This window comes from Pagrus pagrus, assembly GCF_965226575.1.
Source record: "Pagrus pagrus genome assembly, chromosome: 10".
Taxonomy (NCBI): Eukaryota; Metazoa; Chordata; class Actinopteri; order Spariformes; family Sparidae; genus Pagrus; species Pagrus pagrus.
In genome coordinates, this window is record NC_140194.1 from 3,590,114 (window position 1) to 3,834,097 (window position 243,984).

The following is a 243,984-nucleotide window of genomic DNA, read 5'->3' on the forward strand; positions in this document are numbered from 1 at the left end:
ACATTTCTCGTTTCTGAGCCCCCAACAGCCGAAACCGCTGCCCTTATCTTGACCTACTATCTGCTACAAGTGGTGCACTCTTCCTGACCTGCAACTGCTGAAACTGCCAGCCTCTCGGTTGACCTATACTGCAGATACTTTCGATGCCTTATAAGAAGTAAACACAGAAACTTAACCTTCTCTGTTCCTTGTCCCACAGCGGTAACTTCTGCATATCTCCTGTCCTGTTTACACTCTCACTTCTGCAGTGCCCCCTCTCCTCATGGCCTTTCTTTGAACCCTTTCTCTCTGTTATGCAAAGCTTAATACTTTTTAGCTATTGAGTTATATAATGGGCTTTAATGATTAGCTTATTTGGCTATATAATTAGCACACAAGAATATATTTATTTACAAGTGTCGCTGTTGTTGGCGCTGTTTCCTCACAGCATTAAGTTCCTGGGTTTGATTTTCCTGGTTACGACCCTTTTCTGCACCCTGTGGCTCCTCCGGCTTCCTCGCACAGTCCAAAGACGTGCAGATTAAGTTCACTGGTCGCTCATCCCACTGAGAATCTAAGTGAAAAAATCCTTGCATGTGAATGAAGTCTACCTTACGCAGGCCTCAGGCTAATAATACATGACCAAAAGATACTGATCTCCACTAATGGAGGTAAAACACACTGAACTCCTGCAGCCATGAGGTTTATAAAAGTGATGATAAGACTCAGACAAACAGTAATGATGATGGAGCAGCATCAGGCCTGGAGCCAGGATTTTAGAAACACTGAGGTCCTGAGTCCAAGTCCACCACCACCCCCCTGAAAAATGTGACCAGAAACCATTCATTAAGTCTCAGTTCTTTAATTATTTGGATTTTTACAAACATTTTATTTATTCCTTTAACTGTCTTGTTTAATTTTTGTCTCTGCCCTGCAAAACAAACAAAAACGGCTTGTATCATCGTGACAATGCATTCTCAGATAATCCAGCGGGGGTTTTCCAATCCGTTATTCAGACAAAGACCTAAACACACCCGTTCTGCTCATGCCAGCAATAATATGATGATGGGGAAATGATCAGTCCTTTATTTGTTTATTATAAGTCTAATGTATCGTGTAAAAAAAATACCAGAATCAGCCTGTAAAATACCCCTCAGTGCAATGCACACTGCCTCCTGGTTCCTAAAACACCCAATTTCCTAGAAAGAACTGGAGAGGAGACCACATCAGTGGTAGCTACAGCCATGGACAGCTTCCAGGAGTTCAATAAATGTTGCTTCAGCTGCGTTCTCACATGATGTGTGCAGTCTACTTCACACCAAACTAAACTTAGGGGTGCATGATGTAAGATTTTTTGTCAAATATTATAATATTATAATAAATATTATGTCTCTGAGATATCTGCAGAAGTTAGCATGCTAACTCTGTTGCTCCAAGATCATCGCAGGGACCGCTAGCTGCACGGCTAACTGATCGAATGAGCTAACGACAGCTACAGTTAGCAGCGAGAAGCGGCTACTCGGGTGACAAGCTGCTCACGATTCTTACATATTGCGCCTTTAAAGCCTTTGGGCTTAATTTCTCGATGTTTTGAGCGTGAACGATTATTAATGTTATTATTGTAGTGACTCTGACAAGATGTCAGCTCATCTTCATGTGGGTTTTTTGTTGTTTCTTTCACATAATGTGAATCGTTACATTTTTGTGATATTGATCGTAGATTCAAGAAATTATGTTGGATCGTGGAAACTTCATTTCCGGAGGAAGCTGGACTTTTGGAAATACCCCCCTCCTCCCATGGTCTCATCCAATCCTGACTCTTCCTCAACTTTGCTGACACGGGGTTTTTTCTAGGAACTCCCCTCCGTCTACCTTTGGATCACCGCCGTGCCCTGCTGTGCCCGGCACCAACAGCTGCTCCTCTGTATTTTTTTAAAACCAGGTGTTTTCCTCAGAATACATCATTAGCTTTCAGTAACTCTGGCCTTAGTTTTGTTTCATTTGATATATCCCGATTATGTTCAATTACTCCTTTTACTGCATTTTAAAAAAATAATAGGAGTGTTGTATATTTGGTTACACGATTTCACACTTTATGTTATCACAATACAGTGATTCAATCGATGGGTGCATATTCAATCAAATGGTGTAGAGTAATACATATTTCAACCATCCATGGTGATTTCTTCACACTATTATTACCAGTTATTATTAACCACCAACTACTTTACTGTGGTTACATTCGACAACAGCCTCCGTGTAGCACTTACTACAGATATAGCATGATCTGAACGACTGAGAAGCTTCACCAGCGTATAGAAACTTTTATTTTTTAAGCTTTGGAAAGAAAATGAGAGCTCAATTCAAGATTTATAAAAGATTATTAAACGTCTTGTATCTATTCCTGTGCTCTTGTATCAATCGAAAACACTGTCAAAGGGGAAAAGGTATACCTTATTGTGCACGTTTTGTACAATTGTCTTTATTAATGTTTGTCGAGCGTCTTTGTAACGTGATGTTTGTCTTGTTATCATGCAAACTACATTTTATTTTAGTTAAAGGATAATAACCAATACACTGGTTAAGGTGATAAATGACTAAAGGGCTTCAACTAGAGAAATATGCACATATAAGGTTCATAACTTTGAGTAACGTATTCAGTTTGTTTGTCAAATTAAATCCTGGACCGAGCGGGAGCAGTGGGCTTCTCTGCAGGAGTGTGACTGGATGCCTCGAGCAGAAAGCCAGTTGAGTTAAAAGGTGTTTAATCGAGATGTAACTCGTATCCAAAATCAATCAGTAATCAACAGGTATAAAGTTGAGGTAACAATAGAGTGTATGATCTGCTTTGTCATAAGATATTACACATCCTGCACCCTTTGAAGTCGGTTGTCATTTTGCATGTCTCAGGCAGTTGCGTCTGGGACAGCTGGGTTTGTTTCTAGATCAGCAATCTCTAGTGTCTCCATCGAGTCCTCGTCCAGAATTTTCTCTTGCCTCTGAATTGAGGTTGCTGATGATCCATCGAGTTACAGATTAAAATACATCCTACCGAGTGAAAACCCTATTGGAAGAAGAAACCCCTCCATACAACACACATCAGCAACTGTAGACCGATATCTTTACTGACAAAAAGAACCAGTAGAACAAACAGTAAAACAAACAGTTGTTCACAAGGACGACGACATCTTTGTCCTGTTCAGTGCGAGGGACCGGTAAGGGCCAGGATGTTTTCCAACCCCACCTTCCATAATCCCATACATACAGAGCAGCTCACATCAACCTCCTCAGTTATGTACAACAACTTAAAGATATCTTTTGTGACTGTAAGAGAACACTGAATGTAGAGTTTAAAAAAAAGTCGTAAAAAAATGTGTTTTTTATAAAAATATACATTTGAGATGCAAATATTGCATACGAATGTTCTTCATGTAAAAAAGAAATACAATTATAATAAAATATATACCAGAAATATATGGTTTAAAGACCCGTCTGCAAATAAAGTTTTGGCACATAAAAGCTGAGACATGAGGACATTATATCCGACTTGCAGCCATGTAAACAAATGAGCATTTTGTGTAGAAAACATGAATCGTAGACTGTAGTGGCTGTAGACTGGTACGAATAAATACTTACAAAACTGGCACAACTTCAATTCACTCCTTGAATATACAGTACAAAAGCAGGAAGACGATTCCTGTAAGAATCTTGAAGGGACTTTTTCCAAATGAATTATTTCCCAGAGTTTGGATAGTCTTTGATTTCATTGTTGGCACTAAAAGTTTATTCATCCGTCGGTGGCTGCGTCTTTTTCTTGTATTTCTTCTGAAACTCCTGGAAGAGGCTGGAGGTGTTGGGGACTGAAGGCGAAAGTAGAGGACACTACTTCTTCTCAGGATTTGGATACCATGTACCTACGGTGCAAACCAAATCATACCAATTAGGAAAAACTGTACTCACTGCCTACATGATGATAAAGAAATAAAGAAATTAAGAAAAATGTATACATGATTTAATTGTATTTCTTACCCACTGGCCTCATGACAGTCTTATTGGGGTTCTTGTCTTTGTCTTCATCAAGGGCAGGTTTACCTGAGAGGAAAAAAAAAAAAGGAGGCTTAGCTGAAATGTGACACTGAAAAAAAGACATTTCCAGCCCAGAGAAAAAAGCTGTTTTCTTCTGCTCACCACTGTAAACACTGCATTGATTGTGAGACGCAATTTTACAGATCATTATTTGAAGCGAGCCGGAGTTTCTGATCAACAGCAGACAGCCATCCTAAACGTGACAAATACTTTACAGAGAAGACTAGATGCTACACAGGCTACTAATACTTTATACCATTTATTAAGGGCATTGTGATTTAATTTGATTCGATTTATCTTTTTCAACACTGACTGCTCTGTTTTTATTGGACCATCACATTTGGATCAAGAAAGATCAGCAGCTCCTTGCTTTTATGGCCCGACAACTGTTGTTTATTTTTTTGAATTCTTCTTGAACAAGCAGGGGTACATAACATCAACAACCAAACTTAAATCGGTGGCTTCATGCAGGTTGGGGTTGGACAAAATTAGAGACAAAACTAAGATTTTTGTACTGCGTCCTTAATGCACAGTACGTCATTTCTGTCCTTACGGTTCTCAGTCAAGTCAAAACAAAAGACGTAGGCAGCACTGTTGTTGTTGTCTTCATTGTTAAACACCACTGCTGATGAAAATCTGTCCGCGTGATTCAAGCAGAAATGTTCACAGACGAGATCATGTTTTAAAGATTTATTCACTTTATGTTTAGTCTCGTTTGCCAACCTTTCTGGGTTTGAACATTGTTGGAAACATTTTGGACAATGCACGAACACAACTCAACAATATATACTACAAAAGGTCTAGTTGTTGTTGTGGAGAAGAGGTCTTTAAGAGATTAATTGTAGAAAATGCAGAGACTGCAGCTTATAAGTTTGAAAGAGTTTATTTACAGAGAAAAGAAAACTGTATGGGAGTTCCTCTTATTCAGAAGAAAAACAGGTTATGTGATCATAGGTAGATACTCATTCTGCTTACAGCCCAAATACAATGGGAGGAGGTCGCAAGCTCATGATGTGAATGTTGCATGACCCCCAAACAAACAGTCAATGCAAGCAAGGGCAAAAAACCTTGCAGTAATATGCCAGGGAAATTCCCTTACGATCCCCAAAAGCTTTTTCCAAGTCAATAATGGGCGATCATGCTTATGCTTGCATTGGTCATGTTATGTTATGTTCAATATGTACTTGATGTAGGTTGTCTGAAAAATGTTATAAATGTAATGTAAGCATGGCAAAACCAATCAAAGTCAGCAGTTGTCTGTGGTGTGCAGTTGTGTGTTATTAAATCATTATTAAATCTCAGTATTATGACTTACTTGGAACAGAGTCATCGGTTTCCTTTCTGTTGATGGATCCATCTTTGAAGTTGAAGGTCTTGGGTAACACGCTGAATCTCAGGACGTTGTTCTCCTGGAGAGGCCTGCCAGCTTGGCTTTCATTTTCAGTGTTACGTCTCTCTTGATCAGCAGGCTGTTTGAGTGTGCCCACGTACTTCCTCATCATCTCCTCTCCCCGTTGGAGTCTGGCAGGGAGAGACCTCCTCCTCTTCTTCAGACTCAAGCAGTTAGTACCATGGTTCGGATTCAAGATCCTCGTTTCAGAAGAAACTGGCGGCCTCTCTGTGGTGGTGGGGCCAATCGCTTTAGCTTTCTTGATACCAAACCCAGATGAAGTGGCAAAAGTACACTTCCATGTTTTCAGTTTGCTTTGGAGCCTCATTTGAGTTGGTGGTAGACTTCTTCTCCATTTTTCATGAATCCTCCATTTCACGGACTGTTCCCCTGTCGGGACAGTATCACTAAACTTTCTCTTCAAGGGACTGAGCTTCACAGAGATAAATTCTGGAGGCCTTGGTAGTCCATCAGGCACAGCCCCTGGAGATGAATTATATCTCTTTCTGCCCCCAATCACAACAGGCTTGTCTTGTGTTGCTGAGCCAAACAGTACCAATTGTACAGCTCTACCTTTTGAAGCTAAAGGCTCACTATCGGTCACATCAACCGAAATCTCCTTACAAGTTGAAGGCTCTGAAGGCTCTGAATCCAAATCATCAGGGGGTTTGCATTTGTTCGATTTCTTAAGGCATGGGAAAGGTCCATCATGACTGCTTTGTCTCTTGTGCTTTCTTTTAGCAATTTCAAGTGTACCGCTGAGGCTGAAAGCTGTTTGCATTGCCGCCGTCGCACTAATTTGAGTTTGTTCTTCTTCCGTTTCTAATGTTGACACTCCCACATCTGTAGATGTCAGCTGAGCCTGTCCACAATCCTCTTCAAGGTCTGATACCCGTCTAGAAATCTCACTTTCACTGCCAGGAGGATTGTCAATGTCTTTGTCACTACTGGCTGAAGTACATGACTGAGTACTTTCTTGTACACAATCCACTCCAGGGTCCAACTGTACTACAGTGTCACTGCTGGAGAGATCTCCATCTTTGTTTTCACTTAAAACTATGATGTTTTCAGCAAAGGGAAGGGCTTGACTGAGTTTATTGCATGGCTCAGACCGACTATATGTGATCATTTGACTCTTGATGTTCTCCCGGCCCTCGGCTTGATTTTCTCCTTCCTTGTCGAATTTGCTGTCAGACCAGTTCACACAAATGTCATCTTCCTTTTGTACCTCCATCTCTCCCTTATCGTGGGTTTTTTCAGCACAATCTTTAAGACTCTGCTCATTTATGCATTTGCATCCACTCAAAAGTGGGTCTGACCCCATAATTTTTTCCAACCACTTTGAAAGGCAGCAAACCTGTTCTATTGGACAACTGGACTTGTCCGCCGGTTCTGAGCCATTCAATGTGACATCTATAGCTTCCAGTGGTTCACCCTCCACAGAGCTATTCATGACACTCTCTGGCTGACTGTTTGTGTCCATACTTTGTGGCATCTTGCTTTGTGCTTGCTCAAAGATAAGTTTGGCCTGTTCTGGAGGCAAAACTTGGATTTCAAATGAGTAAAATGGGTCACTGGAATCATCACATTCTGTTTCATCAGGGGAGTCTGCTTGTGTTGAAGCGGCGCCGGGAGTGGAGGCTTCTCCCGAGTCAACTGGTTCAAGCTCTGTTTGAGACGAGACCTCGTCAGGCACCTCACTTGCCATTTCTGCAGGAATGGTTTTGACTGTCTCTACCTGATCTACCTGATCTGGCTCAGGCAGGTAAAGCTGATGCTTCAGAGACCACGGGAAGCCAAACTCTTTATCAATGTCATCTAGCTGCTCGCTGACATTCAACCATGAGGATTTGTAAGGTGGTCCTGAATAAACTTCATCATCTTCGAGGACATGGTATCCTATGAGTGTCTTCTTATCGCCCTGCTTTACTTGTGACAGTATGACAGAATCTGCTGTTACATGTTTGCTGAGGAATCCTGTGGTATCCGAGAGTAGGTTCTTGTACCAGCCTGTCCTGAGCCTACATGCCAAGTTTCTGATGGTACCATCCCAATACAGGTCTAATAATTTTATTCCAGTATTAACCAGTGTGGTGTTTTTACTGAGCTCCATCTGAGTTTTTTCATGATCAAGTATCAACTTCGATAACGCATCAATTGTCCATGGGTTTGCAGGGACTGAAGAAAGCAAAACAGCAACATCGTCCTCATCACCACTTTGGCTCGCTGTCACTTCAGAGGCAACTGATTGTTTGGCTGTCATTGCAACACACTGGTCTTCTTGCATGCCAGTAGCTGGTTCAGATCCTTTGTCATCTGCACATAACTGTTTTTGTGAGTCCTGATGCCCAACTGAATCTGAAGGTGATATATGATTTGGGTTACCGGGATAAGGATAAGTTCCTTCTCTCATATACAGTTCATTTTTGTTTTTTGCCACAGCTGGGGAGGTACATAACTTCTTAGGGTTACTTAAAGAATCAGCTGATGCGGTGTGCTCAGCCGATTGATTGATCATGTTAGAAGAGGTTTGCTTGCTGGCATCCTGGCAGCTTTCCTGTGACAACGGTTGCACAACAGCAACAGCTCTTGTGCATGTGCGACCGGGAGATGAGTGAATGGAGCCGTCGTTTGCCGTGATTGATGAGAGCTTTCCAAGAATTTCTAAGATTTCGTTTGGTGCAGATGATTCTGCCTGCTTTCTCTCAGGCAAATTCAGTAATTGAGATGTATTATGTAATGATCCAACAAGATTCCCTTTTGAGACCATGTTACTTTCAGCAAAAATTGCATTGGCTGCCCTACCTCCATTTGTCGGCCTGATCTCTCCACAGCCACCTGATGTTGCTGTGAAATAGACATTTGGTACAGAGCTTTGTTGTGGTGCATTCACGCTGTGCTGCATTCTTGACATGTTAGACAATGATAGTCCAGAATTTGAGTTATAACTGTTAGTGTTAGTGACAGTCTGTGTCACAGGTTGCATGTTTGGATTAGACTTCTGTGTGGACGACACGCGTAACTCATTCGCTATTTCTGCGATTATCTGGCGCGTGCGCATTTGATCTTGTGTAGCAGCAGCAGGATTAAAGGGAATCTCATTTGTTTTTGACAAGAAACGCTGACTCTCATAGTTCATGCTAATATGGCTTGAGTTGACATGAGTTTGGTGCATTTGGGCTTTCTGACTCATGCTGGAAACCTGCTCAAATGAGTTGGCAGTAATTATGTAGTTTCTGTCAGAGTGAGAGACAGCGTGATAAGGTGGTGGGGGGATGGAAGAGGAGAATCCATGCTGAGTGAGATTTTGTCTGAGATTCTGGTTGTGAGCAGTCTGCCTGTTGTGTGCACTGGCAGACACTGATGCGCTGGTGCAAACCATCTGTCCATGTTGAAGCGCCTGTTGGTTCCAACGTGCTGACATGTCTTGCTGAGGGTATGTAGCATTTGATTTCATCATGTTTTGTGGAATCTGGGTCATTGAACTGACAAATCCAGTGTTAGAATGAAAAACTTGCTGAGTGGCAACCTGAAGTCCATTAGTGACAAGAGGGTTTCCACTTTGCGCATTTGTAAATGAGTCTTGTAGATTGCCTGGTATCACTGCCACATAATAGTTGTCAGTCGCCCCTCCTGTTGGCAGCTGAGAAGAAACTGCCTGATGAGGAACTCCTGAGTTCTGCCAGTCTGAAGTCTGTCTTCCATCACGAAAGGTGGATTGAGCACTTTGTGGTGGTCGGAGACCTGTGCTTGAGGAGTTATTTGCCGTCCCAGCTTGCTGAATCCACATTGTGGGTGAGGTTAGCGGAGAAGCACCTTGTTGGGATTGAGAGGGTGGTCCGACCTGGTGGTACTGTCCATTCCTCCATGCAAAGGACTGCATTTTTGTCCTCCGTTAAGCCTTGTAGCAGGTCAAAGAGGTACCTTTCCTGAAAGAGGAATTTAAAAAGATAAAGCGTCATAAAACAAAAACGTATGCAGTGACAACATGTTTAGTGCATGCAGAAGAAACTGGATCCTGCTCCAACACAAAATGCTTCTTCAGAGTCTATCAGAGTCATAGAAAATGCTCAAGAAATCCACTGGAGTTGTGCAGAGTCTGTTGCAAAAGAGTTTATTGCCTCAAGAAACTCAAGCAGATTCCGAGACCAAACTGAAGTGGATTTCTCATGGCTCCTCGTTACTTGCTCTTGGAGATCTCGACTAGTCACCACCTATTTTCTGAAAACACTCCTACTGAGATGTCTTTCTATTGGTGTATTTTCTATCCTGGGGTTTCAGGGGTTGACATCAGGGGCTTGAGATCAGGTCTGCGCATGGTCTGAACTGCACGTGAGTACCCAGCTCCTGTGAGTTCAGAATTTACTGTGGGGTTTATTTGTTACTTAACTTCCCATTAAGGTCATCCTTGAGACTGGGTAGGACCCATTTCATAACCCAGAGACCATAGTTCTCTGTGTAAGACGTAAATGGGAGTCATTGCTACACCTTTAAGTGATGAAAAGAGCAAAATGTGGGCACGCCATGCTTAGTGAGCTTTGGACCTAATCCATACAAGCAGCATATGTGACAAAACATGGCCAGTCATAACACAAAAATTGCAGCCTGTTGCCAGGTTGTAAGTTTGAATATTTTGAATCAACAATGGCAAACACTTGACTCCTGTCCATTTCCATTCTAAGTGAGCGAAGAACACAAGAACATCAACAAACTGTTGACTATAAACTATTGATGCATCTGGTTGCACATACACACTCATACACCCACGGAGAAGCTTTCTCGCTGCTCCAGCTCAGTGTTGCCAGATCAGATTGACAGTGTCCGGCCCAACCACATCTTAGAACCCGCCCAATCCAATAAAAACCAGCCCAAACCACGAAGTTGACACCCGTGTAAACCCGTAAAATCAACACATGCAATAGAAAACACATGCAGAGCTTCATATCTGATAGATAAATGATAGATAAATATGGTTTTGCAAATTGCAACCAACAAGAGTGCAGTAAATCAACCATAGGCTACACAAATTGCAAAATGAACCTCTGGCATCCTAGCGCCAGGCCCAGATTAGTAATAATGCCAGCTGCACGTAAAAAGGTGCACTTTTAAGCCGTGTAGGCCTAATAAATTTCATAATTTACATCATAAATGACCTGTATGAGGACTACATGCAAAACAGTTAAAAACAAAACAAAATTATGCACATACATAGCGCCTCTCCCTCCCTCCCTCCCTCCCTCTCTTTTTCTCCTCGCTGCTTTCACACCTGTGGTGCTGAAAGACGCACAACGAGCTGGCCGTACAGCAGCTGATTGAGATTACGAACACACAAAACCACGAAAAACTAAACAAAAGTAGCCCAATTGGGCGGAAAACACTGGTCCAGCTAGGTCTAAGGATATTTGGCAAACACCCTGCATAAGTTACTCACAATTCTAGATCTTATATTTTTGCCTATTTCTCTTTATATTCCCCTTTACTGATTTTACACATTTAAACTATTATATCATTATTTTTTACCAGTGTATGGGACCAGGAACCAGGACCAGCTGATGGGTACTGGCACTTGGTAGTAGTCTTCAATGTAGGCTTGAATCAAGAATTAGGCTCGAAGAAGATGTACATTCTGGTACAAAGAAGTTTACTGGGTTCTACAAGGCAGCAACACCAACAAGCATTGAGTCGGTCCCAAGAGCGAGCTGAACTAGTCCCTTCTGCGCTCCTGCTTTTATGCTGGTGGAGGCCCGAAGAGTTTCCACCCATGTGGACCAATTCTAATGGTGGATGACATTGCTTTATTTGTCTATGGCCCCTTTTGTAGCACACCCAGCGCCTGACTCCATTAGCTTCGTACATTAGCCAAAAAAGTATAAGCCAGCTAGGCACTAGCACTCATCGGATGATGAATAGGCACTCTGCACTCAGTTTACATGGTTTTCTCTTCATACTCAGATTCAATCAGAATCCAATTTTATACAACATAATTCTTAAACTAAAATAAAGTAAAGTTTTCACAATTATAAGACAAACCTCACATTACAAAGATTCTGATAAACATGTGGTATACTTTTTCCCTGCGTCACAAGCCGTACAACTGAGGATTTAACAACACAAAACATTTCCCTTGAATTTCAAAGTGCAGAGTGTCAGCCAGGTGCAGGAACCACAGCTCACTGCACAGGTCACATGGCTTTTTTTAAATCAGCAGAAGGCTGTACAAGAGTTTATCCACAGTTCAACTCTAACAAACATGTTTCCGAGTGTTAGTTAACTGCCGATGGCCCAGGCACTTAATAGGTGGATACGTTATCAAACGTAACTAGAAAAATTTGTATTTCCTACGAAAATACAGTGTGAATGCTGAAAGCTGAAGTGATTTTGGAAATCTGCTGAATGTAGTACTGGAAAACACTTGCCTAATGCATAAAACTATGAGAATGAATGGTCAAGAATTTGCAGAAAAAGCAGAATTTTTCAAAGCTGAAAAGGCAGAAAAGGTGAAAAGGAATAGGCCGAATGGGTTGGAAAAGCTGAAGGTTTTGAAAGTTGAACAGTTTCTAAGGTGAATATTTTGATAGTTGAACAGTTTCTCTAGCTGAACATCAAGCTGAATATTTGAAAAGGTTGAAAAGTTGAAAAAGGTGAAAAGCTGAAATGGTCGAAGAGCTGAAAAGGTTGAAAAGCTGAAAAGTAATAGGTTGAAAGAGCTTAAAAAGCTGAATATTTTAAAAGATGAACAGTTTCTCTAGCTGAACATGAAACTGAACATTTTGATAGTTGAACGGTTTCTATAGCTGAACATAAAGCTGAATATTTGAAGAAGCTGAAAAGGTTGAAAAGCTGAAAGTAATAGGCTGAAAGAGCTTAAAAAGCTGAACAGTTTGATAGCTGAACGGTTTCTATAGCTGAACATAAAGCTGAATATTTGAAAAAGCTGAAGAGGTTGAAAAGCTGAATAGTTTGATATTTTAACAGTTTCTCTAGCTGAACATGAAACTGAACATTTTGATAGTTTAACGGTTTCTATAGCTGAACATAAAGCTGAATATTTGAAGAAGCTGAAAAGGTTGAAAAGCTGAAAGTAATAGGCTGAAAGAGCTTAAAAAGCTGAACAGTTTGATAGCTGAACGGTTTCTATAGCTGAATAAAAGCTGAATATTTTAAAAGTTGAACAGTTTCTCTAGCTGAACATGAAGCTGAATATTTTGATATTTTAACAGTTTCTCTAGCTGGACATGAAACTGAACATTTTGATAGTTGAACGGTTTCTATAGCTGAACATAAAGCTGAATATTTGAAAAAGCTGAACAGCTTGACAGCCAAACAGTTTCTGTAGCTGCACATATGCTGGAGCAGTAGCAGAATGAAATTTGAAAATGTCCCCATAAGAATGAATGGGAAAACACCTCCCAAACACCTGCAGGTTTAGAAAAAAGTGTAATGGTTATGGCCAAAATATGTATACAGTGAGTAACAGGAGACATTGCTGAACCCTGTGATGTGTTTTTTATTTCTGTAGAGTGAAAAATGAGGGCACAAGAGCGAGAGACAAAACCGGTACCGTCTGCTCCACTCCAGAGATTTAGGCTCAAAGTTAACACTGCGGCTTATGGGGGAGTTGCTGGAGTGCTTGTCACTCGAGGGCTTCTACAGTCAAAAGTTTAAGTCCTACATCTGAAATAAGACCATCATCTGAAAGCCAACAAGATTTCCTACATTTCTATGTATATATTGTCTATGTGAAGTAAAAGATGTGGGACCCAAATCAAGCTGAAGAGAGTTTTTTCTAAAGTTTTTGCAGCTGCTCTCCACTCTAGCGATGATGTCACCCACTCTAGCTCACGCAATACACACCCATTATAAACCCAGAAGACGAGCTAAAAATCCTTCAAACTAAAACTGTGATAATTTCAAAACCGTAAAAGATTTTCAAAAACTAAACACATGCCTAATAGTTCAAGGTCTTGTGATTATTTTAAAGTTGGAATGGTGTCTCTAGCTCAAAGTATGAGAGAGCAGAAGAGGTTGAAAGTGGATGAGTTTTGAAGAGGATTTGAAGATTTTCCCATTTGCTTCCATATTAATTTTTTTTTTGAAAAAGCTGAATATTTGAAAAAGTTGAAAAGCTAAAAAGCTGAAAATAAGAAGGCTGAAAGAGCATAAAAAGCTGAACATTTTGATAGTTGAACGGTTTCTATAGCTGAACGTATGCTGAAGTAGTAGCAGAATGAAATTTGAAAAAATCCCCATAAGGATGAATGGGAAAAAATTTTGGTTTTAGTTTTGAAAAAGCTGAATATTTGAAAAAGTTGAAAAGCTAAAAAGCTGAAAAGTACAAGGCTGAAAGAGCATAAATAGCTGAACATTTTGATAGTTGAACGGTTTCTATAGCTGAACGTATGCTGAAGATGTAGCAGAATGAAATTTGAGAAATTCCCCATAAGGATGAATGGGAAAAATTTGGCAGAAAAAGCTGAATATTTCCAAAAGTATGAAAGATAGAAAAATGAAAAATAGAGGCAGTAATGTCCTTAACGAGCTGAACATTTTGATGGTTGAATGGTTTCTGTAGCTCAAAATTTGAAAGAGTAGAAGAGAGCTGAAAAACGTACGGAAGCTGGAATAATAATAATAATAATAATAATAACTTTAATAAATTCCGGAAGAACAATAGTGTGAATGCTTTGGAGCATTCACACTAATGAGCGGCATGCTAACGCATTATTGGCCAGGAGTGAAGAGACCAAAAACAGTGGTGTGGTAAACATGTTTTTTTATTGAGGAGGAAAGTCTGTGATCCATCACTGAAGACTTAATGACCATCTGGGGAGGGATGCTTGCCCCCCCTGTCTTCTAAAGTGATATTAGTGACACATTTTCACACCAGTTTCATTATTTAACCATTTCGAGTGGGAATTCTGCCGTTTCATATCCCAACAGTGGCACTACTATTTAATTTATATTTTCTCACATGATGTGAGTTGACTTTTACTGGATATTAATTTACTCACCCACACAGCGGGCATGAAGGAGTAGAGGAAGTACACGGAGAGACAGTTGGTCGATGATTATTGTCAGAGGGGATTTTTAACCTCTTTGTCCCGTGAGACTCAAGTGTTAACTTAAAATTCTTGTCAGAGAAACATTAAGGGCTGCGCTGTCAAAGCTGTACAATTTTACATATGGAAATATTTCAGTCATTGTCTACCTCGGGCAAATTATAGTAAACAGTCGTTTTCAGACAGATTATTCGTTAAGAAAAATTAACTAAACCTCTTAAAAAGGAAGAGCAGGAAAGGCACGTTGCTGACATACAACACATTCAACACTAAACGCCTCCTGAAGAAATACATTAATGGAAAGCCCATAAAATGCATATTACCTCTTGGTCTGGAAGTGTCAGTCAAGACGTTGCCGTCATGTTCAATAACCCAAAACAATACTTACTCATAACTGTAGCATTACCACAAGACCGCATATGATTCACTCCAACCATCTCGACATCCGCCCCACGTCACTTCAACTTATATCAACATCTTATACACTTCAACCATTGCTGTGTCATACATAAACCCTCTTTCAGAGCACATATCCACTGAAGGGGCTTCAGGATGAACTCCATAACTAAGTTCCTTATGTTAACTCCCACACGCACAGTACAATACAAGAATACATCTACTCAAACCTTGCAACCACATGTCTGTCATAAGACAGAACTCATGTCTGAAGGTGTCTTGGAGGTGGAGCCCTGTTCGTTCCTATGAAAGCTGCTCAGTGGTGTTTTGAAGCTAAAAAAGCTTGACTTCCCAACTATGAAAGTAACCGGATTGCTGACCAAGCCGGCTAATTTCTGGTTCAGCGCTCGGCTAACTTAAAGGGGGATAAAATAATGTAATTGTGTGGCTCTTCTTAACTTTTTAAATGTTATCAGACCGAATGGCTCAAATTATGACAGTGAAACGAGTCATTTTGCAGAGGTTATGACACTATGATCCACCGTTTTACAGATGCTTCTTTCACAATGGGAATTGCCTGTGGGAATGTGGGAATTAGGGTCAACAGGCGATTTTTGGCAGGTTGACCTGTGTTTAAAAACCCTGTGAAGACCCGTTGATTTTGGTTGCATAGCGGGATAATGCTGCAGACCTAACCTGGTCCAGACGAGGTCATGCTGAGAGTTTCTACTTGAAATAAGCCTTTCACTAAGCAAGCTCCTTTTGGTAATAACATTGATAATCAAAAGTCATAAGTGATACATATTCTCAGCAGAGGAAATATGTTACATAGGATGAGCAAATTTCAGCTGAGGGAAAAGGAAAGGTGAACAGATCTAGTAGTCTGTGAGCAAACACTTTTCACACAAGCTCCCTTTTGGCTTTCAAAATGAACTCGGAGCAATAAGTCAGCATCAATCAGAGGTCAGGGCCCTCAGCCACCTCCCCAATGGGTGGAAAATTCACCCTGTGTGCAGAGGCTGAATCCTTCCTACAGCTACCCAGGAATCAGCTCTGCTTCTTTTTATTTTTATATTTTTTAATTTTTCAAGGTTAGAAATATGCTTGAATTATATTCCTTAAAAAATACTGAATTTATAACAAAATCTTGTGTTTAGTATTTTAATATTTGAAATTTAACAAAAATCACAATTATTAATCACAATTAATAATATAGCTGCTGCGCAGCGATGGGTCGGGTCCGGGCTATTATTGGCAAATTTAGGCAATTCTGAGTAACAAACAGGAGAATAGGAAGACAAGACAAGACAAGATTTGAAACCACTGTAAAAAATTCAATTATCAAGACAAAAATCTGAAAATACACATATTGCAGCATGGAGATGTTGGTAATTTTAAAAATGATTGATTTGCTCCATAAGTGAATAACTGGTGTTTAGCTATGTCATTATTGCATTGACTCCAATTGTTCACATGAAAGAAAAATTTAAAATGCTGTGAAAAATTTATTTTTTGAGGCTCAATTTTTGATAAACCTTTCGTCCATGGTCCAGTCCAAGCTATTTGGGTTTTTTTTTCATTTAGAGGCTTGCTGTGATGCCACCATCAGGACAATTGTCTTGTGACAACATGTCTTGTGTTTCATGTTGAGGACATCTGACATTTTGATCTGTCATCATCATCATCCTTGCTGGGTCTTGAACCCACAACCCCTGACATCAAGCACCAGCTCCTGACTCACTGAACTAATTGGCTGGAATTGGAATTAGGAATACGATTAGGAATTCACTCATTAGTGAAGAACTCCCATAACCCAAAGCAGCAAAGGTCTCCAGGACTGCCAGAGGGATTAAAGTGTAACCACAAATTGGACCAAGGACCCATCAGAGGGGAAATGAATCCGAAAGACAACGGAGTCCTCTTTCCAATTAAAGGATAACTACCGTTTTTTACAACCTGGACCTTATTTCCAGCTAAATATATGGTCATGTACTCACCCAGATAACTTTGGTGTCATTCGGCGTCGTTCGGACGAAATTAGATCCAGTGGAGCGCCGATATATCCATATAATGCGAGTAACGGGGCATCGACACACAGCCTCTATATAACGCATTATCTACCACGAAACTAGTTCATTTCACCAATATTTTGTTACGATATGCTAGCGCTATTCCCCTCTGAGTCCGGGCTCGTCTGTTGTCAACATCCGGGGTCTGTAGGTTGCCCTACTACCTCTGACCTGGAAGATGTCGTCTCTGAGCTGCGCGCGCACCCGCGACAGCCCAGCTTGTTTACCTGTAGCTGCTACTGCTAGTTTGACCCCGGATGTTGATAACGGACGAGCCCGGACTCAGAGGGGAATAGCACTAGCATATCGTAACAAAATATTGGTGAAATGAACTAGTTTCGTGGCAGATAATGCGTTATAGAGGCTGTGTGTCGCTGCCCCGTCACTCACATTATATGGATATATCGGCGCTACGCTGGATCTAATTTCGTCCGAATGACTTCAAATGACACCAAAGTTATCTGGGTGAGTAAATGACCATATATTTTGCTAGAAATAAGGTCCAGGTTGTAAAAAAACGGTAGTTATCCTTTAACTGACAACATGAACACAAAAAGAACCGAGTCCCTTTGTCTGTCGGTCCACTTTTTGGCTCCTATAAAGAGGACTGAGCTTGGATCCTTTAAGCAGGAGTATATGTGAAAGGTGGAAAATCAGACCCAGGTAGACTTAAAATGCTAAAATATGAAATAACTTCCTTGAGATTGGACAATGCATTATTCAAAGAGGTGATATGATGCTTTTTGGGTTGTTGCCCAAAGTCCATGCCAAAGGGAGTTACTCCCTCCCACAGAAAACACAGCTCCTGCACTGCCTGAAACGCCTGGTTTGGAGTCGAGCCTTTACGTCCTTAAAATTATGAGTCACTATGTAACAGGCATTATATAAATATATATTTATATATATGTTATAAAAATATATACAGTCGGGCTGCACGATATGGTCAAAAAGTGACACTGCGATTATTCTGACAGATATTGGCATTGCAATATATGATTATTATGGCTGATTATATTTTACATCACAATAATTTTCGATGGAAAACTAGTAAAATCGTGATGATGTGGTTTTTCTCCCGGTCTCTGCCAAACAAACATGTTTTATCACATGTGGAGAACGAGCTTTGCAGCCCAGAGCATCTCTGCAGCACGACGACATTTTATTAAAACACTGTTTTGTTACACATTTTGTATTTATAAAATAACTGCAGTTCTTGCGATTATCATGCGCTAAATTGTGCAGCCCTAGTTCAGGTATCGTCCCAGCTTACTGGACCGTAAGTTTGTCGGGACGTTTAATTAGCTTGCATAATTAACTCGAACTAACTGTGTTACCAATCACAGCTGTTTAGAAAGGAAAACAAACCCTCCTTCCTGGATTAGTGGGTCCGCTAATCCATGAAGGGATGACTAACTGGGCAGCCCTAATGTCCTGTTGCATTCACATGCACCATATGAGACCTCCTTAAAAACATTTTCAATAGACAAAAGACGCCACATTCCCAACCCTAATTATGCTGCCAACCCTAAGGGGTCCCCTCATAGTTTAAGGGCCCTTTGCCATCTTTGGGGTCAACCTCATTGTCCACATAAAGCTAAAGTTAAGCGTAATTAATTGTTCATGGCTCTGAGGATGCTTGAATACGTGAGTGTTCAGAGGCTGCAGGGAGCTTTCCTCCATTGTGGTCAGGGCTGTTTTCACTGTCAAAGAGCTGTGACTCATCTCAGTTACAGAGTCACTTTGTTTTTTGCTAGTTTGAGTTTTGTGCAAGCTGATAAAAAAGTAGAAAGTAAGCTGTAGACATTAACTGAACTAGGGGCTGCACAATTTAACACATAATAATCTGCAGTTTTATGATACACAACGGTGTTTTAATGAAATGCTGCAGAGATGCTCTGGTCTACACAGCTTGTTCTCCAGATGTGATAAAACACGTTTGTTTGGCAGAGACCTGGAGAAACACCACTTCAACATGACTGTACCAGTTGTTCAATGGCACTGATTAAAACTGAATCATCCTTAATAAGAAATCGTGAATTACATCTCAATTATCTGTCAAAAACAATCACAACATCGCTGTTCGCCCGTATCGTGCGGCAAAAAACTGAACACATAACCTTTAAAAGTCTCACGTTTTCCAACTAGTCGTGAGTTATAAGTTGTGAAAATGCTTCAGAGAGCGAAAACTGTGGAAATAAAGCAGTAAAACTCACTTTAACAGAGGCTGATGAGACTGTGCGCACCGCCCCGCAGCAGTCAGTTCAACCGCCGGCTAAAGAAAGTTAGCTAAAACAACTTACCGGGAGAATTAACGGTTGTTGTATCCGGAAGAAAACACACAGCTCCTCTTTCTTTTCCGGCGTGAATACATCCGTGTTAGCTCCGTTTTCAACCTGCCGTGACCAGGATAATCCCACCTCTGTCTCTCGGTGTGTAACAGCCGAGGAAACGGCACCGTCCGACCCGCAGCCTCGTCTCCGCTCTCTGCGGGCTCAGCGCCGCTCGCAGCCTCCTCTTCTTCTTCTTCGTCTTCTTCTTCTTCTTCTTCGGTGGTGGTGCTCTGCGCCTGCTGCGTGACGTCACCTGCAGGAGGAGGAGGAGGAGGAGGGTTGAGACTTCACTGCTGCGCCACAACAAGTCAAAGTCCTGCGTTTAAAAACATGTCGTGCACAGAAAGTGAACTGTGGGTTATTTCTCTCCATCTCGCCTTTCTTCTCCTTCTTTCTGTTCTCGTGCTGCTCGGTGCTTTCCAGCTCTGTGTGGAGGTTCAGAGGAGACCACTGCACTCCTCAGCTGCTGACCTCATCCACCAGGCACGCTTCATGTGCTGATCACTTTCATATGGAGGAGTTTGTGCAGGACACAGTGAGAGGAGGAGGTTTATTTTACATTCAAGAATGAAGTCATCAGCAACAATCTCTTCAAAGTCCCAATACTGACAACTCAGATTAAGATTAAGATTGGCTTTATTTATCCCACAACGGGGGAAATTCACTTACAACGGCTCGAGATGCAACGGTACAGGACAGAGAATCAGAAAAATATGCATTGATCTGCAGGAGTGCTCCTTCTTGCACAGTGGGTGTCAGAGCCTCACCCACCACCACACAGTCCAGAACAGAGCTGGCCCTCCTAACCCGTTTCTTTAGTCTCGTCCTGTCCCCGTCCGTGCTGCTACCTCCCCCAGCAGACCACTGCATAAAGGAGCGCTGGTGCCACCACAGTGTTGTAAAATGTTGGAAGTAATGTCCTCTGCACCCCAAAGGACCTCAGTCTCCTCAGCAGATGGAGGCGACTGCAGGTCATACGTTCATACTGAGCAGAGCTTGAAAGTGTTACAGCTTTCCCACCAATATTAGCAGGACTGCAAAGTTTTTTTTAAATGTGGGTCAACCCGCTAAAAATCTGTGTTGACCCCATTTCCGCTTCCCGCAGGAAGGGCAGCCCGTCTGTTACTTTTATCTGAAGCGTTACGTCATGGATGTTGAAAAATCACTTGGGGTTTAGCGTGTTCACCCGGGTCTGCCGAGCCGAGGTGATACAAACTTGAACTTTATAAAAAATATAGTTTGAAAAGGCCAGAAAAACCAGAGTGTAAAAGAACCAGGCAGCAGTGGAAAAAAATACCAGGCCCAAGAAAATACTGAACTCAGCAGTTGGTAAAGTCCCTGGAGGGTCGTTCAGCCTCTGAACTCACCCCGAGGCTCAGATTCTTGCTCAGTTTTTGCAGTAGCAAATGTAGAAATGTAGTTTTCCATAGCTGGCAGGGTCACAACTTTTGGTGTCCTGTAGTGGCAGATACTGACACATGGATTGTTGTTGGATTGTCTCCAGCTGTCCCTGACAAAGTAGATAAATTAAGGTATGTCTAATGTACCACTAAGTTTAGATCTGGTGCGGATGAAAGGGGAAGGCCAATGTCTAATGTAAGTTAATGAAAGCTAGTGTAAGCCTCTACACATCTGACAACTTTGAAAAAAAACAGAAGTGTTGCCGGAGGTCACCCATGGCCCAAGGAAGGGAGGGGCCAGGATGTGACGTCTGTAGGTTTTTTAAAAAACATAACCATGAATGGTTAAAGACACGGGCATGTTTGAAGCTCTGAGAATAATGGTGGCAAGGCCAGATTGATCATAATGAAAGGGGGACGGTCCAGGGGCGTGGAAAGCCACCTGGACCTAAAATATATAAGCTGAACGATCAGACAGTGTGTTTCAGTCTACCCTGGGGTAACTCAAGGTGTTTGTGACTCCAACTGTGAGTGTCCTTTACAGATAGTTAGTAAGTTCAGCATAAATCTAAGAAAAGGTAGTCGCCCACTACAGTTCAGATTGGTTCAGACAAACTCAAACAGTCTTCAGAGCTCAATGATGATTTCAAAAAGCAGGTACATTAAAATGAAGTGAGCTCCAGAGCTCATCTGAATCTAAAACTAACTAACTTATACTAAAGTAGGCCTCCAGTTGTTAAGTAACTATGCTGTTACAGTCCAACACTACAAGCTAAATCTCTGCTATATTCCTGTTACATCAACAGTGCAGTGATTGGTAAGAAAATGTCTCCTTTCATTCAAAGAGCAGTGTAAAACTGGAGATGGTTGGAAAGGTGCCACTTCAGCGTGAAGGCAGTGTTTTGATATTTAAATCAACCACACATCAGACAGGTCGCCAGCATTTATCACCTTCTTTGCACTAAAAGGATTTGTAGGGATTGTTTGTTCTGGCTCGTAAATGCCCTGCCCCCACAACACGGTAGTTTATCAATGCATTACCATACATACCCCTTCTCTGGCTAAAGGCCCAAAACAACCCAACTTACACCCACATCTGGGTCTATACATCAACACACCTGACAGTTATTACCTTTTGGGACTCAAAGCCAAGGATGAGACGGGGGGGGGGGGGTGGCTAACATAAGAAACACAACAAACAGGCATAACTCCTGACATCTGTCCAAACTGGCACCAGGATTATGTCCAAAACAACATTCCTGGCCTGACCGGTGATATAAAGAGTCTTAAAGGATGTCCCATGTGCAGTATTTTTACTACAAGTCTCTCTATTTTATTAATTAAAAACATTAAAAAGTGGGAATGCAAGAATGTGATTTTATTTCATGAATATTGATTGGCCGGCAAGCAGCTCGTGCGAGTCGTGAGTGTGAAACAACAACCTTTCTATGGATCGAAACGCTTTGACATGATTGTGGTTATAGTTAAAATTAAAAGTTTCCGAAGTGTTAGTGAATTATTATATATTTTACTTTATAAATGGCAGGAATGAGTTTTCAAATTCAGGACTTTGATCACAGTGTCAACAGTAGCACTGTCTTTCAGATCAAATTGTACTGTGACACGACACACATCAGAAACCACAGTCTGTCAATTTGTTTGCAGTCTGCACAGTGTGACTGTGGTTGTCTTGGAGGCGGCACCGTTCATCTCCACCGCTGCCCCCAAAACAACGCTTGACTGTGCAGACATCAGAGCGTGACCTCAGGTCAACTCGACCTCCTGGGTGAGCACAGTGTGAGATGTGTGGAGACACATCTATGACTGAACCTGTGAGACTAAACAGATGGAAATGCCTTTGACAGTGCATATATAAATACGTGATAACGTCTCGTAGATGCAGTGTTTTGATGCAAACACATATCACCACTGGGTTAAGTGTTATTTCATCTGGAAGATGAGGAAGTCTCAGAGATGCTGTCGTTTCTTCAGCCCTGTCCAAACACCTCTGGGTCTGAGGTGAGAAACATGTCTGCTGTCTGCTATCCTAATACAGTGTGTTCAGATTTAATCCCGAGTTACAGGAGATAAACCATGTAAATTGAGTGTAGAGTGCTGATCATCTCCTGTAGAGGAGAGCCTTTTCTCATCTGGGTCCTGAGAAGGGCCACAGACAAATAAAAATATGTCATCCACCATTAGAACCAATCCTCACCTCCAATAGATAGACTGTTCAGGCCTCTACCAGCATAACAGCACGAGCTTATTACACATCCTTAAACTCACATCTGGGTTTATCATTACTGGATGTCAGGCCGGTGGGGGTCTACAAACAAATGGCATTTATGGCATCCACCTACACACACACACACACACACGCAGGCACACACAATTCCTCTTTGTTGACTTATTGCGTTTGCAACAGAACGGTGTGTGTGTGTGAGAATAAGTGTGTATTATCTAATATAGTCCGTTGTCAGAGGTAGACATCCCAGTCTCAACATGCACATGCATGCAGTTAAGATTTTCACAGGAAAATTTATTTTTGCATTAATGTGGGACAAAAAACTGAAATGATTGACATGTAGCCTCAGTTTTAGCCATTTTCTGTGAATGAATCATAAATGAATGGTCAAAACATGTACTGCTCTGCACTAGTTGATTGAACATGCACCTATTAATTGAATTGATGATTAAACTACCGAATTGTGTTAACTCAAAGTGAAATATAACCACAAATGTACGAGTGAAATCATGTGACTAAATGTACCACATTTTGTATTAATGTTGTTAAAAGGGATGCGGTCAGCAGGGCAGCAGAACAGCAGAATCCTGGAGATTATTTCCTTTTTCACCGGTGACGTTTTGAAACTCTGTTTTGGACAAACAAAGATTAAGAAGTCGATACAAGACGGTACGAGTCAGCAGAGTGAGCAGGTCTGGGACTAATTGCTGAGTGACTTATTATTAACAGACAATACCTGTTAACCTCACAGACTGTGACGGGTCAAAGGTCAAGAGTGCTCTTGGAGGAATGGGGACACATGGTGAAAACAAATGCAGCCCTGAGCCATTTGTGAATCCTTTCACAAATAATTTAATAAGATAAATTGTATTATCTTTAACACTTTGGCAATATTGTTCACATAACCTTCATGCCAATGAAGCGTACTACATTTAAAATTAAAACTGACGGACAGGGGCGGAGAAAGAGTGCCAGCGTTTATATCAAGCAGCCGAACTGAGTGGCCTCCGAAACGCTTGTTTATTCAGAGTTTATCAAATGTTTGCGTTTGTTCATCGGCACTTTTTGTTTCATCTGTGTCCCCACTTTGTTCTCCTTGACTTCTGGTTTGACCTCAGTTTCGTGTTTTTCTTCGGTCTTTTTTCCTTGGGCTTTCCTTTGCCTTCCTTTTGTTGCTTGCATTTTGGATCTTGGACTGTGGAGACGAGCTCATGATTACAGCTTTTTAGTTTTTTTACCTTCCTGCCTCTGTGTGTCTTACGTTGGGGTCCCTTTTTGATACTTTCAACAATAAACTACCTCAAATGCTTCTTCCTGGTCGCCCATGGAGGAAGTCCCTGGCCTTCTTGTGAATTCTGCAAAAGTTGTACATTTACAACATGCAAATGTATTTCTTTGTGTAAATACATTGTGTTTGTTTCTCCCAGCAAGTAAAAGAGTTTATTTGCACATAGAGCGTGGAAGTGGGACGTTATCACCACCACCATGGCCACTCAAGACTCGAGTGAGTTGTAAAGCCAGGTGTGAATTGACGTAGCTGTTGACGTACGATTAGATCACCTAAGACGCATATTAAAGAAAGGCGTCAACAGACTCTCACTCTCTTCAAAGACCGGCATACAAGTCGACTTTTTGAAAGCTCTTCCCCAGGAAATAAGAGATGGTTGTAAAAGTGCCACTTGTAAAGTCGGAGCATTGTGCAAGCAGCACACTGAGCTCTCCCCCCACACCACTGGAGCATATCAATGCAAAGCAGATAAAAGCCACGACACCTCTTTCCTCTTCTGATGACTATTAAATGTGCAGCGACCAGTGAATCTGCAGTTCAAGTAATCCATTATTTAGTTCGATGTCTTTGCATCGTGATACTTCAACTTTCTCAACCTCAACTTAGTACAAAGTCTTTTAAACTGATCAGTTGCTTCATTTTGATGCAACTATTTCTATTTTCATTATGTTTTAACTTCAATGCTTTCATTACAATCATGTGTGAGGGAAATTCACAAATGTCCCTTATGTGAAACTTAACGAGTGTAGAAGACGTGTTAAGAGTGGAAACATTAGTGTCTATGATCTCCCATGGTTTATGTCATGTGACAGTTTTATGGTTTCAGAGCATTTGTGATCGAGGGCTGGAAAACCCAACACAGATAAGACAACAGACTCTCGTCCAAGGAGTTCATCCTGAAGAGTATTTGTGTGACCTTTCTGTGAAACCTCTCCTGTGTCTGTGTGTTCTGACGACGGTTGATATATGAAACATAAACTAGGGGATTCACGTGCATGTTAAATTTATGTTAACCTGTGGAGACAGTGGAGATGATGGGAGTGTTATTCTAAGTGGTCCAGATGTAACCTTGTGACCGCTACACTCCCTCTCTTCAGTCAACATCAGTGCACTGCTGATGTGTGACTCTTGCGAGCAATTAAGGAATTTTTAGCAATAAAGAAATATTGTGTCGAACTTGGCGTTTGACCAACTCTCATCTGCACTAGACAAGGACTAAGTACAATGTCCTTTATACTTGCATTTGTGTACGGCAGGAGTGTATGGATCTCAACTTTTCTGACAGTGATCATGATAAGTTCAGACTCCTCAGGTCATTTGCAAAATCACATCAGTCCGGGCAGTTGGGCAATAACAGGAAACACAATCTTTCTCACCAAACGGAAACCCAGATCTGAAATCTCAACATTTTTATGTTTCGCAAGTCGAAGATTGTCCCGGCAGTTTTGTAATCAAACTCCGACAATGGGGAACAAGATAAACATCTTTTACAGTATTGTCACACTTTTAATGCTCAGTGTATAACAGTCATTTTAAATTCACAATATAAACCAAACCATTTTTCACAGATGTTTTGTTTTGGCCTTTATTTGACAGAGTGAGGTAGAAGCGAGACGGACAAGAAATGGGGCGGAGAGAACAAAGGTCAGCAGCTGTGGCGAAACCAGTGACATTGTGGTTACACGGCGTGTTGCTGTAACCATCCAGCTAACAAGACGCTCCAACAACACCAGTTTAAGTTAGAGACAAGGGGAGGAGACAGATTTAAAAAGGCTCTTACAAAGAAAATTGTTCTGGATCCAGACACTGAGAGCTACCCAGTAGTTTGAACAGGGAACTAGAACAGAAAAAGTTACTTCTGGCATTTGAGAAATGACTAATTGATGTTTTTTCTGAGTGTATTGACATGTTGTTGTTGTACGTTTGTGATATTTTCCTGCTAAACATTCTCAGTCTTTTGATTTTAAGTGCTTAATTATGTGACTACCAACCTGCTCATGCTGATCATGTGACAATTTAACACCTGAATAGGCTGTCATGTGGTTATCTAGACTGATCATGTTACCGCTTACCTGCCTGCATTGATCCTGTGACCATGTGATCATGTGACTGTCTGCTAACCTATAAATGTAAGAGCCCAAAGGCGGCCATTTTTTTACTGCCCTGATGAAGGCCTTAATGGCTGAAATGTGCAGGCATGTTTTTACTGATGTTGTGATTCAACAGCCATGATTAATGAAAGGCTTTTTAGCTTATTACGCTCTTTAGTTTTCCATTTTCCATAACCGAGCAGCACTCCTTGCATACTGTTTTTTTAACTTTTTTAGGGACGTTGTTAAGCATTTTCTATAATCTTGACAGCTCAAGTGGTGAGGGAGACTCAGGAGATGTGATGCCTTACACTGAAGTGTTCAATGACGCCAGATCGAGGAGTAATGGCCCACCAGTACAAGTGTATACACTTCTATACATCTCCTGTTCACAGAGTATTTAACCCAAACGAAGGCTGTCCCTGATCATCTCCGAACCCCCTACGGGTTATGATTAATGGAGACATGCTCACCTATGACATGTTGAGATTGATAGAGTATACCGAGTTTGGTCTAAAGGGGAGCCGGTTCAGCTCGTCTGTGAGATACAGAGAAACCTAAAACCTGGAGGAACAGGAATGTAACCTTGGTTGGTAGGAGATGGCTCGCCTTAGCACACCAGCTGTCAACACGACGGTTCCTCCTCCAGTCTACGAATGAAAATATGGCTAAGGAGGGGAGAGGTACCTCAGTGTAACTCTACTGTCAGAGACAAACACATGTGCTAATCTAAAAGGGGAACAGAGAGTAAGATACAGACATGAACTGTGATGCTACTTTCATTTCCCTCCAATCAGTGTATAAAAAGTATAAAACGACAGATGTAAAGAGTTTGCAAAGCCTTGGTCCTGCAAACATGATGTGTGTTGCAGTTGAGTGCACGAAAATGATCAGCTCCTTTGTTTTTTATATATTATGTTACTGCTATAATTGGTGCTTTGTTGTTATGTTTGTTCTTCCTCAAACCTTTTTTTTCTTGATTTTAATCTACACGCTGCCAGAGTCGCCAACGCACCACAGCATGAGAAAGGCAAGAGAGAGGAGAGCAGTCCCCAGTAAGTCCCCGAGGGCCGTCAGGTAGGGTATTGAATAACTGTCTGGGTCTTTACTCCTCCGCCAAAGACAGTGGACCATGCAGTCGGCTATACACAGCAGGGAGAAGACCTAGAGGGCAGACATGCAGTGATTAGATTAGCTTTTTTTTTTTGTCTTGGAAATTCAAGGGCAGAAGCACACATTGCAGCGATGAAGCACGAGTCCAACTCACCTGGATCAGTGATGCGGCCAAGAAGGTGACGGTCAAGAGAGGACTGGGCAAAGTGTGGCCGCCTTTGATCAGGTGAATAGCGTGTAAGAAGACCAGCTGACCGGGGATGACCAGGAGAAGCAGAACCTGAGCAGATCGATGGTTCGGTCCTGCCATGACAAAGCCGAACATCAGGTGGAGTGTGTGTGTGTGTGTGTGTGTGTGTGTGTGTGTGTGTGTGTGTGTGTGTGTGTGTGTGTGTGTATTAGATTAACAGGCTGCCTGTATTTACATCTTTACCTGAACCAAAGAAAGTGCGACAAGGGTTGAAGCAGCTCCTGCGGTCTTCAGGAACCTCTCCAGGTGGGTAATACAAATGCAAATTAGTAGAAATACGACTAGACTGTATGGAGACGAGGTTTCCTCCAATACCTGAACGGGAGACAAAAGGTGTGGGCGGGGTCAAAAGTGACGTCATACTGACATGTGGTGCAAACAAAGAAGGTATCTGAATTTTAAAAAACAAACTCAAACGATACGGTGGTGACCACTGTGTTTGTGATCGGACCTGTGACACGTGTTGTCATGAGCTCACTGACCAAACACATGACAGACACATGACGCATCACTGTGGTTTCAGTCACGCGTCCGCGAGTCAGCTTATGTGACTGGACACCACAGCGTGACATCCGGGCTGTGCATTTTCGCACCTTGCGCACCGCCTACTGCTTGGTTAGCTTAGCTTCACCTGGGTGTAAAACAGCTACATTGGCTGTTCCACTTCAGCTGCAAATAGCGCTGTTGGTTGTGGACGACTGGGTGTTAAAAGCATCTGTTGAATGTTTTTATTTTCGTTCTGCATCTTCAAAAACAGACAAACAAACAAACAAACAAACAAACAAACAGCAGCTCCGGAAGAGGACGACTCACCATTTATGACTGGAGCATAAACTATGATGCCTGCCAGGTTTGGATCTGACACAGTCTTGTCCAGAATAAGTCCTCCGATACTAAAAAGGAAGAAAACCAAAACCATGTTTTTAGAAGCGCTGCACATTCTGCGGTACAACAACATATTAACAGACTCAATTTTTGAACAAAGCGGGATGCTTTAAACAGCTTCCTGTTGTAACTGAACCTGCTATCAAAATAATCAGAACTTGGATAAGTATGCAGCGTTTTTGTTAAATGGTTTGTTACCTCTGCAAGGAGGTTATCTTTTCACCTGTGTCTGTTCGGTTGGTTGGTTTGTGAGCAGGATTACACAAAAACTACTGAACGGATTTCCATGAAACTTGGATGGAGGGTGGGTACTGGTCCAGAATAGACCCCTTCCACTTTTGGTGTGGATCTTGATAAATTGACGGATCCAGTAATTTTTTTCCTCACCTCTTTGAACAATAGGGCATTTTTTCACCTTTTCGTTTTGGTTCTTGATTACTTCTTCGGGGGGGCAAGAGTTTAATCGTATACTGATCACACCTTTTATAATTTTCAGGAAAGATACTAGTGGTTAATGTACAAAAACTAAAGAAGGCAGGCGTTTGTACCAGGACCCAACTGGCCCATTCTGGCAGCAACCACTGAGGACAGCTCCCAGGATCCTTCAGGACCTCTCCCACGCTCTGTTCCCAGCGTTTGAGTGGCTCCCCTCAGGACGCCGGCTCCGCTTCCCAGGCTGCAGGACACAGAGGAGCCTTTGTTTCCAAGGCTGTTCAGCTCCTAAACTCCCATCCACCTCCCATCAATGCTACTTTGCACCTCATGTAAATACTGTAAATATCTTATTTAGTTTATTTAGTCTATTTTATTCTATCGGATATCGGCCTCTCCTCAGCTGAACCATATTTCTTAGTAATGAAACTGAGCTTTGTTTGTACCGTATAAGGAGTTGTTTTTTTAACCACATATTCATGCACTTCGTTTTGCAGGTGCAGATGACGACATTATCAGGAAACATATTAGACTGTAGAGCACTTACCAACACAGCCAGTCTATATCTCAGACAAACAGAAGTGACCACATCCTGTAAACAGTGAAACTCGGTACATACTCATACGTACTGAGTAGGTAGAGGAAGGGAAGAGGTCGGATTATTGCAGCTTGTCTTGGTAAAAGGAGCTGGACAGAGTACGCTAGGTGCCTTTCTGGTAAGAAAAATGCCACTGTGTGTATTGCAACATATTTAACTGCTTCTGTATCATTTGATTCGGAGAAAACGTTGGAATAAGAGGAAGTTATAATAGCAGGTCAGGGACCACTAGAGAATCAGCTTGAATGGGTGCCAGTAACAGAAAGAGCGCTAAGGCAGGAAAATAGACTAAACTAGTCCCAAACACTGTAGATGAGGGAGCACCAAGCATGTAATTCATGTTGATTCATAATGGACCAAGGTGCTGTGAACACCTGCAGATCTCAGCAGCAGAAACCTGAATGATGCCTCAGTATAAAGAAGTTTCAACACAGCGCTGAAGGAAATGTTAGAGGAGACTGAGATGGCAGATAAGGATGAGATGTATGGTTGTATGTCCAAGAGGAAGTAAGACAACATGCGCACCACTTACGGCAAACTGGAAGGCATAGAGGCGAAAACACAGGGAGGGACGGGAAACTCTTTGGACTCAGCTCCGGCACAAGGACAATCAACACCGCTCCATCAACACATGTGGACAACCAACAGCACAGGCCGGTCCACAACCGACTGCAGCTCAAGTTGATCCTCTGCACTATTATGTCAAAATTAGCTCGTATGTGCAGGTTTTTTTAAAACACTGTCTCCCTTCACATTGCCAAGAGAAGAGTTTGCCTCAGAGAGAGATCCTCAAGAAGACTAGATAGTAATGCTGAACAAAGAAACATCTAGAACAGCTTAACAGGTTACTCAGGTCACTCGTCTGAGCCTGTAAAGAGTAATACTTGTCACTGTGTGTTTATCTTCAAACCTCCATACATTGACAGAAATGTGAAACAGATGCAGCTTCATGCCAAGAAAGAAATACAATCCACAACAGATGATTTCATCCCATCAGTATCTTCTACTTCAGTTACTCTTTTAAACTCAGCGGGTCTCGAACAGCGTCGGAAAAGACACACACACACAGACACACAGACACAGACACACACACACACACACACACACACACACACACACACACACAGACAGACAGACAGACAGACAGACAGACAGACACACACACACACACACACACACACACACAGGAAAGGGATGTTTTGGTTACAGACTGAGTAATGTGCACGATAATCATGGCATGGAAAATATATAATCGTACTCATGAATCAGGTTAGAAATGTACAAAGATTCACTTGTGGACAACTGGGAGACAAAGTCTACTGTTTTGACAGCTCTGTTAAAACGACACATCTGGTTCAACAGAAAAGTGTTTTGAGGATGTTGAAAAAGTCATTGTGCAAGATGTCTGGATGTGCCTGAGATCCTGGAAGCGCTCCCATCAAAACTGGCGAATGGTCAAGTTGAGAAAAACAACTCCATATAAGGAAATCAAGTCTGAGAAACGAGAAACTCAAGACTCACAGGCATGACAAGGGGTGATGAAGAGGTTCAGTGACGCACACGGGGCGGTCTTAGGACCCTATATAAGACCGATACAGGCTCCTTCCTTCAGTTCCTCACACTGGTTTGTTGTATCTCTACGTAGTTTACAATAAACATACATTAGACCTGACTCTGCGCGCTGCTTAGACTGTTGTAGGTTACGAACCACTATTAATTGATATGTGGTCGTAGAGTATGGGCTTCCACATCGGCCAACCTGATGTGTGGAGTTTTGTCCAAGATCTGCGTTTGGTTCCTCTCGGATCCGGAGCCATTCACCAACGAGAGGAGAGCTCAGAGATTCATTTTCAAAAGTTACGGATTAAGAAGCAGATTCATTTTCACTCCCGTTTATCAACCTGACTCCAGCAGCGATCCACGGAGGTGACCTCCACTGTCGGGTGTTCACGTTCACGTTGACTGCTGACTGGAGCTGGACGGGAAATGTGCATTACAACATAACAAAGAGGGTCCGAGTAGCAGAGGAGCTACACAAATATGTCAAAGATGGTTTTCAGCTCACGACCAGGACCCCCACACTGAAGAAAACCATCAACTGGTGTTTCACTGCACACCCCCCACCCGCTCCAACTCTGACATCAAACAACCATCAGCACATAACAAGGCTCATCCAGGGCATTTAAATCATTGGGTTTATCATCGTTGGTAGCAGAATATCTTCAGATGAACCCATAATTTGACAGGCTAGGTCTGGGTCGGGCTTTGTGTTTAAACATGAAGGCCGGTTGGATCAACGACCCACAAGTTTCCCTGACAACTCTTAAACTCAGAGCTCACACGCGTCCTACAAGCCTGCAGCTCCCCTCCAGTTAGTTACAACTGAAGAAGCCTCTTGGAGGTGAAAGAAACTAAAACAAGTCCAGTTGCCTACGATACAGAACCTAGAATCTGACTGTCTGAATGATGCGCTCCATAAATAGCAGGAAACAGACAGCGCCTTTGACTTTAGAGCAGCTTTTTGTCGCTCTCTGCTGCCTCAAGATAGCAATCCACCATCAGCGTGCCTGACCACACCTCACTTTAAGACCGACACGCCTCCAGATCCATTTCTCATATTCGGGATTAGACTCGGGCTTCAAATGTTGCATTACAGTCGGGCTTATTGTCGGGTCGGGCCTCTACGTCATGAGCAGTTCATGGGCTTGCAGACTGCTAATCAGCACCACCTACACCTCTCGCTTCTTCCAAAAATTAGCATGTCTGAACACCTGAGCTGAAGCCGATGAGTACTATATGACAGTGGAGTGAATGCCCACTGTACCCAGTCACACTGAAAACAAAAGCCAGATGTTAGCAGGTGTTAATGGGTTTTTTTGAGACTGTGCTAACCAGCTCTTCATGCAAATATTCGAGCCCTAACACACCAACGTTGCAGCCACCGGTGAGCATCTGTGGCCCTAGCTGTTGCAGTGTGTCCCACATTGTTGCCACTAGTTGGCCCTTGTCTGGGCCAGTGAGAAACATCCATTTAATTGGTGATTCAACTAAATGAATTAGTGCACAAGAAGAGAATCAGAAAAGGAAAGTAAAGCCCCTCGGGCCTGAAGTAGTCACTGTAGTGACATGATTTCACCAATTTAATGCGGTTTCTGCTCATTTCTGTCCTCGGCCTCTTCACCTGTGTCAACTGCTGCTCACTGTACACTGTGGCTGTAGCAGCGAGCTGCTGTCTGCAGCCTCTGGAGACTCTGAAGAGGGTCTTTCACATTTTTCATTTCACCGTAGGTGAGGCTGAGATGAGGGGTCTTCACTTGGTTGCAGTGTACAACTATGCATATCTGTTTTATTCAAAAAAAGATAAGGATGAAACAGATCCTGGCAGTTACAGGCCCATCGCTCTACTGAACTAAGATCTGAAAATAATTGAGAACAGTATCAGCAAACCGGCTGGAAAAGCACACGACAACAAACACCTCACTTAACAAAGTCACAGAGCCTCCCTCGACTGTTCCCTGTTACCTGACACGCCTGTCGATTCGTGCCAGGATTCAGGTATTTTGGCACGTACTCCGACAGAATACACCAATCAGCTACAACATCAAAACCACTGATGCACACAGTAAATAACATTTATCATCCAGAACAAAACAATGATCTGCTGGGAAAAACAGGGGCCCTGTGAAGTAACACGTGTGTTATGTTTGTGCTAACTCATGCATAAAGGCCGTTCGGCACGTGTGATACAGACATCAAGATATCGAATACTGAACTTTGTACCCTGAAGGAACATGCCCACATCGGGACGGTCATCCAGGGTATATAAGGAGCGGGATCTGTGTATTAACCTCAGTTTGCTGTACTTTGTACTAAGTTACAGTAAATCTAAGAATTGCACCCGACTCTCTTTGACTTTTTAAGACCTGAATATTCACTGGCCTCATCTGAAGAGGTTTTTTCCACAACGTATATATCTGCGTTCACATTTGAGTAAAATTCGGTCTGATTTTTCACCACAACGACAAGGAATCATCATTTCAGCACCACAGAAAGCCAGAGTCTCTATTTTAGACTCTTTCCTAAATATGTGATGCCATATTTGATACATGAAAGGAGGCAGACAACATTACAAGAGCTGCCTCTTATCACTTTTTAGATTTTGTCCTTTTTTTTGGTCACAGAGAGAACAAACATGTTAAAAACTAATAAATCACTGACTTTATAAACCACCAAACCCACACTACTCATAAAATGTACAAAGTCCGAGCAGTCTGGTTACATGTGCGCGCTTTTTTGAAAAAGTCAGATAAGAGAAGGAGGTGAGTACCTGCTGATGACCATCGCTGTTATGATTGGTTCCCAGCCTGTGCGCAGCAGCAGGTTACTGGCCGGATGTTTTGAAGCGATGACGACCCAAAGAGGAATCAGGCACAGAAATAACAGATCCACCAGGTACAACACGTAGGAATACAGCTCTGTCAAGAGAAAGGGTCGTTATTTATACCTTCATTTACAGTCATGAAGTATGTACGGGTTCTGGTCCTAACTGATGTGTCAGTTTCAGGGTCACAAGTACCATCTGTTGGCCAACAGTGGGAATTACACCAGACCATCTTGCAGCCTTCATCTCTCTCTTACCCATGAAGGAGTAGAACCACTGACTGAAGCAAGCCAGCAAGGCAAGAGTGATGAGATCCCCGAAGCTGGCTGCCATCGGTGTGGCCACATTGTCCGGGTTGATTCCCAACCGATGGGAGCCGACTATCACTCCCACCATTATAATACCTGGACGGGGTTAAAGACAACGTAGTAATCTTAACCTATGAGGTGAGTCAGAAAGAACTGATGCACTCATGCTTACTTGAATGTAAATAGAGGTTTTGATTATGCAGAAAACAAAGGTGATGTAGCAGGAAAACGAAGCAGTCCCTGCCGAAAATCTAATTATGGGTTCATCTGAAGATATTCTGCTACCAACGATGATAAACCCAATGATTTAAATGCCCTAGATGAGCCTTGTTACAGTCCCTGTGTTCATACTTCACTTCCTACATTCATTTATATCATTGAGAGAAGCTCACTTAACAAAACGAGAAGAAAATGCATATAATGTTATATCATATTAAACTCCAGAGGTCATGGATGAAGCAGAGAGGGAGAGGCTGGGTTTGAACAGATGTAATGATGACACGTGATCACGATGTAAAGGTGAGTGGTTGGAGGTGACGGCAGGTCGTGTTGTTGTTACCCTGCAGCAGTGAAGCCATGAAGGCCGTAGAAACGCTGGCCGAACACAGCAGCACCACGTGATGAGGGGGCATCTTTCCTTCTGCCATCCAGCCCAGCAGAGTCGCCATCATAGAGGCCAACAGGCCGAGCACTGTGGCCTGCAGCTGCAAGATGAAGATGGTGTGAAGAAAGTGTCGGTGGAGTGCAATTAAATTTTGCAGGTAGTCAGGAAATGAGACACGATACCTGTTTGAGCGCCAGGTTCCCGACGATCAACATCCACTTTTCACTGGCAGGTTCCATTTTTCCTGCATTCACCTGACAATAACAGATATATAATAATATATAATATAATAATTAATATATTGGGCTTATATAGCACTTTTCTGAACGCTCAGAGATGATTAACAGACATTTGATCATTATATCCCCCCTTCGGCAGAGTGTCAGCTTTGTTGGACCATCTTTATGTTGTCCAGCAGAACACTGTCCTCCATGTTGGTCTGCTGCAGTGGTCTTCACGGGTCGGTGAGGAGTTTCACACGAGGACAGAAAACCCGTGATGCAATAAGGCAGAAATATAATTCTGAGAGAGGTCGTAGTTACCCTGACGATCAGTTTATTCATAAGTACGTCGACCACTTCGCCACACTCACTGCATTGTGTTAACTGTCATTTTATACTGTATGTAAAGTTGTAAACACGTCTCACTCACACCTCACGGTATTTCTTTTGTAAGAGGTCGCTTTGTGTGTGCGTCACGGTGTGTGTGTGACTGGATTACATGAGTCGTGTGTGTGTGTTTACGTGCGCACACTCACAGCCGTGGAGAGTCGAGAGGCCAGAGTCATTTCCAGGTTCCCCTTCATGCCCAACACTGCAGGGACCAGGATGAAGAGCTCTGTGATTTCCTGGAACACGTCCCAGTTCTGGTCCAAAACACACCAGAGAGACACCACAGAGGCCGAGTCACATTCAACACCACAAAACATCACAACGATTCAGCTTTATTTTGAAATGTGACGTACACTTAGATTAAAATCACCAACTTTGAAAGTCTAATTAGTTTTTGGTCGGTTTGTTTTTTAATTCCCAAGTTTCTCCTCTAACTGATCTCAGTACAGCAGAACCTCCATTCTGCGCCAACAGAATTTCCGGGCCGACTTTACCTGCGTCTTCCCTCTGCACCTGTTTCCACTCTTCATCTCTAGCTTGAAGGCATTTTGGAAATGACAACTAAACCACTTCATTGTTCCCTTTCCTCACCTGAACCACATCAAGCAGCATCCCGGCAGAGACTGTCCCGAACCCGGCCAGCAGAAATGGCACCAGGATCTGAAGCACCATGGAGCAGACTGTCTCAGCAGGTGCACCGGAGCCATCTGCACGCTTTGCTCTCATGGATCCACTGACCCCTGACGCACGATACAGTTTACTCGGGAGCAGAAAGTCCGTCTCGGTGTACTCCTGCGGCTCATGATGGATGCTGACGTCGAGTGGTGAAATATTCTCGTTAGAGCTTAAATGTTTTGGACCTCCAGAGGGTTGAGACGAGGACGGGTTGGATCTGTACTGTTGGCTGGTGCCTCTGCCCGCAAAGCCACTTGGGGACAGCTGCCCGTCTTGTGACTCTGGGACAACCATGGTGTGAAGTTGGGTTTTGGCAGGATGTTATCCCTGCTGCTCCAGTGGCACCGACACTGCAGTTGGCCTGAAAAGAAAACGAGCGGCAGCAAAAATGATTCGCTTTGAAAAGTATTCCCGAGTCTGACAACGAGACACAAATGAGTGGTTATAATTAGTAGCAGATAAAAGCAATAAAGAACTGATGAATGCAGAGCAGCATAACAATATCAGCAAAAGTTAAAGGTCAAAGTCTGCACCAACAGAAGCTCCTCTCTCCCACAGAAAACACTGCTCCTGAAACGCCTCGTCAGTCGTCACGGCTTTAATTCGGTGACTTTGTGACATCACTCTACGTCACCGTGTCACACGTTTGCTTGATTTATGCAAAGCAGCTAGTTCGATATGTAGAAATTAATTTAGCACAGCTGAGTTGTTGTTAGCTGTGCTGGCTCAGGCATGTGTGAGCTGACCAATGAGAGGAGACTGGGTATTAAAGGATAACTACCGTTTTTTACAACCTGGACCTTATTTCTGGCAAAATATATGGTCATTTACTCACCCAGATAACTTTGGTGTCATTCGGAGTCGTTCGGACGAAATTAGATCCAGTGTAGCGGCGATATATCCATATAATGGGAGAGACGGGGCAGCGACACACAGCCTCTATATAACGCATTATCTGCCACGAAACTAGTTAATTTCATCAATATTTTGTTATGAAATGCTAGCGCTATTCCCCTCTGAGTCCGGGCTCGTCCGTTATCAACATCCGGGGTCAAACTAGCAGTAGCAGCTACAGGTAAACAAGCCGCGCTGTTGCGGGTGCGCGCGCAGCGCAGAGACGACATCTTCCAGGTCAGAGGTAGTAGATCAGCCTACAGACCCCGGATGTTGACAATAGACGAGCCCGGACTCAGAGGCTAATAGCGCTAGCATTTCATAACAAAATATTGATGAAATGAACTAGTTTCGTGGCAGATAATGCGTTATATAGAGGCTGTGTGTCGCTGCCCCGTCTCTCCCATTATATGGATATATCGCCGCTACACTGGATCTAATTTCGTCCGAACGACGCCGAATGACACCAAAGTTATCTGGGTGAGTAAATGACCATATATTTTGCCAGAAATAAGGTCCAGGTTGTAAAAAACGGTAGTTATCCTTTAAGGAGGAGGGGTCTTAAAGAGACAGTATGAGAAAGCTGATGCGTTCTCTGAGCATTAAAGCATGTAAACCTGCTCTATCAGCAACGCAAGATAAAATCATGAGCCTGAAAATGAGCACCATATGCCTCCTTTAAGTGAAGAAGCTCTGAAGCGCCGAAGAGATACATATATGACTTATTTTACATCCATGAAAAATCAAGTGTGCGACTTTGCCATGTGTGTGCTCGGCTGTTGAATGAGGCTGCCTCAGAGTCATCTGATGGAACAGATTGCCTACATTATCATTCCTCATGCCGGATTCCCATCAGCAACACTGAGGCTGTGTTGTCTGACGGAGACAATGTGCTTCATTAGACATTCCTAAGAGATGACCAGGTAGTAAACAGCTGAGGTGGCAGAGCTGCAGGCGAGGGAGTGTACAAAATAAATAACATATCGAACACAATGCTGTTGAAAAGCTTGAAAAAATGGTAGCCAGTGTTTATATAAACTATAGTCTCACCTACAGTTTGGCAGATTAGTTTTATAGTCATGATAAAAAAGCTATTTCTAAAAATCAAACCCTGAAAATGGTCAGAATGCTTCACCGACCAAACTGTTAAACCCTTAAAGTGTTTTCTATAAAAAGTTCTGTACTGTTGGACCCACAGATCTGCAGATGTACCAGAGCATCTAAAGGAAAGTGTGGTACATCCAGCAAACACTGTATCATGAAGGATTTCTACAGTTCGACACGAATCATCTTCAACATCACGATCAGAGGACAAAAAAAGAACTTGAGAGAAAGTTTTAATTCTCATATCGAATTGATTTGTAACGCTCACTTTCTCTCGTTGTCTCAGTGTCTCTGCCCACACAGATCCCACAATAATCAATAGCCTGTTGTATATTTACATAGTTTGACAGTCTGAGCAACATTTAGTCTGCAGTTACGAGTAGAATAGCAAAAAAAAAATCCAAACATGTGCCTTACCCTCAGCGTGAAAGCATAGGAGAAGAAGAGGCATCTATTCTCACACTCCACTGCTGACCGTGACTCTCCCTCGTGGCTTCTGTCGTCCTCTGAATGGCGAGCTGAGTCTCCAGTGTGACATTTCCCTAACCTACCCCCTCCATCATCATCATGCATATTCAAGTACAGCAACAGCCTATAGCCTGTATGAGACAGACAGCGGGATACACACACATAGTTGACAGTCCTACGTGAAGTGCAGTCCAGTGCTGAGCCTGTGACTGCGTTACAATCCAGTTGTTTTGGTTGTTGCTTCACATGCAGTGTTTATTTGTACAGGGACAAGGAGCCTACATAGCTTGGGCCTTTTAACAAATATCTATCTGTCTGTAAATAAATATATGGAAGGGCAGGAAGCTGGAAGCCAGGCACCATGTGTTTATAAAAGGGTGTGGGTCTCTTTAATGAGACACACCTGAGGGAGCAGCTTGAGGCCAGCCCTCGTTAGCTACATGATGTTTGGTGAGGGACTGATTGGGAGTGATTGCTGGAGCACATCAGCCAACGACTAAGCTTCCAGTCACCTGCATGTCTGGGATTTAGGTAAAAAGACTGCAAAACACACTCCCAGAGGAGCCAACCACTGTTTTTCTCAGATTTTAGTGTGCTTTTACTTTACTTTTTGACCGGTCCATTTTCTGTGGGGCTGTCGTTGTAGAGTATTAGAGGGTAGAGTATCTTTCACGTGTGTGTTTCTGGCGTGGTTTAAGTCACCTTCGCTTGCTGTGCATTGGTCATTTTAGGGTGCAAACAGTTTTAAATTGTTGTGTGTACTGCCAGTTTTGCCCATAAGGTACCTACATGTTTTGTGACTCCACACCAACCCTTCTGGTAGTGCAGCTTAACCCTTTATCACTTATTTAATTTGTTTGTTGATCAGATTCCCTGGTTTTCTTCTTTTATTTTTGTTTTTTGTCAATAAAATCTGTATTTTTTTTATATAGCAGTCTCAAGTTCCAGTTTGTTCTAGGTCCTTTGTATTGAATAATTAACTTTTACATGAACTTTTGACACTTGCGTGCATTCATTACCAGAAAATTGGACTACATTTGATCTCCTTAATTAAAATCAAATACTTTAAAGCCTTTTACTCCACTAATATTCATGTAGGGGATCTCCCCTTGAAACAAAGTAACATTTCAACACAATATCTTCACTTTTACTCAAGTTAGACAAACTTTTTACTCAACAGTCTCAGCTTCCAGTGGCATCTCCTTCCGCACTCCATTTCCCATGAGCGCTAGCGACCATTCACAAAATCATGAGACCCATCATGGGACCGTGTTGGCCCACTTTCTAGCAGCGGTGTTTTGGTCCACCTCTGCGGGCAGTATGGCGGTAGAAACCCTCGCCCATGACTGGGAGTTTGACCGTTTTGACGACGGTTCACAAAGTGAGTACAGAAACAACAAGCGACGTGCTAAACTTCCCTAAACGTTAGCTGTCGGTGCTAGCAGCTAGCTTCCGCTGCTAGCAAGATGCTTTTACCTCTGGGTGCCGTCTATTTGCTGGCACGCAGCGACCGTTACGGTTGATTACAAACAAATGCTCATAATAGACACCTTTTAAAAAAAATTATTCTGCGTATTTATTCCTGTTTTTATCTGCTTTAAACGTCCAGCCAGTTGTCACGTAAAGAGTAGCTAGCGACAAGTGATAGCAAAGTTAGCTAACGTTATCGATGCTAGCAACAGACAGCTGGTCTGTTTGACAGCTTAACGACCACTGAGCAGTTCTGACAGTAGTTGATAGTTAAACAGTATAAACAGGACTATAAACCCAACTTCACTCCAGTAAAGCAAGCAGGAAGGGACAAAGGTAGTGCTGTTGTTGTGTTTGTGTTGATGTCAGATGTCCTGCAGTTAATATTTAACTTAAAATTAATTATTTTGTGTCGGATTCTGGCTATTAAAAGTCACATGTAGTGTTAAACCATGAGGAGACATTTTGCATTAAATAAATAAAAAGAAGTATCACTCTTAAAGGTGCAGTATGTAAGAATTGGCGGAAAAGGGGGCAGCTTGTCAACAAAGTAGCCTATACTGCTGTAGCTAGTTAGCTCAGTTAGCCATGCAGTTAGCGATCCTATGAGCTGAGGCTGCCAGGAGGAGCACCAGGCTTTGAAGCCAGTTTTTCTAGTGGCCAAAATGTGTAATCACATCGTCAAGTGATGCCCTAGAAGACTTTTCCCCCCATTTTAGGAGGAGGGTTTGACCACAGGTACAGTATGGAGGTGATTTACAGTCCATCCATTGACGATGGAGACATGGCGGGTTTAGGTGGGGTACAGAGACGCGTAACATAGGAGAGGGGTAAGAGGGAGGTTGGCATGAGTCGGCACAAACCTCCGGTGGCCTGATCTATGCTATCAGACATCCTCTCTTGAAGTACAAAATAGTAGGATGGGCCTGGGCTAGCTGGTTAGCATGCTAACTTCAGTAGGTATCTCTACAGTACAATAGATAAACGTCACTGACACAATGTCAACTCTGTAATCTATTTATTTATTCACACTCTGACATATTGCACCTTTAACTTCCAAAACAATGGGTTTGGTAACATCACTGTGTAACGACACATTGATGTGGATCGATATATCTATTCAACGATCCAATAGCATCAATGCAAAGTGAAAACAACGGTTCATATCGCAGCATTAGTCATGCTCAAATGTCTTGTTTAAATCCTCCACCCGACAGAAATACACACAGAGGTCCAACTGAAGAACTACAGCAAGTTTCTGGAGGAGTACACCTCCCAGCTGAGGGGCATCGAGGAGGCTCTGGATGACTCCATTGGAGATGTGTGGGACTTCACTCTGGACCCGATCGCCTTGAAGGTAACACACCACAAACCAGAAGCTGCACATCAACCTGAAAAGACCGACATTGTTGTTACACAACTTAAACTCCTTCTTAATACTTTCTACTCTTTTTGTTTGTAGCTTCTCCCATATGAGCAGTCTTCCCTATTGGAGTTAATTAAAACAGACAACAAGGTAAACAAACACAAAACTAAGAGTCTTTAATTATTATTTTCTTTTGTTGTTTTTTTTTGCTTTTTTGAAATTGACCATTATTTTGTGTTGTGTGCAGGTTTTGAACAAAGTCATCACAGTTTATGCTGCTCTGTGTAGTGAAGTGAAGAAGCTCAAGTACGAGGTAAGCATAGTGAAAACAATGTGTTCAGTTGCACTATGGTGAGGTTGGTGATATAGTGTGTCTCGTTGAGGTCTGACAAATGTCATGAACTAATTTACTTCCTTATAAAACATTTACAAAGCTGAACTTACTGGCATTGGTAGGATTGTTTATCCATCATGCAGATGAATAAAGCAGGTGACTACTCAGAGAAAAATAGCTCCATATCACTACTAGAGGTGTAAAACTCCTCGAGCCACGTCTCCTCAAACTTATGTTGATGTCAGTTGTTTGTGTTGTGCTGTGAGATACAAATTATGATTATGTGCCCTGAATTTATGTCTTTTTCAGGCGGAAACCAAGTTCTACAATGGCTTACTGTACTATGGAGAGGGAGGTAAAATGACGAAGATGTCTTAATTATTATTCTGGGTTTGTCCTGTTGGATACAAATAAGAGGTACGTTTGTGTTTCAGTGTCTGACACCAGTGTTGTTGAAGGAGAGTCCCAGATTCAGATGGGCAGATTCATCTCGTTCCTTCAGGTAGGCGATGAATCATTTCCGTCATAATTTGGTTTATTGAAATCTGGAAAACACTGAGAGTTTCTCTCCTTTTTCCTTTTAACAGGAGCTGTCCTGTTTTGTGTCAAGATGTTATGAAGTGGTGGTCAACATCGTCCATCAGCTGGCTGCCCTCTACAACAGCAACAAGTAAGATCCAGCAACTGAGTCAAGTAATGTTACAGTGAATCTACTGTTCTTGTTGGATCGGCTGAAACACCCTCAATGTCAAAAGAGCCTTTTATGCTTCACAACAAGTTACAGACTGAGTTTATTCGGGTTTTGCTCTGCGGTATAAACAAAATCATTTCTCTTCTCGTATCTTAGGGGTGCAACGAAAATCATCGAGTCCTCAGGTGTCCATTTCCAGGTGGGTCTTAAGATATTTTTTCTTTCTTATAAATGTCTCAAGTCTGTTTTCTCTCTAAATAACTAAATATGATTCACCGTTTCTGTTTCGCGTCCTGTCTGCAGATAGTGTATGAACACCTCGGGGAGCTGTTAGTGGTTCTGCTCACGCTCGATGAGATAATGGAAAATCATGGCGCACTGAAAGACCATTGGAAGATGTATAAAAGGTAAAGACACGCATGACTAGACTAGTGGGATAAAGGCAACAATTGCCAAAAAAGTCAATTTTTTTAATACAGAAGACAAAACTTACGTGGGCGACCATGAAGGAAACCCCTCAATGGTTTATAAAAGCCTAAAAAATATAAATAATTACTAAAAGAGTATTCTTGGAAAAGCAAGACATCAAAATGATGCACTGATATGTGGCCCAATTATTATTTTAGGACTGTTTTTATCCCAGTATTTAATAATGTCCCACAAAATAGTTTTTAACTCAAGTAAAGTTAACTTAATTTGCATTTTTTCATACATTGTCTGCATTTAAACCTAATTTTCTCTGCTTAAGCCTTTTTGTTTATGCTCAATTTCAAAAAATATGCTGTACTAGATAAATGTAAAGGCTCTAAAGTTTTCTATAATTGCATCCTCTGGTTGTAGGTTGTTGAAATCTGTGCACCATAACCCCGGGAAGTTTTCCATCCCTGAAGAGAAGCTGAAACCGTTCGAGAAGCTGCTGCTCAAGCTTGAGGGACAGCTGCTGGATGGCATGATACTGCAGGTGACTTCATTTCTTTCAGGCTTTTATTTTATTGTACAAATCATTTTTCTGGGGTTCAAGTGTTTACTACAACTGTTGTGTGACAGGCCTGTGTGGAGCAGAGATTCGATGAGCCTGGGGAAGGAGTGGCTGTCGCCAAGAACAGTGCCTTTGCCGAGGAGTTTGCCTCCAACATTCGCACCATCTTCACCAATATTGAGTCCAAAATTGGTCCGTTTCTCTTCTCAAGATGTGCCAGTTACACTTGTGACTGATCTTGACTGCAACTTTAATGTAATTTCTGTCTTTGCATCTGTTTTGTTGACAGGTGAACCTTCAGAGATTGACCAGAGAGATAAATATGCGGGCGTATGTGGTCTCTTTGTGCTTCACTTTCACATCTTTAGGAGCGTTGACAAGAAGTTCTACAAAGCCCTGCTCGACGTCTGTAAAAAGGTAGTTTAGTGTTCCTCGACCTGCACCTTTTCTTTCTCCTTTTCTCCTTTGCGGCGATGGAAACATGTTGCTCATGTGTGTTTGTGTCTACCCCTTCCTCTAGGTTCCAGCTGTCACTCTGACGTCGAACATCATCTGGTTTCCCGACACTTTCCTCACCACGAAGGTCCCAGCTGCAGCTAAACTGATGGATAAGAAGAGTGTTCAGGGCATCCGGGCTCACAGAGACACCTACCTGCAGCAAAGAGCTCAGACACTAACAAAGTCAGCGGCGCTAAAACATCTGTCACGTTCATGTTGTTTAAATCAGATGATGATATGTGAGAATCTGACTCTTTCTGTTGTCTCTTCTCTTCAGGGATGTTCAGTCCTACTACGTGTTTGTAACTTCCTGGATGATGAAGATGGAGTCCATCTTGTCCAAGGAGCACAAAAGTGACAAGCTGGCTGAAGACCTTAACAGCAGGTGTAATGTGTTTGTGCAGGTAAGGAATGACATTTGCATCTCGTGTCTACGATCACAGAGCAGCACATGAGACTACAAAGACCAGCTGATTCACATTCTTGCATTGATTATCCTCAAAAAAGAGACATTTCGTGATAAACTGACCAAACAAAAGACACTTCAACTTCTTCTCTCACCGTTCCCTCCGTGTTCCTCTTCCTCACAGGGCATCCTGTACGCATACAGCATCAGCACCATCATCAAAACCACCATGAACATGTACATGTCGATGCAGCGGCCCATGACCAAGACCTCTGTCAAAGCTCTGTGTCGACTGGTTGAGTTGCTCAAGGTGCGTGTTCGTGCTTTATGACTTTCTCCATGCTATTCACCAGGTCAAGGTAAAGTCATGTGACGCGTCTCTCTTCCCCCCTCCAGGCTGTGGAGCACACATTTCACAGGCGGTCGATGGTCGTAGCAGACTCTGTTTCTCACATCACTCAGCAGCTGCAGTCACAGGCCCTCAACAGCATCGGCATGGCCAAGGTACATATACACACACATGTTGATATTTTTGGAGGTCAAGCTTCATTTTCTGTGACGCTTTGTGGTTTTCTTTTTGAAGAAAAGAGTGATCTCTGACAAGAAATACAGCGAGCAGCGGCTGGATGTGCTGTCGTCTTTGGTGCTGGCAGAAAATGCTCTGAGTGGACCGAGCACCAAGGAGAGACGCCTGGTGGTGTCTCTGGCTCTGTGTGTCGGCACTCAGCTGGTACGTTGGGAGTTCAGTTCTGTTTCCTCTTTTATTTCATTTGATTCTCAGCTTGATATTTAAATCTCTCTCCGTCTCGTAGAAAACTTTCAAAGATGAGGAGCTGCTTCCACTGCAGCTCGTGCTGAAGAAGTTGGATCTGATTAGCGAGCTGAGTGAGAGGTGGGAGTTTTTGTTTTTTTCTTTCCAGTTTTTTTTTTTCTTTTGATCAATTTGAGCAAAATATCCTGTCAGTGCACGACACAATCCATCTGCCAAGAGCTGGCAAAGTGATGAACCCTGCAGGCAATAAGGAAAACTTCCAGACGTTTAGGCGTTGAGCAAGTGTGACGGACGGCTTTCAACAGCTTGTGCAGTGGAAAACCGGTGTTGTGCATTGATGCCATTGGCTCTTAGTCAACGAGCTTGAACAGAAGTTTTGAGAACAGGCTTAACATTTTATATCACCGATTCATTTAAATGATGACATCTCAAAAACCTGTTTATACACTTTTGGCACAAATCCTTGGGTTCACGTTCATGTGGCAGTTTGATGTTTTCTTTGACCTGCTTTAGACGATACTCAGCGACTGTTCTGCTTTATCCCTCAGGGTGAAGCTGCAGTGTGACTGTAGTTTTCTTTACTGGCACCGAGCTGTGTTTCCCATCTACCTGGATGATGTATACGACAATGCCGTGGACGCAGCACGAATACATGTAAGCAGGATCACAAAGCACTGCTTGTATGTTTTTATAAACTTGTGCACGAGGGGCAGTTTGAACTTAGATTGTTGAATTATATGACTGAAGATCCACAAACTGTTGTCTGTTTGTGTCTTCTTTGGTTTCACTTTTTTACTTGCTTGTATTAATTGGCTGTGTCTTTGTTTTATCTTCCTGGATGACACCTGTGATTGGACGGAGCAGTACATGTTCAGTGCACTTAGGGACAGCGTGCCCTCCATGTTGCACGCCAAACACATGGAGTCATGTGACCAGCTACTGGAGAGCTACGACAAGGAGATCATGGACGTGTTCAACGAGGTGAGAGCAGATAAAACAGAGCAGGCGAATTACATGAGTGAAGCAGAAAGAGTGTAGTGTGAACAACAGCATCCTTAACCTCCATGTTTCTGTTGAACATTTCTGACCCTTCCTCTCACTTCTTCCTGGCGTCTTAACTCTTGGCAGCACCTGCTGGACAAGCTGTGTAAGGAAATCGAGAAGGACCTGCGTCTCTCTGTTCACACCCACCTGAAGCTGGACGACAGGAACCCTTTCAAAGTCGGCATGAAGGACCTGGCCCACTTCTTCTCCCTCAAACCCATCCGATTCTTCAACCGCTTCATTCACATCAAAGGTGCTGGACGACTGTGCTCATGTACACACATACAATATTTTCATGTGTGTACTGTAATGCTGACACCTGCTGAGAAACTGTGAAATAGCGATGAGGCTGTAACTGACTTTGTCTCGTGTTTCACGTCCTCGCAGCCTATGTGACCCACTACCTGGATAAAACTTTCTACAACCTGACCACCGTCGCTCTGCACGACTGGGCCACCTACAGTGAGATGAGAAACCTCGCCACACAGCGCTACGGACTCACCATGACGGAGGCACACCTGCCCAGCCAGACCCTGGAGCAGGTCTGTGTGCTGACAGCTTACACTGATGAGACAGGTGAAGTTTTTAATTAAAGAAGTAAAAGTGATGACTGGTGTGTTCCCATCAGGGTTTGGACGTTCTGGAGATCATGAGGAACATTCACGTGTTCGTCTCACGCTACCTTTATAACCTCAACAACCAGGTAAGACTTGGATCTCCCGTATTCACCTTCTCTATTTTGAGTTGTCTGTGCTCAGGCTGCAACGGATGATGATTATTTTCTTTAACGATTCATCTGCAGATCATTTTTACGTTTAATCGTTGAGTCTATTAAATGTAAAAAGCTCTTGTCTGTGCATTATAGTGTTTTTTCTCTCCCGTAGATCTTCATAGAGAAGGCAAGTAACAACAAGCACTTGAACACCATCAACATCCGTCACATCGCCAACTCCATCCGCACCCACGGCACGGGCATCATGAACACCACGGTGAGTTTACACGGCAGGCGTGTTGTCCTTCTTTTTCCCTCACATCCAGGTGTATTTGAATGTTTTTTTGCCTCCTCACCTGTTACACATCTCCTCTCTTCTTTCTTCAGGTGAATTTCACCTACCAGTTCCTGCGGAAGAAGTTTTACATCTTCAGCCAGTTTATGTACGACGAACACATCAAGTCGAGACTCATCAAAGACATCCGCTTCTTCAGAGAGACAAAGGACCAGTCTGATCAGAAGGTGAGAACAGGCTCAGTGTCTGTGCAAATGTATTCAGTCATCTACAGCAGTTACACAGACGAAGCAGACTGGACAGATGATGAGTGTTTTAGTTTGGCTGTATGGTTTTAATGCCAGTTGAGCCCCAACTGGAGAGAGCTGGAAACTAGACTGAGTTGTTAACTGAAATGAACCTGCCAATGAGCAAGATTTCATATCTTTACAGGCACAGACTTTAATTATATCAGAGCTCGGGAACGAGTGCTTTTCTAGATTTTCTGTTCTTGTAACCAGCTGAGCCGTCTCATCCTCCTGTAATCACACCCTGAAGTTATCATAACGAAGCTCTCTGCCGGCTCTTCTTCAGCTGCACTCGTCTATGGTTTTTTTGTTGCAGTATCCATTCGAGCGAGCAGAAAAGTTTAACCGCGGCATCAGGAAGCTGGGCATCACTCCTGAAGGGCAGAGCTACCTGGACCAGTTCAGACAGCTCATCAGCCAGATCGGTGAGAAAAATCACCTGAATGGCGTTCACTTGTTTTTTGGCGTATAGGTGCAGGCAAACCTGGTAAACAAACCTTGTTTTTACCCTGTTTTCTTTTAGGCAACGCCATGGGTTATGTGCGCATGATCCGTTCTGGAGGCCTCCACTGTTGCAGCAGTGCGATCAGGTAATAAAAAGGACTGGTTCTGTTTATTTGTGCCGATATATCGGCTCATATTGGACGCATTAATGTTGTTTTATGTAAATATGAGATTAAATCTGATTTAACAGTATCCAGTGACATATTTTCTGTTGTGTCTCACCAGAATGTTTTTGTGTTGTCTCCAGGTTCGTCCCTGACCTGGAGGACATAGTGAACTTTGAGGAGCTTGTGAAAGAGGAGGGTCTGTCCGAGGAGACCCAGAGAGCTGCCAGGTACAGGAACTTAAAAACCTGCTCTTAATGTCTCGAGCCCAAAGTCCAGTTTTACTCCAGTTGATATTGAATTCTGTTACATTCTGTGTAATTCCATTTGTACACCTGCAGAGGGCACCACAGCTGGTAAAATGTAAATAAAACGTCACCTGTTGTTTACAATGGTTAGTTTAGAAATACTGTAGAGCTGCTAATAACAATGTTCATTCATTTGTAAAATAAATCTGTAATTTTCTGAAATAACTGGTTCATCTTCTGGTCTATAAAATGTCAGAAAATGGTGAAAAATATAAATCAGTGTTTCCTAAAACCCAAGATGACATCCTCAAATAATTGTTGCATCTGTAAAATATTATGGTCACGTTCAGCATCCTAGATTCAGTGTTGGGGGATCTGACCAGCAACTCCGCCGAGGGGACGGAGTACTTCAAGATGCTGGTGGCCGTGTTTGCACCGGAGTTTCGCAGTGCAAAGAACATGCACCTGAGGAACTTCTACATGATCGTACCTCCACTGGTCAGTAACCAGATGTTTTGTTCCCATGCTACTACCTGTAACACTCTCTTTCTCCTCTGTTTGTTAAACTTAACACTTGACACAACAAATCATCTCCCATAGACGGTGAATTTTGTGGAGCACTCCATCAGCTGCAAAGAGAAACTCAACAAGAAGAACAAAACTGGAGCTGCTTTCACGGACGATGGCTTCGCGATGGGTGAGTGGGCCGAAGTCATAAATACACACGACTGAATGCAGTGTGTTCTGAGTGACATCAGCTCAAGTTGTCTGTATCTCTCGTCTCTCAGGCGTGGCCTACATCCTGAAGCTGCTGGACCAGTATCTGGAGTTCGACTCTCTGCACTGGTTCCAGGCCGTCAGAGATAAGTACAAGAAAGAGATGAGCGCCGTGGTGAAGGAGCAGAACGTCCAGTCCGCCAGCCAGGACGAGAAGTTGCTGCAGACGATGAACCTCACTCAGAAGAGGCTGGACATCTACCTTCAGGTACAGTCTCTAAGAGGATCTACATAAAAAAACTGTATATCATATCTCTGTGTTAAGAATTGACTGAGTTATGACTCCAAGCAAGAGTGCAGAGTCGCAAATTGTGGCAGTCAGATGATCTGAAATGAAATACTTGTCTCCACTACAGGAGTTCGAGCTGCTCCACTTCTCATTAAGCAGCGCCCGGATCTTCTTCAGAGCCGACAAGACTGCAGCTGAGGAGACTCAGGAGAAGAAAGATAAAGGTGAGGTCATGTTGTGATGATTGATGGAGCCTTTTTAATTATGCAAAACCACCGGCACCCTATTTTACTGCCTTTTTGTAGATGATGTTTCATACATAGATAGAAAGATGGTGTCCTGATTAATGGAGACTGAGGTCTGTGTGTCCTCATCCTCCTTTTTAGATCTTCACATATAACTAAACTGCCATTTTGTCCACCAGAACAAGCTGCCAAAGCCGGAGGTCCTTCAGACGGCTCAACCCCCACTGAAGCCGCCTCGAAGTGACCGTCACTGTGAGACCACAGCCCTGAAGAGAAGACTACCTGCAGCTGACTGCACTGCAACATGTGTGAAGTTCTGGGATAAGAGACTGGAAACTGGACCAGAACAACTAACAATTGAAGGATATTGTTTTTTTTAACGTCCTGTGACAAAGTGATTGTCTTCGCTAGAGAAGGAGCGACTGCAGGAAGCGTCTCTTTCTGTTTCCTTTCTACAGAAAACATCGATGTAACATCCCACAGCTTTAAAAATGTTTGCCACATCTAATAGATTCAGCTTGAATTTGTAGCATTTATACGACTGCAGTTTGAAAAACGGTTCAGGTGGTGTGAGGTGAAAGCGAGTCCTTTTCCTTTGCCGCACTTCCTTTTGATACTTGTACATTCAGCGTGTGGATGGACTGGATTATTTTTCTATAGTAGAAGCCTCTGCTGATCAGAGACCTGCGCAATCAGTGAATACTTTGCATCTCTGTTTTGATTTGCGGCACCTTTTGTTGGTGTCCAATGTACTAATTGTTTGATTGTTCATGGCCTGTAATGGCAGCTATGTTCTTAATTGCCTCTGTAGATTATAGCACAGTGACGAGGACTTCTGAGAATGTTTTCAGTGTATAATCTTGTGTTCCTGTGCCACATTTTGTCCACTGCTATTTTTTTTGTTTTGTCCATTTTCTACATTGTATGAATTAAGGTGTGTACGTGCCTTTCTAAACTGTGCTGTGTTTTGATAGCCCGATTAATTAAGAAATAACACATCAAAACACACATTTTCTTCCGAGTGTCGCACAGGACAGACTTTCATTATGGAGATTTATCATTACATTTTTAATTTCCCCCAATTTTGTATCTATGAACATGTGGTACATGTGACAATGAGGCCGTAATTTGGTCGATTACATTCCATGAATTAACGTGCTTGAAGAGAAAGTTCTGTAAAGTCTCATAAGACTAATAAAACTTGCACTTTCAACAGAGTTTAGTGTCTAAGTTTGTACTGAAGCCTTCAGATTTAAAGTTAAGCTCCTGCAAAATATTTCACTTGTCTTTCTTGGCAATGCAGATTTTTATACACGGCATTAAACAAGTCACCGGAAGACAAGTTTAAGTTAATGCGGATGAATAAACGACAGACACACAGTGGTTCAGGAAAGCCTTTTTCTGCTTTAATACAAAGAAAAGAAGCTTTTAACTTCAGAAAATACAAGATTGGTCTGGATTTTTTTTTCTCCTCAAATTGTCATTTTTCCGTTTCCTATGAAATGCTGCTGCTCACTGCTGTTCAAACAGCACCGATTTGAAATGCATCCCTTCTTTAGCTTTGGACTCGAAACTTTGGGGGGGGTGGGATGATCTCCCCACCGTTTGTGTATCTTCTTTTTTTGGCTGAGAATCAGGCCTTTCCCTAAATGACATTTTTAACTTTGTTTTATTTTTGATTTAAGTGCCCGTAGTGCCATGTGACACCCTGTCCAGCAGATCCAGAAATGTCCTGTTACGTTCACATATTGCATCCATGCTCACCTCATAAAAACGAGGTACAAGGCAGGGCAAAATTTCTTCCAAAATAGATGTCATATATATATATATACATACATATATATATATATAGCAATCATATATACACATTCGTACATACATATACTAATTTATGTGATGCAAAGAAACAAAAAATGTACACATTTCTTACAAAATTGTAACAAAGACTGTAAAGTGTTTGTTTGCTCAGGAGCAACATCCTTTAGCTGTTAAGCTTCTTCGAGGATTCGTCCACATTTTGTGGAAAACCAAAGTCTTCTCCCAGATTTGTGTCCATGTTCGACCGGTACAGAACCACAGAGAGAGAGACGGACAGAGGGAGAGAGGCAGAGTATGAGACGGAAAACAGGTCGGTGGTGCAAATACAGAGGTTGGAATCGATGTGAATGGAAGGAAGAAAGAAAGAAATTTAAAAAAAGGGCGAGATGATGAAGGGATGCATGTGGAAAAGTTGCATGAACCCCCCTGACCCATAACAAAAAAATGGAAAAGGAAAAAATATTATCAGGGAGTGTTCACATAAAAAAATCACAAACAAATTTTGTGTTCTTTTATTACTAAATATAGTGCAACAATAAACATTGCATTTCTGTCACCCTTTTACTTGCGTCTGAGGATATCAACTTTTGCTTCCCCCGGCTTTTTATCTGTTCTCAACACTTGTGAATACGAGGCGTAACCTTTGTTCTGTCACTGTCCTACGCCACAAGGTCAGTCCTCCTTTCTGCAAGAAAACAGGCTTCAGATTCAGAGACGTAAACATAACACAGACCCTGCTCAAAACAAGAAAAAACAGGAGGAACTTAACGAATAAAAACAAAACAAGTGTTGGTGTTTTTGGGCAGCATGTAATTTTGGAAAGGCAGGGCAGTTTTGATGGTGGTGACCACCCCTGCAGTCAGATAGCCAAATCCTCCAGGAATAAAAACCAAGCTGTGTGGACCACAGCGCCCCTCCTGGACAGCAGTGTTGTGTGCAGGAACAGCTGCGGCCTTTGGACTGGTCGGGCCTTAGAAGGCCTGCTGGGCTGGGTTGTAGTTGAATGTTGTTGGCACGTGTGGCCTCTCCTCCAGCTTGTCATACTCCAGATGAAACTCCTTAGAGACGCAGACACAATATTAACACGATAGGCGAAGCTAGAATCCACAACAACAAGTCGTTAAAGCGCAACACTGATGCCGTTTCGGCAGATTATGAAAAGACAGACAAATTGTTACCTTGGCTACTTTCCTCCAGTTAAGACAATCAAAAAAGTAGTACGTTCCCCTCTCGTAGGCATTGGTCTTCAGTGTAGGCTCCATGCCAGGCGCCCTCGTTATCCAAACCCGCTCCTCTTTGTGGTACCTCCAGTCCCGGTTAAAGCTGGAGAGTGAAGTGACAAAAAGTTGAGCACAAAAAAAAAGGGGGAAGAAATCCAGCAACTGACTTGTGACCTCAAAAAAAAACACACAAATAGGTCAACACTGTCCACACAGAGAAGAAACATTTAGCAGTAAGTACTCACAGCTCTACTGCCGCCAGAAGCTGTAGCAGGTCTCCACCGTTCATGTAGTACAGGTAGAACAACAGGTCTTCACCATATCGAGCCAGTTTAATTGCAGCCAACTGGAGGCAGGACAGCAAAAAGAAACACATTAGTTGTGCACTTCTGAGGGTTAAAACCACTTATTGTGGCGCTGTGCTGAAGCTCATAATTACCTTGTCCCTTATGTGGATATTGGTTAAGTATTCAGAGGGAACATGGAAGTCTGAAAAAGGAAAGCACAAGTCGGTTAGCACAACACAAACCAGCATCTTATCTAGTGTAAGACTTGTGAAGAATAATGCACTTAAACACCACAAAAATCAGTCAGTTCACTGGTTACAGCACTCAGCCGCCTGCCGACAGGATGTGTCCAGTTGCAAAAACAAGCAACTGACAAACTCACATGGGAGTGCTACAGCTCTAAAACAACAGACAGCAGCAGATCTTATAGCCGATGATATACAACATGTAACATAGACGAGGAGGCTTCACCTGGTTCCCCCTCCTGCCTGTCAGCATTAAAACGTCTTCAGACTTTGCCAAATCTCAAAAGCTAATCATGACTGTCAAACAATCACTTAAATAAGATGATTAAAGAAAGATTAAAAAGCCGTCAAAACACAATTCACGCTCATGGCTTACCAATGTCTTGAGGTCGACATGGCGATGAGGCCCAAGGCGAGGCGAACTTGGGGTACAAGTTCCTGTCGGAAAAGAAAGTTGCAGTGAGTTATTTTAACCACTACGAACATTTGCTCGACTCAACTGGGCTAGAACGGCTGTCTTACTCTGGTGAGTTTAAGTTGAGTCCCAGTGTCGTGAGGTCACTTCCCAGCGCTAGATGGACCATCCCCGGATCCGTCTCCGCTGCCCGGATAAACGTCAACAGGCCAATCATGCCGAATTGGTCTGTCACCATTCCTGAGGGAATGTTCGTCACCCGACCTGCAGCAGTGGCAGCAGGATAATTCAGAGTTCAACACGCTGCAGAAAACTGTGCCGTGACGTACAGTTAATACTTACTGTCAATACATTACCTCCACATTTCTAAACCACATTGTGTGCACGCATTGGAGAGCAAACCAAGCCAATTATTTTTTAATCAAGTGATGGCCACAGACAGACTAATGGAAAGATGATGATGGTCTGTATCATACAGAACATATTCTTTTGGATTCCTCACTGTAGCCTATCCAATAATCATCTAACACCAAATGCTGGGTAGAGAGCCCAACTGCCTCACCCAAGTTGTGCGATTTAGAAGGGATGTCTCAGTGGAATTGGAGCGATACGATTGGCTGAGAGGTCTCACCATCGGGCAACACCTGGATGCCTTTCTTCTGGTTGTTGTTCTGTGCTGAGGCCGTCTTGTCTCCGGGGAACTTGGGCCCATCTGCGTTGGATGTGCTCTTGCTTGTGGAGTTCAAGTTCTGAGCACAAAGAAAAACAGTTTTAAAGCACAGAAAGATAAAAACATGGAAATGCATTATAAATTATTCTCTTTGATGTGTAACGTTAAGAAAAGGAAAACACAGACATCCTTCCAGATTGTGCTGGAGAGCCATCAGTGGCTCACACTTACAGTTTTGTTGTCATCGCTGTTCAACGTGGGGTCCTTATAGTTTGGGCCAGGCAGTGCAGGGAAGTCCTCGTTATGGATGGAGAAATCCTGTGTCTGTTCGGTCGATGGCTTGGTCACCATGCCAACTTGATGATGATGGTGAACACAGTGAAGTAGAGATTATAGTTCCCCAAAGTGTAATAAAAAACAAATCACAACAAATGGGCATCATAAGCATTTCATGCTCCTGTGGACAAAACAAAGCCTTGGCTTGTATTGTAAAAACCGAATCAAGAGACCTTTTCCTCTCCTAGGGGAAACTACTGCCTACTGCTCGTGTGAAAATAAGAAATCTTTGCGGGCCTAATGGCCTACCATAGGGAGCCCGTCCAGCCAGTGGGTTGAGCACCGGTGTTGGGTTTCCAGTCCCTTCTCTCCGACTCCTGTCTGCTAACGCAGGGAAGTCTGACAGATCCAGCCCCGTTACATTTTCACTCCCATCTGCAGCAACAGAAGGTTAGGAACTTGTAACGTGCAATGTCACCTTCAACGCAATGTATTTGTGTAATAACGTGGCCATTATTGATAATCTAATGAATGAATGAAAGTATGGCCCCTCAACTACGTCATGACTGTCGCCCAAAAACTAACGAGTACTACTCTCCGTCTGCTTCAGCAGACAAACATAAAGCGATACGACGGTTTTACTCTTTGCGCTTTTATTCAGAAATTAATTTTTACTTTCACCAACAAAATGCCCAGATCAGTTTACACTGATCCTCTTGCTTCGAGAAGACACTGGTCACTGCATTTCACAGTAAGCGAGGTCATCTCGTCATGATGACACTAACCCTAACTTAAACATTTTTGTGCAGCAAGGTGAGTTTATGAAACGCAACTCTCACTGTGGTATTTTGCATAATCACATTTTCACATTTTTTAGATCAGATTGCCCCACATTTTTATAATAATTATATTGTGTATAAAAAGAGAGTACATTTGAATAAAACACCCAAATTAATGATTAATTGGTATGCCCACCTGGCTCACCACACCAACCTGTGCCATTGAAGATGTTGCTTGATAATGAGTTGTTCATCCCAAAAGCCTGATTGCGGTTCATACCAAATCCTGACATGCTGCAGAGATTAAAAACAGAACCAAAACACAAGAAACACTTACTTCTGTTTTAAGACCTGTACAGGACACAAAGCAGCACATCTGTACCGACATGTGTCACACGAGTGAACACGTGTCTGTGTACCTGTTGATGGTGAAAGGCTGCCGTGCTGGTTGCTGTTTGGGCATACAGATGATACTGGGCGAGCTGCGGTTGGGGCTGCCCAGCCCCGAGCTGCCCATACTGTTGGTCCTGCCGCTCATTCCGATGCCTTGACCGACCTGAGAGTGATTCAGCATGTTCCTCGTGTTCATCGGTAATGTCCCCCTGTTAAAACATCATCAGCACCGATTTAGTGGACTCAAATTATATTATATTCATTATAAACCACACTCCTGTGCGTCTAAACCGAGTCTACAAACTCACGAACAAGTGAACTCCTTCGTACACACCTGCTTGGTGATGGAGGGGTGTGGAGGGACATGGTGGGGACCCCCGTCGTGGGGGTGATGTGACTGGGTAGCTGCGTGCCTTGCGTTAGATTTCGATTTAACTGAGGCGTATTATTCCCCATGCCCCTTACCGAGAAGCCGAGTGCACCTGCAGAAAGACATGGAAGAAAAACAAATACTGTCAGACAGCTCAGAGAAGACTCTTCTGCAAAATGTCCACAATTTAAACTTTAAGTAGCTCCGATTTTATCGGCAAGAGATCCTCATAAAAACCTGCATCGAGCACCAAATACGCAACAGTTGAGAAAACTACTTTGTGTGTGACTGCAGGGAAAATAAACACTTACTTTGTGGACCGTACAAACTCGCACCGAGCTGCGACAGCTGACCCGACGACGATGGCGAGGGAGATGAAAGCATCTAATAGAAAAACATTTGCAGACAGGACAGGGTAAGAAAACCAGGAAACACATCCGCTGACGATAACTGAAGGAAACGGGGAACAAACTCACGTCTTTGTCCGATCGATGTGGGAACATCGGCTGGTTGTAGTACATGCCTTCATCGGAGAAGTCGTTATCGACTACCTCGACGAACTCTACAAATTTCTTTCTAGCACCAAACATGCCTTTTGTCACCTGGAGAGAGGAAGAGAGAAAAGAGTCGTTGTTAAAGATGTGCAAGTTATTAAAAAGCAAAATCAGAACGAACACGAACACAATCTTATAGAGACATTCACATTTCTGAAGTGTTTGCACTGTTCCTCTTCCACATATCTCCATTTAACCACCTGATGTGTCACTTTAAGTAGTTTTATTATCACACAGCCATCAAGGTTCAACTATTTCTACCATAACTGACAGCATTTTATTTTCTTCATTCAGCATCTGCTCCTTCCAGCACTTCCCTGACATTACATAACCCTAATATTATCTCAACTTTTACACACGCACAGCACAATATTGTTCAATTAGTGGACCTTTAAATCAAACGAATCGTTATTTGATATCATTTCTCTGTAGTTCACTGACACACTTGGCTCGTTAGTCTCGCTGAAACAAAGTTTTAACAGTCTGTGCCAACTTTGCTGTGAAGTGCTCGCATATGGGGAAAGAAAATGTTGAACTTCCTTCTCGAAATAAACTCTTAAATCATCCACAACGTGTGGAAAACAAACCAGTGACAGCGGCGGCAGCAGTTAACGCTCCCCCTGTTCAACTCGGACTGGTGTTAGCAGGTCTCCAGCGCTGAACACTCACCTAATTAGACCCTGGTGAGGAAAAGCCACCAGCAGCAGCTTGCTAACATGCTAGTTAGCCTAGCAGCAAGCGGCTAAGTGCTTTGGAATCAATCCGCGTTAGCTTAGCTAGCTTAACGTCAGTTTGCGAGCGGGCTACCTGAGCAGAAAGCGAAGCACCACGAAGCTTTCAGCTCCGAAACACTTTGACTTCGCTACAAAGCAGCAGTCAGTGCGATTTGGGCCCTCTCTGCCTCCATATATCCACAGTCAGCTGTCCGTTTTGTCGCCTCAGTGTACGGGGAGCGTTTGGAGCAGCAGCAGTAGCAGCGACAGCCTGCTGGAGCTAACGGCTAATCACCCGCTCCGTGTCCAAACGGAGGAAAACGACGACATAAATATCTCATCCCGAAGCTCTACGTGTGCACAGAACCGAGCTCACGGGACGGGGAAAATAAGTAAATTATCCTCACCGCATTAATTTCCCTTCTCTTCGTTAGATCCAAGATGGCTGTGTGTATCCTGAATCGAAAGAGGGGATAGCCTTTACCCTCTGACCTCCCGACCTGCTGGTCACTTCCGTACACAACACTGAACATGTCACACACTGTTCATCCTCCAGCTGCTGCACAACACAACACACCACAACACCAGAGAGCCACAGAGACACAACAAGAAATATAATATCTACATTATTTTTTATTATCAGGGATCATAAACACTGTCAGCCTCCCACCTGTGATCAGAAGGTGTGATCATTACCTCAGAGGAAATGTGCATAACTCATTTAATTATTGTTTTAAGCTAAATAAGACATTCACAAAATGAAAGATGATTAAAAACACAGATTTAAAATAATATGTGACTCCTGTAGAAAATCAGAGATTGGAAAATGTACTTGTTTTATTAAGCAGACCTCTAAATTTTTATTTGTTTTTTGTGTATTTGAACAAAAAAAACAACAACTCAGCATTTCAACATGCATATTTGTTTCTTTTTGCAGCGTTTGATGACACTAAAGTGGAAATTAATGTCACAGGAAACTGAGCAGGACTCCAGTTCACTGTATATCAACTTGTTTGTAGCCTATGAAAGCTATTAAAAATGTATTTTTTTAAATATAATTAAATTCTTATTTTCCCCAAAATACACACACATTGGTAGTAATAATATATTTTTTCTTTTTTTTGTAAAAAAATTAGTAAAAGGGGAGGAAAAGTATAAAAATTAAAGCAACTGCGAGGAACGTTCAGTCTTTGTTGATTCTAGCGCCCCCTTTGGACAAAAGTGGTACTTCACCAGCGGCTGCTGTCGTAAAGGTGCATGCATTTGTTTTGTAAGCGAGTGACAGAGAGACCGCAGGGTGGATCGTGATGACGTAATGTTTTTATATGTGATTTTATATGTGATCGGACCCGAGCACAGGCGTTGTAGTCCAAAAAACATTTCTTGACCTTTCACAGCAAAACAGTGCTGCAGCATTCTCTTGAACAACAGACATTATGTTGACTTCTTTTAGAGAAGGCATATGATTTGTTTTGGGTTTTTCCCTCTTCTTTATTGTGTTATGAAGCATTTTTGTGCATGTAAAAGTTCTGCAAAGTGGAAAAGCCCAAAGTCGACACCAAAGGGAGTTACTCAGTCAGAAAACACTGCTCCTGCACAATATGAGAAAAACAATGTGTTTTTTGAAAATTAAGGTATGTAAATCTATTCTAATAGGACCCCCAAATAAAAGAAGCAACCTGAATATTAGCATCATATGACCTCTTTAAGAAAACATATAACAGCTCCATACAGCTCGTCCTGCTTATTCCAAGGCTCAAATTCATTTGAAAACGTGAATTACTTTTTAAAGCTGAAATCTTCACTGCGGCTGCTGAGCTAAAAGCATTGGGTCCTGCTTTGCTCTGATCTTGAGCTCCTGTTGAAGAGTGTGCTTACATGTTGCATATTCCTACATATATTTGTTTTTAATTAAAGTAACACACAGCAAATCTGGGGCCAGATGGTCTCCAAGCATGGGAAGTTGTGCACAGTGCACAGAAAGTGAGGGTTCACTGGAGCCCAGCAGCTTATTTATGCCCAGGTGCACCCTGGTAGGCCAGAACTGTGCCAGCTACATTCACGGCTGAACCCAAGCAGGCCTGTCATGGACCCCTTGTGATCTGGCAACCATATCTGGATCTTAATTTATTAGTGTATGTGGGCCGAGTGTAGCTGTGTGGCCCGTCACTTGGACAGACCGACTTTGCCATGTGGGAATCTGCTGTACTAGACTAAGCAAAGATATTACAGATGAGCTTCAAGGCCCATTCTTATCTTTGGAAACAGCAGCTACAATTCAAGGTCACAAGGTCCAACGTACGGGTTGTTTCCAAAGCTTTCAATAACATCTCATGGCCTTTCTCACCAGATGGAGCTGCTCAGTCGTCAATAGATGGTTTAGTGAGCCATCTCCATCAGGAAGAAGACCATGAGACGTGGTTTCTGCACCTTTGTTCCCAGCAGAGATGTTGAATTGTCGTAGCAGGAAAAGCAGGTGTAACTTCAGACATTGTTGGAGACACCTGCTCCAGTAATGACCCAGTTTTATTAAAATCTCTGCCACTAACGGGATCTATCGTGGCTCACATGGTTCTTTATCGTGGGCTGTATTGTTGGCTGTTTGAGGCCCCCAGGCTGCGAGTGGATAAGGAGAAGGACGAGTGCTAAAAACAGCCTGTCAGTGAGTGAAAACAGACAAGCGGCGAACCTGCTGATAAGAAAAATGAAATTCCTTCTCAGTTTTATCTGGTTGGAAAATAGTTTCTAATAAAGGTATGTGAGATAGCGCGGGTAAATCACACCTCGGGCAGGTGCGGTGACACGCCACTTGTTACAGCTCAGCACCTTCATTTGGAGGATTTGTGGCAACTGAAGTCTTTGCCTCATAGAGACCAGAAGGTTGATGTCCACCACACTTCAGTGCAACTCTATGTTCTTTCTGGGACTTCATGTAGCTTAATGTCTCTTCTCCCTGCAGAAACAAAACAGCCTACAATCGACGTCAGAGCAAAACACATACAAACTCCCTCTTTGGTCTCCATGTGAACGCTGACAAATTCTTGAAATTATTCCACAGCAGAGGCCCCACTCGTCCGGCCCGGTGGCACGGACCCAGAACTGCGTTCGGTCCGATTAAAACAGAATGTAAATGACCTTCGCTGCTCTTTCATCACAAAGCACTTCTTATGCTTACCCGTGGCACCCTGCCCCTTCCTGCCTCTCTCCCTCTCTCTCTCGCCTACCTCTGTCTTCTTGGAGTAAGAAGGGGGGAAAGTCATTAGGCACAAATGGGGAGGAGAGAGCAGCTCGTGGTTGCTATCGCCATGAAAGTCAGGGCAAAGCTCCGAGCCACTGAGAGACAGTGAGAGGACGGCACTGGGGAATATCTGCCCAGAGAGTACAATACGTTTTCAGCTCATTAAGTTGGATAAACACATCGCTTACTGTGGGAGATGCTGAGAGTCATGGACATCAGCAGGAAAACATGGGAAAGTAGGTGCTTTTCGATCATGATTGGGATCTTCATAATGCCTGTTGTGTGTTCTGTTGTGTTGTTGACCACTTGTGATGTTTAGTGTTATGAAAGAGCGTCAAAGTGGTTTACGAACTTGTTTTGTTTTCTCATATTGTCAAGATCAATAACTGCGGTGAAGGAGCATTAATGGGTTGCCATCAAAATTGACTTGGAGACGTCACCAGCCCACCTCAGTGCAAACCCCTGTCTGGCACTGAATTGATGTGGAGGACCGGTGGTGTGTCAGAGACCTCGAGCGAGATGGGGAACGCCATGCGAGGCGTCGTTGCCTTCATTCCCTCAGAGCGCTGCCAACGCTTCCTAGTGGGCGACCTGAAGGAGATGCCACTCGATCGGACCCTCGACCTGAGCAGCCGGCAGCTGCGTCGGCTGCCTGTGGCCGCCTGCGTCTTCGATGAGCTGGTGAAGCTCTACCTGAGTGACAACAACCTCAGCAGTTTACCTGCTGAGCTGCAGGGCCTAAAGAAGCTGCAGCTCCTGGCCCTTGACTTTAACTGCTTTGAAGAGCTCCCTGCAGCCGTCTGCAGATTGCCCCAGCTGAGCATCCTTTACCTGGGTAACAACAGGCTTTACAGCCTCCCCAGAGAGCTGAGTGATCTCAAGGAACTTACCACTCTGTGGCTGGAGACTAATTGCTTCACTGTTTTCCCTGCTGTGGTTTGCGAGCTCCCTAATCTCAAGACCCTGCACCTCGGTTATAACCTGATACAGAGTTTACCTAAAGAGCTTAGCAGGCTGGAGGAGCTGAGAAGTGTCTGGCTTGCAGGGAACCAGCTGGCAGAGTTCCCACCAGTGTTGCTGGAAATGCACTTTCTCGCCGTCATTGACGTGGATCGGAACAAAATACGCCGCTTCCCAGGCCTGTCTCACTTGCAGGGCTTGAAACTGGTCATATATGACCACAACCCCTGCGTGAACGCCCCGGTGGTGGGGGAGGGAGTCCGAAGAGTCGGGCGCTGGGCGGACTGCGCGGACGATGAAAAGGAGGACGAAGGGTCAAAAGCGGCGAGCGAGACCACAGCAGAGGTTACGGAAGCACACACCGAGGAGGAGCACAACATCTAGAGGTCAAGGAACAAAGTGACCTCCAGCTGTGGTGTGAGGCCAGCCGGGACAGGGTGACGTTCAAGTGGGACACTTAGAGTGGATCAGGCTGACGGCTCGTCCTTATATGGTTACGAAAAAATCATATGAGCTTTAAGAGCGTGGGCTGCGTGAAAAAAGGGAAATCTGAATCCTGAAAACAAAGTGTTGTTTGGTTATTTAATACCGAATGAAATGTTATTTCTAAAAACTCTGTATGTGCCCTTAAATGATCAGCAACAACAGTGACATGTTAAGCTTCTATTCATTTTCATCCACATTAGATTCTTGTGTTATTTATAAAGTTTTAATCTGTGGAACGAGACGTATTATTGATGATTTTATAAAATTGTACAGATTGTAGGAAAGCAGTGCTGGCGAGCGTGCGTTCCTGCTTGATTAGTGGTGTGTTTGCAGACAATCCATTCATGCTTTTCAGTTAAAATAACATTATGTAACTTTTTTCAGCTTAAAATAACAGCTTCAAAATCATGTTGATGGTTCAGAGTCTTGTAATAGGCTGAATGGTGTCTCTGTCACCTGGGATCTGTGTTTACGACAGTTGTGTTGCACTCAGAAAGTGTGGGAGGGGCGTTAAATCACACAAAATGCCAATTTCTACGTAATGTTCCTTTAAAGTGACTGTGCAGTTGGTTGCTGGGGCTTTTCTGTGGCTCGTGTAAGATCTTGTTCTCGAGGCTGATGTCAGCAGATGCAAAAACAAAAAACATTAAATCAGCAAAAAGGGAAATGATGCCAGCGCATCAGCCCAGAGTCTCTCAGCGCAGGACGACGAGAAAAAGAAAAAGGGACACGAAGTCTGAGATAGTATCTGTACCTTCTGAGGCTAAATCCAGTGAGGTTTTTAATACCAGTGATGGATGGTTTAAGTCAATTAGTGCACTCCTTATCCAGACCAATGCATAATTTATCTGATAGATTGGGGATGTGGCTTTGAATAAAGACCGCTAATGGGCCTTAATATCATCACCATGAGGCTCTAATCTGCCACAGATCCTAAGTGCAGCTTTTCCCAAATACTCAGTCGGCCACGGAAATGTTATGTAAACACGACTGAATGTCATCCGCGTCGTGACAGTTTGATTTCATTTTAGGCAATGCAGGAAAACCTGATTAAAAACATGCTGCGCACCAGACGTGATCCTGGAGATGAGATGATTTCAAACCGCATGAACACAACTCAGCTACAACAACGACTCTGTTGTGAGACTCTGTGAGCGAATAAAGACATTTTTCTTTCTGTCTTTCAAATCATATACAGTGTATGTCAAAAAACACCTGACTCCAACGACAGTGAGGAAAGTGTGAGGACATTTAGTATTCAAGTTGTTCTGAATTCGTCACATCTTCAGTAACTCTGTTCTAGTTTGATGCGTCACAAACACAACATGTGCGTTAACTGTCGTCATATACAGACATTTCACAGGGAATGCAGATTTTATGTCTGTCACTACTTGGCTACTGTTTGCAAACATGTAACAGGGAGTTTGTTTATCAATTGCACAGAAATATGAGTGTGTTTTTTTCTTTTCGCTCTACATTTCTTCACTAAACACACAGAAACTACACCGACCAAGTTCTTATCAACATGTTTAATATCACCTGTGATCAACTCTTTGTTTTGAATCCTTCATTAAATCAGAAAAGTTTAAAAAAGGAACGTACTACGAATGTAACGTAATCTGAAGTGTATGTGTGTGTGGTGTTTAGAAAAATAAATGTTTAATATCTTCTGTTTCCAACCACGAACATTTTGAGGAGATAGATCAGGTTTGTATTCGTCACTGTCTCGTTTCATACATAAATGTTGGAGATCTGTTTGTTTCTGGAAAAGGTTTTCTTGACTCATAAACTGAAATCTGAAATATTATGAGAGTAGAAGATTTGTATGACTTGTGTGTTTTAACTGGTAAAAGTTTAAACATTTATTTCCTCATCTACTTTTTCTGACATGGAGATTTGAGTCTTCAAACTTCATGTATAATTCACAACTAAAGGGACACTTTGTACTTTCTTTTTCTACTTTTACTGCAAGTGCCAAAATTAGCAGACGTGTGTACACACAAACATGTGAGTTGTTTCATTATTTATAATTATATCTTTATCATTATCTGACAGAGATGGCCTCCAGTTTTTTTAGGAAAGACAATAAAGAAAAAGACGTGAGTGCTGTGTGTTTATTTAATGTGTTAAATGCACAAATAACACATAACTTCAGAGACATTTACAGGGAATATTATGCATGACAAAGTCCAAGATGAGTGCTTTATGAGTTATAATCTTTGGTACATCAACACGTCCTTTCACCTGCTTAAACCAGAACCTCCCTTCAAGTGTAGCTTAAATAAACGAACCCTATAAACCAACAACTCCTTCATCACCTTCACTTTATTACCACAACCAGCATCAATTTCAAAAACAGTAACTTCGTTCATCCTTTTTATACTTTCTGCTGCTTTATGTTCAATATAAACATGTTGAGTTAACAGACGTATCAACAAACTGTTCTTGCTTCCATCTAAAACATTCTGGAGAGCACAATAAATACTATTTTTTTGACAACATTAAACTGTAAAGTACAAACTGCACTGTAACAGACAGTGAACCAAGCGTTCTGATGCAGCGAGCAGCGTTGAGATTTGAACTAAATGTGCCGCAGCAGTTAATCTGAGACAAGACGTCTTTAATGCAAAAAGAGATAAAGCATCAAATGTCTTCTGTCCCTTCAGGCCGGACCGATTATATATTCCTTTCAAGGAAGTTATTTAAAACAAAGACTCTATTTTAGAAACACTTTCCAAATCTAATTGCTCTGAGAAGCCTCTCAAGTAAAATCACGAGGATGGTTTATGTGGAGCCTCTAAGAGGGTGGGAAGCACTCTTGGAAATGCCAACTTTAACCAGAATAAAATATTGTTACGGTGCAGCTACGTTCAAAAACAGGCTCAGCTCTGAGAGGAGTGTCTGGATGTGTGTGTGTTCAACCATAGCCTGGCCGTGATTACACAACGTCAAGGCTGTAAAACAAAGGCAGGTTTTTATCTTTATCAAGGTGTGTTCAATTGTTGCAGGTGATGCCAGATTTCTGTGGAAAATACTGAGCTGGAATGTAGCACAGCCTGCTTCTGACATCATACACGTTTAGATAGCACAAACATAAGCTTCAAGAAGTGCTGTTTTCTTCAGAGCAAGGCAGAAAATGAGCAGACAGAAATGAGGTAACGTGTTCTCAACACAAACACAAGAAGCTGCAGTTAGTTCGCTAAAACAACACAAGTATTAGATTCTCATGCATCTATAATTTAGGCCGACTCAAACGGAGCGTGAGTCAGTGAGTATCTGCCAAATCACGTACATGATGACTGAGGCATGTGAGCATGTACGACAGGTACTTTAACGATGTGCAGCGGCCCGGTTCACAGGCTCATCCACGGTCCAGGTCTCTGTCGGAGCGTCGTCTCACCCTGCTGAGGCAGCTGGCCTCCGTCCAACACGTCAGAGCCTTCCGTCTCCTCGGGCCCTTTGGAGTCATGAGACCCGTCCTTCTTGGTATCCGGCACATCGGCCCCCGAGGCATCTGGGACTATGGAGGGCTTCTTTGACGGCGGCTCCACCGCCGTGCCATTTCCCGAGAAGTCAGATGCCTCGTTCACGGATCCGATCACTTGAGGAGCACTGAGGTCCTTCTGCGAGTTTTCCTTCTCCATGCGCTTGCGAGCCTCCTCTCTCCTCTGCTGGATGCGGGTGTTGTCTCCAATCATAACCCGGACTCTCACTTGATCCGGGGGCCAGATCCCACCCCATATGAACTGCAGGTAGCTGAACAGCACGATGACGCTGAGGAAGGCAAAGTTGGTGGCCACGCCGATCACTGCGGAGGTCAGGGGGAAGTTGTACAGAACGTATCTTATACCGGTGAAGTAAGCGTGGATGCGGAGCTGAGATGAGTAGATCTGCACTCTCTTGGAGTGGACCTGAATGACGGCACCGACTGTGGGCTGATAAGCATTCGTCTTGTAGTCTGAGAAGAGCTCCACCTCGATGAGCTGCTTCTGCTCAGACACCCCGGTGAGAAGGAAAGGAGAGAACAGGAAAGTACTGAGGGTCTGCAGGAGGCTGGACCGGTAGTGGAGCATCGTAGATCTTCCCACTGATGAGACGGTCTTCCCACCTTTGGTGTAACAGGACATCTTGACCATGAACATACCCAGCTGCTCATTCACAGGAGACTCTGGCATCTCCAGCTCCAAAGACACGCGATAAGGCTGCCCGTTAGCCATCACCTGGTCCCTCTCGTTCTTCATGAAGGAGATGTTGGCCGTGGGGAACGAGCAGAGTCCTGACTCCGAGGTGTCACAGTCAGTGGAGTAGTAGAAGTGCACAGGGGTGGAGAAGCTCACGGTGGGCATGTAGGAGTAGTAGAAGCTGCCATAGAGGAAGATGGACACCCAGAGGAGCAGAACCAGAACACACAGCAGGATGGCAGCCTGAAACAATGTGCGCCGGGCTTTGAGGAGGGTCACAGCTGCCACATCCTGCACCCAGTGCAGAACCGGTCCCACCGTGCGCCCCATCGTGTCTGATCCGGAACCCGCCGACCTTCTCCTGGTTCTGGTCCTGGTCTGGGCACTTGTTCCTCCTTGCAGACCCGTCGACTGCTGCCCCTGTGGTGGGTCCTCTTTATGTTCATCCATCAGTGGGTGTTTCCCCTCCGACGCTGTGGAGCTAATCGCTTATCTTCGCTCTCCCATGTTAAACTAAGCACAGACGCACTTAGCTACAGCGCCGGTTTAGCTTTTTAAGCTAGCTGCTGCTAGTTTAACGTCCGTGAGTTTAGTCCATAAGCTTCTCGACACTTTAAAATATCCCTCTTAAGGTTTAATTTTGATGTTTTCTACTGACTTGCTCCGAAGGTGTCTAAACTAAGCTCCTCAGCAACTTAGCTAGCTTGTTTTCCGGAAGCTGCTGCCGCTAAACACAACAACATGACCTCGTGAACCGGAAGTTGATCTCTTCTTTTGTGCCAGCTCGGAGGAGCCGCGACAACGACGCCAGCGAAGGGAGCAAGGAGGCCGTCAGCCCGACAGACATCCATGGGGAAGAAAACTCGCCTCACCGGAGGAGCAGTCGGTCGGAGAACGATCCTACAGCTCTCACCCCCCGGGCTTCGAAGTGGGGCTGCCGGGGAGCGGGAAGAAGCGCCCTCGGGATCTGACGGTAAGTGTTTTTTGTTTTTTTTTGTTGTTGGTTAGCTGAATGCTAATCACTCGCGGTGTGAAGAATGGGCCCATCCGGTTAAAACTGATTCGCTCAACAATAACGAAATTTAGCTGCCGAATTAGTTAACGTCTGGTGCAAATATACATCGTCATCGGGTAATTGCTAACTGAAGTGATAGCTCATGCTCGTTACGTGGTATTCATTTAGCAGATGGACCAGAAGCTATCGGCTAGCGTGCTAAGACAGCCGTTAGCAAGCTAGCGTTAGTAGCTAGCTAGTTGTTGGGAGCCTGCCAAAATAGGCTTATGGCAAATTGCTTGACCAGTTTATCCAAATGATATTAACCTACATTACGCAAATACTATTAAATACATTTGACTTGCTTTACCGCGGAGTATGAGAGGACAGGTGTCCGCCTGTGACCAGCCAGTGTGGGGATGCTAATGGCTAACGCTAACGTTGCAGCTAGCTTGCCTCAGAAACTGTTGAAGCATAACGGTCAGCTGACGTTTTTTGTTCGTTTGTTTTGCAGACGAACAGGAGGGTGAAGGCCACAGATTCGTAAGGGAAAGACACACAAACATGAAGACTTCCGCAGTGAAGGCCACAGGTAACATTAACTGTGTGTGTGTGTGTGTGTGTGTGTGTGTGTGTATGCTAGTGCATTCAAGGACAATAAACGCCATTAGACTGACCACAGCTGTTTGTTGTCTCCCCCTGTAGAGGGGTTATCTTTGCTTGGAGCCTACGAGGACAGTGATGATGAAGATGGAGACTCTCATAGTTCAACTGTAAAGTCTCAACTCAACCAGTCGAATGACATCGACAGCACACTGGCCAACTTCATGGCTGTGAGTATAATCTGCTGTATGTTTTGTGTGTGCGCAATGTAGACAAGAGACACACTTGTCATCACTGGTGTGAACAAGAACAACACAAGAGTAAAAGTCTTGAAGTTCAATCATTAAATCTTATCACAGCTACGGGATATCAAGTAAACCATCGTTGCTCACTACATCTTCGCCTTTCTTGCACTCAGGTGTGCATAAAAAGGTTTCTATTATCGGTCATTTCATCTCTTTTTACAGTAATGCAGTTGCAATATGATTCATGCTTAGTGGGAATGATCACTTTCGCATGACAATTTTTCATTTTCACTAAAAAAAACTATGAAATCTTGAAGATGTGACATTTGCTGAGGTTTGTACAACAAACATGTTTAATTAAATTGGGCATCTCTGAAGCCCTACATGATTTATTTTAATGCTGTTTTATCACACATTTGACTTCATTCAAAAAAACTGCCACTTCTGAGATTTGGACTTTGCACTTGGCCCAATTCAAATGAAATGTTATATGTAAAGATTGTACCTAGATCAGTCCACATACACTGCAAAACAAACAGGAGACTAAACAGCCTTGTTTTCATTAATAATTCACATTATTTATGGAAAGTAAACGGTTGCAAATGAGCTTTTAAAACAGGGTGGTTCATTCCTAGAAATAAAAACATGTTCTTGAAAGTAAGGAGAGAAAAAAGTTAAAAAAAACTCATGTTGCTGTTTTTACCCACCGCAGGAAATTGATGCCATCACCACTCAGCCAAGTTCAGATGATGCAGCATCTTGTCCTTCAGCACCGACGACTGACCCTCCCAGACCCGAGGCCCAGCAGCCAGCTGCCAGTGAAGGACCGAATCAACAAAGCTCAGAGTTTGAGTACAATACTCAGTACTCTCTAGCTGGAGGTAACTTTTATTTCTTCTTCTTTTTTGCAGGAAGAGAGAAATTGTGCATAGTACCACCTAAAATATGCCATCATTTGTTTTTAAGTATCTCGTATATGTGCTTTTATTTGCAGTGGGTGTAGAGATGGGGGACTGGCAGGAGGTCTGGGATGAGAACTCCGGCTGCTACTATTACTGGAACACTCTGTCCAACGAGGTGTCCTGGGAGCTGCCGCACTATCTGGCTGATCAGGTGCAAAGCCTGGGGCAGTACTCCAACAGGTAGGAGAGGAAGTATTTTGAATAACTTTCTGTTTTGAAGCCAGATAAAATCAGTGGACTTACATGATCTGATGTAGACCTGTTTTGGTCCTGCTGTCGTCTCCTGTGCAGAAATTCATCTGTGTATAATGTGCTTTTTGTGTTTTTCCTTGTAGCGCTAGTGTCAATGGCAACGGCACAGCACATGCAGGTTATCCCACCGAGGCAAACGCTGCACCTGCTGCAGCCCCTGCATCAGTGAAAGAGACCAAAGTGAAGGCAAGTTTAATTTAAGTACAACTCACATGTGTGTCAGTTTGATTCTGTGGCGTGTAAGCATCTTTATACTGAGTTTTAACATATTGCCTCATGTTTTGTCTGAAAGGAGGTGATTGAGAGTGTCGTAGGCCTCACAAGCGAAGAGGAGGAGCGCTGCGGAGTGGCTGCATCTCTGCTGGGTCCTCTGATCCCCTCTGAAGTGAAAGAAGCAGAAGAAAAATGGAGAAAACGACTGCTTAAAGGTGTGGATGAGCCTGAGAACAGTCCGGATTCTGATGGGGAAGGTTTTCGCCCTGCAGGATCCCCCTCTACCCCTCTGCGGGACCCCGACCTCGTCCCCGCTGTGCAGAAAGAGCTTGGCACCAAGAAGGAGTCAGGAGAAAACTCTGATGCTGAGGAGGGGACGGAGGAGGACACAATGGAGCTGGAACTGGCTCTGGAGAGGAAAAAGGTGAGGGTGAAGGAAACTTTGATTTCCTGGCAGGAATTGCCATCAAGCTGTTTTCTCATGCACAGCAGTGGTATTTCAAATGGCAATATGTATTGTCAGTGCGTCCTGGCTCTAACCTGTTGTCTGATTCTCAGGCTGAGCTACGAGCGCTGGAGGAAGGTGATGGCAGCGCAGGCGGCTCCAGTCCTTGCTCTGAGACGAGCCAAGAAGCCTCTGGTGCTCGCAGTGTTTTACCGAAGAAAAACCGGTGGAAGACTGCCTTCCCCAGTCTGCCCAGCCCCGACTCTAACAGCAGAGGCTCAGACTTGCCCGACAACGCAGAGACAGGTGAGTCGAAGGAATTACCCACGCCGTCGGAGAGGAAATACATTCAGAATACCACTTGCAAAAAAATTCCTGCAAACCTGATTGCCTCTCTTGTGTCTTGTAGCACCTGCTAAAGTCACCGAGGGTGTTGCAGAAGGAGAAGACAAGGAAACAGACGGTCATGAGGAGAAATCGGTTACAAAACCTGTCGTTAAAGAAGAGGTGGAAACTGCTGAGCTCAAAGTGGAAACGCCTGAGCTCAAGGTAACAACAGTGTTACTGTTACTGTTACTGACGTGATAATTGCTGCGGTCTCCTTTAAGACATGCCTTTGATGGTCTAAACGTATAGTTTCAGATTGGACAACTGGCAAACACCTTAACCAGCAAGATGGAGTTCCTGGGGATACACAAAAAGGCGATCTCAAACTTTCAGCTGCTTCTGCTACAAACTGAGGTGAGAGGTTCAGTTTCTCAGCAGTATTATCCAGATGCAGCTATCCCAGTGACTTTTAAAATATTTAACACTTAATTTTGTTTCATATGATTTCGCACAAAGCCATGTGGGTAGTACTTAATATTTAAAATTCTCATAATAATCCATCACAAGGTGTCATACTGGAGACTTAATGTAATTACTCTTCCATGGTCCTCCTCTGTCTTGTCGCTCCTCCATCTTTGTCATCTGCCTTTACCTCAACTTTCTAGGCGTTAATATCACTCTCCTCTCTTTTGCCTCCCGCAGACTCGGATTGCTGACTGGAGGGAGGGCGCTCTGAACGGGGTCTATCTTCGCCGCAGGCTGCAGGAAGCTGCCGAACACATAAAATATTACGAACTTAACGCCACACCTAAAGGCTGGTCCTGCCACTGGGACAGGTACGCGCTCCTTACCTTTCACATCTCTAAACTCCCTCGTCCCCCAAAAATCTTACCGTGTGACAACAACCCCCTCAGTGCCGAGGTTGCAGACTTTGTATCATGACTTGGGGAGAAGCTTAACCAGTCCGAGAGGATCTAAATACTTACCAGAAACAGACTCTTCAGGTTTCTGTGATGCAATCCTGGCACTCTGCCTTGCACGTACTGGTAAGGGAGCATCCACTCTGGGCCAGCCTGCTTCCTGTTAAATAAACCTGCCACAGAGAGGACTCCCTGTCCCTATAACACAGACTCTTAAGCCCTTTGTTGTGAGGGCATTTTGTAGACTGATTATGGGTCCAGTCAGTGGAGAAATTGGGAGGGGAGGTACTGTATGTGGTAGGAAGGTTGGTTGCGTGGGAGAGCTTTGCACTTTACAGGACTACAACCCCCAGAATGCAATGCAGACAGAGTGATGCCCTGGAATCGTCGAGTGTCCTGCATCAAATAAAAGGTGAAGATGGAGCAATGACGGGAATCCAGCAGGTCAGACCTACTCTATTTCATTTGTCTTCCTGTTTTTTTTTACTTTCTTCTTTCTGATGTAAAATGAGTTGACTGTGTGCTTGTTATTTTCTGACCTATGGTTGTTGATTATGACAATGATGATGCTTCCTCCCTGGCGTCTTCCTGTGTCTGGGAGGGAATGGTTGTCTTAAACGGAACAAATGTGACAACCATGGTGTGAGCTGCTGAATGCTACTTTCAGGACCTAGAGATGATTTGTTTTGCTTTCTTTGTTTTTGAGAGCAAGGTGGGTTCCCTATCCACATCCATAACCACACTCTAATTGGGCCCTTCTTTTGGATGGCTAAAGTCGCCGTCCATACCAACACTCCTGCCCCCCTACTGTGGCTATTATGTCCACTCCCTTGCCCCCACTGTCCCAGGGTATCATGCCACTCAGCCAGTTGCTAGGCCGGTCGTTGAGACTCTTGCCTTCTATCTCTGTTGTCCCACTTTTTAGAGAGCACAGGCGATATTTCTATGTGAACGACCGGACCAATGCCTCCCAGTGGGATTTCCCAACAGAGGAGGACAATTCAGAGGACCTGAAGGGCAGCCAGACACAGACGTCCACCCAAGCGGATACCAAAACATCGTCTGCATCTGCTGCTGGGGCCACAGGTCAGTCAATGTCTACTTTTGCTGCGAGTGGACCAACCTGTTAATGGTGCAGTGTGTAAGAAATGATCAGAATTTGTTTGTTGTAAAGGAGTTTTGAAGTTCTGGCAAAGATGACTGTGCACTGAAGTTAGCATGCGAACCAGCTGGCCTCATGCTGTCCTGTCATGTCAGCTGGTGCAAGATGCACATGAGAGGCTAGTTTGTTTGGCCTCCATCTGTCTTGGAGGCTGTGTTCAGTTCCAGTATGGCCTTTTCACTGGGAGGCTGCTGAGCCAGTTTCGTTGCCCAGTATACACACAAATACCTCCCGAATAGGGCCACGTGCTGCACATCTAACGGCAGCTTGTTATAACTAGCTGCCGTTAGATGGCTAAAGCAAAGATGGCTAAAGCAAAGAGTATATAAAGCAACAGGTGCCGGTTACTATGGAGATATGCGGCCCCCTATTTGTTTGGAGTGACACTCGACAGATGGCCAGTTCTTACATGTTGCATTCAAGTGTCTCGTTGATGACTGTTGGGGAAAAAATGTTTATCTATGTTCCAGTAAGTTTCCTACTGAACAGTGAACATTGTTGAGTTATAACCTTTTTTCTTTTTTTAAATAAAACAGGATCTTCTACTTTTCCTTCCGCTGCTGCTCCACCAGCACCTCCTCAGCCCAGTGCATCAACCTTCTGGTCCCCGTCTCAACCTCCTCTTCCTGACAGCCCACCTCCACCTTCCAACTACCCCCCGCCTCCGCCTCTCCCACCAGGCTCTCCACCTCCACCCCCTCCACCTCCTGACAGCGATGGAGAGATCATGGAGGTTGAGATGGAGATGGATGACGATAACGACGGGGAGCCTCCCGCACCTGGAACAGAGGAAGATGCCGGTGTGAGGCCTCCTTTACCTCCAGGCACCGCGAGCATGAAGGTATGAGAGTAATCAGGTTTCTTCCATCGTTGGTCTACTCTAGTTGTTGCTGTACTTGATAATGCTGCATGTACATTCAGAATAAAAGAGCACAGCTGTTAACATTTATCATATTTCTTGTCACTTGCACAGATTGTGGAGTCGACGAGCCCCTTGGGGGGGAAGGGTCAGAAACGTAAGGCCGGTCAGCTGAATAAAGCCATTACTATTGGCAGCAGTCCCATTCTCTACACACAGCCTGCTGCTGCTGCCACTGCAGGTAAAACAATATCACTACTCAGCATCTGCAGTTACAGGAGTGAGAGGTCATTGCAACATTCAAGTGTTTACCTAATAAATGTTCCTTTGTCTGCAGCCCCTATAATCTCAGCAACTGCCTACTGGGGCATGCCTGCTGTCGCTGCTCCTTTGGTCCCATGTGAACCTCCTCCCCCGCCTGTCCCAGCTCTACCTCCTCAACCACCACTGCCACCATCCCAGCCGCCCTATGAACCACCCGCAGCTAAAGCGCTGCCCGTAGACAAGACCAAGAAAGGGAAAAAGGATAAGGTTCGTATTCAAGTTAACATTTTTACATCAAAGTGTCAAAAGACAAGTTAGAAAAAAGTTATGCGCAATTATGTTGAGTTGTTATTGTTTTTTTAATATAACATTCAAAAGAATCTACAGTGTAATTTTGTCCTTCTGTGTCTCTGTAGTCAAAAAAGAGTAAGATCAAAATGCCATCGCTGGTGAAGAAGTGGCAGAGCATCCAGAAGGAGTTGGATGAGGAAGAGAAGAGCAGCTCCAGTGATGAGGACCGAGATCAGCTCAACAAGAAGAGTATCGAGGACTGGAAGCAACAGCAGTTCTTGACGTATGTTTACTTTTGGATTGACTACAAAAATGAATGAATATGATGATGATATAAGGATGTAGCTACAGTGTTTCACTGACATTTTCTTAACTCTACAGGGGGAAAGCTTCAAAGAATGCCAACTTCGAGGCACTTCCTGATGACTGGCGGAACCGGATAAAGAAACGGAAGTTAACAAATAACACGTAACATCGGGCTTGGGTCAAACGCCGCCCACCGATTCTTTTTCTTTCTTTTTTTTTTTTTTTAAATCCACTCCAACCATTACCAGTAAGATCATCCTCCACCAGCTTAAGTTTTGTTTAATGATCTATGGACATTGAGAGGCCCTTACATGGCAGGCCATCCACCAGAGGGGTTTGAATGTTATTTTCTTGTTTTTGTTGCCACAATTGTTCATGTGCCAAATGTCTTGAGTTCATCAGATATACACCACCACCATTTTGTAAAGACCCCCGATATAGATGACCACCACAGTTTGTTTGGAGGGATTGTCTATTTTATTGAACATTTTTACAACTGTGTACATAAAAATGAATAAATGGTATAAGTCAAGTTTTTTTGGAAGGGGAGGGAACGTAACTGAACTTGTACATTTTGTAAAAAGTTATTAAACTGTTTTTCCAAAGCCATCTCTTAATTTGTTTTGTTTTTTATGTGCTCTGTATTTTTTATTATGCATTAAAAACAAAAGTTCTTAAATGACAACTTGCATGCAATTTTTCTTTTTTTTACCAATTTTATTAGAATCACGAGTTGCAGCATTTCAATAATTGTGGTATGATGGCGAGTAACGTACATTACAAATTAATGACATACGGAGTATAACACTTAGACTGATGATTTTCAATACCGTCCACACACTTTTAAGATACATTGGCCAATACATTATTTATTTCCCACCTTACTCTGGCTAGTATTTGTTGCCGCCTTTGGTTTAGGTTATTTTGTTAGCAAGAACACTACTGAAAATTTTCATGCATATTTTAATAACTGGGGGAAAAAAATGTGATTATGTCATTGGTTCTCAACCTGGGGGTCTGGACACCCAAGGAGGTCACAGTTTTATTTTGAGGTGTCTCAAAAAGGTTATGGAGGAACAAAATAAAATAACATCTTTTAGACATTGCATTGCCAGTGATTTAATTTTATCATGTGTGTTTCTGAGAGATCCAACTGGATACACACACATATAAAATAAATAAATAAAACTCTTTCATCACTCCAGGTGCTGTAGGGGGGTGGAGGAGGCTCTGAGCACCAACCTGATTTCTCTTTATGTGGGGGTTTGTAACTGTAAAAGGTTGAGGAATACTGTTTATTATCACTGTTTGAATTTCCATGTTGTCAATAAAGCTGGGAGAAAAAAAAGAACTACTGGTACAGCATCACCACAGCAACCGTTGTCCAGACAATCAGTTGCTTAGCAACATCGCGCACTTCCTGAAAGAGCCGTCAGCTGTTCACTCCTGTGTTTGTAAACTTTTCCCTTTGTTAATTGGAGTAACTGAGGTATAAGCGAGGCAGGCGGTTTGAGACATTGATACATATTAAACACGATATTGTAAAAAACAATGTTGTAACGTTTAGAGCGGCAACAGAAGTCAGTTAAGGAGCCTGAAAAAGACCGCCATGTTTTTTGAATGTGGTGGTGAAGTAGAGCTGCTCTCAGAAAGTGTCACATCTGGATTCAACCTGCAGTTACACCAGTGGAAACACTGAATGGAGACAGGAGGACTTTCTCTGGCACATGAGAACTTCAACCTTCAGCTCCTCACATGTAAGTTTCCTCTGAAGTCACCCAGATGAGGCTGTTATTACAGATCATCTTCGCATAGGTAGACATTAATTATATCATTATTGAACAGATCCACAGATATCAGACATGTTTAGGATTGATAGTATGTGCAGATACATGTCATCATAACAGTGTTGGACAATATCAAGGTCTGTTTATTCACTAGCTCACCAGTCACCAGTTAGAGGAAATTAGCAAAAAAAAAGTATAATCCTTCATCAAAGTTTTTATAGGCTACTATAACATGTCAAATGCAACGATCCTCATATTTGTTACGTCATCTTATGTTTCGTGGAAAAACACCAGACAATAGAATTGGCTTCAAAACATCGATATTAGTTGATTGATCTGTGTTTCATCCTGATTACAAGCCAAAGCTGATACAAGAGCTGAAGCCAGTGCATCTCTGACTCAGTTGGTGATTAGGAAACAACGCTGATGACTTCCATTTTTCCAGTCAGGCAGAGAAAACATCAGCCATGCCCGTCTCTGCCATCAGGAACTGGTGGGACTCCTGCCAGTTGGACAAATCGGACATCAATGACTCCAACACAGAGGAAGACGAGGAGGAGTCAGCAGGGAGGAGGCTGTGTAAGATATGCATGTGTCCTCTGTGTAAATAAAACTATTGCTGTTAATTTGAAACACTTGTGGATTTCATAAAGATCTGTTGATGTGGAGCAGGACTTGGGGTTTCCTGTTTGTGGAGAGATGCTGTGGGCAATTGTAGACATGGCATCTCCTCTCTAAAGGAGATCATTATATATTAAACAAGAGCTCTTTTGTGATTGAGATAATTAAAGCAATCAAGAGCCGTATAATCCCTTTTTAAATGGACAAGCTTTGTGAAGTAAGGGGGCTGACCTGATGAAAAATGTATGTCCGTAGTGCCCCGTTCAGAGAAACAGGAGTCTGAAAGAACAGCTATTGACGGTGTGATTCATGTCTCAGTGTCTCGAAAGCTAAATCAGACTCTGCGGACGAGGCAGCTGCTCATAGACTTTGACGCTGGACGACCTATTTTGAGTCTCAGGGCGCCGCTGGACCTGGTTAACTTCCCCTCCATCTCCTGCCCCCGATGGCCCATCGAGTGTGAGGTCATCAGTGACACCATCCATCACATAGGTAGGAAAACACTTTAATTAAACCATTATGTTACTGATATGCACAAACTTGGCGTGTCCTTTTGCTTTTAATTTTAACACGTAATGAGACTTGGAGAGTGTGTGTTGTAGAGTGGGACCCCACAGAGCCGGAGCCTTTCTACCAGCCCACAGGACATGAGAGGACACCCATGCCAGCTGGAGAGGAGAGGGGGAAAGTGGTGTACTGCATCGACCATGGTAACGATAGAGGCATTGTTTTAAATGTTCTTCCACCACGTTACATGATATGGTTACAATACGTAGTAAAATATGTCATTACAGTGGTTTTGACAAATTCTTGGTTAAAGATAGGAACCTAATACTGTTGCTTCATGTCACAGCTTCTGTCAACAACAGTTTTATTGACACCTGTGCAGATTTAGGCTTTGATATTCACTGTTTTCCTGTTCTCACTCTTTCAAGCCACTAAGCTTCCTTATTTCACCTGCTCCCGTGTCGGAGGAAGCAGGGGGCCCATTAAGAGGGCTACGTATGATGCCAATCAGACCGACTTCACCCTCGAGTTTGAGTCACGCTTTGAGAGTGGGAACCTGCAGAAGGCTGTGCAAGTGTGAGTCTTGTCTACTGATTCGTTGTTTCAGCTTCAACCATCGTATTTTCATCCCTGTAAGTTTTTACTGTGACTGGCCACCCATATTTCTTCCCTGTTCAGTGGCATCTATGACTACGAGCTCACCCTGTGCACAGATATGTACACCAAAAAGCACACGCAGTGGTTTTACTTCAGGGTCGGGAACATGAAGGCCGGAGTGACCTACCGCTTCACTATCATCAACTTGATGAAGAGCAGCAGCCTGTATTCTCATGGTATGAGACCACTCCTCTATTCTGAGAGGGCGGCCATGGAGAAAGGTGTCGGATGGCAACGCACCGGCTCCAACATCAGATACTATCGCAGCTGCAATCAGGTGGGTGAACTGAAAATGTCCCATTTCCTACTTTTCCAGCAGCTTTTATTGTCATTTTCAGGGACATTATAACTGAAATTATGATCATAGAAGCAGGATTTATCTGAAAAAAAACATTATGTCTCCATCAGAACACAAAGGACAACAACAGTGACACAATCACCCTGTACTCGCTCACCTGGACTCTCCAGTTCCCTCACGACTCAGACACCTGCTTCCTGGCCCACTGCTACCCCTACACCTATTCACGCCTGCAGCGCTACCTGAGGCGCGTTACTTCCAACCCAGCTGTGGCATCATACTGTACGCTGCGGGTGCTGTGCCACAGCCTGGCTGGGAACGCCGTGTACGTGGTGACAGTAACGTCCCGCGGGGTCAGCAGGGCGGAGGGCAGGACCAAGAAGGCTGTGGTGGTGACGGCCAGAGTGCACCCTGGAGAGACCAACGGCTCCTGGATGATGGAGGGGTTCCTTGACTTCCTGCTCGGGGACTCGGAGGATGCTCAGCTACTCAGGGACACTTTTGTTTTTAAGGTGATGTAACTGAAGCTTGTAGGCTCACATCTGTCTTACTGCCATGATCATATAAATACAACAAATCGGGATACTTTCTGGGTGATTTGTGGTGCTGCAGGTGGTGCCGATGCTGAATCCAGACGGTGTGATTGTGGGCAATTACCGCTGCTCTCTGGCAGGCAGGGACCTCAACAGATATTACAAGACGTTGCTCAGAGATTCGTTTCCTTGTGTGTGGCATACCCGCAACATGGTGGAAAGGTAAGAAATCAAACATGTGTTACAAATTAAAGAACTTGATGTGATTTTCTGCAATTTAATGCTTTCAGTAGTCTTTCCTTTCTTTCTCTCGTGTCCATTTATCCAGTAAGTTGTTAACAATGTGCAGGTCAGATGTTACAGAGTATTTTATTTATGAATCTGAAGCTCACACAGAACAGAAAATGACCAGTTCTTCCCCTTTATGTCAGTGAATACCCAGTTAGTGTTGTTTGGTTGAGGTTTAGAGCAGGACTGAGAACAAAACTAACACTCACTGCACGTCTTCTTGCAATGAACACAGATTGCATTATTTGGTTTGTATTTGCTCCCAGATCTTATGGAAGAAGAAAGTCCAACTTTTGAGTTTCTTCACTGCATGCACTTTTACTGAACGGTAAATTTAATTGGCTTTGTGACTTAACTTTTTTCCTGGCACATCTGCCTTTATTGCAGAGTTGTCAGTAGAAACATAAAGAAAGATTAAAAAAAAAAAAAGTGGCAGCAAATGTAACCCTTCAAAGTAGCATCCCAGTCATGGCTCTATTCACATCTCTGTCCCTGTTATTTTCCTCAGGCTGGTGGCTGAGATGGATGTGATTCTTTACTGTGACTTTCACGGCCACAACCGTAAGAACAACGTCTTCATGTACGGTTGTAACAACCGAGGTGACGCGTCACTGAAGCTTCACGAGAGAGTCTTTCCACTAATGATGAGCAAGAACGCCAGTGACAAGGTAAAGAGTAGCATCGGACTCTCAAGGTTCTTGTAACTTTTATAAAACGTCTAAATCTAAATCTCTCTCGTCCTTAGTTCTCCTTTAAGAGCTGTAAGTTTCGGGTGCAGAAGAGCAAAGAGGGAACAGGCCGAATCGCCATGTGGAGACTTGGCGTCAAAAACAGCTACACTATGGAGGCCACCTTCGGAGGCTCCACTCTGGGTGAGTGTTGACCTTTCCAGATGTGTGTTTATGTGTGTGAACGCCTGCACGTCTCTTGTCTGAGGATCTTTCATCTGTCTGAACGTCAGGCGACAGGAGAGGAACGCATTTTACGACTCGAGACCTGAAGTCCATCGGCTTTCACTTTTGTGACACCCTGCTGGACTACTGTGACCCCGATCCAACAAAGGTGAGAAATGAAGATTCCCTTTAATTGCTGGAGCTCTTAGTTAAAAGAAAAAAGGGATGATAGTATGCCCCAACATGAATTTTGTTTCCTCCCAGACCACGTACTGTCTCACAGAGCTGGCTGCGTTGTTAAGAAAGCAGGTCAGAGAGAGGCTGGGCAAAGGTTTGGGCACTGACTTCTCTGTGTCTGACCTGGAAACCAGGTGATATTTTATTATTACTATACTTTTTAATACACATGCAAAGCACACATGAGCAATATGGGGTAGCTATAAAAGTCTCTATCATGCAGCTTGAATGTGAATATTTCTTGTTTGCTCTCACAGCACCAGCGGTTCAAATAGTTCAGATTCTGACGGACTCCCGGTTCATTTACTGAAGCAGCCACAAACTGCCCATCCAGAGGTACACTGACATACATCCACTCTCTCATAAATGGTGTTTTAACACGAGTGCTTTATTTCTTTGTGTGGTTAATATCACATTGTTTTGAATTGTGTCTTCTCTTGTACCAAATCACCACATGCTCCCGCTCTCCTCTACAGCAAACCCCAGTGAAGAAGAAAAAGAAACGCCTGAGGAGTCAGAGAGAGAGGAACAGACTGCGACGAGAGAGAGTGAAGGATAACACACAGCCAAAAGTCCTGCAGAGCAGCATCAAGAATATTGTAAGAGACTTAATGACCCACTAATTAGTTCACACACTGTGTCATCAACTTAGACTGATTAGTGAACGGTCTTTTCAGGAGTCGAACCTGCCCCATGAGAACACAGTTAAAGAGATCATCCAAGAGAGGAACGTTGGAAGACACAGGAGAAAATGGCAGGTATGAGGTAGAGAGTGTGGATCAGTTTGGTGAGCAGGTTTCCTGAGCTGTTGCTTTTAATATTTCTGTCTTTGTGAAGGTAAACGGTCTCATAAGAAAAGCTGTGATCCCTCCTCTCTCCACTAACCCTAAGGAGGTCAGTCAGGTGACCCTGTGGCAGGGCTGCAAGCCGGTCAAGGTGAGGTTGACGCAGACGGTTCAGGGCTTCACTCACATACTCACTTCAACTTTTATCAATATAACGAGAATGTACAAAATGCCAAGAATACAGTCTGTAATTTTGACCTTGATTTTGGGACATTTTCTGTGTTTTAGGACGACTCTCTGGCTGATATTAAAGCTACATACCAGCATCACAGGACGAAAGCATGTCCACATCTCAGCACATACACAGCTGTCACACCTCACACAGGTAATGTGTTTATTTGGGAGGCTCAGCCTTTCTACACTCATCAAAAATATATTTTTTGATGTCCGGGGACGTGAAGTGTGATTTCTGCACTGTGAACAATTATTTATCTCAAGTTTTGGGCACAAATTTGTTATAATCTGAGTAGCAGAAGTCACATACCGTGTGTTTCAGTGGTCTCCTGCAGGTTAGGGCATACGAACTGGCTCACCAATATGTTTGACTGTCTTCCACAGGTGACACAGGGATGGATGCTGGACGGTGGAGATGCTCCTCTCAGCTGCTGCACCTGAGCGCTCTCCTTCCACCTTCACCAAATTTCTCACATCATGCCTGCCCCCCACATTCCTTCATCTCCTATAAAGTCTACAGAGGTTTGTGCTTTATGGAGCCGTATTCATTCCACGGTTTCATCACCCCTCGGTTGATTTAAGTCCGCCTTGTCTCTCTCTTTCAGGGCAGACACATTTCCTCACAGGGTTCCACAGGTAAACCTCACAGAGACATTGTTCACTCATCAGTAGACAGTGGATAACTCCATGTTACAGGAGTGTTGTGTCTCCTGTTTCACAGGTCTCCTTCATCCATGTACGTTGTTCCAACAAAGCGATTGCTGTCAAGTTTCACCACTGACAAATTCAACGACCGGCATTTGTTTAGAGACAGAAACTCTTTACGGGTCCCAGAGCGTTACTTTGACCCGGAGGACTCCTCACACGCTGACACAAACAAGACCAAACAGCAGAATATGGAACAGGAAGAACATTTCTCACAAGGTGTAAATGCACTACACTAATATATGAAACTGAAATTATTATTTTGCCTCTTTATCGCTGGCAGCTAACCTCACTCCCTCCTCTTTATTACCTAATCATGTCATTTATTTAGTGGGGTTGTCACCGCTGAGGTCCACACCATTTGGAGAGCAGAACCTGAGAGATCTCACCCCTGAAACTAAATCACCCAGCAGCTTATTTGTGCCTGTGCTGAGGGGAACAGACCTCCGAGGAAAACAGTAAGGGCACTATTGAGCACTGTTTTGTTAAGTGTTGGTTGGGACATGAGCCCTGATGTTTGTGCAATAATAAGACGAGCATTATGCATTTACAGAATGTTTATGGTTTTTCACTCTGCTCTGATCCTTGTCTGTTTTCCTCAGATTAAGCAAAGAAACTTTGAGAGATAAAAGCCAGATGGATGTTGTATCCCCTGCGTCAAAGCCTTCAGGCCTCACGAAGGTTGAACTTTCATGCCCACAGAGCGTCACCCTTGCTAGGCTTCAGGTGACGAATGTCAGGCGCTATGGCTCAGGAAGAAAAAGCCAAACAATTACAGCGCCACAAGAGGCAACTGTCACAAGATCATCACAGTCTGCTCCACTGTAGGGCGCAAAGTTCATGATCTGGGAACTAGATTGATTTTGTTCCCTCGATACTCTGACCACTGATGTGAATATGACAGACAGGCCGAGCCAAAATTACACAGATATGATTTGATATGTTTCCAACTTGTGTCTTATAAATAAATGTGAACCCTTGTTTAATGTAATTTATGTGTCTACTTTCATTTTTGATAAAATTGATATTAACTCCAAAATGTAACTAGAGATGATAATGTTTGAATTCAGTCTACACCAACACAACGTCTATGATGCGATACATTAGCAGCTTGATAAAAGATATACAGGCTGTTACTTACGAAGATTTAATTTATTGCAACACCTAAAAAATACAATCTAGTAAACTGTGATTCAAATACAAAAATAAATATGTTCAATTTTGTGTCAACATAATGTTCAAATGATTCTTGGGGGGAAAAAAACCCACGTACTACAAGGCATACAAAAAGTAACACATAATTTCTTGTTGTTCTTGATCCGAGTCTGTGAGGTGTGGAGTCATGATTTGTCCCGGCCTGTCGGGATGTAGCAGGGACGTCAGAGCTTCATGATTCAGTCAAACTGTCGTAGATGAAATTGGCTCTCTGTGTGCCTGACCATGTCCCGGAGCGCCACAAACCCAGAGAGAGCCTGGATCATAAAAAAAAGTAATCAATAACAATCACCAAATTATGAAATCTTGAAACAATTCCCAATGTAACATATATTTCAGCATATGCAGCACTACGATTGGAAATGGCAGAACTACAACAGTCAGTTTTTAAGGAAAGAAACGTACCTGTGTGAGTATGAACATGGCGAGAACTATGTGAACGCCCCTCTCCAGGGGCTGTATGAGAATGGCTTCGTTGAACAGCTGAAACAGGATGAGAGGAAACTGCAGCAGGATGCTCAGCAGCCAAAATCCAGCCAACTCTGGCACCTTCCACAAACACAGACATCACAGGGATAAACCTCCGGCTTGCACATTTTTGTCTACTACATCTTCATGTTTGTGTGAGCGATGCACCACCTTTTCTTGCAGGTTCCCAGCATAACCGAGAAAGAGTCTGATGGCCTCGATGAGAGTCATCAGGATGAGAACGGTGACGAGGATGAACTTGTAGTAGTCTGGCAAGGCAGGATACTGGTAGAAACGACAACAACAACAACAGGGTTCCCACTCTTTTCTAGAGATGATTTTCAGTGGCAAGTGACGATCTAAGTGGTACAACAGACGGGGAGCACACCTATACACTAATATGTTCCTTAATTAATCAATTTATAACCCCAATGCCTTATTCTCTTGTGAATTAGTGGATCCATTGCTGCCTGAACATCAGTAACTGATCCTGAACAATGCAGTTAAATGATCTGAATTTAATGTGATTAATTCAAATGTGACAGTGCAAACAAAGTAAATACCTCACCAGTAGTTCACAATAATTCATCATTCTTCCAGGATCATCACTTACTTCCCTAACATATACACTTAAATACAAACGTTTCCTTAATAATAACGTGTTTTTGGGTAACTGATGGCATGTATTGATAATTTAACATGAACAGTATTTCCCATTAGCCTAGCTTTGCTCATCCCGTCTCTGTTTACTCGCCTCATGTCTCACTTTCTCTCGTTTTACCTCACCTTGAGCTGCAGCATCACAGTTTCGCTGATCCACCACAGGGGGAAGAACCACATGTTAAAGTACAGAGACATCTGGAGGTGGAGACTAGACAGGACCCGCTTGTCTGTAAACAACAACAAAAACACAACAACATAGACCGCATAAACAACCCAGTTTCAGCAACAGCTCATGTAAAACCACGCTGGAGGCGAACATAGCTCAGTCCAGCCGCTCATGTCGGTGGTTAGCTAGGTGACCATCAATGCTAACTGGTCCGTAACGTTAGCTGTGTTTTCTGAGTTTACCGTGTGGCAAAAACGCGCCATTCTCCTTCGTGAGGGACTGAGTCCGACTCTGGTCGAATAAAACATTCCGAGAGAAGTCTTCTAAGCGTTTTCTGATCGTCTCCGGCAGGTCCATGGTGCGGAGAAGCTCCCTGCTGAAGCCAAAAACATCAGGACGAGGAGGGAGCGGCGCCTCCTCCGCTCCGTCCTCACTGCAGGCCCAGCGGAGCGGTGCCGCCGTTACCATGGATACCACAGAAATCTCGCGTTCCGCTCAAATCTCGCAGGACAAGTGTTTTCTCGTTTCCTCTGTTGGTTCCTTCGTTTCCTTCATTGTCTCCTCGTTTAAGCTCCTTGAATGTTTAAATGTGACACGACGTATCAGAAACAAGCCATTTTTCTCACAACTTAATAAATGATGCCACACTACCAGTCGGGGTGACTCCTTTAAGACTTTATTTAAGTAGGGTTGCTGATTGGCTGGACATAGATTGGTTGAGTTAATGAGGCGCAGGTGATTTGATTGGCTGAGCCTGGGTGGCAGATGAGCCAGGAGGAGTGGCGTGGTCCAGTTCCTGAACCTTAGTTACAGTAACTATTTAGAGAAAGCACCATAAGAGGTTAAATCACTCCCATTTATCAGTCAGTTGCGGTTTCAGAGTGAATGAAAGTTAAAGAGCATTGTGATCAAGATGGCACAGACCTGCAAAGATCCTCACCCTTTATCTTGCTCCATATGTTTGGATATACTGAAGAGCCCTGTGACCCTGCACTGTGGCCACAGCTACTGTATGGACTGTGTGAATGGCTACTGGGACCTGGAGGACTGCAGAGGTGTGTACAGCTGTCCCCAGTGTAGACACACTTTCAAAACCAGACCTGTGTTGAACAAGAACACAGTGCTGGCTGATCTGGCAGGAGAAATGTCAGCGGCAGGACAACCAGCCGCCCCTCCTGAGGGTCCTGAGAGGGATGCAGTCGGCCCCGGGGACATTGAGTGTGATTTCTGCACTGGGAAGAAGCTGAAAGCCGTCAAGTCCTGCCTGGTGTGTCTGGCTTCTTACTGTGCTACTCACCTGCAGCCTCACTATGAGTCTGCTGCGTTCAAAAGGCACAAGCTGGTGGAAGTCTCTGCCTCCATGCAAGACAAGATCTGCCCTAAGCATGACAAGCTGCTCGAAGTGTACTGTCGCAGTGATGGCCAGTGCATTTGCCTGCTTTGTGTGATGGATGAGCACAAAGGTCATGACACTGTCTCGGCTGCAGGGGAGAGGAAGGAGAAACAAGTAAGAATGTTTAGTTTGGCCACGGATATATTATACTGTCTGTAAACGTACATGTCTGTCAAATAAACCACTATTGTTTTGCACCATAACATTCACTATGATTTTATTTTTCAGAAACAATTTGGGGAGAAAAAGGAAAAATACCTGCAGGGAATACAGGAGAGAGAAAAGCAGCTGCGACAGCTGAGACAGAAAGTGAAAGAACTGCAGGTGAATTGTCTTTTACCTTTTTCTTTGCTGATTTAAACACATGTAACATGTCCTGACCGACAGTATTCATCATTTCTCACCACTGTCAGGGCATTGGGGATGCAGCGGTCGACCAAATTGAAAAGGCCTATGCTGAAATCGTCCTGATGGCGGACAAAAGGCGTCGTTCTGTGAACGAGCTGATCAGAGTTCAGGAGAAAGCTGCGGTGAGCCGAGCCGAGGCTCTCGTGGATCGCCTTGAGAGGGAGATTTCTGAGATGAGAAAGGCGGAGGATGAACTGAAGCAGCTGTCGCTCACTGAGGATCACATTCATTTCCTGCAGGTACACAGACTGACAAATACATGTCAATAGTTTGGTGAGTAGGGCTGTGGTTCATGTTGTGTTTCTCTTTTGTTTCCAGAGCTGCCAGTCCATTTTTGACTGTCCAGAACCTGACGTGTCCTCTGATTACAACATCAATCTGCACGGTTCTTTTGACTTTGTGACAAAGGCCATTTCTGATTTGAGAGGAAAAATGGAAAACATTGCAAAAGCTATTGCAGAATTATCTGAAGAAAGTAAGTTTATATATATTTATTAACTGTATTAACTGTATGAATAGCTGGTTAACAAAAATGTTCTGTTGTCCTGTTTTCTGTTTTTTAGTTCAAGCTGATCCTGATCCGAAGACGAGACAGGAGCTCTCCCTCTGTGAGTCATTAATGATGAATACATATCTTTGAATCAGCCACTGTGCTCCAATCCACTTCACCTGTCACACTCAATAATAAAAATAAATAAATCTGCGTTTCAGATTCCTGCCAGCTCAGGTTGGATCGCAACACAGTCTTTGAAAACATACTGCTCTCTGAGGGAAACAGCAAAGTAACCTGGATCAAAAAAGCCCAGATGTATCCAGACCACCCAGAGAGATTTACCAAGTATGTGCAAGTGTTGTGCACCGAAGGCTTAACTGGAGTTTGCTACTGGGAGGTTGAATGGCAGGGGCCCTGGGTGGAGGTCGCTGTGTGCTATAAGGGGGCAGAGCTGGTAGAAAGTGCCTTTGGATTCACAGACCAGTCCTGGTGTATTTCCCTCTCAAAATCTGGTTGCACCTTTTGGCATGATTCAGTCGACGCCGATATGTTCAGCCCCTGCTCCTCTACTGTAGGAGTGTATCTGAACCATAAGGCAGGGAGTCTGTCTTTTTACAGCGTGTCCTCTTCTGGTCAGATGACGCTCCTTCACAGAGTTCAGACCACTTTCTCCCAGCCTCTGTATCCCGGGTTCGCAGTCACCAAAGGGAGCTCAGTTAGGATAGTGACACCAAAGTAAAGAGCACCCGCTGTCGAGGTGGCGTTTAGTCTTCGTGCACTGTCTTGTGTATGTGCTACACACCAGTGCTGCTACAGAGGCTACCTGTTGATCATCGCTCATAATACTTAAAGCTTGATTATATTCCTTAAAAATGCTGAATAATGGCGCAGAGGTGATGTTTTTTCAAGGGCTTTTGCGTGTACGGCACCTGTTTTTCATCATGTGATGAATCCAGTTCGACTGTAAACTGTAAATCATTTTGTTGTTCGTCGTGACTGTTAAAATGTTCGTAACTAACAGAGGTCAGATTCTGCTCGCTCAGTCTTACTAATGTTAATGCAATCTTAAAACAATCAGTGTCTGTGAAATGTTTGATTTTATTCTTACATATAATGGTTAAAACAAAAGCACTGTATATTATACAATATTAAGAATGTAAAGATACGTTCTGGTAAGTTTACTCTTGCTTTGTTACTAAAAAGTTCTATTTTTTCTTTTTAATAAAAAAAAACAAAACATTTGCTGACTGAATCAAACGCATCATTATGGTTAATATGCATGAATAGATTTTATTTTCTTGGCCACTCTGAGGAACTCATGGTACATGTATTTCAATGTTATGCTACTACACACTAGTCCACAACATCTCAGAGGCAGACATCGTACTTTTTACTTGTTCATCTCCTCCCGTCCTGTCCAGTAAAAACTGTGTATCTCCTAATTTGATAATTTTGATTTTTGATTTTATGGAGCAAGAAAATTCTCCTACTTCTTCATGATACAAAGTCACAAAGCTGAAAACAAGACTGTTTTTTTATGAGCTGATGAAAAGTTGACCTGTTACAGATAGGACAGTGATGCTACAAACATGATGATAGTAAAGAGTATGATGCAGCGCTGTAGGTAAAAAATACCCAACACTAAATAAAGTTGTTAAAATTAACTGAAACTTAAACATCTACAGCAGTGAAAGCAGAGTGTTTACTTGTAGTGGAGTATTTTCACAGTGTGATATACGTACTTTCACTTAAATTGCCTACGAGGAACTTTTAAGTGTTTATGAAACATCTCATGATTCCTCTGATGATTATAAATGACCTGTAACAGTTATTAGTTATTATTAACGCGTGTGCTCAGGTCCAATCAAAATCACAGGGCACCACATGCAGAAAGGTGGTCGTCTCCCCTGCACCCTCCCTGAGTCCACCGGTACTAACTAGGTAACTAGGTACTAGGTTCTGGGTCATTGAACCAAAACAATGAGCTGAAAGATGCTGAAATGGTCTGTGTAGCTGAGGGGGGATTGCAGAGTTAAATCATTTTCTGTGTGTTCATCACGTCATTGTCATACACACAGTAATTTGGTCCATTGTTAACATGAAAATATTTATAAGAGCAGCTTTAAGTATTTTTAAAGCAAGTGATTACACAATCTCCACAGTAAACTGAACTTTGTTGTGGAGGTTATGGAGGTTATGTACTTTGTCCTCCCCTGACACACACACACAGTCGTGTTTTACTGAGGACAACAAGCTCCTCCTCCTTCAGAGAAACAGGAACCAGCTCTGTCGGTCTGAGCGGGCGGTAATGGCTGAGAGTCAGGAACTGTTCGACTGCTCCGTGTGTTTACAGTTACTGGAGGATCCGGTGACGACCACATGTGGACACAGTTACTGTATGAAGTGTGTCAACGCCTTCTGGGATAGGAATAATGACAGGGGAAGAAGGTTCAGCTGCCCTCAGTGCAGGCAGACTTTCTTCCCGAGGCCTGTCCTGAAGAGGAACACACTTCTGGCTGCTCTGATCGAGGAGCACAAGAGGAAAAACAGTCAAAATGATGCACCTGGCGACACCTTCGCTGCAGCTGGTGATGTGCAGTGTGACGTCTGCACGGGGAGAAGAAGAAAAGCTTCCATGTTCTGTCTGGTGTGTTTGGCCTCTTACTGTGAGACTCACCTGAAGCCTCACTATGAAGTGGCGCCTCTGAAAAAACACAAACTGATTCAAGCGTCCGGGAGGATCAGAGACAGCATCTGTGGCCGCCATGACAAACTTCTGGAGATTTACTGCCGCACTGATCAGCAGTTCATATGCCTGCTGTGCCTGATGGATGGGCACAAAGGTCACGACACTGTGGCCGTCGCAGAAGAAAAGTGCCACATGCAGGTAATTCAGTTCAAGTCAGTTATTGTTCATCCTTTTAATGTCAGTTAAGTTCAGAAAAAAACTCCTGGATTTGTGTTTGAACAGAAACAACTGGAGCGGACCAAAGAGGAGATAACAGAAAGAGTGGAGACTTCAGAGAGGAACATAGAGAAGCTGAGGAAGGCTGCAAACTGTATAAGAGTGAGTGTCATTCACAAACTAGATCTGTTTTTTTTATTTTAAATGTTGATACAAGATAATCAAAATGCTTAGTTTGTGGTCAACGCTGCCCACACACAGATAAGACATCCCAGACAGAAGAGAGAAACTGGATGTGGGTGTGAACTGTGTTGGGCAACAGTTGTTTCCAGCAGGGGAGTTTCCCATCTCTCTCTCTGTGGGCATCCAGTCTCAGACATATACATAAAAATAATTGCTTCACGTTCGCTGTGATGGTGTTTCTTCTCTTCCTAAATGAATAGAAAGAAGTGTGTTTATTTAAAAGTAAGAACACCTGGCTCGCTACATGCAGACTGCGTACAGACGGCAGCAGGAAAATGTACAAGACTGATACCGCTCTCATGCCTCTCTGTTAAATATGATGCTACATCCAGCAGCCTGTGACTCTCTTTGCCTGACATCGCCTTTGTCTCAGCCAACAAAGCTGCACTTGAACACACCGCAAAGACTCCTTAGCCCCTAATGCTAACGTGTTTGTATGTCGTGGTCCACCCTTATAAAGTCTTATGAAGTCGATTTGTTTGTGATCTCGAGAAATAGCCCTAAATTAACCTGTTAGTACAAGAGCATGAGCTTTATTATCTTGAGATAATGAAATAATTAACTCGTGAATTTAAGACATTCTCAGACGGCTTCCATTGACATGCATTTTAAAAGTAAACCTATGAAAGAGTCACAAAGTGTAAAGTCATAACAGGAGAAATGGTTCATGTTTCCCTTCAAGGATGCTGCGTGGGAAGCGTGTGACGACTTTGAGCGACTGTGTGCAGAACATTTACGCTTATACGTCCGCTCTTTGGAGAGGAAGTGCTCCGAGATGAGAGAGAAAGTTGGAGAAGCAGAGAAAACTGGAGTGGACTGGACCAACGGTCGGCTTGGGCGACTCCAGCGTGAAGTGCTGGAGCTGAGGAGGAGAGAGGAGCAAATCGACCAGCTGACACTCACAGAGGACCCCATTCAGTTTCTGCAGGTGATAATGTGTTTTTTATATCTATTCTCTCAGCTAAACTAAAAAAATAATGTGTTTTCTCTAGTAACATACTGTATGTGTTTGCCTCGTGCAGGGTTTCCAGGCCCTGGATGACCTCCCTGCATTCACAGACTCACGTGAAAGACCTGACACGCTGACAGTGTTTGTCACTGCACAGAAAGATAAACTGAAAAACATGTGCAACAAAGAGAAGAATGAATTATTAAGTCATCCTGAAAAAAATCTGTGTAAGTGTGACCTGTTTGGATCAATAAACATAAAACCTTTAGTCAGTATTTTCTCTATTATTGTGCAGACTGAATGTTTTTCTTTTCGTCACAGTGTCAGGAACACCAAGGCTGCGTAAGGAAATCCCATCAAGGACATACCTTCTGACCAAATATAAGAGTAAGCATGATGTTAATTCACAGTATCATCACACACATCCACGTGAGCTTCACTGGCTAAATGAGTGCTTCATCTCTCCCTGCAGACTTCAAGGTGGAGCTGGATCCCAACACAGTCGCTGCGTATCTTTGCTTGTCTGATAGAAACAGAGAGATATCGTGGAGTGCCGTGGACCAGGCTCACCCTGACCACCCTGACAGATTCACCTTCCATCACCAGGCTCTGTGCAAAATGGGCCTCGAGAGCAGCTACTACTGGGAGGTGGAGTGGGATGTTGGCGTTGTCGATTTAGCTGTGTCGTACAGAGGCATTAAAAGAAAGGGTTCAGGCAATGATTGCTCTTTCGGTCACAATAAGGTGTCCTGGAAACTAACCTGCTCCCCGTCCGGCTGCACGTTTTGGCACAATAATCTTCACAAAGGTCAAATCCCTCCGGTTCACTCCCACAGAGCAGGCGTACACCTGGATTACGCAGCAGGAACACTGGGCTTCTTCAGTGTTTCTGATGGAGGCAGGTTCGATCTGCTGCACCAGGTCCAGACCACCTTCACTGAACCGCTCTATCCTGGGTTTTCTGTTGATTTAGGCTCAACACTGAAAATATGCGACATCTAAGATCCATTTAAACATTTATGCTTAAATGTGTGTCTTTTGGTTTCACTTCTGTTTTGTTGTGCTTGCTTTTATTGTGTGAAGCTCTTTGTGCTACATTGTATCTGTATTAAATGTGCGATATAAATGACGTCTGATTGATTGATATCAGGCTGACCCACAACACAACATAGCCACCTAGTGGACAGTTTGTGTCCAACACACACCACACATTGACATGGCTCTTGCAGTGGCCAAGCATTGAAAGTTCAGACTGTCATGCCCACCAGGAATAACGTAGGCGTAAGCTTTTTACAACTTTTCATCATCAAGGTATGAGGATGAGTCTTAGTGACTGTGAAGTCTGTGGCGTTAAATCTGTAGGGCAAGTTAATTAAAGTACGAGCCATGGAAATGGGTGGAAATGGCGGCAACATCTCAACTTTGAACCAAAATGGCAAACTTCCCGTTGGACTGAGGTTATGGGTCCAAGAGTGCGTTTGTGCGTTTGGTCACGATACTTATGCGTGCCGAAATTCGTTTGTGTATGTGCATGTAGGAGGCGGAGCTTCAAGTTTGACAAAATGGCCACTGTGAACCAAAATGGCCGACTTCCTGTTGGACTGAGGGTTTCGGTGCCGAGGGGTATTTTGTGCGTCTGGTCATGATACATGTGTATATCGGAGGCAAAAGCTTTTGACAAGGTGTCATCATCAAGGTCTGAAGATGATATTTAGTGAGTGTGAAGTCTGTGGCGTTAAATCTGTAGGACTAGTGAAATAAAGTACGAGGCGTAGAAATTTAAAAAAATTCATGGGAAAAGCCATAAGGGGGCGTTAGGGGGCGCTACTGAGCTATCGTGCTGCACATGAGGGCAGTTGTAGTATCGAATTAACGTACTCATGTGTAACGAGCTACGGGCCAAATCTGGTGACCTATGACTCATGCAGCCAGTGTAGTTACATGATCCCAACGTGATTTTGAGTCAATTGATCACATGACCTGGAAGCTATTGAGCTAAAATGCTACTATTTGCTAAAAATGCTAATATTTGCTAATAAAAATTATGAAAAATTATGAAAAAATGTAAAATGTAAAAACAAGAGGCGTATCTCATGCAGCCAGTGTAGTTACATGATCCCAACATGATTTTGAGTCAATTGATCACATGACCTGGAAGCTATTGAGCTAACATGCTAATATTTACATATAAAAAATAATAAAAATTAAAAAAAAATATTTAGAGATGTAAAACGTAAAAACAAGAGGCGTATTTCATGCAGCCAGTGTAGTTACATGATCCCAACATGATTTTGAGTCAATTGATCACATGGCCTGGAAGCTATTGAGCTAAAATGCTACTATTTGCTAAAAATGCTAATATTTGCTAATAAAAATTATGAAAAATTATGAAAAAATGTAAAATGAAAAAACAAGAGGTGTATCTCATGCAGCCAGTGTAGTTACATGATTTTGAGTCAATTGATCACATGACCTGGAAGCTATTGAGCTAAAATGCTAATATTTACATATAAAAATTAATACAAAATAATAAAAATTTAAAAAAAATATTTAGAGATGTAAAACGTAAAAACAAGAGGTGTATCTCATGCAGCCAGTGTAGTTACATGATCACACACTGATTTTGAGTCAACTGATCACATGACCTGGAAGCTATTGAGCTAACATGCTAATATTTTCATATAAAAATTAATAAAAAATACCATAGGGCCTTAGGGGCTCGTGGGGAAGTAGTATCCTGAGTTTCATGTCATTCGGACGAACCAATGTGGAGATATGAACGAAATGTGCAGGAAGTTGTTATTTAATAAGTTGAGTATGTGTGCAAAGTTTGGAAGAAATCGGTGAAATTGCCTGGGAGGAGTTTGAAAAAGTAGGTTTGCGACATTTCGCGAGCTAGCGAAAAAAACCGCAGGCGGATATGGGCGTGGCCTACATCAGGAGATACAGCACAATTCACTGAACGTGTGGATATGAGGTTTTTGAATGTGCACAAAGTATGTGGGCGTTATAAGCCAAAACGCACTTTCCTTGATTATAGCGCCATCTAGTGATGGAAATTCACAACGACAACAGATTATAAAATTTTTCGCCAGGTGGGACATATATTCAAAGTTTGGAGAGTTTTGGGGGATGTTCAGGCAGTGAAAAATGCGATCATTTGGGACAAAAAATTATCACTACAAAAACAATAGGGTTGCAGGTTCCCTGCTCGGGCCCTAATATAATATAAATAAACCAGCTCTATTGTTTTTTTTCTTCCAGAGCTACTTTTGTTAAGAGTGAAGGGGGTGGCGCTTGCTTTTAGCACTGAATGTGGCGTTTTTTTGTTTTTTTTTCATTAGTAAATTACCTGTCATTCCCTGAACTCAGTGTGCAGGTCTGGGTGCTTGTCCTTCAGGTGTTTGGCTAAGTTGGAGGTGTTTCCGCCCTCAGCCATGCATGTTTTAAAACACCGTTTACACAGTGGTGCATCAGCGTTAATTGCCTCGCCTTGCTCATTTGTTTTTAAGCCAAAGTACTGCCACATCGCACTTCGCGCCCCTGGTTTGTCCACAAGTTGCAGCGTGGTGACGGTTGCAGCAGCCATTCTCCTCTCCGTGCTCCTCTCTCTCTCCCTCTCTCTCTCTCTCCCTCTCCAACGTCTCTGCTCTCTCCAAGCTTTCCTCCTGCTCCGTTTGTGGCTCCAGTCCACGCTGCTCGCTCACTGGCTAGCTGTTTCCTCCGGCTTGCTCGTGGCAAGGTCGCTGCGCTGTTGCGGGCGCTGCCGGCGGCGCTGCAAGTACCGGTCCCATCCAAATGCAATATAGTACCGTTTATAGGTCCCTTGGATTATAGGACTCTGGGAACACAGGACGCTTGGATTATAGGACTCTGGGAACATAAATGCACTCCCATCAAGGCACTCCTCCTTCAGAAAGGAAGAAAGTTACTCCACCAGTTTGTAGCAGTTTGCAGGTGCTGGGGTGCCAATCAGAGTATAAATCTGACAAGAATATATTAGTTATAAGTCAACCCTACAAAAAGGACCCGTGATATTCAGTGCATGGCCCCTTACTTAACAACCAGGAATCAGCAGGCAATAAGAAATCCCCACACAACAATTTAGCAGACCAAAACAGTGTATTTATACATTCAGTACCCCAATACAAACCTATAGTATACAATATATATCAAATACCCAAAAGTGTCTCTTCTTCTCAATAGACAAATCACTCCTCTTCAAGATCTCCCAACCGGTATTTACATCCTATTTAAATCACTAGTGCAGGCAGATCCCTCTTGTGTTTGTGTGTCGCTCAGTCGCTCACAGCAGGATGTAAATACCGGTGTGTATCTATCGCGAGTTCTCGTTGATCTTGTCTGGCGCAGCTTCCGTAGTGCGAGCGGGTGTGAGGGAGACTCGCGTGCATTCGTGAGCGTGCCTCCAGGCAAATATAGCATAGTGACTGTTCAGGCTATGAAAATGTACTAAATGACGTAGTTTTGAGTAAACTCTGGATGTCGCCACTTCAGGACACTTGGATTGCAGCGGACGAGCAGTATGGAGGAATATTACAAAGTTTTTGTGTAGTTTTATGGACCTTTTCGTCTCGGGCACCATTGACGCCCGTTATATGGATCTTTGCTGCAGGACGGTACCCCTGCGGGTCTCCAGCTGCACTTTGAGGAATAAAAAACTACACCGGATAATGACTGAATTTCGTTCTAGAGTGAACTATTCCTTTAAGTATAATTAGCTGCTTTTAGATTGAGCTAAAACACAAAAACTTCTCACTGACATCAGACAGAGGCCTTGTACCAGTTAGATTTCATAGTAAGTCGCCCTCTAGTGGAGTAAAAGTGATCATTATAAATCCCCTGTGTTTTCCTTGTTTGTCTATTTGTAATTATATGTTCTGTTGGCTGCTGTATACTTCCATTGTGGAAAAAAGAGGAATAAATTAAAAGTCAACTTGTTTCAAATCTGTGTCGAGGTTATTTCCCAGTGAGGCAATAAAAGCACAGAGCTGCACTGAGAGGAGGAGCAGCTGAGAGAGAAAACACTTCAAGTCACATGTCCTGAAATGAAAGTGAAAGTTTGAGTGACAGCAGAGCTGCAGTCCAGACGAGTCTCTGTGTTTCTCTCTGAACAAAACTTTGTCAACACAACAGCAGAGTCTCTGACAAACACTGGTGAGTACACGGACAATTTCAACATGTACATTTAGTCAGAACTGCAAAACAGGTCAAAGTCAAACCACAGTGACTGAACTCTGGATACAGTTAGATAGGATACAGTCACAGCTAGCTTTAGCTTAAGCTAATTTACCCACTTTGACTGATCTGTCTCCTGATATTAAAACATCGTGCTTGATACCTGATATTAATTGAGTTTGTTATACCACATACCTTTACTGTAAAGCACAGCAGCTCAATCCAACCATAACAAACACAAACACAGATAAACTAGTCTGCTAAAGGCTAACTAGCCTAGCTCAGAGCACAGAGTCTGACGTTATCTGACAGTGTATTTTATTGCTGATAAAGGCACAAAATGGCTGTTTTACAACTTATATAGCTGTTAAACATTTAAGTAAGAAACCTGAACTTATAACCCTGTCCTTTCAACTTTACTGTTTCTGCTCTGTGTCTTTGTACAGCTGATAATATTTACTGCGTTTCAGAAACCGGTATTACCTGTAACACAAAACCTGAGCTGTACTCAGACGGGAAGTTGCACTCAGAGGTGTATCCAGGGCACATTTTTACCCAACAGAGCTCATCATGACTCCTTATATTACAGGAGAAATAGTTGATGAAACACTTAATCAAGAGATATCTAATTACAGTTTTCTTTTTCTCACTTTTTATCCTCAGACTGTAAACATGTCAGCTGCCAGCTGTCTACTGACTGAAGATCAGTTTCTGTGCTCCATCTGTCTGGATGTGTTCACTGATCCAGTCACCACACCATGTGGACACAACTTCTGTAAAACCTGCATCACTATACACTGGGATAAAAATGTCCCGTGTCAGTGTCCCAACTGTAAAAAGGTTTTCAACACCAGACCTGAGCTGCAGGTCAACACGTTCATCTCTGAGATTGCTGCTCAGTTCAGACAGTCAGCTCGACAGAAAGCCAGCAGCAGCAGCTCAGAGCAACAAGTTTCCAAACCAGGAGAAGTTCCCTGTGACGTCTGCACTGGAACCAAACTGAAGGCCCTGAAGTCCTGCCTGGTGTGTCTGGCCTCCTACTGTGAGACTCACCTGGAGCCTCATCTGACAGCCAAACAGCTGAAAAGACATCAGCTGATCGACCCTGTGGAGAACCTGGAAGACAGGATGTGTACGAAGCACGATAAACTGCTGGAGCTGTTCTGTAAGACCGACCAGATGTGTGTCTGCACGCTCTGCACCTATTCAGACCACAAGACACATGATGTTGTTCCTCTGAAAGAAGAATATGAAGGAAAGAAGGCCGAGCTGGGGAAGAGAGACGCTGAAATTCAGCAGATGATCCAGAAGAGACGACTGAAGATTCAGGAGATGAAGCGCTCAGTGGAGCTCAGTGAGAAAGATGCAGACAGAGAGATAGCAGCTGGTGTTCAGGTCTTCACCGCTCTGAAGGAGTCTGTTGAGAGAAGCCAGGCCGAGCTCATCGACACCATCAAAGAGAAGCAGAGAGAGACAGAGAAACAGGCTGAAGGCTTCATCAGAGAGCTGGAACAGGAAATCTCTGAGCTGGAGAAGAGAAGCTCTGAGGTGAAGAAGCTCTCAAGTTCAAAAGAGGAACTCAGCGTCTTCTTCCAAAGCTTCCCATCACTGAACGCTGCTCCACCCACCAAGGACTGGACAGGAGTCAGCGTCCGTCCACCTTCATATGAGGGGACTGTGAGGAGAGCTGTGAATCAGCTGGAGGAGACGCTCAGTAAACAGATGAAGAAGCTGCTTGAGCTGAAGAGGGTCCAGCAGTATGCAGTGGATGTGACACTCGATCTTGATACAGCACATCCCAACCTCATCCTGTCTGATGATGGAAAACAAGTTAAACTTGGTGATGTAAAGAAGAATCTCCCAGACAACCCAGAGAGATTTGATACTTGTGGTTATGTCTTAGCAAAGCAGAGTTTCTCTTCAGGAAGATTTTATTATGAGGTTCAAGTTAAAGAGAAGACTAAGTGGACTTTAGGAGTGGCCAGAGAGTCGAGTGACAGGAAGGGAATACTCACACTGACTCCTCAGAATGGTTACTGGACGATATGTTTGAGGAATAAAAATGAGTACAAAGCTAATGCTGGCCCTTCCGTCCGTCTCTCCCTGAAGTGTCAGCCTGAGAAGGTGGGGGTGTTTGTGGATTATGAGGAGGGTCTGGTCTCCTTTTATGACGTTGATGCTGCAGCTCTTATCTACTCCTTAACTGGCTGCTGCTTCACTCAGAAACTCTACCCATTCTTCAGTCCTGGTGGTAAAAACTTTGCCCCTCTGATCATCTCTCCTGTCAATTACACTGAGTAGAACAAACATTTGATTTTCTACAGAAAGAGTCACATCATTTAATGTAATAAATGTATATTCACTGATTATATTTTGTTTGTACATTGTTGTTGTTTTTTCAGATTCTGATGAAGCATTTTTCTCCGTCTTTGTTCCCTGTGTCACAGTATCACTCTGATTGATTTGATGTAATGAACTTTCTTTTTGCTAAGAACTGTTAAATCATCAGAAACAAAGTATTCAAAAATAATCAGCATTTTCTTGTTCCTTAAATATTTGAGTGACAGATTCAAACCTTTTCATGCTCTGATCATTGTATATAGAAGAAGTGTTGCATACTGGCACAAATTGCTGAAGAACATTTTATGGATAAGACAAATGTCATTTAATTTTCTCTCATTTTGTTTTTAAAATGATGAAAAGTTAAATAAAGATTTTTTTCTGCCTCCAATCAGGTGTTTTTCATTGTTTTCAGCAGCTGATGTTTCTAATGACGACCAAATCATGTGATTAAAAACACCATCAGCTGTTCTCAGATCAGATCACATTAGAGAGCGGTTGTAGTGTAAGATGATGTTGTGTTATTGAAGGTTTGAGCAGCTGATATGAACTAAACCTGTCCAACTGGTTTGTAGAGAATAAGTGAGATGTGAGGTCGCCCTCTAGTGGAGTTAATAACAAACTGAAGCCTGTGGCTACATGAGGACCTGCTCTTAATAAAGACCTACACAGTCTGATGGTGAAGCAGATTACGTGAAGGCAGGAGAACAATGAAATCTAACTGGTACAAGTACTCTGTCTGATGTCAGCGACAAGTTCTTGTTGTTCGGAGAAAAGCTGCTCAACACTTTGGAGAACAGCAGTGAAGAGCAGAGGGATTAGTTGCTGTGATGGATCACAGACTGTTTAGTGTTTGGATCAGATACACACTGAAATGTTACAGTCAGAGACAGGAAGTAACTAAGTACATTTACTCACATTACAAAAGCACAAAACTTAACTTGCCGTACGTTTCTGTGTCTGGAGGCTGTTTGACTTTTCCACCACTGTGAGAGGAAATATTGTACTTTTAGACTAGTGGTGTCAAATGTTAAGACTTTTGGCTAAAGGGTTCAAGATTTAAATTTTAAATTTTAGCACTGGCCAAATTACGCTGAATTTAATATTGCACAATTATGAATGATTGCCAACAGGACACTGCCTCACACGGGGCACCATATGTAGTGCACCATGCAACATTAACAGGGAGTCTTAGGTTAAATTTGGCGATCAATATTACACAGACTTTATTTGTTGTACTTATCTCCCAAGTGAGTAAGAAGAAATACAGGCTGCTGACATGTGAAAAGGTTAGACTGTATACTGTTTGGAACAGATACACACTGAAATGTTACAGTCAGAGACAGGAAGTAACTAAGTACATTTACTCACATCACAAAAGCACAAAACGTAACTTGCCGTACGTCTCTGTTTCTGGAGGCTGTTCTCAAGAAATAAACTCAAATCATTGTTGTTGAGTAATCTTGTAATTCAAAACTATTTTTTCATTTTACCAAATATTACATACATTTTCTACATAATCTACAAAATCTCTGCCCATTAAGGGACGTCGTGTAATCCATCATGTTGTCTGATGACATGACCCCGAACAAACCTGAAGATGTAAGCTTTCCAATCCACAGTGTAATAAATGTTGTGAAATGAACTTGGTGGTGTCACGATTCTGTTTGTGTTTCTGTGATTTCCTGTTTTATTTTGAAGTTTTGCCCTCTTGTGTCGTGTGTTGCTCTTCATTTACTCACTCTTTGTGAATTTCCTGCCCCTTTTTCTGTGTTCACCTCATTGAGCGATCCCTAACAACTGGGTGATGCAGGCTGATCTGGTCCTGGTCCTGGTCCTGGTCTTGATCTGAGTAACTGGGTGACAGAGATAGGGACTGGCTGTCAGAACTTTCAATAACTTCATCCTGGTCCTCAAAGCTTAGATAATCATCTCTGGTGATGTAGAATCGCAGCTATTGTAGTTTGACAGTGTCATATATGGTGCCAACTGAAACATCATCAGAAAAAGAGTTTTGTTTAAAGTCCCATACATCAGATGTGAAGTCTGATTCATGGCCTTTACTTGAAACACCTTTAGGGAAGAAAAAGACTCTTCCCCTCTTTCGGGACGTCATTAAATCCAGCATTGATGTCCATAATAACCTTTCTAGTAGCTCCTCCTTGTTTTGCTCGATCCTGTTTGGTTCAGTGTTTTTCTTGGTGTATCCATCATATCTCAGTGGTCCGTGTAGTTAGCCTCCGTCTGGAATCGGGTTTAGATGTTTGAGGCTCCTCTCCACTTTGTGTGGATTCCTTTCTCAGCCAAAGCTTAATCGTAGTCGTCATTTTCATTTAGTCAAAAATGATTTTCATACGTCCAATACTTAACGCTCAGGCCACATGAAAGTGTCACTGCTTCTCAGCAACAGTTGGCCTTATTTGCAACGGTTCCTCAAAAGCATCACGTCTTATAATTACACACAATGTCTTTTCTCTCACAGGAGTTTTTAGCACACATATAAGCATGGTGATATTTGAGAAGACGTGAGCAGATGAGTCCATATTGTAGCCACATTTAGCACAGTATTAAACGTTGACTTTAAGCAAACATTAAAAAGCTACAACCTTACAACCTTAGCTCTGCAAGCCTAAACTGCAGCCACTTATTATTACTGACTGTATTTGCTGTACAATGAACAATAACGTCGATGTCAGTGAGCGTTTACTACTTAACCGTTGCTAACCTCAGCACATAGACGGCACCGTAAATGAATTAAAACAGGTTGAGCATTTAGCAACAAAGTTATAGCTAACAACAAAGTAGCATTATACTCTGAGGGAACATTGGCACGTTATTTCATGTTGATTTTGAGGCTCTGCATCTTGACTAGCCTGGAAATAGTTGTAAACATTCCCGTTAGTAAAGTTGAGTGAATACAGCATGTTGTTCCAGCAACAGCAACAATAGCATCTCACAGTTTTAGCTAGCCTCATGTCCTCTAGTGGCTGGTTGGTGACTTGCATTAGGTCGCCAATGAGTTAACGATACTGATACGATACACATATCGATTAAGTATGCCGCTGCGTCACTTCAAAAAACTCACCTTTAACGTTACACTCCAAGGATGTAGTAATGGCAGAGACCGGATGCAGAGCTGTCAGTCGCTCCACTAACTGGACTTGAGGGACCAGAAGAGTTGACTTTATTCGCCACATTTAGACTTTATTCTTCAAGTAAATAATGAAAAGAAAAACAACTTCCTCCTCTCATTTCCCCTCATCCCTGGCCCTAATACTCTTCTGTTATACTTCCATTGCAGAAAAAAGAGGAATAAACTAAAAGTCAACTTCTTTCAAATGTGTGTCGAGGTTATTTCACAGTGAGGCAATAAAAGCACAGAGCTGCACTGAGAGGAGGAGCAGCTGAGAGAGAAAACACTTCAAGTCACATGTCCTGAAATGAAAGTGAAAGTTTGAGTGACAGCAGAGCTGCAGTCCAGACGAGTCTCTGTTTCTCTCTGAAGAAAGCTTTGTCAACACAACAGCAGAGTCTCTGACAAACACTGGTGAGTACACGGACAATTTCAACATGTCCATTTAGTCAGAACTACAAAACAGGTCAAAGTCAAACCACAGTGACTGAACTCTGGATACAGTTAGATAGGATACAGTCACAGCTAGCTTTAGCTTAAGCTAATTTACCCACTGATCTGTCTCCTGATATTAAAACATCGTGCTTGGTACCTGATATTAATTGAGTTTGTTATACCACATACCTTTACTGTAAAGCACAGCAGCTCAATCCAACCATAACAAACACAAACACAGATAAACTAGTCTGCTAAAGGCTAACTAGCCTAGCTCAGAGCACAGAGCCTGATGTTATCTGACAGTGTGTTTTATTGCTGATAAAGGCACAAAATGGCTGTTTTACAACTTATATAGCTGTAAAACACTTAAGTAAGAAGTCTGAACTTATAACCCTGTCCTTTCAACTTTACTGTTTCTGCTCTGTGTCTTTGTACAGCTGATAATATTTACTGCGTTTCAGAAACCGGTATTACCTGTAACACAACACCTGAGCTGTACTCAGACAGGAAGTTGCACTCAGAGGTGAATCCAGGGCACATTTTTACCCAACAGAGCTCATAATGACTCCTTATATTACAGGAGTAATAGTTAATTGAACACTTAATCAAGAGATATCTAATTACAGTTTCTTTTTCTCACTTTTCATCCTCAGACTGTAAACATGTCTGCTGCCAGCTGTCTGCTGACTGAAGATCAGTTTCTGTGCTCCATCTGTCTGGATGTGTTCACTGATCCAGTCGCCATACCATGTGGACACAACTTCTGTAAAACCTGCATCACTATACACTGGGATAAAAATGTCCCGTGTCAGTGTCCCAACTGTAAAAAGGTTTTTAACACCAGACCTGAACTGCAGGTCAACACGTTCATCTCTGAGATGGCTGCTCAGTTCAGACAGTCAGCTCAACAGAAAGCCAGCAGCAGCAGCTCAGAGCAACAAGTTTCCAAACCAGGAGAAGTTCCCTGTGACGTCTGCACTGGAACCAAACTGAAGGCCCTGAAGTCCTGCCTGGTGTGTCTGGTCTCCTACTGTGAGACTCACCTGGAGCCTCATCTGACAAAGTCAGGCCTGAAAAGACATCAGCTGATCGACCCTGTGGAGAACCTGGAAGGCAGGATGTGTACGAAGCACGATAAACTGCTGGAGCTGTTCTGTAAGACCGACCAGATGTGTGTCTGCACGCTCTGCACCTATTCAGACCACAAGACACATGATGTTGTTCCTCTGAAAGAAGAATATGAAGGAAAAAAGGCCGAGCTGGGGAAGAGAGACGCTGAAATTCAGCAGATGATCCAAAAGAGACGACTGAAGATTGAGGAGATGAAGCGCTCAGTGGAGCTCAGTAAGACAGATGCAGACAGAGAGATATCAGCTGGTGTTCAGGTCTTCACCGCTCTGAAGGAGTCTGTTGAGAGAAGCCTGGCCGAGCTCATCGACACCATCAAAGAGAAGCAGAGAGAGACAGAGGAACAGGCTGAAGGCTTCATCAGAGAGCTGGAACAGGAAATCTCTGAGCTGGAGAAGAGAAGCTCTGAGGTGAAGAAGCTCTCAAGTTCTAAAGAGGACCTCATCTTCAACTTCCAAAGCTTCCCATCACTGAACGCTGCTCCACCCACCAAGGACTGGACGGGAGTCAGCATCCGTCCACCGTCATATGAGGGGACTGTGAGGAGAGCTGTGAATCAGCTGGAGGAGACGCTCAGTAAACAGATGAAGACGCTGCCTGAGCTGAAGAGGGTCCAGCAGTATGCAGTGGATGTGACACTCGATCCTGATACAGCACATCCCAACCTCATCCTGTCTGATGATGGAAAACAAGTAAACTGTGGTGATGTAAAGAAGAAACTTCCAGACAAACCAGAGAGATTTGATACTTGTCCTAATGTCTTAGCAAAGCAGAGTTTCTCTTCAGGAAGATTTTATTATGAGGTTCAAGTTAAAGAGAAGACTGAGTGGGATTTAGGAGTGGCCAGAGAGTCGATCAACAGGAAAGGAAACATCACACTGACTCCTCAGAATGGTAACTGGACGATATGGTTGAGGAATAAAAACGAGTACAAAGCTTGCGCTGGCCCTTCAGTCTGTCTCTCTCTGAAGTGTCAGCCTGAGAAGGTGGGGGTGTTTGTGGATTATGAGGAGGGTCTGGTCTCCTTTTATGACGTTGATGCTGCAGCTCTTATCTACTCCTTTACTGGCTGCTGCTTCACTCAGAAACTCTACCCATACTTCAGTCCATGTGTTAATGATGGTGGTAAAAACTCTGCCCCTCTGATCATCTCTCCTGTCAATCACACTGAGTAGAACAAACATTTGACTTTCTACAGAAAGATTCACATCATTTAATGTAATAAATGTATATTTACTGATTATATTTGGTTTGTACATTGTTGTTTTTTCAGATTCTGATGAAGCATTTTTTCAGTGTTTTTGTTTAATGTGTCACAGTATCACTCTGATTGATTTGATGTAATGAACTCAATTTATTTAAGAACTGTTAAATCATCAGAAACAAAGTATTCAAAATAATAATCATTTTCTGTTCCTTAAATATTTGGGTGCCAAATTCAAACCTTTTCATGGTCTGATCATTGTACATATAAGAAGTGCTGCATACTGGCACAAATTGCTGAAGAACATTTTATGAATAAGACAAATGTCATTTAATTTTCTCTCATTTTGTTTTTAAAATGATGAAAAGTAAAATAAAGATGTTTTTCTGCCTTTAACCACAAATGTGTTTTTCATTGTTTTCAGCAGCTGATGTTTCTAATGACGACCAAATCATGTGATTAAAAACACTATCAGCTGTTCTCAGATCAGATCATATTAGAGAGAGGTTGTAGTGTCAGATGATGGTGGATAGTTGTGGGGTCTATAAAAGTAGAACAGAAGTAAATGTTATGAAATGAACTTTTTGGTGTCACGATTCTGTTTGTGTTTCTGTGATTTCCTGTTTTATTTTGAAGTTTTGCCCTCTTGTGTTGTGCGTTGCTCTTCAGTTCCTCCCTTTGTGTGAATTTCCTGCCCTTTTTCTGTGTTCAGCTGTGTCTTGTTTGTCAGCCAGCACTGTGTGTATATAGTCTGTGTGCTCCCTGATGTCTTTGTCAGTTCGTCCTGTGTTTCCTCTGAACCCGTTCCCGTGTCTTCCACTATCTTCCCGTGTCATGTTTCTGTTTTTTTGTTCCTCTTGTTTCTCTTGAGTTGTACTTTGCTCCTCTTGGTTGATACTTTGTTTTAGCTTTTGTGTTTCTACTTTGTATTTTGGGGATTTACGCCTCTTGGTTGTTTTTGGATTCTTGGTTTACTCAGCTTTTTGTGAAATAAAGCTCGCCTTTTGTTCTTAATCCTGCCTGCCTCCCTGGTGTTTTGTATTTGGGTCCTCACCTTTTTAACGTTTTGGTTTAAAATTAATTGGAAAATGATATTCTTAGCTCTGTCACTTGAATGTTAGGGTGATACATGAGACAATAAACATTCAGTATAATGTTGACTAATGATCACAAAGCTCAAAATATGAACTTTAAAGCAACACAGGAGCTATATTACTGCAGAAAAATGTCACTTATGCAGCTGATGATTGACACAAACTGGCTCCAACATGAGGCTCACAAAGTGGGTCTGCTAATCAGCTGCTGCATCGTGACGATTAACCACAAACAATGAACAGTAAAATGGTGCAATAAACTGCACCACAAACACAATATGTTCTCAATGAGGAAAACTTCAGCACAATGTTTTCATGAACACACAACAATAAACAAAAAAGTGTCCATGAACCATCCACTCCTCTTCTGTTGCTGCAGTGACTGAGTGAGAAAACACTGTTTCTGTGCAACTCCTGTTTTGGTCCACTAGGTGTCACTGCCAGCCTTTCCAACACATATAGATGATCTATGACTAATATGTGAGCAGCTGACTCTCTGCCCAGTCTGAGATGTTTTCACCTTTTAACACACACGTCTTAGTGATGTAAAAACAAAAGGACTCCAGACTGAACTCCACCAAGACTTGACTCAACTTGAGCCTCGAAAGCAAGTTTGAAGTTTTCACCTGTAAAATCCTCCAACAATGATAAATGAAGAAGACAGAGACAGGCAGGACTTCATAGTTTACAATGAAAGGACCTGATCTCAACTACAATATTCACAGTAAAAATAACAAGAATAAACACTGACACACACACACATCATTAACACACTGCATGAAGAAATGACATGAATGCAAAAGTTAAATAATTAAACTCTTAATCACCTGAAATGTTTACGTTTCAAGATTTTAAAATTCATGCATAGAAATAAAAGTGATAATTATAAATCCTCTGTGTTTTCTTGGACACACTGAGGTTTTTCCCAGTGGTGGAAATCAATTAAAGCCGACTACTCTCTCTAATGGAGGAGCTTTGTATAAAATACACAATTGTATTTTTCACTAAAGACTCTTTGAAAGAAGTGTTTTAACCTCAATATCACAGAGAAGCCTGCTCGTGGCCCCGTGACAGAACCTTTACTTCCATTGTAGAAAAAAAGAGGAATAAACAAAATCTCAACTTGTTTCAAATCTGTGTCAAGGTATTTTACAATAAGGCAATAAAACCACAGAGCTGCACTGAGAGGAGGAGCAGCTGAGATTAAAAAAGCATTTCCTCATATTAAAGTAGAGCTGCAGTCGAGACAAGTCTGTTTCTCTCTGAAGAAAACTTCAACTGAATCCATCTGGTTTTCGGCAACACAACAGCAGAATCTCTGACAAACACTGGTGAGTACACGGCCACACAAAGACAAACTGCAGAAATACTTTGTTGAATTGAGTTTAAACCAGTATCTGACTTTGTTACACCTGTACTACCATTTTTAATGCCATCAAAATGTGCCATTTTCAACATGTACATTTTGTCATAACTACAAAACAGGTCAAAATCAAACCACAGTGACTGAACTCTGGATACAGTTAGATAGGATACAGTCACAGCTAGCTTTAGCTTAAGCTCCAACATCTTAGTACTTCAGTTTGTTATACCACATACATTCACTGTAAAGAGCCGCAGCTAAATCCAACCATAACAACGACAAACACAGATCAACTAGTCTGCTAAAGGCTAACTAGCCTAGCTTAGATGACCTTTGGATTCTCCAAACAGAGTCTGATGTTATCTGACAGTGTCTTTTATTGCCTATAAAGGCACAAAATGGCTGTTTTACAAGCTTTATAGCTGTTAAACACGTAGAGTAAGTAAGAAACTTTGAACTTATCACCCCTTAACTATAAATAATTGAAAAAACAATTTCAACAAATAATAATTGAGCAATTAAGCTGTTATTAAATAAACAATATATGATCACTGTGATGCAAACAAAATAGTGGATGAGGAGATTTGGTTTGTGTTCTTACACTTGAATTGAAAATTCATCAATAAAAATCATTTCAAGGCTTCAACAATGTTGAAGTGTGAGTTTGACGGCATTAACATCAATATTAACATCCACAATAACACCACCTCCTCCTCCTGCTTCTCTCTGTTTCTGTATTTTCTGTCTTTAGCTTGTCTTAATGTATCTACTTTCGTTCCATAAACGTGTGGAGGTTAAAGCTGCTCATGTTTTAATAATAACATTGAGCCTCAATCGTACGCATGCAGACCACAAACTCATTGACAATCGCAGCGCTAATTTGAGTTGAATCAACTTCTGAGTAACTTTGTACCTCAGTTGGATGGAGAACAACAACAGGACTGAACATTACTCACCTTATATTACAGGAGAAATAGTTTATAAAACACTTAATCAAGAGATATCTAATTACAGTTTTCTTTTTCTCACTTTTCATCCTCAGACTGTAAACATGTCTGCTGCCAGCTGTCTGCTGACTGAAGATCAGTTTCTGTGCTCCATCTGTCTGGATGTGTTCACTGATCCAGTCGCCATACCATGTGGACACAACTTCTGTAAATCCTGCATCACTATACACTGGGATAAAAATGTCCCGTGTCAGTGTCCCAACTGTAAAAAGACTTTTAACACCAGACCTGAACTGCAGGTCAACACGTTCATCTCTGAGATTGCTGCTCAGTTCAGACAGTCAGCTCAACAGAAAGCCAGCAGCAGCAGCTCAGAGCAACAAGTTTCCAAACCAGGAGAAGTTCCCTGTGACGTCTGCACTGGAACCAAACTGAAGGCCCTGAAGTCCTGCCTGGTGTGTCTGGCCTCCTACTGTGAGACTCACCTGGAGCCTCATCTGACCATGTCAGGCCTGAAAAGACATCAGCTGATCGACCCTGTGGAGAACCTGGAAGGCAGGATGTGTACGAAGCACGATAAACTGCTGGAGCTGTTCTGTAAGACCGACCAGATGTGTGTCTGCACGCTCTGCACCTATTCAGACCACAAGACACATGATGTTGTTCCTCTGAAAGAAGAATATGAAGGAAAGAAGGCCGAGCTGGGGAAGAGAGACGCTGAAATTCAGCAGATGATCCAGAAGAGACGACTGAAGATTCAGGAGATGAAGCGCTCAGTGGAGCTCAGTAAGAAAGATGCAGACAGAGAGATAGCAGCTGGTGTTCAGGTCTTCAGCGCTCTGAAGGAGTCTGTTGAGAGAAGCCAGGCCGAGCTCATCGACACCATCAAAGAGAAGCAGAGAGAGACAGAGAAACAGGCTGAAGGCTTCATCAGAGAGCTGGAACAGGAAATCTCTGAGCTGGAGAAGAGAATTTCTGAGGTGAAGAAGCTCTCAAATTCTAAAAAGAAACTCATCATCAACTTCCAAAGCTTCCCATCACTGAACGCTGCTCCACCCACCAAGGACTGGACAGGAGTCAGCATCCGTCCACCTTCATATGAGGGGACTGTGAGGAGAGCTGTGAATCAGCTGGAGGAGACGCTCAGCAAACAGATGAAGAAGCTGTTTGAGGCTGAGCTGAAGAGGGTCCAGCAGTATGCAGTGGATGTGACACTCGATCCTGATACAGCACAACTCAAACTCATCTTGTCTGATGATGGAAAACAAGTAAAACATGGTGATGTAAAGAAGAATCTCCCAGACAAACCAGAGAGATTTGATTGTCCCTGTGTCTTAGCAAAGCAGAGTTTCTCTTCAGGAAGATTTTATTATGAGGTTCAAGTTAAAGAGAAGACTGACTGGGATTTAGGAGTGGCCAGAGAGTCGATCAACAGGAAGGGAAAATTCACACTGACTCCTCAGAATGGTTACTGGACGATATGGTTGAGGAATAAAAACGAGTACAAAGCTTGCGCTGGCCCTTCAGTCCGTCTCTCCCTGAAGTGTCAGCCTGAGAAGGTGGGGGTGTTTGTGGATTATGAGGAGGGTCTGGTCTCCTTTTATGACGTTGATGCTGCAGCTCTTATCTACTCCTTTACTGGCTGCTGCTTCACTCAGAAACTCTACCCATACTTTGGTCCATTTCTTAATGATGGTGGTAAAAACTCTGCCCCTCTGATCATCTCTCCTGTCAATCACACTGAGTAGAACAAACATTTGATTTTCTACAGAAAGATTCACATCATTTAATGTAATAAATGTATATTTACTGATTATATTTGGTTTGTACATTGTTGTTTTGTCAGTTTCTGATGAAGCATTTTTCTCTGTGTTTTTGTTTAATGTGTCACAGTATCACTCTGATTGATTTGATGTAATGAACTTTATTTTTCTAAGACCTGTTAAATCATCAGAAACAAAGTATTCAAAAATAATCAGCATTTTCTGTTCCTTAAATATTTGGGTGCCAAATTCAAACCTTTTCATGGTCTGATCATTGTATATATAAGAAGTGTTGCATACTGGCACAAATTGCTGAAGAACATTTTATGGATAAGACAAATGTAATTTAATTTTCTCTCATTTTGTTTTTAAAATGATGAAAAGTAAAATAAAGATGTTTTTCTGCCTTAATCAGAAATGTGTTTTTCATTGTTTTCAGCAGCTGATGTTTCTAATGACGACCAAATCATGTGATTAAAAACACTATCAGCTGTTCTCAGATCAGATCACATTAGAGAGAGGTTGTAGTGTCAGATGATGGTGGATCGTTGTGGGGTCTATAAAAGTAGAACAGAAGTAAATGTTGTGAAATGAACTTGTTGGTTTCATGATTCTGTTTGTGTTTCTGTGATTTTCTGTTTTATTTTGAAGTTTTGCCCTCTTGTGTCGTGTGTTGCTCTTCAGTTCCTCCCTTTGTGTGAATTTCCTGCCCTTTTTCTGTGTTCAGCTGTGTCTTGTTTGTCAGTCAGCACTGTGTGTATATAGTCTGTGTGCTCCCTGATGTCTTTGTCAGTTCGTCCTGTGTTTCCTCTGAACCCGTTCCCGTGTCTTCCACTATCTTCCCGTGTCGTGTTTCTGTTTTTTTGTTCCTCTTGTTTCTCCTGAGGTGTACTTTGCTCCTCTTGGTTGATACTTTGTTTTAGCTTTTGTGTTTCTACTTTGTATTGTGGGATTTACGCCTCTTGGTTGTTTTTGGATTCTTGGTTTTTGGTTTACTCAGCTTTTTGTGAAATAAAGCTCATCTTTTGTTCTTAATCCTGCCTGCCTCCCTGGTGTTTTGTATTTGGGTCCTCACCTTTTTAACACAAATTGTAACATTTTGGTTCAAATTAATTTGAAAATGAGATTCTTAGCTCTGTTATTGAATGTTAGGGTGATACATGAGACAATAAACATTCAGTATAATGTTGACTAATGATCACAAAGCTCAAAATATGAACTTTAAAGCAACACAGGAGCTAAATTACAGCAGAAAATGTCACTTATGCAGCTGATGATAGACACAAACTGGCTCCAACACGAGGCTCACAAAGTGGGTCTGCTAATCAGCTGCTGCATCGTGACGATTAACCACAAACAATGAACAGTAAAATGGTGCAATAAACTGCACCACAAACACAATATGTTCTCAATGAGGAAAACTTCAGCACAATGTTTTCATGAACACACAACAATAAACAAAAAAGTGTCCATGAACCATCCACTCCTCTTCTGTTGCTGCAGTGACTGAGTGAGAAAACACTGTTTCTGTGCAACTCCTGTTTTGGTCCACTAGGTGTCACTGCCAGCCTTTCCAACACATATAGATGATCTATGACTAATATGTGAGCAGCTGACTCTCTGCCCAGTCTGAGATGTTTTCACCTTTTAACACACACGTCTTAGTGACGTAAAAACAAGAGGACTCCAGACTGAACTCCACAAAGACTTGACTCAACTTGAGCCTTTTTGAGAGAGATTTTAAAATTCATGCGTAGAAATAAAAGTGATAATTATAAATCCTGTGTTTTCTTAGACACACTGAGGATTTTCCCAGTGGTGGAAATCAATTAAAGCCGACTACTCTCTCTAATGGAGGAGCTTTGTATAAAATACACAATTGTATTTTTCACTAGACTTCTTTGAAAGAAGTGTTTGAACCTCAATATCACAGAGAAGCCTGCTTGTGGACCCGTGACAAAACTTTTCCATCTCAGTTTTTCTTCACTTGTTTCTCCTGTAAATGTGATAGTTAGAAATCTGTCACTGTTCTTGAATATCTTCCACTCACCTCTTTTCTTATGTTGTCTATTTGTAATTATATCTTTGGCTGCTGTAAACTTCCATTGTAGAAAAAAGAGGAATAAACAAAAAGTCAAATGTCAACTTGTTTCAAATCTGTGTCAAGGTATTTTACAATAAGGCAATAAAACCACAGAGCTGCACTGAGAGGAGGAGCAGCTGAGATTAAAAAAAAAAAATGAATGAAGCATTTCCTCATATTAAAGTAGAGCTGCAGTCGAGACGAGTCTGTTTCTCTGTGAAGAAAACTTCAACTGAATCCATCTGGTTTTCAGCAACACAACAGCAGAATCTCTGACAAACACTGGTGAGTACACGGCCACACAAAGACAAACTGCAGAAATATTTGGTTGAATTGAGTTAAAACCAGTATCTGACTTTGTTACACCTGTACTACCATTTTTAATGCCATCAAAATGTGCCATTTTCAACATGTACATTTTGTCAGAACTACAAAACAGGTCAAAATCAAACCACAGTGACTGAACTCTGGATACAGTTAGATAGGATACAGTCACAGCTAGCTTTAGCTTAAGCTAATTTACCCACTTTTACCGATCTGTCTCTGAAAATTGAAACATCAGTCCTGATACCCCAACATCTTAGTACTTTAGTTTGTTATACCACATACATTTACTGTAAAGGGTCGCTGCTGAATCCAACCATAACAACGACAAACACAGATAAACTAGTCTGCTAAAGGCTAACTAGCCTAGCTTAGATGATCTTTGGACTCTACAAACAGTGTCTGATGTTATCTGACAGTGTCTTTTATTGCCTATAAAAGGCACAAAATGGCTGTTTTACAAGCTTTATAGCTGTTAAACACGTAGAGTAAGTAAGAAACTTTGAACTTATCACCCCTTAACTATAAATAATTGAAAAAACAATTTCAACAAATAATAATTGAGCAATCAAGCTGTTATTAAATAAACAATATATGATCACTGGGATGCAAACAAAATAGTGGATGAGGAGATTTGGTTTGTGTTCTTACACTTGAATTGAAAATTCATCAATAAAAATCATTTCAAGGCTTCAACAATGTTGAAGTGTGAGTTTGACGGCATTAACATCAATAATAACATCCACAATAACACCACCTCCTCCTCCTCCTGCTGTTTCTGTATTTTCTGTCTTTAGCTCGTCTTAATGCATCTACTTTTGTTCCATAAACGTGTGGAGGTTAAAGCTGCTCATGTTTTAATAATAACATTGAGCCTCAATCGTACACATGCAGACCACAAACTCATTGACAATCGCAGCGCTAATTTGAGTTGAATCAACTTCTGAGTAACTTTGTACCTCAGTTGGATGGAGAACAACAACAGGACTGAACATTACTCACCTTATATTCCAGGAGTAATAGTTTATCGAACACTTAATCAAGAGATAAATTACAGTTTTCTTTTCCTCACTTTTCATCCTCAGACTGTAAACATGTCTGCTGCCAGCTGTCTGCTGACTGACGATCAATTTCTGTGCTCCATCTGTCTGGATGTGTTCACTGATCCAGTCGCCATACCATGTGGACACAACTTCTGTAAAACCTGCATCACTGAACACTGGGATAAAAATGTCCCGTGTCAGTGTCCCAACTGTAACAAGGTTTATAACACCAGACCTGAGCTGAAGGTCAACACGTTCATCTCTGAGATGGCTGCTCAGTTCAGACAGTCAGCTCAACAGAAAGCCAGCAGCAGTAGCTCAGAGCAACAAGTTTCCAAACCAGGAGAAGTTCCCTGCGACGACTGCACTGGAACCAAACTGAAGGCCCTGAAGTCCTGCCTGGTGTGTCTGGCCTCCTACTGTGAGACTCACCTGGAGCCTCATCTGACAATGTCAGACCTGAAAAGACATCAGCTGATCGACCCAGTGGAGAACCTGGAAGGCAGGATATGTACAAAGCACGATAAACTGCTGGAGCTGTTCTGTAAGACCGACCAGATGTGTGTCTGCATGCTCTGCACTGTTTTAGACCACAAGACACATGATGTTGTTCCTCTGAAAGAAGAATATGAAGGAAAGAAGGCTGAGCTGGGGAAGACAGACGCTGAAATTCAGCAGATGATCCAGAAGAGACGACTAAAGATTCGGGAGATGAAGCGCTCAGTGGAGCTCAGTGAGAAAGGTGCAGACAGAGAGATAGCAGCTGGTGTTCAGGTCTTCACCGCTCTGAAGGAGTCTGTTGAGAGAAGCCTGGCCGAGCTCATCGACACCATCAAAGAGAAGCAGAGAGAGACAGAGAAACAGGCTGAAGACTTCATCAAAGAGCTGGAACAGGAAATCTCTAAGCTGAAGAAGAGAAGCTCTAAGGTGAAGAAGCTCTCAAGTTCTAAAGAGAACATCTTCAACTTCAGAAGCTTTGCATCACTGAACGCTGCTCCACCCACCAAGGACTGGACAGGAGTCAGCGTCCGTCCACATTCATATCAGGGGACTGTGATCAGAGCTGTGAATCAGCTGGAGGAGACGCTAAGTAAACAGATGAAGAAGCTGTTTGAGGCCGAGCTGAAGAGGGTCCAGCAGTATGCAGTGGATGTGACACTCGATCCTGATACAGCACATCCTGAACTCATCCTGTCTGATGATGGAAAACAAGTTAAACATGGTGATGTAAAGAAGAATCTCCCAGACAAACCAGAGAGATTTGATAAATGTACTAATGTCTTAGCAAAGCAGAGTTTCTCTTCAGGAAGATTTTATTATGAGGTTCAAGTTAAAGAGAAGACTAAGTGGACTTTAGGAGTGGCCAGAGAGTCGATCAACAGGAAGGGACAAATCAAACTGACTCCTCAGGATGGTTACTGGACGATATGTTTGAGGAATAAAAATGAGTACAAAGCTAATGCTGGCCCTTCCGTCCGTCTCTCCCTGAAGTGTCAGCCTGAGAAGGTGGGGGTGTTTGTGGATTATGAGGAGGGTCTGGTCTCCTTTTATGATGTTGATGCTGCAGCTCTTATCTACTCCTTAACTGGCTGCTGCTTCACTCAGAAACTCTACCCATACTTTGGTCCATTTCTTAATGATGGTGGTAAAAACTCTGCCCCTCTGATCATCTCTCCTGTCAACTATACTGAGTAGAACAAACATTTGATTTTCTACAGAAAGAGTCACATCATTTAATGTAATAAATGTATATTTACTGATTATATTTGGTTTGTACATTGTTGTTGTTTCAGATTCTGATGAAGCATTTTTCTCCGTCTTTGTTCACTGTGTCACAGTATCACTCTGATTGATTTGATGTAATGAACTTTCTTTTTGCTAAGAACTGTTAAATCATCAGAAACAAAGTATTCAAAAATAATCAGCATTTTCTTGTTCCTTAAATATTTGAGTGACAGATTCAAACCTTTTCATGCTCTGATCATTGTATATAGAAGAAGTGTTGCATACTGGCACAAATTGCTGATGAACATTTTATGGATAAGACAAATGTCATTTAATTTTCTCTCATTTTGTTTTTAAAATGATGAAAAGTTAAATAAAGATTTTTTTCTGCCTTTAATCAGGTGTTTTTCATTGTTTTCAGCAGCTGATGTTTCTAATGACGACCAAATCATGTGATTAAAAACACCATCAGCTGTTCTCAGATCAGATCACATCATTTAATGTAATAAATGTATATTTACTGATTATATTTGGTTTGTACATTGTTGTTGTTTCAGATTCTGATGAAGCATTTTTCTCCGTCTTTGTTCACTGTGTCACAGTATCACTCTGATTGATTTGATGTAATGAACTTTCTTTTTGCTAAGAACTGTTAAATCATCAGAAACAAAGTATTCAAAAATAATCAGCATTTTCTTGTTCCTTAAATATTTGAGTGACAGATTCAAACCTTTTCATGCTCTGATCATTGTATATAGAAGAAGTGTTGCATACTGGCACAAATTGCTGATGAACATTTTATGGATAAGACAAATGTCATTTAATTTTCTCTCATTTTGTTTTTAAAATGATGAAAAGTTAAATAAAGATTTTTTTCTGCCTTTAATCAGGTGTTTTTCATTGTTTTCAGCAGCTGATGTTTCTAATGACGACCAAATCATGTGATTAAAAACACCATCAGCTGTTCTCAGATCAGATCACATTAGAGAGAGGTTGTAGTGTAAGATGATGTTGTGTTATTGAAGGTTTGAGCAGCTGATATGAACTAAACCTGTCCAACTGGTTTGTAGAGAATAAGTGAGATGTGAGGTCGCCCTCTAGTGAAGTTAATAACAAACTGAAGCCTGTGGCCACATGAGGACCTGCTCTTAATAAAGACCTACACAGTCTGATGCTGAAGCAGATTACATGAAGGCAGGAGAACAATGAAATCTAACTGGTACAAGTACTCTGTCTGATGTCAGCGACAAGTTCTTGTTGTTCAGAGAAAAGCTGCTCAACACTTTGGAGAACAGCAGTGAAGAGCAGAGGGATTAGTTGCTGTGATGGATCACAGACTGTTTAGTGTTTGGATCAGATACACACTGAAATGTTACAGTCAGAGACAGGAAGTAACTAAGTACATTTACTCACATTACAAAAGCACAAAACTTAACTTGCCGTACGTTTCTGTGTCTGGAGGCTGTTTGACTTTTCCACCACTGTGAGAGGAAATATTGTACTTTTAGACTAGTGGTGTCAAATGTTAAGACATTTGGCTAAAGGGTTCAAGATTTAAATTTTAAATTTTAGCACTGGCCAAATTACGGTCAATTTAATATTGCACAATTATGAATGATTGCCAACAGGACACTGCCTCACACGGGGCACCATATGTAGTGCACCATGCAACATTAATAGGGAGTCTTAGGTTAAATTTGGCTATCAATATTACACAGACTTTATTTGTTGTACTTATCTCCCAAGTGAGTAAGAAGAAATACAGGCTGCTGACATGTGAAAAGGTTAGACTGTATACTGTTTGGAACAGATACACACTGAAATGTTACAGTCAGAGACAGGAAGTAACTAAGTACATTTACTCACATCACAAAAGCACAAAACTTAACTTGCCGTACGTTTCTGTTTCTGGAGGCTGTTCTCAAGAAATAAACTCAAATCATTGTTGTTGAGTAATCTTGTAATTCAAAACTATTTTTTCATTTTAGCAAATATTACATACATTTTCTACATAATCTACAAAATCTCTGCCCATTAAGGGACGTCGTGTAATCCATCATGTTGTCTGATGACATGACCCCGAACAAACCTGAAGATGTAAGCTTTCCAATCCACAGCGTAATAAATGTTGTGAAATGAACTTGGTGGTGTCACGATTCTGTTTGTGTTTCTGTGATTTCCTGTTTTATTTTGAAGTTTTGCCCTCTTGTGTCGTGTGTTGCTCTTCAGTTACTCACTCTGTGTGAATTTCCTGCCCCTTTTTCTGTGTTCACCTCATTGAGCGATCTGTAACAACTGGGTGATGCAGGCTGATCTGGTCCTGGTCCTGTTCCTGGTCTTGATCTGAGTGACTGGGTGACAGAGACAGGGCTGGCTGTCAGAACTTTCAATAACTTCATCCTGGTCCTCAAAGCTTAGATAATCATCTCTGGTGATGTAGAATTGCAGCTATTGTAGTTTGACAGTGTCATATATGGTGCCAACTGAAACATCATCAGAAAAAGAGTTTTGTTTAAAGTCCCATACATCAAATGTGAAGTCTGATTCATGGCCTTTACTTGAAACACCTTTAGGGAAAAAAAGACTCTTCCCCTCTTTCAGGATGTCATTAAATCCAGCATTGATGTCCATAATAACCTTTCTAGTAGATCCTCCTTGTTTTGCTCGATCCTGTTTAGTTCAGTGTTTTTCTTGGTGTATCCATCATATCTCAGTGGTCCGTGTAGTCAGCCTCCGTCTGGAATCGGGTTTAGATGTTTGAGGCTCCTCTCCACTTTGTGTGGATTCCTTTCTCAGCCAAAGCTGAATCGTAATAGTCATTTTCATTTAGTCAAAAATGATTTTCATATGTCCCATACTTAACGCTCAGGCCACATAAAAGTGTCGTTGCTTCTCAGCAACAGTTGGCCTTATTTGCAACGGTTCCTCAAAAGCATCACGTCTTATAATTACACACAATGTCTTTTCTCTCACAGGAGTTTTTAGCACACATATAAGCATGGTGATATTTGAGAAGACGTGAGCAGATGAGTCCATATTGTAGCCACATTTAGCACAGTATTAAACGTTGACTTTAAGCAAACATTAAAAAGCTACAACCTTACAACCTTAGCTCTGCAAGCCTAAACTGCAGCCACTTATTATTACTGACTGTATTTGCTGTACAATGAACAATAACGTCGATGTCAGTGAGCGTTTACTACTTAACTGCTGCTAACCTCAGCACATAGACGGCACCTTAAATGAATAAATCCAGGTTGAGCATTTAGCAACAAAGTTGTAGCTAACAACAAAACAACATTATACTCTGAGGGAACATTAGCACGTTATTTCATGTTGATTTTGAGGCTCTGCATCTTGCCTAGCCTGGAAATAGTTGTAAACAGTCCCGTTAGTGAAGTTGAGTGAATACAGCATGTCGTTCCAGCAACAGCAACAATGGCATCTCACAGTTTTAGCTAGCCTCATGTCCTCTAGTGGCTGGTTGGTGGCTTGCATTAGGTCGCCAATGAGTTAACGATACTGATATGATACACATATCGATTAAGTATGCCGCTGCGTCACTTCAAAAAACTCACCTTTAACGTTACACTCCAAGGATGTAGTAATGGCAGAGACCGGATGCAGAGCTGTCAGTCGCTCCACTAACTGGACTTGAGGGACCAGAAGAGTTGACTTTATTCTCCACATTTAGACTTTATTCTTCAAGTAAATAGGGAAAAAACAACTTCCTCCTCTCATTTTCCCCCTCATCCCTGGCCCTAACACTCTTCTTTTATACTTTCATTGCAGAAAAACAAGGAATAAACTAAAAGTCAACTTGTTTCAAATCTGTGTCGAGGTTATTTCACAGTGAGGCAATAAAAGCACAGAGCTGCACTGAGAGGAGGAGCAGCTGAGAGAGAAAACACTTCAAGTCACATGTCCTGAAAAGAAAGTGAAAGTTTGAGTGACAGCAGAGCTGCAGTCCAGACGAGTCTCTGTGTTTCTCTCTGAAGAAAACTTTGTCAACACAACAGCAGAGTCTCTGACAAACACTGGTGAGTACACGGACAATTTCAACATGTACATTTAGTCAGAACTACAAAACAGGTCAAAGTCAAACCACAGTGACTGAACTCTGGATACAGTTAGATAGGATACAGTCACAGCTAGCTTTAGCTTAAGCTAATCTACCCACTTTGACTGATCTGTCTCCTGATATTAAAACATCGTGCTTGATACCTGATATTAATTGAGTTTGTTATACCACATACCTTTACTGTAAAGCACAGCAACTCAATCCAACCATAACAAACACAAACACAGATAAACTAGTCTGCTAAAGGCTAACTAGCCTAGCTCAGAGCACAGAGTCTGATGTTATCTGACAGTGAATTTTATTGTGTATAAAAGGAACAAAATGGCTGTTTTACAACTTATATAGCTGTTAAACACTTAAGTAAGAAGCCTGAACTTATAACCCTGTCCTTTCAACTTTACTGTTTCTGCTCTGTGCCTTTGTACAGCTGATAATATTTACTGCGTTTTAGAAACTGGCATTACCTGTAACACAAAACCTGAGCTGTACTCAGACAGGAAGTTGCACTCAGAGGTGTATCCAGGGCACATTTTTACTCAACAGAGCTCATCATGACTCCTTATATTACAGGAGTAATAGTTTAGTGAACACTTAATCAAGAGATATCTAATTACAGTTTTCTTTTTTCTCACTTTTCATCCTCAGAGTGTAAACATGTCTGCTGCCAGCTGTCTGCTGACTGAAGATCAGTTTCTGTGCTCCATCTGTCTGGATGTGTTCACTGATCCAGTCACCATACCATGTGGACACAACTTCTGTAAAACCTGCATCACTATACACTGGGATAAAAATGTCAAGTGTCAGTGTCCCAACTGTAAAGAGGTTTTCAACACCAGACCTGAACTGCGGGTCAACACGTTCATCTCTGAGATGGCTGCTCAGTTCAGACAGTCAGCTCAACAGAAAGCCAGCAGCAGCAGCTCAGAGCAACAAGTTTCCAAACCAGGAGAAGTTCCCTGTGACGTCTGCACTGGAACCAAACTGAAGGCCCTGAAGTCCTGCCTGGTGTGTCTGGCCTCCTACTGTGAGACTCACCTGGAGCCTCATCTGACAATGTCAGGCCTGAAAAGACATCAGCTGATCGACCCTGTGGAGAACCTGGAAGCCAGGATGTGTACGAAGCACGATAAACTGCTGGAGCTGTTCTGTAAGACCGACCAGATGTGTGTCTGCACGCTCTGCACCTATTCAGACCACAAGACACATGATGTTGTTCCTCTGAAAGAAGAATATGAAGGAAAGAAGGCCGAGCTGGGGAAGACAGACGCTGAAATTCAGCAGATGATCCAGAAGAGACGACTGAAGATTCAGGAGATGAAGCGCTCAGTGGAGCTCAGTGAGAAAGATGCAGACAGAGAGATAGCAGCTGGTGTTCAGGTCTTCACCGCTCTGAAGGAGTCTGTTGAGAGAAGCCAGGCCAAGCTCATGGACACCATCAAAGAGAAGCAGAGAGAGACAGAGAAACAGGCTGAAGGCTTCATCAGAGAGCTGGAACAGGAAATCTCTGAGCTGGAGAAGAGAAGCTCTGAGGTGAAGAAGCTTTCAAGTTCTAAAGAGAAACTCTTCATCAACTTCCAAAGACTCCCATCACTGAACGCTGCTCGACCCACCAAGGACTGGACAGGAGTCAGCGTCCGTCCACCTTCATATGAGGGGACTGTGAGGAGAGCTGTCAATCAGCTGGAGGAGACGCTCAGTAAACAGATGAAGAAGCTGTTTGAGGCCGAGCTGAAGAGGGTCCAGCAGTATGCAGTGGATGTGACACTCGATCCTGATACAGCACAACCCAAACTCATCCTGTCTGATGATGGAAAACAAGTTGAACATGGTGATGCATGGAAGAAACTTCCACACAACCCAGAGAGATTTGATACTGGTCCCTGTGTCTTAGCAAAGCAGAGTTTCTCTTCAGGAAGATTTTATTATGAGGTTCAAGTTAAAGAGAAGACTGGGTGGGATTTAGGAGTGGCCAGAGAGTCGATCAACAGGAAGGGAAAAATCAAACTGACTCCTCAGAATGGTTACTGGACGATAGTGTTGAGGAATGAAAATGAGCACTATGCTTGTGCTGACCCTTCAGTCCGTCTCTCTCTGAAGTGTCAGCCTGAGAAGGTGGGGGTGTTTGTGGATTATGAGGAGGGTCTGGTCTCCTTTTATGACGTTGATGCTGCAGCTCTTATCTACTCCTTTACTGGCTGCTGCTTCACTCAGAAACTCTACCCATTCTTCAATCCTAGTCTTAATGATGGTGGTAAAAACTCTGCCCCTCTGATCATCTCTCCTGTCAATCACACTGAGTAGAACAAACATTTGATTTTCTACAGAAAGATTCACATCATTTAATATAATAAATGTAAATTTACTGGTTATATTTGGTTTGTACATTGTTGTTTTTTCAGATTCTCTGTTAATGTTTTTGTTTAATGTGTCACAGTATCACTCTGAATGATTTGATGTAATGAACTTCATTTATTTAAGAGCTGTTAAATCATCAGAAACAAAAAAATTATTCAAAAGTAATAATCATTTTCTGTTCCTTAAATATTTGGGTGTCAAATTCAAACCTTTTTATGGTCTGATCATTGTATATATAAGAAGTGTTGGATACTGGCACAAATTGCTGAAGAACATTTTATGGATAAGACAAATGTCATTTAATTTTCTCTCATTTTGTTTTTGTAATACGGAGCCCTGTAGGTGACATGGATGTGTGTTTTTTTAACTTGCGCGACCAAACACCAAACATTTGTGTAAGTGGAAAACCAAAGCAGTGGCAGTCGGTTAAATGCAGGCCTATTATCGTGGATCGAGACCATCTCATAATTGTTTTCTTTAATTTAGGTATGCATCATAAAGAATTACTGAGAAGCCAGAAGTCGAGACCACCTTCACTGAACCTCTCTATCCTGGGTTTTCTGTTGATTTAGGCTCAACACTGAAAATATGCGACATCTAAGATCCACTTTAGCATTTATGCTGCTTCATCTTTCTGTGTCATGTAATTTTACCAAGAAATATGACCTGATGTCCCTCAGAAGTTTTTCTATTCGTTGTCTTTCCAGTCAGGGATCAATTTGAAAGCAGTTAAATGCATTTTAATACGTTTATACGACTTTCAACCTGAAACACAGCAGGAAAACATTTGAGCTTCTCACCCTGAGCCTGACGTCAGAGGAAAATGGCTGCCGTGTGAATATGGTCTTTTGCAACAAACTTTATGTTGTTTCATTTTAAGACTTATTCTTTATGCTGCAGTATAATAATCTTTCTTCAAGCCTAAAATCTATCACACAGTTTCATGTTTTTGTTGCGTCGCTTGTTGTATGTTTGAGAACGACACTGGAATTAATTCTTTACTGTGTTTAATCCTCATTAACTGAAACTCCTGCTGCACTTTTTCTGAAGTTTCAATCATCACAAAATCAATCAGGCAGACTGACTTTGCTTTAGTTTAATATGTGCCAATAAAAGTCTATGCATTTCAAATGATGTGTCTATTGTTTATTTGATTTAATGTGCTATTATTTACAATTTTAGAATATTTCAGTCTTATAAATATACTCACAAAAATAACGGTCCAAAGTTTTGGAGTAGTACAGTAAAGGAGATGTTTTTCAATCACATTCCTGTGTCACTATCATTTGTTATTAGTGGAAACTTGCAACACAGTATTTAAATGTATTTTATCACCGATACACCTACCAGCAGCTCTAAACTCTCACCAGTTAAGATGTCACATCCACCGTATTTGTTTTACGCCCTAGACTGATGTATGTCTCACCTTCTTGGTACATCTCAGAAGAGGGGAGAGTTGGAGTTCCAGTATTTGGGGGTAATTTACACAAATTAAGTCCTAAAACAGGCTTTGATGCCTTGTATCGACTGTTGTGTGCGTCCATTGAACTGTTAATAGCTCCAGTCTGTTATCTGTTATTAATACAGTTTTTAGTTGTACCGATTTCTGTCCTTTCTTATTTGTAAGCTTGTTTTATTGTCACATCTTGTTTGTGACTTTGGTAACTGGTGTCAGCAGGCATTCCCGTCCACCCTGTCAAGCCGCTTTCCATCAGTAAAGTTTCCTAACTGGAACGCCTGGACTATCTGTGATTAATATGAGGAGCCACTTGTCAGCCGTTCCTTTTCTTTCAGGCGGTTATGTGCCAAACTGAAGCGACTTCCTAGAAATCGAGACATCGCTGTGAGGTTGCCAGGCAACCGGTGGAGACATGAGAGTGGCATCGATCTTTTCATCCAACAAACATCAAATAAATGTCGACCCAAAACGCCCAAACTATTCTTCTAAAATGGAGCTGTGTGTACCTCCTTCAGCTGCATGAATTCTTATCATGAAGAAAAACATGCTTTCCTTATCACATATCGTTTTTTAATTTGATTACAGTGCTATTATTTACATTTGTCTGTTAAAGATCTGATTGCAAATTTTAAAGGTACAAACTGGACTTTTCAAATCTAAATTGAATAAATCATGCTCACAAAAGTAAAATAACTGCTGATATTACATTATGAAACTTAAACATTATGTACATTCCATGTACAACATTTCATTTATACAGTTCAGCCCAGAAATTCTCAACTACAATGTTTTTGACACAGAAACATGCAGCGCCAGCGCCACACACAGGAGATGATCATGAGGACGGTCATAAAATAGATTCGATGGAGGCGTTTGTGTAGGAGCGATCCACGGTGTCGTAGAAGCGCAGACAGGCCTTGTAATGCAGCAGCTTCTCAGTCAGAGGGCTGATGGTCAGTGCTTTACCCCGAACACTCAGGTCTATGAACCTGTACAACACAAGAAATCACACTTTGAGTCATGATGTTTGTGACGAGGCAGAGAGGATACATTTGTCACAAATCAGTTTCTTAAATCCAGCTGTGGGTTGGACACATGCTCGCTTAAATTTGCTGTGCTTTTCCACAAGATGTCTTCACCAGCTGTAGAAAAGAGGCTACAACGGGCTGTAAAGGGCCTGAAAATGGTCCTGTGTTGCAATCCATACATGATAGTGATCATTATGCATAATTAATGATCTAACTGTAATGCAATCGCCTATAGTCGAGGTAGTTAGAGATAATACTGTACCTGTAAGATACTCTCCAACACACAAGGGTATTTACAGCCATCAGTGAGGCCAGGAGGAAGAAGAATCTCTCCAGATTCCCATCATGCAGTGTGTTTGGGTAGAAGTTACCTGTGACCAAATATCACTGTGGTCAAATCAGACATCTTAGACCAAATATTGTTGGGTTTACAATCACACTCCAGTATTTGAATTTATTTTACCTCCAGAGAGGAAGTAAACCAGCTGGATGATGAAGGCTCCCAGGAAGCAGCCCCCTCCGTAGGACAGTGTGAGGAAGTGCAGGGAGATCCCCCTGATGTGGCTCGGGGTCAGCTGGAAGGATATGAGGGAACCTGCAGGAGACAAGAAATGTTTCATCATCTTTCCTGCTGATAATTTGTTAAATACATGGCAGCATGTGACTCAGAGTGAATGACAACAAATGCCAAGTTTGACTAACTGTCCCTTTAAGTCCGTCACTCACATGCAGGGGTGACGAGAGCCTCTGCCAGACCGAGCAGGATGTACTGAGGAGCCAGCTGGAAACACGGCATGGACGACACCTGCAGAACCTTTCCAGACAGAGTCTGCTCCACCAGAGGGTAAGCCTTCCTCTGCAGCTCAGACAAACCTGCCACCAGCACCGACAGAGTGGCACAGGCGTGGCCCAGAGCTGTAAGGGGAGGATGTACAGGGAGGGGTGATGAGAGAGGGGGCTGCAGAACAATCACAGGAGGAAAGAGAGGCAGAAGAGCGAGAGAGACAGAGATGTTTAGGTGAAGACGTGAACATTACGTGTGCATTAGGGGCGTGTGCACATAGAAATACTCACTGATGACTTTTGCAGGTGCCAGAGGCGTTTTCTCCATGGAGAGGTAGCAGGTCGTCACACACTCGATCACCGGGGCCAAGAGGAGCAGAGGCAGGATGCTGATCACATTCATGGTGCCGATGGGCAACAGGAGGTTGCTCAGGTGAAGGTTTGAGTTCATCGTCTGTATGTAGTAACCCGAGGGAATCTGTAGGAAACATGTTATTAACGTGGGAATGATCCTTTGTCATGCTTTTATAATCAACACCCATTATATTCCCAGTGACCTGCCTGTGTGATGCAGGCTCGGTACAGCAGCTGAAGGCCGTAAAGAGGGAAGAGCTTCGCCAGGACTTTCACGTTCTCCACGTGCGTTTCACTGTAACGACCACCGTTGTGCTCTTTGGCCCGGTCAAGCCAAGATGCCACATCTCCACTCAGGTGCCGATAGTGGAGGCAGCACATCCTGAGAGAGTTCAAGAAAACTCCCAGTGTGGTCAGTAATGATCCGCCTATGACAGGAGATAAGAAAGTCTTTATGTGGTGACATTCTTTACAAGTTATAATTGCAAGTGCTTTTTTTTATGTATTACCTTTCTTGGGTTTATAGGTGAGTTTGTTCCGCATCATGTGTATGGCTATCAGAGCCAGCAGCACAGAGGTGAAGGGGATCAGGAAGCCCAGATTTTTGCCCACAGACTGCTGGATGTAAGCGATACCCAGAAACACCACAGTGGAGTTCAAGTTGACCAACCAGTAGAACCTGAACATAAAGAAAACAAACACAAGTCCCTCATTTCATGAGCACACTGAATACACCTTGTGTCCACCACTGGAATGACATTTACAGGCATTCACGGTCACCAGAGGATGAATCCTACTGACTTTCATGATTGCCTGACTTGTCTTTCGGCACCATTATTCGAGGATGTTTGAGGAGTAGGGGCAGAAAAATGGGCACCAACTGTATGTGGTGGGGCACCAGCACGCAGGAAGTCATGATACATATATAGTGAACTGAAAGGGCACGCTACAGGGCCCTTCACCATGTTTTTTCCGCTGGTAGGGCACCCTAGAGGGGTATTTATCTATCATAGGGCCGTCCAAGAGGGCACTGTCACATCATCTTTTCGAACATGGGGAAAAAAGGCCAAAAATTGCCAATTAGCAAAATGTTACCATTCCAACAAATTACATTAAGAGGGTGCGCTAAAGCACTAGCATTTAGCTCAAAGTGCCGAGAGCTGTCTGCTGGCATGACTGTAGACTCTTAGTCCGGCAGCTGTGAGGCTAAATTAACCAGAAAATAGTATTATAATAGTATTACTTTAGTAGTAATTTTTTATTTTTTTAAACTGAATTATTGGTGTAGTTATACCTAATTTTCGCAAGGTCCAGGCTTCATGTGCCTTCTGGTTCGTCCCAGATTTCCATCAAAGTTGGAATAAATAATTATGTTCACCTAAGTTTAAGTTTGCTGATGATGCCTCTGATCATGTTACTCTATTAATGGACTGTTCGGAGACTGATTATAGGCTCACCAGTTGAAGAAGGACAGGAGCTGGTGCTGGTTGTAGCTCTGCAGACTGTAAGCTCCCATGGGGCAGAGGATGGCCCGGATACCGCCGATACCAAGAGCAGCAGCCAGGAGGCCGGTGTAGAACAAGATCTGCTGCTCGCGAGGCTCCAGCTGGTGCATCATGTGATGATTGTCGATGTAGAAATCTTCAAACGTGAACGCCACCACGGGCAGCATGGCGGTGCCTAGACAGTGTGATGACAGGAGAAAGTCAGGGCATGTGGTTGCAGCTAGTTTTCAAACAGGAGTGTGACTTCAGGGAAGCAGAGTCATGACTAAGCACTTACAGAGATTTATAACGCTGTTGAAATGAGCTCACACTAAAGGTAAAGATTCATATATAGTGTGTCAGATGATTGTGCATCCACCTTGGATACTTCACACATTCAGATAGATATCTAAAGTGGTGTTAAAGTACAATTACAACAATTAGGACTACTTTTCCTTTTGCTGACATCAGACAACATGTTTGTTTCTTACCAAAGAAATGAAGGAAAGCACACAAGTAGAGCACCTTGGTCCTCCCCAGGCAGGTTTCTGCAAACCACCCGACCAGAACAGGGGTCAGGGTGCTGGCCCCGACAAAGCACAGGTTGACCGTCGCAGCCAGGTAGTTCTCATAGCCCAGTTTCATGGTGCAGAAGAGAATCATGTTGCATACAATCCCAAAGAAAGTGAATCTTTCAAACAGCTCAACAAGCAGCACACAGATGATAACTTGGAGCTTCTTGCGGGACTTCTTCGGGGGTCCCTGGTCAGGACGAGGGGTCTGGGAGAGTCGACGCGCTCTGCTTCTGCCCTCCGGCAGTCTCTGAGGGTCCCCCGTCACCATCCCACTTGGCCCAGCGAGCCGGCGAGTCTGTACTGGACCACACGGAGCCCTGAATGCCCTTTGAGGATAGGACCGGAGCTGGAGTCCCTCACTTTGGTGTGACTGTGACGCTGGACCTGAGACACGTAGGCTCAGACACACCTACCTGCATTCTGCACGTGCTGGTGGCTGATGATCCTCATGTGTCACGATGTTACTCAGAACTGAGGACGCCTCACAGGGATCTGACACATTATGAATAATGAATGCAGCAGGAGTGATGGATGGGAGCGATGTAGAGAGCAGCCCAGAGATATTTCTAATTACAGACAAGATGCAGACATGTGGTCGTTGTTTGTTTCATTAATGACTGATGCAGAGCAGAGGAGGGAAGTAACCCAGTACATTTACTCAAGTACTGTACTTAAGTACAATTTTGAGGTTCTTGTACTTCAGTATTTCCATTTTATGCTCATTTTTTAGGCAAATATTGTACTTTTTACTACACTACATTTAGGCTATTTGATAGCTTTAATTACTACGTACTTTGTAGATTAACACGGATTATCAATACAAAAAAAAACCATATACAAATAAATGATGATGTATTATTAAACATTAAGGTACTTCTACTTGTAACTGAGTATTTCTACACTGTGGTATTACAACTTTTACTTCTGAGTACTTCTTCTATCACTGATACAGAAGTGCAGTGATCTAGTTCTGCACTCTTGACACTTGATTTTAAAAAATCCTGTTGATGTGAAACTCAGTAAGTGTTTGTCATGAAGTAAACGTTAATCAACAAGTCAAGAGGACACACTGTTGACTCAGCAGTGTGGGTTTTAGCATTAAAACACACGAAACAAGACAAAAAGTAATAAGCGCCGCATGTGATAACAAACACTCACAAAATGCCACATGTCTCTGTGAGAGCAGCTCTTCAGTGTGACGCCTGCTGGTAATTAGACTGATAACGTTAAGTGGGAGTGAGGTGAAGCGCGTTGGCAGGTTACATTCAACTGGGTCAGAGCTGCTGGACAGACAACGGGCCAGTTAAGTACTGTCAGAAACATTTGGTTAGCGGTCGACCACCAAAATAAGATGAAAAAGAATAATTTTAAAGAATCTGCATAGGTATCGCAACACATGTAACCCCAGATAAGTAGCTGGATCATCCTTAAACTTTCTTACTGTGTACTGTGAACCCACAAACTGACCAGTTTCTTCTTCTTACTCATAAATTACTATTTACTTAATCATAGTTGCTCAGGTGGCTGTAGCTCAGGAGGTAGAGCAGGTCTTCCAGCAACTGGAAGGTCACTGGTTTGAATCCCCAGCACAGCTCCCCCCATGCCGAAGCACCCCTGAGCAAGATACCGAACCCGAAATTGCTCCTGATGAGCAGTTGGCAACTTGCATTGCATTGGTGTATGAATGTGACAACAGTTGTAAAGGACACAGTCAGACCGGAAAAGGAAATGCAAGTCCATTTACCAAGCTACTAATTTATTCCTTAAAATAATAAAGCCAGAATCCAAAATCCTTTAAAAAAGGACATTTTATCACTGTTATAATTAGCTTAAAAGCAAATTCGGCATCCATAGTGAGACCGCATCAATGCTCCTTGAATCATACAGTCTAGGAACTCTATAAAAAACCCTCAGTTTGTATAGTTGGATTGAATTGTATCAAGATTATTTTCTGTCGAGCCTTAATATCCCTCTCAGATGTTTTAATTGTGTATATTTGAGTTGAAAGTCATTGAAAAAGAGAGTTTTATTCTAATTATCTTCAAAACTGTGTTTGCATCTAAAGTACCAAGTAGCAACATGTTAAATATAAAAAACATTACACATGATTAAGAAAAGACAGAATAAAGACAGTGGGATAAAAACTGACTCATTTAAAGAGACGAACGTCGAAGCGTCACGCATCACCATAGTTACAGCGTCAGGTTGAGCGTGGGGCGTGGTGCATCATGGGAAAAAAAAAGTCAACGCTCAGCTGCAGCGTTGGGAAGAGACTCGAGCACCACAGCGAGACTTTTCGTCAAACAAACGGCCGAAGGTAACAAAATAAATGTTCACAGTTCCTCCAGAGTTAGCCAGAGACACACCGCGCATATAGAGTTAGCTCATACTTAGCATTAAACCTTCGTTGCGTATTAGATAAGTTAGCTAACTACGGCTAGCTGCTAGTTACCATTGTTTGCTAACGTTAGCTCCACTTTGCTAACCGTGTAAACAAGCTGTTTGCATGAGCATTTAAACGTCAGCTGGTTGTTTATTGTGCCTCGCTGAGAAGTTGACGTGACGGTAGTTAACGGACAAAACTCCTGGAAAACATTCTCGTGTGTCGACGTTGTGTTTGTTGAAGCAGACGTCGGCTGGTCATGTCTGGAGGGAGGTTGCCCAACTGTCCCGCATCCGCGTCCAAAGAATTCAGCTCGACTCCCGTTAAAACAAGCCAGCGGCGAGACTTCCGGCCATCCAAGGGCTTGGACGACGGAGTCCTATCGGATGACGAAGACACCTTTTCTCTGCTTTCTCCCATATATCATGACAGTTTTGACAGCGATGATGACGAGCTGGAGCTCAGTCCAGATAGACTTCAGCAGACTTCACCCAGGCAGAGCGGCAACTCCAGTCTCAGCGTTTCACCAGTCAGGTACTGCTGAAGATACATTCAGAACCGAGGCCATGATTGAGTGCATGATTCAGACTGACAACATATAAATATAGAGTAAAACATGTATAATTATAGATCTGTTTTTGTTTTAGATGTGAGCTACCAAGAACACCTTCATCGCAGATGTTGAATGCAGCTGTGGAGCCTGCAGGCTCACCTGCTCTCAGTGCATGGCAAATGTGGCTGGTGAGCAAAGCCAAAGAAGACCGGCTCAGATTGGAAAAGAGAGCAGAGGAGGCAAGACCCAGATAAATCATGTTTATTTCACTATATAACTACTGTTGTGTGTTATAGTATCCTTTGGGCTCTGTGCAGACATCTCACTTCACCGATGTTGCAGCCGGACAGATACTGAAATTTTGGGGCCAATGCCTCTAAAAGTCTGATACGCACATATTGGTCGATATTCATATTGATACTAATATATGTGGCTACCTTGGACACATGGAGACAGGACATTTTACAGTTTAACTATTAACCTTGTTGTCCAAAATGACATTAGTGCACTGGAACAATGATAATTGGGAATTTAATATTTTTTAATCAGCCCAAGCATGTTTTTTTTGTTTGCGTTATGTTCTGTAAAAAACAAAAAGTTTTCATATTTATGCATATTGGACAATATATACCCTAATACTGATATATAGTATCTGCCAAAATCAGCTGATAAAGGTCAGGCTAAACACAGTAATGCTTATTTTCCTTTGCTTTTAGTATAAAGTTCATCATATTTACTCCCAAACATACTTTCTTATTACATCCTGTTTGAATCTCTCTTTTTTTTTCTTGAATTAGGAGCGGATACTGAAAGAAAAAAGAGAACAACAAGAAAGGCAGCAGGAAGCAAAAAAGATGATCATGGAAGAGAAGATCCAAGTATGGCTGAATATGAAAAGAGAACAGGTAGGTGCCATAGTAGATTGACTGTATTGTCAAAATTGTGTTTAATTACACAGTAATATCACACTATCCCAGCACTGACATGTCTGCTATTTGTTTTCTTCTTGCAATCCCAGGAGAAGCACGAGCAGCTTGTAAAACAGAGCAAAGAGGAAGAGGAGATACAGAGACAGCAGGAGAAACAGAGGGAGACTGAACAGAAAGCCCAGGAAAAGTACAAAAACTGGTTGCAGAAGAAGAACCAAGAAAAGATGGATGTGGAAAAGAGGGAGAAAGTAATGTGTTATTCTGTTTTTAATGAAAATATTTTTCAATGAACTGTTATTATTGACAAGCAGAAAGGGCCAGAGTTTAATAGGTCTTTTTTTGTCTCGACAGGAGGAAGCTGCCCTGAAGGAGGAGCAGGAGAAAGAGCGCCGCAAGAGGGCACAGGAGAAGTTCAAGGAATGGCTGTCAAAATCCAATGAGAAGAGCAGAGCCAGTCCAAAATCACCTTGTTACCAAACAGGTAAGGACACCTGGAAATTATTAACTATGTTTCAAACTGACAATTCACTCATGCAATATGAAAATCCATTATGTATAATAACGTAAATTCAACCATTGTCTGTTTTTACTTTTATTTATTAAATTCTATTTACATATTTAGCTTTTTTAAAAATAATATTTCTGATTATTGTTCTTTCCCCTTTGCTGCTGCAAATGTATTAATAAAGAATTATCTTATCTCACTGCTTTTGGATGAACTGGCACCACATAATTGATAAGATTTATTCATGTTTTTACCTTTCAGACTCTATTAAATGTGATTGTTGCTTATTAGTTTCATGCGCCTTGCTCATATTTGTGATGTATTAATACTGTATTGGTATGATATCTTCCAGGTCCCTATGACAAATCCTACCCATCACCCAGCTTCTACAATCCGATCCCATGGAAACCGATTCACGTCCCTCCTCCAGATACATCCTCGAATAAGACGTCTGGCAAGAAACCTCAGAGACAAGGAAAATGCCAACAACGCCCCGGCACTGCTTCTAGACTGAGAAACTCTGCAAGTGCAGGACAGTCGCTGCAGAGGAGATGACACAGCAGACTGACACCTGTGACTATGATACAATAGCTTAGCTACAGCTCAACTATGATTTCACCACGACTCATCCACACGACCGCAGCTCCTGAACTGAGACTCTGCTGAATCACAGAAGTATTTCTGTTCTGTAATGTGAATGTGGTAATTGAGACAAGCTACCGTGTCTATATGTTGGATTGTTATATTTTGTTGTACACTAGAGGGATTTTGTAATGATGCACTAGCTCAAATTAGTTTGGGATTCAGATCTTTTATATGATTTTTCAAAGATGTTTACCATAATACTATTGAGCATAAATGTTGGCTGACATTTAATAGGCTTAAATCTATTTCGTGTCATTATATGTACGGATAAAAGAGGCATAATCAACCATATTTTTCCACTCTTGTGCTTTTATTATTTGCACCACCACTAAGTGGTCAACAAAACCATATTTCATTGTGCTTAATGAGGCATCAGCCACAACACGGAAAGAGGCTGGTTGGTGGTCAGAGCCAAAGATAGACCCGGCTCGGTCAAGTGCCCCTCACACTCACACATTGTTCCGTGTCCAGCTGTGCCTTGTTCTTCTGTGGGCTGAGATGACGACAGAAACGAGTGAGGGGGTGGAGAGAGAGAGAGAGAGAGAGAGAGAGAGGCTGATTCAGATTCAGAGCAGTATGTTCATTCTGTTTTAACATCTCACTGTGAACCAATGTATGCTGCCTGAGGTAAAATGATTTCATTTATTTTATGTTTGATTAACCCGTCTTTAACTACCTCCTTTCGATTTCTCTGTTGTGTTTTCTTCTTCTTGCTTGTTCTGCGCTCGACCTCCTTCTGTTGTTGTCTGCTGTGGAATGTGTTACTTGACAGGAGTCAGTGAGGGGGCTGATAATGTAGGGCATTTTTAAATTTTACAAAAAAACATTCAGGGGGTCCAAAGGACAGCTGTTAAGACAAAAGACGCCAAGTGTTTACGTTCTGTCAGGAGGAGTTAAATCGCAGGAGATGTTTAAGCTATTTTTTGCTTCGGGGTATTTACACACTGAGCCTTGTTAGGAAAAAGGTTGTGTTCAAAGTCAGCCTCCAGCACTTTGCCTCTGTGTGTACCTACTACTTGGTGAAATGGTGAGTCTCAACCAGAGAAACCGACGATAGATGGCTCCTTATGTATAAACTGATCAACCCTTTTATATCCACATATTTATTCCTGGGTCAGTACTTCATTGAGTTTTATTCGTCTCCTCTAGGTATTGTGTCCTGTTACAGAGCCTGAACTGAAAATCCATATCCCAAGATGCAGTGGTGCAGGTGGGCAGGCAGCTGGAGAACACACCTACCGAGACAGGTAAGAGGGCGTGTCTATAATATGTCAGAATGAAAGTGAGGGGGGAGAGAGAGAGAGAGAGGTAGAGGGCAGACAGAGCGACAGTCCAAAGGGCAGTTACAGACCACACTTGTGTTTTCAAGAATGTGGTCGATGTAGAAACAAGAACAGGATGAAGAAACAGGACTTCTGGATGCTCATTCTACTCGTATGGGGGAAATAAGGAATTTGAATAATCTACAATGGGATAATTAAGTTGATTTGAGAGTCGTTTCTGTGCATGAGGTTAAAATGACAGAAGAAACTGGATTTAAAAGTGTAATTTTATCTCTGACTGGAACAACAACCTGATTTGACCTTTTTTTTTCTGACGAGGATGTGACTGCTGTTTTATTGTAAATACACTCAGTTATTATTGACACAACGTGGAAGAAACCAGTTCTGTTACATAGAGGCTCAGAGGTCTCGGATCAGGTGCTCAGCCTCAGCGTGTTTGTTTTTGTGTATATATTCCTCCCGTCACCATGCAGTCTGCAGGACCCGAGATCGAGGACTCCTTCGACTTTCTTTTTAAAATCATCCTGGTCGGGGACTCGGATGTGGGGAAGACCTGCGTGGTCCAGAGATTCAAGTCTGGCATTTTCATTGAGAAGCAGCAAAACACCATCGGGGTGGACTTTACTGTTCGTACCCTGGACATCGACGGCAGGAAAGTGAAGGTACGTGACTCAGGTCAGGTTTTATCAGACATAATGCCACACATGTTCAGCATCCTTTAATTTTATCATGGGTGTATTTTGGCCTGCATACTTACTGTTGTCTTAAAGTAAATAATCCTTTGCTTGTTTCAGTTAATAATTTTTTTCTTTTAAGAAAAGGAGGAGTGGCATGTGATATCATCTGTGTGTGTGTTAGCTTTCTGGGTGTGTTAATTTGTGAACTCTGGATGTCTACACACAAGCATTGCTCCAAAATGACTGATCACCTTCAGACTTCACAGCATGTGTGACCAGCTTAAACAGGGTGATTTAGATAAGAGATACTTGACCCACATTTTTGTAATGTTTAAAGACATAATAGGTAACAATTCTGCATTGAAAGGTCTAAAAAAAGACTAGACCTTAAAGTGTCTACTGTTGAGTTGTGTACTTGCATTATCTGAAACAATCTTCAAACTCAGAGGAATCCATAAGCATGCGTTTCATTTAGTCGCCTGTTGTTATAACTTCTGTGAGAAGGTCAGAGCTTGAGCGTCACCAGTGTTGGTAGTTTAAAAGTTAAGCCAGCAGCTCCCATGATCCCACTCACAATCTTTTGTTTTGTGTCAATTGAGGGACCCCTAGCGGCAGATATTACACACTGTGTTTCAGTCACACCAGGAGGATTTGTGTTGTTTTGTTCTTGCAGATGCAGGTGTGGGACACGGCAGGACAGGAGCGCTTCCGCACCATAACTCAGAGCTACTACCGCAGTGCCCACGGGGCCATGGTGGCCTATGACATCTCACGCCGCACCACATTTGAATCCGTTCCCCACTGGATCAGGGAGGTGGAGCAGTTTGGAGCCGCCAGCGTGGTACTGATCCTCATCGGTGAGCAGAATGAAGACAAGTTGCTTTTATGTTAAGCAAGTAAAGGACCAATACAACCTTAAATTAGATGGTTTTTAACACTGAAATATATAAAAATGGAAATTGATACATTTTTCATTCACATGGTGAAAACGCTGGGTCTATTTCATGTGTGCATTTACCTAATGCTCCTTAGAGTGACAGAAGCTTGACTTCTAAACCACTTTAACTTTTAACTATTTAAACTTTTCAGCTCGCTTGCTTACTAGTTTTTACCGTACTTAGTCTCCGCAGCAGATGGTGTTTAGATATCACAACAGTCAGCCTGTCATAGCTGCTAGTTTATTGGTTATTGTGACAGTAAATTTACTGAGGATCAGCCTCACACACAATATGTTTATCTTTATGTGAATACATGTCTACTGACTGAATCTGCACCTTTTTTGACCATCTATCAACTGTATCTATCAAAGTATTTGATCAAAAACTAGACCAATTACTCTGGTTGCAGCTTTTCCAGAGTGAACATTTGCTGCTTTTGTTTTATATCATCGTAAACTGAATAAAAATTTAGCTGAAACAATCGACTAAAAAAGCAACCGACAGAAAATTATACGACTGTTATGGTAATCAATTAATTGTGACTTTTCAAACAAAAATGCTGAACGTTATCTTTTATCTATATTTGATAGAGATGATAGCTACACGGACATCTTCTCCACTCCTGTTTTGAACACTTCCTGTTCTGCTCACCACTGCAGGTAACAAGTCAGACCTCCACACTCAGAGGCAGGTGTTGTTCGAGGATGCGTGCACTCTGGCAGAAAACAACAGCGTGCTGGCCGCTCTGGAAACATCAGCGAAGGAGGCCCAGAACGTGGACGCCGCCTTCACCCTCATGGCCCGGGAGCTGCTGGCACGCAACGGCATGACCATCACAGACGAGGCCTCTCAAGACTCGCCTCAATTCATGCTGAATAACAGCTCTCATCCGGTCTTTGGAAACACGTCCTCGGATAAGAAGTGTGGGTGCTGAGCAGACGGAGGCACGGACGTGTTGTTTAAGTCTTGTTTGGAAAATGGTGGCAGCCTGAAGTGAGTGGGGGGGTTTACAAGGGTTTGTTTTAGGGGAAACTAAACATGTTGCATTGTGTGTGTGGATGTAAATTTTGTATATGTTTTGACTTTTATTTATACAGTTATAATAGTATCAGTCACACAGGTTTTAAATGGCGGCTGCTTATCAAATGTATTTTGTAAGATTCTTTTGAGGATAACTGCTGCTGGATGTGATCATGACTCCACGGCACAGACCACACCTCTGCTGGAGGACTTTGTACTAAGACTGTAGGACAATACACAATGTTTTCACTAGACAAACAACGTTTATGTGTCTTTCATCCTTTTTTAATAGTTCTTTCGTTCAGTATGGCTTTTTCCAGTACATCAACGTTCAATAGCTTCAACGTGAAGTCAACCACTCATCATTCATCGTCAACAAACCAGCACTTTATGAAACTTTTTTAATTTCTCCCACAAAAAACCCTCTAATACAGACTCTTGTCACATGAACCATTCATAAGATTTTCACAACTTAAACCACTTAACAGAAAAATAGCACCTTTTTCATCTCGACTGGTAATTTCACACAAAGTACTAAATAAAAATTCCTCTTAAATGTGGCTAAAATCCAAACTAATGAGGTACTAAAGTGGAACCTGGGAACTTAATCTCCTCTTAAAAGCATTAGTGGTTACGCATTCACCCAAGCTTAATGACAAATCAGGCTGAAATATGACAGCAGTAAAAACAAAAAACAGCATGAACCTGCTGGAGGGGTGGGGGGTTTGGAAAGGCAAGGTGATCCAGTTCGGTAGAGTGTTGTACAAAGTGTGAAATTAAACTTTAACTGGACAGTGATGTTTGTCATACTATATTGTATATGAAGGACTAATTTGCAAAAACAGCCATCTCTGTTTTGATTTTCCTAGCTCATGTTTTTTTTTAAATTCTGCACGCAAGGGACTATCAATCAAACTCTTGTTGCGTTGTTTCAATAAGATCAAAAATGTTTTCTTAAACTATTGAAGGAAAATCATTAATACTGGCTGTCATTTTAAGACTGGCTTTAATCTGTTTTTGCAAATAAACTCTTCATATACAATAGGTAGAGCTACTAGAAAGGGTGATATGTATGTGTTGTTCGTGAATACTACACAAAAAAATACTGCAGCAGCAGTTGGTGACACACTTCCATGCATGACTGACTTAAAATGTGTGTATCCTATATTTAGCGTTAAAACCTTATATTGTTGCTTTTTGCAGTGGACTGTATGGCACTTAATTCTCTAAGAACTAGCCACAGTAACAGCTACATCTCCCCTGCGATAATCAGGAGCATAGATTAGAAAAAGATACACCTACAAAACTTCTTCTACCACCAGATAAGAGCTGTTAGAGCTGTTTACTGGACAGTTGTGAGATGTGACATGATCTGCTCATCCTACTCCAGAGGCCAGCCCTCCTGCTCAAACACCAGCTCCACTGCTTCCTTCACATCCTGCACAATGACGGACGGCTGCGTGAGGCTGGGGTCAAAGCGAAAGTCCCTGTGACCGTGGAAGATGCGCTGCTCGGTGACGGTCTGCGTCGGGTCTGAGGGCAGCTCCTGCTGGTCCCTGCTGTACACTCCTGTGCACACCAGGATGGAGCTGCAGCTCTCGGGGAGGTCCTCCTCCGCCCCGTACGTGCTTGACGCTCCGCCCAGTTCTGCTGATGTCATTTTGGGGGCGTCGTCGACAGTTTCTGCCAACGGGTCTGCACCTCCTCCGCCACTCTTGGCCTGCATCTGGGCCTTGGTGTGGCGAGAAGCCTGGAGGTAGCGGTTGTAGAGGTTGGCGCCGTATATGTCAGCCATGGGGTTATCACTGTAAAAAGAGATGGAGTGAAAACACATTAAACAGAGCTTTAAGTTTACATTAAGACTTCGGTGTTAGACAGAATTTTGGTTTGACTGATCTGCATTTATTATTAATCAAGGAGACTAGTTAAAATAGTAAACAGGATTTCCAAGTGTTACATGTGGGCCTGTGGTCAAGAGCAGACTGAGTCACTCACCCTATAGCATACAGCCTCTTCACAGGTGTGGTCCAGCCAAGTCTCTCCGCCTGCTGTCTGACCAGCAGCTCAGCGTAGTTATAAGTCACCACGCTGGGTTTACCGATCAGAGCCTCGTACTTCAGCTCGTAGCCTGTGACCTTCTTGTACAGGCTCTCCAAGGACACCAGGAACATACCGTGTCCAAACCTATGAGACAGGAGCATTTAGTATAATAACACTGTAGTGACAATCAAGACTTTTAATAATGTCTCAGGGTGTGACGTTCATTCCAATGAGACACACACACATACTGTACCTGGGATTCTTGGCCTCGGCCATCCACAGCAGGTCCATGTTACAGGCCAGGACCGGGATGTGAGGGTACTGCATCGAACTCCAGGAATTATCTGGGTCCCCGTTTGTCAGGAGTATGTCAATGATGAGCTGGAGGTTGGTCTCCCATCTGATTGGCTCGCCGAATAAGATGACAGCTGCAGGAAGAAGCAGGTGAAGAAGGAATTAATATATAAAAAAAACAACCATAAAAGTGTTTATTATAAATGGTTAATAAACTTTTAAGCATTTCGCTTTTTACTACAAAGTTGAATGTGCGTGAAAACATACCATCGATTGGCCGTAAGCCTTTGGAGGGTGGAATCTGTAAGACATACACAGTTTGTAAGACGTCTAACTCATCATCTGTACCTGAACATCAACCAGCCTAGAAAATAATACTACTTACACTATCTTTGGGCCTTCTGTTGTGGTCTACAACATCAAGAAGAGGATATGCTTCTCTGAGCATATCTATGGTGACAACATCCTGAAAGCCCAGGCTGAAGTCGGTGTGTTAAAGTAAAATACGGTTGAGCCACAAAACACACGTATGATTGAAATACTACTGTTTGGACCTTGTAATGGTCTCCTATGATGTGTTTCCTGCATTAATCAGTAGGTTTTTATGGGAAAAGATGTCTTCAAATATCCACATATTGACCTGGATTAATAACCCCAAGTGAGAAAAAGAAAAACTCCAAACGTTCCCTTGAAAAAAACAAAACATGAAATCTGTAAAATGGCCTCACTGAGACAGTCAGGCAGCAAAGGGAACAAAGGGTACAGAGATTAAACACTGATAACAAAGTGGAACAAGAACAGAAATACACTGAATACACAGAACATGCACACTTTTAAAAGGTCAACATCGAGCGGGGGCGCAGAAACCAGACCAGACTAAATCCAGAAAACAGGATACTTGTGAGCGACCTCCTCCACGGGACCCTGTCCCGACACCAGCACACGCTTTTTATGGAACTGGGTAAACATTCGCAAAGGACTGTGGGACAGCATCACCTGGTCAGGAGACACCTGAGATAAAGAAAAAGTGCAGAGAAAAAGACTTTAAAACACAGAACAAACTGTGGGCAGTTAAAATGAATCACGAGACGTTCAGTTTACCTCCACATCCAGCAGATGGGACAGATGCTCCGCTTTGGTCTGCCTCATGCAGTTCCCAGCATTGGTGACAAACACCACGGGCACCTTGTATTTCCCGTTGCCATCGACCAGGTTCCTGAAGCACTGCTTGGCTTCAGGGATGGGCGTCCGGCCCCGCACCAGCACCCCGTCGATGTCGAAGAGGAGCCCGAAGGACTTGTGGCCCTGAGGAGGAGGAGGGAGCTGGGACACAGAGATGAAACATGTAGAGTAAAAACATGATCATTAACTTAACTGAGCTGTGACACTACAGACTGAGGCACTAATCTGTTTTACTCGCAGAGGACTGAGTGAGACTTTGTGACTGTGACACCACAGTTTTATTGGGGATGGATAAGACAGTAATAACTGTGATTGTAAATGTGTAGTGCTTTATCTCCCACCATTTTAATCACGTGTGTGTGTGCTGTGATTAGCCTCAGCATGCTGCTCAGTGTGTTTCTATGCTACTCATACATGTCTTCCCCCTTCAACGTGGATTAACAGCTGATAAAAGACACCATTTTAATGTCAGTGAAGTCTGAATAAAGAAGTCTACTCACATGGCTGTAATGTCGTGAGGTCGAAGTCGAGGTGTTTCCTTGTTTGGCTGCTCCTTCACAGCAGGTTTTCAGCAGCTGCCAGCCACTTCTCACAGGACTTGGCCTCTGCATTTCACTGTGTGTGTTGTTTGTTCAAACCGGCGGGTAAACAACAAACAATGGAGGACGGAGGGAGCCGAGCTAGCTTTTAGCCGAGCTAACAGTAACTGTCCACCGAGCAGCTGTGACGACAGAAGAAGTGGGTCATGGTGTCTCAGCCGGTGAGAGTCAACACTCAACTATCTGTTCGTGCTGCTGCTGTGTGGCTGCCATCGTTCAACACACAGCGGAACAGCGCCGCGCTCTCCAACGACAACCACTGCGCATGCGCAGAAGACAAACTGACAGGCACTTTACTACGTCATGTTGTTTACCGGAAACGCTGAAGTGTTCAGTAGAAATGAAACTTAACTTAACTTGAAACTTAAGCTTTAAGAAGCGTTTCTTCATAAAATGTGCAAAAAAAATCCGTATGTTTATTTAAAAGATGTCATTTTAAATTTCCTTATTTTTTAAATCTTAATAATTTGTAGAGCGCAAGATTGTCTGTTTACGCTCTTCCTTCATGATTTTACAAACACGTTACCAAATGTTTAAGCTTTTTACATTGTTGTCATACTTAATTATTTTATTTAATTGTTTTACCAATTAATTATTTTCTCTTTCTCTTTGTTTTCCCATTTCCCTTGTGGTTATGGAGTATGTAGTAGTCACCCTACAGTTTTGGAAATGATACACTGAAATATGCGAAATAAACTCAATATGAAATAGTTTCTTTGTCAAATATAATATGTATGTTGTAGAGGTCAAAAAACTACATAATAATCACAATACAAGAATAAATACAGTAATTACTACATGAAGTAATTTTTATGCTGTGTGGCTTTCCCCTGACTGTAGCTTCTATAAATATTTGACATGCAGTGTCATACAGAGTCTGTATTTCTTACCATCTAGCACAGGTGTAAAAAATAAACATAATGAAGACTGAATTTAGCATTTAGCTGCTTCAGTTTGAGGGTCTTGTATATTAGCTCACTGTCACTCTGTCATATCCTGAACAGAAGTGAGCCATCGTTAATGTTGTTAGTAACACCTGAGCTTTGCCAACTATGACAAATCAAAATGTCTGCTGTGAAAGAAAGCCTACTGCTGCTTGCTGAATTCATTCTGTAAATAACTGAAAAAATCAATTATTAAAAAATCCTTGTAGCAAAACATTTTATTAGTCCAAAGTTCAAAATAGAAATAACATTCAGTCTAAGTCTCAGTACACACAGTAGCACAAACACTTCATATATTACACAGATTGTCCTCTATAAGCAGACACAAGACATCACAGTCCAGTCCTCAGCTAAATCTCAGCTCATTTTCCAGCCCGTAGATCTTTGCCTTCAGCGTCATCAGCTCACCCTGGACCTTCTTTGTTCTGGCGTTGGTTTGACGTACCTCATGCAGGATGGCTAAGTCCTGGTTGGGCCCAACATTTAGAGTAGCCTGAAGCAGGAGATATATAGACACCAGGTGAAACAGTTTTAATATTAGCTATCACATCAGCATAAAATATCTCAAAACAAACTTGTTGTGTGTCAACAACAACAACAACATATCATTTTCTTATGTTCAAGAAAAACAAAACTAAACAGGGGAAAAAGACATTCATAGACCATTTCCTTTTTACCTTGACGAGTTGTTTTTCTACATCTTTGAATTTCTGTCTGAGGTGTTTCAGGTCCGTCTTGAAGCCCTCCACCTCCATAGCCCTCCTCTTCTCCAGCGCCTCATAACGCTGAGTCATCAGCTGAAGACGCTTGGCCATTTTGTCTGAACGCTCCTGCATGCATAAAAATTTAATCAGCCCAAAAAACAGTGACAACAAAATTGAAGATGGCCATAAAATGCGTACAAGTGTGTGAGGATTTTATACACATAAACATCAGTACAACAGTGCTACCTTAAATATTTCCCTGCCCACATCTCCTTCTTCTCTGATTTGTGACAGCTCTGTCTCCAGAGTGATACACTGCTCCCTGTACATCTCTGCCAGACGGTGGCCTTGCTTCAGATCCTCCTGCAATGCCTGATGAAACATTTAGATAGGTACATCAAAAAACTGCAACAAACACTCCAAAGCAAAAAGGGATTTGATATTATATATCATGGGAAGATGTTATTTACAGTATTTTACAACACCGATTTCTTTAGGAACACATCTATATATAGATTTCTTTCTTTTAGATTGTAAAAAAAGAGCACATTTTTACCTTTAGCTCCTCCTTATGTGTTTGTTGAGACTCTGGCTGAGGCTTAGAAAGGAGCAGTGCTGTGCTGCTGCTGGGCTGCCACGGTCGGCCCGGCTCTGTACCGGCAGGGCCAGCCTTCCTCAGACGGTTGTGGCAGGAGTCCAGATCCCTCAGCAGCCGGTCCTTCTCCGCCATCCAGCTTTTCTCATGACCCCTTGAGTCAAACTTCAGCTGTAGGAAATCTTTGGTGCTCCCATACAACAGGTTCTGGGTTCGCTGGAGCCTGAGGTGTCAAATGAGAGAGGAAGTGAGAGTTATACATTGTGACAAGTATAATTCCCAAAAAAAACTTTCACCAGCATGAAAAGAAGCATGTCTCAGCTGTAGATCGTACATTAGGAGTGAACAACTAAAAATGGAGACCCACTTGTCAGTCAGAGCTGTGATTCGCTCCTGATCTCTGTGCCGTTGTGCCTGTGCCTCTTCTGTTTTGATCCGTCGATCCTCCAGCAGAGACTCTACCTGCTCTTTTGCCAGACGGGTTTGTTCCTCCATCTGAGCCTGCAGAGCCTCCACCTGAAAACATGAGCCACAAAGCTCGGTCATCTCATAGACAAAATCACAGAGAAAGGAGAAAAGGGAAATGCTAGTCCTGAGTGAAGATGCGTTTCTGAAAGTTGATGGCACATGAATCCCAGTGAACACCTTTGACCTACCTGTAGCAGCAACGTCTGGTTATCGCTCTTGTATTGTTCCAGGCTCTCTCCATTTACTCCGTCTACTGATTTTGTTCTCCTGCCACTCTCTGCTCAAACAGACATGAAATCAAAATGGCACCGTCTGTTTGGAGTAATGTTTCATTGATTGCTAATCTGCAAAGAGTTCACAAGTCATCTTGTCTTCTGTGTGTTTTACTACAGATACTGTCATTATTCATATAGTTTGTTTAAACACAATATCAGTACTGATGTCGTGAGTGATTATAGAACACAACAACTAATTACAATCACATCTTTCTCAAACTATAGGCAAAATTTAAATATTACATTAGAAAAAAGCATTTGGAAAAATGTTTTCGAACCTTTCCTGGTCGCAGCTGGTTTTAACTTTGTTGGCCTCAGATTGAGATTGTCATCCAGTCTGGACTCAGCGTTCCTCTGTGAGACAGTCACCTGAAATATAAAGTCACATATAGAATTTCTTAAAAACATTTTCAGCTTAATTTTCTTTAAGCCCTTTTTGCCGTTACAGACCAAATTTAAAGTGGAATAATGTTTTGTTATTCACTTAAGAAACATGCAATAAATAAACTAAACTATATCAGTTTTAATGTATTGAAACTGAAAAACATGACTGAGTCATTAATATGTGCATGCAAACCTTTAATTTAAGAAATTGTGGCATCACTTTGAGCAGCAGTTAGAGTAATATGTCACATGTTTATGTGATGAATTAAACTCGTACCTTGTGAGGAGGTTCCCGGTGGAAGTATGTGATCTCTCCTGTATCAGGACCCACCAGGGCCAGAAGGTGCTGGATTTTCTTCCTGTCCTCCAACTCTCTGCACAACAATGATCGGTGTATAGATAGTTTTATAGAAAAACTGCACACTCACACGGGTGTTTAGGCTGCTAGGCTGATTAGACCTCTGTCAGTAAAGAACAGTCTGTACCGTGGTTTCATTATCAACGGTGCACCTACCTGATCTTTAGTCGGTCATTTTCTGCATAAAGCCGCAGAGACTGTTCTCTCTCCTGGAAAAGGTAGACCTGCATGTCACTCAGAGCGTTCTGCAGCTCCACAATCTCTCCCTCGCGCTGGCGTACCTCCCACTGTAGCTTATGCTGTTAAGATATCCAGGATGGAGAGAAGACAGGTTAGAAGAGGTGAATATACTCTTGCGTAGATGAAAAGCAGTGTCATATACGACTCATGGCTGTGTCTCACCTGGTCCTCTGTGATGCCTCTGTACTTCTCCATCATCTGCAGCAGCTCCTCATGTTCCCCGTCAAACTGGGCGATCTTCTGCCTGTAGAACTCCAGCAGCTCCCTGGAGGGCCGCAGGTACGCCAGCCGCTCATGGACGGGAGGAAGTGGGGAGTCAGGTTCTCGACCAGGGGTCCGCGTGTTTGTCCTGCGGGGAGAAAAACACTTTATAGGATAATATGGAATTATAACATGACATATCTGCCTGTGCTTGTTCAGTAAATGTCTGCTGCAAATTTAATAAGTGGCAAGAAATAAAATGAATGATTAGCCAGGCAGTTAAACCTACTTAAGGAGTAAGACCAAATCCATGTGGGATAAGACTTTAACAGTGGGAGACCAGACTGACAAAATAAGCCAGAGCATCAATAAGCAGGATTACAGTTAAAAGCATCACCCCCCCTCACACAATGGACACGCTCAGTGCTACAGCTGCATTTCTCTCACGGAGAAACCACAAAAAAACGTTTGTCCTCCAGTGTGTTGACGACATGATGACTTACCTGTGTGGTGTTGCATCTTTTTTTGGCGATCCCATCCCAGACAAAACACTGAAAAGGAAAGCGACAAAATTAGTGGCCTCATCAGTATCAAAGAAAATGGTTCCCTGGTTCCCTTCTCCTTTTCTCACTTTAACAGTCTATTTCATCTTACAAAAATGTAAACAAGTCAATGATGTGTAGTCTTACGTGTATATAATTATATAATCTAATAATTACATCAACCTTCAGGCTGGAGTTTGAATATAAACAATGAATGAGGGTTAAAAAGTCTGTACAGGAGAGGTAACGGTTTAAAATGTTTTATACCAAAGCAATAAGGGACATGTTACCTCGGACTGGGCGCCAGGGGGAGCTGGACGCTTGAAAACAGTCTACTGTGTTCAGAAGTTTATATTTTACATTTTAACACTTTGGACACACATTATTCAGCTGAAAGATAGCCCAGCTCAGTCAGGTGTGTTAAAATCAACATAACGAGAGAAACAAAACGAGCACGTCCATTTTGGTTGCAAAACAAAATAACGTTTACCTGTCTTTCATGATGTAACTTAAGAGTTACTGATGGAGAAACTTCAGATTTAGCGAACATAAAGTCAGCACATACAGGTACAACATTTCAGCTTCGGTATATTTCTCTCTGGCGACACAATAAAACATTTTACACACAAAACTCACAGCACGTCGGTCTCAGCAGAAGTTGTGATGTTCGTTGCTAGCAAGCTTTTGAAACCCGGAAGTTGACACCCCTTCGTCTTCTTCGTGGGAAACTGGAGCGACTCATTGTTATTCTGCCGACTAGCGGCAGGCTGCGCTACTGCGACTAGTGGAGGGTTCATGAAACAATTAACAATCAATTAACAACATAGTTTGTCATGTAAACTTTGTGGCAGTGAAGATAAATGAGAGAGAAAGAGTTTTTCTTTGCTATGAAAGTAAGATGCAACCATGATTAATGATGTTTACGCAGTTATTACATGATTTGTTGGGTGAAACTCTCCTTTCTTCTGTGTGCCCAGCGATTTGTCTGTGTTTTCTAAAATGTGTGTCTGTAATATAATAGACATCATTTATATTTAAACTAAGTGCCTAAATTACTCATAGTTAATATAAAACATGAATGATGGGCAAAGCACCAATCGTCGACGGAAACAAAAGGGAAAAGTGTATCCCTTCAAAATAAATGTCTAAATATTATTCAGTAAGTCAGTAAGATTAATTACAAAAGGCGAAACATCTTTTTTTAATCTAGATTTATGAATATAAGCTATACCTATAATAAATCATACAAAAATCATAACTGATTAGAAAGCAAATTAAGATTAATTACAAAACTCGGAACAACTTTCTTTTCTTTTTTTTAAATCTAGATTTGTGGATATAAAATGTACCTATAATACATCATATTATTAAGCAAAATGTAATTCTTTGTAGCCTAATTATCAGCTCATGCATCCTGTTGCGAAAAAGCCAACCAGAATTCAATAGGTAAAATAGAAAAAACGTGTATTTATAATTAAAATGTCTAAAGTGGACATGAAGTACAACAAAGTGAAACACTTAACATCATGACACGATATGTTTTTGCAAATGTACATTATTTTATCGTCGTTAATTATCGTCTTACTATGAAAATCTCCACCGGAAGCTCGGGTGTCTCTCCGTCCACCTTGACGCTCTGCCCCGGTCCTGTCAAACTTCTCCTGGTTCTCACGTCGGTCTGTTTGCTGCCGTGTCTCTCAACGATGGAGAGGAAAGTTGCTCGGGAGTTTAGGCACAAGGTAAGACACAGACATTTTAGTTGTTCGGATATTTGATTAAAATATCTTATAAAAAGCTCTTTCCTTACCTGGTTGTCTCTCAGGTGTAACGTTATCTTTCAGTGGGGTGTTACGCAGACGCAGTGCAGGCCTGACGACAGCCTCACGAGACAGAAACAGTTAAAAACATTAAAATTTTATTTCCTTAAAGTCTTTTTCTGAGAGCACATCACAAATATAATGAGTCAAACGTTATTTATAGTTAAAATATAATTTGTTACTCGTGTAAACTATTTATTTAATTGTTGTTAATAGATTTTTTGGTTTTCATTCAGCTGAATAATTGTTTTTCTTTGATTGTCTGGTGTAAAATGAATTTCACAGTGTTTTCAGTCTGTTGGATGGTAACTACAGGCAGACTCGTTGTGACGTGAGGGCATAATTTCAGCTACATTATATCTTAAAAGTAAGTTCTCAGCGGCCATATTGGAGGACTTCCTTTCTGTATGTGTCTCACCTGAGCTCAGGTAAACATCATGCAGCTGAGGTCCATTCTTAAACAAATGTTAGTGATGTGGGTCCATGAATTAAGCACAAATCATGCCATGTTTTTGTGGTTGGCGTTGGCACAAAGGTGCCTAATGAGTAAAACATAACAAAGGACGGGAACATGATATGTTTCAGAGTGTTTTCAGCCCCGGAGCATGTCGGGATCCCCACACAGCCGTCTGTGCTGCATCCCATACTGGAAGCTCTTCAAAAGGGCATCTCAGCATTGGGTTAATGGCAGAGCGTGTCAGACAGGAGCAGCTGAGCGGAAGAGATGTGGCAATTTACTGTTTTTAATTAGAGGCAGAGGGGACACAACACGGCACAATGAGGCTTTGTGTCTTTCGGGGACATCGTCCTCGTCACGTATCTCTGTTTGGTTGAGTATACGTGTGGTTGTACTGAACATTCACAGAAGAAATGCATTTTTATTATCTTTTTTTGGTCAATTTAAAGGTGGCTAACAGAAGCTCTAGCCTATAGGGTCAAAAATCTTCTAAACAAGACGGTGCACTTTTAAAAATGGGTTTCTGACTCATCGATTATCACTTTGCCTTATTGGTTTTATGGTGCCAAAGTCTGCAGGTGGAGGCCGACTGTGTCTCATTTCCCTGAGCGAGAGAAATTTATGACAGTCGTAAACACCATGACACACTCTCACACACACACCCTCACTGCAGGGTCCACGTAGATTACGTGTACACTATTATTGTAATGAGTCTCAGGTGATCTAGCTCTGCTTTAATCCAGGCAGATTTAACTACTTTAAAATAGTGAGGTGGCAGCCTTTTAAAGCTCGAAAATGTAAATGAGCTTTTTTATTATTTCCTCTGCTTTGTTTATTAGTTTATTAGTTAAAATTGAAAAAAGACACATACACACAAAAGTACAGGAAAGAAACGATGCATCTTTTTAATGTTAGAAGGATGTCAGCTTGATTCTCGTAAATTCAAATTAAATAGCCTGGGTTAAAGCTTTTTCATGAAATACATACAACAAAATTATAATAGGGCCAGGATAAGTTGTGTACGGGCTGCCAGTTGATTTGGGCTTCTTTAATCCTTACCTACAATGACACAGAGGTGTCTGAATGTGCATGTGTACGTGAGTTTTGCTCTCTGATCTTTGAGCTGACACTGCTTCATGCATGTGTATGCGTGTGAATATTGGGTGTGAGTGTTAACCTCTGTTTGTGTCGTGAGATGTAAGATGACACTGCTGACCTTCCTGCTGCAGCCTCTCCTCAGCTGTACTGCCATTATTCCCTCCCAGCGGTTTGATAGTGAGAGAAGAGAGCAGTCCATTACTACCTTGCTTCGGTCCAAGGAGTCTCATCATCCTGAAAGCTTAATTTTAATGATCACTCTGATTAAATAAAGTTTCTGAGGTTGAGTTTGAAGGTTTTTTACGATAGTTAGTGAAGGAAGAAAGAGCAAAATGTGTTATATCAGCGATTGGCCGAAGCGTTTCCTCAAACCCATCCTGCTGCAGCTGAACCGGCGTCAGGTTTGTATGACTCCCACACACACACACACACACAGACACACACAGGTGGTGGTTCAACCCCCCGGTGGTGTTGACAGGACCACAGGAGAGCGAGGTACAGTGTGTGTCGGTGGGCTGATGTATTCCTACAGTGAGAAGACGGATGGCACCAAATGTTTGTCCTTTCTTGCAGGTGGAGCTGCTGATTGAAAATGAAGCAGAGAAGGATTACCTGTATGATGTCCTCCGCATGTATCACCAGTGAGTCGCACCTGTCGCTGCTTAGTGTGGTTATATTGTGTGTGTGTCTGCGAGTATGTTGCTTTTTCTGTTTTGTTTTGTCTCTGTCACAAAGAGAAAGAAAGATTGTGCCCTCAAATAATCACTGCTTTCAACCAGAACTGATTTAGTGTAATTCAAAACATTCAACGTGTGACATTAAGTGATGTTTCTGCATATATTCATGCCTCCATTGTTGCTGTATTTCCCTCTTGTTCTGTGTTAGCTGCAGGTAAAATGATGCACAAAATGCCTTTTTCCTTTCCACTAATCATCACTAACTTTTAACTTTTTCATGTTTAGTTCTCAAAAGCTCTTAATCTTGTCACCCTGATGCACTCAAAGCTCCAGTTTAACCTCACCTGTGTGCTCGGTCATGGTTTCTGATAACAGCCTGGTCTCAGAGAGCTGAGGGAGGGGGGGTTGGGTCGGACCGAGGGGGCTACAGGTCTAGGTTTCAATTAATCTTTGTACAGAGGCAGCGCTCTGTGGCCCCGCCGGTTAAGCCTCTGATCAGTTTCCACTGTGCTCCGACAAGCCTGGCCAGTTACCCACAAAAGCCTTTTTTTTATGTTCATCCTCCAAACGGAGCCTATTAATAATTCAAGCAGGAGGCCAGGTGGACAGATTTTACACCGTAGCTTTTACCGTGCTGCTTTAATCGCTGTTCTTGTCTTCTTTTGAATTTTGAAGGAAAGATGGTTGGATTATATTTTCCAAGAATATTACTTGTACATTAGACTAAAGTCAGTATGACGTTCAGTGTCTCTAAAGCTAATTTCCATGCTGTAAAAAGTAAAGGCACCTTCATATTGTATTTTCCCACATTTCCAGAAGGAGCTGCAATTAAAAAAAAAAATACAAAACTTAAACTATTCATCCCCCTCTCCTCTCTCAGGTCGATGGATCTGCGAGTGCTCGTTGGGGACTTGAAGCTGGTCATCAACGAACCGAAACGCCTGCCCCTGTTTGACGCCATCCGACCTCTCATCCCGCTCAAACACCAGGTGGAGTACGACCTGCTCACCCCCAAGAGGTCACGGTGAGTCCAGCATAGACTCGTGTTTCTGGTACTGGTGTACATCTGGTCTGTATCACATGCTGTTTGTGCCTATGTGATGAAAACAACCTACAAAGAAGATGTGATTACACCATAATATCCCTCCGTGCTTGTCAGGATTTTTCTTTGTTTTCATATCGAAGCCATTCCTCTTGTTTCTCTGTTAAAGGATAAGTACCGTTTTTTACAACCTGGACCTTATTTCTGGCAAAACATATGGTCATTTACTCACCCAGATAACTTTGGTGTCATTCGGCGTCGTTCGGACGAAATTAGATCCAGTGTAGCGGCGATATATCCATATAATGGGAGAGACGGGGCAGCGACACACAGCCTCTATATAACACATTATCTGCCACGAAACTAGTTAATTTCATCAATATTTTGTTATGAAATGCTAGCGCTATTCCCCTCTGAGTCCGGGCTCGTCCGTTATCAACATCCGGGGTCAAACTAGCAGTAGCAGCTACAGGTAAACAAGCCGCGCTGTCGCGGGTGCGCGCGCAGCTCAGAGACGACATCTTCCAGGTCAGAGGTAGTAGATCAGCCTACAGACCCCGGATGTTGACAATAGACGAGCCCGGACTCAGAGGCTAATAGCGCTAGCATTTCATAACAAAATATTGATGAAATGAACTAGTTTCGTGGCAGATAATGCGTTATATAGAGGCTGTGTGTCGCTGCCCCGTCTCTCCCATTATATGGATATATCGCCGCTACACTGGATCTAATTTCGTCCGAACGACGCCGAATGACACCAAAGTTATCTGGGTGAGTAAATGACCATATGTTTTGCCAGAAATAAGGTCCAGGTTGTAAAAAACGGTACTTATCCTTTAAGTTTACCTCCTCACATCCTGTTGTACATCTTCCTCTCTCTGTCATGATGGTGCAGGAAGCTGAAAGAGGTGCGTTTGGATCGGACACACCGAGATGGACTGGGTCTGAGTGTCCGGGGCGGGCTGGAGTTTGGCTGCGGTCTCTACATATCACAGATTGTCAAAGACAGTCAGGCTGAAAATGTTGACCTGCAGGTACGTTTGTCTGAGAGTTAACTGTGATGATAATACTGTTTTCAATTATCTAAACTACTCTTTAAATGTGGGCTAATGGTTTTCTGTGGCCATGTGTCTCGGTGTTTGTGTCATTATACCAGCATCCACTAGGTGGGGTAAAGCACCATGTTTTTTTGCATGGTGTTTGCATGACAGTCTCTCTCAGATGGGCTTTAAATAAAAGAAACATGAGAGAAAAAGTACATTTTTAGATGGATGCTTTAATATAGATGAGACAGAATGACCGCTGTGGCTCTCTGCAATCTGGTTTGTAATTACATCCAAGTGAGGGTTGTCACCGATGTTGTATCTGAATAAAACCCACAGAGTCGTGTAAAACATGGCAGCTTTACCAGAGGTTCTCGTGACAAATGACATAGTTACCTTCACTAAAAAGGTGAAAACTATTCCAAATGTTTCGCAAGACTTTAAGTGCATTATGTAAAGTAATACAATAACAGTACTTTATTATAAACTGCATAAACAAAACACAATCAAGGGGGTCGTGGTGTTTATTTATTAGTTTATGTAACAGGGACCATACAGGTAAAATGTGTTACATGCAGAGAAGCAATACAACAGCTGTGATATATAAAGGCTGTCTTATGTTCAGCCCCCGTCCTTGATTAGGCTTTGAAATCTAGACTTAAATCATTGAATAATCAAAATGTAAATTGGTCACATAAATCAATAAATCATACTGTAGCTGGTATGTTCAACACTGGGGATGTAAGCTGTTGGAGGCGTCATCCATGATATCCCCTCCTGTGTTGATGTATAGGTTGGTGATGAGATTGTGCGCATCAACGGATACTCCATCTCCTCCTGCATCCACGAGGAGGTCATCAGTCTCATCAAGACCAAGAAGATTGTGTCACTTAAAGTCCGGCGTACGTCAAACACTAACTCGCTCTCCAACTAACAGCTGAATGACTGATGTGCATGAAGGTGAATGTTGTTTAACAGCAGAGGCATCATTCATTGTTTTAATTTGTTTTTGTTTTTTTCTGTCTGTACAGACGTGGGGGTGATCCCAGTGAAAGGGTAAGATCATTAATGTTTTGAATGGTGAAATGGGCAGTGACACGCAGAGATCACTGTGTTCTCATTTGATTACATTCATTTCTCCAGCTCATCAGATGAACCTCTCAAGTGGCAGTTTGTCGACCAGTTTGTGTCCGAGTCAGGGGTAAGAGACAGATTAACTTTGCTCTTAGGTGTTTCTTAGGCAACAGTTAACAGCTTTTACTTGTCTGCAGGAGAAGAAAAGCAGCATTGCAGGCTTGGCGTCCATTGGAGGTAAAGAAATCAAGGAGAAGAAGGTTTTCCTCAGTCTCGTGGGTTCAAAGGGGATGGGCATCAGCATCTCCAGTGGTCCGACACAGAAACCCGGCATCTACATCAGTAACGTCAAGCCGGGCTCTCTTTCTGCAGAAGTTGGACTCGAGGTGATTGCTCAAAGTGACCAGAACACCCCTGTGAAGTTTTGAGTCTTACATACCTGCCTGCTGTGAACTGCTTCTGTGTCTTACTCCAAAATGTAGGTTGGAGACCAGATCGTTGAGGTGAACAGTGTGGATTTCACCAATATGCACCACAAAGAGGTGAATTATGCTCAATTAAATTATTTGTCCGCTTGAGTCCAATGTTCATCAGTCATTCTTAATCTGACATCGATAAACAATTTTGTACATTTTGTCCTTTTTTATCCAAAGCACCCACAGCACAATGAGAGCATCTGTTTTAACTGTGCTTGTGATGCTGATAGAAGTAAAACCTCTCATCGCTGGCAGTGTTTGTTCAGTGTTTTACTCACTGAGCCGCAGAGCCACGGCCAAATTAGTGTTTAACCAGCCAAAATGGTTTCTGCAGTCGAAAACGTCCCTCATGGCTTGTTGGTTATTCGCCAAAGTGGCTGATGGAGAAAACAAAGCCTGCAGTATTTACCAGGAGTTGGTGTTGATTTCACATTCTGATAAAAACACACAACATGTACACGTGTACCTCACACACTCCATGAAGCACTGTTAACATATTACCCTTAATTTTATTAATTGAAATAAACTGTACCTTAACGATTGAGAGCATTATTTTAAGTCTTCTTTTATTATCTTTCCAGGCTGTGAAAGTCCTGAAGAGCAGCAGGAGTCTGACTATTACTGTCCTGACAGGAGCTGTAAGTACCCTACCTGCGTTATGTTTAATAGAAATTAATTATAATATATGAAACATTCAGCACTACAGTGTGTCCTCTTTTGCTCCACTCATAACCGGGTCTTTTCTCACATAACTCCTGATTCTTGTGAGTATGTTGAATTCAACATAGACAGGTTTAACACCACAGACTTTAAGATACATATTATTGCATCTGCATATGTGATGCTCAACCATTTCAAATTAACAGTTCCTGCTGAAGTGACACATGTTGGTTTATCTGTTAATTTGCACTGAATGGAGATGTTCGAGCTGATAGAAATGGTGCCAGACTGCCAGCCTGACCTGATCCCTAGTCAGCCTGGGAGTTTCCTGGGAGATTTCGTACCAGGCGGCAACAAAATGGCACATTGAAAGTAAAGTTGTGGATGGAATAGTTCACAGAATAACATGTAAGCAAGGATGAGGATAAAATCCCCCTGATTACCTTTGAAGCCACTCAGAAAGTAAAACAGTTATGGATGTGGGAACACAAACTTCTACCTTCTCCAATTGGTATTCCTGAACGGCACAGATGCTGTGGAGACATCACATTACCTCGCTGTGCCTCAGTCTGGCTGCCTGCAGGAGCAACATTAATCATCAGTGAAGTCTCTCGGCAGGTTGTTTGCCTCGGGACTCAGCGACGATGACTGTGTAACTGAGACAAGCAGTCCCGTCTTATTTACCGTTTTTCTTGGTGCCTGTCTAAAGCATTTATTCCTGTCTGAGTGTGTGTGTGTGTGTGTGTGTGTGTGTGTGTCTGTCTTCATTTTGTCTCTTTTTGACTGCAGTGCATCCACATTAATACAATTTCAAAATTATTAACATTCAAGGCCATGCTCCAAAATGGACACTGTTTTTTACATGACGTGAATTCATTTTTTCACATAAGCATTAAATGTAAATGAATTGTACGTATTTTATATGTTTTATAGGTTTTTTTTCCTGAATATACCTACTATTAACTATATACTAACTATAGAAATTACCCATCCGCACGTCCCTCTTTGTCTCTGGTCTGGGACACTGGTTTTGGTCTTGCCCTCCGGTCACCAGAGCCAAAAAGTTTGAGGACCTCCTGCTGTGCACGATGTCCTTGCCTGATTATCGTCTCTTGCTGCTGTCACTCTCTCAGGGCAGCGATCTGTTCATGACAGATGAGGAGCGGCTGGCAGTGGAGGCCCGCAGGGAGCTGGACAGGCAGGAGCTGATGCATCAGAAGAAGGTGGCAATGGAGACCAACAAAATCATTAAAGAGCAGCAGGAGAAGGAGAGGCAGTGAGTGAACAGAGCAAAACTTAAACTTTTCTTCGGTCTTTGCTGTTTGGTAGAAGACTGGCATTTGTCTTGTTGTGCTTGAACAAACCACAAGACGGATGTTTTTGTGTCTTTGTTGTGATATATTGGAGGTATATTCATTTATAATTGAAGAATTCACATCTTATCACCCAAATACAAACCCTATTTTTGTCAACGAGATCACTCGATGTGTACACCGGGTTTGAACCAGTTTGGAAGTGCATCGATTTGATGACATAAATAGAATTTCTATTTAAAACTGATGAGCGACTGCAGTGGATATCAAACACACACACACACATACACACACATACGGAAAATGCGTGTGAATGCTGCTCACAAGTTAAGTAGTTTCACCTCTGGCTGACCGAAGCCATTTTATCTCCGAGATTTGGCTGACATTTTGATACATCCCAACATAAATGGTGCCCCATATGCGGCCACTACGTCTTTATCCCCTTCAAGCTGAGGGTGTGAGAGTGGCTTTCTTTGCAGGACTGTCAGACACAGCTGAAATTGATTTTCCCTCGAATACGAGCACAAATTGACCCAACAACTGCGGCTAATAATCAGCTTGGTGAATGCCAGCTGATTGACATTTTAGAGGCAGCCTCCTCCGCATTCAGCCACCAATATCATCTGTCAGTCGGTGCTAAATTATGTATTCTCAGTGACCTGCTTGTTTTCTTTTCCTTTGTGGATCAAACCTCTCCTGTCACACTGAATTCACATACCTCAAATGCATTCAGGGCAGTGCGTGACCTGCTTCAACCACAACACAACAGAGAAACACAAAAACAGGAGTTCGATCATTTCCCTGTCAGCTAGGCAAACGCTTCACAAGCATACATTTACATATATTGGGGACAAAGAAACTAAACAGCACCTGCAATGATTTTCCATCTAACCAACGACCACTTATATTGCTCTGTAGTTACATCACCATATATATATCATTGGCACATTATTCTCAGGCGTTCCTAAATTCAGAGGACACGCTCTCAATGCTTTGATGCCGGCAATATTTTTGAATGAATGATGCTGCAGGACTGATACTCTTATTAGCTCCTACATGCTATTCTGTTTTTATAGCCCTCTGCTGCAGTATGTTGTGTGTACAGAGTTTAATTTTGTGTTAATGTTTTTAACAGGAGACAGATGGAGATCTCTCAGAAAGCTGCAGAGGAAGAGGAGCGCTATAAGAAGGAGATGGAGAAGTATACAACACGTTTTGGGTTTTTAAAAGGTCCACTGTGTCGGATTTAGCGTTACCCAGCGATGAGGTTGCAGGTTACAACCAATAAAATAACCCTCGCCTCACGCTGGGCGCTTAAAACGGCAAAGGTCCTCTCTAGAGCCAGGTTTTGGTTTGTCCAATCTAGGCTACTGTAGAAACATCTCCCTCTGTAAATATAAAAGGCTCATTCTAAGGTAACAAAAACATAATTATGTATATCATATTCAATTTCTGCCAATAGATCCCTCTAAATCTGACACACTCGACCTTTAGACGTCCATAAAGTGCCAATTCAGTATTGTTTTGGCATGTGTAAAACTTGTTTTGTCGTCCTCCGTAGGATTGAGGCTGCGGAGAAGAAGAACAACAGAGAGTGGGAGGAGGACTGGGGAGCCAAAGACCGGCCCAAGAGTCCAAAGAGCCCCCACAGTCCAAAGAGCCGATCACCTGTCCCACCTGAGAAGAAGACCAGCCCGTCTCCAAAGTCCAAGAGTTCTCGTAAGGACACCTGAAATAAACTTTATCCTGAAGTGCATGAATTCTCTATTTCCCTTTTCTTCTCAAACCATAGAGTTGTAGAGGTAACTCTCTCCTGGGTTTATCCTTACTTCCTCTGTTTTATGCATGCTCTGTCTCTCTTTCCGTCACTCCTGTGTGCTGTGCTGCTTTCTATGGCCTCTTCCTCTAAGATGAGGAAGCCGACTTCTTCGCAGAGGAAGACGAGGATGAAGAGCAGGATGAACAAGTGAGTCTCAGCTGTCATTGTCACAGCTGTGGTAGCAGGATGTTCGTGCAGACCGTTGTACTCACAGACAAGTGCTAGATTTCCTTTGACAGCCAAGATTCAACCATTGGAGAAACTACTTTAATTGCTGAATGCTGCCAAAAACTAAATGAGACTGATAAACAAAAAATTCAGCTGCTGAATATTTATTTTTGCATCTGTTGAAATACAGTTTGCATCACTTGGTTTTCAAGAGGAGTTTGCAGAAATCAAAACAAACTAAATCTACGTTCTTCCATTTCTTTTTCGATTGCTGTGTTGTGACTCTGAGTGTATTGTCTTGCATCTTTAACATGTGAAAGGCTTGGAGTGTGCTGAGACTTACTTTAACATACTTTTAAGACCTGTGTTCATCTCCATCCTTAGCGTTTGGCTGGTTTTATCGGTATGAAGGGAAACTGCCGTCAATCCGCAAGGTACTGTCAGCTGCCTGACTTCAGTGTGGTGTAGTGGAGTTTCTGGTTTTTAACTGGTTTTTATATCATGACAAAGGCGTGGTTTCATATTCATAATTTACAGAGTTGTTTGGTGTCACTAGCTGTTTCTGCGTGTCATGCCGTGTGTGGTTCGGAGTGGCAGATGTGTTTCTGTCCCCCGCTTTTTATTTTTGACTTATTGGTGACATCCCAGAAAGGAGAAAAGAAGAAGAAAAAGAAGAAAACTTCCAACACAGACACGCTACAGGAGCAGAGAAAAAACAAGAAGGAGATGGAGTTCGAGCTGAAACTCGCCAAGGAAAAAGAAGAGATGTATGAACGAGAGAAGCAACTGAAGATCAATCGGCTGGTTCAGGAGGTACGAGAAAGAGTGGACTTTGTATAAACACTTTATGGCAATGTTGGCTTGTCTTTCAGGGTGAGAAGTTTTAACTAAATGTAACCATGTTGCACTAAATTCCTTATTGTCTGATGCTGCGTCGCCCTGGGTTCATACCAGGTCTCAGAGACGGAGAGAGAAGACCTAGAGGAGTCAGAGAAAGTGCAGCACTGGGTGGAGCGCCTTTGTCAGACTCGGTTGGAGCAGATCTCCTGCGTGGAGAACGAATCCCCAGAGGTACAGAGTGAGACCTCCTCTGTCTGAACCTCTCTGCACTCAGAGCTCTTCGACAATATTTTGTTGTAGCGTAGCATTGATGATGACGGCATTGAGACAACTCTTTCCTAACATTATTTGATCTAAATGTTTGAAAGGACAGTTCAGTAGTGCTCAGAAGTTCAGAAAGCCTTTTTCTCCCAGTCATTACAATTCAGTAAAAAACATTATGTGTGTTATTCTGTTGCTTATTTCACTTCAAATGCTCTATTATATGATATATATGCTGCATGTAGTGAGGCAATAATGGGTTGGTGTGCTAGAAACCGGCTCAAACTACTAAAAATAACTTTTTCACCAGGTGAAAGTAGTTTGAATATACAAGAGAGACACCGGGGTAGTAAAAATGTGAATTTTTTGAGAATTAATTCTTAAATACTACAAATAGACAAACATTTTGGCCATAAATGAACGTCAGCTAACCGTAAAAGAATCAGGGAAAGTAGGACAAAAGTCTGCCTGTATTTATTTGTCTTTTTGTGCATCGTTACCCAGCACCTTCAGTGACTTTGCAGATGTGTTCTTGAGATTTGACACATGAGGTGAAACAATTTATTTTCCGTGTCCTTGTGACTTTAAGCTCTCCCCGCCGCGCTCCCCTGCCTCTGAGCCCAAGGTGAAGCGCTTCGCTGGCGGCCTCCACCTCGCCACCACGGATCTGGACGACATTAACCTGGATGAGGTGGATCAGAGCCTGAGGGGCCCTCTGAAGAGACTGGCCCCTACCCAGCCCAGCAATAACCAGCCTCCCCCTCCCTTGCCTCTCCCTCCACCCTCACCCAAGCTGCACCCTACCATACCCAACTACTCCCCTCCTTCCTCTCGAGTGTCCCCACAGCGGCGCCCTCCTTCTCCACCCACTGCTCGAAAACCTCCCTCTGCCCCATCTACCGGGCACAACAAGGGGCGCAGGCCTCACCCTCATTCTCAGCCTCACCCTCATCCTCACCCTTCCCAACCTGCTCGCCCACCTTCCTCCCACTATCCTCCTCCACCTCAGTCGTCATGGCCTCCTTCCTCCCCTCAGCCTGCTCCGCGGCCTCCTCCGCCGCCACCTCCCCCTCCACCGCCCCCACCGCCTCCCCCTCCGCCACCACCCCCACAACACTCGGAGGACCGAGTAGGAACCCTAAGTGGGCTCCGCCAGCGTCATCACCATCACCATCACCTCCAACACCCTCCCAGTCCTCCAGAGCACAGGAGCGAGTGGGAGTCAGGCGGCTACCTCCCGAGAGGAGGAATATACTCGGCCAACACCAGTGAAATGTCCTACCCCTCCAGTCCGAAGGTTAGATGTTCTCACGTGAGAGGGATGACGTGTCTGAGTGGCTTTTCCTTTCCTTATTTTTTTCAAGGTTGCAGGACTCAATTCTTTTTAATGCGTAGATGTATGTGCATGTTCTGTTCTATGTGTTGGGATGTTTTATGCATGACTAGAAAGCGATACAGGGTGTTAGCATGACTGAAGTGGGCAGTCATTGATTTACAGTTTCCTTCTGTGCTGAGGTAAATGCACTCAGGGATGCAGTGTGTTGTTATTGATGTTTTCTTGTAGCTGAGGTTTGTTAAACTGAGTGGAGTGCTGCATGATGTGTAGTGGGGATGGAAGCAGCATCTTATAGCTCATGAGAGGAGCTGATTTAAAAAAAAAAAAAAAAATGTGTGTGTTTTCCTCTTAATGCACCTTCTCCTTGGTTGTGCATCGATTTGCCTTTGAAACCTCCACCTCGCTGTGATATCTGGGTGTGTGTTGCACTGATGTTTCTGCAGTGCTGTCTGTGCCAGGGGGGCTAATACGATTCATTTTATTTTACTGTGGTTCAGGTGATGAGAAATACCTCACATGCCAGTCGAATTTCCAGTTCAAGCTCTCCCTTGGTGAGTTCTGTAAACATCAGATGTTACATTTTGCATGCAATCCCATCCAGGAGGCTTTTATTGTGAAATAATTTATCGAATGAGCATCCTGTTAATATAAACCGATACTCAGCTGTACAATGGAAACATGGTCTTTCCCCAATAGCAACTAGCTCCTAGCCCCCCCAACCAGAGGCGTCAGATGGCCCCTGTCATGTCCAAACCCGTCATGCTGCCCCAGTCCCAGACCCACCGACCAGACCTGCACAGATCTGCAGTCCGTTCTGACGGCTTGGTATGAAAACACACCACAATCATCTCCTGCTACTACAAGGCAAACCTCCATATTCAGCTTAGTAAGGTCATAAAGCATTCAGACATCTGACGCAGTATGCCATCATCTGGGTGAGGGATTCATCTGCCTCTTTTTACGAGCCTGTTTCACAGAAAGACAATCTGTGGTTATTACATCACACCGGGGAGCTATTTCTCACTCCTGTCATGAGGCTGTAATGAAACTGGACGCATTGTTTTATTTCTCAAACTGAATTTGTTTTGGAGGAAGCGCTTTCCAACAATCTTCTCACTTTATTAGAGCCGCACATTCACACCTGGGGAGCACAACAGCAGAGCTACACACTTCTTCCTGTAGTCAATGTATACCTCTGCAGCTGGAGGTGAAATGTGCTTCTCAGGAGAAACCTTGTTTGTCGTAGTTGAAGGAAGGGATACCATAAATCATTCACACGCTTTGTTTTCGTTGGTTTGGTTTTTTTACACGTCCGCTAAGAGCTGATACCCGTTCTTGTGTTTCAGCCTCAGGAAATGCTGAAACGGATGGTTCCTTTCAACTCGTCTTTTAAATCAAACACCAAACGACAAGTAATCCATACCTATCACCACCTTCCTTAAATCATTATTACTCTTGAGTGCTTTTTCCACCTGTTTCTTACTCTGCTTTATGTATCGGGGGTAACACATCAGGTGTCCTCATGGTTCACTGGAGCCTCTTCCTTTATTTTTTCATTATCTCCTCTCTCTGTTGTGTGCATCACTTTCCCTTAGGTCCAGTTGTGTTGCTTATGCATGACTGCGCTTTTATTGATGTGGAGCACTGTGAACGTATAGTGTGGGAATGCATGTGTTGTGGTTTTATTGCTGTTACTGGTTTTGATGCATTCTGGCGACAGATGGTTTGGTACGTCAAAGGCTGTCCCGTGAAGGCTCGTTGAAGCCGGTTCGTCATGTCCGTCTCATTTGATTTATCCACATCACTAATATTGTTTTCCAATTTCTGTCTCAAGCCACGATAAATAAAAACATATATTACAAATGAGCTCATTTCTTATGTCCATGGATGAGTTGTCTGCACAACAACAACAGGAAATGAACCGCTAGATTAATGTGTTTACTTTGCAGGAAGAAAAATGTTCTCTGGGTAAATGTGACGTCCTGTTCTCTGAGAGGCTTTGTTCAATTTCCTTACCTGGAAATTAAAATAGCTGTCGACATCGGGAGGAATGATTATCTGTGGATAAATTGAATGAAAGTATGAAGCTTTAAAAGCCGCTGTGCTTTTTGACTTAATGACTCAGAGCGTCACCATGGTTACTAATTATTCAGGCTGGAATTAAAAACACTAACAAAGAAGTGGTTGTCAAAGGAAATCTGGCCCGGTCTTTATAATGTGACTTGTTTCTTTGTTGCCCTGCTTGTTGACTCTCTCTTGATGTATTGATCCGTTTTCAATGAACTGCATGTTGATTCTCTTTCAGGGATTTCAGAAATACGAGGAAGAGTTTGATCCCCACTCCATGGTATTGTATCCTGATCACGTTAGATAGTTTTGGATATACAGGTCGCAGCTCTTGCAAACAAAAATAGACTTGCATAGTCATACACACATTCACTAGTTAATTTGCAGCTGCAGTGTTGTTTTATGTGTTTAACTATTTTTCCTTTAATTGTTTCTTTGTTGAATAGTTCTCTGCGGACCAGATAGACGGGCGAGAAGTGAGACTGCTGAGAATTAAAAAGGTACAGACCGCCAACTTCTGCCGTCACTTCAGACGACTCACACTTCAGATGAGCTCATTGATGAGAGGAACCACTCATCACTTTTAAAGTGAACCTACTAGCGTTGATTGTTTTTGTTTATTGTTCATTAGGCTGGACAGCTTGACATCGCTCTGGAGGGAGGCGCAGACTCTCCGTTGGGAAAGTTGGTGGTGTCTTCAGTGTATGAAGGCGGAGCTGCAGATAAGCACGGTCAGTTCATTTTTGTTGGGTTTTAAAATTAAACTTACTGACAGATCAACTTTAAATCATGAAACCTGCAGTGCGGGACAAATAAATGAACGTCTGTTTCATTCAAGTCCTTGTCACAGCTTTAAATAAGAGAGCTAATTAGACTCTGTGTCTGAAGTTTGTTCTGAGGGGATTAATTAAATATTAGAAAACACCACCACATCCTCCAAAACCACCATCTTTAAACCAGTTTCAGTAAAAAACAAAGGATTGAAGCTGGGTTTTGCAGGATTTATTGGAGGACCATTTTATTTTGGCTACATTTGCTTAATAAAATGATAATTAATTCTACTCTTCATTATAAAAATTCAGGCTTTTAAGCAGAATCACAGAAACCATATTTGCACTGCAAATACATTTCATAATCAGAGCATTAGTCCGACTGTGGAGGCTCAGAGCCTCATGAATACAAAGTCATTCATTATGCTTATTAAGTGAAGCCTGTATTTGCACTTTATTATTACACTGTCAATATTGTTTCCATGGTGATTTATAGGTGAGTACTGTTCATGGTGGCGCTTGCTAACATTACCTGGTGAATACAGTTTAGACGCATGCAGCGCTGTAGGAGACAACATGTTTACTTGAGTCGATGCAGAGTTTTAAATGTTTGAGTGCCTCTTCATGCAGACTGTATATTCATCTCTGCAGCCGAGTCGTGCATGAATATGTTTGGCAGTAAACAGTCTCTGATGTGTGTGTTCGCAGGTGGCATCGTATCCGGGGATGAACTCATGGCTGTGAACGGGAAGATCCTGATCGATGCCGCGCTGGATGAGGGACAAAACTCTCTGGCTCGAGCCTGGAACAGTGGAGGGGTAGGACTCAGATTATCGACCCTGATTGATTGTTGTTGTGACGCTTTTACTTGCAGATTCAATCAGGTTGCTCGAGGTTCATATTGTTTATTGATTCAATCCGGTGCAAATTGAAAGTAAGTGCTGTTTTAACCTTTAGGACTGGATCGATGTCGTGATTGCGGTTTCCCCTCCGAAAGAATATGAAGATGAAGTGTAAGAAATCCCTCTGAATGTTTTATGTTTTATAACATCACATCATGTACGCTGTTATTTAAATGTTCAAGTATGTGACAGTGTGGCTCGTGTGTCTGTGTGTGTGTATGTGCATGTGTACGCAGCCCTAAGTCAGCATCAGTCAGTCCCACTTTGAACAGAAAGGTGTTTGAAGGCAGTGCAACACTGTACAGACACGGCTACCTGCTTCAGCACTAGCCCTCCCCTGTCCTCCCGCCTCACCGTCGTCCTGGTAAATCCACTTAGTCTTCAAACCTCCTCCTCCTCCTCTTCACTGCACGTCTCGGAGGGGAGGTTTGGTGTGGCGGCTTGTTTTTTCTTGAGCACATGTGACAGTCTCCCTGTCAATCAGAAGAAAGCAAACTGTATTTTGGCATTTATGTCCCCTCACCTTTGTCAAACAGTCAGATTTATGTCTTACCGTTAATGCTACGGTACTTCCAAGAAAAGCTAGTGTGTACAGCATACTTTTCCCTTTTTGTATTTGAGAAATGCCTCAAGGCGATGTTTCATTAATGCCGAAGCATGTGCTCTACAACAATGCAGCCGTGCTATTTGAGTGGAGACATCTTACAACTAATGCGGTCAGTGACCCACGCCACCATATATCTGCCAAAGCCCGACCCAGTGAGCCGTATATAAACACATGTGTAACGTGTATGCGGCCTCTGTGGTGTTGTCCTGCATCACCAGGTCACGGACGCTAATAAAAGCAGACTAGGACTCACCAGCCTTCAGCAGTTGTTCTGATTGATGTTGCTCCTCAGGACTGTTACATGTTCTGACACACACAGACACTAAGTGACACCGGGTAGCACTGAGACGAGGATTCCTCCTCTGCTACGCTTAATGTCAGTATGTTGCCAGCAGGATTTGATCAGGATTTTGTTTAGGTTGACAAAAAAAGTACAATTTAAAGGAGTAATTTGTGAAAAAAGGCCAGAAACAACAGCTTTGATGTTTCGTAAAAGATGTCTATGAACTGTGGTGCATTTAAATACAACATCTACTGAAGTTAGCATGCTAACCAGCTAGCTCCAGCCCATCCGGTCGCTGAGTAACACTTTGTGCTGCAAAAGATAATAATCTAATAGGCCACCGTAGTTTCAGTCAGGAGATGTAAAATCAGAGATCGCTACTTAGTCTGTTAAGTCAAGAAAACATCAAGAAAGTATTTTTTTTACACCAATTTCCTTTAAAAAAAGAAAAATACAACCGTACCTTCAATTTCTGGCCATTTCTTACAAACTACACCTTTAAGCCCTGTGTTTTAAAAAGAAAAGCTCACCTGCATGTGTGTTGGTCTGTTGTGTTTTAATGTGCAGTGACTGAAGAGAGCAAACTTTTTCTTAGCAGTCCAGTTAATAAAGTTTACAGCAGGTTTAACTGCTGCACATCTGCTCTCGTCTTCACTTCTGTGTCTTAACTCGTCTTTCTTCTCCTGCAGGACGTTCTTCTAGTCGCATCAACGGCCTGCCAAGAAAACCAGACTGATTTTAAGAAGATTTTCATTCTTGATGATTCCTGCAGGATTCTTCTCAACCACAATAAAATAATCCTGTTTCCTCTTCATCTTCACGTTCATCTTTAGACAAACAAGCTAAAAATAATGGTCTTTTGTTTTTAGATATAACATTTCTATAAGCTCTTTAAGGAATCAAACCATTCTCGCTGTGTCGGTTTGTCAAAGGATGATCGAATCAATACTTAGTCGTCTCCGGTAATCTTTCTCACCTTTTGTCAAGCCCGGAGGTGGCTGACCTCACTTAGATGCACAAAGCCTCGCTGATCTTTCCCTTCAGAAGTGTGTCTCATCTGTCAGTGTAACAACGAAGGCCGAGGTAAAACAAGAAAAACTGTAATCGAATGCAGCCGTCTGATCTGCCTTTTCTAAGCACAATAAAGGACTGCTCACAGAACGGTTGATTGACGGTTGATTCCCTGCTTCCTCTTCTTCTTCTTCTTCACTAGTTTAATCATTACATTGACCGGTTGGTGTGGCAGGGAGAAATAAAAGGGGACACAGCCAACACAATCGGCACAAAGCAGCATTTTCAGAAATAATGATTAGGTGCAGATCTGTGTGCTTTGAAAGGTGCTTATTCACTCCCTGATGTCAGTTTGGGAGGACGACCCTGTCATGGGAAATGATTGTATGTATAATAACTTATGATATATGATGTAACAACGTTTTAAAGGGGCACTACGTAGTTTTGGAGAAGAAATTCAAACTCTGAATTTTAATATTTACAATATTAATGAGGAAGTCGTACAGTTTTTCCCCCCCATTACTGAATAAACAAGCTGTTCTGATAGAGAGCATAATCAATGCTTGTATCATAACATTTACAAATATATGTTTGTCCAGAAATTGATTAGCGAGGAGTCGTGACTTCGTGCTGTTTTCAGTTTCAGTCAGTCTGAAAGGTTGAGCTGATTTTTAGGTCTACGAACGCACAAAAAACATTATTTGTCATCATCTGACCTTTTATCGAGTCGGGTCGATCACATCGTGTCGACATTTTACAAACTTCTGTCGTCCTGGTGACTCCCGAGTAAATTATGAATAGAAAACTGACAAAATCTGAATGTTTTATCTTTTCCATAAGTGAATAAACAAGCTGCTCTCAGAGGAAAATAAGGTCCCAGACACTGTTTGAAACTGGAAAGGTGGCAGGGTCCGCCACATATAAACAAAGTAAACCAGTATGAAACTGTGTCGTCCTTTAAGGTCAGTTTGTTTGTTCAGTCATGAAAACAAAGAGAGTTTGTTTATTCAGCTTGTTTAGTTGCACTGTGAACCCAGATTTAGTTTAAATTGAACTTTTGAATGTTTATTCATTATTCTTTTATGTTTTGTGATGAATAATACAGAACAATGTTCATGTTAAGCACATATTACTTAGTGTGTTAAGTTTATGTAAGGGAGGGGAGGAGTAGACTTCCCAGCATGCATTGTTAAATGAGAGTAAAAACTCTCCAGAGACCTTTATTTTGTCTTTTTTTGACCATTTTTTTTCTTGATACGGTTATTTATCGAATTCAGTCTTGACTCAATCACATTTTTACAATTACTGTACTTGCAAATATGGAAAAAAATGTTTTATACCGGAACAAAGTAATTATCAGCAAGTTGAAGGATTATACTGACTCTTCAAGAGACTTTCACAGGAACTTGATGGTTAAGAAATATAAATTAAAGGACACTTCTTTACAGATTAATCTTATTTTATGTATTACTGAATTTAAGATAGTTATTTTGTACAACTCCTGAAAATAAATAATTAATGTGAAGTAATGATTTTGAGTCAAGCCTACTAATGTAAACTAAACATATCTCCTACACTTAATTATGTGTATTAGTTTGTACAACTTGACCTGTTTAGTTTCACCTGGTGTAAAAACTTTTAAGGCAACACAGTTTTCTAGTAAAGTCAACTAATTCGGGATTAGAGTGAATTAAATATATCAGTCAATGAAAATCTTTCCCTTCTGATCAACATTTCTCCCCCCAAAACTTCATAATGCACCTTTAAAGATGAATTTTAGGTAAACAGAGATGTTTCTGCATGGACTTCCTGCAAGCATGCATTTATTTTGTAATGAAACGTCCACAGGGGGCAACAGAGCTCCTTCTTGAACAGCTTCTCACTCAGTTAATCCAACATGTGTTCATAATTCTACTTATAATGAAGCTGAGCGTCACTGAACGAGCCTGGATCACATTTATATCCAGTTTATTCTGGTGAATGCAACGTGTTTGTCATCAATCATAATAAATAAATAAATAAATAAATAAATAAATTAATGAAACCGTAAAAGCCGGTCATGTAACACATGTGTCTGTTACGTAACGCTGTGCAGTCATGATGGTATACGTGACTTCTGTCCGCTGCGTGTTTCAGCGTCGCATCGACCTCGGCGGGGTGTCTGGCTGAGAGCCTCCCCCCCTCTGCCCTGGTTCATGATAACAAACCATCCGTGGCCCCCTCTCTTGTGGAGGATCTACCCTCCTCCTCCTCATCCTCCTCCTCTTCTTCTTCCTCCTCCTCGGGTTCAGCACCGTGGACAGCTCCCCTGCCTCCACCCCTTAAACCAGCCGCCGCCGCCGGCCGGACGCTCAAACACAGAAGAAGTGGGACAGCAGAGAGGTGGACACATGAGAGACAGCGAACCGGGAGACTTTCACCCTCTTTGTCTTTCTTTGGCAGCCGAGCGACGGATGTGACAGCACCTGAAGAAGAAGTGTGACTGGGACTCAGGAGGAAACATCATGATCTCACGATATAAACCGGTAAGTGCTGCGTGCAGCTGCAACACATCCTGGATTATGTTTTTTTATCTGCATGCATGTTGAGATGGATGCTGCTGCTGCTGCAAGTCATGTTAGGACATAGTGAAGTCAAGGAATCCCTGTGATGGGATCTTACATACATCACTGGGAATCAATGGGTTTATTGTCCTCACACACATTTTCATAAAAGATGATCTGAAGCTCACTGTAGGTGAGAGAGGGACCTGCAGGATTAATTAACACAGATCATGCATGATTCATCACTCACCTACTAGCCTCACTTTACTCCCACGGACTGATGTGTAGCTGTACGGCGAAGGAGCCACATAACAATCTCATCTGATATTTAAAGATTATATGAATGCATTGTTTCACGTCTTTTCCCCCCTCCAGCTACACTAACCTAACCTTTTTTAGTTCCTGCAGCTCAAATGTTCCTCTTCCTCTCTGAGTGAGCGGCTCTCTTTTATTTCTGTGCTCACTAATACTTCCACCCTCCTCAGGCAATCCAGTGATGGACAGGGCTAATGTCTGATGTAGGGCAGCCGCAGACGTATAATCCGGCCAGTTATCACCAGCTGTGAAAAAGGGATAACCGCGCAGAAACAGTGCATGATAAAAAATATAATTTCTCTTTAGAGGCTTTTGGTGTCGGGAGCTTTTTCCCAGATGAAACCCCTGCTGACGTAACATCTGGATAGTCTGTGCTCTGCTGATTGACATTTGTTTGTGGAAATATCAGTTTCCTTTCCATGTTTCACTCTTTACTGTCAGCTGGTGTAAACATGGTTTTTCCAAGAAAGGAGAGGATTCATTTTGGGACAGGAAGTGAGAGGACACGACTGCAGCGATGTGAACTCTTCATTTTGAGGCGTTGAAGTGAGAGAGTTTCTTCACTTTCAGCTTTTCACTGCTTCTAAAATGACGTTTGACCTTCGCTTACCTACATCAGCCGCTAAAAGAGAAATCTGTGACAACTCCCATTGCTTCAAACTCCACCAAGAACAATTTGCACTCGTTTTGCCTAATATAACTCAACGTTAAAGGAACAGTTCACCCAGAAATGAAAATCCAGTCATTGTCTACTCACACCTGTGCCGATTGAAGTCTGGATGAAGTTTTTATCGACCGCCAATCGTTTCTGGAGCCTCACAGCAAAAAAGTGTTCCAGCGTTGTGATGTAGATAGGGACTTGTTTTAAAATGTAAAAAGAAAACAAAACCCCACAAAATGGCTCCATGCAACTCGTCCGGCGTAATCCAAGTCTCCAGGAAGCCCTGAGAACCCAAACTGATTTGAAAAGACACGGTCAAGCTTGTGCGCCCACCTCAGACTGTTGAGCGCTAACACTTTTAGCTTAGCAGCTACAGCGAACATTTCAGCTTTATTAAGCGTGTAAAGAAAGTCGTATCGATTCAATTTGGGATCTTTGGGCGTCTGGGAACTTGGATTACGCTGATCGAGCTGTATGGAGCCATTTTGAAACAAGTCCCAGGCGACTTCAGTTGTTTAGGAGGATGCTGCAACACTGGTTTGCTGTGAAATCTTTTGTGGAAACTTCGCCTCACTTTCCGTCGGCATGAAGGCGAGTAGATTACGACTGAATCTTCATTTTTGGGTGAACTCGTCCTTTAAGATACTTCACTACTGCCACCACTGCTGCATATTTATCCAGACTGTTTTTATTCTGCTTGGACTGGACAGGAACAATCATCCGTATGCATATTTATGCCTCAGCTTGATGTATTAACTGCTACTAGAACAACACTGAAATGGAAAAAGGCATCACCGGTCATTCTGAGGAGAAGATGCAGAAGGTGTAAACATTATTACCATAAAAACAATTGAATGCGTCTCCATATTGTTGTGTTCACATCAGATGTCCGTCTCTGTGTGTAAACACTCGCGTAAACCGCTCATTACATTTAAGCTCATCTCTGCTGTTACTAGATGAAGGTCACCATGGCGTGGATTACATTAAACACAAATCATTTTAACCACTAAGAAAAGACGAGTGAGTCCGTCCCTGTTGATACACGGATTATCAAAATCTGCTCCCATGTGGCTTTTTTCGCTGATCCCTCAAGACCAGGTCAGCTGCTATTCGCTCTCTCCCTGCAGGACTGGGAGCACAATGCATCCATCCCGGGGATTCATTCATATTTCATGCCTCTGTTTTCTTTTTGTTTTTCTTTCATGTGTGCAGCCTAGTTATTCAGTCCCTCCGCTGTGGTCTTTTCTCATGCAGCGCTCTAAATGTGAAGTAAAGTAATAAATGACTGAGGGGGAGAGTTATGTAATTCCTGAAAACGTGGTGCTGGGATTTAGATTAGAGCGCTTGCTCATGCTTCACACGTACCTTATGCATGACGTTTTCCACCGCTCATTCAGCAGCTGTACCTCCTCTCCTCTCTCCTCTCTCCTCTCTCTCTCCTCATCATTCACTTCTCCATCCTGCCCTCCACCCCCATACCTTCAGCAGCTCTCAGTCCTCCAGCCTTGCCTTGCCTTGACTTGCCTGCCTGCACACTCTTCGCCCTCCTCTCTCGTCTTCCAAGGTCGACTCTGAGCTCTGGTTTGCAGGGAGACAGGAATAGAAGGTGCACTGCAGAATGCCACCGCTGCTCCTCGCTGTGTGTGCGCGTTCGTAATACGTGTGAGCATGACTGAATGCATTCCTGTGGAGCTGTGCAGCGCCTCGCGCAAAGTGGAGCTTCAGGTTTTTTAGAGGATGTCTGAGGACTGCGGGCGGACGGGATGCAGATGTTTCTCACCAGCACGGCCGGTAGAGCTGCTTAGACCGCTGGAGAGGAGAGGGAGCTGCTGCTGCTGCTGCTGCTGCTGCTGCACTGGACTGTGACTGACCCCCTCCTTCCCTCTTTAATTGGATCTGATATTTGGATTCTGGACTCAGGAGGGAACAGGAAGAGGAGGCCACTTTGGGAATTTTACAAGGATCCACTGAGGACGCCATCAGCGTTCCTTTCTTTGAACACGACATGCTCTGAGTGCCTCTGTTTAAAATCTCTCTGTCTGTCCTCTGTCTCCGCTCCTCCTCCTCCTCCTCCTCCTGCTCCTGCTCCCCCCTTCCTCCTCTTCCTCCGGCCGGTTCCCTGCAGAGTCCCGGTTCCACCATGTCCTTGGCGTTCTGTGGGAACGAGAATAACTCGGTGGCCTACAACGTGGACGGGGGGGTTCTGAACAACGGCTGTTTCCTGGACGCCCTCAACGTGGTGCCACATGTCTTCCTGCTCTTCATCACCTTTCCCATCCTCTTCATCGGTGAGTGTCTCTGGGAGGTCCTCACCCTCTTCACACACACACACACACACCTCCCTGGACAGTCCACACAACCAGCAGACACACATTTGTGCTCAGATGACGAGCATGTTCTCCATCTGCCCTTCTCCGTTTTCTCTCTATCAGCTTGTTCACTTAATGAACTTCTGCATGATGTGTTTGATCAAGCAAGCATTTATTTGTGTTGGCTAAATACAAATGAAAACATCAATAATTTATCTATACACTTTTAACCCTTTATCCACTCTTAATCTTTATTTTATTTATGAGCTTGTTCGACTGTGCACTTCGCTCCCTGAGTTAGACTCTCAGCCTTCTCTGTAGGTGTCGCTCTGTCCCGCAGCCAGCAGCAGAAATACGAGTCTCCTGACTCTGGTAGCACACGAGGACATATTTCTTGAGCTGCTAGCATTTTTTGAAACCAAATGTGACATCGTGCGATGATATGTAGCGTACAGGGGCCACACAGATGCCACCGGGCTGGCGTCGGGTTACACCTCTTTTACGCCTCTTCCTGGCTGCTCGCCATTCCATTAGTGTCATCGTCGGCGTGTAACCGGACGGCTCGCTGCAGACACTCTGTCACACATGCTCTGGACTCATCATCTGTCCTCTCATGTCAGTGTGTTTGTGCGTGAACCACGTGCATTGTGAAATCTGGAGGTAGTTTGGGCCCCTTTTTTGTCACTTTGTCTCCACATACAGCTGGTTTGACAGTCGCTCTGTGTTCCTGTTGTTCACTGATAACACAGAGAGACTCTGTCTTCATACGTAGCACATTAAACTTCCAGTTATTTCCATTTTACTTGTCTTTTCCAGATGTTTTGTTTATTGGTGATTGGTGTGTTTGGATGTTTTGTAGTTCAGGCTGTTCCTCAACTCTCAGTGTCTTTCCTGTCACAATGTTATGTGTCATTATGTGTCGACTCTTTCAGCCATGCTAGCGACATGGCTCTGCAGATGGCAATATCTGTCTGTGTGTCAGTCCACCACTTCGGTCCAGACTCAGATATCTCAACAACTATCAGATGGATTAACAAAACAATTTTGTTTTTTAAGTCAAGTATCTCAACAATTATTAGATGGATCGCCATGAAATCTGGTCCAGGTAACCATCAGCATGTTAGCATTATCTCAGCTGCTTGCATGGCTGTAGACTAGTAGTGTTGTAACCACTTTGATAGGGTCAGGAAAACATTTGGATTTTGCTTAAAATACCTGTTTTAGTCGGCACGGACATGGACGGAGACAGTCTGACTTCCCGTGTTTGACACAAAACAGCTGGAAATGTCTGCAGATCTCCTGAAGAAACACCTGCTTTTGACACCGCAAAAGTATCTGGAAAATGTCCCCAGGTGACCTTAAAAATATCCACGGATGTGACTCGAACCACAGTCGGCCACGTTTGGCTGTAATAAAGCCACCTCCATCCCCCTGCACCTCCTCATGTGTGGACACATAACATGAACATGATATGTCACGTTTGCTGCAGATGTCAACCTTGGACACGTCTGTGGTGTGTAGAAACGGCCAAGGTGCTGCTAACTGAAACCCTGTTGAGTTTTTGTTTTTAGCTTTGAACATTCCTGCAAATGAATTCAACTGAAGCACAATAATTGGCAGAGTGAAGGTGTAAAGACAGCGTCTGTTGTCAGAGGATAACAAAAGGAAAGCTCGCTGGAGGCTGCAGTGATTTTCTCCCCGGTCACCCTGAGCTTTGCTGCTTTCACTAACCCTAACGTAACCTCAGGGGTGTGAAAGCTGTTCTTTCCACCTTGAGTCACCTGACAAAGGCTCTCAGGCCAGCCTGCTCGTTATGTATATTCTGCCTTGCAGCTATGGGATGTGTTGCTCTGTACAGTGCTGGCTCATGAGTTCAGCGAGTCACATCAAGACTACCACTGTAAGAGGATGCTGTGAATACGTGCACCACAACATCTTTGTAGGATCTGTTTGCTTCGACTGGCAGTCAGTTGTACCCGAGTTGGAGCTGCAGCTGACAATAATCATCATTTAATCTGTTTATTATTCAGTCTAACGTCCAAGTTAACATATTCAAATGTCCTGTTTTGTCTGACCAGTCGTCCAAAACCCACATTATCACAAATCTCTTTATTTGAGAAGCAGGAACCAGTGATTAATTGGTATTTCTGCAACAAAAAAAATAAGGCTTTTAATTTATTCCAGCCAGTTTTAGCTTTACACAAAGCTGTTTGACCTACGTGGGAAATATTTTGTGAGTTCACTGCATCAATTAAATAATTTTGATATGTGATTTGTGCACCAACATGGCAAATTTGTTTTATTCGCATTAATAATATCATACTGATTTTTAATGATATTGCAGAGTGCTTGAGCAGATGGTAGGAATGTGCTTGTGTGTGCATGTTTGCAAAAGAGGCTGATAAAGGAAGAGATTAAGCGTGTGTGTCAGTGTGTGTGTGTGTGTGTGTGTGTGTGTGTGTGTGTGTGTGTGTGTGTGTGTGTGTGTGTGTGTGTGTGTGGAGGCAGCCTGTGCCAACACTTCAGAGATACATTGTCCAACGGCTGAGGTGCCAACAGCAGAGGAGTCATTAACACAATTTGATCAGCAGAGATCTGTCTCTTATGACAGCGCTGACTCACCTTAATAAAATAAATTACCCTCTGATGTTGAATTGCTGTAATATTTCAGTTTGAGCTGAAACAAAAATGTCTTGCAAGGCGATAAAGAAGTTGTAGCCACAAAAACAGATAGAGTAATGGGTCTCATGCCGGCAGCCGTCTCGTCGCTCTTATTGCCTTTTGTCTCGCCTGCTGAGCATCGAGCAGCGTAACACTGATAATATCACAGGTATCTGAATGATGAAGAGCTAACAGACTCCGACAGGCTGCAGACCCATCCTTTGAATATCTCTGTTAGTCATTTATGAGAGCTCTTTGTCAAGATGTTCAAGGCTGTACTGGCAGTGGAAAGACAGTTACAAGGTTGCTTTCATTATCCGTTGAACAAATTCACAGCTACTCAGAAAATAAATACTGACATTGTCTGCAGAAGATTTGATTTAACTGACTGTGTGTTGAATGTGACGGAGCCTTGATGCTTTTCATTTGCTGTCTCCTGTTTTTGAGGCTGGGGCAGCCAGAGCTCAAAGGTCCACATCCACCACAGCACCTGGCTCCACTTCCCCGGTCACAACCTGCGCTGGCTGCTCACCTTCGTCCTGCTCTTCATCCTCGTCTGTGAGATTGCAGAGGGCATCGTCTCTGATGGGTACGTTCGACCCACCCGGCTACTAATCTGACATCTTGAATTTCAGTCAGGTGCATGTACTTAACTGACCTTTAAAAGTTTGTATGAGAGTTTTGTGACATTTGTGTATTTATGACCAACAGACAAAATCAACAGTGAGATATTGATCCGTTTCTCAGAGTTTTGTTGCACATTTGTCATCTAATCAGAGACTGTTTTGCAGCTGGGATGGCAGGTGGATGCAATCAATTGCAATTAGCACTTCACTATTTATCAGCCTTCATATAAAAACAGCCCAATAATGCTCAGGAGAGAGTTATTATGTCGAAACTGTTGTTGTTGTGGATGGTGAAGCAACTTATGATTGTTCATGAAACCTCTTAATCATCTTAGTCCAGTAACAGCAATCATCTAAAGTTTATATTCTGACTTCAGCAAATATTTCTAAAGCTTATATTCATATTTAGGTTATAATTAGCTAAAGCATTATCTTAAAAGTTGATTAAAGAAAAGGTAGCATGATAAAATGCAGTACAGTATATGATACTCTTTAAACTTGGAGTACGGCTCAGCCTTGCACAAAAAAAGCAGCTGACAGCTAGCTGAAGCTAACGCTAACCCAGGAGAGAGGTGAGTGTTGGGCTCCATCCAACTACTGAGTGAGTGTTAATGTAGCTCATCACATTGTGCATAGCCAGAATTACTGTAGCAATACAGCGTTTGCTCGTTCTGTTGCTAAAATTAGTGGCTACTTAGCTAATTTTAGCGAGCCAGCAGTGCCAGATGTAGGTGTTTTGACTGAGCCTTTCCAACCACACAAAATCCATCTATTAAACTCTGTATTTCCAATCTGTTTCATCCTTTTCACCTTCAAACTCAGCAGCTGTGTGAGTTTGTCACTGAGGTAAATGTGAGTTGACAAGTCATGAAGAGACACAGGGAGACACAGCTGGATATAAAACCCATCTGTGTCCTTTGTGTCTTTAAATCCAACAACTTCTTGTTGTTGTCTGATGCAGTGAATCCATGTCGAGCAGCTTCTAGTAAACACTCAGGATTTCTGTTTACTGTTTATGAGTATTTCTGCAGACTGGAGGCGGGTGATTGTCACTGAAGTGAATAGAAGAACTGCCCATCTGCTCGACACTTCACCCGGCTTTTTCACACTGACTTCAGTATTTAGCTGAAGAGCTCGGGATGGTTGTTTATGTCTCTCTCTCTCTGGATACGACTGAATAAGTAGCCACAGTCAGTAGCGGTTGAAAACATATCCTTTTAAATCCCTGGTGTCTCTCGTGCTCGTCAGTGTTGTCAGTAATCTCTAAACTTTTTCCTCCTGTATCTTATTGTCACTTGCAGGTTCAGCCAGTCCCTCCATCTTCACCTGTACATGCCTGCAGCTCTGGCCTTCATGGCCGGCATCACCTCTATTATCTACTACCATAACATCGAGACCTCCAACTTCCCCAAACTGCTATTAGGTACAGTATTCTTAAATTTAAGCCATCTTTTGCTCACCGAAAAAAGTTTATCGAACCCTTTACAGTTGGTTTCTGGGTAATGCCGCTGAAAAACTCAGTCAGGGTTTTAAGGTTACCGTACCCAAGCATGTTTGACCCCCAAAGTCCATGTTGTTTGACTAGTGTGAGCTCTCCGTACCGCCCTGGCACGGTAGGAAGACGTGTGCTTCGGCACGATATGGTTGCTCATGCCCGAGCACAAGCACAGGTGTGCAACGTGGACATGAAGTATAATGATGTGAGTGGAGGCCAGTGGAGGATTGGGGAGGAGGGACAATCATGTTCTGGCACGGTACAGAGCAACTGGGCCAAAGCGCTGAGTGCACCCTTAGTTTCAAGATTTGATGAAGTCTTGTGAAACCGTTGCTGAATAGTAATGAGGACCAACGAAGCCAAACTTTGTAACAGAAAACTGACCCTTGTGGACGTTAAAGTCGTAAAACAACAGCAGATTCAGATTAAATGAGCTCTACAGGATTATATCATTATAAAACACGGCAACAGGATCAGTGCAGCCATTTACAGATGAATGCATCGTTACCTTCAGATAAGATTGCAAACTGAACAAGGTCGATCTCATCTAGTGTAATTACGCTGCTGGGTCGATGTTAATTATCTGTTTTCATTAAGAAAATGTGTTTCAGGTGAACGATTGCACAGTTTCCTGATTTTCATCACAATTCTTTCTGATCTGTAAGAGTAATTAAAACACCCCCAATAATAGCAATGTTATTTTTCTATGTTTCACATCAACACCTTCAACTCTTTGTCATAAAGCTCCCGTGTTCGATCCTGTAACGAGCGCCCTGTCGCTTCTCTCTGATTGTTCATAGTTTTCTGTTCCTCCTCACGCGTCATTAACTCTTCTGTGTTCGGTTCTCGACTGCTTTACTCTCCACTTCCATCACGATCATGAGCCGCCTCCGGCTTTTAGGTCTCTACATCACAGTCGGTCCTCCTGAGTGAAGTGGCAGAGCCTCACCGTGTTCATCAGCGCATGAACAGGAATGAGTCTAAATCGTGACTCTGTTATTGACCCACGCTGCAGGAGAAGTAAACACTGTGTGAGAGTCTGCTGCTGCAGAGTCTGAGTTTATGGTCTTGTTACCCAGCAGTGTAATTATCCCGACGATATTCGTCTTTTATGTGTTTGTGTTTAGACAATCAATCTCTCAATATGCTGAACATATCCTGTTGAACTGACGTGATCATGGGTTCATGGAGTAAAGACAAATAACTCACCTGCTGTTTACCAGATTAAAGGTGTTGACCTCGAAAGCTGTTAGACACACACTGCTGACATGTTGCTGTCGGCATGACATGAGGGAGTGCGAAAGTGGAGGGCGACAAGGAAAGAAAAAAGACGTAGACGAGGAAGGAAAAAACACATCATAATATCATCTGCTCACAGTACAGTCGGCTCATTCATCTTTTTTTTTTGGCTCGTCCAGTGATTTACTCTCCCTGCTGCCTGCTAAATCTCCTCAGCCCTGCTCATCTACTGGGTGCTGGCCTTCATCATGAAGACCATCAAGTTTGCCAAGTACACCGAGCACGGCATCGGCCCCAGGCAGCTACGATACTGCATCACCGGACTGCTGGTGCTGCTGTACGGACTCCTTCTCGCCGTGGAGATCAACGTCATCCTGGGCAGGGTGAGTGTGTGTGTGCGCTGCATGACCTCGCACACGTTTATCTGTTAGTCATGTTTGTGTTGGTGCATGTGATGATAGCAACTTTGGTAGTTAATACAAATACTGTACAATAAAAGCTGCAATTGCTCGTTTTTAATGTTAGAAAACAATTTGATGTGGAGAGGATATCAGTCACATGGAGCCTGATTGTTTCAGAACAGTTGCTTCCTTTCTTCGCTTCCTTTTTGGTGTTGATAATGATCATAAAACATAAATGAAGCATATACAGTAAGAAGAGTTTACAGTCATTCTAGTGACTCTCTGAGGCTGTACTTTGTAACGACGCAGCCAACGTTAAGATACGCCTTTATTTTGAAATTCCCATGGCACGTCTGTGTCACTGTTTCCGTCCAGCTCCTTTCTAAACAGTGCTTTGTTTTTATTAATAGACTTTTTTCCATTTAAAAGTCTGGAACCATTGATAAAAATAATATTTCCACTGAAGAGTTCAGTAATAAAATTGTCAAATCATGTTTGAGTGAGTCGATATAAATGTAACTGATTGCGTTAAATGGGCAGATGATGTCATCTCGTATCGATCACAGGCCCCTGTATCGAATCGAATAGAAATCGTATCGCGGCAGACTTTGTGATGTCGGAAAATATCGTATCGTTGTCCAAGAAATCAGTATAATATCATTGCTACATGCACATATACTTTCATAGTTTGGTTTGTAAGCACTGAGGTTGAACGTCATTAGTTTTGCAGGTACAGTATTTTGTCATAAACCAACATTTTGGACAAAAAGTAATTGATGGAAAGTTCATGTTGCGGTGACAGTGAAGGCAACATTCTTGTCAATTCAGTGGTTCTTCAGATATTTTCCCCCAAAACAAAACAAAACATTTTAACGTCATAGCGGAAGGTCACTACAGTCATTTGACCTCTTCCTGTGGGGACCATGAATGTCAAACTGTAACCCATCCAGTAATTGTTGAGATATTTCCTTCTGGACCAACGTGGTGAACCAACTGACGACATTTAGAAGAAACAAAAACAAAACTTCTCAGGAAAAACTGAGCAAATACAAGGCAAGAAGGATAAAAACACTGCGACTATCATAAAAGAAAACACAACATAAAAAGAAATAAAGATAATTACATGAAGGCAAAGATCAGATCGTCTTTGCTTTATGAAACAAACAGTAAGTTGCCTCCGGCTGCCGTCTGGCTCATACTGGGTTCAAAGGTTTTCCAGCCTGATACCAAACTAAACTGTGACTGAAATATATCTCACAATATCTAGAACATTGATTCTGAGAGCGGAGTGAACTTAATGTTACTCTTTCTCATCTGGCTGTATCGTATGATTGCATAACAAACTGATCACGGTCACATCCTTGGTTCATTTTCAGTCATCTTACCCTTTTGTGATCGCTAGGCTGGTGAACACTTTGTCCCCTTTCTCCTCTAGACGATTTACAAGAGTGTGCTTGTCTCTGTTAACCTCTGCACTGAGCACACAGCTGTTACTGAATCACAAAGAAAGAAATTATCCTTTCGAGCCCCTCACACGGGGCACCATTGAGTGTGTATTTTTAACTGGATCACAAGTGTGTCGTTCATTTAACAGCACATTTTAAAGGAGCTCTTCAATTGAAGTTCAATTGTTCCTGTGTTTATGTAATCAAAACATCGTCTTTGTTTAAATGCATTGTTATAATTAAGCATTACCTCAGTGATTTTGTTGCGTGGCATTTTCTCTAATCCTCTCGACTAATTGGCCTTCATCACGATAAATTGCATGCAGATCGCTCCAATTGTTCAGTGAAGTTTAACTAATTAACACGCCGCAAATCATGAATTTGCAAAACGCAGTTGGATGAATATTATTCTTATCTTGACCCATTTTAAACAGAATATAATGACTTGTGTTTGTGTGTATAAATAGTCCAGCTGTTTGGATGTTATCTGCCAGTTTCCACCGACTCTGCTTCTCTGTTTCTGTTCACATAAAAATCGTGCAAAGCTTATCATCGCTGCGTCGCATATATTCTTTTTCTATTCATAATATCATTGTAACAGCTCCTATCTCCAATATTTGTGCAAGTAAAACATCTATTTGAAATGTGAAGCTTCACCGAGATCCAATTGCAACACAGTGATGTCAGATAACCTGTAATTTATACGCAACAGAGAGAGTTTATCTTTCGGCAGCTATAATTACTCCCACTGTGTTTTCAGCTGTCATATCCATTGTGTTGCAGCCCTCAAAAGCAGTGTGGAGAAGATTATAATCATTAAATCCACCGATGTTGTCAAAAAACGAGTTGATGGTTCTGTTTCATTGAATGTCGACGTTCACCCTTTGTTTTCAGGACAACAGAGAGAGAGAATAATTAATTAAACTTGTATTTCTGTCCTTTGTCCTTCTCTCAGCGCTACATGTGTTTCGCCGACCCCACCGAGGTGAAGCCTCCCGAGGACCTCCAGGACCTCGGCGTTCGTTTCCTGCAGCCGTTTGTCAACCTGTTGTCCAAAGCCACCTACTGGTGGATGAACACCTTCATTACCTCCGCTCACAGACGGCCCATCGACCTCAAGGTCATCGGCAAGCTGCCCATCGCGATGAGAGCCCTCACCAACTACATGAAGCTACGCAAGGCCTTCGAAGACCAGAAGGTTAGTTTACCGACTGATGACTGTTGGTCAACTGATTGTTGTCTAGTGCTTGAATCATCTTAGCCCACAGATCAGTGTGAAAGAGCTCACATGAAACAACACAAAGTAAAGAGTAAGGCGTAAATGGCAGGTCTTTTAATACGTGGGAGTTGAGTCCAAAATTTGATATCTATGCTCACTGCACTCAGATCTGAGGACTTACTGGATGAGATAAAAATGAAAGCATCACACTGTTTCTTGCTGCATCGGTGCTGAATAAATAATCGCGGATATATCAGCTCTGGTGCAGAAGGCGATAGAAAGCAACAGAAACGGGGGTGATGATATTGGGCTCTTTCTCTCATGAACTCAAGTGTCTGTATTCTGCAAACATCTCCATGTTGAGGGTCCTTATGTTACTAAGATGATGTACTTGGGGCGAACCGGATTACAACATAGGGAAAAAAACGATCTCTTTCCGAATGTGGTGATTATCATCAAGGGATCAACTTGGATCTCTCGTCCAGACACAAATAAGGTTTTAAGTATTTATATAAGAGCTTAGCCTGCAGCTTGTTTGGCTCTTTATGTCCCCACTCCACTTTATTTTGAGCCCATTTGTTAGTTTAACTGTCGTCATAAATCTTGTGTTTGTGATGTCTGACCTGAGCATGAAGTGATCTGGGAATCTTACATACTGCATTTTATTTATTTATTTATTTTTTCGATACAGCTGTTGTCATTAAAAGCGTTGATCTCTGTCCCGTGATGACTCAGCCCTGGTTGAACTGGGACCATTAAACTTTACTCAGACGTCATAGAGAAGAATAGTAATAGGAAACAGAAAAATGTCCAACTGCCTTTAAACATCTTCTTTCTATTTTACTCAATCTTTCTACAAGTCCATATTTTTTTTAAAGAAGGTAGTGGCTGATTATTGGCTAGCACTAGTAAAAATGCTAAGCTAACATCAACCAGAACAGCAAAATAAAGCCCAGTTTTTTCAAACAACAACTTATCCAGCTATCAGTTGAAGATGTCGATGCCTCAGTTTAAGTTTTGCCGTCAATGGAGGCTGCAGGGGATTTGGTTTTCAAGCTATCAAACATGGTGAGCTCTCAGGCGTTGAGATATATTTTGTGGTTGACCAGCTGTTTCCTCAGGTTAGACGTCTTTCTGTGTGGAGTTTGCGTTTGAGTTAAGCTGGTATAGAAAGTAGGTGGTCGGGTTGGATGGATGCTCTTTGATACAACAAGAGGAAGCTTCTGGTGCTTCGATCCATGTGTCAACATGTTGAAATGTCATTGAGAAAACTCCTGATTATACTTGTTGTCGACCTCTGAATCATTTCTGATTTGTTCAGCAATGAAATAGTGAATAAATTAGGCAGTGAGTGTGATCATCAGGCTTTCTGATTAGACATCAGACTGACTCTTGATGTGTTCGATATAGGAGGGGGTGCTTTGGAGAAAAGTGATGCAATGCAAGCCAAAAGCCTGAAACAATGTTTTTAGCTGAGTGTAACCTCATATGCTCTCATAGCCACATACACTCCTTTATGAATGAAATACTCATCTATAAATAAAATGTCATCTGTTGTGCAATAGCTGCCATTTTTGAAGCATTGTCCCTTCGGTCTTCTTCTGCCCTGATTGAGGATCGCTGCTCTCGCCTCGAGGAAACGTTCGTCCAGTCTTATTAACTGGAGATGTTTCTTTGCATTATTCTTCCTTCTTTTCCTTTTCTCTCACTCCCTCTCACTTTTCGGAGCACGTGTAGGGAGTCGGAGGTGAAGGGCCTCCTCGACAGGGTCATTGTTTTCCAGTGTTTGGAAGGTCACGGAGATTCGTCACTGCTGCGTGTGCGTCCGGTGTGAAACAACCCCACTTCCTTCCGGCAGGAGCGAGGGATGAGAGGGATTAAGAGATCCCAGTGGAGAGGTGGGGGGAGGCGGGGCATTAAGAGGAGAGCCCGGAGGCACGGAGGTCATTCCCATTCTACTGTGAACGAGGCGACATCCCGACCCCTGCGGGGGTGAAAGCACTGCACTTCATGGGAAGCTAGTTTCACTCTGTGTGTGTGAGAATGAAACGTCCTCCTTCCGTCTTGTTTGAACCCAAGGTAGAAAGAAAAAGGATGCGTGTATGTGTGTTTTGTCTGTATATGTGTGTGTGTGTGTGTGTGTGTGTGAGGAGCACAGTGACACGTGTTGTGTACGAAGGCTGAAGTTCAATAAAAGCTCGAATGGAAAGATAAAGACACTCGATAGTGGTCACGTCTGTTCTCACAGTTCTGAGAATGACTCATGTTCACAAACACACAGTGGAAATGTTCTGGGAGTGTTTACCGCACAGTGACAGTCCAGATGTTTTCCTCTGATCATTGCTAACCGACTCAATGAACCGAGCTGTCGTTATCATCTGTGAAGCTGATGAATTGTGGATATTATAAATCAATGTAAATGAAGATCAGTCCCTCCTCTCGTCTGCCCTCGACAATCTATTCGACTCTCAAATAGATTTTTAATGTCTGAAGATTGTCTGTGGTGATTTGAAGTAATTTGAAAACCCCTTAGACGTTGTTTCACTTAATGTCGAGTCCTCGTCCTCGGCATGATTGTCACGGTTTCCTCAGCATCATTAGTTACAGAGCAGTTAACATACCGCTGCTCATGATGCGGCAGAGGGAGGAAGAAACAAAGCTGAACTTGACCTAATTTTACAGGTTTTTGGTTGCAGTTGTGGACCAACTCTGGATTTAATGCTGCAAACTCAGCCTTTATGTTTAAGCAATTACGCCCTCTTGCTCTGTTAGCAGGCTGTGTTGTCTAACCTACTTTATCTTCCCTTTGTTGTGCTGCCAGTTCAGCTCCACAGAGAGAAACGGCCGTGTACAGTCTTTTCCATGCAAAGACTGAACCAACCAATTTACACTTGTCTTCAACAGCAGCCATCTTCATTACACTAATTATCTGAATGTCTCACAGTTTTTATTCGGTCAGTGATGATCAGCTGTATTCAGCAAATGGTAATCGACATCTGTACGTGGTGCATGTCTCTGGTGTATCCACTCAGCATGCTGATACATTTTCCAACTCTGTCCCTTTATTTTTCATCTCCCCTCAGAGGCCTCAGGGTATGGCACCCCAGGGCCCGAAGTTAATCTGGCAGGCCTTGAGGAAAGCGTTCGGCAGACCTCTCATGCTCAGCATCACATTCAGATTCATGGCCGACCTGCTGGGCTTCGCCGGACCTCTCTGCATCTCTGGCATCGTCCACCACATCAGCAAGGACAACCGCACCATCCAGCAGCCGGTGAGGGGGCAACCGTACGCACAGTAGCGCAACAAAACACAACACAACACAACACAGCACAGCACAGCACAGCACAGCACAACACAACATACAGTCACATAACATAGCATAGCACAAAGTAGCTAAGCATAGCATAGCATAAACATAACATAACACAACTTGACAACATAGTATATAAAAAAGCAAAACATAACATAGATTAGCAAAGCATAAATATAACACAATATAGCATAGCATAGCATAGCATAAACATTACATAACATAGCATAGCATAGTATAGCATAGAATAGCAAAGCATAGCATAGCATAGCATAGCATAAACATAACACAACAACATACAATATCAAAGCATAACGTAACATAGATTAGCATAGCATAAATATAACAACATAGCAAAGCATAGCAGTTACATAACACAACATAGGCTCGGCCAGCATAAATATAACATAACATAGCATAGTGTTGCATAACATAGTTCACTAAGACATTCAGAGACTACTTAAACTTACGTTTCCTGCAGGAGGCATCCTTTGTAATTGTGCATTAAGAAGGCGGTGAAAGAGAAGTTGCAGTTATTATATAATAAGAGTTTAGCACTCAGAAAGTCAGCAAACCTGCTTGATCAGGACTGTGTGGGTGTCCAAGTTTGAACCAGCACAGACAGAAATCTCTCTTGTGAAATAACCAGAAGTGTTTTGAGAAACTAACTAAAGAAATATGGTTTTCAGGGCAGTTGGTTTCCCGTTGTAACTGGTAATCATAATTCACTCATCTAGCTTCACTTTCACTTTGTTCAACCTAAAAAACAGCGACAGGGACAAATATGAAGTTCAGGCATTGGGTGGTACATGAGTTCTGGGTGAAAGCTAAGAAATACGTTGCGTAGAGACGGGAATGTGTCAGCATTAAACCGAGAACTGAGACAGCTTCAGCAGACGTCACATGGCTTCCTTCTGCCTCTCAAAGGTCACAGATACAGTTTTGATGAGACGTTTACGATGCCCTCTCTCCTCGGTGCGCCTGCCCCGACGGTGTTTCTAATTTTGTCCTCCTTAAATATTTATGAGACTTATTGCTGCTGGAGCTGTATCGCTTTCTTAGATTCCACACGGGGCAGACTGCCACATCAGACGGCCACTCGGGCATCCTTCTGTGAGAATGACTCTCCAGTTATTTGTTAGAGAGTCACATCCATGTGAACCGGTGACATAGCAAAAGTTAATTTGAAAATGCTTGAAAGGCTTGTCAGAGAAATGCCCACAACGATGTGTCCATTTGGAGAGAAGAGACCAGTAAAAACAGCCAATGAGAGCGCAGCAGGATGGTGCTTCACGGTCTTATCGATAGAGTGAGACATTTTTTTCTAGTGGGATGAGAAAAAAACGAATGAAATATGAAGAATGAGTAGATGTGGAGCTGAGGCACATTTCTGATCAATAATTTGTGATGCCTTCGGGGGGGAATGATCTCCCCGCCGCAGAATTAATTAATCTTTGAGGGGAGATACTGTATCCGTCTCTTATAACTGAACCACATTCTTCTTTGGTTTCCCCGCTCACACCTCACATATGAGCTTGTGTGATACACTCTGAAGGCTTCAGTTCAGTTCAGTTTAAAGCCTGCTGTGATAATGGAATTGGTACATTATAAATGGATGCTGTTACAGTCGACTTCTAGATGAATCACTTAAAAGAAACTCTCCTGCGGTCTAATCCTGCAGAGTTCAGTCTGTGTGACTGACCTTGCCGAGGTCCCTGCCTGACTAACAATGATAAACGGGTCGATGCCTCTATATCACCACCGATCTGTGCTTCCAGATGAGCCTGCTGGGGATCTATTTCATTTCCTCCAAAGAGTTCCTGGAGAATGCGTATGTGCTGGCCGTGCTGCTCTTCTTCGCCCTCCTCCTGCAGAGGACCTTCCTCCAGGCCTCCTACTACGTGGCCATCGAAACAGGCATCAACCTGCGCGGGGCCATACAGGTATGAAAACGCGTGACCTCTCCGCAGTTTACGCTGTTTGTCTACATGGATCTGACTGTGGTCGTCCCCCTCTCCAGACGAAGATCTACAACAAGATCATGCGTCTGTGCACGTCCAACATGTCCATGGGCGAGTTAACTGTCGCCCAGATCTGCAACCTGGTCGCCATCGATACCAACCAGCTCATGTGGTTCTTCTTCCTCCTTCCTAACCTGTGGGCCATGCCAGTACAGGTAAGACTGTTTGTCGTGACGTGTTAAGCTGGATATATGGCCGTGTATGGCCTTCATGACCCATGTCAGCTAGCGCTATGTGTCTCAGTTACATCGCCACACCGACATCCCTCAACGCATGACTACAAATCAAGTTTTAAGTTTTATTGCTCGGTGCAGTCGTCTTATTTTGCTGCCTGTGTTGCTTTTTACTGTGTATTTTTTCTTGTGTGCTGTGTTGTGCTGCATGTTGTTTGTTATATATCATGCTTTGCATTGCGTCTTCTCCCATGAGGCTCACAGTATAGGGCAAAGGTCACTTTACCATCATATACAGAGATGTTAAGGCTGAAAAAGGAGCGTCAGGTGTTATTGCCCCTGTGGGAGTTAGAGTAGGTTCACTGCAATGTGCAGTTGATTGCGAGGCGGTGACCTTCATGCTTTGTGATCCTGTCCTTCTCATGACACACAGGACTGTCTGATCAGTGTTGTTATTCATCTTCAGGAACATTTTTTAGTTGTAAAAACGAACGTGCTTGTAAATCATAAAAATACTCAATTCGAATGGAAATTCAGTATCTCAGGAAACCTGCTGGGCGTGCTACAGTGATTTCATTCTTCACTCTGGCCTCTTATCATTTCATGCATAGCAAATGTAAAACCAACTTTGCCTGAAATACAAAAAAATTTCATGAAAATTTAATGCAGAACAACATTCACACACATTGCTGCATTTTCGTTGGCCTGCTGCTTCAAATTGTTAATTTATTGAGCTTTTGGAAACTAGAAAAATAACGCTCACAAGTCAGAAGAACAGCAGTAATAGCTGCGGTCTTATCTCTTTAGAGCAGGAAGCAATGTCCTGAAGATGTGTTTCTCTCTTGCATGAGCGAGCCCGAAGTGCTTTTTATTTTGAAATGCCAAAAAGATCAGAGACAAAAAATACAAGGATGCATCCTGGGGCCTAAAACACAACATGCATAATCCCTCTTAACAAAGAGTTGTGGGACAGGCTGCTTCTGTAATCACAACGTAAACACATCAGGGAAATGTATCTGTAAGAGCTCGGTTATAAATTTCACATTAAACTTTAATAAAGTTATTAAAATTATATTTTTATATATATATTAAGATATATACACTCCAGTCAGTCAGCAGACATACAGTAGCTACTACTGGAATGCTGTTATTTTAGATCACACTACCTTGCTTGCCATGACCCGCCCTACTCTGCCTCTGATTGGCTACATCCTGCCCGTTAAGTAATGCGCATGTGCAACTCTCACCAAAGATTGAACAGAGGCGAGATGTCTCACTCTGTAGCTAAAGTGGAGCGTTCAAGGCACAGTGTATAGAGGGATGCTGCAGCGATGCACCATATGAGAAAAGTAATGTGCTTTTTGAAAATTAAAGTATGTAAACTTATTCTACCAGGACCCCCAAATAAAAGTATGAACCCCAAAAGTAGCATAATGTGACCTCTTTAAAATTCAACTCCCAACAAAAATATGAGATCTATGTTGTATTTATGAATAATAATACAGAGACAAGCTGTGTTACATCCTTCGGTAGCATTTCACACCTGCTGGTCTGTGCTGTATTAGTATTCTCCATCAGTACCCACCTGTCTGCCCCAAACTGTGATGAATCCACTGTGCTGGATTTTTACTGCCTCCTGTCTCTGGGCTCTCGAAGTTCACCATTGATCTCAGATTTTGTCAGTTGTTTGTTAAGGCTAAATTACTGATATCATACAGTGCGGTCTATATGAGGCCATTTCCACTGCAGACATTTTGACTCACACAGTAGAAAAAGCACAGATGTTCCAGTGAGCTGCGACTCACAGCTGCGATTGACAGTGATGCAGCATGTCTCAGCAGGAAAAGGTGGAATTGAGAACATTAAAAGTGACGGTTATCCATTTAAGCCAGTTTCAGTGATCCTGAAACTGGCTTAAATGGATTACAGTCATTTTTAATGTTCCCAATTCTACCTTTTCCTGCCGAGACAAGCCAAAATGTCTGCTGTGAAATTAGATCTTTTATGCGTCAAAGACTCAGTAGACTTGATCCTCCAGCTAATTTAACTCATGTGCTCACATTTTCCAAGCCTGTCATGTTTATTGTTTGTTAAATTGTCAGTTTAAAGCTGCTCATTGACTCACTTTCACATAAGATGATCACCAATTACAGAAATATGCATACTGGTGTAAAAGAGAAGATTGTTATACTTAGACTTTTGTCGGTCCGGACTGAAATATCTCGATCGATTACCATGACATCTGGCGCCGACATTCTTGTTCCCCTTCAGGATGAACAGCAGTGACTTTAGTGATCACCTGACATTTTATCTACAGCCACCTGTAGATCAAAGTTTTCAAATATCCTGTAAAATATACGTTCAGACAGACGTTCATGGTTCCCAGAGAATGAATCCTGATGACTCTGGTGATTAGCTACTAATTAGCAAATGTGAGCATGCCAACATTGTGTCATTGTCAGTGTGACCTTGTTATCAGCCGCTTGCATGGCTGCAGACTCTTCATGATTTACCTTGAGGTGCTGAGGAAAATACTGCAGCTAGGAAGCGATCTGGTAAATACGAGGGGGTGATGGTGCTGCACGTAACACCACACTTCAATCACATGCTATTCGTGTGAGAGGCCGACGGAAACTGTGGGGGTTGGCGGCTCCACGACTCTACAATGCAGTCATTAGAGGCAGCATCTGTAAATAGGTGTTCGTTTTATGAAGACATTACGGAGGAGGTCGAGTCATATCATGCTGTTTTTCTACCCAGCCAGTCCCCAGTGGCGCACACATTATCCTGTGACAGATGAAGGAGAAGGAGTGTGAAATGTCACATCCATCTCCATCTGTTCTGTGTGTCCTGGGGATTTTCTGAACGCTGCATGTATTCAGTCTGATGCCAACGACGGTGGGTGGCTGGAAAAGAAGCCAAGGACAGGTGGAAACATGACTCATGTATCTTCTTAACCAGGAGAGAGAGAGTTTCTGTATGTGGAGGATGAATAAAGCTTCATTTTCATGCGTATTTTAGATAATTCGAATCGAGACTTTAAGCTGTGTGTCTCTTGAATGGCCGATGCCCTCTTTACGCTCAGGGTTACTGCTCCTCACAATATGTCATTAATATGGTTTTATAAGGTCAATGGGAGCGTCGTGTTACCGAAAACTGCCTCTTCTCTCCTCAAGGTTTAATGTATTATCTGTAATTTTCCCTCTCTCAGATCATTGTGGGAGTGATCCTGCTCTACTACCTCTTGGGAATCAGTGCCTTGATTGGAGCGACCGTCATCGCCGTGTTAGCTCCTGTACAGTACTTTGTGGCCACCAAGCTGTCCCAAACACAAAAGAGCACTCTGGTGAGTATTTCACTGGCTGTTTTCTCCAGAGATATTTACAGTTTATGACCATTTTTTAGGGCAGGAAATATCTCAACATCTCTTGGATGGATTGCCAGACATTTATGGTTCCCAGAGGATGAATCCTTCTGACTTTTTCTACTTACGACAGTGAGGTTGACATTTGTGGTTGCAGTGAAATTTCTATAGGATGGAAACATCATGCAGTGTAGCTTCAGGCAATGAGATGACTTTTCATCTTGCATCATCATCACGTCACGACTTCAGTTTGTCAGATGCTCTGGTTTACTTTACAGTGAGCCTTACAGCTTCAGAGAGTGCCTGGTTACCAACAATCATTTCACACGCTGGAATAAAATGTAAACAGTGCGTTCAATGCGTTTGTCAAAGAGATCATGAAGAGCGCTGCACACACAGTTGGTCAATATTGGTTTTGCACACAAGATTGCAGGTAATGAAGCTAATGTAATGATGCTGTTGAGCCCTGACGTCACATGCACGCACACAAACCGACGTACTTAACTGCAGCTCGACACCACAAAACGACAATCTTTATCTCCTAAGGGAATAAAATCTTTGTTTTATCCGGACAAGAAACAACAACATGTTTTCTATTACACACAATATGCTCTTCTTGCCTCGAGCCTGTCTGCCGCTTCCACTTGCTAAATTGAATAAAACTATTTAAATGCTGTTTTGATGCTGTGGAGGATGATTTTATATCAGAGAAAAACAACTTTCCTCTGAAGGCTTGATGGAAGTCGAGGCGATTACACTCCTGGCGCCCTCTGGCCGCACCTCTTATACTTCATCTGTCCTTGATGTGTCAGATCGCAGCAGCGTAATCAAAGTTCAACCTTTTCAACCAACAGGAATACTCCAGCGAGCGTTTAAAGAAGACCAACGAGCTGCTGAGGGGCATCAAGCTGCTGAAGCTCTACGCCTGGGAGCACATCTTTTGTGACAGCGTGGAGGAGACCAGGGGCAAAGAGCTCACCAGCCTGCGGGCCTTCGCTCTTTACACGTCCATATCCAGTAAGAGCACTTTGTTTCCTCCTCTGCACACACTGACCGCTCGCTCTCTGGCATTTGAACTTCATGAAAGTGTGCAGAAAATAACAAAATATTCACAGCAAGGCATGAGTCTTCAAGCTACATTACTACCTGTAAATATCTGCAATTCAAAGCAGAAGTATCAGAATAACTGGATGTAAAGATAAATAATGTTTTATTGTAATACCTCTTATGACGTCTTATCTCCCTCCGTGCTCTCCAGTGAACAGTGGCAGCAGCCTGCATGGCTCCAGTCCTGCAACAGACTGTGTCTAATCTAAAATCAATAGCTGCTGATAAAAGGAGAGTGGAGCAATCATAGTTTCCTCCTGAGCAGTTCTTTACAAGAGTAATGAAACAGAAATAATTCATGACAATAATAGAAACCAAGGTTTATAAACCATTAACACAAAGGTTGTGATGATCCAGCGTGCACTTTGCCCCGATACCAAACCCACCCAAGCCGCAGCTTCACTCTGCTGCCGTCTGACAAGCGATACAGAAGTATCCGCTGCCGTACCACCAGACTACACAGTTCATCCTCTGCACTCCACCTTTACTAACTTGCAAAATATAAATACATCTCTATTTCTACTTTACATTGTTTATTTCCACTGGTTAAAGTCCTGAACATCACCTTCACGTCTGTTTCTTTTCTGCTTTCAGTTTTCATGAATGCAGCTATTCCCATCGCAGCCGTGCTGACGGTGAGTTTCACCTCTAGCTCTTCTACCAATTAATTCACCTGAATGTAAAATGATTCAATTCGCTCTCCTTAAGATGAATCTGCTTAAAGTTATGTCTGATAATAAATACAGCCAATAACTGTTGAGTCTTGACTTTCCCCCCGTGTGAAGGACGGAGCAGACGCAGTGTTGGAGTGTAGGATGTCCAGAGTTAAAGGCTCTCTGACAGTGCCACATGAAATCCTGTCTGTATTTATAGAAGTCCTTCACGGTTGCAGACTTGAGCGGAGACAAATTAGAAAAGTCAGACAGATACCAAGGAGAAGAACGAGCATCAATAACAAACAAAAATGTTCAGCAGCAGCTCGATGCCGACAGCCAGATAGTGATTTGTCTTTGAAGGGGCCACGACTGACTGTCAGCCTATTAAAAGTTACTATTTCACAGGTTTAAGGATCTTAAATCCTTGTTTTAAAGACTAACCTCAGGTCACTCTGTCCTCCCTCTCATCCTGCAGACGTTTGTGGTTCACGTTCACATCTCCGAGGACGCTGATCTGTCCCCAGCTGTGGCCTTTGCCTCTCTGTCCCTCTTCCACATCCTGGTCACCCCCCTCTTCCTGCTCTCCAGTGTGGTGCGCTCCACCGTCAAGGCTCTGGTTAGGTGAGAAACTTTTGCAAAAGTCAGATTTATCCTTTAATTAAGGGTTCATAATCTGCAGATAAACTCGGAAACACTGTTGTTGTTGTTGTTTTTTTTAAATACAATCATGTGGAAGCAGACGACAGCTGGAACAACAGAAACACTGACGATGAGCAGAGTAGTTAAAAAAAGCAACTTGATTAGATAAGTTGACCTTTTTTCCTGCAGTTGATGGATCAGCTGCCTTTGTTCATTTCTCGGTGCTCTCGCTGCTCTCGTGTCTGGCGCTGCAATGTTTTGCTTATTTACTTCAGCAATTAGCTTCCCAATTAGTTTGGCCATCGAGACATCTGTTGTGATTACGCTGCTGCAGAATTGAAGATCTCTGTTCCTCTCCTGCTAACTCTGATGAACAAGTTAATAACTCCCCGTCCTATCATGTTACTGGATGATTACAATGTTCTCTTGTTATATTGAGTTGTTGTAGATACACTTCTTATATTGACAGTATTTAGGCTAATTAGGATACAAATGATTAAGAGGTCATTTAGCTGACTCGGTTTTATCTGCAGGGAGGTGAATCAATTCGAAAACAAGTAAGACAACTTGAAATAAAGCGTGAATCGAGCGTAGAGTGAACTTATTGTGAACGTTGACCAGTTTTATCTTAAAGGTTGGGTGTTCAGAAAAGGTCACACAGATAATGGAAACATACTTTAGGCTAAATTTAACTTCCAGATCGAAAAGTAGAACATATAATGGTGTCCCTGAGCTACGAGAGAGTATGCATGTGCATGTGCATGGAAAATAAAGTATTTTTTCCAGATCGATGTATCTTTACACCGCTACAAATGAAACATCAGGAAAAATAGTCAAAATAAAATTTCAATATTTGGCTGTTCTGTGAGTAGCAACCTTACTGCTCTACCCTAAAGTGGTTTGTTACGCCCCCTAGATCTAAAATCTCTCCCCTCAGATGATTAGCTAAATAAGATAAGAATTAATTTACTTCTTACAAGATTATAACATCTAATGGTGTCTCATGAAGTCAATGAAGCAGGAAACTGCACCGGCAATGAGGGCAGATCAGTTGAATTCCCATCATCTCCTTCTGTATGTCTCGGAAATGATCACAGGTCAGGAGTGTAACGGCCGAATGGGCTTCACATCACACATCTTCTACATCCAGGAGGAGGACAGCTCGTAAAAACTGTGCTGGTGTCAGCACCTTATTTAACAGCAGTAGCTTCTTTCTTTCCTGCATGTGGACGCTGCCTCTGATCCTCTGAGAGGAGTCTATTTTTGGGGACTGTGTGATCTGACACACTTTGTCAGACACCAGGAAGAAGAAACGTTACTCTGCAGATGCAGCACCTCAGTTTATCTTCACACTTCGACACGAGAAATCGTCTCTTTGTAGAGGAAGAATTGAGTTGACAGTGTTGTAAAAGTCATTGTGCAACTATAACTATATTTAATCAGATTTCATTTTTAGTATTTGCTCTAACACACTGAGTTCACTGCGGTATGTTACCTGTGTATTGATCCTTGAGAAGCTGCGTACATATGTGAGTAAACTGAAGGAAACTCGTCCTAGTTGAGGGTTACAGATAAGTTACTTAGCTCAGATTCAGTAATTAGACGTGCATGACATGTCTCAGGGAAGTATTTATGCAGTGGAAGAAAAGATAATTTAATTGAGAGATGTAGAGATGTGTGAGTGTGTGTGACAGGGAGAGAAAGTGAAGATGAAGCTCGTTCAGTGTGGACGCTGTTATCTTTACATGAATGAAAGTGATCTCTGTTAGTTCACTTCATCATTCATGACTTCACGTCTCTGTTTCCTTCTCCTGTTTTTAATCTGCAGCGTTCAGAAGCTCAGCGAGTTTTTCTCCAGCGACGAGATTGGAGACGAGCAGGAGCCCAGAGCGATGTTGACCTCCGGCTCCAGCAATCACAACCAAAATAGATACCAGGCTGTGGTGAGTTCACGCAGCACATTTCTTTGTGTTATCATCAAGGTAGAAAAAAGCGTTTGTTTCTCACTATCTCCCCTGCTGGTGCGTCGAGGCCGTCTCACTCTGCTGTTGTTTTTCTCCCTGCACCTTATCATCTTCTTCCTGATGATATCACCATTTTTTCCCTTTGTTACCTCGTGCGTGACGTTATGCACCCCTCCTCCAGTCATCCTCTAAACCTTTCCCTTCGTCCTCCTCCTCCTCTTTGTCCCGGTACCTCAAGCCCCTGAAGGTGGTGAACCGGAAGCGCCCCCCGAGGGACGACTGGAACAACTACAGCACACAGGGGGACCACGAGGGCGACGGGCCCTCTCAGGACATGGACCAGGACATCTGTATCAAGGTGAGAGACGCAAAGAAAGGACAGATATCAGATACCACCTGGACGAGTCGGTGACAAGATGATAAATTCCTGCAGGTGTTCAAACAAAGATATGACCTTTTAAAGTTACGATCTTTTGACTTTTCTAGCAATTAGGGACATTTCAGGATGTAATCATTATAAAAGTGAGCACCAGAAGCAATAACAGGGAGATGAAAACAATAATAATGTTTTGAATTATCTAAAAATTGTTATAGTTTGCAGGTGTAACGGTAGATTCATCCTGTCAGGAGGGAAAACAAAGAGAAAACAAGCTTTTCTTTAATCATCTCTGTTAGAGAGTGAAGGAACAGAGAGGCAAAGCTAATCAGAGCTAATCAAATTAAATACTCTCAGGTATAGTAAACACAATATGTCTGTGAGAATAGCTGCAGTTAAATTAAGTTAAAGACAGCATATTAAAAGCCTCGTTCTTATTTTAATTGTGGGTGTCATCTCTCATTCAAATCAGCATCTCCCCTCCATGTCCTCGCCTCTCAAAAAGAAATCCACAAACGTGATTGTAAATAACATTTAAAGGTAAAAGAAGAACAGAAAACATCTGTTTCTATGTGTAAAATAAATCCCTGCCACAGTTTCTCCACGTCTTGATCGCTCGTCAACAGCATTTTCAAAAGTGACTTAATTGGCGCTGAGGTTTCATCATTAAATTTTTTTTAAATGGCATTTTTTTGCCCTTAGAGAGGCGGTAATAACGTGTCTGAATGTCTGGGACGCTGCTGACATTATGAAATGTAGGAAAATTATCTTTCAAGCTCAACATCCACCAAACTGCAGCGAGTCGCCTGCTCAGTTAATTCCCTGTGTGTCATTCATCTTGGATACAAGTGAAGTCACACTGACTTCATATCACCTCATCACTACTCACATGTTTACCGTTCACATCTTAAAACGTGACTTAATCTCTGTTTGACACTAAACCAGTCCGTGCTGTGCTCTCCTCAGATAAACAGCGGTTATTTCACCTGGACCGACGGGCCGCCAACGCTTTCCAATGTGGACATCAGGATTCCTTTTGGTGAGCATCAGACGGTGACACGTACCTCCTCAGCTCCTTATTTGTTTCTCTGTACAGTTTCTTTTGTCATTAACTGACCGTGATATTGTCTCGCTCTCTCTCTTCACACCTCTCAGGTAAGATGACGATGATCGTGGGCCAGGTGGGTTGTGGGAAATCGTCTCTGTTGCTGGCGGCGCTGGGTGAGATGCAGAGAGTGTCAGGAGCCGTCACCTGGAACAGGTCAGCGATGAGTTCACTGGGTTTCTCTCAGTGCTGATCGACTCTGATATGTTGGATGTGAAGGATTCGGTCTCCTGGTTCTGTCACTGAGAGGGTTTTCCTCCAACAAGGAAGCGCCGGTGTCATTAACATAACAGGATCTATACGGGGGTCAGCCCAGTGTATTAACCTCCTCCCGCTCCATTCAGTTACAAACCAATATGATACATGTGCCCCGAGGGAAACTGATGCACTGTGCGTTATAAAGATCGTTCCTGAGATGGTGAAAGGTTAATCTGAAGTGAATCGCTCCCAGCGGAGACCCACAGCGCTGCTTTTTAAACCTCTCTGGTAATTGGACTGTCGGAGGCGGCTGAGTGTTTTTTATTTATGTGTTTATACGCAGCGATGAATTCTACGTCGCTGACAGGACGAAGTAATTAGCATCAAAATCAGATCCCGGAGTTCGACGAAGCAATATAACATACATTTATTTATAGGTCAGCGAAATAGAGCTGATATTGCATCTTTTATTGTCTATGGCTGACACATGCAGGATGGAGGAGTGTCACACATTCATGATTGATTAAATGCAGACTGCAGGCTTTAAATCTAAATCCAGCACATTTCTCTTTGGAGGTTTAATCTGCTTATTGTAGGTCACTTTTAAAATCAGTGATTTCATGTTACGCTAATGAGAGCGCATCGCTTATTATCAGATAATTGGGACAAATCAGGATTAGCTTCGTCCTTCTGGAGCGACTTTATGTTTAAAAGATGTGATGTGACCTTTTTTTCTGTGATTCTTCAAAGAGCAGAAATCTCTGCTCCTGATCTCCGGTAACAGGTGGTAAATGTCAAATGCATTGCAAGCCCTTTTATGTATTCATAGTTTATAATCTTGAATGTTGCTTACTAGCTTTTCCCAGATAAAAGAATCAAAGGTCATATATCAGTGAAGATGGCTGTGGGACATTGAAAAAAAAAGTTTTACAGATGCGTGTTTCCAGTGTTGCAATGAACCTCCATTCTCAATGTTTCCAGTATTTCACATTAAAACATCAGGAATTTATAGTTTATTGACAACAACGTTTCGGTACTTAGACCTCCATCAGGTTATCTATATCTATAGAAGATAACCTGATGAAGGTCTAAGTCCTGAAACCTTGTCAATAAACTTAATTGCAAGTGAAGCGGACAGTGTGCGGGAGTCTTCTTCCTGATTCTGTCGGTCTTCTCCTGCGCACCTGTCGACCTGAAGGTGTGCAAAAGCTGCACTCTGTGCATTAAAATTGTATAAGTGAAATGATTGTCAGACAAACTGTAGGTTGTGCTAAATGAATGTGATGTAATGAAGCTCACTGCAGCGTTACCTCTGTGTGTTTCAGAGAATTAGGGTCATAGTTCTGCTCTGTTGGATGCTACAGTACGGTGGTTTGTGATTATTTGTGTGGACTGTCGCACTGAATCATTTCTCTGCTCTGATGGATTTGTGTTTTAGTTTTAAAATAACACAAATGGAGCACTTTGCATATGCTGGGCCTGATCCCAATGCTTTTTGTGCAGTAACCTCTGCAGTCTTTCTTAGACGGTCGTCAGTACGGAACAAATCATATACTGAAGTAATGCCTAACTTATAATAACTCATGAGGCATGCATGAGTTAATCAATATCTACGTATATAATCTGTTCCCTTATTCTGAAGCGTCACCTCGTTATCTCGCTGCAGAAAGTGAACATCCGACTGCACGTTTCAAACCCAGTGGATCTAGAAAAGCAGCGAACATTTGAAATAGCTCGGCTGAAACTGACACCACCTGATGCATTCTGGGAGTCATTAGTTTTGATCCTCCGTGTCTGAGTATCTCGTCACCTACCCAGGATAGCACCGCCATCGGTCTCCACTTGTCAGCAAAGTTTAGTTCCCCCTTACGAGCTACACAAACACTCACACAAACCCCCCTGGTTCTGTCCCGGTGCCAGGCCCGCGCTGGAACTGCCTTTGATATGAGATTGGATCGTGCACCCTGCCGGGCAGCAAATCCTCGAGCTTATCATGTGTCCGGGGGAGAGACTGAGGAGCTGTCATTTGTCCTCCTTAAGGGTCCAGACACACATTTCAGAGCAATTTCCACCGTGTTTGTTGTCGTTATTGTCGTGCTGTGTTTCAAATCGTGAAGATTTATGGCCACACTTTGATGAGAAGTCATGTGTTGGACTGTAAGAGGAGAGTTGGCGATAAATCACTGAGATAAGGAAATGCACATAAAGCAAAAAAGGCAATAAGAGGACGAGTGAGAGCAGCATGTGCCTGGCAGGAGTGAACAGCATGACTAATCACGTTCATGAAGACGGCCTCTTTGACTTGTTTGAAGGTGATTGGCGGCTCTGAGAGTCAGCTGTTTACTGATGGTGCCGCGCTCCAGAGAGTAATATGAATATTTTATATCATCTTAAGAATATTCCCCACTAGGATCATTTTACTAAACAAGTCAAGTTGCCCTGTTTTCTTGCAGCGTCCATTTTTCTGAGCGCTGGAAGGACTTCTGGTCCAAGTTGTCTTCGTCTTTGATTTTAATGAATGTTTGAAGTTTTGCCCGTCTGTGTAGTTTCACTTCAGCTTCAGGCTACGTTTTTAAATCAAAGCGCTTCACTTTTCTCGCTCTCTCTCGAGAGCTCTACGCTTTTTGTGTTTGTATCCGATTCATTTTTGAGAAAGTTAAACCTGTTAGTGGGTCAAAATACAGGTCATGGAAGGCGGCATTTTTCCTCGAGGGGCTGAAATGTTTACAGACGCAGTATTTCACGAACACAACCGGTCATCCTCCCCCCACCTGCTGCCTCCGGGCCCCGCCGTCCTCCCCCTGCCCACCCTACTCCACACCAAATATAGCACGGAGCGGGGGTGTGTCATCAATGTGGACGACTATTTGTATCTTGACCTCAGTTTCCAGTCGAAGCTGTGCGTGTTAGATATCTTGTTTTGCAGTGAGGTCCTTGAAGGCAGCATAGGGAGGTTGTGACCCAGAAAGATTCCCTCTGAGGTAATAAACTGCTGCGTATCAAGTGGCCGACCCAAACTCAGACAGTGACAACAGCACTTTACTGCAGGGGATCGATAAAGTATATACAAACCTTTGTTTGTTGAGAAACAGGAAAGTATTATCAGTTGTTATCAGGCGTGGTCGTCCCAGTGGACATGCTCCATTACTCCCTGTCATCATTAGGAGCGACAAAGTTTTTGGTGACGGATGTTTGTGTTAATTAAAGACAGTTAGAGACTGTGGGAGGATCCTCAGTCCGGCTTTGATGATTAAACTCGAGTTTATAAAGAAACTGTGTTGTGTTCGACTCCCTCGTGACTTCTCCTCTGACGCGACCTTGAGCACTGAAGGTGTTTGATTGAGTTTGAGGGGAAATGGCCCTCAGCGGTTCAGTCAGAGATAAAAAGTCATCAGCTCCCATCAGCTCCAGCGTGATTACCTTGTTTTTATGATGGCTGCAAGATAAAGACCTTCATCTGTCCATTCAGTGTCTCCAGTGTCTCTCAAGTGTCATTAGGTGATGAGGTCTGATGAGGTTATTTGCTGAAGGAGTATTTTCACTGTTTGTTGTTAGAAATTGCTCAGTTTAGCGCTGATAACTGAAGAAAGCACCCACAAAAATGTCAAATGGATTTTCACGTGTTGATTTGAATGTTCACAACCCACGGCCTCGTTCCTTTTGAAGACAAAGGATTAATATTCGGTACTTGTTACGTACTTAAGTACCAGAAACCTTGTTGTCATTAAGCTTAATTGCAAGTGAAGTGGATCGTGTTGAGTTTTTCTTCCTGATTTTGTCGGCGCTCTTCTCCTACGCAGCTGTCGATCTTAAGCCGTCCTCTGTAAATAGACAGAATTCAAATGGGACAAATGTTGTTGTGGAAAAGGAAATTTTACATGTTGTTTAAAAAGGTGTGAATTGACTGTTCTTCTTCTATATGATGTATTTAAACTCTCGCCATGTGCCATCTAAATTCATTCTTGTAAGATGAGAAAGATTTCTCCTTTTTGGAAAACAAGGAACAGCCAGCTTGCTATGAGATATACATTTTAAAAGTAACATATGTATATTTAGTCAAATTTTATGTTTTTTTTAAAGGTGCCAAGAATTCAAAACATTCAAAAAATGAAAAAACATTTTCAACAGAATATAAAGAAATAACAATTTTGACGTTACGTCGTTAAACGTGTGTATTGTGTTAAAGTTAGCATGCTAATTAACTAGCCCCTGGCCTAAAAACCTCTTTCTCCCGCTGGTCCAAAGCTCCTGTGCTAGCGGTGTAAACACCAACACTCCCCTGATTGTCCGGCTAGCTGCACGGCTAACAAACAAGCTAACAGCTGCTACAGTCACGGATGTCCAGCAGTTAGCAGTTACTCTGGTGATACGCTGCCACTATTTGTTGGGATTGTGAATTCAAGGGGGCAAATTCTTACATATTGCACCTTTAACTAAAAATAAAATGACTTATATTCAGTCAAATCAATACGGACGAACAAAATAATGTAGCAAAGTCTGTTTTATGTGAGTTTTATTAATGTCTCTATAACAAAAATGATTTAATAAACTGTATATAACGCTATAAATACACAGAAATACACAAATGAATGTGCAGATAAATACAAATATTGTCTGCTCTGGTTAGATGTACAGCAGAGGGCTTAACTTCAGTTTAACACCTCCTGACCAGAGCTGCTGACACCGAGCATTTAATCTCTTTTCCTTATTTTACACAGTCAGTTAACGTTGGTGTTTACATGTATGAATGTGGCATGTCGAGCGTCTTAAATGTCAGTCAGCCAGTTCGCTTCCTAACAGCTGGTGCTCTCTGCTGCTGCGTTAGAGTCGCTGTTGTAAATCGGCTCTGTGGTCAGAGTCACCTTCTCAGGACGACTGAGAGGTGTCAGCGTGTCGAACCTAAAAATACACAGCAGCGGCTACTGAGCATGTGCAAAGCCTCAAACGGCCAATCAGATCTTAATTAATTTTAATAATGAAATAAGAAGAGTTTATGTGAGGCCTGATCAGTCAAAAAAGCCGACTTCATAACTTTGCTCCCGGCCTTTGGCTCTTCTCACTGTACTTGTTAAATTCTTAATGTGAAAAAATTGCTTTCACTTTCATTAATAAAGTTATATCTCCTTTATTATGCAGCCTGCCGACACTCGACTCGGAGGTAGATGAAAGGTAAGTGCACTCAGCAGCGCCATGATGTGTTTTTAATGGTTCCCCTGAAGAAGATCTGAGACGAATACATGAAGCACAACCAAACAGTCGACATTCGATTAAGCTGTTGCACATAAAACATTAGCGTTGAACTATAAATCAGAATTATAAATAAAGCTCTGCTGACATTACTATCATTGTCACTGGATTAGCTCACATAAGTAGGAGGTGTAGAGAGTATTTTTGAGCACTGTGGATTATTGTTTATATAAGTAACTCAACTGGGCACACACACACACACACACACACACACACACACACACACACACACAGGCATGTCATCCTGAATATGGCCGCAGTATATCAAACTTGGGTTTGACGGCTGATGTCTTGTCACTGACTGATGCTGCCGCTGTCTCTGTCTAACCAGACACTGACATGAGACTCTCAGCTCGGTGTGTCTATAGATAGCATGATGCGTTCAGGGGTGTCAGAACTGACCGCCGCCTGCTGAATAACAGTAAAGGACGGCACATACGGCCGCTCTCGTGGTCTCTAATCGAAGCACAGTGAATAAAAACAGCTTCAGTGTGCAGGGTGAACAAGACACTGACACTCGGTGCTCTGCAAAGTGATTTCAAGAAATACAATAACACTGTTCATACAGTTATACAGTCAGGGCTGGTTTTATTTTGTCATATCTGCAAAAGTATGTATGTTTTGCAAAGAGAAGGGTTCTGCAGAGTGAGAAAACATCCAAAACAAAACATTAAATAGCAAGACAAAACTTCAGTATAATACATTTCAATAGTGGTTTAGCTTTCATAACATTCAACGTGAAAGCCTTCTCCCTAATTACTTTCACACTAGGTGTTGTTTTACATGATCATTGCTGCCTACAAACGAACCCTCAGCTGAGTGTTCAGTGTCACTTTTTTTAGCTCCACGTGTCTCTTTGACTGTCACTGGTGAGGAAAGTGTCAGGATCAGAGACAGACGCTGCTGTCTAGTCAGGAAGGAAGGAAGGAAGGAAGGAAGGAAGGAGGGAAGATGGCATGTAGAGAATTTGTCACCTCAAACCAGGAGTCAATCTTTAGGAAAAAACATGCCACCCTGTAAAAGTGAAAAGGAAAGAAATCAACTCAACATCACGAACGTCCCTTTATTTCCCCAAACCGATCAACAACATGACGTCAGCAGTTCCTTAATTTATCCTCGTCTGTCTTTTTGATAAATCTGGACGTTTCTGACACATTCTGACGCCAGAAATGCCAAATTTTCACACACAAATAAATCTCTTCTCACCTCAAACACGGAAACCTAAAGTGAGAGTCACACACAAGATGAACAAGATATCAGCGAACAGCCACCAAACATCCCGACAGCCGCGCCGCAGACCTCCTGCTGACGTACTAATCCCAGCCCGAAGAATCAGATCCTCCGAGAACCGCATGCGTCAGAGTCCGAACGCTGATTTCCATATCAGCAAATTACAGGAAGAAAAAAATTAGGTGGGTGGGCGGGTGTGTTATTTATAGAAGGATAAGATCACAGCTAATGATAGACGTGTTCATGTAGGGCAGCGCTCGGCCTGTTTGTGTTTGTGGGGCTGTGGCATGATTGCCATGGTGAGGGGGTTGTGTATGTGTGTGTGTGTGTGTGTGTGTGTGTGTGTGTGTGTGTGTGTGTGTGTGTGTGTGTGTGTGTGTGTTTGTGTGAATAATGTCTATTATCTCAGGTGGAACAGTATTAGTTATCTAATGTGTGCATGTGTGTGTCTGATCTTTCCTCTGCAGCCCCACAGACAGAGATGCAGCAGGTGACGGCGACATCAGGTGAGTAACAGCACGCTGCATGGCAGGCGGTCTCCATGGAGACGCATTACTGTTATCAGTAGGGATATTACAGCTTTTCTTACAGTTATCTAAAAAACCCACCGAAGATAAGAGAGCACGTGATATTCCCTCTCGACCCCTCAGCTACACACATTGACTCATAGACTCGTCACGAAGTAAACATACAGAGCAGATTATTGTTCTTCTTCATGTGTTTTTAAACCCCGCTGGTAGGAAGAGAGGTGCTGTGGCCTACGCTTCCCAGAAGCCCTGGCTGTTGAATGCGACGGTGGTGGAGAACATCACCTTCGAGATGCCCATGATCAAATCCAGGTGAGCTCCTCGTACCTGCACTGATGCCAACATCTGTTTAGGTTCAAAACCGGCTGAGCTTCTCAGTAGTTTGATAACCACAAGTTTGATGGATACTTTTTTAGACCGGGTCAAGAGTTGGCAGAGGAGAGAGATGGTTGCTGCTGTAAACCCTGAGGCCACCGAGGCACCACGACCAGAACTACAGATATAATACAAGAATAAGCAGACAGCTGATGACAGAACGGGCAGATAGTGGAGAAAACAAACATTTTCCTCAATACTGAAATTAGAGCAGTTGGAGCAGCACCACAAACTGCAGACAAAAGTTGATTTATTGCACAACTGCATTAATTAAAGCTCAGTGTACCTAATTAATTGATAACTGGGTGTAGCTGTTGATTGATTGAACGAAACCTTCCAGGCTTGCATTAGCAGCCACTAGTGTGGCACAATTAAACTGTCTGTCTGAGCACATTCTCCTTTTTAAAATGACATCCAGCGATGTTAATTAAAGCAGAGTAATCAATGAGTCGTCGGGCCGAGCTGTTAATACAAAATAGAGGCAATAACCTTCCTGCTCCCTGAGGCCGCCGTGGTAAAGTGGATGTGTTGATGTCTGATTAGCGTTGAGTGGGTCAGTGATGAACTGTGAGACGCTGAGGCAGCTCCAGGCAGGATTTGTCCTCGCTGAGAGTGTCTGCAGTGTCACTCCTGGCAACAACAGCACACTGTTCTCACCTGTGTGGGCACAAAAACACACACATTTACTGACACACACTCGAATGGTCTTTTATGAAAGGTCAGCCGGGCTCTCTCTGGGTCTAATGGACTGTGGTTTGTTGCTGTGGAGATGTTTGCTCACCGTGTGCTGCCTGTCCTCGCTGTCTCCTTTGTCTTTGTCTTCACGCCTCTGCGTCTCTTCACCCCGTCCTGTCCTGCTGTCTGTTTATTTCTTGGCAAGATCCAGATGGGCTAACTCACCTTCGTCGTTGCAGCACCAGGTGTTCCCAAAAAAAATTTAAATGAATGTGTCCTCAAGGCTGATTTAATCACCCGTGTCTGCTGCTGTGTCACTTATAAGATTTTGTGCACAACAGTCAGCTCAAGTACAAACCAGCTTCATAGAGCTGCTAGCTCGGCTGCAGACTCATTAAGGTGATATTTTCCCGTTAACCTGTTTAAATGAGCAGCGTGATGTTCCTCTACGTCTGAACATGAGCGATCGACTGATGCAGCACTGGAATTTGTTCCCAGTGCGTCTCTATTTCTATTTCTGAAATCGTCTTCGTCTTCTCTCTGTTGTCGAAGCGAGTCTGATCGATCACCGTGGGCGAAATCCTTCGAGTTTAAACCACGAAGGATGAAACTCTTTTCATCTTTACTTCACTTAACCTGCACGGTTCTCTTCAGAAACCCTGATGGCTTGTGCTGCGCATACGTAACAGCAGGTTATGTACAATGTATATAACCTGTATAACCATGTATAATTCAAATGAATGATATCCACAGTGTAGATTATAAGCCAGGCCTGTAGTTTCCTCCTGGCGATCAGCAGCTGCTGTCAGTCAGCTTCTGTTTGTGCTCCACAGATACAAAGCCGTGATCGAGGCCTGCTCTCTTCAGCCTGACATCGACATCCTGCCACAGGGGGACCAGACGGAGATCGGCGAGCGGGTCAGTACCACAGAAATAATTGTATTTTTCTTTAAATTCCTCTGTGGTCTTATTATTTTCCAGATCTTGACAAACATCCCACTGTGGCTCACTGCAGTGCAGAATCGTTACTGTGCAGCGAGGACGTGATGTTTGTGTGCACAGGGAGCTGCGTTGACCTTGTTCAGACGGAGAGCACTGTCATGTTGGATTTCTTCATGCAGCCTTAACACAAGAAATACACCCTGGTCTCATGTGTTACTCTGGCGGACGAGTACAACAGGCATTTATGGATGTAACCATTTTGTTCATTCGTCTTTGTCCTAAAGTTTTCTTCACATTTCTTTCCCGACCTCTGCTGCAGGGCATCATCCTGTCAGGCGGGCAGAAACAGCGCATCAGCGTCGCCAGAGCCTTGTACCAGCAGACCAACCTGGTCTTTCTGGTGAGTCTGCACACCTTGTATGTAGCTTTGTTAGCCTCCACAGTGAAACAGTGTCTCTATTTTTGATGCCTCCGTATGTGACTGAAATAGCAACACACTGTCTAAAGCTCGGCTGCAGGGCTGAGAGGTTCGATGCAGCTTTCTATTGACAGTTTGAAAATGTCAGTTCTTGATGGATTTTACTGCTTCTCAGTTTCTAATAATAGCTTCGTATTAAAATGTTTGTGACTAAAGGCTACAACTCTCCATTTAGTCCTTTAGTCTATGAAATGTATAGTCAATTCTCTTTATTCGTCTGACTGACAGACTAAAGTCTTTACTGTACTGTAAAGTAGAATCGAATGTTCATTTCAATGTTGTCCAACTGGCCAGCCCAGGACCCTTTACATCTACCTTATCCACTTGCAATATTGTCTGACACCAACCAGCCGGACAGCTGATGCCACAGTTGGTTTGCACAACCAAAGAATTTATGTTTTCACTGTTTCGAGTAGATGACAGACGGCAAATGTGGCGCACAGTGTCATTTCTGAGGAATGTTTGCCAACACAATGCCTGTGCTAAGTTGTCAGATGTTGTACACATTGGTCCAAAGAGTCCCAAACATGCTCAAAGGTGACACGTCCGATGAGTTTGCCGGCCACGCAAGAACTGGACTGTTTTCTGCTTCCGGGAATTGTGTACAGATCCTTGCAACATGAGTCCGTGCATCGTCACGCTGCACCACGAGGTGATGGTGGTGGATGAATGGCACGACGATGGACCTCAGGATCTCATCACAGTATCTTTGTGTACATATTGCATCAATAAAGTGCACTCGTGTGGGTTGTCTGTAGCTTATGCCTGCTATTACCATAATCCGACCGCCACCATGGGTTACCACTCTGCTCACAACGCTGACATTGGCAAACTGCTCACCCACCACAACGCTGTACACGCCATCTGCCATCTGCCTGGTGCAGTGAAACCCGGGCATCCATGCAGAGCACATTTCTCCAAAGTGCCAGATGCAAGGAGCTCACTCCACACCCTGACGAGAATGTCGAGCACACAGATGAGCTTTCCTGAAACCATTTCGACCAACTGGTGCTAAAAATTAAATGGCTCTGACAAACCAACTGTTGCATCAGCTGTCCGGTAGGGTGGTCTCAGGCAGACATGCAGGTGAAGAAGCGGGATGTGGAGGTCCTGGGCTATCGTTCCTGGTGAAATTAACACGGGCAACAGCTCTGGTGATCATTCCTGCAGTCCAATCACACACTCCCTCAAAACTTGAGACATCTGAGACAGACTTTGGGCTCTGTGGAGGCATCTCCCCGATATCCCTGATGCTCAGTAGATGAATACCAATGATGTTCTGGGTGGTTTAATCACTGCAGATCACTTTAATCACTTTCCCATGTAAGCTTGTGATGCTTTCCTTGCAGTTGTTCTTGTTTATGTATGTATTATGTTTATGTATTTTGTAGGATGACCCATTTTCTGCCTTAGACATCCACCTGAGTGACCATCTGATGCAGGACGGCATCCTCAAGCTCCTGAGAGAGGAGAAGAGGACGGTGGTGTTGGTCACACACAAACTGCAGTATCTACCACATGCAGACTGGGTGAGACCAGTGTGTGTGTGTGTGTGTGTGTGTGTGTGTGTGTACGTGTGTGTTCACCAGAGATATTGGCAGCTATTATCTCAATCGACTCGATAAACTGTGGAGTTAAAGACCCGTTTACTCTTTCACAGCCACAGTAATTGATACGATTGCCCGTTTTGATTGCTGTTATATAATTCATGATGTAAACATTGTTATCTGGGTGCAGAGAGTTTACATTATCTCTGAAAGATCCCAGTGCGCGTAATGATTGATCTCCAGTGTCAGCTAATGCGACCGATTGTGTGTGTGTGTGTTTTGATAGATCATTGCCATGAAAGATGGCACCATCCAGGCTGAAGGGACTCTGAAGGACATCCAGAAGTCTGAGCCTGAACTCTTTGAGCAGTGGAAAACCCTGATGCACAGACAGGACCAGGAGTTTGAGACGGTGATTAATGACGTTTAAAATCTTTTGCTTTTGTTAAATTTAGGAGTTTATAGATTCAGGAGAAGCGCAAACAACCCCAGTTAGATTGCCTGAATGATTGCTTAATGTTTCAATAGTCTTTAATCACATGTTTGTCTTTGCCTCTTGCAGGAGACGGAGGCGGCGAGTATGACAGACATGGAGAGGAAAAACCTGCGGAGGGCGATGTACTCCAGAGAGGCCATCAGGACCGAAGAGGACGAGGAAGGTGAGAGGTCACAGGAGACGAGCAGCTTGATGATTACATGTGTGGATGATTGCAATCAATACGTGCACACTGATGATAATAGAGGCGTTCAGCTTTATGATAACAACTGCTGCAATGTTTGCGTTCCTGTCTCCTTTTTCTTTATTTATTCTCTCCTGTCCGTGTAAACTTTACGTGGGTGTTAAACACTCTTCAGGCCGTTTTGGTGGTCTTGGCTTCTCTATAGACTTCCTCAGATATGACACCACCTTCTCTCTCTTAGCCAAACACTGAATCTGATCCCTTATGTGTGTGTGTGTGTCTGCTGTTGAATGTTTGGCTGTTGGTGAAGGGTGCTGAGGTGCAGTGGCTGTACTCTTTATCTGTGTTCTGTGTTGTCTCCCCCGTGCTGACGGCACCCCTGCGTGGATTTGTGCGCTGGCTCCAGCATCAGCTGCTGCCCTCGATCAAGCAGGTGTGCCCAGAAAGCATGGACTGACGTGAACTCGTGACGCTGCAAGAAAATCGAGGATGTGTCAGCTTCTCCCACCATCTCAGAATCTCATCATCCATTTAGACCTTTTCTTTCTTTTTCTCGCTTCTTCCCTGAACATGTGTCACTCCTGCTCCTCAGTATCTAAAAATGGCAGCATGATTGTACTGTGGATGATGGCAGCAGCAGTCTGTTTAACCCTGCCAGTCATTCTCTCCATTTACTTTTCCTCTGCCTCCTCTTCGCCTCTCAGCCTCATGCTCCAAAGCTTGCCGCATGATGTGATGTGATATATTTGCATCAGGGGTGGGGAGGAGGTGGGAGGTCGTTAACATTAGCTCCTGGACCCCAGTCAGTGTGCCATGGCTGCTCTGTTCGCACCTGAAAAAACACGCCTAGCGCATAAATGAGCATCTGCTTGGTTTGGCCTTCTTTCTCTGCTGTTTTTCCTCTCCTCTCCTCTCCTGTGCTATTAGTGCTTCTTAAGACAGAAACATGAGTACAAAATGATGACGATCAATTATCTATGAAAGAGGGTAGGAGGAGGAACGTCAGAAATGTCAGAGAGCATATGAGCAGTGAGTCACAGCAGAGGAGATCGCAGTTAAATACAGAAATCTTTGATGTCAAGAAAGAACAGATCTGTGAGGGCACAATCGTATTCGTTAACAAAGATAAAATGCAGTCGGCCTGGTCAAATCTAAAACCAAAAAGCTTCTTCCACCATTTCAACTCGTCTCTGTCTCGATCCCAGAGGAGTCCTCGGACAGCGACGACGACGACAACCTGTCGCAGGTGATGCGTCAGCGCGCCACCATCCCCTGGCGCTCCTGCGGCACCTACCTGTCGTCCGCCGGCGTCCTCCTGCTCAGCCTGCTCCTCCTGTCGCAGCTCCTCAAACATTCCCTCATGGTCGCCATCGACTACTGGCTGGCACGCTGGACGTCGCAGGTCATCGCGGCCAAGATCGAAGCTACAGCTCGAAACTGTACCGTCGTTCAGGTGAGAGCCTGTTGAAAATTGACTGAGATGATTTCTTGTTGTTAGCTGTCCTCTGTGCTGATCAGCAGGTTAACGAGCCATTGATTTTCTCTTCTGCTTGATTGTCGCTGCTCTTAAGAGGTCACACATCAATACTTTAAATGCAGCCTCTCAATGAAGATCAACTGCTTTTCTTCTTCTGCCCTAAGTGGGAGGTCAAGACTCCTCCATTAAGTCAAAGGATAGATCTGAGGGGTTCGTGAGATGTTTCTTGGCATAATAAAGGAGAAGTGTTACGACACAAATGTGGATTTTTATCTTCAGTCCAGATAGTTTTATACCTTTGCCTCTAAAATATATAAGACACTGTGAGGAAGCCAAAAAGGTTGCAAAACGCACTTAACTGCATATTTTTGGGTTTTGGGCTGAAATTAGCATGCTAACCAGCTAGCCCCAGCCCCGACAACACCTAATTTATGAGGAAAAACTGCTATTTCCTGTCAATTTCAGTATCCGTTGACAGAGAGGATTTTGGTACGGCATGTACACATGAGTACAGTAACACCAAAAGCTTAAAGTAATAATACATTCGCCGAGTTGTTGCGAGCCTCATACGCGCAACTTAAACTTGCTTAAAAGACACAGAATCAAACAGTCATTGATTTTCCTAAATGTCACTGGCTAACTGAGCAAACTAGCTAACGGCATTCAGCAGCAATTAGCGGCTACTCTGCTGCCCCTGTTTGTTTCGGAGTCTGACTTTTACAAGAGGTCTATTCTCATGTATTGCGTCTTTAACCAATATTGAATGTGAAGTTTGTTGCAGCCCTTATTTACAGTAAAATAAACTCACGTACAGACGAGTAGAGTTAATCAGATCTGTGTTATTTTCTCGAACAGGCTGGAGTGAAATTACGTAACAGTTTTCTCACTCAGTTGAACGGCGCTGACCTAAAACACAGTCGCAGACGCTGCCAGCTCCAGATGGAGCGTTTTCTCTAACACGGCCCGGAGCGACTGCAGCTCAGACTCATCTGCATGTTTTCAGAGGCACGAGAATGCATCGACGGAGTCTCTGTGTCGAAATGAAGAAGCTATTTATAAAAAGGATGTTTACAGCAGAGCGAGAGTGTTTGTGAAGCCTCACATGCGGCTGTCAGGGAACGACTCAGAGAAAGTGCTGCTGGGAAATGTAAAGATTCAGAGACTTAATTCATGTAGACGTTGAAATAGCTGCAAAAATCATGTTAATAAATGATGTCTGAGGCTGATTTGACCTTAAATACATTGATTAAGAAGTGTGTGTGCATGAACATACGCCTCTTTAACCTTTGTTCAATTTTTTAAGCTGGTCTTTCAGCTCCCTCCTCCTCAGTTTTAGTCCGGCACGCACACACATAATCTGTGAAAGCTAAGTGACACACAGGCACACATGCTCGTAAACACAATATTTATACCGGCGAAGGTTAAGCCGTGTTGTTCACATGTCGGGGAGGCCACAGCAGCTGCTGGCAGGTTATCATGTTCCAGGTCCAGTGAGGCGGCATTATTAATAGTCACATACGAGATGCATGCGTGTCTTTGTTGTGCACGTGGCTGGACTTTGGTGACAGCAGGTTAAAGTATCCAACACAAAGAGCGGCAGTCGTCTCTCCTTCACTCCTCTGTTTCATTATAACACACAAACACAGGCAAAATGTACGGTTAAGTGCAGATGGATTGCCGCTTGACTGCCGAGGACATCGTGTTTGGCTGAGCTGCAGCGAGTATTTGCCAGGTTTATCTAATCTCTCCGCTGTGCTGCCGACTAATCCACGTGGAGACACTCAGAAGTCCTGTTCTGCTATCAAACACAAGGCCGGCACTTTATATCACTGCCAGGCTGCTGTGTGACAGCACAGGACACTGAATATTCACTTCACTGTAATCTGCACAGTTTCTGTCTGTTATCTGTCTGGAAATAAAGGAGCTTTAAGATGTACAAACGGCCAATTTTTGACCACACGCCTCAAAAATGTTGGCAATGTTTGTCCAACTTTACCTTTCTTTAGGTTCAGTTTTTCAATTTTATGTTGTGAAAACATTGTGCTTATGCTCTGGTAAGGTTAAGGCATAAAATCCTGGAGACCTGATGACAGGGGAGTTGATTCTGGTGGGTAGAACCGAGCCACTGGATGAAGAGCTGGGGGAGGATGGGGTGGAGGAGGGTCTGACAGCAGAGAGGAGAGCGGTTTTAAGTTTGACAGCAGAGGCATGACAGGTGAATGGAGGGAGCAGGGAGAGAGGTGAATGAAAAAAATTGTCTTCCTGATTGAACTTGAGCTGAGCTTCATCAAGTTTTGTTTCCGGTGAGATGGCTAGAAAACGTCCTGATGTCTCCTTGAAAACATCCAGTGGCTTCACACTTGGAAATGTGAAACGCTGCCTCTCAGAGTCGTCTCCAGCTTGGCAGCCTCCTCGCCCAGCTGTTACGCCGAACGCCATCCCATCCTCCTCCGGAAATGAAAATCAGGTCATAAACATGTAATGTGAAAAATGCATAAACGTACCACGCCAGTTTTTCATTCTGGCGACTGAGCTGTGATGAAAAAGCAATAATTCTGGTGTAAACACACTTCTGATATTGTAGCTGCCTGGTATATTAAAAATTGTCGATGTATTTGTCATGTGAGCAATATTAGATGACACATTTATTTTTATAATTCTGTTATTCAGAGCATTCATCCATAATATCAAAAGAGAAATTGTTTGATATTATGAATTGCGAGTATGTTTTGAGGCTAGAAGTTGTCAGAAACCTGAGGTTTGTGATGTTTAACTGTATAAATTCAATTGATCTTCATGTTCACGATCTTTCCCGCTCATGTCGGTGGTCCGTATGATCTGAGCGGTGATTATTCATTCTTCTTGCTGCAGCGCACACACTGCATCACCTGCCGCCTCACTCCCTCCACCTCCGCAGCCGCCTCCACCATTAACATTAAATGTGCTACATGTTCGTTAGATGTTGTTTATCTCAGGCTGTGCTGGGGGTTTATGATCTCTGTGTTGAGGATGGTCCCATGTGTTCCAGTGCATCACATATTTTTATGTCAAGTTGGATCTTACCTGGCTGTGTGGCGTCATAAATATGAATGTTTTAAGTGAGAGAAGAAGGTAGAAAAAGATGAGACAGAATCAGTCCAGGCATGAAATGAGGTGGGAGGTAAATTGAGGAGAAACTGAGTTTCTTTCTTGTTAAAAGGCTGCCAGATCAGCTTTCAACGCTTCACTGCCTGTAGATAGCTAATCGTTAACCAGCCCAGAGTTAAATTAGGCTTTTAATTACAGTTGAAGCAAACTGAGTGACAGGAAAACCCCCACACTTTCTCTCTCTGCAGGCCTGTGGCTTCAGTCACTCGTGGTATCTGTCGATCTTCAGCGTGCTGTGCTGCCTCGGCATCGTCCTGTGTCTGGCCACCTCTGTGGCCGTGGAGTGGACCGGCCTCAAAGTGGCCAAAGAGCTTCATCAAAAGCTCCTGCACAAGATCGTACTGGCCCCCATGAGGTACGACGCTCAGTGTGTGTGTGTGTGTGTGTGTGTGTGTGTGTGTGTGTGTTGCAGCTCTGCCTCGTGACGACTGAGAAGGAGGCAGATGTGTGTGATAAAAACAGATCATTTAAAGCAGGAAAACACAGTTAAAGCACCTTTTTTCGCCCCATTACCCAGAGTACCATCTGCTGTCCCTCACACAAAACCTAGGAGACATCACTTACAGAAATACGCTCACATGCACGTAACACACCTGCACGTACTGCACACACGCTCACATGCACAGCTTCATAAACAGATGTTTTATTGTAAGCATGTGGAAATCTCTAAAATATGTTTTTTTATGCCTGCAGGCTGTTCGAGACGACGCCGCTCGGCAGCATCCTCAACAGGTTCTCCACGGACACGAACACGATCGACCAGCACATCCCCACCACGCTGGAGTGCCTCAGCCGCTCCACCCTGCTGTGCGTGTCCGCCCTGGGCGTCATTTCCTACGTGACCCCGGTCTTCCTCATCGCCCTCCTGCCGCTGGCCGTCACCTGCTACTTCATCCAGAAATACTTCCGGATGGCCTCCAGGTGAGTGAGACGACACACAGGGCCGGATGTCACCGACTTCACGCTGCTGTAATCAGAGCTGTAGCTTTTCCGTGGAGGACGCTGAGGTCACATCCTCAAAGCTTTTACGACCTGAGAAGAGTTTACTTTCTATAAATACACACAAATAACACAGGGAAGGTTTTTAATAGCTGATTTATGACTCAGCTGATTTGAATTCAGTGTTTTCAGCCCCAGAACATTCAAACATTTCAATACAGTAAGAGGTATCATGTGTGTCTCCACCTTCCTGGGAGTGAAGCAATCATATTTAGATCATTACATTTACATCTAACTAAAATACCCCTTTAAAGTTAGGGTTTTTTCAAAATTAAAGCCTTGATAGGATGTGAAATATGCAGTTTTGTCCATCACTCCAGTGCAAGTAACTGTACATGACTGAGTATAAGATGAGCATAGTTTGATTCAGCTTATCTGAGTCTGTCACCATGGGAGTAAATCACAAGTTTCATCACAGTGCGATATTAAATCAATTCTTTGGACGACTATACGATATTTGCCGATATCACAAAGTTTGCCAGGTTACAATACGACGGGCCTGTGGTTGATATGAGATGATATCATATGTCAATTTAACACAATCAGTGACATTTATATGAAATCCGATTTCTTCAAAATCCAAAATATTTCCACACTGCACACTCTCCTCATCGTCTTTTTATCTGTCTTTGTCTCGGCTGCTTGCCATTCTCCTCGGGGCAGGAATCGGTGACACAGATGCGCCATGGGAATTTCAAAATAAAGGCGTATCTCAACGATGGCAGCGATATAAATTGATGTTTTCGCTTTGCATCGATGCTATTGGATCAGACACACATCCAAACTGTTAGAGCCTCATCTTGTGCTGTTGTTTCATATCACGTTGCTCCAACCTGACGCACTTGAATGTGAGCCGAGCTTTGCTTCAGTTGATATTTCCGTCTCTGCCGTGTTTCCTCTCTTCCTGTCAGGGACCTGCAGCAGCTGGAGGACAGCACCCAACTCCCTTTACTCTCCCACTTCTCTGAGACAGTGGAGGGTCTCACCACTATACGAGCCCTCAGGTGATCGTTACGAACACATTTTTACACCCTTTTCCACAGTACGCACTCTCAGAGTTGTGCAGAAGTTGAACTACCTGAACTGAATGAGGAATTACTAGTAGAGGATTATTGTACAACATCATTTGAGAGGGATTACTCCACTCCACTCCATTACTCCACCTGGATTACAGTAGTTTGCTTCAGTAGTTGTGTAATTATTATCCCAACATTTCAGGCAGGTGGACTCTCAGGACGTAGAGGCACAAATAAAATCGAGACTTGTCTTTTTGTTTTCCCGTCGGCAGGTACGAGCCCAGGTTCAGACAGAGGTTACTGCAGTTCACAGATGCCAACAACATCGCCTCTCTCTTCCTCACGGCAGCCAACCGTTGGCTGGAGGTCCGCATGGTAATGACCAGGATCAGTCCTGTTTGTCAGTCGGCAGCTGCTTCACATTTTCATTGATGTTTTTTTTGGATAACTGCTCCCTCTGTTGGGACGCTGAAAAACTGAATTTGTAATCGTTTTTATACGTCGCATCCGCGTGCGTGTGATGTTTTATGTATCGACTGCACGCAGCTCGTGTTTCTCAGCAACAGAGGAGAAAAGCGACACATGTTTATGGATTCATGTGCACAGATGCAGAAGAAAAACACGTTCTGTCTACACAAGCTTCTTTGTGATGCCTGTTGACGCCGAACAGATCTATTAAAACTGTTGTTCTTTTACTTTATTTACTTTCACCTTTTTGAATTGTTCAGTGATGCATTATGTTGTTGCTGCATCGTCCTCTGTCCCTCCAGGAGTATATCGGTGCCTGTGTGGTGCTGGTGGCAGCTGTAGCCTCCATCACTAACTGTCTCTACAACCAGCTGTCCACTGGTCTGGTGGGGCTGGGACTGACCTACGCACTCATGGTGAGACCGTGTGTGTTGAAAAGTTGCAAATTGTTCATATTCTACATTATTGTTAAAGTTTTCCAAACTTTCCCAATCCAGAATGAAGTATTTTGTTCTCCTTTTTAATATTTTAACTATTTTTAACAACTCTTTTTTGGAATTTGAGTCATGGAGACCAGATCAATTACTGAAAAAAAGCACAAGTTATTCAAAAATCTGGGTGAAAATATATTTTAATATACCACTTTTGGTTCAGTAGTTTAATATTTTCTTGCAAATGCAACAACTGTGGATGCATAATCAGAGGAAACACAACTTTTTAATATGTCAGATCGTAAAATCCAACTGAAATTCTGTTCGAACACATAAACTTATTTAAAGAAAATAGTTGAAATCAATAAAAAACTGCTGTTTTCTCTCATTTTTCCACCAAGAGCACAAGATGTTTGTCTGAAGTGTTTCTGTCTAACTATTACTACATTTCTGTCCAGTCAAATCAAATAAACTATCTGAAAAACACATTGTCATGAAGCTGAAAACAGAGCGTGTTTTTTTGTAAGTTTACAGAATTTATTCACGTCTTTTGAAATTTGTTACAATCAGATAAACATTCAATCATTAATCTACGTTTGAAAGGACTCACATGCCCTCCGTGTGCCTGCTCTGACATTTACCCAACTTTTCTCCGCTTCCTCTCCTCCTCCTCCTCCTCCTCCTCCTCCTCCCTCCACATATCAGGTATCCAACTACATGAACTGGATGGTGCGTAACCTGGCAGACATGGAAGTACAGCTCGGCTCAGTCAAGAGGATTAACGGCCTGCTCAAGACTGAACCGGAGAACTACGAGGGGCTGCTCAGTGAGTGCAGCGACACGCTCACACTTCCAACATAAACCAAACCGTCTTGCACTGATTCAGCAGGTGCACAGAAATAAACCACACCTGGTTCATGTTTGTGGCTTCTATGATTTCTTCGTCAGAATGAATCAAAGTCAGACTGCAGCCACGTTGGTCACTGTCAGCTGAAGCAGGGTATCATCATGCTCACGAGAAATGTATCTTTATCCCCCTTCAGATGTTTCGTTTCAGCCGAAGAGAGTTTGCACCTGAGGGTCTTTAAAATACACAGTCAGTCAAAGTAAAAAGTAATTTTAGCGACTGAGAAACTGATGTGGTTATAATCTTGATTTTGGCGTCCTGAGAGGTTAAAAAAGATGTTTCTGTGTGTCTCAGCAGTGACTCAGGTCCCTGACGGCTGGCCCCGACAGGGAGAGATCAAGATCCAGAATCTGAGCGTCCGATACGACGCAACGCTGAAGCCGGTGTTAAAAAATGTCAACGCACACATCAGCCCTGGGCAGAAGGTAACCACACTGTGTGTTAGTAAAACTGGGGTGGGGGGGGGGAAGGCGAATGTTAATGTGAATTCATTCATGAGTGAATGTGTTTATTTTTAGGTGGGGATCTGTGGCAGGACAGGCAGCGGCAAGTCCTCCTTCTCCTTGGCTTTCTTCCGCATGGTGGACATGTTTGAGGGTAAAACATCAACACTGAAATACACTGATGTTTAGTGATGTATTAAATGCCTTAAATGCTGAAAATGTTCTCGTTATTACGGCACTTTGTTATCATGATTTTTGTTTCTTCACAGGCAGGATTGTGATCGATGACATCGACATCGCCAAACTGCCCCTGCAGACCCTCAGATCTCGCTTGTCCATCATCCTCCAAGACCCCATCCTCTTCAGCGGCACCATCCGGTACGATGATCTTATCTCGGAGGTCTGGATTCTGTGACACTGACGTAGTTTTTAAAAAGAAGAGAAACGGCCAACATTTCCAGTGACAGGACCAGTTGGCAAACCGTGACACACTTTAAACACACTTATCTGCAGCATGAGTTGAGCTGAGGGTTCGTAGATAAGAGGACATTCCTCTGAAAACTCCACCGCTAGGGTTTATTTTTAGACATCAGCTGCAGCGACCATAAAAGCTTTGTCGCATTGGAGAAGAAGAGGAGGAGAAATATAAAGAGGCTGTGTCGCACTGCCTACTGAAGCCCTGAGGGGCGAGGGAGAACATTTTTATTTCTGGTGCTCCTTTTTCTAAGTTATTTTTCTATGTGTGAAACAGAGTGGAAAAAAAAATTCACTCGTGAAAATTGTTTTTCTCAGAATAAAGGCGTATCTTGTGTGTCGAGCCGAGTGAAAACATTTTTTTTCACCTGCGAACTTTTTATTTTTTTTTCGTGTGTCAAGCTGAGTGAAAAAAAACATTTTCTCATGTTCGACACATGAAGAAAAACATTTTTCTTCCAAGTGAAGCCAAGTGAAAAACATTTTTCTTCATCCAGGTCATGGGAAAAAAAAAAACGCTTCTCGTGCGCACAAGATACTTTCTCATGCTCACGAGAAACGTTTACGTTTTTTTCTTCACGTGCTCAAATTATATGTGACAATCAGTGGTATCCCTCAGCCTGAGATGTCATTTGAAACCGGAAGGATGGATGCATATTTCTGGCAAGAAATGGCAGAAAACGTATGTATGTGTCTGCGATGGAGGTCAGAAAACATTCTTTATTAATTCTGCAATTCAAGTTGTCCTGTAGCAGCTCGACACGTGAAAATACAAAATTTCAACCCAGGAAAAAAAAAAACATTTACTTGGCTCCACACATGAAAAATGTTTTTTGTCACCCATGAAAAATACATTTTTTTACCCATTGAAAAAAAAAAATGTTTTCACTCAGAAGAGTTAAGAAAGTGCATATCTCTAGCAAGAAATGGCAGAAAACGAGTTGTATGTGTCTGAGATGGCAGATGCGACAAGAAAGTGCATATTTCTGAAAAAAAAACATTTTTTCACTCGGCTCGACACAAAAAAATTTTTTTCACCCTTGAGAAAAGAAAGTGCATATCTCTGGAAAGATATGACAGAAAACGAGTTGTATGTGTCTGCGATGGAGGTCGGAAAACATTCTTTAATTCTACAATTCACGTCCTTTAGTAGCTCGACACATGAAAAAAAAAATTCGAACTGGGAAAGAAAAAATTCACTCTCCTCGACACATGAAAAATGTTTTTTGTCACCCCTGAAAATATTTTTTTTTTACCCGTGATAAAAACATTTTTTCACTTGGAAGAGTGAAGAAAGTGCATATCTCTGGCAAGAAATGACAGAAAACAAGTTGTATGTGTCTCAGATGGAGGTCAGAAAACATTCTTTAATTCTGCAGTTCACGTTGTCCTTTAGGAGCTCGACACATTCACTTGGCTCGATACCCGTGAAATTGAATTTTTTTCATTTGACTCGACACAAAAAAAAATATTTTTTTTTTACATATTAATTCTACAATTCACGTTGTCCTTTAGCGGCTCGACACATGAAAGAAAATAAATTCAACCTGGGAAATAAAAAAATTTCACTCGGCTCGACATGCCTTTAGCAGCTCGACACATGAAAAAAAAAATTCACTTGGCTCGATACGTGAAAAATATTTTTTGTCACTCGTGAAAATGAAATTTTTTTCACCTGTGAAAATGTTTTTTTTTCACTCGGCTCGACAAAAAAAAAATTTCACCTGTGAAAAAAGAAAGTGCATATTTCTGGCAAGAAATGGCAGAAAACGAGTTGTATGTGTCTGCGATGGAGGTCGGAAAACACTCTTTATTAATCCTGCAGTTCACGTTGTCCTTTAGCAGCTCGACACATTCACTTGGCTCGATACCCGTGAAATTGAAATTTTTTCACTTGACTCGACACAAAAAAAAATTCACCTGTGAAAAAAATATTTTTTTTACATATTAATTCTACAATTCACGTTGTCCTTTAGCAGCTCGACACATGAAAAAAAAAATTCACTTGGCTCGATACGTGAAAAATATTTTTTGTCACCCATGAAAATGACATCTTTTCACTCAGCTCAACACAAAAACAACAAATTTTTTCACTTGGCTCGACACAAAAAAAAAAAAATTTCACCTGTGAAAAAAAAAATTTTTCACTTGGAAGAGTGAAGAAAGTGCATATTTATGGCAAGAAATGACAGAAAACGAGTTGTATGTGTCTGAGATGGAGGTCAGAAAACATTCTTTATTAATTCTGCAGTTCACGTTGTCCTTTAGCAGCTCGACACATGAAAAAAAAAATTCACTTGGCTCAATACGTGAACATTTTTTTTTGTCACCCATGAAAATGAAATTTTTTCACCCATGAAAAAAGAAAGTGCATATTTCTGGCAAGATGTGTCTCAGATGGAGGTCAGAAAACATTCTTTAATTCTGCAATTTATGTTGTCCTTTAGGAGCCCGACACATTCACTTGGCTCGATACCCGTGAAATTGAAATTTTTTCACTTTTTTTTTTTTACATATTAATTCTACAATTCACGTTGTCCTTTAGCGGCTCGACACATGAAAGAAAATAAATTCAACCTGGGAAAAAAATTTTTTTCACTCGGCTCGACATGCCTTTAGCAGCTCGACACATGAAAAAAAAAATTCACTTGGCTCGATACGTGAAACATATTTTTTGTCACTCATGAAAATGAAATTTTTTCACCTGTGAAAAAAACTTTTTTTCACTCGGCTCGACACAAAAAAAATTTTCACCTGTGAAATTTTTTTTTTTTTTACATATTAATTCTACAATTCACGTTGTCCTTTAGCAGCTCGACACATGAAAAAAAAATTCACTTAGAAAATATTTTTTGTCACCCGTAAAAATGACATCTTTTCACTCAGCTCAACACAAAAACAACACATTTTTTCACTTGGCTCAACACAAAAAAAAAATAATTTCACCTGTGAAAAAAAAAATGTTTCACTTGGAAGAGTGAAGAAAGTGCATATTTATGGCAAGAAATGACAGAAAACAAGTTGTTTGTGTCTGAGATGGAGGTCGGAAAACATTCTTTATTAATTCTACAATTCACATTGTCCTTTAGCGGCTTGACGCATGAAAAAAGCATTTTTTCACCCGTGAACTTGGCTTGCTGCGAAAAAAGCAAATTTTTTTCATGAGTGAAAAACATCGTCAGGCTCAAGTTCTTGTTGTTTCAGTCAAATCTTGTAAAAGTTGATTTTGATTTAAAGGTTATGTTCATGTTTGGTGTCAACGTTCTTCAACGTTGATGTTTGCGTTGAATGTGTTAATATAGTTAGTAAAGTCCCTGCACAAGTGTTTTAATATGTGTGCATTTGTGTGTGTGTGTGTGTGTGTGTGTGTGTGTGTGTGTGTGTGTGTGTGTGTGTGTGTGTGCATGTGTGTGTGTGTGTGTGTGTGTGTGTGCAGGTTCAACCTGGACCCAGAGATGAAAGCCACAGATGAGATGCTCTGGGAAGCTCTGGACATCGCTCAGCTGAAGCCCGTTGTTAAATCCCTTCCAGGAGGCCTGGGTGAGGAAATGTGTTGGACGTAATCTATATGTGTGTGTGTGTGTGTCAGTATACACACAGACACACACAAACCGAACACACACACACACACACAGACTCACTCATGTTCATTTCATGTCTGTTGCTCTTCCTGAAATTTCTCCCTTCTGAGCTCCAGAGATGGAAATGTCGGTCAGTTTCTCGACTGCTTTCTCCACCAGTTTTGTGCCGACGTTCATGTTCCCCTCAGGATGAATTGTAATAACTTTGATGATCTTCTGACTTCTGATGTAGCTAATTAACATCCCCATCAGCTGTACTATGTGTTTGGTGCTAATGAGCACATGTTATTAGCCTGGGAAGAGGACCAATCTGCTCAGATCTGATGCTCCTGCTGCCCTCCTCCTCAGACTAATAAGGGGTGGATTACGTAGTACAACGTAAGAGGAACCCCCTTTTTTATTTGTGGACATAAGAGCTTCACTGGTGCAGATTGAAAAGTCAAGCATCTAACTCTTCACGACTCTGACTGCTTGTAGGTCTGTCAGATAGCGTGCAGGCTGCAGGTCCCTCCAGGCTCACAAAACTCAGATCAACCGAGGCGATGCTGATCAAATATGAATAAACTGTGTTACTGCCATTTTTCCTGCCTAAAAAACGAAGTAGGAACCGCCCTAAACTTGCAAGTCACACGTTTCATTGCTCTGATTGGTGGAAGGTTTGTCCAATTGCGTCCAGAGGAAAGTTGATATGCACCCACTGAAATCAAAAATTAATCAAGAGGGACCAGACTGATGCACTTTTACGATGCCAGACTAACTTAGCTCAACTCTAGCACGTAAACAAACATGTTATTTAGCTCTAACCCCACAGACGGGACAGGACCAGTGTTATTACTGTATATAACTGAACTGTGAGGCTCGTCCGTGGTCACATGAGATCATCACATCTGTCAGCTGCTCTCGTGTCTCCGTACAAAGATCAGGCGGCTGTATCAGAGCACACGAGCATGAATTTTTAACCTCTCTGTCCGAGTCGTGTTGGGTGTGAAGCGGCCACATTATTCTTAGCTCACAGGAGAGCTGACGGTCTCATGATCATATCAGATATTAGCTGAGGGCCGCTGCAACACACTTCACCTTCATACATGATGAACGTGTCGGTCTCCTCTCTGCACGGTGTCAAACTGTAGCTCCTGTCGGCTCTTCACTGGAATAACAGACTCATCTTAAACCTGCTTTCACTTGTCCTGTGTGACACTGACAAATGTGTGTGTGTGTGTGTGTGTGTGTGTGTGTCTTGAAACTGAGCCAGTCGCTGCGTTTGTTTATGTTCACTGGAGCCAAATGTTCAAATTGGTATTGATCTGTGACCCCGGAGTTAATGCCCAATTAGATTTACACACAGCGTCAGTGTGTGGAGTTTTAATGGTGCTTATAAAAAGGAGTTTGTTACTGCACTGATGCTGAGTTTAAACTAACTTATAATGTTTTACTTCATTATACAATAGACTTATTTAATGCTTTATACTTTTATTTGGTCATATTTATGTAGTAAATGTAGTTTTGCGTTTTACTTATTGGAAAACAGCAAATCTGGAGGTGTGGTGTTCTCATTTTTATACATTTTTTAGGAATATTTAAAATTTTCACCTCACTTTGCCCCTTGCATCATATAAAGCCTACAATATCTGGCTGTTCTGGTGGCCCAGTGGTGTTTATATCTCTCTATAACATTTATCTGTCCAATAAAGAGGATATTCAAAAAAAAGACAAACACACAACGACAAAGAAATACAATTTTCAAAGCATCATCTCATCTCGGCTCTGTAGTGCCTCCAGATAAATCTTTATTTTCAAAGTTTAATTCATTCTCAGCTTTTTGTTTTGAAAGAAAATGAAAGCATTACAAGCCTCCCATGTGATTTAAAGCAGGATCAGTTTTATAAACCATGTGTGCGCTGACCTGAGGTCAGGTTTTCAGATATTGATCCGTAACAGCCAACTGACTCTGCCCTCTCAATTACCCAAAATATTATTGGATTGCCGATGTGTGTCTGTACATACAGTATGTAAACTGTTCACACATCAGAAAACATTAACATTATGCACGTTGTTTTCCCTCTTCAGACGCCGCGGTGACGGAGGGAGGAGAGAACTTCAGTCAGGGTCAGAGGCAGCTGTTCTGTCTGGCCAGAGCCTTCGTCAGGAAGAGCAGCATCCTCATCATGGACGAAGCCACGGCGTCCATCGACATGGCAACGGTGTGTGTGTCAGTGTGTGTGTGTGTGTGTGTGTGTGTGTGAGAGAGAGAGAGTGGTGGTAGAGGAGCATTCAGAGGAAGTAAGATGGAAAGAGGCGAGGTGAATGAAAGTCTGTGGTTATGGTGGTGACAGCTGCTTCTAATCAAGTGTGGATCACATGTTTGTGCTGTTATCTGATGCTTTATGATGTAAGAGAAGGATACAAAGAAAAGCCAGAGTGGAGGAGGTGTGCACGAAGCAGAAAAAGATAAAGTGGAAGGGAAGATAGTGAGCGCAGTGCGAGCCTGAGGGGAAGTCAGCGTCTGAGAATGGCTGCTTCTTACTTAAGACCTCTCTCCTGGATGACGGGTCACAAAGAGCGACCGTTCTGGGTTACGGTAGCGCAGCTGCATCGCCCTCGAGGAGACGCAGTGGAGCGTTTCATCAGGGATGCAGAGATTGAGGAAGAAGAGCAGGGAAAAATAAGCTTCAAGAGGAGTGTTGAAACGGACCTTTATTATTTCTCACACATGTACTTGTTGTTTTGAGTCAACATTAAAGTACGTTTGTCGCACTCACCCTCCTCTCTCTGTCCTCACAGGAGAGCATCCTGCAGAAAGTGGTGATGACTGCCTTTGCTGACCGCACAGTAGTTACTATAGCAGTGAGTATCTCCCCCACACTGTGCCAGAGCCTCAGGCGTTTACAGTAATGCATGCAGCTCTGTCCCAATTCCCCCCCTGAGAGTGTTGACCTTCGTCCTGCACTGCTGGTGCAGTGGTTGTAAACTGGTGCAAAACAAACGCAGCGTGGACGAAGGACGGTTCCTGCAGGACAGAGCTGAACATTTTAAATGGTTTCATCTCCTACTTAATAGTTTGGTGTAGTGTTTGTCTGATTTCAGATGTGTAGCGTGTAGCAGCTTTTCTGCGCTCAGTCTACTGATCTTTGCCTTTTCTCGCCTCCGCCGCGCAGCATCGCGTCCACACCATCCTGAATGCCGACCTGGTGATTGTGATGAAGCGGGGGATCATCCTGGAGTACGACAGGCCCGAGGCCCTGCTGGACAAGGAGGACAGCGTCTTCACCTCCTTCGTGCGCGCAGACAAGTAGCACAAAGAAGAGAGCGAGCGAGAGAGAAGACATTCAAAGTGCAATTGTCCCCATGGAATATATTCCTTTTATTTTTTAACCATGTTGTATTATATTTGTACATAAAAAAAAGTTAATTCTTTGTTAATAAAAACATAAATTATCATTGACGTTGCTGTTTTTTGTGTTGGGGTTGATTGGGACTGAACAGACTGAAGTTTCTTGTGCTTGTGTGAAACTTTCTGCTTTGGAAATAAAAAACCAAGTGAGTCATCGCTGGTTTAAAATGACCGGAGGCACAGCTGAGGAATACATGATGCTGATGGGGCAAGCTGAGGCAAAGAGCCAGAAGCACGGCATAGTGATCATCTTCAAACACCCCAGGGTGTCAGAGTGAGGTGAGACGCTCTGTCTGCTGCTGCTGCTGCCGCCAGGACTTACACCTGACATCAGAGAGACACATGGTGACCGGAGGAGCACAGCGGCCTGGAAAATAAAGTCTTTCCACAGAGAAGCAGAACAGGATGATCGGAGTCTAAAATACAGGCCTGGATGTTAACAAAAACACTAAATCTGGTCCCTGTGGGTGAACACACTATGTATTCATGTAAAGCGGATTTCACACCACACAGCCTGAGGAGGATGTGCCCTACATTTAAACCATTATATATTCAGTGTGAGCTGCACATCTGCACGGTTTTGGTGTGTAATTGGCTCCCTCCTGCATTCTCATTGAGAATCACAGGGAGGGCACCACGGAGGTGGAGGAGGGAGGCGGGAGGGAGGGACTGCCTCTCCACCTCACCGCGTCTCCATCTCACGTTACCGAGCTGCACTGAAGTGGCGCAGTCAGCAGAGCCAACTGCGCCACTAAAAACCTGCCTTCTCATCCAAAGGTGATAAAACTCAGCTCAGAGGGCCATTATTCTGCTGCACCAACATTTTACATCTCACTGAATTTTTTTCCTGCACGCCCGAGGCAGAGCACCGCCGCCGGGCGGGTTCACGATGGCACAGGGTGCTGTGGCACAACTACATGTGTGGACGGTCGGTCGGTCGTAGACGTGACTGACGGCGGCAGCTGCAGAGCTGGAGGAAGAATCTTCTCATGGGACTCCGCAGTTGTGAAGCGCCTGATCTGGAAGCAACGTGAGGAGCGCGCATACCTCCAGGAAACAGGCGACAACAAGACTCGTCCTCCCGGCTGGTAAGAAAAGAGCGATAAAGAGGAAAGTGCTCCATCTTCCAGCCGAACCGGAGCCAAAAAGGCTGTGGTTCCGTAGTATGGGAGCGCTATGTTGTCCAGGAAAGGACTCATCCCCGAGGATTACCTGCTGACACGTTTGGCTGAGGATGTCCTGCAGCAGCCGAAGTTCAGGGCGAAGCCGGGGAAGGCTCGCTTCGTCGCCAAGAACGGCACCTGCAATGTGGCGCACACCAACATCCGAGAACAGGGCCGGTTCTTGCAGGACGTCTTCACCACCCTGGTGGATTTAAAATGGCTCCACACGCTCATCATTTTCACCATGTCCTTCCTGTGCAGCTGGCTCCTCTTCGGGATGATCTGGTGGCTCATCGCCTTCGCGCACGGCGACCTGGACGAGAGAGGAGACGACTTCGTCCCGTGCGTAACGGACATCCACTCCTTCTCCTCCGCCTTCCTCTTCTCCATTGAGGTCCAGGTGACCATCGGCTTCGGGGGCCGGATGGTCACGGAGGAGTGCGTCTCCGCCATCATCATCCTGATCGTGCAGAACATCGTCGGACTGGTCATCAACGCCATCATGCTCGGCTGCATCTTCATGAAAACCGCGCAGGCCAACCGGCGCGCGGAGACGCTCATTTTCAGCAAGCACGCCGTCATCTCCGTCCGCAACAACAAGCTGTGCTTCATGATCCGCATCGGGGACCTGAGGAAGAGCATGATCATCAGCGCCACCGTGCGGATGCAGGTGGTGCAGAAAACCACCACCGAGGAGGGCGAGGTGGTGCCTCTGGACCAGATCGACATCCACATGGACAACCCGGTGGGGACCAACGGCGTCTTCCTCGTGTCCCCCCTCATCATCTGCCACGTGATCGACAAGAACAGCCCTCTGTACCGGCTGTCCGCCTCTGACCTGCAGCACGAGGACATCGAGGTGATCGTGGTGTTGGAGGGGGTGGTGGAGACCACGGGCATCACCACGCAGGCCAGGACGTCGTACGTGTCGGAGGAGATCCTGTGGGGGCAGCGCTTCGTGCCCACGGTGTCCGAGGAGGACGGCATGTACGCGGTGGACTACTCAAAGTTCGGCAACACCATGAAGGTTCCGACCCCGTGCTGCAGCGCCAAGAAACTGGACGAGGCGGGTGGCATCGCCCGCTTCAAGCTGGACGAGGGCGTCACCTTGCGGGCGTCTGTGAGAAGGCGGCGGGGCGGCACGGTGCGCAGGTCCAGGATGGAGAGCTGATCAGCGTTTTATACGAGAGCTGTTGTAGTGTGAGGATTGTTGAATGAGAAAGATTATATTTATTGTATAATATATAAATAAATATATATGTAAAAGTCAGATTAACAAGCTTTTCACTCAGGGTCAGTGTGAAGACGCACAGAGACAGAATGCACTGAGGATCAGGACACGTGACTGTTCTCAATGAACCGGAAGTCCACTATGAATGTGTTTTATCTTTAATTATTTTTTTAATCAAGAGTGACTGCATGTGTCTCAGAGCAATAAAGGAGAACGTCTCATGTGAAGTGTGCTCTGGATGGAGAGGCTCAATAATGTGACCTGTGCACTGCAATAAAGTTACTGGGCTGATGGAGGCAGGGTAGCACTTTATTATAATTAATCATTAATAAATGGTGAATTCAAATGTAGTTAATATTTATTTCACTGTTGACAAACAATCAAATGCTTTATAAACCATTTATTAAAGCAACATTATGTAGAAATTGTCACTTTGTGTGATTTGGCGCCTTCCACAGTGTCGTAAATACAGGGGCGGACTTACCATTAGGCAAAACTAGGCGGTTGCCTCGGGCCCCACGTTCCTGAGGGCCCCATAAAAATCCTCATACACTCATGGTTAATACAGTTATTACTTATTTGCGCACATTAATTATGTTTTTGATTAAAATCCTCTGCCAGCAGAATGCTTATCGTATTATGTGTGTGTCGGGGCCCCCCCTTCAGCGAAGTGGCGAGAGAAGAAGAGGAGAGTACAGAAGAGAAAAGTAAAGAAAAGAGACAGATGAAAAGAAGCTGCCCCAGCCGAGCTGACAAGAGGAGAGAGAAGGAGGAAAACAGAAAGCTGATCTCCAAGTGACAGAAAGTGACGACTGTCTTCACACCCAGCAGGTACAACAGCGACGACCTCGACACCTGTTGGGGAGGGTCCGTCGTGTAGAGGAGGAAAAGGCTGAGAAAACATCAGAAACTATGTAACTTAAGGAAGTTAATTAACAACTACTACCCCAAAGATGGAGATACACTGTTCAATTTTAGGAACTGTATTCAAATCTAAATGACATTAAAATTAAGTTGTTGAGGATACAGTGTTTGAATTGGCCACATGCCAAGGCTCTTTTAATGATCAATAGCTGGGATAGATAATTTTCTAAAATGATATGGGTCCAAATCTTGATCAAACATGTAAAGCCAGTGATTTATACAATTGCATTCAATGTTCAGACCTTAAAGCTCTGACTCAGCTGCTGGGACTTCACTTTTTTTACACACATTTTTTCACATCTGCAGCAATGTCAGTTCAAAATGTTATCAACTGATGCATGTCCCTGAATACATGTTTTGTAGTAAGAGCTAACAGAGAGGAAACTTTTTCTATTTTGCTAGGTGTGTTGACATAACTATCTGTGTCTTCCTGTTTCCGTTAGTGTGACTAGCTTACATTTTTTCATATTTTTTATGAATTTTTATTATTTTTTATTAATTTTTGTATGTAAATATTAGCATGTTAGCTCAATAGCTCCTAGGTCATGTGATCATGTAACTACACTGGCTGCATGAGATACACCTCTTGTTTTTACATTTTACATCTTTTCATATCTTTTATTAATTTTTATATGTAAATATTAGCATGTTAGCTCAATAGCTTCCAGGTCAACAGTACATGCTACAGTTTTGAAACTTTCACCAAACTGTAGCCCCAATACTGCTGAAACTTTAGTCCACTTAAACTCATTACAAATTATGAAGTCCATCACTCAGTTTTTTTCAAAACCTGTAAAACTTATAAAACCTATCTCCTCCCACAATTTTTGCCCAATTGTCACCAAACTTGCTAAAGAGCATCTTCAGACCGTCCTCCACAAAACTTGTTTCTCGGATTTTTGATTTATCAAAAATTAAGCCTACAGTGCATCAAAATGTTTGACTGTAAACAGTACTGTAAACATATACTATCAAATTCTTGCTAAATACATTTTCAATCTTCCTGAAAAAAATTGAGAATATTTTGCAGTCATGGTTGATGGAGTTTGGCAAATATCAGAATTTTATCTCAAAAACTGAATTTTTGAGAACATTTTGAATTCTGCTCTCATGGGAACAGCTGGAGTCAATGTAAGAGTGGCATTTTTAAACATCAAATTTTCTCTTATGAAGCAAATCACCAACATTTCCATGCTGTCAAGATGCAATTTATGTATTATCAGATTTTTGTTCAGGTAACAGAATTTCTGACATTTTGACCATTTTTGAAATCTGCCTTGACAACAGCTGCCCAGACAGTGACTCCCTGAGTCGACAAATCAAGCTACACAGCAGGTCTCACTTCCAGCCAATTAGCTCAGTGAGTTAGGAGCTGGTGCTTGGTGTCAGGAGTTGTGGGTTCAAGACCCAGCAAGGATGATGATGATGATGACGACAGATCAAAATGTCAGATGTCCTCAACATGAAACACAAGACCATTGTCCTGATGGTGGCATCGCAGCAAGCCTCTAAATTAAATAAAAACAAATAGCTTGAACTGGACCATGGAAGAAAGCTAACCAAATTTTGCACAAAGGTCCAGTCTCTTGCCAGATTACCTCAGCTGTAAACCCAGGCCAATAGTCCTGATGGTGGTGCTACAGCAAGCGTCTAAAGTTCAAAACTTTGAAAAATTCATAACAAATCAACCATACTTGCTACAGCTTCTGAACTTTCATCAAACTGTAGCCTCAATATTGAAGAAACTTTTGTACATTTAAACCTATTAAAAATTATGAAGTACATCACTCAGTTTTTTTTCAAAAACTGTAAAACTTCTTAAACCTATTTCCTCTCTCCTCCTTTGATTTATCAAAAATTGAGCCTCAAAAACTGAATTTTTCGCAGCATTTTAAATTTTTCTTTCATGTGAACAATTGGAGTCAATGCAATGATGACATAGCTAAACACCAGTTATTCACTTATGGAGCAAATCAATCATTTTTAAAATTACCAACATCTCCATGCTGCAATATGTGTATTTTCAGATTTTTGTCTTGATAACTGAATTTTTTACGGTGGTTTCAAATCTGCCTGCACAACAGTGAATGGCTTACTCAATTTGTGAAGCCAATGTTGTATTGCCACTTGCCAATTAGCTCAGAGCGATAGATGACAGTCTTTGGTTCCAGAAGTTGTGGGTTCAATCCTCAAGTGGTCCAAAATGAGCATTGTTGTCAACTGTCTTGTCTTCATATTCTCCTGTTTGTTGCTCAGAATTGGCTAAATTTGCCAATAATAGCCCGGACCCGACCCATCGCTGCGCCGCAGCTATAAGTTTGTATTATTTTTTGTATGTACATATTAGCATGTTAGCTCAATAGCTCCCAGGTCATGTGACCAATTGACTCAAAATCAGTGTGGGATCATGTAACTACACTGGCTGCATGAGATACACCTCTTGTTTTTACGTTTTACTTCTTTTCATACTTTTTTATTAATTTTTATTCTTTTTTATTAATTGTTATATGTAAATATTGGCATCTTATATAATACATGTGTATTCTGTTAAAATGTATCTATCTGTATAATTGACCTGTTGTTTTGTGTGTTGTCTTCTCATTTCAGAGGGCCCCATGCCCGCCTTTGCCTTGGGCCCCAAATTTCTTAAATCCGCTGCTGCGTAAATACAGATCCCAGGTCTGTAGCGTGTTGTCAGATGTAACGTAGCTGCTGACTACAGACACAACTCATCACGTCAGGACAGTGTTGTGTGTTGAAAACTCGTATCCTGAAGTGAACATGTACATAACGCTGTGATCCAAACTCTCACTGAAGTTACATAGTGCAGGAACAAGTGATAGGAAGGCGCTGAGGCAGAGTGTGAGGGCCAAGAGTGGGAAGAAAAATGAGAGGAGGAAGTTTTTTCATTCACTTCAAGAAAGAGTCGAAAAGTTGAAAATAAGAGATGAAATTCAATTTTGAGAAAAAAGTGAAAATAGAGTTGAAGTACAATTTCATGAAAAAAGTCAAAAACTTGAAATGTTGAGAGAAAAAAAGTCAAGAAGAAGAAAGATTTCCAGAAAAAAGTGGAAATGTCAAGCAAAAAGTGGAAAAGTTGAAATTAAGAGTTCAAATACAATTTCATGAACAAAGTCGAAATATTGAGAAAAAAGTTGAAAATAGAGTTCAAGTATAATTTTGAGGGAAAAAGTCAAAAGGTCGAAAATAAGACTTGGAAGTACAATTTCATGAAAAAAGAGGAAATGTTCAGAAAAAAAGTGGAAAAGTTGAAGAGACGAAGTAACATTTCATGAAAAAAGTCGAAAAGCTGAAATGTTGATTAAAAAGAGTAAAAATGTTGAAAATAAGGTCAAAGTAACATTTCATGAAAAAAGTGGAAATGTCGAGGAAAAGGTCGAAAAGTTGAAATTAAGATTTCAAGTAACGTTTTATGAAGAAAGTCAAAATGTTGAGAAAAAAGGTGAAAATAGAGTTCAAGTACAATTTTGAGAAACAGTTGAAATGTTCAGAAACAAGTGGAAAAGTTGAGAAAAAAGGGGAAATGTTGAAAAGAAAGACGCAGTAACATTTCATGAGTAATGTGTAGAATAAAGTCAGTATCAGACTTTGAAGTTTTTGTTCCACTCCACTCAGAACATTACACTCCAGGATGTAGTGAAGACACAGACTGTAGACTCGAGCAGCTCAGTCGCTCCCTCACTGGAGCTGATGGACCAGAAGAGGCGACTCAAAGTATTTAAACTTTATTCTTAAAGTGCAGAATGAAGAAAAAAACTTCCTCCTCTCATTTTTTCTCACCTCTGTCCCTACCACTCCTCTGTAGGGACAGTATCAGTATTTCAAGGTAAAAGTTACATAATGTTGCTTTGAGACAGTTTTTTTATTTCAAAGTTGCAACTTTATAAAAGGTGAACAAATACTGTGAAGTCATAGATATTATCTGGACGACCATTAGAGAGTCACAACTGATGTTTATAAACCTTCACATCGGCTTAATGAAGGTTTAAAAAACATCTTCTAACAGTGAATTAACTCAAGTTTGATTAACTATAAATCTAACAAAGGTTAATGATGTTTATTATAAAGTGTTACCCTGTTTACCAAGACATGTTCACAGGTGAAAGATACACTTCACAGCTCTCTGGTGTACAGCGGCTGTTGACCACCAACACGTCGCTGCTGGATGACTGGACATAAAACACAGACACATAACGCCTCCAGCCGCGGTTAGTGCCGACGCAGACACATCAAAACATCCTACATTTCCCATAATGCAACCAGTAACACGTTGATTTCCAAATCTTTCAAGGGTTACTGGGCAGGTTTTTGTAAAAACATGACCCTGATGACATCACTATGACATCATCAGGGTTTATTCCTCACAGAAGTCTTCTGAGTCACAGACCACATAACAAAACAGTTTACAGACTGACCGACGCTCCTCATGACGAGGAAACTGTGAAGTTCCTCTTTACAAAGAGCGTCATCTTAACGAGGCGACACACCAGACAATCATGTTTTTATTCCTCTTCTTGCATAATTAACACAAAGACATTCATTCACACAAAAGACGCTGAGACAAAGTGGCATTTCTCTCTTTTATTAGATTATAATCCGCAGAGCTTAAAATATTAAATTGCTTTTAACTTAGTTAATAATTAAAATACATAAAAACGAGAGCCAGAACTGAAGAACCCTGCAAAAAAAAAAAGAAATAAACAAAAAAAAAACAGAATTAAAATAAATAAAAAAGGAGAATCATAAACCCAATCCTCCTCCGTACAGAGGCTATTGTCTGACAGAACCCGCTTGCGATTCTTTGTACAGTAAAGTCCAAGCAGACTGTGCATTTTCTATACATGTGTAATGATACCGTCGTTATTATTTCTGAGCTAAATTTTCCTCTGATAATCTTTTTTTTAAAAAGCAAATTTTTAAAGGGACAGATAAAAAACAAAAAAAACAGAACTGGTAGATTCTTGTAGTTTTGCACTGGGAGCACTGGTGACTGTTAAACAGCGGAGCAGCTCCACACCGTCTCCTCCCACCCCCTTTTCTTTCTCTCTGTCTCTGCCGCTCTGGGCCTGCAGACATTACCTCATGTCTTTGTCCTTCTCTGCTGCAGGAGTGGGTGTTGGTGGTGGTGTTGGTGGTTAGCGGAGCTGCTTACACCAGCAAACAGCTCTGATCTCAGCCTCATGCCGGCACCGGTCTGTCTCAAAGTATCGACTCTCTGATCAGATTAAATATCTAACATACAATCTTTATATTTTCTTCTCTGTCTTCCTTTCTGTCTGAGGCGCTGTCTATATGTGTGCTGCCCTCTACAGGTGGGCTCTGGGACATGTTTGTTAGGGGTACACCGGGTGATTATGTGACTAAGTTTAAACACGATCGACATCTGTCGTACGAGGGGGACTGAGCAGTCTGGTGAACGAGGGACAGAGAATGAAAAAAATAAAATAAAATAAAAAAGAGAGAGTGACTTCTCTCTGGCAGCAGTGACGTATTCTCTCAGGTCCTGAGTAGGAAGCGCTTTAATCATCCCCCACATAAACAACCCAAACAGTGATTGGCTAGTATCGCCCCGTCAGGCAGTAACGTGGCTCCCTACTGTCCGGCGAAGTCGCCGTAGCTCCCGCAAGGCCGGCCTCCCCGCCGCTGCAGGAGGAGGAGGGAGGGACGAGCCCGCGGGTGAGCAGAGACGCCTCTTCTCCACACATTAACAACACTGTACAATAAGTAGGTTGAAGCAAAGCAGAGCCCCCTTCCTGTACTGTATGTTAGGTAGAGGATGGAGGGAGGTGAGGGCACCCCCCCAGCCACAACAAAAAATAAAACTCAATAAAACTCCAACAAAAAAATAAAAAAATAAAAGTGAAACAAAAACCAAAAAATAAAAACATACACATACTTTTTTGTTCCTAGTTTAAATTGCAGAGAAGATGGGAGGGATTTGCCCCAATGGGAGGAACGCTCACGCCAATTCCTGCTGGCGTGACAAACCCCTCCCCGCCACCCCAAACCCCCCGAAAACCCTCCCCCCTTTCCTTCCGGCTGGTTGGTTGGTGTCGTAGCGAAATATAAGGGTAGTGGAAGGTCTCTTAAAGTCCTGCTGGCACCGAGGGAGGGGGCCAGGCTGTCTTTCCTTCTCTCCTCTATCTTATCTTCTATCACCCCCCAGGGCTGCTGTCTCGCCGCCGCCCCCCCGCTCATCTCTCCGTCACGTGGTTTTGTGAAGAGGGGGAGGGCGCCGAGGCTGGGGTGGAGGGGGCCGCGGCGGGCGCCGGCTGCGGCGGGGCGGGGGTGCAGAGGATTTCGGACAGGTCGTCCATGATACAGGTCTCCTTGGGGTCGACCAGGTTGAATTCCCTTACGAAAACGATGAAATGTGCATACAGAGTGTTCAAGTGGCCCTGCAGGTCCAGAGCCACCGTCTCTTTAAAGTGCGCCCAGTAGAGGTGAGCCAGCACGTGGAACAGGTACCGGCAGATCTTCTTTACCAAGGACTCGAAGGAGTTGGGAAACTCTTTACCTGAGGGGAGGAAAATGGGACAGGAGAGACTGGATTAGGGACAGGAGTCTGACCGAAAACAGCGATGTGTTAGAGCATCTGCAAATGTTTAACAACGTGTGGCACCCCAAACTAATATCTAACATTTCTTCAAATCTTTATTCTTGGACCCAACTCATTTACTCTCACTGCCCTCTGTTGCTTCTCCCAGTGAAGCCAGCAGGGGGCAGCAGCTCAACATCAGGAGACTGTGACCCTGTACAACAGAAGAGATACTCACCATATTTTGTAGGAAAGATTTCCTCATCTGTGACCAGTTTCTGACAAAGACTCATTACAAAGTCGACATATTGTGGAGCAGTGCACTTCGTCTTCTTCCCCCTCTCGTCATACCAGTAGTATATTCTACAAAGAGAAAAGAGAGACGGAGGAAAACACGTCAGTCCATGTGGTCACACACGCCTTGCGAAATGACATTTACACAACTGTGAACTGTGGATACAATTAATCATTATGATTGTATTCTTAAGAATGTCTGTGGTTCATTCAAGCAGGGAGACAAACAACACACAGGTGAGACATCACTGGGGCTCGTCACCTGACCCTATTTCCTCATTCAGGGAAAAACACACACTTCCCATGACGTTTCAGTGACTGACTGACACGAATACCAATGAAGATTTGAAGATACGGTCTGATGAGACTACAAACCATCTCTTGTGTCTCACACTGACGCGTCCTTATCCAGATATCACATTTGCGTGTTTTCAATCCAAAGGACTCACTGAACTCTGTGACCCAGAGCTTTACTTTCCTCATTGGGCCAAATTCCCCCGCCGTCGCTACTGGTCAAACATTTCCAGAGGTGGTGACCCAGATAGATAGAAATGTACAGCAGGTCAGCACCTTAAAACTGCATGAACGAGCAGATGTTAGCGATGTAACGAGGGAGTGAATCACGACTGATAGGTTAACCGCGGAGACGCGAGGCGAGCCGACTGATCGCCGAGCTGGAAAAGGTCCGATTAATAATAAGATATGTGTACATGTGTTAGCGGCGCGGGTCTGGGAGGCAGCGGGTCAGACATTACAAATCCTGAGGAATGTAAAGCGTCCACATAACTGACCCTGCAGGAGGGAGACCTACTGACCACAGCACCAGGACCAGACTCTTACAATACACTTACTCACACAGGATTAGACTGTGTGTGTTTGTGTGGGAGAGACTGACTGAACTACAAACATGCCTTCTCCACTCCTACATCCCACTCAGACATGAAACTACGGCCATGCACAGAAGCACATACAGCTGCAGGACGAGTTACTTAATGTTTATGAACAGACGGGTTTGGGCTTTAGAGCGTTATCTTCTATTAATCTTTACTAATTATTAATTTGATTTATGCAGTTTTTGCTTACTTAAAAGCTTCTGTTGTCTTTTTAGTTCTGTCCCTTTTTTGTTGTTTTGCAAAGGGATGAGCTACTTTTCAACTGTTTTCATTTGTTTTTATTTTCTCATTATTTAGTTTAATCTCCTCTTTCCTGTGTTATTTCCTAGCAGTGTTACAATACTGGAAACTCTAACCTTGAAATGTATCAATACTCAGTACCAATGTTTGACATCGACACGACGATGAGGGCGTCAAGATTTTTTAAAATCTCATTAAAGGATATCGTTAACGAGGCATGCCTACTGTGTATTAAGCACAACAGCATGAGTTAATTTACTTCTGGTTTTTAGTCAAATGAGTGGGAGGAGGTGGATCACGTAGAAGGAGAGAAGAAAGAGCGAGAAGATGCAGGTTCTGGTGTATCGATACCGCGGAAAATGCGTATTGAAACTATTTAAAATATTCAAAATTGATGTGCATCGATATTTGGATCAACTCCTGGATAGATTATTATTTAGTTTTAGGAGTTATAGGATGGGGTACTGCAGGTGGAGTTAAGTGCTATACTATTATATTGCTATATGATATCAGGCTTCACCTGCACAGCTTGGATGTATAAAGGACGTAATAAAAGCATAAAAAGTTTGATCATGAAACTGCTTATAAGTTTGACACTTAAATTAAAAAAAGTAAAGTATCTGATGAGATTAATCTGTGTATTTTCCGAACCAAATCCAAAATGAAACAGACTATAAAGAAACCCGAGGTTAATGTACAGTGTGAGCGCATTACCACACATCTCCCTCTCTCCCACACACACCCATCTACCCACCCATCCGTACCAAATGGGTCTAAATAGCTACCAAATGGTTCCGTTCGCTCATAGCTCATGGAAACATTTTCTTCCTAAAATAGTGCTGAGTGCTGCCTTCGGGCCGGGTCTCTGACGCTGCTGTGACTGTGGCTCAGTCACCACAGAGGGGAGGGGGGGGCGAGGGCACTGGTGCCAGGTCCTGCACGGGCAGGAAAGGGTGGGGTACCGGGGCAGGGTACTTTCATAAACGTTGGGCCTCGTCTCAGAAACTCAGTTTAAAGTTTTTAAACTTTTTGTTAAAAGTGGAGACGAACTATGTCAATAACACTCCTGTGCTTTTCCTCTCCATTAAGACATACCTCTGTTTTAAACAGGTCAATGCACAGTGCAAACAAAAACATGCTCATCTGCACTAATCTCTTTCGCTCTTCACATACCGCAGGCAAAGCATGTTCGCCTCGAACCTTTTCTCAGGGTGTGCGGTAGAGCCAGTTACCTTCAGGTGACAGCAGTGGAAAATTCCACACTTGACAGAGAGGTCGACTCGTGACAAGTCTGTCATATGTGTGTCACGTCTCAAGTTGTTGTTTGCCATTGTGCCATTTACTCTCCGGAGAGCGCAGGCGTGTAGCCTGATGGTAATGTGTTAGGAGCTGTGTGTGTGTGTGTAGCGAGTACAGTTGTGGGTAATCAGGTTTTTCCAGCCTTCAGTTTACACAGGGGGAATGAAGGCCTCTCTGCAAAGACAAGGAGCTCACACATAAAGATGGCACCCCGCCCTGACAGGGCAAACTAGTTAGATAAATACTTGCATTTGGTCACCTCCCCCTCTGTTAACATGGCATGAACAGGCCTCCGTGTTATGATTATCTTTAAACGTTTAACTACTGCAGAGGTATGCCAGGCTTTACTTTACTGTACACAGTAGAAATTAACCACCTTCGAAGAAAACTGCAGCTGCAACAGCCCTCTGAAAACATCACAGACATTTGTGAAAGAATCTGTGCGGGGGACTTTAAAGGGCAATTTCACCAATTGAAATACACATTAAAGCGCGTTTACAGGTCTTGGAGAGTAGTGCTGCATCTGATGATGTTAGCAGACGTTCAGATAGCAGCAAGAAAACACTGGACAGGCAGGACCGCAGTGGATTAAGGTGAAGTTACACCATGTCCATCCCCAGTCGGTCTTCAGTTTCTCGCTGCTCCACTCTGCGGTCAGATTGTATATAAATTGATCCTAATGCGGCGGCTACACTGGATGTGTTTGACGAAGTTATGGATCTTGAGAGGAGACGAAACTAAATGATTTACAGCTAGAAGCACATGGTTCTACTTTTGCCAGACTACATAGTCATACTGTGTCTCCTTTAGCCTTTTTAATCTTTCTCCGACATATGGACACTTTTACTCAGAGGATGACTTCACCATCACAGCAGGCATGACAATGATCTCTAAAACTCCTGTGTTTCTGACATATAGTCTGGAATAAGAGGTCAAAAACACACAGAGAATCCAGATTTTTTTTCAGCCAATTGACTGAAAAGAAAACTCACCCAAAAGATAATCACATGAGGGGATTCATTTGCTATTTCTAGACCTCTTAAGTGGCACCCTTTTCTTCCCGTGACTCAAAATCTGTGCATCTTCTTCTGTGATAATGACATCAGTAAGCAGGGACAGTAGCAATTGCAATTTCCTGACCAGTAAACAGGATATCTTTTTCTATGGTTTTGCGGCACAGACAACAGTCTGAAAGCACAACAGAAAAGGGGGTAAATGGTTTCTGTGTGCAGCTAAGTATTGTAAGAACAGGAAGGAATTTGGTACTAAAAACGCTGTAGACCACTTGATTTTTCCAAGTCAGACAGCTGAGGCGTCAGTAGACCATATTTTTACTACTATTGGGTTTTTAGACTCGAAAAAAATGTGCCACAGCAGAGACACAGCAGGCACGGAGACACACAGGTGCCATACTGAACCCACCGCAGCTCTTAGGTAAATATACATCCTGCTGGAGTACATTAAGCTGCATACTGCACATTCCAAGATGGACTGCGTGGTGGGTCGTTAAAATGAACCCGAAAGCAACCCTCCGAGCTGCGACAGTCGGGAACCGTCCCCTTGATAAATTAACCAATGGGACGCTAGATTTCTGATGAATAAACCAATGAGCCCGGGCAGGTGTGCGATGAATAAACCAGAAGCGGTGGAGATAACTTACGTGTTGCAGGCCGTCATGGCTTGACAGGTGTCCCCAGTGCAGAACTCTGAGATGGTGCTGTACTGCAGGTTGATAAGATTGAAGAACGTTGTTGCTGCGACAAAAACAAGAGAGAGGAAGAGTTATTACACAGGTGTAAATCACAGAGGACAGTCAAACACTTAAGTACCACAAAAATGAAGGTGAACTTCTTGACACTGTCATGTCACTTTCTTCTGTGAAAGATGAAGACACACCTACAGTGCTAAACACTATCTGTCACTTTGATCAGTGGGGCAATCGTAGTCACGTGTACAACAGTAATCTGTCAGGTCAACACATCCTTCAACAGTGTGTGAGCCTCAGAAACAAACAGAAAAATGGGAGGTTGCTGCAGCGTTGGCAAGCACGGAGAGTTGTTGCTCCAGCGACTGGAAACTGAAACAGGTATTTCTACTGTGAGGAAAACTCCTCCACAGCCTGTTCAACAAAGTATTGAGTAAATAATGGGGTCTGTTACAGGTGAAAAATGTCAAAAATGTTTTGTTCTGTATGTGAGATGCAGACGCGTGGGATCTTCCTGGTGTGTTGACATTTCTTCTTCGCTAACAATTTGCTTGAAGCATTTTTAAACTGTCAGCAGAGCATTCTCGGTCATTCAGTGTTGATAACAGATGTCAACATAATCGTCCCCAACTTGCTAAATCACTTTAATCAATAAATAAGCCATATAATAAAAACACTGACAGTTTCATGGTTGACTTGGATTTCAACATCTAAACTGGTAACAGACAAGATTTTTGTAAATGTTGATTGCACAATGGAAATGGAAATTTACAATTTTGCTTTAACAAAGCAATTTTGTCTGAGGGCAGACGCTAAAGCTCCCAGGAAAATGAAGGCTGATCCAGTCGTAATAAAATAAAATAAAAGCATGTTTCGTCCAGTGTTGTTGGTAGTTGTAACTCTGAGGAAACGGGGAACGATCCAGTTGTCTTTGCGACGCCAAAAATAATACTACTTGGACTCTCTGGAGGGGCAGAAGTTTTACTGTTTCCTCTTCCACCTCCAGAAACATAACGTGGATCTGTGATTCAGAGGGTTCACCGGTTCACTCTCTGTTCAACCTGCAGACAATGATCTCGATCCAGTTTGTGAAACCTATGATTTTATGTCACGTTGAGCAAACAATCATATTTCTTGATAAAATGGATGCACAGTGTGAAATGACTCTTTGATATCTCTTTCCATGTGGAACGAACAACCCAAGGACACTTTAAAGTTGTTCTGTCCCACAGGACCGTCCTGTGTCTCCTGCTCAACAAAGTAGCTGCTGAGTGGGGAAATATTCTGCACTGTTGGTTTTTCATGTGGGCAGAATTTAATGACTCCACTCATTATTGATTTGTTTTTTTTTGTTTTTTTAAAAACTCTACTCAAAACATTGGCGCAGCCCTCTTTTTTGTGATAAAGCAAAAGCCTAATTAGTGGTAGATACAGGATGATACAAGCCTGCTTATGTAACTTCCAATTTCAACACATTACCATGTGCAAACATGTCCCATCTGCTTTACGTAAGAAAGTTTTATGACTCTAAAATAAAACAGAAAGAAGAATGTTGTTTTGTTTTTTTTCCTTTTCCCGTCCGAGCACCTGGCTGGTTTGGATACGTAACCAAAACAAAGTCCGGGAGACGGACAAAATAAAAGAGTCTCACGAGATCGATCGAGCTGCCGGGACGCAGCGAGTTTACAGAGCTCCAGAAATGATGCTCGTAATGACAGCTATAAATTCCAGTAACAGTTGAAGCTGGCAGTAAACGATTGTGTTTAAATAAGCGGTGTGTGTGTGTGTGTGTGTGTGTTTGTGTGTGTTGTTATTGGGAACAGGCTCAACACTGTGCCAGGCCTGGATCATGTTAAGGGCTTGGCTCTGTCAGAGCTGCATCTCCAGCACCGCTGGAACATCTCGTCAAATACATACCGAGTTGGAAAAACAACTCCAAACACTTGAGGAAAACTATAAATAAGTCGAAGCGTGACTCAAGAGTTTTTACGTAATAAATCAGGTAATAAGAGTCTTCTACATTTTAACGATGCCCATAAGAAATTGCTTGTACAGGCTCTACAGGCTTGCTTTTACTGTTTGAGCTCCATGTATTCCCACACGTATCATCACAGTCACTTACTGTTGCTGGCTAGCCATTCGTTGAGGTCTATCTCTCTGGGCAGCACCACCAGCTCCTTGAGGTCAAAGTCCACCACGCGGATTTTTGTGTACTCTAGCTCCAAGTACTGCTTCTTCTCTTCTGTCGGAGGCTTCTTCCCATTTGGCTTCGTCTTCGACTTCCTGCAACACAGAAGAAGTAGAAAAGGGACAGGTTAAGGAGCTGCGAACAACTTGATGAGGGCAATAAAATAATAAGGAAATTACAACGTAAGCTCTTTGCTCAGCGCTCAGACGACATGATGCCACTGCAAAATATATGGAAGCCTACCAGACATTCAGGTAGTGCAAGTCAAATGCTGAGCCAACACAGTTGCTTGACGGGTTATTTGCTATGCAAATCTAATAAAACTCAACTGAAAAAGTTATAAAAGAGAAACTTTCTGCAACTTTTTCCATAGTGAACTCACAGCAGACCTCAGCAGACCAAACAAAGAGTCCTCTGTTGCCGTATCTGACCCCTAACTCCAACCTCCGACCTAATGTCAGCTCTATAGCCTCGGCGCAGACAGCCGTCCCCAGCGCCTTGTACTTCCACTGCTAGTTTTAGCGTGAGGATGTCATATCACACTCTTCCTGCACTTCCAGGGCTGTAACCTCTCCTCCACCCAGCCCCCTGCTCCCAGCTTGTATCAGTGGAGGCAGTGCAATCTGGGGTCAAAGGTTGAAAGGCTTGATACATGAGTGAGACAAACGCACAGAGGGAGACTTGTCTGGGACGGTCGTTGCAAAATTCAGACTAATGTAATCGACAGCCCCAGACTTTTTGAAAGTTGGAGCTTACAATAGCTAACTTGATTAGTTTTCTGTTCAAGGCTTTCCTCTGTTCCCGCTCCCAACTTTTTCCTACATCTTCAGTTCTTCTTGGCTCTGCTACCGTTGTTTGGGTTTGCTTAAGGACAAGGGAGTTTCCGTTTGCTCCTTGAATTTACTGCGCTTATGTTGACCCTCATTTCCGCTCATCTCGCACTCACCCCCTCTATCTCCAAGTTCTCAGCCCTCCGTCTAAACACACTGATCCAGCCATGTGTTCTCGGCTCTACCCTTTCCTCCCAAGTAACACTCCTCCAGATCCCCCGACAGACGGCGGCTCCGGCTCCTGGACCAACGAGAGCTCTCCTAACGGCAGTAATGACGAGGGGGATCATAAACACTATTTTCCAGCAGCAGCCAAAAACCCTTCTCACTTTCACTCGGGCTCTGCTGCGACTTAACAGGACAGACGCAATGACTGGTGGGGTTTCTGCAGGAAATATGGGGAGGGGGTTACATTCACAGTCCAGGCAGAGATATCAGAAATAGATTTAGGGAGAGAGGATTGAGAATAGAAGGGGTGGAGTAGTGGGAGCAGAGGAATGAAGAGAGGAGGTAGATCGACACAGGCCCAGCTGATATCCATGGGAACTAATAAACACGTACAAAACATGAACGGACCGTGGAGCACGAGGCCTCTTGGCCGGAGCACGGTGTTCGAAAGGCCTTTGCAATTTAATTCCCCCTCTCCAGGAAGCGTCGCCCTGCTTTTCCACCACAGCAAACAAGGGAAGGCATGTCAACATGTGGATGCACACAGAGCCTGCAGCCTTTTGTAAATGTTTAAATCCCCCCCTCTCCCGCCCCTTTAACATGTCTGCTGTCATCTAATTTAGCTGTCAGGAGAAATGCTTAGCTGCAAACTGCCTTTGGGCCTTCTCTGGAAAACTGAGACACACCGCTCAGGTTCTGGTTTGTTGGGTAATGATTCATCGAGGTACTGGGACTCTTCCTATCAGGCAGCTCGTGAGCTTGTTTTGGCCTCATTTAAGAACGATGGACACCGCAGATTACCCTGCTGGCTAATTATTTATGAGTGACCACTTTCTGTTTCACCGCTTTTCTCCTGTTGCTCTGCTCTTTATTTCAGTTCCTTGTCTGTCTTAAAAGGCCTGTAAGCATTTCTTTTCTGTCCGCTCCTTTTTTCATAGCTGCAGGCTCACCTGTCCAAACTAGCACCGTAACGACCGCATCAGCTTCTTAAGAGTGAATACTTTCTGGTTTCTTTACTCCTCTATGACACAAAACTGAATATCTTTGGGTTGTGGAGAAACACCGAAAGAATTTCTCACCATTTCATAGACCAAACAACTTATCAACAGATTAATCGAGAATGAAAATAATCGTTAGTTGCAGCTGTAGTTCACACAGCCAATAATTCACGGTTCACTCCCATCCTTGCCCTCTCTTTTCATCTCTATCTGCCCTTGCCTTTCATCATTCTGTCCCCTACTATTATTAACCTCACTCCACGACCTCTACTCTGACTCACACTTTAATTACCGTTCTTTTTTTTTTTTTAATCTTAAGGCTCCTTCCTGCATCTGTTTAAGCATTTGTTCCCTTCTTCGTCCCCGTTATCTCCGTCTGCTTCCTTCTCCCCCTTTCTTCCTGCTAATGTGGGTACAGACGGCTTCATGTGGTCCGTGTGGTTTTTTTGCAACCGTGAGCTACATGTTCCATCATGTGAAAGAGCTTTAGCAGAGGATGGAGCTTCATCCACAGATACCGTCAGCTCTCGCAACTTTTTCAAAGGCTTCGCTAAGCCCCTTAGAAGAAGAAGAAAAAAAAAAGAAACGCTCGGCTCCTGCGAGAGGTTCAACTCGGTTCTTTCGGCTCCCCACCTCCCTCTCTCCTCCTCCCTCCTTTCCTTCTGAAAACATTCTGTCTCACTGAGCTATTTCCTGCCTCTCTCCCTGTGTAATTTCATCATTTTCCATACAAACGCCTCCTCCGCTTCTTGCGAACATTTGTGTGGTAAGGGGAGGTGAAATTCTGGAGCCATTAGTTTATTTTAGGATAAAGAAAACTTCCTCTATGCCAACACTCCTCCCCTCATACGTACATAGTCCGTCCTCACTACAACACACACACACACACAGCTTAGTCTGTTCTTGGTGAAGATCTCCCGGGCAAGTCTTTGCCATAAAAGGCAGCAGATGCCTCTTTCTCCTCACCAGATCAGGGCAGGCCAGAAGGCAGGAGTGGAGGGGAACTGAGGCCAGGGCCAGGCACATGTCTCCAGGCTGAGGAGGTGGGGGCAGCCGCGGCCTGCCTGGCACCAACAGGAACCAGTCTGTGATACAGACTCCACAATCTAGAAACCCCGGGTCAGGCTCGGTGGAATAACATGAGTCCACTGAGAGCCATGAGACAAATCACGTGCACCGACACTGACGTCTTTTGAACTCTTCAAGTTGAGGTGGAGGGTGTGAAGCATGAAGACACACATGCTGATGCTTATCTGCAATTGCATACAATAAGGAAACAGGGTTGTATAGTCGGGTGACACGGAGGTCAGTGCTGCAGAGCTGAGGAGTGACTGACCTGACAGCTGTTCAACTCCGTCTGTTAGTCACTCTCTTATCCCTTTCACTTTTCTCACCAACGCCACCTCCCCCCTGCAAACTACCTTTCCTCCTGTACACTATCAGCAGCACCCAACTCACACAAAGGGCTGCACACATAAACACACACGTGCACACACACATAGACACACATGTCTCTGGCTGTAGCCCCCCTCTCCACCCCTCTCCCCTTCCAGCTGGTCCACAACAGCTGCGTCACTCACGAAGCCTGATCCCACCAGAGACCCCGAGAAAGTCCACAAGAAGAGAGAGTCCTGTCTGAGGCCTCGGGAGTGTGTTTGTGTGTGCAGGCACGGTCCAGCCTCGATTAAAGCGTGTCAAACGTACATCTCTTTGGCCTCGCTCGCAGTGGAGCACGTAATCAGCTGCTGTATGTTAGCTGACTGTGGCAGGCTGCTGAACGCTGAACGCGCTTCGCTTCCAAAATAAAGTTTGTGGAAGGAGGAGCAGCTTTCTGGCAGGTACGCCACAAGCCCGACTCTTTTCCCGAACATGGTTCCAATTAATGCTGGAATCACTCGGGCCACATTACAGAGCTATGCTGGAGAATTAGTTTAAGTGCTTTGTCTAAAACACAACAATTTGGTACTAAAGAGCTCCTTCTTCCCTCTGTGCACCCCCTCACACACCAAAACATTCAGGATTTTGATTCGGTTCTCTCTCTGACTGAACACAACTTCACTCTGCAGCACGTTCAACAAAACCCATGTAATGACTTTCCCCCTTAAGCCTGCTGCTGCTGCCAAACCCGATATTGCACAACTGTTGCTTGAATTGGCCTTCTGGATAGCAGAGGAATCCAACTATTGGCATATGGATGCAGTTAACCTGATCCGCTGGGGTGAACAGCACATGTAACCGTCCAACAAAAGAAGTCGATCATCTACTATAAAGATGGCGGGTGCTTGTAGTGATCCGAGAGATTTGCTTTTGACTTCTGCAACTGGCACTCAAAGCCACATTTTTAAAGATATCTAAGCTACAGGACATTTTCGTTATCTATCTGGAACAAGAAGAAGTTCTCGTCACCACATGGTCCCAATACATTACCGGTTTACTTGAAAACACCTCTGCGTTTATGACGAGGATCGGAGAGGAAGCCCAGAGGAATCAACGCTTCTAACCAAGCTGACCTTCAAACAAACACCTGATAGGTCAGAGGAAGAATCAATCAAATGTCAGGAAGCTGCTCACTCCTTGACAAACCCCTTGTTCAGGGTTTTAGAAATGGCAGTAAAACATCAATAGCAACAGGATATCGCTTCAATCTCAGCAGATAAGACTTCAACTGAGTGAATGAACTCTGCCATTTTGTAAAAAGAGTAGCATCAGTCAGGAAGATCGGTTTTCTCCGAGCCTGGCCTCCTGATCTATTTCAGGATTCAAATTGAATAGACTCAATGGCTTTTTTTCCCCCGAAAAACCACAGTCAGAGGGGAGCAGGCAGTCTGAGCACACCAGACTACACCGCAGCAGCCATTACGGGGCTAAAAAGAGACAGAGTTAAGGATGGACTTAACCAGAGGTTCAGCCTCGCAGTGCTTAAATCTCCAGAGTAACTGCTCCGTCAAAGTTTCTGCGTTTCTGTCTGTTTTAGTTCTGGAGTAAAGAGATAAGATGGAAACAAAAAACAAAGAACTGCAACAACTTAATCAGTACCATCACTGTGGGCGTCAGCAGCACTGTAAATCAGTAAATGAGAATCGTAGCCAAGGTGCCGGTCTTAACATGCACAGACACACAAGTGACCCTTCCCCAGCACAGTCCTGGCTTCCTCCTCTTTCTCCTCGTCATTCTGCGCTAAATCCCATTCAGTGGCTCTCAGGCCTGCAGAGTATGTAAGGACCCCCTGCCAGCACCATAATGGGGCCTCATCAACATCACAACACACGTGTGTGACAGGAAAGGGGGAGTTTGGGGATGAGACGAGGCCGAGCCGCTGTTCAAACACTCCGCTAATATTACCTTGCTGGTTAGCTTCAACATTGATTTGCCCGGATAGGAAGCGACTGATGTGGATGATGTGACTGAAGAGCTAAATTAGATTTTCTCTACACTCTGATTGATGCAATCAGTCCATCTGAATGGAAAACAAAGAGGGAATGGGTGCGTGTGAGTCAGGATTTTTCTCCCCACACTATTCAAGCCCGAGTTAGAGAATCCTGAAAAGGTGTCAAGATTACACAGGACAACATCTTCCCAGGGTAGTGGACCATTAAAGTTTTCATACCTGCATTCAAGCCAAGGGCACTGAAGCATTCACTCAAGGAGGAAACTGGTTGAAAGTGGAGCTATAAACAGGTCCACGGCATCCCCCCACCCCCTCGTAAAACCCAAAACTATGCATCCTTGTTAAGTTT

The 243,984-nt window shown here is 42.9% G+C and overlaps 24 protein-coding genes across 40 annotated transcripts in view; 15 read left to right on the forward strand and 9 right to left on the reverse strand.

Annotated features, from left to right (window-relative positions):
* Positions 1–3,083: 3,083 nt before the first annotated feature.
* On the reverse strand, positions 3,084–19,490 carry amn1 (antagonist of mitotic exit network 1 homolog). The gene is made up of 4 exons (XM_084365341.1): positions 19,280–19,490; positions 5,381–9,384; positions 4,009–4,071; positions 3,084–3,893 (listed from the first exon to the last, which is right to left on the reverse strand). The coding sequence occupies exons 2-4, from the start codon at positions 9,336–9,338 to the stop codon at positions 3,862–3,864; spliced, it is 4,053 nt and encodes a 1,350-aa protein (XP_084221467.1). The 5' UTR covers positions 9,339–9,384; positions 19,280–19,490; the 3' UTR covers positions 3,084–3,861.
* A 6,321-nt stretch (positions 19,491–25,811) lies between these two features.
* Positions 25,812–39,002, reverse strand: slc41a2a (solute carrier family 41 member 2a). The gene is made up of 11 exons (XM_084364772.1): positions 38,605–39,002; positions 36,106–36,550; positions 35,661–35,768; positions 35,086–35,157; positions 34,859–35,003; positions 34,249–34,395; positions 33,938–34,085; positions 28,509–28,588; positions 27,879–28,010; positions 27,600–27,748; positions 25,812–27,496 (listed from the first exon to the last, which is right to left on the reverse strand). Exons 2-11 carry the CDS (start codon positions 36,481–36,483, stop codon positions 27,320–27,322), a joined length of 1,536 nt encoding a protein of 511 aa, XP_084220898.1. The 5' UTR covers positions 36,484–36,550; positions 38,605–39,002; the 3' UTR covers positions 25,812–27,319.
* A 113-nt stretch (positions 39,003–39,115) lies between these two features.
* On the forward strand, positions 39,116–50,833 carry washc4 (WASH complex subunit 4). The gene is made up of 34 exons (XM_084364755.1): positions 39,116–39,186; positions 39,836–40,036; positions 41,343–41,482; positions 41,588–41,641; positions 41,739–41,804; positions 42,135–42,180; positions 42,260–42,327; positions 42,413–42,495; positions 42,673–42,715; positions 42,820–42,923; positions 43,357–43,477; positions 43,564–43,687; positions 43,785–43,912; positions 44,016–44,176; positions 44,271–44,397; positions 44,584–44,709; positions 44,796–44,903; positions 44,983–45,129; positions 45,212–45,291; positions 45,720–45,825; positions 46,036–46,152; positions 46,300–46,468; positions 46,603–46,757; positions 46,844–46,918; positions 47,100–47,204; positions 47,315–47,449; positions 47,826–47,934; positions 48,033–48,099; positions 48,261–48,347; positions 48,716–48,863; positions 48,966–49,062; positions 49,154–49,350; positions 49,499–49,595; positions 49,796–50,833. The coding sequence occupies exons 2-34, from the start codon at positions 39,877–39,879 to the stop codon at positions 49,858–49,860; spliced, it is 3,615 nt and encodes a 1,204-aa protein (XP_084220881.1). The 5' UTR covers positions 39,116–39,186; positions 39,836–39,876; the 3' UTR covers positions 49,861–50,833.
* A 1,097-nt stretch (positions 50,834–51,930) lies between these two features.
* cnot2 (CCR4-NOT transcription complex, subunit 2) lies at positions 51,931–57,867 on the reverse strand. Of its 6 annotated transcripts, none has more exons than XM_084364771.1 (15): positions 57,764–57,867; positions 56,566–56,691; positions 56,401–56,473; positions 56,054–56,201; positions 55,746–55,928; positions 55,541–55,620; positions 54,857–54,982; positions 54,503–54,627; positions 54,233–54,350; positions 53,709–53,865; positions 53,563–53,624; positions 53,094–53,143; positions 52,900–53,000; positions 52,613–52,757; positions 51,931–52,492 (listed from the first exon to the last, which is right to left on the reverse strand). In XM_084364771.1, exons 2-15 carry the CDS (start codon positions 56,677–56,679, stop codon positions 52,406–52,408), a joined length of 1,569 nt encoding a protein of 522 aa, XP_084220897.1. In that variant the 5' UTR covers positions 56,680–56,691; positions 57,764–57,867; the 3' UTR covers positions 51,931–52,405. The 6 variants fall into 6 exon arrangements, with proteins under 6 accessions (XP_084220897.1, XP_084220896.1, XP_084220892.1 ...); XM_084364770.1 differs by having other exon boundaries at positions 55,523–55,620; XM_084364766.1 differs by lacking the exon at positions 57,764–57,867 and adding an exon at positions 57,451–57,687 and having other exon boundaries at positions 55,523–55,620.
* Positions 57,868–60,746: 2,879 nt separating this feature from the next.
* On the forward strand, positions 60,747–63,673 carry lrrc10 (leucine rich repeat containing 10). Its single transcript, XM_084364779.1, has 2 exons — positions 60,747–60,830; positions 60,973–63,673. The coding sequence occupies exon 2, from the start codon at positions 61,075–61,077 to the stop codon at positions 61,936–61,938; it is 864 nt and encodes a 287-aa protein (XP_084220905.1). The 5' UTR covers positions 60,747–60,830; positions 60,973–61,074; the 3' UTR covers positions 61,939–63,673.
* Positions 63,674–64,140: 467 nt separating this feature from the next.
* Positions 64,141–66,945, reverse strand: LOC311264155 (seipin-like). Its single transcript, XM_084364777.1, has one exon. The coding sequence runs from the start codon at positions 66,669–66,671 to the stop codon at positions 65,394–65,396; it is 1,278 nt and encodes a 425-aa protein (XP_084220903.1). The 5' UTR covers positions 66,672–66,945; the 3' UTR covers positions 64,141–65,393.
* Positions 66,946–66,982: 37 nt separating this feature from the next.
* Positions 66,983–74,673, forward strand: fnbp4 (formin binding protein 4). Its single transcript, XM_084364760.1, has 17 exons — positions 66,983–67,194; positions 67,730–67,807; positions 67,921–68,048; positions 68,776–68,944; positions 69,058–69,205; positions 69,361–69,463; positions 69,570–69,914; positions 70,049–70,241; positions 70,345–70,484; positions 70,572–70,676; positions 70,965–71,098; positions 72,108–72,268; positions 72,881–73,185; positions 73,318–73,444; positions 73,541–73,734; positions 73,884–74,041; positions 74,140–74,673. The coding sequence occupies exons 1-17, from the start codon at positions 67,071–67,073 to the stop codon at positions 74,228–74,230; spliced, it is 2,703 nt and encodes a 900-aa protein (XP_084220886.1). The 5' UTR covers positions 66,983–67,070; the 3' UTR covers positions 74,231–74,673.
* An 801-nt stretch (positions 74,674–75,474) lies between these two features.
* Positions 75,475–82,600, forward strand: agbl2 (AGBL carboxypeptidase 2). Its single transcript, XM_084364759.1, has 22 exons — positions 75,475–75,821; positions 76,301–76,430; positions 76,791–76,964; positions 77,075–77,182; positions 77,408–77,555; positions 77,658–77,913; positions 78,045–78,446; positions 78,547–78,689; positions 79,264–79,423; positions 79,501–79,627; positions 79,717–79,817; positions 79,913–80,019; positions 80,143–80,221; positions 80,362–80,484; positions 80,563–80,643; positions 80,723–80,821; positions 80,959–81,055; positions 81,289–81,426; positions 81,510–81,540; positions 81,626–81,828; positions 81,941–82,067; positions 82,212–82,600. The coding sequence occupies exons 1-22, from the start codon at positions 75,792–75,794 to the stop codon at positions 82,435–82,437; spliced, it is 3,090 nt and encodes a 1,029-aa protein (XP_084220885.1). The 5' UTR covers positions 75,475–75,791; the 3' UTR covers positions 82,438–82,600.
* Positions 82,601–82,740: 140 nt separating this feature from the next.
* On the reverse strand, positions 82,741–84,771 carry tmem17 (transmembrane protein 17). The gene is made up of 5 exons (XM_084364783.1): positions 84,364–84,771; positions 84,079–84,182; positions 83,464–83,577; positions 83,230–83,373; positions 82,741–83,081 (listed from the first exon to the last, which is right to left on the reverse strand). The coding sequence occupies exons 1-5, from the start codon at positions 84,587–84,589 to the stop codon at positions 83,004–83,006; spliced, it is 666 nt and encodes a 221-aa protein (XP_084220909.1). The 5' UTR covers positions 84,590–84,771; the 3' UTR covers positions 82,741–83,003.
* A 152-nt stretch (positions 84,772–84,923) lies between these two features.
* On the forward strand, positions 84,924–87,654 carry LOC311264160 (E3 ubiquitin/ISG15 ligase TRIM25-like). Its single transcript, XM_084364784.1, has 6 exons — positions 84,924–85,628; positions 85,743–85,838; positions 85,928–86,161; positions 86,241–86,397; positions 86,486–86,530; positions 86,634–87,654. Exons 1-6 carry the CDS (start codon positions 85,035–85,037, stop codon positions 87,152–87,154), a joined length of 1,647 nt encoding a protein of 548 aa, XP_084220910.1. The 5' UTR covers positions 84,924–85,034; the 3' UTR covers positions 87,155–87,654.
* A 1,069-nt stretch (positions 87,655–88,723) lies between these two features.
* On the forward strand, positions 88,724–91,632 carry LOC311264148 (E3 ubiquitin/ISG15 ligase TRIM25-like; the record flags this gene model as incomplete). Its single annotated transcript, XM_084364763.1, has 6 exons — positions 88,724–89,302; positions 89,387–89,482; positions 90,246–90,491; positions 90,586–90,739; positions 90,834–90,899; positions 90,985–91,632. The coding sequence occupies 6 exons, from the start codon at positions 88,724–88,726 to the stop codon at positions 91,512–91,514; spliced, it is 1,671 nt and encodes a 556-aa protein (XP_084220889.1). The 3' UTR covers positions 91,515–91,632.
* A 3,756-nt stretch (positions 91,633–95,388) lies between these two features.
* Positions 95,389–104,152, forward strand: LOC311263200 (uncharacterized protein). The gene is made up of 4 exons (XM_084363120.1): positions 95,389–95,687; positions 96,372–98,005; positions 102,034–102,142; positions 102,273–104,152. Exons 2-4 carry the CDS (start codon positions 96,381–96,383, stop codon positions 103,920–103,922), a joined length of 3,384 nt encoding a protein of 1,127 aa, XP_084219246.1. The 5' UTR covers positions 95,389–95,687; positions 96,372–96,380; the 3' UTR covers positions 103,923–104,152.
* Positions 104,153–106,307: 2,155 nt separating this feature from the next.
* LOC311263201 (uncharacterized protein) lies at positions 106,308–114,263 on the forward strand (the record flags this gene model as incomplete). The annotated part of the gene is made up of 4 exons (XM_084363121.1): positions 106,308–106,376; positions 107,451–109,099; positions 109,803–109,815; positions 112,620–114,263. The coding sequence occupies exons 2-4, from the start codon at positions 107,460–107,462 to the stop codon at positions 114,261–114,263; spliced, it is 3,297 nt and encodes a 1,098-aa protein (XP_084219247.1). The 5' UTR covers positions 106,308–106,376; positions 107,451–107,459.
* Positions 111,424–120,696, forward strand: LOC311264149 (E3 ubiquitin-protein ligase TRIM21-like). Of its 2 annotated transcripts, none has more exons than XM_084364765.1 (2): positions 111,424–111,486; positions 119,020–120,696. In XM_084364765.1, the coding sequence occupies exon 2, from the start codon at positions 119,029–119,031 to the stop codon at positions 120,673–120,675; it is 1,647 nt and encodes a 548-aa protein (XP_084220891.1). In that variant the 5' UTR covers positions 111,424–111,486; positions 119,020–119,028; the 3' UTR covers positions 120,676–120,696. The 2 variants fall into 2 exon arrangements, with proteins under 2 accessions (XP_084220891.1, XP_084220890.1); XM_084364764.1 differs by lacking the exon at positions 111,424–111,486 and adding an exon at positions 118,250–118,333.
* A 2,133-nt stretch (positions 120,697–122,829) lies between these two features.
* On the reverse strand, positions 122,830–126,025 carry slc15a5 (solute carrier family 15 member 5; the record flags this gene model as incomplete). Its single annotated transcript, XM_084364776.1, has 8 exons — positions 122,830–123,177; positions 123,479–123,587; positions 123,680–123,811; positions 123,943–124,131; positions 124,291–124,477; positions 124,561–124,781; positions 124,863–125,032; positions 125,811–126,025. The coding sequence occupies 8 exons, from the start codon at positions 126,023–126,025 to the stop codon at positions 123,036–123,038; spliced, it is 1,365 nt and encodes a 454-aa protein (XP_084220902.1). The 3' UTR covers positions 122,830–123,035.
* Positions 126,026–128,630: 2,605 nt separating this feature from the next.
* Positions 128,631–131,718, forward strand: ccdc34 (coiled-coil domain containing 34). Its single transcript, XM_084364778.1, has 7 exons — positions 128,631–128,729; positions 129,042–129,329; positions 129,443–129,587; positions 130,146–130,253; positions 130,367–130,525; positions 130,629–130,758; positions 131,135–131,718. Exons 1-7 carry the CDS (start codon positions 128,641–128,643, stop codon positions 131,335–131,337), a joined length of 1,122 nt encoding a protein of 373 aa, XP_084220904.1. The 5' UTR covers positions 128,631–128,640; the 3' UTR covers positions 131,338–131,718.
* A 97-nt stretch (positions 131,719–131,815) lies between these two features.
* On the forward strand, positions 131,816–135,622 carry rab19 (RAB19, member RAS oncogene family). 3 transcript variants are annotated; one of them, XM_084364780.1, is made up of 5 exons: positions 131,816–132,054; positions 132,577–132,674; positions 133,184–133,372; positions 134,061–134,244; positions 134,985–135,622. In XM_084364780.1, exons 2-5 carry the CDS (start codon positions 132,624–132,626, stop codon positions 135,257–135,259), a joined length of 699 nt encoding a protein of 232 aa, XP_084220906.1. In that variant the 5' UTR covers positions 131,816–132,054; positions 132,577–132,623; the 3' UTR covers positions 135,260–135,622. The 3 variants fall into 3 exon arrangements, with proteins under 3 accessions (XP_084220906.1, XP_084220907.1, XP_084220908.1); XM_084364781.1 differs by having other exon boundaries at positions 131,816–132,001; XM_084364782.1 differs by lacking the exon at positions 131,816–132,054 and adding an exon at positions 132,087–132,454.
* Positions 135,623–135,729: 107 nt separating this feature from the next.
* On the reverse strand, positions 135,730–139,724 carry hdhd5 (haloacid dehalogenase like hydrolase domain containing 5). The gene is made up of 8 exons (XM_084364775.1): positions 139,362–139,724; positions 138,781–139,002; positions 138,578–138,690; positions 138,065–138,158; positions 137,947–137,980; positions 137,639–137,813; positions 137,341–137,529; positions 135,730–137,150 (listed from the first exon to the last, which is right to left on the reverse strand). Exons 1-8 carry the CDS (start codon positions 139,470–139,472, stop codon positions 136,727–136,729), a joined length of 1,362 nt encoding a protein of 453 aa, XP_084220901.1. The 5' UTR covers positions 139,473–139,724; the 3' UTR covers positions 135,730–136,726.
* Positions 139,725–140,604: 880 nt separating this feature from the next.
* Positions 140,605–144,862, reverse strand: ccdc77 (coiled-coil domain containing 77). 2 transcript variants are annotated; one of them, XM_084364773.1, is made up of 12 exons: positions 144,808–144,862; positions 144,133–144,180; positions 143,591–143,777; positions 143,345–143,487; positions 143,108–143,204; positions 142,725–142,815; positions 142,360–142,448; positions 142,071–142,219; positions 141,665–141,926; positions 141,355–141,480; positions 141,082–141,234; positions 140,605–140,897 (listed from the first exon to the last, which is right to left on the reverse strand). In XM_084364773.1, exons 2-12 carry the CDS (start codon positions 144,165–144,167, stop codon positions 140,751–140,753), a joined length of 1,479 nt encoding a protein of 492 aa, XP_084220899.1. In that variant the 5' UTR covers positions 144,168–144,180; positions 144,808–144,862; the 3' UTR covers positions 140,605–140,750. The 2 variants fall into 2 exon arrangements, with proteins under 2 accessions (XP_084220899.1, XP_084220900.1); XM_084364774.1 differs by lacking the exon at positions 144,808–144,862 and adding an exon at positions 144,462–144,497.
* A 931-nt stretch (positions 144,863–145,793) lies between these two features.
* Positions 145,794–164,047, forward strand: LOC311264147 (harmonin-like). Its single transcript, XM_084364762.1, has 20 exons — positions 145,794–145,910; positions 148,117–148,184; positions 149,101–149,244; positions 150,158–150,296; positions 151,099–151,207; positions 151,337–151,361; positions 151,449–151,506; positions 151,577–151,765; positions 151,862–151,921; positions 152,437–152,493; positions 153,649–153,791; positions 154,964–155,029; positions 155,390–155,547; positions 155,739–155,794; positions 160,558–160,599; positions 160,766–160,819; positions 160,951–161,050; positions 161,798–161,907; positions 162,047–162,102; positions 163,571–164,047. Exons 1-20 carry the CDS (start codon positions 145,875–145,877, stop codon positions 163,581–163,583), a joined length of 1,683 nt encoding a protein of 560 aa, XP_084220888.1. The 5' UTR covers positions 145,794–145,874; the 3' UTR covers positions 163,584–164,047.
* Positions 155,834–159,694, forward strand: LOC311263175 (uncharacterized protein; the record flags this gene model as incomplete). Its single annotated transcript, XM_084363098.1, has 8 exons — positions 155,834–155,867; positions 156,200–156,249; positions 156,464–156,628; positions 156,770–156,886; positions 157,506–158,213; positions 158,750–158,803; positions 158,949–159,077; positions 159,599–159,694. 8 exons carry the CDS (start codon positions 155,834–155,836, stop codon positions 159,692–159,694), a joined length of 1,353 nt encoding a protein of 450 aa, XP_084219224.1.
* A 2,278-nt stretch (positions 164,048–166,325) lies between the features above and the next one.
* Positions 166,326–221,802, forward strand: abcc8 (ATP-binding cassette, sub-family C (CFTR/MRP), member 8). 5 transcript variants are annotated; one of them, XM_084364220.1, is made up of 40 exons: positions 166,326–166,417; positions 169,537–169,699; positions 172,829–172,970; positions 174,309–174,430; positions 175,958–176,124; positions 178,543–178,785; positions 181,890–182,078; positions 183,896–184,060; positions 184,138–184,293; positions 187,523–187,657; positions 188,530–188,692; positions 189,377–189,417; positions 189,914–190,059; positions 191,906–192,020; positions 192,223–192,399; positions 193,384–193,456; positions 193,573–193,678; positions 198,857–198,889; positions 200,665–200,703; positions 200,938–201,036; positions 202,608–202,692; positions 203,036–203,116; positions 204,586–204,723; positions 205,028–205,153; positions 205,304–205,399; positions 205,791–205,854; positions 206,627–206,874; positions 210,234–210,400; positions 210,739–210,966; positions 211,956–212,048; positions 212,333–212,435; positions 212,831–212,944; positions 213,665–213,785; positions 214,161–214,291; positions 214,385–214,463; positions 214,579–214,687; positions 218,220–218,323; positions 220,432–220,565; positions 221,146–221,208; positions 221,520–221,802. In XM_084364220.1, exons 1-40 carry the CDS (start codon positions 166,397–166,399, stop codon positions 221,655–221,657), a joined length of 4,917 nt encoding a protein of 1,638 aa, XP_084220346.1. In that variant the 5' UTR covers positions 166,326–166,396; the 3' UTR covers positions 221,658–221,802. The 5 variants fall into 5 exon arrangements, 4 of the variants coding, with proteins under 4 accessions (XP_084220346.1, XP_084220347.1, XP_084220348.1 ...); XM_084364221.1 differs by having other exon boundaries at positions 192,280–192,399; XM_084364222.1 differs by lacking the exon at positions 205,791–205,854 and having other exon boundaries at positions 205,304–205,400.
* A 610-nt stretch (positions 221,803–222,412) lies between these two features.
* Positions 222,413–224,444, forward strand: kcnj11 (potassium inwardly rectifying channel subfamily J member 11). Its single transcript, XM_084364224.1, has one exon. The coding sequence runs from the start codon at positions 222,932–222,934 to the stop codon at positions 224,087–224,089; it is 1,158 nt and encodes a 385-aa protein (XP_084220350.1). The 5' UTR covers positions 222,413–222,931; the 3' UTR covers positions 224,090–224,444.
* A 6,687-nt stretch (positions 224,445–231,131) lies between these two features.
* mob2a (MOB kinase activator 2a) overlaps positions 231,132–243,984 on the reverse strand; it is a 59,015-nt gene continuing 46,162 nt past the window's right edge. For all 4 annotated transcript variants that reach the window (XM_084363955.1, XM_084363953.1, XM_084363954.1 and 1 more), the window contains exons 2-5: positions 238,186–238,346; positions 236,019–236,112; positions 231,871–231,995; positions 231,132–231,611 (exon numbers count right to left, since the gene is read on the reverse strand). In XM_084363955.1, coding sequence (XP_084220081.1) covers positions 231,289–231,611; positions 231,871–231,995; positions 236,019–236,112; positions 238,186–238,346 — 703 coding nt within the window. In that variant the 3' untranslated portion in view covers positions 231,132–231,288. The remainder of the gene's footprint in view (positions 231,612–231,870; positions 231,996–236,018; positions 236,113–238,185; positions 238,347–243,984) is intronic.

Coding starts and splice junctions, on each gene's coding strand:
- kcnj11 (XM_084364224.1), top strand. CDS start 222,932: ATGTTGTCCAGGAAAGGACTCATCCCCGAGGATTACCTGCTGACACGT.
- ccdc34 (XM_084364778.1), top strand. CDS start 128,641: ATGGGAAAAAAAAAGTCAACGCTCAGCTGCAGCGTTGGGAAGAGACTC. Junction 129,330..129,442: donor CTCAGCGTTTCACCAGTCAG/GTACTGCTGAAG, acceptor TTTTTGTTTTAG/ATGTGAGCTACCAAGAACAC. Junction 130,759..131,134: donor ATCACCTTGTTACCAAACAG/GTAAGGACACCT, acceptor GATATCTTCCAG/GTCCCTATGACAAATCCTAC.
- cnot2 (XM_084364770.1), bottom strand. CDS start 56,679: ATGTTTGGTGCTAGAAAGAAATTTGTAGAGTTCGTCGAGGTAGTCGAT. Junction 54,983..55,522: donor AGGTTGGTGTGGTGAGCCAG/GTGGGCATACCA, acceptor CTGTTGCTGCAG/ATGGGAGTGAAAATGTAACG. Junction 53,001..53,093: donor ATATCCACATAAGGGACAAG/GTAATTATGAGC, acceptor TCCTGCCTCCAG/TTGGCTGCAATTAAACTGGC.
- hdhd5 (XM_084364775.1), bottom strand. CDS start 139,472: ATGCAGAGGCCAAGTCCTGTGAGAAGTGGCTGGCAGCTGCTGAAAACC. Junction 138,691..138,780: donor CCCATCTGCTGGATGTGGAG/GTAAACTGAACG, acceptor TCTTTATCTCAG/GTGTCTCCTGACCAGGTGAT. Junction 137,814..137,946: donor AGGCTTACGGCCAATCGATG/GTATGTTTTCAC, acceptor TTCTTCCTGCAG/CTGTCATCTTATTCGGCGAG.
- rab19 (XM_084364780.1), top strand. CDS start 132,624: ATGCAGTGGTGCAGGTGGGCAGGCAGCTGGAGAACACACCTACCGAGA. Junction 132,675..133,183: donor GAACACACCTACCGAGACAG/GTAAGAGGGCGT, acceptor GTCACCATGCAG/TCTGCAGGACCCGAGATCGA. Junction 134,245..134,984: donor CGTGGTACTGATCCTCATCG/GTGAGCAGAATG, acceptor TCACCACTGCAG/GTAACAAGTCAGACCTCCAC.
- LOC311264147 (XM_084364762.1), top strand. CDS start 145,875: ATGGAGAGGAAAGTTGCTCGGGAGTTTAGGCACAAG. Junction 150,297..151,098: donor CTGAAAATGTTGACCTGCAG/GTACGTTTGTCT, acceptor GTTGATGTATAG/GTTGGTGATGAGATTGTGCG. Junction 152,494..153,648: donor TTACTGTCCTGACAGGAGCT/GTAAGTACCCTA, acceptor TCACTCTCTCAG/GGCAGCGATCTGTTCATGAC.
- LOC311264155 (XM_084364777.1), bottom strand. CDS start 66,671: ATGGATGAACATAAAGAGGACCCACCACAGGGGCAGCAGTCGACGGGT.
- LOC311264149 (XM_084364765.1), top strand. CDS start 119,029: ATGTCTGCTGCCAGCTGTCTGCTGACTGAAGATCAGTTTCTGTGCTCC.
- abcc8 (XM_084364220.1), top strand. CDS start 166,397: ATGATCTCACGATATAAACCG. Junction 212,436..212,830: donor GTTGGCTGGAGGTCCGCATG/GTAATGACCAGG, acceptor CTGTCCCTCCAG/GAGTATATCGGTGCCTGTGT. Junction 214,292..214,384: donor ACATCAGCCCTGGGCAGAAG/GTAACCACACTG, acceptor GTTTATTTTTAG/GTGGGGATCTGTGGCAGGAC.
- LOC311263200 (XM_084363120.1), top strand. CDS start 96,381: ATGTCAGCTGCCAGCTGTCTACTGACTGAAGATCAGTTTCTGTGCTCC. Junction 98,006..102,033: donor TCTCCTGTCAATTACACTGA/GTAGAACAAACA, acceptor CAACTTTACTGT/TTCTGCTCTGTGTCTTTGTA. Junction 102,143..102,272: donor ACAGGAAGTTGCACTCAGAG/GTGAATCCAGGG, acceptor TTTCATCCTCAG/ACTGTAAACATGTCTGCTGC.
- ccdc77 (XM_084364773.1), bottom strand. CDS start 144,167: ATGGGATCGCCAAAAAAAGATGCAACACCACACAG. Junction 143,778..144,132: donor AAAGATGCAACACCACACAG/GTAAGTCATCAT, acceptor TTCTCCCCGCAG/GACAAACACGCGGACCCCTG. Junction 140,898..141,081: donor TAGAAAAACAACTCGTCAAG/GTAAAAAGGAAA, acceptor CTCCTGCTTCAG/GCTACTCTAAATGTTGGGCC.
- washc4 (XM_084364755.1), top strand. CDS start 39,877: ATGAGCGCTAGCGACCATTCACAAAATCATGAGACCCATCATGGGACC. Junction 44,398..44,583: donor GGTGTAATGTGTTTGTGCAG/GTAAGGAATGAC, acceptor TCTTCCTCACAG/GGCATCCTGTACGCATACAG. Junction 48,348..48,715: donor GAGACCCAGAGAGCTGCCAG/GTACAGGAACTT, acceptor GGTCACGTTCAG/CATCCTAGATTCAGTGTTGG.
- agbl2 (XM_084364759.1), top strand. CDS start 75,792: ATGAGAACTTCAACCTTCAGCTCCTCACAT. Junction 79,424..79,500: donor GCAAGAACGCCAGTGACAAG/GTAAAGAGTAGC, acceptor TCTCGTCCTTAG/TTCTCCTTTAAGAGCTGTAA. Junction 81,427..81,509: donor CTCCTATAAAGTCTACAGAG/GTTTGTGCTTTA, acceptor TCTCTCTTTCAG/GGCAGACACATTTCCTCACA.
- fnbp4 (XM_084364760.1), top strand. CDS start 67,071: ATGGGGAAGAAAACTCGCCTCACCGGAGGAGCAGTCGGTCGGAGAACG. Junction 67,808..67,920: donor TTCCGCAGTGAAGGCCACAG/GTAACATTAACT, acceptor CTCCCCCTGTAG/AGGGGTTATCTTTGCTTGGA. Junction 70,485..70,571: donor TGGAAACGCCTGAGCTCAAG/GTAACAACAGTG, acceptor CTAAACGTATAG/TTTCAGATTGGACAACTGGC.
- lrrc10 (XM_084364779.1), top strand. CDS start 61,075: ATGTGGAGGACCGGTGGTGTGTCAGAGACCTCGAGCGAGATGGGGAAC.
- LOC311264160 (XM_084364784.1), top strand. CDS start 85,035: ATGGCACAGACCTGCAAAGATCCTCACCCTTTATCTTGCTCCATATGT. Junction 85,629..85,742: donor GGGAGAGGAAGGAGAAACAA/GTAAGAATGTTT, acceptor TTTATTTTTCAG/AAACAATTTGGGGAGAAAAA. Junction 86,531..86,633: donor GAGACAGGAGCTCTCCCTCT/GTGAGTCATTAA, acceptor TCTGCGTTTCAG/ATTCCTGCCAGCTCAGGTTG.
- amn1 (XM_084365341.1), bottom strand. CDS start 9,338: ATGCAGTCCTTTGCATGGAGGAATGGACAGTACCACCAGGTCGGACCA. Junction 4,072..5,380: donor AACCGATGACTCTGTTCCAA/GTAAGTCATAAT, acceptor TTTTCCTCTCAG/GTAAACCTGCCCTTGATGAA. Junction 3,894..4,008: donor GACTGTCATGAGGCCAGTGG/GTAAGAAATACA, acceptor TTTGCACCGTAG/GTACATGGTATCCAAATCCT.
- tmem17 (XM_084364783.1), bottom strand. CDS start 84,589: ATGGTAACGGCGGCACCGCTCCGCTGGGCCTGCAGTGAGGACGGAGCG. Junction 83,578..84,078: donor CTGTGATGCTGCAGCTCAAG/GTGAGGTAAAAC, acceptor CGTTTCTACCAG/TATCCTGCCTTGCCAGACTA. Junction 83,082..83,229: donor CCATGTTCATACTCACACAG/GTACGTTTCTTT, acceptor TTTATGATCCAG/GCTCTCTCTGGGTTTGTGGC.
- slc41a2a (XM_084364772.1), bottom strand. CDS start 36,483: ATGGTTGTCCCAGAGTCACAAGACGGGCAGCTGTCCCCAAGTGGCTTT. Junction 35,158..35,660: donor CCTCTCGACTCTCCACGGCT/GTGAGTGTGCGC, acceptor TGTTATTGTCAG/GTGAATGCAGGAAAAATGGA. Junction 27,749..27,878: donor TCGCACTTTCTTTGGTTCAG/GTAAAGATGTAA, acceptor TTGTCATGGCAG/GACCGAACCATCGATCTGCT.